Raw genomic sequence first — 288,358 nt, forward strand, 5'->3', positions numbered from 1 at the left:
GCTAATAAACCATAAATTATTGTTAAAAGTAGAGCCATGTATAAATCAATCCACAACATAAAGCCATTCTGGCTAAAGGAAGTAAGCACAGTGATACATAAATTTTGAGTGTGAAGCCATCTGGAACTGAACTTGGTGAGGGATGTTAGAAGCAACAAGAAGGGATTCTATACATACATTGAACAGAAGAGGTAGACCAGGAAGAGCACGCCTCCTTTGGTAAATGAGAAAGGAGAACTGACTACGATAGATATGGAGAAGGGTGAGATATTAAATGAGTTTTTGCCTCAGTCTTCACAGGCAGCCAGGATTCTTGTATTTTTCACATCCCTGAAGCTTGCATTCTTGAGCTGCTAGGTGGGAATTGATGGAGTAAATCCCCCCCACTCTAAGGGAAGAGCAAGTCCAAGACGGCCTCATGAAACTGAATGTAAACAAGTCTATGGGGCTGGATGACATGCATCCCAGGATCCTAAAGGAGCTGGCTGATGTTTCCAAGTCACTCTCCATCACATTTGAAAAGCAATAGCTGTCAAGTGAAGTCTCCAGGGACTGAAAAAAAGGAACATCGCTCCCATTTACAAGAAAGGGAGAAAGTAGGACTCAGGGAACTACAGGCTGGTGAATCTCACCTCTGTGCCTGGGCAGATAATGGAACAGATCCTCCTAGAAGACACAGAAGGCACATGAGGGATGAGTGGGTGATCCAGAGAGCCAGCATGGCTTTACCAAGGGAAGGTCATGCCTGACCAATCTCGTGGCCTTCTATGATAGAGTGATAGCATTGGTGGAAAAAAGGAAGGTAACTGATGTAATCTACCTGGACTTATGCAAGGCCGGACATATGCAAGGTGCTCCCACACCACATCCTTATCTCTAAATTGGAGAGATATAGATTTGAGGGCAGACTATTCAGTAGATAAGGAACTGGTTGGAAGGCTGCAGACAGAGGGTTGTGGTGAATGGCACTTTGTCTTAGTGGAGGCTTGTGACAAGTGGTGTCTCCCAGGGATCTGTCTTGGAACCAGTGCTTTTCAGCATCTTCATCAATAGCATTGATGACGGGCTCAAGGGCACCCTTAGCAAATTTGGAGATGACACCAAGCTGAGTGGTGCGATTGACATGTTAGAAGGAAGGGATACCATCCAGAGGAATCTCAACAAAGTTGAAAGGTGTGAACCTAATGACATTCACCATAGCAAAGTGCAAGGTTTTACACTTGTGTTGGAGTAATTCCAGATAAGTATACAGACTGGGAAAAGAACTCCTTGAGAGTAGTCTTGCAGAGAAGGACCAGGGGGGTCCTGGTGGATGAAAAACTGAACAGTGTGCTCTTGCAGCTGGGAAGGCCAATGGTAACCTGGGCTCCACCAAAAGAGGGCCAACATGGACAGAGAGGGGATTGTCCCTCTCTACTCTGCCCTCATAAGGCCCAACCTGGAGTAATGCATCCAGGCCAGATTTACTGACCTCTAGGCACAAATCTACGATATTCTACAGCCCAAGTGATGCTGAGGTCAAAGCTGTTGTAATGCTACCTGTAAGAAGTACTTAGGCAAATCTTCAGCTAAATAAACAATATATTTAAATTATTTCCACATCACTTTCATCTCTTATTCAGGTACTTCATTTTCAATCAAATACAGGCATTCTGAAGTAGTTCCTATGAATGCTCCCCCATGCAAAACATCTACTCTAAACCCACTGATTCTATCTGTGCTAGACAAAGCTTGTTCTACCATGCCTTCTCCTTCCGCTAGATGCTGGCTGACTGTGGTAATTACTTCCCCAGCCAGGCTCACAATATTAATTTCAGTCAGTGAAGTTTTCAGAATCTCTGTTAGAAGTGTCCTCCATTTGAGAAGTTATCAGCTGCACCTATCTATTTTGCCCCTCTCATGGAGAGTAGATATCACACAGCAGAGACAGGAAGAAATGCTTGTACACCAGCTGCTCCCTTTCACAGCCCAACTTGTTTAACTGCACAGGAGCCATTTTTTTCTCCATCTCTTTTTCACCACTTAGCTGTGCAGGAAAACTGCTGCACATTTTAACTTTATGCTTTCATAGAATCGTAGAATTGTTTGGGTTGGAAGGGACCTTGTAGATCCTCTGGTTCCAATCTCCCATTCTATATGCAGGGACACCTCTGACTGCACCAAATTGCTCAAATTGCACATCCAGCCTGGCCTTGAATCACAGAATCACAGAATTGTAGGGGTTGGAAGGGACCTCCAGAGATCATCGAGTCCAACCCCCTGCCAAAGCAGGTTCCCTACAGCAGGTCGCACAGGTAGGCATCCAGGCAGGTCTTGAACATCTCCAGAGAAGGAGACTCCACCACCTCCCTGGGCAGCCTGTTCCAGTATTCCGTCACCTCACTGTAAAGAAGTTCTTGCGCATGTTTGTGCGGAACTTCCTATGCTGCAGAATACCTCTGGGGCATCCAGAACTATAGCAAAGAAAATAAGGCTCTCACAGCAACATGTGAAAATAACTTTTTCCAACTTATAATACAAGAAATTGAAGACAATACACAAAGAATTCATAAATGTCAAAATTATGAAATTTATGTTTATGGACGTTGATCAAGGAAGAAAATGAATGTTTGGAAAAAGGTATTCACAAAGAAGGTGATTAAGCCCTGGCACTGGCTCCCCGGGGCAGTGGTTGCAGCCCCAAACTGCTGGAGCTTGAGAAGAATTCAAACATCGCCCCCAGACATGGAGTCTGAATTTTGGGTGGTCCTGTGTGCAGCCAGAAGCTGGACTCAGTGATCCTTGTGAGTCCCTTCTAACTCAGAATATTCTGTTATTCTGTGGTTCTAATATTCAAAACTGAAGTTTCACCTTGAAGATCTTAAGAGAACAGAGTAATAGAGAAAAAGTCTAGTATCACTTAAAAGTGAGAAACTACATTTCAAAAAGGGTCTTGAATAGTGCTGTGCATTGACACTGGCATAAACGGTGACCAAATGAAAGAGGAGTACCTTCAAGTGAAGCACCTTTTTTCTGTTTTTTTTGTTTTTTTTTTTTACTTGTATGTTCCATACTTTTAGGTAAATCAAGTTTGTATTAGAGCAAATTCTTCTTCCAATCACTGTTTTTACCTTGCAAATTGTTGTCAGAATCAATACACCTTAAAGTAGTACTGAGGTAAATATTCTTTATAAATAACTCTGAATATTTACTGTTTTCAGTCATCATGCTCTCTGACTTCTATTTCTTGGAAAGCCCCAGCTTCCTTCTCACTTCTGAATCTTCTCAACTCTGACGCTTTCTGGTTGTTGTATTTCCTATTAGCATGACCAAAGCCAAGCTAGATGTATGTAAAGTTTTTCATTAGTACTAGTATCACTTAAGCTGCTGTGTATCTTATTATCCCAGCTTATTTTTGCTGCTAACTTATATAGATTGATATACAAAGTGCTCTTCAAGGATCTCACAGTAAATGATAGGACTGCTAGGGAGTGAAGGAATAGCTTTCAACATCTTTCAACATCCCAGCTGTTGATGGCTGAAGAGGCCATCCTGTTTCCAGTCTCAGAAGAGTGTACCAGCTAAGAGAGATTCTTTCATGATATGATTATCGTGGAGCACTATAGCTAATGATAAAAATGTCTCTGGTTTACTGGAAAACAAACAAAATATCTGCCTTTTCAGAAGAATTTCTAACATAGGAATTGATTGTTTTCATCACATTTTTTTCCCCCATTCATTTGAGGAGGGGGAATGAGAGAGCAGCATGTTGGAGCTTAGATGTGATCAATGTGAAACCACCACAGGGACACAAGATTTCAGTTAGAGGATCTTTCAGCCACCATTAGCATTACCTAATCAGAGATCAGAGAATCATCTATGTTGGAAGAGACCTTCAAGATCATTAAGTCCAGTCATCAACCTGACCTACCAAGTCCCACCACTAAACGATGTCTCTTAGTGTCACATCACATCCACACATCTCTTAAATACCTATAGGGATGAAGACTCCACCACTTCCCTATGCAGCCTGTTTCAATGCTTGACCACCTGCTCCATGAAGAAATTCTTCCTAATTGCTTATCTAATCATCTCCTGGCACAACATGAGACTATTTCATGCCATGCTAGCACTTGACAGCAGAGAAAAGAGACTGGCACCCTACTTACTCCAACCTCCTAATGTGATGTGTATATGAATTGTCTCCAAAACAGGATGCACACATCTTAGGGGGTGTGAAAGACAATTTTTGGACTAGAGGAAGAAAATATTTTTGTACTAGCAGTAACGTAAGAAATATATTTTAAAATAGTGCTTATTTCATCTTTTTCTCATCCTTTTCATGTTCCTTTTTTGGTGTGTGTTTGTTTTAGAATGTAAACAATATGTTAATACAGTAATATATGTTAATATAGTAGTATATATGCACATTTATTTATAACTGTACATTTATTTGCCCTCTTCCTTTTTTTTTTCTGATAAGTGTGCGTGATCGAAAATGTTTAGAGACCACTTCTGTATGTTACATTGGAGCCTTCTTGCCCTGAATGTCCATTTGGACAACTGCAGCAGAACATTCTCATTTGGGAGTCTCAAGTAAGTAGCACAGTTGAAACAGATTGCCTGTATTTTCCACTGTGTAAAAAGAAACTCGTGGGAGAATGGCAGAGACATGTCAGGTTGATAATTTGGAAACAAGCACATTGCTTTCCTTATATCTGTGCTCACCTTCTACTTGGATTGCACTTAATATTTTAAGAAATTGCTTATAAATTCCCAATTTTTAAATAGGAAGTGAATATATGTTAGAATGTCAATATTACAAAGCCATACGCATGTTCTGGAAAAAAAAAATCTCTGATGACTGCAGTGTTTGTGATGAAAGGTGAGTGAAACAGCCATACAGTGCTCCATGAGTAATGAATGTATTTTCCAAAAAAGGATTTCAAATCGGGGAAAAAAGTATGTATCCTTTTAGCAAATATTCTAAAATAGCTTTGTCAGTTATTAAAAGATAAGAAAAAGGGAAGTAGGATTTACAGTATAGCATAAGTATTTTTTGTCAGCACACAGCAGAATTGCATCCAACTAGAAGAGACTGAAGAAATTTAATGTGTGTTAAAAAACCAGGTAAGAAAGTAATTTATTTATTAAGAATGTATAAAGTCACTGAGAGCAGAAGAAGCTCTCTTCTGACACCATTGGAGTGATGGGATTTGTCTTTGTAGTCTGAAAAGATTGAGTTTGTCCAGGCTTGAGAAGAAAAGTGCAAAAAGGATTTAATCAGTGATGAGAAGGAAGGAAAGTGGTCATTCTCTGTGTCCAGCATGGTTAAGACAGGAGTCCTAGGCTCCAGGCTAAAGATTCACAGAAAATTATTTCTTTTTTTTTTTTAATTTTATGGTGGCACTTGAACAAATTACCTGAGGAAATTACACTTCCCATCATTCTTTCTAAGCAAATATTAGATAAACATTTTATGTCTGAAATTTAGCTGATTCTTCCATTGGGGAAGGATATGAACAAATGAGATACCCTCAAATCCAATTTGCTTTGTGAAACTGTGATTTTTATTTCTTACACTGCATTTTATGTTATATAAACCTATATCCAGCTTTTGGTCTACTTTTGCTTTGTCTGTCAGTGAGACAAATTCTTCTCCAAATCCATAATATTGAAACCCATATAATGCACATTTGTAGATTCCCCAAAGACCTATGGAACGAAACTTGTGTGCTTCTATTTTTTTCTGTACTAATTGTATAATTAGGTAAAACTATGTTGAATTAAGTACTGTATCAAGACATTTTATTGAAAGTGTCTCTAAGGAATTTTCATCTGACCATGTTTAAATGAATGTTTGTAAAACTTCACTGTTTGAGGAAATAGCACAGCTTTGAAAACAAACCTCCAGTATTTTTATTTAGTCAACTATATGTTTAGCTCTTGCTTAGTTATTTATTTCTACTATCTGATTTTATAATGCCAAATATTTTAATACATATGTCCATAACAGGACAAAGGTAACACTTGCAGAATTGCTTAAGTCATTTAAAATCCCAAGTCAGAGTTGTTCTTCTGAAGTCACTTAGGCAGAAACAAACATTTTATTTAGCACTCCCTTTCAAAGGCACGGTAGTGTGTAATTCAGACAAGTTTCAACAGCAGAAATGAGTAGGATGGAGACGGGATAATGATTAAAACCAAAGGGTGGATTGTTGCTTAGTCTATTTTACTTCTGCTTCATGGGTTTGTTGCTGGAAGGGGACAATTCCTCTTCATCTGCGTGCATATGTATTCAGTGAGCCTCTGAGAGGGGAAGTGAAACCAAAGCAGTGAGGGCTGAGGGATGCTGGTGGGAGAGTGGGGCAGAAGATGGTCACCTGTGCTGGTGCTGATGCTGATGCTCCATGGACAGCTTTGAAGCATGGGGAGAAAATGGACTCCCCTGCAGAAGGTTTTGTCCTTAACAAACCTCTGTGGCTTTAGATACTATGAGGAGGTTACTGTACATTTTTGCAAAGCTGGTGAAGATGTTATTAAAAAAATACTCTGCCTTTTGGGGTTTTCTGTATTTAAAGCATGTGAACGCTCAAGTTGGCAATACAGAGAACTCTTCAAATATTTCAGGTAAAGACCATCCATTATAATGAGGCAAAGGATTCTTCTGCTCTTTCTCCACAGGAAAAGGCTTTTAGAGAAGTGCTTGAGGGTGTTTCTTTCATTTTGTTTTGTTTTGTTTTTCTGCAGAAGAGTTAGTATGAAACAGTCTGGTTTCTGTCTTCACTGTTTTCCTCACGAGGCAATTACTTGACAGCTTAGAGTAAACCATAGGGAGCCACTGGAAAAGTACAGTGTTTCCTAATGCTTTCTTTCTATAGGACTGTTTCAAGAAGGATGGCATGTTAGGTAACAGAATTCACAACTTCTGCAGAAAGTCCCATTAGAGAATTAAAGTGGGGCCTGAAATCTTATAGCTTTTCCTCTCTACTTGTTGGGTGTGATGCCATAGCCGCAGAGATCAACATCAATCTGATACCTGTGCCTCTCTACTGAAAAGATAACACCAAGTGGAAAATGTCCAAAATACTGACTTTCTGTTCAGTTGTTCTCTTTTGATTATATGCTTGCATATTCACACACATACGCATTGTAGCTGTGATCTGATTTTCTATATGTTTCGTGCTTTAGCCTTTATTTAGGATATTATTTGAACTTACAAAGCCAAGTATGCACACAAACTAAGTGAGCAGTTGGGAAGTGAGCAGAAGAGCACTCATTTTGCTTTCACTCTCCCATAAGGATACGCCAGGGCTTGGCACTGTACGCCTGTCCCCAGGAAGGGAGCTGGGAGCTAAGGGTGACCATGAGCCCTGTGGGGCCATGCCATCTCAACCATCTCAACCAAGGCCCATCCTAAAGCACACTGTGAGGGAGCAGGACTGAGTGGATCCCATCTATGGCTCTCAGGGCCCTGGAGCACAGGGCCTGCAATATGAAAAGCTTTACGGTCTGGCAGAAGCCAGAGTGTGGATGACCTGAGGAACCCATGCCAGGCACTGGAGGCTTCAGGTAAATGGCACAATGGGTCTGTGCAGCAGGCAGTGGGTATGAATGGTCAGTACAGTCCCTGAGGGTTTGCCGCAACAAACATCCAACTGTCAGTATCATCAATCTCTAGGAGCAGGGACAGTATCCATACCCTGCCTCATCTGAGGAAACAACCTGATTTCTTGGAATCTCTGGTTTGTATGAGATTAATATATATATAAATATATATGTGTGTGTATGTCTGCGTGTGTACTTTTGTTCTGACTCAGACCAAAACTGAAACACAAAAGTGCCTGAAGTTCCCAGAAATCTCAGAATTCTGTCTAATCAGCTCTGGAAGAAGACTGTCCGTCACTCTTTTATTTCTTCGAAAAAAAGTACTGACTTCAGATTTTTCAGGAAGCACACTGTTTACTTGTGACTGTGGCTGGTAAAGAAAAACTTCAGTAAGTAAAGAGAGGACTCTGTGGATGAAATGATGTAGAATAGGTCAAAATAGTGAGTGTTTAGAATATCATCTTTGTTTCCATTTACTTTGTAGCTCCTCAAAGATAATTATTTTTGTAGCAGTACGGACATTCAGCTCTCAGGAGGGAACACGGGCAACCCATTTTTAATTGTGTTTCTTTGAAAGCAGCGATCACACCATAACAGAAATGTAGTTGATAACAGTTGGAATGTTTGTATTTCAGTATGAAGTTTCAATGAGCTACTTGCTACTGTAGTGTAATAAAAATACTGCTAAGGATAGTACTGACATGAGCATGCAAATGAGCTTCGTGTCATTTGTTTTAGACAGTAGAGTCTTTTTAGGGAATGATGTATCTGATGTTAAATACAGGTAAAAGATGCAAAGTGAACAATGTAAAGCTTTTTCACTTTTCATATGCATCATAGGGACTGTTTGAAGAACTGCTGTTAGTAGTTGTGTTTTGTTTTTTTGTTTTTTTTGTTTTTTAATTTATCACTACTTGATCATTCACAGGCAAGTGTAGGGATGTGATCTGGACTACATTGTATGTACAAGATCTTAGCTGAGTTGAGAAACTGGTTTGTACACTCCTGATTCCATTTAAATGGCTTTTACTTTCGTTTGCGCCACAAAGAGAGATGAGTTTAGCTTCAGTTGGAGATAACAAAGTAAAAATTAAGAATGTCTTGTTTCTGGTGAGATCCTGTTGGGAGAAAACATAGCTTTGCTGTCAGTATAGTGAAGTTTAATTTCTGGATTGAAAATGTAACCCAGTCTTGCCATAAAATGAAAGTCAGTAGGCTTGGCTTCTGTTCTTCTGTGCTGCTCTTCTATGGAAACTGCTCTTCTATCTACACAGCTCACTATGATAAAAAGTTCGAGAAGTTGGTTGAGCACTGAGCTTTTCAAATTGTTGTGTGTACTTACTTGAATTAGATTGGACTGGGTTCTGTGCCAGTGAAGCTCTTCAGAAATTAGATGGCTTGAAATTTTAATCTGGTGGATGTTACACTGATTTGGTAGTAAATCAAGGTCCTGGCTTTAATTTATAGGCAAGTAGTGTGAGCTAGAGGTCAAGGAACCCATTGTTGAAGCACAAAATGTTGAAAAGGAAAGCACATCCCTGCGATTAATAATTTGTAATTCAGTGCTTCCTTTTTTTCTGCCTACTTGTGCAAGTGATACAAAGCCCATTTTACAAAATCTGTTTGTAAAACAGCTGAGAAACCATTCACGGTCCTTACTAGTGAGGAACACCTAGCAAAAGGAAATAGAAAATCTACTTTTTGTCTTGCATTGTAGTTATCAAGTAAAAATTCATTGTAAAATCAGCACAAAGCCATGCCATTGAAAAGATTTGTGACACTTGGTCTGAGTTAGAGCAAAAAATGTCCCCTTCTTCAGAGGTGTTTCAGGTGTTTTATTACTGCCACAAGAAGAGTAATATTGGAATGAGTTCCAGTTCCTCGAAAATGAACAACTGAGACTTTCAACAGGTGCCATTTCTTCAGCTTCAAGAATCCAAAATTGACCCAGCACCATCTCTCTTGCTGTGATCTTGCTCAAGCTGACGCAGCTCTCCTTTTGTCCTCAAGACTAAGGCATATCTGTCAAAGGATCTGTCTTGTTTATCATAAAGCCAAGTTGTCTGCACTGTGCTCCAGGACTGAGAGCTCATCCCAGGAGCTTTGAGAAAGTTTCAGATGTTTTGCTTCCAACATGCAGAGACTGTCACCTTCCAACATGCAGAGACTGTCACCTCTTATCCTCCAAAAAAAACCAGTCCATTGTGTCTCTCTCAGGTTCCTCTTCTCACAGGAAAATTCTTGATAATTCCCTGGAAATTTCTTGCGGGATTTTCATAGTTTGGATCTTTAATAACTTTCTTAACTTTTCATTTTAGGATCCTACCTCAAAATAGTTATATTCATATTATCCCATTGCCTTGCATGAAGACCAAATCCTTACAGTGCTTGTAAACTTGGAAGTTTTTCACTGGAAAGTAATAAACTTTGATACTTATAATGTGGATCATTGATTGATTGGGCTTTAATATTTTACGTTTAAGCTTTAAAGTCTTTTGAATTGTGATGCAAGGATATCTAGGCAATTCTATCAAGGCTCAACAATAATTTCCTAGCTCTCCCTTTTACATCAAGAAAAAACACCATACAGCCCCCAAACCTCAAAAGTGAGATACACAAAGGCACCTTTCTTGCTTTTTTCCCTATACTGCTCTTTGTATCTCCTGCCTCTAAAAGTGACAGATTTTCTGTCTGCTTGTGACTTCTCAGCCCTGTGGCTGACCTCTATCCAGAAGGTGATGAGTCAGACACATTAGGTACCTTGGCAGGAATTAGTCAAATGGAAAAGGAACAAATGCTCAATACAGATGAGTGAACTGACCTCCTTAGAGAGTTCTCTGTCTGGAGATGGAAGGGGCTGAGGAATGAAGATAACTGTCTTTTCAAGAGAATATGGTTAGATAGTCAAAGAGCAAACTTCCTCACAGTTTTTATGCAGAAAGACAGACATTTTAGTGCAATTATCCACAAGTCCGATATTCAAAACCACTTCTTAAATTGTCATTTAACGTTTAATAAAAGTTCACTTTCTCCTTGGCTTTTCTTGCTGACCTGGTAATTTAGCTAGTGGCCTACAACTCTATGCTACAGCTGCAACATCTTTCAGATGAGGATTCACCTACATTTGAATCAGAAGCATAACTCCTCTCATACCCATGGAGCTGCTGGGGATTCCTACACCTGGTCAAATGATGAATGGCTGGTGATGCTGGATTAGTCTTTTCCCTAGACAGAGTTTTGTGTGTGGATAAATAGAACTGTTTCAGGTTCACTCAAATGCCTTACTTAAATTGGATTACTTAGTTCCTTTGAATTACATTTTCAGCTTTCCTCCCCTCACCTTTTCTTCTCCTGAGAGAAAGATTCTTCTCTCTATAATTCCAGGAAAAAAAAAAAAAAAAAGAAAAAAAGAAAAAAAAAAAAGAAGATCTGAGACCTAGTGAATGATGTGCAGAAAATATATACTTAAATAATTTATCTTTCAAACATTCTTTTGGTATTTGTCCCATTTAGGGTTTCTAGGTGCTTGGGACTGGCAGTAGTAAGTTCAGCTAAAAGTTTAAATAATTTAATTACAGTGTTACTTTTTTTGCTGCCATGGTATCCTACTGATATTGTATATCCATCACATTCACTTTGAAAGATCCCTATGTGCAGCTAAAAATATCCCACACTATTTGCTAGAGCAATCAGCTGTTACAGCTGCAAATACTACTATCTTGCACTCAAGTTTTCAGCTTATCTAATTTTACACCTATGGAAATGAAAGAGTTATTTCTCTTTATGAGAAATGGAAAAAGCTTTTTCCTCTTGATGTTATCAGGTTTCATCTCAGCTTCACTCTGAAATAATTTAGTTTCAGATTGTGAGTACACCAAAGATAGCTTTGGGAAGCTGCATGCAGAATACATGCTCAGCAATTATAGTAATACATTTAATGCATTAAAAAACCATTAAGTGAGATTTTGCCTTTCCAAAGTAAGTCACAGAGGTTGGGATTCAGCTCACATACATTAAGCCATCTAAAATGCAGGTGTCTAGACTAATCTTTTAAATCAGAGAGAAATTAACACTTCTAGAAAGAGATTCCATTGTAGCCTATAACAGAGAGATGGGATGGCTGTGAATCTCCTCAGCAACACAAATCTAGCCAACAAAGTTCAGCAACTTCAATATAGGTAGTGAGATTCTCATCCACAAAGCTGTGCTAGTGGCAGTTGATTATCACTTGAGCTTTAAACCCAGCCTTATCTGGCCTGACAGTGTAAAGGAAGATGGAAAGATATTTTAGCTAACAATAGGTGGAGGTAGCCACTGTCTGCAGCTGCAACTAAGAGAAGTTGTGCACTGCTAATCTGACCATTTTGCAGAAGTATCCAAGCCTGGCACAAGTGACAACAACAGAGAAGCTCTACTGGTTCTTGGGACGAGTGTCAGGTCAGCCTGGCTCTCCTGCTGCTTCTGATCCCTTTGTGGGACAGAAACTGTCTGGTTTTAGCAGGAGAAGGAGAATGTTTTTGATGCAAGCTTTTGGGAAGGAACATCACAGATCGTCGCAAAACTGGGAGATCTGGGGACATTTGCAGGTGAGGAGAATTCCACTTGCACATGGGACTAAGGTTTTGGCATTTCAGGCTCATGAAAGTGATGCCTTTATACATGAGAGGATGGTGGTGTAAATTAAGGCTTCTAGATGTGAGACTAAGATAATCAGCTTACCAAAGAATTAAATTCAAATGCATTCAATGAGCTCAATGAGCTACAATTACTGATGCACTACTGTTAATTTTTATCCTGTTTGCTTGAATTCTTTCTCATTTATATGTTTTGGTATTCCCTAATAGCTCCTCACTAGGGAATGCAAACTAACAGTGTCATAAAACTGCTGATTTAGAAAACACATTTCATTTTTCCCTATTGTTACAAAACACAATACATGAAGCTAAAACCTACAGGAAGAATCTCTTATCATTTCCAGCCACAAACTCATTAAAGACTCAGCATCTCATATTTGCAGCTGTATTTCCATGATCAGAAATTACAAACAAGTCACCGCATATGAGATTGCTCCTCATCTCTGTATGTGGGAGTCAAAAAAGGAAGGTGAATAACATTCCCTGTATCTGAGGTGAAGCAGGAACAATCTGCAGGATAGGAAGTCTGGTGTAAATCAGGTCAAGCTGTGGGAACCAGGGAAGCACAAAATATTTTTATATTCTGGAGTCAGACCTGTGCTCAAACACTTCAAAATTCACCTGCCATCTTGCTGCCACCATAACTTCAAACATTAAAGCCCTTAAATTTCCCGCCAAGGCCTTAAGATTAAATATACTTCAAAATCAGCTCAGGGAGAAAAACAGAGAAAAGTTTGCTTCGAGTCCTAGTGGAGGCCTTTTCTTTCTATGAAGTCATAGGACTGGACTAAATAGGAAACAAAGAACTGCAAATCAATGCAGGGGGTTAGGTTTCTTTTGTTTGTTTGTTTGCTTACTTGTTTAATTTGTCTTTTCTCATTTCACTGCTATCTGATTTTTAGGAGTTTCTTCAGTACTATACTGATCATTAAGGACTAAGGAAAATGCTGCTGATGATGTTTTTGGACTAAATTTTTACTCCCTGTCAGCCAGATACACTTGGTGTATCTCTGCCACTGGATTCAGTCTCTTTAAAGATAGGCCAAGTCATGTAGGAGAAGTCAGAGAGATCCAGCGGGCTGTCCCACTCAACTGGAAGGGCTATTTGTGTTCTCAGTGTCTCTACCAGTGCCACACAAATATACTGAGATATCCCCCAGAAGGTCTTCAGGTTCATATGCTCACACCTGGCTGTATATTACTGTCCTGCCCCACTGGCTAAAGTGGAAGGGGAAGAGACTCAAGCTACATAGGTTGCTCAAAGTAATGCCTCCTAGTTATAGTCATGGAAAGTACAACTGATACAAAAAACACTATTTGATAGAACAAATTACCATCTGTTGCATGGCAATATAACATAGTGGAATGTTGATGGGAAGGTTCAACTTCTACTGCCATACTTCCAACACCTGCCTCTGACATCATGGGGAGACATAATAAAACAGAAGGCAATACTTTCAGAGCAACCCTTAGCATCTGGCTGCTGTCTTGAGGTCTGTAATATTTGTACCTAACAGCACACAGACTGTTGGAGTTTCAGTGACCATCAACCGCTTGAGAACATCTGTGTTTTTCACTTCAAGTGCTTCACATTACTGCAGAAGTCAGCAGAACACACTGTTACCTCCACCCTCCCAAACTCTCCCATAGCACTCATACTGCTTCACACCTCGCTGGTTTGGCAATAGCAGAAGGTGCAGCAGGTGTGAAACCAGATCTTCTGAGGTGCTGAGTGGGTCCTTCAGGCAGAGAATGGGGGAGAAAAAGGGGAAATCCCACATTACTCACAAGGAGGAAGCCCAGGGAGGAAGGGCAGGACATTCATCGCTTTTTTCTCGGGGAAGGTGCATTTCCTCCCCTCAGCTCCTCTCACACTTCCTTTCTGCTTGCTGTAATGAGCAGCAAGTAGTCATCCACACCTTCAGGCTGGCCACATAAAGCGGCAAGGCAGAGCCACCCTCCAGAAACAAGAACTGGGAATTAGGCTGGGTGGCCTACAAATAGAGATGCAATCTAAATATGTAAAGCACACTGTAAACAGAATCTTGTAAGCAAGAACTGGACTTAATGCAGGGGTGACAAGAGAAGATGTGTCTGGGGTAAGAGAGAGGACTAATAATTGAGGGGGGTAAAAATATACACTAACGGAAACATTTATCCATTGCAACAGCTATGCTGAAAAACTAAGAGAGCTCCTTTTGCTGTTGCATTATGTAGAAATACCTATTTGCTTTTACAACTGGCAGACATACTAAACACTGCAGAAAATAACCTGCAAAGCACAAGCCTCCCTTTTCATATTGTCATCTGAGTCCAGGAAATAGCTGCCTTCTTGGCCCCACTCTCTCACCTTGTGGCTGCTGTCTTTTGTGGAAACTGGCAGTGCTCCATTTCTGCCAGCTGCTGGCAGTAGCCTTGAACATTGTGCCAGAGCTACCACTGTTTGTGACAATCCTATGAGATGCATGGTATAACTCTGCTGAGGCACAACTTCAAATGTTGGCTTCCACTTATAAGGATGAACATCATTTTTTTGGTGCGAGAATGCCCAGCAGTACCTGGCTTTGATGTGTTGCCCTATCTATGTTTTCTTGAGAAACACTGCTTGCCTTAGAGACAGAGTTGTGGGGTGACAACATTGTGGGGTGACAACATTTTAGGGTGACATTGCTGCAACTTACAGGTCTTCTTTGTGCTTTTTCCTCACTGTCAATGGCATCACAATTATTCAAACACTTGTTGCTAAAAACTTCTTACTCTGCTCCTTCATTGGCGAAACCAAGCAGTGCAACAGAGCTTTAAAATCAGTTTTGTGTAAGATTTTTATGAAGTGTTGTATTCTCAAGATAGTACTAGCAGTAATCCAGCTGGCATACATTGCCAAATTGAAATGTTTGTTTGTGGTTATATAAGCTTTTGCTGGTATCAAATGGTCTCTGCTGTGGATTTGATCCTCCTGTTATTATTGTGTTGCAAAGAGTTTCAACAAAGGGCACAAATGGAGACCTGCAGATACACTCCTGAGGTATGCAATGGAAATGAAGATATGCTAGGAACTTCCTGAGAGGAGAATTTCAGAATTGAAAATGCATTTAATCTGTAATAGGCACATATTACAGTTTTATTTGGGACTTGAAAATACTGCTCTGTTAGAGTTTAGACTGAAAAAAAAAAAAAAAAACAACCAAAAAACAACCAAAACAACACAAAAAAGCACATACTGCTGTCAGTCACAACATGATTGCAACTTCTTTGGGAGACACTTTTTGACACTAGACTCAGCTCAACTGGAAAAGCAAGAAAGGGGCTGATCAGACAGGGAATCAGAATGTTGCAGCGTAGGAATGGGCCCAAGTTAAAAATGTGAGTTGCACATTCGTGCAGGGGCCCTGCACCCTGCTGGACCACATCTTTTGAACTTAAAGAAATTCTTCTAAAGCTTCTTTCCTGTTTGCACCGTTAAAGGAAATGGCAGAAGACAATACAATAAACATTCAGTCATAAGGCAAAGGAATATCTGGACTGAGATCAGCGTTCAGTGTTACTTGGGTCAAGGGTAAAGTGCTGATGAATCGACAGAGTCTGCAGTTAAATGGATGGCAAGAAGACTCAGATTAGCTTTAGTCTGTCTACGTAAGCTCGGTTTCCTCTTTGCGTTTAGTTTTTGCATTGTTGGTACATGCAGTGTTGACACATTATATGTACATTTTCTAATGGTGTCACAGCTCTTGTTGTCCATTTATGGCCACAGCCCATCACGTAAAATGGCTCCTAATGTCTGAAACACACAGCAGAGCTCATCACAGCCAAAAACCAGCCTGGCAGGGTCCTGGTGCTCCTCTCCCTCTAGCACTGGCACGGCAACCCCACTAGCTGCCCACAGCTTGGCCCTGGTCTCTCCTTGCTGCTGAGGCAAGTTGGCTGTGACAGCAGCTGTGCTCACTGGGACCTGAGAGTTGCCACAGTTGCAGCATGTGAGCCAGCAGGCTTTCACTTGAGGCTGCTCCTCCTCTGGAGAGCTGCAGCTGAGAGGACACCTGGCCTGGCAAGTGGCCGGCATACTTCTCCTCCCCCAGTTGTCAGTCACTAATGTAATGGCTTCCTGGCGGTCCTGCTTCCTTCCTCACTTCTTTCCCCTCCCCACAGAGCTTGCTGCAATGCCAAGCCTTCTGCGCAGACATTCGATAGTGGCTCTGGCCTGTGGAGAGGTGGCTTGCATGGCATGGTCTGCCCTCCAGAACCAGTGCTGCTCTATGATCCCTGTCTCCTCCTCTCCCCAGCCATGACTTGCTTGAGGAGAGCCAATGCACCATCTGAGCTCTTCCTCAAACCTTCTCCAAGAACCTTCCCAGCACTGAGTAGGAGAGTTTTGCGAGCTCAACCCCGCAAGTAAACACAGTGTGAACTTAATGAATGAAGCTGTAGCCATATGGGAAGGGCAGTCCATATGGAAGAACAACAGAATCACAGAATGGCCAGGGTTGGAAGGGACCTCAAGGATCATGAATCTCCAATCCCCTGCCACATGCAGGGCCACCAACCTCCACATTTAGTACTAACCAGGCTGCCCAGGGCCCCATCCAACCTGGCCTTGAACACCTCCAGGGACGGGGGCATCCACAGCCTCTCTGGGCAGCCTGTTCCAGTACCTCACCACTCTCTCTGTACAGAACTTCCCCCTGACATCCAACCTAAATCTCCCCTCCCTCAACTTAAAACCATTTCCCCTTGTCCTGCAATTATCTATCCTTTGAAAGAGTTGATTCCCCTCCTGTCTGTAGGCTCCCTTTGGGTACTGAAAGGCTGCAGTGAGGTCACCCCGCAGCCTTCTTTTCTCCAGGCTGAACAAGCCCAGCTCCCTCAGAACCTTGGCAGCTGTGACAACACTACTCTTGCCTTAGCAAAACTAGGAACAGCATTTGACCCTCACTTTTTTAGTGGTCTGCAGGAATGACTACAAGATTACAAGTATTGACTGACGCTTATGTTGTAGAACTGGGATCCAGTTTTCTGATTTGGGCTGCAATATCAAGCCCTTTGGAAATACACACCACCTAACCTTGCTTGCTTTCTCACTCTGAATCTTTCTGTATCTCGATAAAAGGATTTCTTAGCAAATTTGTGGCTGGAAAAAGCAAAAGCTTTTCTGGCTGTAAATGCCATACAATTAAAATTTAATAAGGTGTAAGATAATTTGTTCTATTTTTTCACCTTTTCTTTTTTTCTTAAAAAGAAAAAAAATAACGGTCTTCTGTTGAGACAGTGATAACACCTTTAAGCAACGGTGCATGATAAATCAAGAAACTGGGTGGAGTGCTTCCTTCCTGTTATCCGTTTGTGATCAGTGAGAAGTGAGAAACAAGTAGGACATCTTACTTACTTACAACGTATGAAAAACAAACTTTCTGCACTAAAAAGCAGAGGTTCTCCCACCAAGTTTTAGCTCTGGGCCAGATCCTGAGTCCTTTTAAATGCCTGTGTGACTGTCTCCCTGCTTTTCTTCTTTTCTCTCCCAACAATTCTTCTTTTGTCTTTCCCTCTTGCTCAGAAGGCAGGCTTCTATCTTGCACACTAATCACACCCAGTGTTGAGATGTAAGTCAACATGTCATTGGAAGTTTTTTGGTGGCAGTAAAGACTTGAAAGCATCTGCTCATGTAGACACAGCAGAATCTATTTTCCCAGTAACTATGTGGTGCAAAAAGCAGACAGAAAGAAATAAAAAACAAAAGGTATCTTACTACTTTGTATAAGCCACCTCTTGTTTCAAAACACTCTGTTCTGGAGATGCTGGGTGCTCCAAATTGTCTACTCAGTGTATTCCATTTGTCACATCCAACATCTGGGCAACAAGGACCAAGAAAAATGACCTCCAAGCGTGTAAAACATAACTGAAACATGCCAGTTGTTAAAAACAAAAACAAACCAAACAAGTTCAAAGCATTAAAACCCTATTAGTTTTAACCACTATAAAATATGTTGCTTCTGTAAGGTGCATGTGGGAACCTTCTCAGGAAATGGCCATTTCCTATCTGTTTTGTCCAAGATTTGTGGTTACAAGGAATTAAGAAGATGGGCAGCCTGAGGAAAGTCCTTCCCACTTGTTTTTCCTTCCTATATCTAGCAGCTTAATCAACAAACAGGCTGGCAGGAAGCATTGTTTTCCTTCCAGTCTATCAACCTCTCAGTCAGCTGCCTGGGTTGCTTAAGGTGAGGAAAGAAACAAGACTTGTTTGTGGTTATGGCAGCCAAACTCTCTTGATGACCACCAGCAGAAGCTTTTCTAAAAACTGCATGTGTCTAATAACATAGCTTTTTACTACAGCCTTGCTCCTACTGAACTCAGTTGGTTTGTTCTTAGGGATCTCCAGCAGTGCTCCCTGAAATTGAGACCCAGGAATATACCCAACTGGGAAGACCTCAGCTGAAGTGATCTTAGTGGCTTTACCTGGAAACTGTGGAGTAGAAGACCAAGACAAAGCCCAGTTTTGGGGCAACACTCAATGGTCTCAGCTGTAAGAGTGTAGAAGGACCACCAGCCTGCTGCCTTCTACAGTACCACAGAAACCTCTCTCTCAAGCTGACACACTCTTTGGGAGGGATTCAGAGAAATGGATAGGTGACTGCTTAATCAGAGAGCATCCCATCTATCTAAACTTGAGGGTCTGGTTCTAAAAGGTGCTTGGAAAATGGCAACAAGTGAGTACATTATCTCCCAACCCAAAGCAGCTGAGCTACTAATGATTCTGCTTGCCCCTGCCTCAACAGATTAAAGTAGCCCTATGGATTAAGGTCTGCATTTTATCTCTTCCCAGCTCTCTTCCTACAGAAATAACCTGTGAGGTCCAGCCCTTAGGCTGGAATTTAAATATATCTTTAATAAAGAAAAATGACAAAAAATTACATTATTTTATATGGCTGATGGGAAAATACTTCCAATTATTGAATAAAAAGGAAGGAATTCTTATCCCTGCTTTTTCTGTTCCCTTCCCACCTCTTTTCTATTTAGTGTGCTCAGTGGCTCCTTTACTCTGCCAGAGAAAAGTAAGGGAGAGACATATGGGAATCATACCCTGAAATAGCAAAAATAGGAAGAGGAAGTTGCTTTAGTGTTACTGTCAGGATTATCAAACTGAAATCTGCCTAGTGGGGGGTTAGTCAGGCCAGCAATTAGTCAGCAGTTTTCTAAATGATTTCAAAAGCACTTATTAGTTTTCCTGAAGATGAGTAAATTAAAGTTAAGGCTGTAATTTGTGCTATGCAGGTGGTTTTCTTCACTGTCAGGTCATGTACTGTTACATTTCAGAGCTGTCTGCAGTGTAGGCATTCCTGTGCAACTCCGCTGATCATACTGTTGCAAGGAAAACCTTTCACCACAATAAATTTCTCTATGATTTCATCTTATATTCTCACAGAGGGGATTGTGGTACCTCCAACACCACAATGTGATTTGGTTGTACCAGACGCTCTTCAAGTCATAGACAAGTCCTAGAGTTGTCCTAGAGTTGTCAATGGCAAGGAGACAGAGTGGAAAAACGTGGGCCAAAAACGTGATCTCTGTGAAGTCAGAGGGATCCTTATGCAAGATTTCGTGTGCTGTCTGTGCTGTAGCTGGTTGTGCTATTGTGAGATTTCTGTGAATCAGGGCCATGGATTCATCATGCATTAGATGCATGCTGTGAGGCCATCAGCAGAGCAGGGAGAAGCTTAAGTCTTAAGAATGCCAAACCCACCCATTTGTGGAAAGGGCTGTCAAAGGGCTTAAAATCCTCCTGTATGCTAAAGAACCAGAGATAAACATTTCAAGAATTTTCAGCGAATCAAGCATTTTCTTTTGAGCCGATGAAAACTTTATTTTCAGCTCAAATGCATCTTTTTTGTTCCCAATTTTTTTTTTTTTTCCAAAGCAGTTGATGCTAAACTCATATGGGTGCTGTGAGATGGCAGCCACAGAACTGCCAGCAGAGGTCTGATGGATCAATTTCAGCTGCAAGGGACTGGAGTACCTGTTGCTACTCAGTCCAAGCATAGTTTGCCTCCCAGAAACAGTCATCAGGCTGCAGATTCATTAAAGTTTTACACAATATATAGCAGGAAAGGCATATTATATGCTGAACTTGTGATTTCATGCATTCCACAGTGCTTCTGATGAGCCTTGGTTCTCAGCTCTGCTTTTCTGTCATTCCTGATTTACAAGCTGTGCCTCCTGTCTATTCCTACCAAATAGCTCTTTCTTCTTTTCCCTGCTCTTCTGCTTTGTCCTCTCCCTTGTACATCATAGACTATTCCCTCCCCTTTGCCATCTATTATCACTCTCCCTCTCTATTGCAGTTTTTTTCACATATCTCACTTGCAATAGTCTCACTCACTTCTCCCCATTCATCTTCCACAAAGCAAAGGAAATCTTGCTCAAGCTGCATGAAAAAATGTATAGCAAGAGTCTCATTTAGAGAATGTCTCCACCTTTGCATTGAAACCAAGGGACATGCACTGGTATGCCTGGAGTAAAGGTTATGGGTCTCAAAGTTCAGTTCTGGGTGTAGCCAGAACACTCATCTCAGTGTAAGAAGCAAGAAGTATCACTAGATGTAGTAGAACAGATGTCGTTGGAGAGGTCCTGGCCCTAAATTGCAATACAGTGTCTAAAAAGCACCATGAAGAAATGCAACACTCTTTTCAAGCAAAGACTTATATTATATACTATTACTCTTGCTACTAAATTGGGCAGTACTCATTTCCTATGACAGACATTTTTTTTGTGAAAAAAAAAAAGTCAGTTTGAAAGCACTGAAATGAGTCATTTTATCTTTGAGAGTTTTTCACCCTTTATTTTCCCTTGGGCAGAATTGCATGAACCTTCAGCTTAGAGAATGAATAACAAGAAGTTGAAATGTTTTGACCCTGTGAAAGCCTTACAGTTGGATATGGAAGCAGTTCATATGGCCTCTCCCAAGACAAAGTTAGACAGTTATATCTCCCACCATTCCATTCCATCATGTATCTAGTACATCTGGATGGTGAATCCAGCTTTAGAAATAATTGGTCAAGGCTGTCCACTTATCTCATGGAGAGTTAGAGTTTCTTTTTCCTGGATAGCTCCATATAAAGTGGCACAATAGCAGTAAAATGATGGCCAGTCATAGCTGACATCTGGATTTCCATCAGATGTGTAAGGGCACCATAGCACAGCCAGCTCAATAGCATGGGCAAAAAAAAGTCACTGGGAGGATGAGGGCTGAAATAATGCATTCTGCCTTTCTCATTGCAGGCCATCATGTCTCAGTTATGAGCTCTGGAGGGAGGTGGGGTGCTAGGGAGTGTGGAGACACAAGGATGAAGGAGATGCCTCCTTTTTCTTGACTGGGGTCACCTACCATCCCTCCATCTCCTTGAAGAACTTACCTTGCAACAGAGCAGTTAATGCTATGGCAATCTTGCCTTACTAGTACAGACAAAGTGTCTGAGTTCTGGCAGCTTGCACAGACCTCCTAGTAAAGGGTGACAAAGAAGTAAAAGTTTACCAAAAACATGGTTCTCCTTCTTTTCCTTCCTCTCTGCTGTGATGCAGAAGGACATCACAGATCCTCTTTCATCCTTTCTGTTCTGTTTGCTGTTCTCTCACAGTTCTGGGACTTCTTCTGTCAGCTCTTGCCACCTTCTGTCACTTCTCCATCCCTTCCAGCTCCTTCTTTCTGTACAAGTTTACCTTTCCATTGACTCAATCCCAGTGCAAAGGACTTCCTCCTCCAGGTAGCTCATCCTCCACCACGCTGTTCACACTCCCATATTGCTGTGCTTACAAACCTGCCCCCCACACCTTGAACCCTCTCTTTGCCTCCAAATACATGTAGAATCATAGAATTCTAGAATTGTTTGAGTTGGAAGAGACCCTAAAAGTTCATCTAATTCAACTCCTCTGCAATGAACAGAGACATCCACAGCTAGATCAGGTTGCTCAGAGCCTTGTCCAGCCTGACCTTAAATGACTTCAGGAATGAGCCACCCACAACCTCTATGAACAACCTGTTCCACTGATTCCCCATCCTTATTGTAAAAAAGCTTCTTTCTTGTATGCAGCCTATATCTCCCCTCTTTCAATTTGGAACTATTTGTCCTTGTCCTATCATAGCAGACCCTGCTAAAGAGCATGCCCCCTTCTTACTCAAAGCCCCCTTTAGATACTGCAAGGCCACTATCAAATCTCTCTGGAGCCTTCTGTTCTCCAGGCTGAACAGTCCCTCATAGGGGACAGTTGTTATGCTGTGTCGAGATGGGGTCAGGAAAGCCAAGGCACAAATGGAACTGGACTAGGTCCCTCTGGATGGCATCATGTCCCTCAGGCATGTTGACCACACCATGCAGCTTGGTGTCATTCACAAACTTGCTGAGGGTGCACTCAATCCCACTATCGATGCCACTGATGAAGACATTAAACAGTTTTTGTTCCAGTACAGACCCCTTCTCCCTGTCCATTGTTATCAGATTGCCTGTATTATTCACTTGAGGCAGGGTATGCCCTTCTAGATTTTCCTTTTCTAGTTTGTATACTTGTAGAATCCCTTCTTGTTATTCTTTGCACCTTTTGCCAAGTCCAGTTTCAGACCAGGAGCATCGCTGTACTGTCCCTGTTTTCACCACCTGTGCATTTTCTTCTTGTTCTCCAGTTTGACCAGCGGGTTGCAGTGCAGCCATACTGCCCTCTCGCCTTCTTTTCCTGACTTCCTACACCTGGGAACGTAGAGCTCTTGTTCCCTAAGGAAAGTTCACTTAAACATCTGCTAACTCTGCTCCCTCCCTTGTCCTTGAGGGCAATTTCCCAGGGAGTTTTGTTGTCTAGCTCCCTGAACATCTTGCAGCTGACAATAGCCACACTCCAGCCATGGGAATCATCCCAATAGGTCTTGTTGATGGCAAGTATGCCACAGGTTTCTAGAACTAGGCCTTCAGGAAGAGTAGGGTGTCAGTTTGCCTTTCTCATATTTGTTGATATCACAGCTAGCATCCTGCTACATGCTCCGGTTGTCAGGTCTCCCTCTCTGTATGTTGACTGCCAGGCTGTGTCTGTCAGGGGGATGCAAAATACTGTACATTTGTTGCTCTGGGAATGAATAAACACATTTAGCCTTAGTGCAGCTCCCCAGTATTTATTTATGCTCTATTATTGTGTAAGATTCTGTTACGCCTTGTGGCCGGGGAGCCATCAGTGCCTGGAACAAATCAAATCCCCTTTCACGTATTCTTCTTCTGGGCACCAGAGCCAGAGGCACATTCAGGTCACCCTCACGGCTGGTGCAGATTCACTCCAGAGGAAACTCACTGCAATGTCTGTATAATTAGAAGCTTTCTAACATCATTAAAAAATAATAATAATCATTAATAGAGTCTTCTTAAATGTCTTTCAGGAACAAAAATCACATGCCTGTCTCCCAGGAGAATATAGTCAAAGTGTAGATTCATACCAACAGTGGAAGGAACACAAATATTCATAAACCGAGATGGCTTCAGGGCAGGCTTGCAAGATGAACTCTTGACCTTACTTAGCTCAGTAAGGTGACTATGGGCTTGCAGAGAGCTGCAAATTCACCCAAAGAAAATTGATCTATAAAAATCTACAGCATCACTCACACACAGTCATTTTGAAAGATGTCATCAATTTTCAGAGTAATGATTTCGTAGCAACTAATTACTTGCTCAGGAAATCTGAACATGGACAAATGGGTTCTCTCAAGTAGCCTATCTTGAAACAATAATAATAGTAATTATAGTAATAATAATAGTAACACTCATTATAACGTTATATACAGTCATAACATTATATACAGTGGTCCTATAATATTATAGGACCACTGTATTTCATATTTTTTTTACCAAAAGTATATACTGATTATTTTTTTTCTGAAAGTACTTTTGAGAATTTGTAGTGGGGAAAGATTTTTTAAAAAATGCAGTGAATAAGAGTTGTAAAATTTGAGATATTTTGCAACTTTAGGGATCAAAAAGTAGAAATGGAGCTCTGTTTCTAACCTGCTATGTTTAAAATGAAAGAAGACTTTTTAAAAAATAACTGAGGACCAGATTTAATTAATTTTTAGGATGTCTCATTCAGTATTTTTTGCATACTTTGAGGTTGTGAGACTGAAACTCCTTCCTGTTTACCTGCAGGCCCATGGTGAGAAGTGGGTCTGACAGCTGACATGGACAAACAGTTAATTCAGTTTTTTAATGTGAAAGTGGAGGAGTCAAGGCAAGAGGAACTTCAGTCTGTTCTGCAGCCACATTAAATATAAAAATCTCAGATGCTTCTGCATATGAAGCAATATAATAAATAGCCCTAGCTTGAGGAATCACCTGCTTACAATGAAAATCATGACTATCCCCATCATCTTTGGGGCAAGGTGTGAAAGAATTAACGCTGAAGGCAGATCACACTCCTTGGTGCCTCATGGGAGCGTGCACCATGAGTTGCTACTACTGGAGATAATGCTTGTGAAGGATTTTATTTGTTTATTTTAGAAAAGAATTTCAGTGTAAATTATGCAAATGTATATATGTATCAAAGGAACTCTTACTCACTGTTAAAACTCTCAGATAAAGAATCCTATACATTCCTGTTTCTCATCATTGCCTATATCCAAGATGCCTGAGATGGCTAGCTCTGATGTAGATATCTGGAGTGTGAGTGTCCAGGACCTGGTGAGACAATCCCACCCCTTCCTGTTCTCTGGGGGAGGAAGCCCCAGAGTGTGTCTGCCTGTCTGGAGGAACCTCAGCCCTGTCCAACACACATACAGAAGAACCCCATTTCTTGAAACCCACCCCCCATCAAGAGCTGGACAAGGATTAGCTCTGATAGTTGTTACTGAAGTGATTGATGTCGTTCGTATAGTGCATCTCCCATGGAAAATTTCTGGAGCAGTCTCACTGATACTTCAAGTCTGTTTGATCTGTTCAGCTTTAGTGAGAGAAATGGACTAGATCCATCCCTGTTATTTCTGTGGGCACTAGATATGTTTTATGCAGAATGTTATTCATCATTGTAGCAGCTTTCAAATCTGTGTTTCATCCTCCTCATTAGCCCTCCTCCTTGTGCAAACAGGAAGGTGTGAGCATCTGATGCAAGAGAGGGGGAGAGCCTTCTCCTTCCCACTAGAGGAAATGCTGCAGTTTGCAGGCTCAGGTATTGCTGTGTGAGGTGCACAAAATATAGATTTAGCTCTTCTCAAAGAACAAAAACCTGAACCAATCTGTCTGAGTGCTTTAGCTATGAAACTGTCATGCAAAAGTGTATGCTGATGACATTTCTATTCTCTCTTCCTCTACCAACACCCCAAATGCAGGGAATGACACTTCTCTCCCCCATAGTGTTTTTAAACAAAACATACACTTGCCTACGTGAGGAGACTTCAGAGCTGAGGAAAGGGCATGCATGTGTGTCCAGGACTTGCTTTCTAAATCGTAAGAAAAGGAGAAGGGTTCTGTGTTACCATCCATATTGTTGGAAATGTTCTCTTCCTTGGGCTGCAGCTTTCAGGTGAGGGGAATACATTCCAAGGTCCTGATTGCCACCCAGACTTGGAAGGAGAGATCCCAAGTGCCACCTCATATTCAGCGTGGGAGTACCCCAATGACGGTGAGTGTTCCTGGAGGGGCTGTTCCTTACTAGCTCCCAGGCCAGTGGTTTTATGTAATGCTCAGACTCAGAAATGCCTTTCACCTGAGCAGGTACATACAGCCAAGGGAGTAGGGCTCATGCAGCAGAAGGTTTTTATGTACAGAAGACCTAACTTCTGGTGTTGCAGTATGCCCAACTTTCACATAGAGACCCTGTGTGCATAAAAGTATCTCAGACCACATGCACACCAAATGCATGTCCAGACTGCAATGGACACTGCTCTCTAAATAACAGTATTTTCTAGTTTTTGTTTTTTGGTTTTTGTCTTGCTCTGCTGGGTGACACAGCACAAGTCATGCTGAGAATATTGCTCTAAGCTTCTAAAACTGAGAGTTAGCTGCTTAAGACATTACTTAGTCATTTCCACACCTCATCACATAAGCTTCACACAACAGTAAAGTGTACTTTGTTACAGTTATGCAGAAGATGCTGCAAATTCTCTCTTCCATGGAGGTGATCAGAGACATCTTCTCTCAGACACCTGCATGTTCTCACTGTGAAACAGAAATCAAGTGTAGAGCATGGCATTAGTTACCAAGTTGCAGTGGAGGGGAGGATGGATTTTTTTGCTGTACTTGAAAAAGTGAAGACAGTGAGGAAGGAGTTAATCGTTACAAAATACGGAGGTCATTTCCTGAGCCCTGTGGTTGGATGAATGCAAACTTTCAACTATTTCTAATTCTTCTCTGGCATTTAAGAGGCTTTGAATGTGCACTGTACATCTCAAATCAGGTAAGGACTACAGCTTTTCATTTCTTGGTTTTTTTTTTTCAAAATTGATTTTTAGTGGAGTTAAACTCAGCCAAGGCTGATTTTCTCACCCTCCTATTATTTTCATCCAAAGGGAGAACAAAGTTCCTTGCATCTAAGAAATGCATGTGTGTCTTTGTCCCAGATGACTGTGAGCATTAGTAATAATGTAAATACTGTGTAGGTTAGTAAGAGAGAAACAGCAATGAAGAAGTTAGGCTACTATCTGTCAGAAGACAGAATGATTACAGCAAATACTGCAGTAAAAGAGAAAGAAGACTCTTACCGCTAGTTTTAAGAAGTTCTCTCTGCAACTGTGATCAAAATAAGGAGTTATCAGGTGTATGGTTTGCTTTAGTACAGAAGGCAATAAAAATCTTAATGTTTCTTCAGTGCTTTTTTTTTTAAAGGAGGAAGAGTGAGCTGCTACATGCTCTTAGAAAAAAAAAAAAAAAAACAAAAAGTTTGGACTAGTTTGATTTGTAAAACTTTATCTGGTAACTATCTTTAGCTATTGCAGAGTCACGTATTATAGTCATCCTGAGACTGTTCCTGAGGTTTTCAGCAACTGAATGTACACACAGAAGCATATCATAAGAAGATGTAGTTTTATCAGAGTCTTCTGATGCACGAAAACTACGCTCAGACAGAGTGGCACCAGAAGGAAGTCTCGTAACAGAGTGCACTCTTGCATACTGCATTTGTTGTCTCTTAATAGATGGGAAGAGACTATTTGTGTGAAGGTGTTTTTTTTTAGTAGTTTAGACACAAACATAAAATAGCCTGTGTAAGGCAGTTATTGTAAATGAGTGCTGTCACTGGGTCGCTGCAGAAGGTGACATGCTGAGAGGATCACCGAGTGAAGTAATGGACTGGAGAATCAGTTCTTTGGCATTTACTTTTTTAAAATAATTCTTTTTGCTTGTAATCAGTTTTCATGTTTGGATATCAGCTCCTTGACTGTATTCAGTGTCTGATATAAACAATTTTTGGATTTTATGCGTAATGATTAGGACAATCCAACCACTGTAGCTTCTGAAAGTATTTGTTTGCTTCTGAAACGTAAGTTCCATCAAATTTTGGACTTCATTCCTAAGTGATCTGCAGCCTTCAAACTCTGTAATAAAATTTACCCTTAAAATATCCTGTGAAACGGAGATATTTTGTCACTGAAATTAAATGAACCCAACCCCAGGTGAGACAATCGTCACTTCTATTAATGGTGATTATTATTTTTGTATAATATTAGAAAGCTTCTAATTATACTGGCATTGCAGGTGACACCAGATTTGTGTTGTGGTTTTCCCAGAATATATGATCTGATCAAGAATCCCAGTTCTTCCATTGCAAACAGCCGTAGGTTAGTTTAGACACAACCAGGAGGATGTCATCATGCTGCTAGGGAAGAGGCTACAGCATGGAGAGAAGCATTTTCATCAGCTTAGTTGTATCTGAATATCACTGCTAAGCAGTTTGAGGTTCCTTACAGTTGTGCATGACCTTAGCTGGTAAATACTTGTAATCTATGATGCATACTGAAACACATCTCTACTAACACTGCACATTGCTAGATGAAAGCTGGCTAAGGTATGCCTACCATGGTCACATTTCACAGTTACTGCGTAGACATAGCTTGAGTGAAAATACACAGCAGCTTTGAGGGAGGAAAACGAACTGAACACAGGCATTGCTTGTCACCAGAGAGCAGATTCCCTGCTGCTTCTGCCTCCAGATTTTAGCATCACTTCAGGTACATTTATTGAAAATGTTTTATTCCCCTTTTGCACTGTGTGTTTGAGTTCCACTCATCTGTCTGTGCAGATAATTTTGTTTTCACTAATGGTTGTGTAAGTGCAGAAAATAGGGCGTCAGCTTAGATGTTTTTAAATGTTTACTCTCAGCATTCTCTTTGACTTTCAGCATCTTTCGCATGGGAATAGAGTGTACCCCTCAGCTGTCTGTCAGAAGAGGCATATGTTGCATGTAGTGCCATAATAGGGTGGAAAATAAACAGTGTTAGTTTACCTTTTATGGTAAATGTAGTCACCTCCATTATCTGCTGGCTTCTTGTTGAGTGGCTGGAGGAGAGAAACCCAGCGAGCCACAATCTAGCCTCAAGAGGTTACTGTGTGGTGGACTTTCTATCCTGCTTGAAAGTGAAGAGACACCAGGACCATTTCTCAAGGCATTTAAGTGATGCAGTAGGTTAAGTGATGCTGTAGCCATACAATTCTACTTCATATTTACATAGTTTCCATGTTAAAACTGGTTTTGAAGCAGAAGTCCAAGGTGCTTTACCATTGACAACTAATGTTTGCAAAGTATCCAAATAGACAACTGACATTTTTTTAATATCAGATGTTCTTACTTTTTCAGAGTATATAATAATCTTCAAAATTGATCTTTTTTTGGGGGGGGAAAAAAAAAAAAAGATTTTGTAGAAATAGGACACACTTGATTTGTACCTCAAAATTTTCCAGATAAAATTAGTTCATTTTATAAGTAAATAATGTTGGGACTATGCTTTGGGCTCATTTTCTCTTACAGACAGATCTTTATATTCTGGTTAAACCTGGAAAGAAAAGTTGGTGTTCTGCTTGGGATGACTATTTATTTACATACAGAAAACCTGAGAGTGACTTTTAAGTGAACCGTTGGGGTCATGATTGTTAGACAACTTTAGGACAGGTAGTCATAGAATCATAGAATCATAGATTAGAATCATAGAATAGCTTGGGTTGAAGGGAACTCAAGGATCATGAAGCTCCAACTCCTCTACCGCAGGCAGGGCCACCAACCTCCACATTTAATACTAGACCAGGTTGCCCAGGGTAATATAATCCATTTTTTGTCTGTGTTTACTTGCTAATCATTGAGAAATATCCCACCGGCTTAACACGTGGAATTTGGTAATGTCAATTTGATCTGTTCCCTCTTTATATATTTTTCATAAGAGGCCTTCAGTTCTGACTGAAATTTTCCATTGCTAGTCTTATTTCTCAGCGTTGCACTGAAATATAGGTATGTTGAGTGTCTAACTAAGGTGAAGAACACAGAGGACGAGTGAGAGAGCTTGTATACGCTTCATGTAGTAGCTCCTCTTTTCAAATGAATACTAGCCATCAGAGAACTTGAAGGAGAGATTTTCTCAGAATCAGAGATTGATGAGGAACCAAGAGTTCTCCAAGCCAGTGCACACACCTCTGAGCCGTTTTCATAAGAATGTTTTTGTCATATTTTAACACCACTGCATGAAGAATTCATGCTCAACAGCTAGTGAATTGAAGTAACTTTACCATCAGGTCTTTGCTCTTGCAGTTCCTTTTTAGGTCTTGAAATAACACGAGATGTTATGTACCAGTATGGTCATGATGAAGCAACTAGGTACACCTGATTCATATCACACCTCTCTCAATAAGAAAAGAAAATATAAACTTACCAAAAAGCGTGTGCCCTTTTATCTCCCCTTCTTCAGATATGCATATGATGTATCTTTAGCAATCAAGCATAGATAGCTATCAGCTAATGAACTGTGTTTTATGAGAGGCAGTGTCATTAGTGCTTGCCACTTGCCACTAATTGGCATCTTTAAACATTTTTTAGTAACAACTGATTTTTAAAAGTTTTTCCTTTGGTCCTTTCTACAGCTCTTACTCAGAGAGGAAATTTGATCTGCTACAGCACGGAAACATCAGCAGTGACCATGGCGAGACAAATTCCTTAGGGAGCTGCCTGTAAGTCTGATCAACGCTTAAGATGAAAAGTGCTGCATATTCTTTGACAGGATGTTACATGCAGAGTTTAGCTATATAAGGCAATTTCTGAGGCAATAAGGGAATATTCAGGAACACAAGTTTCTGCCGTGAGCAGCAGGTGAGTAAGCACAAAGAAAGGAATTACCTTGTAAAGATTGTTTTGTTGTTGTTTTTTTTTTCACCATATGTTCTCAAAGATATGGTTAGTTGTTGAGATTCTTTGAACTGTGCCAAATGAAATCCTGTTATCCCAGAATCCTGGGTACACTAAGTGGACTCCATTTCTGTGCTGTAGTGATTCTGCAGGTTGGGAAAAGGAATCTTTTGTGCTTTTATTATTTCTCCTTGTGACAGTTGGCAGTGGGGGGAGCAAAGGGAAATCCTCCTGGAGTATGCGGCAAGAGGTAGGATAGGAGATCATGGATAAGCAGGAATAGAAATGCTGAGAGAAAGAAAAAAAAATACAGGAGGAAAGCTAGCAATCCAGAATTGAGGGAGATGAGGATGGATGTATCTGGATAGCAGCTAATGGGGAGAAGGAAATACTCACTCTGGGTTACATGCTACATGTAAGTAGGTTGTAGAGGACAGAAAGATGTGATCCTCTCAGCTCATTTCTTGAAATACTCAAAAAGAAGAGGAAAAGAGGAGAGGAGAGGAGAGGAGAGGAGAGGGGGAAGGGGAGAGAAGGGGAGGGGAGGGGAGGGGAGGGGAGGGGAGGGGAGGGGAGGGGAGGGGAGGGGAGGAGGAGGAAGGGAAGGGAAGGGAAGGGAAGGGAAGGGAAGGGAAGGGAAGGGAAGGGAAGGGAAGGGAAGGGAAGGGAAGGGAAGGGAAGGGAAGGGAAGGGAAGGGAAGGGAAGGGAAGGGAAGGGAAGGGAAGGGAAGGGAAGGGAAGGGAAGGGAAGGGAAGGGAAGGGAAGGGAAGGGAAGGGAAGGGAAGGGAAGGGAAGGGAAGGGAAGGGAAGGGAAGGGAAGGGAAGGGAAGGGAAGGGAAGGGAAGGGAAGAAATATCCATGTCACAGAAACCTCAAAGGGAACTTCCAAGGCAAAGTAGGTTTGCCTGCACCCTCTAGTGGTCTAAACAGAAATGAGATTTTTCACTTGACATCTTCTGTAAAACCACCATTTGTTGGAATCTGTCAAACTTTGTTCCTCAGCCAATCTGAGACATCTGTAACAACTGATCCCAGCCTCTGAAACAGGATGGCTACATCCAAACTCCTTTTTCTGGAATGATCTTTAGTCTATGATAACTCCTAAAGTTAAGAGAGTATTAATTTGTGTGAATCGAAACTGTAACAAAATTATAATCATAGAAGCATAGAATATCACAAGGTGGAAGATGCCCACAGGAATCATTGAGTCCAACTCGATGCGCTCAGGACCACCTAAAAAACAAATATATCCTCATATATCATCATATATCCTCATATATCCTGCTCTCCGGACCCTACACCATCTTGATAAATCTCCTTTTGACACTCTCCAATAGTTTTATGTCTGTATTCTCATATGTGGTCCCCAAACCAGCACTCAGTGCTCAGCACAGTGGGAATGAGACATCCCCACCCCTCGCTGGGTGTCAGTGCTGGACTGCTGATGTCAGCTTGTCATCAGCCACAATCCCCTGACCAGGTAACCCTGAGCAGGGTTACCCAGTCCCAGGTGCAGAATCTGGCACTCACTTTTATTAGAGTTCAAGAGGTTAGTGGTGGCTCAGCTCTTTAATCAGTATGTAACCACACAAGGAAGTGAATTTCATGGCCTGAGCCCAAGTTTTGACAGAGTTTGATTTACTAATATTGACTTAGATTCAGTGTAGTAGCAACTTCTTTGTGTATATGGAAGATGGTACAGTCCTCAATCATATAAGTATAGATAAAACAGAAGAACACTTCATCACACAAAAAAATCAATCAGTCACTCATTTAGAGGGAAACTAAAGCATGTAAAAGCCCTTACATGATTGCTGCTGAAGGACACATGCTGACTGGAGGTAGGACTGCAGGAAGAAATGGGAGTAACCTTGTGACTTGATGCTTGAGTGATGTTCTGGGAAATCATATTCTGTCACTGATTCTGCCTGAAAGTCTTGGGTGATGCTGAGAGTAAGTGAATGCATAAGAATACCTGAAATTAAGCTGAGATGAAACTTTATAGCTTCAGCCCAAGTGGAGACAATTCTCACTCAGTCATTGACTACAGTCCCTAATAGTCACTTCTTATATCATAACATAGCAGTACTTAGGATACTTAAGAGCAAGTACAGAGCAGATATCCATTTGCAATTACAGGGCAACAGGTTTTGACAGGACTGAGAGAGCTGGCCATGTGCCAGGAAGGAGCATGGTTGATGTAATTAAAATTGTTTTTTCTTATAAATACAAATGCCTTCTTTTTAAGTACATGTAATTCTTTTTCTAGGGCATTTTCCTAGGATAAAGATGCGACACATTCAATGCTCCCTTTGGAAAGTATTAAAAACCTTGACCATTTCCTTCCTTAAAAGTATACAAACTACCACACTCAGGGCTGATTTGCACTTGACCAGTTGAAATTGCAACCTTGATAAATGAGGAAACAGTGGTCATTGGACAAAAGAGGAGCAGATGCCTGAAATATGGTTCAGCTAGAAGACAAAATAGCTGATCTCTAATTTGATTTTCTGAAATACTGTTTCACATTCAGTAGTCATTGGATAATCCCAGTCTAAAGAGTAACGATCAGACTATGAACAATCTTTTATGGATAACTTCCCCAGTGTTTTAGACTAGAGAATCCCATGCCCTCCTGCACGGAGCTTTCATCTTTCCCTATGCAGTCACGTCAATATATTTTTTATTGCGCATCTTTTACATGAAATACAGGCTGTACGCAGCCATTTCATGGTTAAAGCAATCTCTTGCTCAGATAACAATTTCCATGGTGAGACATGGTAGGCAACCTGGGGCTCTGTTTCCTGACCATAACCGCTAGTGTGTCATTTAGAAAGTGAAGGAAGTGTTTCTTTTCTGTCAGTCATCTTAAAAGACTATAACAAATAATAATCATTTTCTAGAAATAAAAGGAAACAGATAATCTTTAGAGAAAGTATTTACAAATAGGTTGAAGGCTTAGGTGTTCAAGTAATCTTCCTAAAGGAGAGAGGGTATTCTGGGAAACAAAATCACCAAGATTTTGTTCCAAGTTTTCATGTAGTCTGTTTGCTGTGAACTAAATCAGTCTGAGGGCTGAGTTCATGTTATTCCTCATCATCTTACTATTTTGCATCCCATTCTGAGACAAGTAAATCACAGAAACAAAGAATCACATGTCAGGGATTGGAAGGGACCTCAAAAGATCATCTAGTCCAATCGCCCTTAGCAGGAGCACCTAGATAAGGTCACACAGGAACACATGTCTCCAGAGAATATCTCCAGGGAAGAAGACCCCACAAGCTCTCTGGGCAGCCTGTTCCAAGGTCCTTACTATGAAAAAGTTTTTTTTCTCTTATCAAATTTTCATTGATACCTTAATGTTTGTGATTCTCGTCTCATAGAGCATGAAGTCTTTTTTCATATCTGCTTTCAAGGGGTTAAGCTTTCAGAAAAAGCCACCAATTCAGAGTTCCTCATTTTCTAATATGTACTCAAAGACACCTGGGTCTGACTTGAAGAAGTATTGAGCACTTACAGATTCGAATATAGTCTACAGAAGAGTAATGTCAAATGCTCAGAGAATTGAAGACTTAGGCAACTCAGGTTCTCTATTGCTTACTTTCCTGTCTGCAATACAGAGTCAAATAATTTTCATAATAGAGAAAGGCTGAAGATAAAAACTTTGCAGTTCTTTTTGAAGCACTTTTCATCAACATTGCAGGCTACAGAAATACTCACTAATAAATTATTTATTTGGCATTCAGAACAAGAGGTTGAACAGTGCACTTAACATAGGGTCTAGTTGTCATTCACTGAATAGTGAGAAGAACAGTCTAAAGCTTTCTGGTGGTTTACTTTGCTTTTGGAATATTGCTAGGAGAGCACTGGTTCCAGTACAAATCTAATGGAAACAGGCAGGCTTGAACTTGTCCATTTTGCATCCAGCTGAATTGTTAAGTTTCTTGGCACTTGAGCTGTTTGCCTCTCTTCAGCTTGTTGATTTCCAGCTTTTCCCTAGTTTGATCGTTACACTACAAAGCAATCAGGGGAACCTGCTGACAAGATTTGGGCTCCCACAGTCTTCAGTAGTTTATCCATCCATTAGAGCAATAACCTGCCTGAGCTATAAAAGCGCTCCTTGACAACAAAGGAAAAGATATGTTCATAAGAGATACCTTCCCCTCCCCTCAATTTCAGGTCACAGCACAACTGATGATTTCAGTTATTCAGTATTTAAATAATCAGTGCAATGATCAGTGGTATTGTGGTCATTAGAAATACATATCAGTAAAAAAGTTTGCAGATTTTTCACAACTGCAGCTAACACAAGTTGGCTGCCAAGATTAAATCCTTCAGTTAAGCTAAACTCTTCTTTACACCTGCATGCAATGTTGCTTCATGAGCCTAAATTGTAGACAATATCAGTCGCCCTTTCTTGGTCCATTGATGCCATCACTCCATTGTTGAAGGCCCCTGAATTGGTCAGGCACAACCGCCCATGGTTAAACATGCTGGCTGTCTCAGCTCACCTTGCCTTATATGTGCCTTAAAATAGCTTCCAGCAGTATGTATTAGGTGAACTTCCCAGGCACAGAGGTTAGACTTACTGGTCTGCAGTTCCTAGGGTTCTCCTTTCTCACTTTTCTTAAAAAGGGGAATGATGTTTCCCTTTTTCCAGTCATTGGAGACTTCACCTAGTGGCATGAATTTTCAAATATGGTGGAGAGTGGCAACCACATCAGCCAGTTCCTTCAGGACCCTGGAGTCCATGTTGTCCATCCTTGTAGACTTCTACACTATTCAGCCTCATGAGGTGGTTTCTGACTTGCTCTGCTCTTACAGTGGGAGGGATTTTTCTGATCTCCACCTAGATGTTCAGGGATGTGAGAGCTGAGGGAATCAGACTGCCACTGCAGACACAGGGAAAGAACCCACTGAGTACCTCAGCCTTTACCATGTCTTTTTAAGCCAGTTCTCCTTTCTCATTTATCAAAGGGGGTATAGTGTCTTCTGTCTCTTCTGTCTGGAAGAATGCAACAAAAATGCAGAATTGAGCCAGGCAACTTATTACTCTGCTGAAAGCCTTTCTCACTTTCTGGTCACCATGCTAGGATGGGATATATGGACAGGATGTATGCTACAGAGCAATAGAACAAGTTGCCCAGAGTGGTTGTGGGAGATAGACTATCTCTTACTTGGAGATAGTCAGTGACCACCTAGACATGGTCCTGCTCCCTTTATCAGTGGAATTGAACCACATGGACCCAGAAGTCCGTTACAATCTTATCCATTCTGTGATTCTATGATTCTCAAGGAGTTGCACAAGAGAAAAGTCAACTTCTGAGGACCTACTAAGATCTTGGGGGATTCATTAGCTGACTGAGTGGGATTACAGTATAGAATACTTGTCGTGAACTTTGATCTAGAGAAAAGGCATTTGGACTTCTTCAAAAGAAGGAAAGGCAAGTACATTTAATTGAATGCTGCTGAAGCTTTCAATTGACAGTGCCAGCAATCCATCCAGTATGGGACTGGTTTGCAATATCATGATCATCAAGAGGTAAACTAGATGCACAAGCCAAGGAGGTACAGCTGCAGAGGAAGCACAATCTCAGAGGGTAGAAATGGGCATTTGTGGCTGATAGTCATAGCAGTCAGGCCTCTGCAAATTCATAGGCCTAAACAACTTGTTGGCATTTGTTCCAACCTGCTCCAAACTCACAGAACAAGAGAAAAGATTTCCTCACAAGCTGAATTATCAAAATGTACTCTTAATTCTAACACTGAAAAAAAAAGAGGCTTTAGAAGCTGAAATCCTCTGTTGTTTTCACTGCAAGTGCTTAAATTCAAGACTGAAATCTTCCTTAGCTTAGAAGGAAGGTCTGAAGTGATCCATAGCTGTGGAGGGGGAAGATTACTTTGAAAGCTGTATCATTCTGAGAACCCAATATGCTATAAATAGTCTAAGCATTTGCTGAGGACTTACCAGAGTAAATCCTAGTAAATCCTGCAGCTAGTAGAAAGATGGTGATGCCATGTACCTTTTAATCCTGTTGATGCTGGGAGTACTCTCTACAAACTAAAGATGTTTAACTAATCTGGTTGGAACCAAACATTTTTGCACAGATTAGCCACTATGCTATAATCATTTTTCTACAACATATCTTTATTCCTGAAGCTGAATTTGTTCCAATTTGCATGGTGCAACTGACTTATAAGGTAAATAGTTGAGAATGCAAAAGTGTAGTATTTTGCATTGTGCTTAAATGGAGACGTCCCAGTTTATATGTTTTATATAAAGTGACTAAGAAAATCTTACTGGCTCATGGGTGCTGTAGATCCAAATGTTACCTCTCTGAAGACAAAGAAAGAAAAGAGGAAAGAAATAAAGAAAGAAAGGAAAGAAAGGAGGAAAAAGGAAAGAAAAAACTGTAAAAGTTATCATTTCATTTACAGCTAGAATACAAACAGCAGTGGCATGGAGTTGGCACATGATATGACCTAAAAATAGGAGTCGAGTATGAACACATGTTCAGCCTAAAAAGTAGTCAGTCTTGTGATTAGTGTGACCATTTCAAAATATTTCCTGTTGTGATTGAAAAACCTTTAACAAGAAAGGATGGGTTTTATCTGAGCAATTTCTAGGTGTCTTCTCTTTCTCTTAGTCTTGGAAAAAAATATGGTTTTCTTCTATGTTAAATCATCAGACAAATAAAACTAGATTACAAACCATGCTTTTTGCATAGTGTAGTTTATAGCACTATATAACAGAGTGCTCTAAAGCCTATCAGTCTGTATGCAAATTACTTTAATGTGTACCTTATAGAATGCCTTAGAGGTAACATCTAAAGAGATGGTGTGGGAGTGGTGAGTAGTTTTGAAGTGAGGAAACCGCTTTTTAAATTCAGTTTTTGTGTTTGCTACTTTTTGAATTTTTTTTTTAAAGAGATTCAGAGAACTGAAAGAGGAACCCGCACTGAGCAGCACGTCCTAACTTGTAAAACATTTTCCCCACATCATGTGATGAAAAAAATTTTATCACTGCGCTCTTACCATTGCTATTTGAGAGGTTCAAGCACTACGGCTCTTCTCACCTCACCTCTGGTTCTAGAAGGGGCTACAAGAATTTACTTTGCCTTTGTAGACTCTTTTAGGAGTATATCATTCAGAAACTTTACTAAAGAAGGAAATCAATTTATTTTAAAGCTTAAAACTTTGCTTTGCATTTCTTCCTCTCTATGTGTGTATTTATGACTGTGAGTCAGAGCAAGAGACTGAAACATACACAGGAAAAAAATAAGGACACTAAAACATCTCTCCTGAAATCTATATTGCCTTTATATTTTTGAGATGAGAATCTTCCTGAGATATTTAAAATAAAAGGGACCTGGATCTGTTTCCTTTAGTCCATGAATGACTTCCAGAACAGTGGCTTTTTCCATCATTTGGCTGCCTACTGGCAGTAAAAGCCCTGTGGGTGGCGATGCTTAGTGACTACCACAGGCATCAGTGACTCCACCTCATACACCCCACCAGGTCTCCCTGCCGTGTGGACAGACCCTGTTCTGTTCATAATGTCAGTGGGGCTGGGCCGCCCTGTGGGAAAATATGGTGATGGTCCTGCTTCTCTGACCATGGATCCCAAAACAGAGATGGGAACAAAGTTGTAAGAAAAATTAAACAACCTCCACGTTTTTCAAGAGAAGCAGAAAAGTTGTTGGTGCTGGTCTTCTTGAATGCAACTGCAATGGGCAGGAGAGCAGGCTGTGAGAGCACAGTCCTGTCTTTGCTTCCACAAAGCAGAGTGCATCCTCAAGGTTGCAGAAGAGAAGACCGCTGAGAGGATTGTGGGAAGGTTTCAGCCTCTGTCAAACCACCAGCAAGGGATCTCCCAGGAGCAATTCTCCTTTGAGACGTATGCCTCTACAACAGAGGCACAACAGAAAAAGGGAACCAAAACCTTTCGATAGGGAAGCCCTCACGAGAGTTCAGGTTTCAAGCTTGAACTTTTCTTCTAACAAGTCTCATTTCTCATCAGTTATTTCCATGTATTCTGCATTTCTTTGGGGACAGCAACCTGTACTTTAGTGCTATAATAATACTGATAAATTAGACAGCTCCAGTGAGAGCTTTTGGTCACTGGAACTCTGCATCAGTAGCTGACAGCAGTGCTGCCTGGTGCAGGTTTGGGTTGTTAGGTCCCTCCTCCCTGGTGCGGCTCTGGAATGTGCTGCTCATGGAGGTGGTTGATTCACCATCCCTGGAGGCATTCAAGAAACTTTTAGATGTTGTACTAAGAGACATGGTTTAGTGAAGAAATATTGGTGATAGGTGGACGATTGGACTAGATGAACTTGGAGATCTTTTACAACCTTGGTCATCTTTGATTCTATGGTAAAAATCTTGGGTTTGTTATGACTGTTATACGTGATCTACTTCAAACACTGCAGAAGCTGTTTGTCCAGTTCCTTCCTGGATTTTATTAATATCTTTTCCTGTCCTTTAAGAATATAGAGGATTTAATAACATTCCCAACCCCAATGTGTGTGTCATCCTGAACCACACGCTTTTCTGTGCCAAATGGCTTTCTTTAGTCTTCAGTTTAAAAACTGTAACCTTAACTTTTAGCAGCAGAAACTTTGATTGTTTTGGTTTAGGTTGAACTGTTTTTCCTGTATAGGCTCCAACTGTGCCAAACTTTTCCTTTACTCTTAGTATATTTGTATCATTTATTATACGTCAATTTTCAGTCATACATTGGCACTCCAAGCATTCAGTAATATTTTAAAGAATGTCACTTGGAGGTCTGTGGTGGTACTGATAACTCACATTTTGCTTCCAAAGAGCTATCTCCTACTGCTCTGTTGCTGTTATTGACTTACTGGATCATAATCATGCTAGTTTTCAAAACACTTCAGTTTGTTTTTAGATATCCCATGATTTTCAGTATCTTACTCTTCAACACACAGTTTTCACCCAAACTGAAATAAATATCTATAAAGTACATGATCATCAGTCCATGGTATAATTTCCAGATGTAATTTATTTCTTTTTTATTGGGTGATGTTTTAACCTGTGCTACTGAAAGAGCTCCCATCTGCAGGAATTTTTTCTCCAGTTTGCTTTCCCTTTTTCCTGTAAATGCTTGTTCTCCTCAGAAAGTCAGAGACTTGCATGTCTGTTATGGGACTCCTTTATGGTGTGCTTGTGCTTTTCTTCTGCGTATTTATTTCTCGGCCAGATTATTACCTTCATTTTATTGTATCAGTAGGTTTCAGCAGGGCAGCAGTTTATTTTCCCCTTCATTTTCATCTCTTCAGGTGAAGATCATTAGTTATGCCATTTTCAAGTGTTAGAGTAAGACAGTAAGTAAGAAATTGCATTTTCTTTTGCCACACCTGAATTTTCTGTCAAGTTCCTCTCTGTTCTCTATATTTGTCCTTGTCATTGCATTTTCAAGTTACACATTAAAGTCTCATCTCACATGGAAATACACTTTAAGACTGGCTGATCTGTGGACCCCATTTCTTTTTCTACTGTGCTTTGGTCCTAGTGAAGCTCAAGCTTCAAATTTTTTCATTAGGACTTGGAGCTCTTGTACTGTAGGATTGCTTTCCTTTCATGGAATATCTGAAATTAACTCTATCAAGTCACCTAAATGTCAGGATCATAAAAATTGCTGTGAATATACTATTTTTTTAGTACATAGGTCAATAAATAGCACCCTCCAAAACATTTTTTTTCTTTACTTAGTATTTCTAAAGTCTTTTAATGCCTCATACTGCAATGATCCATTTATCTCAGGGCATTTCACTAGTGGTGAGGGGAGCTCAAGCTCAATGAAAGCCAACAAGTTGTTGCAATGTGTTGCCTGTAGATGAGAATACACACTAGGCACCCCTTCCCCACCCCCAAATTTTCATTAAATTATATACCAGCACACTTCTTGATTAAAATCAGGCTTCTTTATACTTCTCAGTGCAGAAAGGGCATGTTAGACAGGAGTATAATCAAATGTTTACCTTATTTATACATTTAAGTTAGCTAAGCGCAGTGAAGATTTGTGAGAGAGACAAAAATCTTAACTAGAACACTTGCAGCTTAGTTCAACTGATAAGATTTCAACTTTGACCCACTGTGTCACCTGCATTCGATGACTTTCAGAAGAATGAAATGGTAGCAGATGTGGTTTCAGAGTGCTATTCTTGTTGCATCTCTGTATATTAGCATGACAGCACAAGTAGTTACAAAGGAACCCAACAAGTGGAGGAGCTTTTGTTAGAAATCACAGAATTGTAGAATCATAGGATCATAGATTCGTAGAATGGCTTGGTTTGGAAGGGACCTTAAAGATCATCTAGTTCCAGCCTGCTGAACTGGAGATTATGAAATGGGAAAAAAAAACAAAAAACATTTGTTCATACTTCTGACTGGTATCAAATTGAGAAGTCGGGAAAAAGTGGCAAATTGGAAAAAAAAAAAAAGGCAAAAAAAAATCTCTTATTTTTCATCTCTTCTGCTGTGTACTCATGTAATGCTGCTTTTAAAACTAGGTAATGCATGCTAACTGATAATGTAGTTATTTCTGAGATTTCCCTAACATTTTTGTTTCCAGTTTCTGCACAAAATGTCTTACATTAATGCTAGAATTACACTATATTCTATTCTAAACTCCAAACTCCAAAAATCATGTCAAATTATCCTTTCAGCTACACGTACAATATGGTGGAGTGAGCTGTTTATAGACTGCAGCATATATTAAATTGATCAACAGCTAAATATTCTCATATCCTTAAAGCAACTGGAAGAGAAAGCTATGGTTCTTTTCTTTTCTTTTCTTTTCTTTTCTTTTCTTTTCTTTTCTTTTCTTTTCTTTTCTTTTCTTTTCTTTTCTTTTCTTTTCTTTTCTTTTCTTTTCTTTTCTTTTCTTTTCTTTTCTTTTCTTTTCTTTTCTTTTCTTTTCTTTTCTTTTCTTTTCTTTTCTTTTCTTTTCTTTTCTTTCCTCTCCTCTCCTCTCCTCTCCTCTCCTCTCCTCTCCTCTCCTCTCCTCTCCTCTCCTCTCCTCTCCTCTCCTCTCCTCTCCTCTCCTCTCCTCTCCTCTCCTCTCCTCTCCTCTCCTCTCCTCTCCTCTCCTCTCCTCTCCTCTCCTCTCCTCTCCTCTCCTCTTTTTTTTCCCATGTGATTTCTTTTTAATCTCTAAAGATAATCTTCAAAAACACATATACAGCTCTACCTCAATTCCTTTGGACTGAGCAGGAGACGAAACATTCAGAAAGAATTTCACAGAAGAGATGAAAAGATAGAAAAGATACAGTTCAAGCAGAATATATATGCATGGGCTGCTCTGAAAGTAATGCCACCTATTTCATGATGTTGGCCCATCGTGTTAGAGGCAGATGTTGGTGGTATGGCAGTAGAGGTTGAAGCTTCCCACCAGTATTCTACCACATTTTGTTGCTATGTGACAGATGGGAGAGAAAGAGCAGTCTGACAAAATGGCATCTGACATGAAAGTGTGTATGGACCAAAGAGGTGTCATTGCATTCCTCCACTTGGAAACAATGGCACCCTTTGGCTCACTAAATGTTGATGGAAACCAAACAGTGGATGTGAGCACAGTAAGGCAGTGGGTGGTGCATTTCTGCAGTGCCATCGAAGATGTGAAAGATAAGATGTGTTCCAAATGGCCACGCACAAGCTGTCATCTCCACTGGTGCAGATTTTTATGAGTTCAGCATGTATGCCCTTGTTCATCACTGGCAGAAAATGCATAGCTAATAAAAAGGTAGTGATTGTGTTGAAAAAAGTGTTTTATTGATGATAATTTGCTCTATCAAATAGTGTTACTGTGTTCTTTGTAGCTGTTGTAGTTTCCACAGAAATCATAGAATCATAGAATGGCCTGGGTTGAAAAGAACCACAATGATCATCTAGTTTCAAACCCCCTGCTACGTGCAGGGTTGCCAGCCACCAGACCAGGCTGCCCAGAGCCACATCCAGCCTGGCCTTGAATGCCTCCAGGGATGGGGCATCCACAGCCTCCTTGGGCAACCAGTTCCAGTGCATCACCACCCTCTGTGCGAAAAATAAATAGGAAGCATTGCTTTTAAAGCAACCTACAAATATTTGCTATAAAATGTCCATCATACCACGCATTCAGTATAAGTCTGTGACCTTTTCTGAAGATGAATGGATTCTCTCCTGGGGATCTGTCGTACTGTCTATCACAAACGGCCTCTGCCAACAAAGTGTTGATTCTTTTCCTGACAGTTGAATTCAGAAGGGAAATGGTCTCAACTATATATTTGACTTTCACAATGACTGTGTGAGGTATTTACTCATAGTAGGAGGTAACTGCAGACTAAAAGACGTTTGTCAATCCTGGGCATAGACAATATGCAAAGATGCAAAGTAATACAGAAAACTAGATCATGTATTATTTAAATTTAGACTTTTTGAGGTTGATGTTTATAAAAAATATCAGTGTTTTGCTATAAGTCAGTACTGTTTAATAATTGTTTAGTGGCAAGCTACCTGCAGTAAGGCCCTCTGGCATGGGATCATTCCATGCGGCTCAGGACATCTGCTGAGGTGGAGTATTTTGCAAACTGGTTGTCCATTGCCATACACTCTGGGTAGCCATCTGACAAAAACTGCATGAAGTCAATGTTTCCTGCCAGGAATCAGCAATTTTTCAGTTATCTGCTTGCATGCATGCTCTTGGTCCATGCTTAAGTGCAAGACAGCATTATTTCAACAAGAAGCAAGCTACCTTGTGCTGTTGAGAAATAAGAGCCTGCACATGGACAGTGACCTTTGCTAACACTTCTTAAAATATCAGGCTTAAAAAAAATCAGGCTAACAAAGTCTGTGTGTGTAGGAAAGACTGATATATACATGATATATTCTAGCTATTAGCGTAATAATCAGAATAATTTAAATCCACTTTAGGATGCTTACTTAACTGTGACTGAAATTCAGACCAGCCTAGAAGACTGATCAGTGTATGTAGTTATACAGATTTACCTGCGACTGCTCATAGCATTGTTGAAAGCTGCCTCAAAACTGCAAACCACTTTGTTTTATGATACAACCAGCTCCTTGGTAACACTTAGAATCATAGACTCAGGCTTCATATACTGAATGTCATAGAACAGGACTATTCCACAACTTAATGTTTATGGAAATACTAATATTTCCATAAACCTGACTATGCCAGAAATGAACTTTTAGAGGATGGCATTGACTAGGTTCACTCTGAACAGGGTTATTGACACGGAAAATACAGGCTGTATATTTGCAAACTGTTATCAAAAATAGAATGAACGTTGTTAACCACAGTGTTAGCAATCAGCACAGAATCCTAATTTTTAAATTTATAGTTAGCAAAGGCAAAAGTTCAAGTGCAGTAATATTCAACTATCAGTAAAAATGTGTGTTGCAGGAGAGACGTGGGGAAATGTAAGTGTAGCTATGTACAGTTAACTTTGCTACTTAGCTAGTTCTGAGGAATCAGAACAGTACTTCCATGTGATGTTTACCCATCTCTAAACTGTGTATTTAGATTTTACACTCAGCGTGACTTTTTTTTATTTCATCATGGGAGCTGCCTGCTTGCATTCCCTAAGACTGCAGAAGTACTCCCTAATAGGCAGAAGTGGTAAGATTACTTTGCTTCAGTTTTGAATAAAGCTGCTTTCATCTAGGTTGATACATCTGACAAACTCAACAGGCATTTACTACTCCATTACACTAAAGCTGATAATATTTCCACATTTCTTCACTTTAAAAATAGAGGTTTTCTCACCTCTAAGTGTGAAATATTTGTGGAGAGAAGACACTTGTGTTTTGCCTTGACCTAACTATTTGAGGTCAGATCCATAACCACCGCAAGATTTACTTTGACAAGGTGCACCTAAAAAAAGACTGAAATATGTCTCTGCAGGAGTTTCTAATCAGTACGGCAATTCTAAAGTCATTCTTTCAGTGTAAAAATACTTCACCTTTTGTAGTGGAGGCATACGTTTACTTTTCTTATGTATTTTATTTGAATAATCTTCTGTGAAAAATATGAAGTTTTATTTGCTCAAAGCTAAATGACATAGAAGGTCCAGAATTTTGCAGCTAGTTGGTTGTTGTCAGTTTTGTTTGCTTGGAAATACAGATCAGTACCTGCACACACAAAGACCTGTAGCATCCTGGCGTGTATCAGAAATAGTGTTGCCAGAAGGAGCAGGGAAGCAGCCATGCCTCTGTACTCAGGTGGGGCTGCATCTCAAGAGCTGTATTCAGTTTTGGGCCCCTCACTAGAAGAAAGACACTGAGGCTGTAGAGTGTGTCCAGAGAAGGGCAATGAAGATGTGAGGGGTCTGGAGCACAAGTCTTATGGGAAGCAGCTGAGGGAACTGGGATTGTTCAGTCTGGAGAAGAGGAGGCTCAGGGGAGACCTTATGGCTCTTTACAATTACCTGAAGGGAGGTTGTGGTGAGGTGGGGATTGGTCTCTTCTGCCATGTAATCATCAATAGGACGAGAGGAAATGGCCTCAAGCTGCACCAGGGGAGATTCAGGTTGGATGTTAGGAAATAATTCTCCGAGAGAGTGGTCAGGCTCTGGAACAGGCTGCCTATGGAGATGGTTCAAGAAACATTTAGATGTTGTACCAAGGGACATGGTTTATTAGGAAATAGTGGTGGTAGGCAGATGGTTGGACTGGACGATCTTGGAGGTCTTTTCCAACCTTGGTGATTCTATGGTAAGTGCACAAGTATGCTCATTTCTCAAAAGTTGTTTTTTTGTTTGTTTTGTTTAAAAAAAAAATAAGTTAATGACTTTAATAAAGTGTGAAATAACACCTTTGTGATAAGGTGGCTACATCCTTGGCAGCATTTGATGATCTTCGCAAGTATGATACTCAGAACAAAACAGAAACAAAAATCCTCAGCAAAAAGAACAGCAAAGGCCAAATACAAAGAAGCTTCTTAGAAGACAAGTTCAGATCTTGGCTGAGCGAACAAAACCTTTGACTTGTTGAGGTATAGCATTGGGTGTTAAAATTTCTACAAAAGTTTATTGCAAGTGTGAGAATGAACATCCAGGGAAAGCCTTTGGCCTCTTTCAGCAAAGTCGGCATTTAGTTCTGGGAACATGATCAGCAACACACTCATTGACATTCCTCAGCTGGGTGAGCAGGAACACTTAGAGAAGTGCTTCTCTGAATTATTTCAGTGATGCTTTGGGAGCAAGAACCGAGTTGTGTTAAAAAAATAATACTTCTCCTTGTTCCTCATATTAAAAGCCTTTTGTCTGTCTAAACATCAAAGTGTTTGTCACTTTTCTCACAACTCAAGATGTTATCCCATGCCCTTCCTTGCTATTTCTTCTTTTCATACCCAATCTACAAAGGAAATTAACGATCTGTTTTCTACACTGGTCTAATATTCTGTTAATTCGATAGGAACTGTTAACAGTCCAACAGAGGTTGACTATCCAGAAGGAATATTACATGTAGAGGATCCCTATCTTTTCACCACTTTTAGCTAAGTTTAGTTATAAGTAAACTATCCTAATCCTTTAGTTTTCATTACTGTTTTGTTAGTGATAAGCAGAGCAAGTAAAAGAACTTCAGTGTTACTGTTTACTAAAAATGCTCTATCTTGATTAAAAAAAAAAATACAACAGCAAAATTTTTAGTCACATTTACTTTCATTAAAAACTTTTAATATGACTTCCTCAAGCATTTACAGTAAAATATGTGTTTTTATTTTCATTCTGAGTATGTTTGTGACTAAGTTCAGCATTCCACGTTGGTTGATTTGTTTATTTTCCTGGAGCGTGAATCATGCTGTCCTACATACCTCAGCTAGAGCAATGTCTTTCTAAAAATGCAAAGATTTCAAAGGATTCTTGAAACAAGGCATTTGTTTTCTACTGAGCAGTGCTTTAACAGATAATGAACCAAATTAATGAATCAGAATAAACACTAGAAGGCTTTCTGCTTAATGGCATTTGAGATTTATTTTTCCACCTCAAATCACAAAACTTTTTACAAAATGGTAAATCTCTTTTCAGTCAGCTTGCAGGCTTTTCAGTCTTTCTTGCAGGTGCACTTTACACAACAGGAAAAGAACAGATGAGAGAAAGGAAATACATCAGCTTTATTTAGTAATCTCCTAAAAAGAAAGTAGACATCTCTGTTGTTACTCTTCCATGACAAAGAAATAAGAGAGTTCTCTTCTCTTCTGCTGTTTTAGTCTTTGTTTCTTCGTATACTTTTTACTACTTTATTTGCCATCTTTTGTCTGCTGAAGGGAAAGAAATCACCGTCCCCGACAAAAGAAGCACTAAGCAGCTTTCACCCTCAGTTATGATTACAGCTTACTGAAATTACAAGTGAACCTTTTGAGTGCTCCAAGTGAGGAAGTGTGAAAAGGAGCAAAAATATTCTCCCCAAATTTAGCTAGGGGTTAGTACTTAGTATTGAACTGAAATACACCTGTCTACTAAATGTTCCAGAAATTAGGTATTTCATAACATTTCTCTCTCTAGGCCCAAATTTCTAGGACTACTGTAAATGGCAATATGACTGTACTTTCTCATTTGAAGAATCCATATCAAGTATTTCTGTCTACCTACATGTTCACTTGTCATATTTTAGACATAGTCGTTGCCAAAATAAAATAACATCTTTCTTAAAGGATATTTATGTAACAGAATGCATGTTTACAGTTTTGAAACCAGAGGTGAGGTTTTATGTTGTAAAATTATTCTGCAGGAAATTTTCTCTTGAGTGATTCATGGAAACTCCATTGAATCATATTGTGCTGGAAGCCTGGAATTTCAGGAAAGCAGCTCATAAATGGAAGTATAATGTAATTATAATACTAAAAAACAACCAAATAACAACAAAAAGCAACAAAAAAAAAAACAACCAAACAACAACAACAAAAACCTTTCTTGCTTTATTTATGACATTTTCAACCAAAAGCACAAGTGACAAAGACATACTGCGATTGCCATGGGGAAAGGACTTTATATTACCCCAAATGAGATGGAAATGTAGTACTACTAGACACAATAGTGGGGAAGCATGTTGAAATGCTGTGTTGTGAATCCAGCAGCTTAATCAATCCATTGATGTAAAAAGCAGAACATCAAAAATAGTGGTGACTGAGAGCAGGAACTGCTGGGGGCCCATGTTTCATCAGCAAGAAATTCAGGATTAATGATCCAGAAAGATTTGGCAAAAGGAAAGGCAAAGACGAAGTGGTAATTTTCTGTACTCCACATTTCCATAAGAAAACTTGCAATTCTTGTGTACCCTGCAGGCCCCCTACTCCTCTGCAGAAGGCACTAAGGAACTACCACTGCTTGCAATGGAACTATCACTTCTGTAGCTCCTTATGATGGACAGTTTCCTCACAGAAAACCATGCCAAGGGGACCCACCATATTTGGAGAGCTCTTGTAGGCACAACAGCAAAGCCCAGAGCCTTACAATCCCAGTTCAAGGAGTGCCTAAATCTGGGAGGCAATTAGGTTTTACTGACAGTTCTGTCCCTTAAGTGTACAAAATCTGCCTTTAACCTTTAATGGCTCTGAATCCTAACTGTTTTTCATATTTTAGCATGCGTGTGGGTTTTCCCCTTCTTTCTTATCATTGTGTACTTTCTGAAAAAGCAAGTTTGTGTCCAGTTCTGGGCTCCCTGGTACAAAAAAAGACAGGGGTCTCTTGGAGAGAGAGTCCAGTGGAGGGCCACAAAGATGAAAAAGGACCTGGAGCCCTTTCCCCTATGAGGAAAGGCTGGGTGACCTGGGTTTGTTCAGCCTTGAGAAAAGAAGACTGAGAAAGGATCTTATTAATGTTTACAAATATCTTAAGTGTGGGAGTCAAAGCGACATGGCCAACCTCTTTTCAACGGCCTGTGGGGACAGGATAAGGGGAAATGGTCATAAATTAAAGCATAGAAAGTTCTGCACCAATACATAAGGAACTTCTTCACAGTAAGGGTGACAGAGCACTGGAATAGGCTGCCCAGGGAGGCGGTGGAGACGTCTATTTCTAAGTTACCTCCTCTGGAAATAGTCAAGACCTGCCTGGATGCCTACCTGTGCAGCCTACTGCAGGAAGCCTGCTTTGCAGGGGATTGGACTCAATGATCTCTAGAGGTCCCTTCCAACCCCTGTGATTCTGTGTTTTATTAGCTGCTTTCAGAAAATTTGTTTGTGATTATTCCTTATATAAAACTCAGTGTAACAGATATTCAACAACTTTGTGCCTGATGTGAAAGTTTTAATGGAAATTTTCACCTGTACTTCAACCTCACAAATACATATGCTTCTTATAGGAACAGCATCTGGAGGTGAGGTCGCTCAGTCTCCGAGTCCAAAAGTCTTTCACTTTCACAGGCTTAACATTAAAGTTCTATAAGTACTTTGAAATAGATAAAACGTTTCTGTTTGTTTTGGGAAATGTAGGGTTGCTAGGCATGAATGGCTGTCACTTGACAAAGATTTTTAAGGCAATAATGGGTTCATGTTAGTCATGGATAGAAGAGTTTAAATAGATGGCATTACGTTGTTGTTTTTTTTTAAGAGCTGTGTGTCAGTTAAATGCCTTTTCTAGTTCCCCTGGAAATTGAAGAGTTGGTTTAATTCTTGATACAACTCCACTGACAAGAACAGAATTTCATCTGCAATGAATTTAGCTCAAAGTATTTTTTGCATTTGTGGTTATGTGTTCAATTTCATGTGCATGATGTATTCAGAACACATCTCTGCCTTCTTTGCAATTCCTATTTCCTTGTTATTACCTGTTTGATACTGACTCTCACTATTTCCAAATATTTTATTTATTGATCAGCTCAAGAAACTACAGAAATAGGCCCACACCAAACTTCTTACTGCCATGGCTGCACTTTTTAAAATTTTTCTGGATTGCACTCTGTTTACTTTTAGAATTGAATATTCCTTTTTCACTTTAGTAGAAGCTTCAATTTTTTTGCCAGGTCTCAAGACTCATCAACAGTTATGTTGTGAAAGGGCTAGGAAGTTAATCAGTAAGAGCTTTGCTCAGAAATCACCATTTTTCGGCAGAATGGCTTTTGCCAACATGAGATACTCAGTACTGTAGGCCGACCACTACTCTGAGGGACAGCCACACTGCTCCAAAGTTAAGACTACTTAAGACTACACAATTACATTAAAGGTCTTATTTGACCAGATCTGAGGTTAAGTGGCACTAACTACTAGCCTCTATTGTGGCAGGAGTGTCTTGGAAAGAGATACTTGCATTAAACAATGGAGGTGATCAGAGTCCACACATAAAGGGATATGCTTGTACTCACTCTCTGTTCCTCTTTGTTGATAAAAACACCATAGATGTTCCAAATCCAAAGTTATCAGATAGCTTGGCCTGGAATCCTTGAAAGGTTGTCATGGTTCTATGTTTTTTGTTTTTTGGGTTTCAGTATTCCACTACACATCACGTAGTGTACGGGGCATTAATGGTATTATAGTAAAATACATTTTCCTCCATAGATTGTTGCCGCTGTTCTTTTCCTTCCTTCCTTCCTTCCCATTTTTGTGGGACTGGGGTGGGGGGGCAGGGCAGAGGCCTGTTGCCCCTTGTCAAGGACGTAGATTGGTCTGGTCAACTCCATGACAAAGGTCCATAGTCCCATTCTTCCAGAACGTGCTGCTCATCGACCATCTGCCTTTCACACCATTCATTGCCATTTCTTCAATTTTTGACTCTTGGCTTTTGTAAAATTACATCCCTGTACTACATGCATGCATCTAGCACTTTGAGATATGAGTTCCTGTTTGCAGCTGCTAAATAATGCTGCACTTTCTACAGTAAACAAGCCAATCCATAAGCTACTTGTGTCTGCCAATAAAGGTTTATAAAGGTCAGACAGTGAAAGCATGGCCCTTTTTTGTAGACTGCAAAACTGAAACTCCTTTTGCAGAATTACAGGTGACACCGATAAGATATCTTTCAAAAACCGAAATGCAGCATCTGTTCTTTTAGTTAGAAGAAGGTGTGTGACTTCTTTGGCTGTTCCCTCTAGCCTTTAAAACACACAGTCTGCCCCTGGCTTTTGATTATACATGGCCTTTCTCTTACATACAGTTCATATCATAGATATACAAAAAATAATTGATTGCGTGTTCTCCTTTCCCCAGTTACATATTTACTTGGAATAGATTGCTATTTCATTGGACAAAAAATAAAAACAAAAAAAATCTCAAAAACTATTCAGTATTACAAGACAGCAAGGTCTTGGCATCCAGAGTATATAGAATGGATTTAGCTCTTTAGGAATTTATTGCATAGTGTGCTAATGCAGACATCAATTTGATTCCAGTTTGTGATTTAATCTGTGTCACAATCACATGACAATGAGGTGTGGTAATGGTAATGTATAGGCTGTAAAACTATCAGAAAGCCATTCAGCTGGGAAAAAGTAGCTATTCAAAGCTAGAAATAAATGAGACAGATAAAACAATGCAATAAGTGGAAGGGAGAAGGCAGTTCTCAGAAGATAATTTTAATTGATTCAGTTTGTTCAGAAGTAATATCAAATGAAATTCAGCTTTTTAAAATTAATATTTAATTAGGATACTAAGCATGTTTGCAATTTCTGCTTTGACATATTGCTTCTCTTCCTTGACATTTTCTCTCTAGATTTTCAAGCCAAGTGTTCATGATATGATCAAGCTAGCTTACAGAGAACAAGAACACTCTTTTGAATAATGGTTAAAAACGGATCCCACCTGGATGCTGAAACGCTTGCAATGCTTCAAAATAAAGCTATCTCCATCACTCTCCCAGTGGTATATACAGTGGTGGATATTATCAGTATTCCTGGCAACTTTTTCTCCCTTTGGGTGCTCTGCTGGCACATCAAACCCAAAACACCTTCTGTTATCTTCATGATCAACCTGAGCATCACGGATCTCATGCTGGCCTGCTGCATTCCCTTCCAGATTTCTTATCACATTAAAGGCAATCACTGGACCTTTGGCAAGACTCTTTGCAGCCTTGTGACTGTGATGTTCTACTCCAACATGTATTCTTCCATACTGACCATGACCTGTATCAGCATAGAGAGGTACATGGGCGTGGTATATCCCATGAAGTTGATCAAGTGGAGGAGAAAAAGATATGCCCTGGGTGCCTGCGTGGTAATGTGGATTTTCTTGCTACTAGCTTTCTACCCATTGGAAAGCACAGATCTGACCTATGAAGTGAAAGAATTGGAGATTATAACCTGTTTTGATGTCCTCAAATGGGAGATGCTGCCCAACTTCGCAGCCTGGGTAGCCTTTCTTCTCACCCTATTTGTTGTGCTCTTCCTGATTCCTTTCATCGTAACGGTTGGATGCTACATCGGCACCATTCGGAAGCTTATTCAGACATCAAGCAGATATGGTAACAGGCAGAAGACGAGATCCATCTACCTGGCAATTATAGTTCTTTTGGTATTCATCACTTGCTTCGCCCCCAATAATTTTATCCTACTTGCACATATGATTGTCCGTCTGTTTTACAAAGGGAGTTTGTACCCTGCTTACAAGTTCACCTTATGCTTAAGTTGCCTCAACAACTGCATAGATCCCTTCATTTATTATTTTGCATCTAAAGAATTTTACCAGAAGTTCATGCAAGTTTTTCGCTCTAAGGTACCACTGAGTGACAGCCTGGAAGCCAGAAGAGAAAGCTTATTTTCTGGCAGGACCATGTCAGTCAGGTCGATGTCAAGTGGACCTATGGATGGCTTAGAGGGAGTGAAGATCTGTTTGCAAAGGCAAGAAAGTGTGTTCTAGCCTCAGGCAGGAAAGCACCTGTGAGTTCCATATGCAGAGGCCGATAACGTTTTGTTTTTGAATAGCTACGCTGAAAATAACTTTCTCCAGTGACAGACATCAAACCATATTCATACTGTGCATGCTACTTTAGTAAACAACTGTTTGCTGATAAGAAGTGCAAGCGCAAAAGAAACTGAGTTTATTCAAAAAACCACTGAAGAAAACCCAGCATAGTTTTTTAAGGGTTAGCCTGGAATTAGTCCAAAGGATAAGTTTAGAACAAGAACTACATTTCAGATGTATGATTTCAAGCATTACCCAAAGCTTGATGTCCCAGATGAATGTGAAATATTGCTGTATATGAGTTAAAGCTTATGCTGACGAGGGATTTGGGGGAGTTATTTTTCTAAGCAATGTGCTTTGTTGTTTTTTTTTTAATGTATTGCTATCTCTCTTGTATTTCTATAAAAGAATGAGTAAACATAGCTTGTCATTTTACCATTAATGCTTAATATATAGCCACTGTGAATTCACCACAACACTCACCCAACTGTTTATTGGAATCAAACCACACTAACCTTTGAAAAGGTTAGACTGACTCATATTGTTTACTTCAATTTTATCTTATCTTATGCTATATTTCATAGCAAAATATCTCATGCAATGAAAGAAAAGCTAAAACAAAGAGTATTTGAGACAACTTCAACTGCTGCATGGATTACATTTTCATTTTCTGAAATTATTAATTTCTCAGGATGGAGAAGGAAGTAAAAGAAGAGAAGATAACTTAATGTGTTTAAAGTAAAAACAAAAGAAAAAAGAAAAAAAATACACACACACACAAAATCCACTGCTTAGTTGCTTGGGACTATGCAAATCCAAATGCAGCTCATTCAGTGTCACTTTCTTTGAGCACACCCTACACAGTTGCCTGCTCTACCCCTCTAAAGAAAAAAACAATAATAATAATTTAAAAAAGCTATCCAAGACATAGCACAGTACTTTCAGTAGTTTGGACACGTGCCCCTATTTGCCTACTCTGTCTGAAAAGATACACAGGCTGGGTTTTTCCTAAGAAGTCCCACCATCACAAGGCACAAAATTCAGTTATACATGTTTTGCAGGCCCACGTGATAATTTAGCATGTTTTTGCCTTGCTTTCAAATCCCTCTTCCATCCACTAAAAGCATTACAGCTTTCTCTCTACCAAAACTGTTTTCAACACTTTGGCAGAAACTGTTTTGTCACTCATCCTAATGTCCCCTTCTTTCTCCTTCTTCTTTTTTTTTTTTTTTTTCCTTAACATGCAAATAGTTTTCTTTGTTATTTTTTCCATCTCTAGTGTGGATTTTCATTCTGTTTGTTTTTGAATTTAATCTTCAAGCACTTATTGCATCCTGAAATGTGGTGAAAGGTCTCTAATGTAACTGACATCAAACAGAGCAGAAAAGGCAGAAGCTTTGCACGTTGGACATCAACTGTTATATTTTGAAAAATACTGAATTGCTCCTTTTGCAATACAGAAAAGCTGCTCACAACTGACTAAAAATGTTCTTCTCTCCAACTTCACTCAACTCACCATAACACTTCATCCTTTTCTCAACCGTGCATCAAAAGCAATAGGAACGTTATCCCATGCAGGTACTTCTTCATATCAGCTGGCCTCCAGTTAGCTCAGATTAGGTAAAATTTCAGTTTTTGTTAAAGGGATTGTTTCTCAGAAAAGGAATATGGAAGTGAACAACATTTTGAATTTGATGGTGCATACTATGAAGCTTTGGGGGTAGTTTTAAAAGAAGAAAATAAGAAGTTACTTCAAAAATAGCCCAACAAACTGCTCTTTGACACTGGAAACATGTCCTCAAGGGACACCAGAAGGTGTAAGACTACTACCGTCCTTGTTCAGTGTATGTGAGTTTAAATGTATTTATATGTGTGTATGTACATACATATAAGCGTATGTTGCCATTTAAGAAGTTATTGTGCAGTTCATATCTATACTGCCTTCAGTTGAGGGAAACACTGTTTCCCACAGCATTCTCCTAAAGAACCTGGCAGCCTGTGGCTTGGACATGTACACTCTTTGCTAGAATAAAGAACGGCTGCATGAACAGGCCCAGAGTGGTGGTGAATGGACTTAAATCCACCTGGTGGCTAGTCATGGGTGGTGATCCCCAGGGGTTGGCACTGTGGCCTGGTCTGCTCAATACAATACGACCTGGATGAAAGCACTGAGAGCACTCTGAGCAAGTTTGCAGATGACACCAAGTTGGGAGGAAGTGTCGATCTGCCTGGGGTAGGAAGGCCTACGCAGGGATCTGGACAGGCTGGATCACTGCACTGAAGCCAGTGGGGTGAGGCCAACAAGACCAAGTGCCGGGTCCTGCACTTTGGCCACAACAGCACCAGGCAATGCTACAGGCTTAGGTCAGAGCGACTAGAAGACTGTGTGGATGCAAAGGACCTGGGGGTACTGGTCAACACTCAGCTGAATATGAGCCAGAAGTGTGCCCAGGTGGCTAAGAAGACCAATAGCATCCTGGCTTCTATCAGAAATAGCATTGCCGGCAGGAGCAGGGAAGCGATCATCCTCCTGTACTCAGCCATGGTGAGGCTGCACCTCAAGTACTGCATTCAGCCTGGGGCCCCTCACTACAAGAAAAACATCAAGGACCTGGAATGTGTCTGTGGAAGGGCAGGGAAGCTGTTGAAGGGTCTGAAGCACAGGTCTAACGAGGAGAAGCTGAGGGAACTGGGATTATTCAGTCTGAAGAAGAGGAGGCTCAGGGGAGACCTTATTGCTCTGTACAATGTGAAAGGAGCTTGCAGAGAGGTGGGGATAGGCCTCTTATCCCACATAACTACTGATAGGACAAAAGGGAATGGCTTCAAGTTGCACCAGGGGAGATTCAGGTTGGATACTGAGAAACATTTCTTTTCTGGAAGAACGGTCAGGCACCTGAATGAGCTGCCCAGGGAGGTGGTTGAGTCGCTGTCCCTGGAGGTTTTCAAGAAACGTGTAGATATTGTATTAAAGGATGTTGCTTAGTTGGGAGATATTGGTGGTAGGTGGATGGTTGGACTGAAGGATCTTGGAGGCCTTTTCCAACCTTAGTGATTCTATGATTCCATGATTTTACGATTCTAGTATGAGTTCTGGATGACATGTTTACTGGATTGCCTCTGTGGCAGTAATTTTACTGAGAAGCTATGGATATATATAAGCTCATGTTCTGTTTGTTGTTATTGTTGGGTTTGTTTCTTTATTGCTTAACAATTTAATGTCAGAATGTGCTTGAACTTGTTTATATAATAATAAATGAATAAATAAACAAACCATGAAAAGGACATGATTTAAGATTTGTTTGCACCTATCATGTGCAAGTTACTTCTCTGCTTAGAACAAGTCCTGGAGATCAAGTTATTAAATAAAATGAATTGGTTTTCCATTGCTATTGACCCTTTTCTCTACATCTCTGCAACTTTTAAAGTTTCTTACTTTTCCAAGCACTCTGAAGACTGACTTTTTTTTCTTTTCTCTGTATACCTTTTCATTTATTCTTCCATAGTAAAGCTTATGTATAAATACTAGAGGCTGGCAATTGGCTGCCCACAAGAAAAAAAATGAAGAACTCATTGTTGAAATAAATCTTGTACTATCTTTCCTCAATTATGGTGTTCTTGATAGTCTTAAAAGGAGTTGCTGAGAGCAAGATTTCAATCATGCTACTCATATGTGATATATTCTTCTGGATTACAATCATTTTAGATTACATCTTTGTGCGTAAGTGTTATCTCATCAAACTCATAAAGTATAATCATGGAGAACATTATAGAGTAGAGTACATCACTGAGCTGAAATATCTTTTTAAAAGCCTTCTGACATCATTTGACAAAAAATCTGTCTGAAGTCTGGACTTCTACAGAACTCTCAGTCTTCCATGATTTGCTTGTAAGGCTTATGATTTTTTATATTTTCCTTTAAGCCTAAATAGCTGGAGATGTTAATAGCTGAGGAGACTCTGAGGACTCTTAAAGAGTCATGTCAACCAAGATAGCTTTCTGAATTTTAGCACAAATAAAATGCCACCTGCTTGACTATCTTTGCTCATTACAATGCCCAGCAGACAGTCTTTCTTTTTCAAGAAGCTTCTTCTTCTGTAGAATTTTCAGCTTTGGTGGCTCTCTTTCCACAGCTCCTGCATCAGTGTTCACATGACCTGGCTCTGTCATATCCAAATTGTCCAGGAAAATGTGCACATTATCCTTCAAGGAAGCTGCCAAGGCTAATTCTCCATTGAAGCTTTTCCCAATATCTTCCACATCCTCAATTTGTTGCTGGAATACAGTTGAGGTACTAGGAAAATGGGAAAGTGTTTCACTGAGTGCTTCAAATTCAAAAGAACTCAAAGGTTTGACTCCTGCTGTATATCTTAAAGGCCTTGTCACAGGAGAAAAGGCTTTGGAGAAGTATAAACAGATTCAAGTAAGAGATGGGTGAGGGGCTGAAGAAGTAATTTCTATAGAAGCTGAGGGAAGTAAAACCATAAGTGAGAGTTTGGAAGAAGATGCAGGAAGTTTGTCTCCAACAGAAAACATCCACGGTAGGAGAATGTCTGTAAATAATTTTCTTCATAAACAGCCAATTTCATTTTAGAAACATAGAGCCCTTTCAGTGTGAAAGTTGGAAGCAGCAGCAACACTCCAGATTCTTGCTGCAAAGAAAGGAATGTGATTAACAGATAAATAAACCACTACCTAGATACAGAGCAAACACCTCGCAGAGGAACTCAGATATCTAGAAATGTGGGCTTGCGAGGCACAAAAGGCACAGTTCATCTGATCAGAAACTAGATATTAAGTGTTGCTCTAAGTGTCTTAGTGCATGGCAATATGCATCTTGATTGCCTGCTCTGTTTCTGGAATCCACGTGATAGCTGTACTTTCTGTTGGTTGTGTTCAGACATCCAGATGTTAATAAACTTTCACATTACCTTGAAGCCACACCACAAAAGGAATGTTAGTATGCTGGGCCTGTTACTTTCTGCTTCTTGACAGCTTTCTTCTCATTCTGCCATCTTCACGCTTCTAACAGGAGCTTGCTCATCTGATGGAAATCCATGTAGGCTTATAAGCTGGTGAAAATATTCCTGGGGACCACAGCAAATGCACAAATAGACTGCAAGTCTCTCTCACTTCCTCAAACCTTTATGGCTCCAAAAAATTCAAGACAAATATATCATGTTAAATGACTGTAGCTCTCATTTCATTGTTTACTTCTATAAAGACTGTATACAAAATTTTCACTTTGAAACTCTGCAGGGATGTGCAATGAATTTTTCTTCTTCAAAAGGATTCAGCAGTGCAACACTGATGGTGCTATTTTCCCAGCTCCTGCTTACTGACCACAGGCTGACATTTTCCCTTTCCTTATATCACGTTGCTTTCCAGTCTGTGCAGAATGCATCAGTGTCTCACCACATTGTGATGAGTAATGCAAATCAGTCAGTATGATTCTTCCTAAAATGTCAACATATTTGTAGCAAGACAACTATTTCCACATATTGCTGCTAAAACCAAGCATTCAATGTGGTAAAAATTAAGATACAGTAGAGCAGATAAGTTTTCTTTAATTGATAAATCTGATCTGATCAAGAAGGTAGAAGACAAAAATGAACTCTGTAAGCTAACACTACTTAATCTAGATTTTACAGCTGAATTTTCATATTCAATAAAGGTATTTGGGTCCCAGTTACTGATGTTCATATCGTCATGCAAATTTGTTGGTGAGGCATTAAATGCTGTTACAAACTTCATCTTTATGATCTTATAGTTCCCATTTTGTTTATACGTTAACTTTCAAGACTATCTGACATTACTTTTAGTTCTGAGTATCCCTGTATGCACGCACACACACACATACAGCTACATTAGGTAATTCTTAGCTAAATCTATCAAATGGTGCTTCGAGTGCTTGTGGTGTTGAGGTTTTGTCCCTACCGGTTACAGTAGTGCACAGCTATATGCGTACAGCAAAGCCATAGAAAAATGATGGAATCTACTGCCCTCATGTGGAGACTGGCACAGTAAACATGCAAAGATCACAAAACGTTCTTAAAAGTGGAGACTCAATTAGGAAATCACTTTCTGGACAAGCTGGAATTCCAGCTGAAATAAATGAAAATATTCCCTGCATTTTATCTTCATTTTTTTTCTGCCTTTGCAGCATTGTCTTTCCAGTAATCACTACACTATACAAGCAGAAGAGAAGGAAGTCCTAAGAGAAACAACCTATTTGTTTTTCATACTTCGACAAATGTAGATTTGTATGTGAAGTAATATTTGTGTATGTTTTACAAAAACACACAAACATATATAGTGTGCATTTTTCGCATATAGTACAGACATAATGTACACATACATTTTCTGAAAACATTTTATTAGCTTGTTTGTATGTGCTTTTGAATATAAGCAATGAAGACAAAATGGGCTTCACAATCTGATAGAGTATTTATTTTTCTCTAGAGTTTACGTAAGCATTAATAAGAATGAGACAGGGGCAGCACTGAGATTAGGTGTGGAACCACAATTGCAGCACAAGCAGGCCCTGTGCTTTAAGAGAGACCCAGGAATTGGAAATAGCCCACTGCCCTACAAACATACAAAGAACTAGCAGTGTTGTCAGCAAACTCTTATCCCTCTGTCGCAGTGTCTGTAGGGTTATTCAGCACTGTCCTGTCTCCTCCCCTGAGGCCATTTGTTGGCCCCAAGAGAGAAAGTAAGCTGCAGTTCAGAGAAGTTGCTCTCAGTGGCAGATGCAGGGCTGTGGCAACAGCTGGGAAACAGCACTGCTTCTGTATCGTGTAAACTGGCACATGTTGTTGTCAGGTGGAAATGAGAAGGAGGGAAATACTCCTTTCATATTTCTGCCCTGTGCTGCTGCTGTGGATCTGGTAGCTCAACATCTTGGACATCAAAGGGACACAATTTATCATTCACTGGGGTGTAGCTGTGTTCTCAGTGGGATTTTTCCAAGACTGGATTTTTCTACCTTGCAACACCTCCCCTGTGGCAGAAGGACGGAAGTTAGTTTGAAGCACTGGCGTCTGTTTTTTAATTCTTGGAAGGAACTTCCTTACACTATTTAAGTATGCTGGTGTTTCACCAAAGCTTGGATGATAATTTCTGTGTTAAAACATGCCTTGTGAGTGACTACCTGGTCCCCAGTAGCACTGCTATGTTTGTGTTAATTCTACTTGTCCCATCAAATGGGCATAAAGCTGCCAGAGAGATGGGCTGATATGTCTTTGGTACGAGATATGTTGCACTCTCTCAGATGTGAAGTTTCTTCATAGGCAAGGTATAATATTATTTGATAACTATATGGGATAAACACCATCAAATGAAGTATATATAAAAACATGTATAGGGACATTATATAATACACAGACTCTGTATTTAACTGGAAAATAATCCTTAATGACTTCCTGTGGTTTCCCTAAAATCTCCCTATGTTCTTGTTTAAGATAAGAAGGGAATCATGTGAAGCGACCATGTATGCACACTGAGCTATTGCAGGCCTTCAAAGTTTTATAGAAGAGAACAAAGTTTTTAGACTTGAGCTGAAGAAAACTTATTTGAAATTATAATCAGGTTCTTAAAATTGAGCTATAAGAGCACAGAGCTATCAATTTTGTGAAAGAGATCTAGGGTACCCATTCTGAAAGCACTCCCTCAGTCTGGAAAAACAGCTCTTGAAAGTCTTAGGGTTTTCCAAAAATCCACAAGCCTAGCTGAACATGTAAACCAACCATAACAGATTGAGGACATATATGATTAGATGAGGTGGGAAAATCACTGCAACTGTACAGTTCAGAAGAAATAGCTAGATAAATATATTTGTATGTAAAAAGATAAAAAAAAAATAATGCAGATAATGTTGAACGATACAATTATGTCAGTTTTAAGCAGAGGAGTCCCTGGAGCTGATCACTGTTTGGTGAAACGGAATCCATCTTTAAATCACAGATGTTCTCCCTAAAGTAACAATGAACAGATACCTCTTCATGAATTGTGTAGACACACTGGACTACAACAAGAATTTCAGTGCCAGAAAGAGGCTTCTCAAAAACGTACATCTGAATGAATGAATCTGAAGTTGTCTTAGAAAAATCAAACTGTCTTGTGAAAGATGAAATATTTCATTTCCTTCATAGCTACGCTTGTAGGATTCTCTACCTTCTTTGCAATGGAAATGTAGGAAGACAAGGGGAAACGGTTTTAAGTTGAGGGAGGGAAGATTTAGGTTGGATTCAGGGGGAAGTTCTTTACAGAGAGTGTGGTGAGGTACTGGAACAGGCTGCCCAGAGAGGTTGCGGATGCCCCATCCCTGGAGGTGTTCAAGGCCAGACTGGATGCGGCCCAGGGCAGCCTGGTCTACTACTGAATGTGGAGGTTGGTGGTCCTGCCTGTGGCAGAGGGGTTGGAACTTCATGATTCTTTATTCTTCCAACCTGTGCCATTCTGTGATACTGTGTATTGTTCCCCACAAAATTTGATCTTGTGCTGGTATATGTGACTCAGCTAAATAATACATTCAGGTTGAAATACAAACTCTTACTGAGATATATAAAAATGCTGGCACGAGAGTTTGATTAGCATAGTGTTCTTTAGTTCTACACGTGCAGCAAGTTATTACTGCGATGGCCATAGTATAAATGCATAGGCAAAGAAGCAGAGAAATTCACAAAAAAATTGTCGAGGAAAGGTCTTTACAGTTCTGTTACTTTGCTTTTGTTCAAAATACACCAGGTATTTGAAAAAGTCAACAGTTTCATAACCAACCTTGGACAAGCTAATCTTTGACTAGCACCGTCAGCCACGGCAGAAACTTTTCTGATAACTGTTGGTGTCACCAGCTTTCACCTTGGTCACCTCACTGCAGCCTCACACTTGCTTTGCTCAGCTCTTGCAAGGCCACAATAGAGAAATTAGAAATAATTACTTATAAAATCTCTTTAAATTGTGATAGCTTACTTGATGATGTTTAGCGTGCTCAGAAAGGGTTTTTTGAACTTTCCTGCACAAGTAACGTACATGGGAATAAATACAGGCATTTTAAGAGCTCCTTGCATTTTGCCTTTTAAGCAAACTAATGCACTCCTTGTCATGTAAGGTTGCAAAAACTCCTTTATCAGTCTCCATTTTTAGACACTGTACAGACTTTCTTGGAAAGGGATCTATGGAAATTTCTCACGTTTCCCGTTTATTTATTAATTTCAACTGTTGTCAATTTCTTTGCGCAGGTCAGAGAAGCAGTCTGTAAGTAGAATTCAGCCAGAAGAGGCAAGCCGTGGTTGTGTTAACACTTGACTTCCTGGGTCTCCACAAGTAGGAGAGATCATAGGACGGCTGGGATTAGAAAGGACCTCAACTCCCACCCAGCTCCAACCCCCAGCCGTTGGCAGGGCTGCTGCCCCTCACCCCCCATACAATCGGCTGCCCGCGCCCGCCGCGGCCTCCTGGCCGTGCCCGGCTCCGGCCCCGCCCCGCAGCTCTTATAAGGCCGCCCCGTCGCCCGCCCCCGAGGTGCGCGGTGCGGGACGTCGGGTCGTTGTTTCCGCGGCCATGGTGCTGAGCCCGGTGCTGGGGAAGCTGGTCAGTAAGCGGGTGGTGCTGGCCAGCGCCTCGCCGCGCCGTCAGGAGATCCTCACTAATGTGGTGAGTGCTGCCGAGCCGCTCTCCTTCCCTCCCCTCGGCGCGGGAGGAGGCCCGGCCCGCCTGTCGGTAGCGCGGGGCGGGCGGAGGCCGGCGCTCCTTCGGCTGCTGTATATCTTCTGTCCTGGGGCGAGCGCAGTGGGCGGCCGCCTGCTTATGTGAGCGGCCCCGAGGGGTGCGCTGCGGCTGCGTCGGCCTGCTCGGCGTGCTTCTACTCTCAGAGCTCTCAGCTCGTTACGCGTGAGTGAGTTAACGTGACCTTCTAGATTTCGATTCTGTTCCATCTTAGCATTTTTCTAGTTCAGCGTGTTTAAGTGCTCTCAAGTGATGAACAGATTAAAGTACTCTGCTAAAAGGCAGCACTGTTACTTCTAGTTAGTTAAAGCAAAGCTTAGAAGACCTTGATGCTACCTGGAGTAATTAAAAGGGTCAATCTGTTGCCCTAAATTTGTGAGATGAGTTATTACTGTTGTGGGGGGGTAAAGTAGTTACCCTTCTTCTTGCAAAGCACTTCTGAAGTATAAAGGAAGCTTTAATCCTTCCAGAGCATTTGGTCTCTGGAGGCATATGCAAGCTGGGACAGTAGGCTGGCAGTAATATGAATATCATACCTTACTAATGAGGTTGCACCTCGAGTATTGTGTTTGTTTTGGGGCCCTTTGCAACAAGAAAAACATTGGGATCCTGGAGTGTGTCCAGAGAATGGCAGTGTATCTGTGATGTTCTGGAGCACAAGTCTGATGGGGAGTGGCTGAGAGAACTGAGATTCCTCAGTCTGGAGAAGAGGAGGCTAAGAGGAGACCTTATTGCTCTCTCCATCTACCTGAAGGGATGTTTTAGCGAGGTTGGGATTGGTCTCTTCTCCTGTGTAACTAGTGATAGGATGAGATGGAATGGCCTCAAGCTGCACCAGTGAAGATTCAGGTTGGGTGTTATGAACATTTCCTTTTCCAAAAGAATGGTGAGGTGCTGTAATGGGCTGCTCAGGGAGGTAGCTGAGTCACCATCTGTAGAGGTGTCCAAGAAACGTGTGGATGTGTCACTGAGGGACACAGTTAGTGGGCATGGTGGTGAGGGGTTGATGGTTGAAGTAGGTCGTATTGGAGGTCTTTTCCAACATTTACGATTCTATGATTACAAAATGCGTAATTTAATTACACAGGGTTCTTCATAGGAAAAGTCAGAACTTAAATGTAAAGGAAGTATATGGAGATTAAGAGAAGCATAGAGGTTCACATGTGCCAAGTTGTTAGCAATGTAATGACAGTTGGGTGTAGTAAATTTATGTGTGTCATCTGGAGATGGGAAGTAAGTACAATGTTTTTTATAAAACCATCTACTTATTTTCTACTTACGTTTTTAATAGTGTATAACTACGGGTGGTAAATCTCACGTAAGAACATGCAGTACTGCTGCACAAGTACTGTGAATGGATTCAGTAAAAACTCTACTTATAGGAATAGACTAGCCCCAGGGTACATAAATTTGATACTGAAAAGAGCCCCATAATATTAAAAGCATATTTTTTCCCTCTTGTAAATGTAAAGATAGGATGTTTTAAAATGGGTAGAGCAGAAACTGAATTCATCACTTACCTGATGTGTCTTGGAGCAACTTTTAATGTGATTACGCTCTCCGTATTGCTTTTCTTTCTTTGTTGTTACAGGGCCTACGCTTTGAGGTAGTTCCGTCCTGGTTTAAAGAGACACTTGAAAAGTCATCTTTTGCAGCCCCTTATGAATATGCCATTGAAACAGCAAAACAGAAAGCTCTTGAAGTAGCAAACAGAATGCATGTGGTAAGTGTGGAATGCGTGTGGTAAAGGGGGGGGGTATAAGAAAGGACAGACTCTTTAGTAGGGTCTGTTGGGATAGGACAAAGGGAAATAGTTTCAAACTAAAAGAGGGGAGATTTAGTCTGGATCTCAGTAAGAACTGAGATAAAGGTGGTAAAGCAGTGGAACAGGTTGCCCAGAGAAGTGGTGGATGCCTCATCTCTGGAGGGGTTCAAGGTCAGGCTGGACCAGGCTCTTAGCAGCCTGAAGTAATGTAGGTTTTCCTGTTTATTGCAGAAGAGTTGGACGGATGACCTTTGAGGATCCCTTCCTACTCAAATGATTCTGTGATTCTAAGTTGCCTATTTCAGCAATGAGATTTTTTTGTCTTCAAGTTTTGTGTTACAGTAACTTAATTTGCATGTACTTCTTAGGTAGTCTGTGAGTGCATCTTCCCCATTAAAAGGAAAATGGATGTTTTGTCACTTGTGATAGATAGCATACTGAAATTTACTCACCTAAGCACAAGAAGGCCTAATGCCTTCAAATAAAGGTTTTGTCAGGTAGATGTATTTTGCATCTTTTGTCAGCAGTGCATCTGTTCTGTCTTGGGATGAATAATTGGTAGTTCCTTACAGCGGCAGGTTTGTGACTAGCTCTTATCCAGACAGTTGCTCATTCCAGGAATTTTTTGACTGTGAATCCCATGGCTTTGATGTAGCTAAAAAAAAAATAATTCAATTGAACAGTTGTGACAAGAGAACTCAGAATTCATAAGAATGAAGATGCTTGGAAAGCAGAAAAAGGAAACAATCTGCTGTGATTCTGTAAAACACTGCAGAAGAAGGCTGACATACTCTAAAAAGAGTGAGAGTCTAACAGTTTCATGTCTGTTATTCTTAAATATTATAAAATCTGTTACCAAATATGCAGCGTTGGTTGGATTTCTGCCCTTGTCTGCAACTGCTGTGTTTGAGCACATCAAGCTGTTCTTTAACAGAACCTTTTCAGGAGTCTGGCTGATGAGATCCTGTGAAGTATATTGTAATAATGTTTTATTACAACTCTGAAAGAGGAGTGTACTTGTTCAGCCTATACTGATGTCAGAAAACACTGTAAACCAACAGTGTTGCCAGATGTTACCATTATTTAAAGCAAATATTGCATGATCTTCAGTGTAAATTGTTATACAGGTTTCTATCAACTTTTTTTCAGAGAATGATGTGAAATTAGGAGAGTGTGTATCAAACCCATGTTTGCAAACTGCCCTACGCTGGCCTTTCCTGGGGCTCCCAGTACAGGAAGGACATGGAGCTCTTGGATTGGGTCTGAAGGAAGGCCCCAAAAATGATCAGAGGGCTGGAGCACCTCTCCTATTATGAAGAAGTGAGGGAACTGGGCTTGTTTAGCTTGGAAAGGAGAAGGCTCCAGGGAGACCTCATTGTGGCTTTCCTATACTTGAAGGGAGCATATAAACAGGAAGGGGAACAGCTGTTTACCAGGTTGTGTAGTGATATGACAAGGGGGAATGGTTTGAAATTGAGACAGAGGAGCCTTAGGTCATACATTAGGAGGAGGTTTATCTCTCAGAGGATGGTGACGCACTGGAACAGGTTGCCCAAGGAGGCTGTAGATGCCCCATCCCTGGAAGCATTCAGGGCCAGGCTGGATGTGGCTCTGGGTAGCCTGGTCTGGTGGTTGGTGACCCTGCACATAGCAGGGGGGTTGGAATGAGATGATGATTGTGGTCCTTTTCAGCCCAGGCCATTCTATAATTCATTTCAAAGCAGTATGCTGGTGATAGTGTTCATTCAGATTTCTAAAAGCGTTTTGAAAAAGGAGTTTTTTTCTGGAGAACGATCTCCTCCCTATAAACTTTTTTGTTTAAGAATCAGAGTTGGAGACAAATTTCCTCTCTTGTGTTAAATAGTAGCTATTTACCTCATTAACATGCAAGTATCTGTAAGGACAGGTTACATACAGCTTGAAGCCAAGAAATTAAGGGCTATAAGGATTCTTTGTATGCCTATACTTCTCAGTTTCTTGAACTGTACTGTATGTGATCCCCTGAGGAAAAGAATTGTAGCTAAAGAGAAATCATTCAGAGATCTTGACTATAAAAGCTGGTTCTAGAGGGCTTCAGGTCTACATACCTGTCCCCACTGCATAGGGTGTTTGCTGTAAAGGAAATCTAAATGCCCTTTCAAGATCAAATTAGCCTCTGGGAGTGCAGGCAGTCTTCTCCTGGATGTATTTGTTCATCAGTAATGTATTTGGGTGAAGTTGTAACCTGAGATTAGTCTGCTCAACTCTACTGTTTTATTCACTATTGTGGTGTTGTAGACGATTACTACTTTGTAAACAGTGCAAAAGGAGAAAGAGACTCATGTTTTTCAGTTCCCTGTAAAGCCCTGCCTGTAAGTCTACCAGGTGAACTAATATTTTCTTGCTTTTTTTTTTTTTTTTTTGAAGTATTTTATCCTTTCTACTTTATACATTCTTTCTTTATGCCTTTTCAGAAACACCTGAGAACACCTGATATTGTTATAGGAGCAGACACTATTGTGGTAAGAGGTCTTCTGAGCTTTAGCAATGTTTTAAACCATGACGTGTGTAGAAAATACAAGCGTATTTAGGCTTAAAGTTGGGGTTGGAAAATGATTTTTCATTAATCAGTTGCACCTGAAGTGAGATGTGTTTTGAGGTTTTGTACATGTATTACGAAGTCATTTCTTCCTAACAAGTCAATTTTTGCTGTCTTGAGTGCTCAAAGCCTCAGTACTATTCTTCCAGAGACAATAGTATCTGTATCTGTTTCTTGCTCTGCTCAGTAGTCTCATTTTGAAGATGTGGCTGAAAACTTATTTTAAATCATTATTTTGAATCCTCAGTTTCAGACAACTAAGAACACAGCACAGTATCTCCATCTTTCTGTTTCAGACTGTGGATGAGCAGATCTTGGAGAAACCAGTTGATAAGCAAGATGCATATAGGATGTTATCAAGGTTTGTAATTCTACATAAAATTCAAAATGTGTACATTTGAGTTCGTTTAATGGGAGATGTATAAATATATATTGAGAAATCTCTGGCTGTATTTTTTTCTGATGATTTTAAATACCATAAGCCTGTTTTGTCTCTGAAAATTTGGTGTGTTTTTTCTCTTAGTCAAAGCTGCTTGTTCTTGCTCTTTCACTGCAGGGTGATGGGGGACTTAACAAACCATTTTGTTTTCATTTTAATTTCTGGAGTGAATTATTGCGGGACTTTCTGTATGCTTCAGTTACTGCTGGAGGGGAAGACAGGGAGAGAATTACGATGGGGCAAAGAACAGAAGTAGTTTGAGGCTTGAATTTTAAAGAAGATAATTGCATGTATGAGAGAGTGATGCATGCTCATTGGCACCTACTTTGAACTCCTAGTACCTTGTTTCCTTTCAAGAGAAATGAACAATGTCTTCAGTTTAAGTTTACTATTGGATAAGCATTTGTCTAATTTGCTTCTCAGTAAGTAAGATCTAATACAGTCAGTAGTGAAATTGACTGGCTGAATGATTGAAGCTGGAAGGAACCTCTGGTAGATCATTTTCTCCAGCCCATCTATTCAAGTAGGGTCACATTGTGAAATTATAAGAAAATGTGTTAGTGTCTCAAACTGAGGCTACACTTGCAGTTTTGCTCCAACCCAGATTCTGCTTTATGGATTTATAGTTTAATTGAGGAAATTGTTTTTTTTACTTCCACTGTTGCTCTCAGGCTGTCAGGCTTTTAAGCTTCTGCTTTTTTTTTTTTTTTTCTCCTGAAGGATATTTTTCTTTTCAAATTTAATGGGTTTTTTGTTCATTATTTTTAAAGAAACACTAACTGAATAACATAAATAAAACTAACATTATTTTTCAAGGATGAGATGTGATGAGTCTGCTAGTCAGACAGTCTTGTGTTGTATGGGAAGGGAAAAAGAGGGTGCAGTACTTGATTCAGCAGTTTATAATGCAACTGAGGAGTCTGCTAGACAGAATACAAGGAGTTTGCCTGGGTCTGCAGTTTAGGTGAAGGTCTAACCTTGAGTTGGTTGGGTTTCTTTAAGTCTGTTTTAGATTACTTTTTTGCACTGGTGAGTTAAACTGAATTTTTAATCCTTTGGGGCATGTTGCTAATTTAATAGTAGTAGGGTTTTTTGTTTTGGTTCTTTACTGCAAAACAGTGGCATATGTTGCTAGTAGGAGATTCTTGGAAAAGTCTGCCCAGAGACTTCTTACTACTGTTTTTGCTTAAAGTGATAACAAGTTTTTCTTATAAAAAAAAGTCCCATTACGTACTGATGTTAATTGTGTTCTGAATGAATTGGAAAACGTTTGGCAAGATATGTCCTCATATCCAAAGTATCAGATTAAGAATTTTTCATTCGAGGTTTCATTCTGCAATTAATCACACTGACTTCAGTGTGCGGTGTTAAGGGTGAGATGCTTCTGGTCACATCACATGGTAGCCTGGCTAATCTCTTCAAAAATCTAACTTTCATGATACTTAGGATAGTTTAATTGCTTCTATATTACACAAACTTGATGCCTTTACAATTATTCAGCCACAGTGTGGTGCTCTGGAGCCACTAGAAGAGTGGCTACCACTTCAGGCTTTCAGTGCTAGAGGCCTGCTCAGTGACCTAACTGCTTATTGGTGGTTTTCAGTGAAGGTAGCTGTAGTGGTAGCATAAATGTTGACTGGCTTTTTCTTATGCATTTGAAATAGTTGCTGCTTCTGTATGGTGAATAGTCTGGTACCGCTAATTGCTTTCTCAAATTGTGGATGTTGGTGTCAGTGGGATTTTAGAGTCTTGCCATAAATCTTAATTTTTTTTTTTGTTGTGTTTTATTAATCTTTTCACCTATATTGAACTAAGAATGTATTTGCTTATGACACTTACATCATGTTGGTGTTTTTATATGATCTGTTTTGGGATGTGGCAATATAATCATGAAGAATGCTTTTGCTTGTGACAGGTTTTATAACTGTTGCTTCATACATGATTTTCCCTGACAGGTTGAGTGGGAAGGAGCACAGCGTTTTCACAGGAGTGGTTATTATACACTGCAGCAGTAAAGGTACCTCAGTTTAGTTTGTTTTCTTTTTACTCAGTGTTTTTATGAGCAATTATTTGCATAAAGACTTCGACTTTCTCTTATATAGTCTGAATTGGTGTCTAACTCAGTGTGGGAATTACCTAATATTTAAACTAAAAGCTCGTCACAAAAGCTACCCATCTTACTGCATTCAGTTGTCATCATCCTTTATGACAAAATACAAGCCTATAAAAATGCTCTGAGATCTATGGGACAAACTTAAAGATCAGTGTAAACTGGAGGAAATACTGTAACTGAAATTCAGGCACAGCAACTGTAGGGGGCCATATATCTGTATTTATCACATAACTTTTTCAGTGAATGATTGTTTTTTGAGCACTCTAATGTCAAAATTTGAGTGTTTAAAGGATTTCCTCTGATCGTTAATGTCAGTACTTCATTAGAGGAACTTGCATCAAAATCCTTTCTCTGAAATTTCAATGAATATGGTTTTATGTAGATAAATTCACTATAGCTTTGTTTTTATTGGAATGGTTGTTCTTAAGTCTTGTAGCAGAAATAAGGTCAGTGATCCAATAATCTTATTGATGTTTGTAGAGTAGAAACGGTAACAGCTGAAAAAGAAAATGTTTTCAAGTGGTCTGTGAGCAATCTAGGAAGAATAATGCCTTGTCTTGTTTAAGAGAAAAATAAAGTTGCATATACTGTCAGTAGCGATGCTGATGACAGCTTGTCTCATCTGGAGTTTAGAAGTTGAAGCCATGGTATATTCAGATGAATATATACATCTGAAGTCATCATATTCATCAAGTGATTCAGTAGAAGAGGTGTTCAGGTTTGTTTTTTTTTTTTTTTTTTTTTTTTTAGAATTCATTTTTGTTTTGTTTTAATCGATAATTATAATGTGTTGCTAAGTTTTGCATTTAAGCTCCAGACAGAATTTTCATCAACACGTAGCATAGGAGGACTGGTTACTAATATTTTTCTTTAATTTCACCTGAATCGTGATATTCTTTCAATGCTAACACTACTTGCAATTAGTGTACTGTGGATCTTCCTTTCACCTCCTGGGGAATTTCAATTGCTACCAGAATACAGACTAATGTGCACAGCAGTAGGAGGAGATGTGGAAGTCAGTCTTGTAGGAAAGAGTCAATGTGCTACTGCATGCTCATTCTTAGAAGGCTGCTTTCTTTTGAATATATTTTGGTGCAGCCTTGCTCTGTAATCTTACTGAGTTCAGTGTACCCATGCATTATACTGTTGGAGCCCACACCCAGATATGCAGCGTTTCATAGCACACTTCACAGCACCTTTGTCTTACATCTACTTTTAGGAAAAGAAGGCTGAAATAACTCTTCTTATTTATTGAGAGAGATGAAAGATCACACTGCAGATGACACTGCTGGATGTCTGCAGTACAGATGCAGCTGCATGCTCAGGCATATATATAACAGCTATAATTTTAACCATGTTGTGTTACGGGTTGTTTGTCGACACTCCTATGTTAGAAGGATGTTTGCAACCTTTGTATTTGTTGCTGGATGTATATACTAGCAATTAGTTTTGCTAACTTGAGTATATTGTACACAGGGAGAGCAAGCTGTTAGCTTATGGAGGGGAACACAGTGGTAGAAGCTCTCCCAGCTTTCAGCTTTTACTGATGTGATGAGTATGTGCAAGGGGAAATAACAAAAGAGATCATTGTCCCTCAAAACTTTTATTAGCTACTTCATGATTTATATAATTTTTGTAAGCAAAATTCATATTCATAGGAGTGTAAATAAACTGTTGCTCTCTAAACTGTCATTTTGATGTTACAATTTCTGTTTCTAATGAGATTTCCTCTCTGTAGATAATCAGCTAGAAACAGAAATCACTGATTTCTATGAAGAGACTAAAGTAAAATTTTCAGATCTTTCAGAAGAGCTCTTATGGGAGTACATTCATAGTGGAGAGCCCATGTAAGTAAGACTCTAAGGCTATCTAACAGTACTTCAGAGTAGATCTTGGTTTATATTACTAGCATGCAGCATAAAATATTTTGCCCTGGAAATTTTGTAATAAGTAAGAAGTCTTCTGGTATTTTCTGTTGTTCCACCATTGCCACCTACACAGATATTTTTTTTTAACTATTATAATTCAAGTAATTGTGTTTTTTTTTTTTTTATGAAGACTTAGTCTTGTGTAATTTCTTAGAATTAAATAATTGCATGAGAAATTAAGAAACTGACTAATTTTTCTGCTGTTGTGCATCCTTCTTATCAAGAAAATAAGCAGCATGTAGTATTTTAAAGTTTGGTCATTGAGGACACAGACTAATTCTAAAAGTATATAGCTGAGTTAAAATATGGACAAGGAAGGAGGGAAGAGCACTATCTCAAAGTGGACTGTGTGCCCAACATCTTTCTGATGGCTGCAGAAACATGGCTGTTCACTTTGATTTTTTTTTTTTTTTCCCCTCTCCTTTCTTCAACCAAGGATTTTTATTTTCTGACTGAAAGATATCTTCCTATTACTTCTGTAGAAATAAGGCTGGCCTACATTAATTCTAACTAGGTTGTGATCCTCTAATGAGTTGATTTGGTTTCTGTTAGACTCTTTGAGCTAGTATTTTATTCTGTATGTTCCAAAAATGTGGAACTTGCTTTCATCAAATCTACACTAAACTGTCAGCTGTCTTGTAGCAGTGTTCTTTTGAAAGCAGTTTGTAATTCTGTACAGTCTGGAGTTAATAGATCTGAGACTGACTGACCTTTGGTTTCAAAGGTTGCTTACTTAGGCTTTCAGGTTCAGATGTTAGTCAGTGTACCTCTACCAACCTTGTTCCGTAGGCGTGAGCAGTGAAAATGTTGGTTTACTGCACTTTATCTGGCTGCATACATAACATTATGCAATGAAATTTACATAATTAAAGGCAGATTAAATTCCCAAGGTTACTTGCTGTGAAATACATGTGTGTACTAGTGCCATGATGTTAGAGCACCTTGTTGCATACAGCTCTACTTACATTTCCAAAAACCTGTGTAGAAATTAGGTAGGACTGAGTGAGATAGCACTGGATTTTGTAATTGAATAGGACTTTGAAAAAGAGCAACTTCTTTTCCCTGGTCTTTGTTTTAGATATTACTCTGACTGAGAGCTGCAAGGCACATGCTATGGTTGTTTGAGACATCCCCTTAAGTTTGAGCTCCTTTTCAAGCTGATGTATGCCTAAAGACCCTTCAGCCTCTAGTGGAATAGGGGTAGGGGTCAAAATGTAACTGGGTGACTGAGTGGCAGTGTTGGTCTCAGGAATGCTTGCTGTTACTATCCTTGCCAGACAGGCCATGGAGGAAGCTGGGTGACCTATGGCAGTGCAGTTTGAATGCAGTCAGGTGATATACTTCCACATAGGTGACTGTATCACTTGGACTGGCAGAAACTTAATGATCTTAGGCTTAATCCTTATACTTAGTTATGACTTACAAATTGCAGCTTTGTGCTTAACTAGAATCCATCTCCAACATGAGTAGACTAGTCTTTATTCCAGTCTCTGCAGTACTAGTGATTACATGTTTTGTGCAACCTTTACTGTCAAACACATTCTCAACCTTAATTGATAGGTCTCAGCTTTCATTTTCTCTCCCCCAGGGACAAGGCTGGTGGATATGGAATCCAGGCCCTTGGTGGAATGTTAGTTGAGTATGTCCATGGAGACTTCCTGAATGTGGTGGGATTTCCTCTGAATCACTTCTGCAAAAAACTAGCAGAGTTGTACTATCCACCCCTTAAACATACCATACAGCATACAAAGCATGACTCTATCCCTTCTGTGGACACTTTTGAGAGCCTAAGTGATGGAGAAAGTGAATCCTCAAGTTTCAAGGAACATAAACGTGCTAGCAAGTTGGACAGTCCATCAGGAGTTATTTGTAACTCTGAAAACAGCTCTGGTGTCAGAACTGGTTCTGGGGTACCTTTGGAAAATCAGAATGGAGTATCAGACAGTGCAGCAAAAGTTCCATCTAAAATTCTAGACCTGATGGATGGTTTTAGAGCTTCAAAGGTAAGAAGGGGAGAAAAGTAAAACTAATTACTCTGACTGACACAATTGCTTTGTTGGAGCTAATTTGAAATGCTTGAGATGGAATAAATAGTACAAAAGAACCACTGTGCAGAGAATCTAAGATAGCAGAAACTTGTGACAAAATACAGATGTATTTTTTTCGTATTAATTCTATCTACTCTATGAAACTTAAACAGCAGAGATAGTTAAAAAAAATCTTCCTTTTAATTTGAAAGTGAAGAAGTCCACAGGACTGTTTTATTTTTTCCTTTTGCCCTTGCATGTTCAGTCTTGGGTATAAATGGTTAAACTGTGCTTCTAGGATGTCTGGAAACAGTACCTATCTGCTTTCTTCCCATATGTTCCTTTTGTCATGTTGTCTAATTAAATGCAACTTACAGAAGATTGATTTATCTTTCATTAGCTACATCAATGATTCTGTCTCTGGTGCATGTTGTAATTAGAATGCTCCAAAATAACAGTAATTTCAGAAACGTATCACGCAAAAATGCATTCCATAGTGAAAGTAGAATGTTGTTGGGAAACTTCAAAAGGCTTTTAAGTATAAATTTATCACTATGGTTTTTTTGTACTGAGTGCAATCAAATAGAAAATACCCTTTTATCAACACTACTAGGAAGGCTTTTTATGTGATTTAATTACCAAGCTTATTTTAAATATGTGCATGCTTGTCATAATTGCTTTTGGGTTGTTTTTTTTTTTCCCTTTTGAACTTGTAATGCTTAGTTTTAGAATTCTGGGGGAGATCTTAAATTTTTATTTCCTGTTAAGGAAGTAGTTTTTTTTTTTATACCCTTTTCATGTTCCAGTTGTTTATCGTATATTGCTTGGAGATTATCAGCTGGAGACACATCTATGTAACACAGGCTACAAAGTGAAGGTCACATGCTGTGAGGGGCATGTGTGGAGCAGCCAAGTGTAATGGGAAATGAATAACTGGGTGTTTTAAGTGCTACCAAGTTGTCTACTCAGAGCTCCTCTGCAGTGAAGAAGGTGGAGGAGAAATTGAACACTAGTCATTCTGAATAGATTACTGGTATCGAGTTGGTGATGTTTCAGGAAGAGATGAAAAAACTGCTCAAGTGACAGTGAAATGACAAACCTAAATGCAATTAAAAATAGCAGAGGATACACAAGACAGTGAACAGTGGTTCAAACAGCAGAAAGTCACAGTTAAGCCTGTGAATTGGTGGCTACTCTTATTGTAGTTCTGGGCAATGCAGTTAAGTTATGATAATTAATAAAATCAGATGTTCTTATATAGCTGGACAGTAGCAGTAGGTTGTTTCAACAGTATAGCAAACGCTGAGGGTAGGCTTGTCAAGTAAGATGTATCCACAGAGAGCAAGTTTGAAGTACTTGAATGGATGAGATAATGCTTAGCACACCTTCAAGTGCAAGATGTGGAGAATTACCAGCATTCTGTAATGGCACATTATGTTTGCTGATTGTTCTGATCTGATGGCAAATTCAGTTCTGTGCAATGAAAGTTGATGGCCACTGTAAATAGAAGCGGGAGCTTTCATTTTCTAATAATCAGTGTAAAATCAGCACGGAATGCTGAAGTTTTGTGTTGAGCTATTGGGGATTTCTTTTCCTGAGGCCTGAAGATATTTGTATAATACATTACTCATTGTGGATTACTTCTGTGGATTGACAAGTTTTACCTCCTCTCTTTGCACTTCAAGAATATGGATAAGAGCACAAAAGCATTTAGCTTCATAAAAGCTTCTAGGATCTGTTTCATTTTGTTTCTTGAGTGTTGTTGCTTCATAAAGCAGGCTGAAATCTCCTGCAGAGGAAGGAGGCATTGCCACCTACTTTACTATGAACAGCTGCTATTGCAGAACAGGAGATCAGGTTTGACCCTAATGCTAATCCAGTTCTCCAACATGTTCTGAAATTGTGTATTCTGATCTTTACTTGCTGTTAGGATATTTGTTTGCATTTTTTGTGAACTTGGCATTACAGAATTGTAGAATGATTTATATTCTTAATTTTTTTGAATCTCTTCATTTTTGTAACTTCCAGGTCACATTAATTAGTTCAAAAGTTGGGCAGATCTTGAAAGTCAAATGGTTGTAGTATAGATGCACTTGGATCAATACTGTGGAAGCCTGGATTCTAATAAATCCTAACTGTTATTAGAACAACAGAAGAAATGATAGAAAGGATGAAGATGATGAAACGTTTACACACTAACATACCTTTCTCTAAGTTATTTTTTTTTTATGAAATAGAATGTGTATCCTTTCTTCTTGGCTGACTGATTTTTCAAGTATATCACAGTTGGTTGCAGTTGCAGTGAAGTGTCTCCATGATTGCTGTGTGTTCTTCCACTGTGCTCTACATGAATACCATTGTTTTAGGAATTTTAACATGCTTCTGAGCACTGAAACTGCAGTGTTTTATTTTCTTTGTGTTCCATGCGTGTCTTACTAAAGTGTGCATATGGTAGAGTTGTACTTTGAAGTCTTATTCCTTTTTTTAGCCATAGTTTTTACTTCATGAAGACCAATCTTTCTATAACTGAAGCTGCTACATTGCCTTAGTGAAACTTTACAGTTCCTTACATTTTACGTAAATCAAATTTAAATTAATCTCTTAGGCATTGGTTCACATGTTTAAATATATTTGGCTTAATGGAATATGCATATTGCTAGGTATATGCTAAATATCTGAATAAAGAGGTGCTCTTAATACAGACTCCATAGGCTGCATGCCAATATATTTTGAGTTCCCTTCTCTCTCGTACACCTCTGTCCCAATTAATGTTACTTAGCAAAGCTATTAGAACACTTAGAGGGGGGGAAAAAAACTTGTTATAACAGTTCTTAGGAGTTGTTATTATGTTGCACTTAAATAACAGTAATTATGTAGACTAATACTTCTGGAATGTCTGTGGCAGAAGTGTAAGTCCTTTGTTTCTTGACTGCAGTCTTTCAAATGCAAGTTTTGTGGGTTTTTTTTTTTTTTTTCCTACATGTAGGCTCTGTTTGTAGCCTCTAAGCTGAAGATGTTTGATTGTCTGAAAAAGAAAAGTCCTCTAAAGGCTGCAGATATTGCAGATGAGGTTGGAACTTCTGTGCATGGAACTGAAAGACTCCTTGATGCCTGTGCTGCTCTTGGGTTGCTGGAGAAAACACCACAAGGTGATTTTTTCCCATCCCACCCATTTTGTCAGTAACTTGGATTTGAGGTGGGGAGATGGGGAGTTTTTTTGTTTGTTTGTTTGTTTTTTGTGTTCATCATTGATAGCTGGAATTGTTCTGTTTGGGAGCAGGGATTATTTAATGAACGCAGTAGGTCTCCTTTGAGAAAACCTTAGATAGATGTTGTTTTAAGAGAGCAAAAGCAATCATCTCCAAATTCTATTAACTTTCATGGGCGAGTCTCAGGGAGCAGCATAAAAGCTCAGATATACCATCTAAATAAGGACCAAGCCCGTTCTCCTCTGCAGCTGTGCAGAGTCACAAACCTGAGTGGAGAACTGCAGATTTTATGAGGAGGGCTGTGGAATTTAAGCACCAGCTTAAATGCTAGTACACCTAACTTGCGCAGTACTTGGAAGTGTATGTAGGTGACAGTCAGCAATAGGATTAAATTTTCCAATCTGCACTATATAAATTTTCAAATGTATCATTTACTTTGTATTAAACGCCAAGATTAAATGCCAAGAAAAAGAAATAAAGGATGCTTTCAACCCTGTTAAAGGACAATGTGAAGGAGAAAGCACTAAAGTGGAATGTACTGGAGAATGCTTGAATTTAAGGGAAGAAGAGGCATCATCTAAAACAGAAAAAATGCAGTCAAGAATGACAAACTTCTAATGGTCTTCCTTGAATATCAGATGCATAGTTGAAATTCTCTGGATTATAAATAAACAATGAAAATGTTCTTTGCATCCTTCAGCACCTACATTCATTTTAAAAAGAACGTCCTAAAGTGATTTTCATTCTCAAAGAATAAGGAGGCCTTTAGAAGTATTTCATAGAAATCTTTTTACAGTAAAACACCTTGTGATGCCCAAATCAGGATTTGGTGGCTCTTTAATGGCATTACAAGGTAATATGCCTTCAAATGTTAGCTGATGTCTATAAAGTGGTGGAACAAAACTGGTTACAATTGTGCTCTTCCCTTAAGGTTATAGTAATACAGATTCAGCAAATACTTATCTGGCATCTGATGGTGAATACTCGCTTCATGGCTACATTATCCACTCTAATGACCATCTTTGGCCTCTCTTTACACACCTGGAGTCTGCTGTTAAAGAGGGAAGCAGGCAGAACCATCGAGCCTTTGGAAAGAAAACGGAGGATTTATTTAATGTAATGTAAACTTTTTTTTTTTTCCAAGACTCGTTAGCCCAGAACTTATCTAGAGGGAAGTAGAAACCGAGCTGTTGAAGAATGTTCACAAATCTCAAATGCTAGAAATGCAGTATAATTTGCTAGTCATAGATTTCTGTTCCCTTCAATTTTAAGTGTAGTCTTAAGGCTCTAGAAATTGTGGAGCAATTACAGAATAGTCTAGAAAACTTCAGTGCTGATGAAACTCAGATGGAAGTTCTGCCCATCCAGTTAACATGCCCTAGAACGACCTCTCAGTGTGTTTAATTAACTACTGTGTGGCCTTTCCATTATACCAGGCATACATTAAATATGTATTTCTTCAGTTCCACTCAGTTTGGCTTGTTACTGATGTGCATCCAGTGGAACCTGTTGTGCCTGTACATTTGAAGTTGTTTTTGAAGTATCATTCTGTTAATATAGGGGATGAATGATCCAGTCTACACAGGTCACACTGAAAGTAATGCCTCCTATTTATTTCTGCGGAAACCACAACAGATACAAAGGGCACAATAACACTATTTGATAGAGCAAATTCTCAGCTAAAGAACACTATTTTTAAACAGTCACCACCTTTAGCTATAAACTTTTGCTGTTGATGAATATAAGCCTGTATGCTGCACTCATAAGTCTGTGTGGCCATCTAGAATGCTGCTTGTCTTACACATCAATTTCACCACTGCTGAAATGCACCACCCACTGCCTCACTGTGCTCAAATCCACACTTTGGTCTCCATAAACATTCAGTAAGTGTCCATGTTGCCATTGGTGTCAAGATGCCATTTTGTCAGACTGCCTACCTGCTGACATCTGTCATGTGGCAACAACTGTTAACAGAATATTGGCAGAAAAGTTCAGCCTCTGCTACCATACTACTATCATCCACCTCTGATGTTGTAGGCCAACCAAATAAAATAAGGGGTGTTACTTTTGGTGCAGCCTTTGTTTTATCAAAGTTTGTAGTTTTATGTATACTTCAAGCTGGCAAATGTTGCCATTAATAATCCTTGCCTTAATCTGTTTCCATCTCTGCAGCATTCCTTTCCTAATACTAGCCCAGGCGAGTCTCTTCAAACTGGGGTATCACTTAAGGTGATTCCTAACTCAGTAGTTCTAAACCTCGTAAAGCAGACTGGAGGCATAAATATTTGTGCCTGTTTAAGAAGAGCGTGGAGGAGATTTATATAAGGATTTCATCTTTAACTGCAGTACTTCAGGCTACATCTTTAGGTTCTTGATTTGTATTTAACTTCTAAGTGTTGAGGAAGCCAGTTTTCTAAAGAAAAATGTCTATACTCTTCCTGTGTAGTTAATGAATGAAGTAACAGCCTTTAAAGATTCTACAAAGTCCTTTTAGCTTAACATTGTGTCTATATTACTGATGGACAGAAGCTCCCTTAGGAATCCTTTAGAGACTGCTTTAAAGGGAACTTGGATTCTTTAAAATAACTGCTGTAGAAGTAATTTACACAGATTTAACCCACTTTAGTGTAGGTGAACTACTTTGTGTTAATCCGAATTATTGACATGAGTTTTACTAGATGATGCTGGGCAGTAGTCACTACTAGTTCAGACCTGCACTTTCTACAGTACAGTACATGTCCAAGCAGGATAGGCACTTTGTGGTACTATATATACCGTAGCCTGTAGATATTCTACTTAATGATAGCTTTAAAGCAGTGTATAACCAGTGAGGTTAGTATGGAAGTGAGATGTGCTTTATGCATCACTTAGAAGCCTGAGGCACCAGGTTCTAGTTCTTCATAATTTCTTAACTAATCTAAGACAAGCAGTATGATCTTTAACATTGCTGTTTATCATGTGATAGGAAAACAATTAAAATAAATGTCAGAATTGCATGAAATCAGTTTGAGTATATCAAGAGGAAGGATCATAGATGAAAATGCAGTCTGTTTGTCTGCTTTAAAGACATACTGCTGTGGAGCAAATTCCTTAATGTATATCTAAGGCATAGAATTGCATTAAAAACACTCCAGATTACCTCTTCTTCCTGCTATGCTACCTCAGTAGCAATCATGTAGACAGATACAATTTAATAACCCTTAGGCTAACCAAGACCAAGCTAAGTGTGTGTTCTTTGAGACATACTACAAAAGATGTCTAGATGACAGTTAAAGGGTGCAAAAATGTGTTCATCACTACACTGAAGCAATTGTAACCAGCAAAGAGCTTGGATGAGCAACCAGGCAATGACAGTTTGATCTATTTTTAATTTCAGAATTCTTGTTAATATATTAGTGCACCAACTGCCTTGATTGAATGTAACTTTAGTTACAGTAATAAAATCTGTTTACATTACTTGTTTTTTGTTTTTTTTTGTTTTTTTTTAATTTCTTTTTCATTTTTAGGACTATTATCAGAGCCAGGAAGTGAAGCAGCGTTTTATGGCTGCCATGCACAGCATTGCCCACCTTACAGCAAGAGACGTGGCTACAGCATTTGATCTTTCAGAGTTTAAGACTGCTTGTGATTTAGGAGGTATGGTCTGTAGTTGAGCCTGTGTGCAAATTTAAGGGAAAAAGCTTGCTTTCAGATTCATATTTTACCACTTACGTGGGAAAATGTGCATGTTTTCAGTTGGGTAAAATTGGCTACTGTTAATTTTTTGGTATTGTAATGTCAGAATGAAAGGACTTAACACAGTTAACTAAAAGCAAAGTTATTTAAATGGTAGTTGAGTGACTTCATGGCAGTTGAACAATTTGAAGTGAATATGTGAGTTATGTAGTGATGCACAACTCAACACAGAAAACAAAGTTTGTGGCTTTGCTGGTAGAATCTTCCAGTGCTGGTATGTCAGCCTTGAAACCACTGCTACAAGAAACATTTTGGACTCTCTTAGAATGGGCTGAGTACTCCTGTGGTTATGGTGTTTTTACCAATTAATATCTAAGATGACCACCAAAATTTTGAAGACCAATGATGGATGTGAAGAAACTCATTGTTAGTGGCTTTTTTTTTTGTTTGCTTTTGTTTTACCCTGTGCTTAGTGTGGCAAAAATAAAATATTTAGGGAGAGTGTCTTGTGCAAGAAAGAAGCATCACTTAAGGTCTGAGGCATCACTTAAGGTCTGAGGTATTGGATAGCATTTCAGAGTAATCAATAAAATACTGATGGCTACCTTTCTCACTTGTGCAGAGACTTCAAGAGCTCATCCATATTCTTCACTGTCCTGGAGACTATCTGTCAAATTTCTGCTCTTGGTGCTCTGTGTATAGTAAATAATTTGTGGGTAAAGAACACAAACTATAAGTCCATTAATGTTCCAGAAACAAACAAACAAAAAAAAAAAAAAAATTCCAAGCAAGAATAAGACAGCAAATACAAAAAAAAAAAACCAAAACCAACCCTGAAGTAATGCTATCAAAGGCCATACTAACAAATCTATGATAGAGTAGGGAATAATAACTATACTGGCCAAACTTTGAGGCATTGTTCTATCCACTGGAAGGTGCTCTTGATCAAATTAACTGTGGATGTTAGTACTGAAATATTAAGTATTCGCCACCTCTACTTCTGACTTGATGTTTATCTCCTCTTAATGTTACATACAGACTTATCCTTAAAAATTTATGCAGATGGTGGGAGAGAAGATTTTGAGTTTCTCTAAACTTCCAACAGGTTGTACTGGAGCTCTGGCTCATGAATTAATACGAATATATCCAAATATGAAGGTCACAGTGTTTGACCTTCCAGAAGTCATTGCAAACAGCTCTTGCTTCCAACCATCAGAACGATGCACAGCTCCAGTGACATTTGTTTCAGGTAAGCGTAACATTGCCATTTATTTTGTATCTGTTATCCTCCAGCAGAGGGCGGTCTCTTTCGCTGCAGAAAATGGTGTGCTGCCTTGCTCCAACCCCAAATCTGACCTGGTACAATGCAGCATTGGCTCACCCATGCTAAACAGAGGCACTGTACTTCTCAAGCCTGTAGGAACAGAACCAGACAGTAGTTGGAGAGTGGCAGTAAATGAAGTGTGAATGGAAGTAGAGGCTTCTTGTATGCCTGTGTCTTTGGTTTTTCTTATCTAGGTAAGATCAATATGGTTATTACAAAAGACTTCAATCTCCTCTTGCTTTAGGCTTTCTCTCCATTTCTACATATAACAGAATTCTTACTTTTGATCTGCTCTGCTCTTACACTGATTTCTGGCTAAGGAAAGAATAGTGTATCAGTACTCCTCTTCAGGCTTCTTACTTTACCTCTGCTGAATCTTCTAGTTTCATCTTAATATTTTTATTTCCTGCTGTAGAACTATGCTAACTAAAATGAAAAATACTAATTCTGCCTTTCAACAGGTGACTTTTTCACTGATGACCTTCCAGAAGCAGATCTTTACATACTTTCACGTGTTCTTCATGACTGGCCTGATGAAAAGATTCATGTACTGTTAAACAAAATATCAACTGTTTGCAGACCAGGTAGGTTTTTAATCTCTTATGATTACAGGTGCATATTAACGCACAGTCATAATCATAAGTTCATCTTACAAAATGCATATTCTTGTCCGATCATAGCAGCCTTTGCTTATATGCTTATGCTTGCATTATAGAAATGCCTCAAAAAAAAAAAATCCAAATCTACTCATAGAATGATTTGATATAAATCCTTACTGTAGTTGCAGATTTTACAAGGAACTTCATCTCCTTTATCTCTACTACATTCAACCTTTTTTGAAAAGACTATCATCAAATTACTGACGCATGCACTTCTACCTGTACATACAAGCAAGCTAATTAAAGATGCTGCAAGTTAATCAAGGACAGGCAGTTGTTGCATGTCACTAGTGTCTAGAGTAGTGGAGTTCAGAACTACTATATGATGGGATTGCTTGAAAAATATGTAGTGTTGTATTTTCAACTATGTTTTGATAGTATAAAAGATCAAAGGGGAAGCCCTTTAAACAAAAAGCAAGGGAAAAGCCTTCCTGCTTTACTCAACTGATTCCTTAATCCAAGAGGATTAACAGTAGCTATGAAGTTTGTTTCATAGGAGAGCATTCAAAACAAGATCTAGGCTACGAAGCATGACCTTGTTGCACAGAATCGTATGGGTAGGAAGAGACATCTGGATATCGAGTCTAGTCCCATTGCTAAAGAAGGTTCCCTACATGTAGGTCACACAGAGGTGTCCAGATGGGTTTTGAGTATCTTTAGAGAGAGAGGCTCTAGAACCTCTCTGGGCAGCTTGTTTATAAACTACAAAAGAAACCTGGATGGCTGTCTTTCCTTATTTGAAGACTGGGATATGACAGGAAAGAGTTGCTTGATTCAAGTGGTAACAAGACAGTTTAAAAATCATGTTCAGGAAGTGGTCTAAACTTCACTGAAGTAGAAACAGTACTCAAAGCTCCACCTTTCCCTTAACAACTAATAGTTTTTTCCAGGAAGAGATGATTGAAAGTAAACTTTAGTTACTGATTACCCCTGAAGCCCATTAAAACACTGTTTTGATGGGGGACCTATATGTAAATGTCTCTGAACAAAACACTAAAAATGTGAAGCTAGAAATACTACTGAAGTGCTTCTGGTTGTTCTGGAAATGCAGGAAGTGCCTTGCTAGTGGCAGAAACTGTGCTTGATGAGCAGAAGACACACCCTCCTAGAGTTGTACTGCAGTCTCTGAGTATGACTGAAGGCAGACAGAGAAGTGGCTCAGAATATAAGCAACTGCTGGAGAAATATGGATTCACAAATACACAAATTAAGATCACAGGCAACTTACTAGATACTGTTTTGTGCTTCAAGAAGAGTCAGTCATCTCGGCATGCACAGAAATAGCATGAGATGCTGAATTGTTTTAACGTGTGCAATGTACCTATCATCAGCCAACATTTTCAGTTTAGGACCATTTTGACCCTTTATATGAAACATGGATGTTGTAAGCATTGAATAAAAGGTTAAACTCAATCCTGTACAAGCTGTAGTCCTTGGGATTGTAGTAATCTTTGCTTTTCTATGGAACTTTACTGGGAAGCACTTCATGGATGCCATTTTACGCTTTTTTTTAAATTTGCTCCAAAGAAAGGCAACCAAGTTCTAATTGAGTTCCTGTAGTAGTAGTAATGTCATGGGAACTTCAGTAGCTTCTAATTTCCAGGGACAGTATATGCTCACACAGACTCCACTTGAGTTGTTTCTGTTGGTTCCTGTCGGATTTGTTCTTTTTTGAATATTTTTTTAGTATTGTTAAATGGCTATTTTACTTTGCCTCATTTGAGATGAATTTTTGGTTCTATACAGCTTTTCAAAGGTCTATGAGTAAAAGTTTCTTTGTTCCAGCTTTTAATTAAAGAAATGTTCTCCACCCTCTCAAGTACTTTGTCTCTAATGTCACAACTTTTAGTTGTTTTCTTTCTGATACTATAGTCATATTTACTATTTCTATTTCAAATGTCCTTTGTAGTAGAAGCATTCCTAGAGATTAAAGTTGTACTTTCAAACTAGCTTTCTCTTCTGTCAGTTATTATTACTTTCTTGCCTGTCACATTTCTGAAGCAGAAATCCTGATGAGCCAACCTCAGCAAATAGTTTGAGCAAGGTCAGGAGTTGTATCTGCCTGCTAGACTCAGTCTTGTTATTTAATCAAAGTTACTTTGCTCTTTGAACTCTTGAGTAAAGCAAATGTACTACAGTGATTCATTCAGCTCATCTAATAGGCATATAGAACAGAGTATTTCTGCTGTAGAAAACTAGGGGAATGCCAGATTTCTTCCAGACAGGGGTATGTAAATCTTAGCAGACGCTTCTTATACATGAAATTTTGCTCATTTCATCTGTATAGATGTTTGGAGATAGGAGATGTCAAACTACTGAATGTATTTGAAACAAGTTTATTTTCTGTATTGATACAAAGTTTGCCATTATGCTTAAAAGGTTTATATTTTAAAAGACTTATTCCAGCAATTCATTTTTGTTTCAGTTATTCATCAAGTTTATGCTATACATGAGGCGGTTAGAAGATGTTTGAGTCAGAGCACAGCACTCTTAAAGCTGGCACATTTATTATGGTCAGACTTAAATTTGTACCTCGAAGCACTGTGTACTTAATGACTATAAAACTTGACTAGTACATGTGGCTACCAGATCATCTCAGTGTACTCTGTTATTTAAGTGCATTATTTTATACAGAATGAGACTTAGTTCCTTGAGTGTGGTGACTGTGGTAGTATACTAACACAGCTCTATGTTCTTTGTTTCTTTTTTGTGAAATCAGTTTTAAGATACGAATGTGAAATAACCATTTACTTAAAAACAAAACAAAATCAAAAACAACTTGAAATAAATTACTGCAGTGCGATGTGGCTAGAGGGTTCAGGATCATTTTGCTAGCTACCCTTGTCTGCCTTACAAAGGAGGCTAATACAAGGTCTACAGGAATCTGCTTCACTGAACAGTGGGTGTCCTCAGTCTATGCTCCTGGATGATCCCAAACAGAATAGGCTGCTCTGTTTTAGAAACTGCATTTTTCTTCCTCTCAAAGAGCAAGCTGCATTTTTACCTTCCCAAGCAGCTTGCATTATTCAAACCCTCAAATTTGACTGAAGTTGTAAGATTGTGGCGAGATTGACCAAAATCATAAATCTAGACAGAGAGAGAATTCAGGAGTAGCAGTTCTAAAAGTATTTAGGAGGAGGTGCCTGTGAAACTGTAATAATCTTGGGCAAGTCCAGTGGAAGTAACCAGGATGGCCCAGGTGCCACAGTATGTGGCTTGCAGATTTGATAGAAATGTACTTCAGTCTGGTGGTTTTAGGAGAATCCTGCCTTTCACTGCCAAAGAAACAGGTACCAAAAAGACAGAGCCAGGCTCTTTCCTATGATGCACAGTCATGGAATGAGGGATGATGGACACAATTGGGAGACCATGATTGGATAACAAACTGGGGAAAAATCATTCATTAAGTATTGGAGCAGATTGTCCAGGAAGGTTGTGGGATCTCTGTCCTTGTACATCTTAAGATCTGAGGATAAAGCTCTGTGATTGTAGAGCTGCTGCACTTAGAATCATAGAATCACCAAGGTTGGAAAAGACCTAAAAGATCACCCAGTCCAACCATTCACCTATTCCCAATAGCTCCCACTAAACCATGTCCCTCAACACAACATCCAGTCTTTAGTCTTCAGGCAGGAAGGCAGAGCAGAATTTGCTTGTCATCCATTTCAACTCAAGCTATTCTGTGTTTGATGTATTCCATTAATGTGAGAAATGGTAAATTCATCATTTCTCACTGATGTTCAAACATCTTTTTTTTTTTTTTTTTTTTTTTCTGGAAAAGGCTGGTATTGTTTCTGACTGGACAGGGTGGATTTAATGGTGTTACACTGAAAAGATTTCCTGAGCAGTGGGGTTAACAGGGGAATTCGGGCATAAGAATGAAGACACAAAGAATGTCGGGATGAGTTTTAGAATGCAAGTGATTTTCTGCCAATAAACCTTATAGGTTTTTTTGCTTCTCTTTGGGAAGTGACATTCAGCTATGCCTTCTTGAGGGTGCTGTCTTATCCACATTCTGTGTTAACAACTAGTTCAGATGAAATCTGGTACACAGTAAATTTTTTAAGTGGAGGATCATGGGGATTTAAAGAATAATAGATGAATGAGGAGAAATTCAGAATTTGCTCACTGAACAGTGAGGTGAGCAAGAATCCTTGAGGAGGATAGAAGGTATAAGTTTGTAAAAGGAAAACAGAAAAAACTTGATGGACTGTCATAGTTCAGTCCCTGTTATATTAAAATATTGACCACTTTACAGCTGTTAACCAGTATTTGTGGCTGGAAAATAAATGGGACAGTGTTGTAACTGAGCCACCCAGCATAAAATCTTTGGAAGAGGTATTGAGTGGCTAAGCCCCTTTGTGTAAGCGCTCAGTTAAATTCTGAATCTGTTAGCTGTCTACAGGATAGTGAAATTATTTCATGTGTTTAAAAAATAATTTAACAAAACTGGGAGACTGGCAATTTTTCTGCATCTTTTGGCTGGAAGTTGTGTGTTTGCTAAACACTTATAATATGGATTAAATGATGTTCTAATTTAGAAGAACCTATTCTGAACCATCAATTTTTATCTAGAAAATCATGCCAAATTTCCTTCATCAAAACATATTTCCTGAAATGGCTGGAAGTCAACACTGTTTCTATTCCTCGTGAAGAAATTTCAATTATGTTAGTAAATTTCCATCAATTGTAGAGGTATGTTTCCCCTGTGGTAATTTAGCTTACTGTGCCTGACATTTGAAGGTGTTCTTCCCAGACTGGTTGTTCTCTCCAGGTATGTTTTTTCAGATTATCCTGACGCTGTCTGTGAAAGAAAACTGCCTTTTTTTCTTTTTTTGGCTTGTTTGGTTTGCTTTTTACAAAAGTTGTAATGGATAGTGTTTGATAACTAGCTGAAATACATCTGTATTAAAGCATTCAGAAATTAAGAAGATCATATGGGTGAGAGAGAATGTAGGTTCAGGTTCACCTCAGACACACCTGGCAAATCCTTTTTCTTTGTGAAGCACCTGTTCACCACAGGATACAGGGCTTGAGGCTGCATTTACTGAGGTTAATAATGATATGGTGATGAAGCAGGGTATTTATTAATAAGCTTTCAGAAGGACTTTTATGACACCTGATAGTAACACAGAGGTCTCAGCTAGCAATATTATCCTCAAGTCTTAATCTTTTCTCTAAGAAGCTGCAGTCTTGTAGAATCACTGAATGTTCTGAGTTGGAAGTGAGGCTGTGTGTGAACAAATTATTCGAGTTCTGCCCTCAACCCTTGATCGCTCCCACCAAAAATATCATATAAAAACAAACAAACAAAAAACCTGGCTGCTTTGTGGCTTCTGTAATGCATGCCATCCACTGTTTGTCCCCTTGGTACAATTTAGCAGAAATTGTCTGGTTGATAGTGGGTTAGTACTGTTGTATGCATTTGTTTTTGAATTAGGCTGTGGGATTTTGCTGGCTGAAATGGTATTGGATGATGAGAAGAAGAACAGGAGCACAGCTTTGCTTCAGTCTTTGAACATGCTTGTGCAGACAGAGGGAAAGGAAAGAAGTGGCTCTGAATATCGAAGCTTACTGGAACAACATGGATTCTCTAAAGTCAAAATCAAACTGACAGGAAACTTGTTAGATGTTGTTCTCTGCATTAAGGTATAGGAAAAAATATTTAGTCATAGAATCTGGATTATATTTGATGTTTTGTAATTATACAAATATATTGTTTCCCAATAATGTAAACAATAAATGCTTTGTTTTTTGAAGTTGCATTTAAAAAGAGGAAGCAATTGATTGCATTTATTTTGAACTTGAGAAGCTTTCAGTGTTCAAAAATAACAGTTCTTCTGGAATGATTTGATGGCACTGAAATTGTAGTCACACAACACAATACAAATCAGAAATGTGCTGTTAGCAGCTCCACACATTGACATTGCTGAGAAATCAGTTTTTCCATGGTGGATGCAAATTGAGTCCAACTTTTAGATGAACACTCATCACTTTGTCCCTGTTTCATAAGGTTAATGCAGGTACAGTTTCAATACTCCAATCACAGCCTTTTTAATACTATTTTTATTTTACACTTTCTACTGTATAAAAAAAAAAAAAAAAAGCCATACCTCACCTATAGCTTTGCATTTTGCTTCCCTTCTTTGATATTCTTCATATACTTTGCATCTTTTTTTTTTTTTTTTTTTTTTTCCTTCAGTATATATCTTCTGCTATTCACTGTCTCCTATTTCACAGCCTACTGTTTGACTAAAAGGAAATGTTCCAAATGCAGTCTGGAGTAGTTTCTCCCTTTTTGCTCACCTCTTTTCCTCGTTGTTCCACAGCTGTCTCTGCTATTTATACAGTTAGAAACTATCTGGGCACAGCAGGATTTCAAACAGCTGGGCTTATTGCATATATAGAGACAAGGTTTAGCTTGAAATGCTAGAGCTGCTAGCTGTCCCTACCATAACTCTTCTGCCCTTTTACACATCCAGAACTATTTCCCAGACTGCCTTCTCTTGTCTTTTCTCCTTGATTACAGTGCTCCTTGACTGTAGGGCCTGTCTTCTTAGTAACTCAGTCAGAATGGTCACATTGCTGTAGTTGTTAGCTACAGGCTCATGTTTTCTCCACTGAGCTACTTGCATCATGTTGGGGGCTATGGAAATAATTTGCCTAAGGAAAGAAACACAGTTCTTCTGGCTACATTCATTTACAAAGATGTGTTGGAAGAGACATGATACCAAGTGTTCATTAATATACAAATGTTTCTTCATTCATTGTATGTGGAAATCTGTGATAAAACTTAGAATTGCGTTGGTGAAACTGAATCTATCACTAGTGGGTTACCCTCTCTTCCCACGCCTAAACTTGCCGGTTGTGGCACAGTCTTCTACCTGTGAGAGCAAATCAGTAAAGCTTGCCATTAACAAAAGATCAAGGAGAACTGCTTTCTAATTAAAAAACATTTTCAATCAATGAGATAACTTAAAAAACAATTCCAAAACCCGAGTGGAAAAAAAACAAAAACAAAAAAACCCTCTGCAAGAATACATCGTATCTAATTGTGCTGAGGAGTATTCAGAATGACCAGAAGAATGCTGCGCTAAAGCAGAAACCAGTCTTCCTCCGTTTTCGCTTGCTTAGGTATCTCTGCTGAAGAGGACAAAGAAGCCCTCTTGCTTTCAGTGACTTCCCTTGGCTTTTTGCTTTTGGGGACCATGGATTATGTACTGATAATTTGTAGGCGTAATGGACAAGGATATTTGGAATTCACTCAAAACATTTGTGCTAGGAGATGGGATCTTGCTCTAGTCTTGTCAGTTGCTACATAACCAAACAATCAGAAGCTTCTGCACCAGATGATTCATGTAATGCTGTAAGTCACAGATAAGTAAAGGTGTTTGACGTTACCTGGGATGCATGTGACTGCTGCTTATCTCGCTGCTATTTTATAGAACTCATTAGGCATGCACCTTGTTAGCAGGCAAGCATTAACTATGTAACAAAGTCAGGAAACAGCACTATCATGATGGTGAAGTCAAGCTTGGAAGAACTAAAGCAGAAGCTTCTCAGGAGCATTAGAAAAGACTCCTCAGCGTTCTGTGGGGTTTCTGGGAAAGGTGTTTACATAAAAGTTTCACTTTTTTTTTTTTTTTTTTTTTTTTTGGGGGGGGGGGGGGGGCTCATCTAATCTGTAATTGGAGGTTGGAGGTGAGGTATGGGGGTGCTTTGTTTAGTTTAAGAACATCCTCCTTCATTTTAGCCCTACTTAATTTGTGAGCTCTTAAAAAAAGTGGATAGAATATGACATTAGATAAAGAACAGGAAAAAAATCAACAACAAAGCAGTACAGAGGCAGCGGGAAATGAATGGTGCTAAAGAAAAAATGAGATCTGCCCCAGTCAGATGCGTCTGAGGTCCCAAGGTGAACAGAACAGCATAGGACAACTACTGACTGAATGGTTACGTATCAGATGCATTTTACTTTCATTTTGCAAACCAACACCACCTAAAGCACAAAGTTCTCTATTAATCAATAGAAAACTTCATAGATAAAAAAGTGCCAGCCTAGAGAATTACACACAGGGTATTGCACTGTGAGAGAATTAATATTTACTTATGACGCTTTTTTTCCTTCAAAGAAGAACAGCTTTTTAAGCCACGTGTGCCTGAGAACATGCACCATGGCCTTTCATTACGCATATCCAGACTGCGGTCCTGTCACACAGCTTGTGTGTGACCTTCTGTCAGTCAGCAGGGGAGTCTTTTCTCTACCTCCCTATCCTGGATCAGAATATAAAGCAGCGTACGATTATTTCATCTTTCTACATGCAATAAAATGTGCAATGACACGTGACAGTCCATGAAGTGGAAGTGCGCCAGGCACGTTCTGTTCTCACAACACCTGGCCTGAGTTGCTCTTTTTGACCTCCTGCACAACATGTGTGTGTGTGAGCTGGTTTTGGACACATGCATTGCTGCTCTCTGTGGTTTAGTAATTGAGTAGTCATCTGTTTAGAAGAAAGCCTGGCTTTATTTACGTTTGCAGGAAGCATCCATTAAAAGTGAAAGCAATTACAAGAGACGCAAGGGAATGCCCGGCAGCTAGCACAATTTCAGACACCAGTTCGGCTATGAGATATATAATTTTGCTTTCAGCGCGCGTAACACTGCCAGAAATTGCTGACGGACGATGGGTCCGTAGGGCCGAAGCCGCGCTGACAGCTGTCAGCCTGCGGAAGGGCTTCGCACATCACCGGAGGTTGAGCACTGAGCGGAGGACTGCACGTTCCCATTCTCCCTGCCAGAAGCCAAGGCTTAAGCTCTTTGACGCCGATGGGGTCCCGCAGCACCCCTCCCGGGTACGGCACCGTGCCGCTCCCCGGGCCGGGAAGAGGCGCGGCCTCTCGCCCTTCACAAAGGCTCCGACGGCGCCTTCCGGCCGAGGCTGCCGCGCGACACGGGCGCTGCGACGCGGCGCCGTAACACTGGCGCCGGAGGGGCACGGCAACGACCGCAACCACCGCCCCGACGCAACTCGGCCCCGCCCACCCGGCGCCGAGGCCCCGCCCGCGAGGCGGCGCGACCAATCAGGAGCTGGGGGGTGGGGCCGGCGGGGCCCGGCATTTAGCTGTTGCGCGGCGGCGGGCCCGCCCTTTCTGCCCGAGCAGTGGCGGCGTTTCTTCCCTGGCGGTTGCGGAGTGAACATGGCGGACCAGGCCATCTCCTTCCTCAAGGACTTCCTGGCCGGCGGCGTCGCCGCCGCCATCAGCAAGACGGCGGTAGCGCCCATCGAGCGGGTCAAGCTCCTGCTGCAGGTGAGCGGCGCGGCCGGGCCCGGGAGGAGAAAGGGCGGCCGTGACCTTCGCCGGCGGCCGCCCTGAGGGCCTGAGGAGACGCGGAGGGTACGAGTTGAGGGGACAGCGGGCGGCAGCCGCGCGCGCGGAACAAAGGCCGCGCGCGCGAGGGGGCGGTTAGTGAGGTCACGTGGGCGGGGGGCGCGCGGCGCGGCGGGGAAGCCGGTTCCGCTATGCGGGGCGCGGCGGGGGCGGGGCGCGGCCGGGGGGGCGGTTCTCGGTGTCACTTCCTCGCGCGGGACGGGAGTACGCATGCGCGCCGCCATCTTGGTGACCTTCACGTGGAGCCGGCGGCAGGGCGGGGCCTGCGAGAGCGGCCCGGGCTGACCCCGCGCCCCAAGGTGACCTTCGTAACGGGCCTGGTCCTGAGCTGCGGGAGAGCTGGAGAGGTGTTTTGGACTTTTCGCTGGTTCTTAGGGTTGTGCAGAGCTTCGCTAGTTCTTAGGGTTGTTTTGGGCTAGATAATCTTCTGTGTGCAGTTCAATCTTATCTGGAGGCTCTGTATGCAACCCCTTTTGTCTGTGTGTAAGATAAGGTTTTAATTTCTGAGTTTGTTCAGCGTTTTGTCTATACCAAGTTACGAACAAACAACAAGTCGTAGTCTTAAGGCTCAGAGTGACCCAGAGCATTGAGTTTTTGCTGTTACAGCAGGCTTACTGCTGTGATGGCCTTGTCTCTGTAGGCCGTCAGGCCACCAGCTCTCTGCGTAATGCTGAGATCAGACTCAGGCCCAGTTGCAGTGAGGGCTGGCTGAGGCATAGAGCCAAAAGCATATTGGAGAGCAGTGCTGCCCATTGCTGAGGGGTTGGAGCCAGAGGGTTTTTAGGATCATTTCCAACATGAGCCATTCTGTGATTCTATGAAATGCATGTTTTTATTCACAGGTGCAACATGCAAGTAAGCAAATTGCTGCTGATAAGCAGTACAAGGGTATCATCGATTGTGTAGTGCGCATCCCAAAGGAACAAGGAGTGCTGTCCTTCTGGCGAGGAAATTTGGCAAATGTCATCAGATACTTCCCGACCCAAGCTCTCAACTTTGCCTTCAAGGATAAGTATAAGCAGGTGTTCCTAGGAGGAGTAGACAAGCACACTCAGTTCTGGAGATATTTTGCTGGCAACCTGGCTTCTGGTGGTGCAGCTGGAGCCACTTCCCTCTGCTTTGTCTACCCCTTGGATTTTGCAAGAACCCGTTTGGCAGCTGATGTCGGCAAAGCTGGTGCAGACAGAGAATTCTCTGGTCTCGGGGACTGTTTAGTCAAAATTACCAAGTCTGATGGTCTGCGTGGCTTGTATCAAGGGTTCAATGTCTCTGTCCAGGGCATCATCATCTATAGAGCTGCCTACTTTGGAATCTATGATACAGCAAAAGGTAAAGTTTCAGGAGGGTATTGATAAACTTGTTTGTAGAACTGTGTTGCCTACTTCTGCCGGTTTTCCTGTGCTGTTTTCTGTTTTTGACTTATATACTTATGTAAGTGTGGTGGAAGAGGGGTGACATTGCATGGAGAGCAACACTTCAAAGGCAAAGATTTTTAGCATGCATTGATGGATCAGGCTGCTTTAGAATTTTCCTGTTACGCTTGCCTTTAGAACACAGCACTTTTTCCTAATGGAAGTAGTGTGTTTTGGTGACAGTATGCAAGTACTCAAAGTTTGTGATTTCTTGCTGAGTATTTGTAGTTCTGTTAGAACAATTCAAATGTATTTATCAGAATTTGAGCTGTTCTTCTGTAAAGCATTTGTTTGTTAAGCTTGGCTTCTGGATGTAGAGTTAATTGATCTCTGAACTATAGGTACTGATGTATTTGATGATGTTTACTTGTATAGATAAGTAGAGAATAATTAGAACACTTGTCTGAAAGGATCTTGGTACCTAAATGTTACGCTTTTTGATTACTGACAAGGAAATGCTGTGTGTTTCCTTATTTATTTCTCTGTTGCTTCAGTATGCTTAATGTGTTTTAAGTGTCTTGTTGCAGCTTAAAGCATTGCTTTACAGTGCTTCATGGTAGTTTTTTGTGGTAAAGTAGCTGTTGTGCTGTGAACTGAAGGAGCTAGCTAAAGCTAAAAAGCTAATGAGCTTCTTTTTTGCAGGCATGCTGCCAGATCCCAGAAATACTCACATTGTTATCAGCTGGATGATTGCACAGACAGTGACTGCTGTGGCTGGTGTGGTTTCCTATCCTTTTGACACAGTGCGGCGTAGGATGATGATGCAGTCAGGACGCAAAGGAGGTAGGCTGTTACCATATCAATACTTAAGTGCTGCTAATGGTGATCCCTTAGTGCTTATGATTTCTTACCATGTAAATCTGATTCAACTGTTCGTATGTTCTAGTAGTAGGAGGCAATTCAAGTAGTATAAGGCTTTTGACTTGTGTTTGTGAAGAATTATGATGAGGTTGTTTGTTTGTTTGTTTTTTAATAAATTGAGTAAATGGATTGGTTGTTTGTGTTGACAAACTAAGTGTAAGCAAGTAGTTGACAGTGTAATTGTCATAAGAGCAATTAACACTCTTATTTTAAGACATAACTTTTAATAACTAGGTAAGCAACCGGGAAGATTTTTTTTTTCTGTTGCCTGAACTGGTAGTGTGTTAAAGTGAGATATGGGGCATACTGGGGGAAGCAGAACAGCTACTTTTAGAGTCACCTGAAATACAGAAGTTAAAAAACCCCTCTTTGCTCTTTCTCTACAGCTGATATCATGTACTCTGGAACGATTGACTGCTGGCGGAAGATTGCAAGGGATGAGGGAGGAAAGGCGTTCTTCAAGGGTGCATGGTCTAATGTTCTCAGAGGCATGGGGGGTGCTTTCGTGCTCGTGCTGTACGATGAATTCAAGAAAGTCATTTAAACAGCCTAACTAAAATTGGAAATCAAGTTGAGCAGATCATGTAGAATAACTACCATTATGGACCATTGACCTTCAAGAAATTCCTGTGAGTTTTATTTATCGGAGCCAGCTGATACTTGTAGATAGGGCTGGAAACTGACATAGAGGACTGATCCATTTCACGGTAACCTGCATGAAGACACTGAATCTGGCAGTTCAGTGTGATGATTTTTTCAGTGATGAAAAATCAGTGACAGTGGTTCTGGGTCCAAAGTAGCTGGGTCCAATTTAGGCAGAAAGAAAAGTATGCCTGTGGATCAGTCCTCAGTTTCAAGTCCTATCTTTTAGGACCATAAAATTGTATTTGAAAATACTTGCTAACAAATCATGTTCTTTTCCACTTGTACTGAAGCACTATGTACCATTTTGCACAGCTGAACATCTAGCAATTATGTTCTTAAATTGGGGCATTCTGCTGTAAAACAATAAACATACTTATTCTGTCTGTGTTGAAATTATTACATCAAAGCTTTGGGAAAGCGTCGTTTCTTTGAAAACTTGTTTCAGATAATGGTTCCTCTGATACACTTACACTGCACTGTAACAGGATGTTTGATTTTTGTTTTAGGAAAACCTGAATGTGAGAACCTTGAGGGAAAAAAGCATGGGTTGTACTCATAGAAACCACTCCCCTTCTTTGTGCCTAATAGTGTATGATGGGCTGCTGCAAGTGGCTTTCAGCATGATTGTTAGAAATTGATTTGCAGCTTTGTATATGATGTAAAATGAGGGTTTTTCTGTTGTAGTATTACAATTACCCAAAGTTCCAAGCGCAATCAAAAAGTAATGAATGCTTTTTGCTCCTGGCAAAAGTCTTAAAATGGAATCTATTTTTTTAAATCAATATAGGAAGCAACACATGATGTTCATGCAAAAAACCAGGAACCTGGTTAAATGCTTTTAACCTTTGAATGAGTATTGTTGCTGCTATTTGGAAGTGTTGATTATGCCACTTAAGCTTTTATCTCTAGAAGTGGCTAGAAGTAGCTTTGAAAAAAAAAGAATTTAATCTGAAATTCATTCTGAAAGGTGAAGTCGATATGGGTATGTAACAGGGAATATGTGTGGTTCTGTGTGGCTGTAAAATAAAGGTAAAAGTAAGTCAGCCTTCAATATTGACTGAATGTCCAATTTTAAGGGTTGCTTGAAGACTAAAAACATCTCAAAAAGCAGAAACGAGAAACTAAATCTGTGCTCTTTATATGTACATAATCTTACTTTTGTACTTTGTAATCTGCAAAGATGTGATGGGGGACCAGTAAATGAGAACAAGGTGTTCATCTTTCAGTACATTCTTACAACTCTCCCTGTATTTGTGAAAATGTCATTGTAATGAGTCACTGAAGGCTGACTGAGCTATCAGGTTTTTTTGTGTGCCTTCTGAGGTTGCTATTCAAGACGATATTTAAATTTGCAACATGGCTTTGGCTGGTAGTTTGTACCAATGTGATGTTCCATGGCACAAGCACTGCTTTTAGCATCTTTCTATGAATGTAAGTACATTACACAGCTACTTTGTACACAGGCTAATGGCAAATTTTATGTACCTACTGCAAGTGGGGTTTTTTTGTTTGTTTGTTTTTAACCCTGTTTGGTAATGGTAGCTCTCTTGTGGTGTGGACAGGTCACTTGATGCTGAACTTTCCAATTAAGCTGCTGTTTCAATTGTAATTCTATTGATCTGAAGGGACAGAGAAAGAATCTGCCTATATAGATATATTTCATAGGTTTATTTTCTACATCAGTGGCTTAAAAGGTAGGTATATAACAATAGAGTCCCTCACATAACCTTACTGTGAGTGCATGGTGGCCGAACTTTGTGAGGAAGAAGCAAGCATGACAATTAACTAGCAGCCCTTGAAAAGGGCAGATTTCTTTTTTTGTCCACCGTCCCACCTCCAACAAAATTAGGTGTTAATCAGGAGAAGCAAGCAAATAAATCAATGCAAGTGTGGGTTGTTATTTAAGTGGAAATGCAACTTACCTCTGCTGTGCATTACAGCATGTACTGCTTGGTGTTTATTTTTCTAGTATGTTGCTTCCCTTAGTCATCCAGCAGCATTTTGCAATGTGATTATGCAGTGTGGGAACATAAGAGGCAAACAATAAATGAGACTTTTAAAAAAAGCATTTGTTTTCTGCCTTATTGAAGCACTTAATTGGTGAAATGTGGATCTTTTGGAAAATACTTTCAGCAGAAAAAGATTTTGAATTTGTTTAACAGAAAATACTGTATTTTCAATAGGTTTGGAAACAAGATCTGCACACTTGGAAGGACGTAGACTGGTGTGATGAACTATTTAAAACCTAGTTTTACAGATTTGATTCCAAATCTTGTGATTGTTACGCTGGATTTATTGAAGTCTGTAGCTGTGCCGCTGAAGTTCTTATTGGTATTGCAGAGATTCACATTGCTGTTGGAGATGCTGAGCTCATTACACGACTGACTGGCAGCCCATCTTAGTTATTTTTAGCAAGATTTTATTTATTTATTTATTTATTTGCCATAAGGTTCACTGAATATTTTAAGAGTTTGGTATCAGAGTTACAAGGTAGAAGGGCAACTTTTAGCTACTTTCTGCTCCAGAAAATTCTTGGGAGTATATATATAAAATGTTAAGTTGGGGAAATAGCATTTTGATTTCCTATAGCACTACTCTTAATTCAGGAAATAATTGCTCCAGCAATGAACGGAAGAAATTATACCACATTTCTGCTATGTTGTTGATGAAAGGCTTTGTCTTAGATGGTGAAGAGAACCTCAGCAACTTTTAAGCAAATCATAGCACGTGTTTTTGGAGGAGCTTGGTTGCCAGGCATTGCTTCTGAACAAAGGGAAAAGAAACATTTTTGTGGGTTTTGTTTTGTTTTTAGTGTGGGGAAATGGTTTCAATAGGTGATACTCATTTCTAGTCCATGCTGTGAAGAACACCGTAAATAATTGGAAATTATTAGGAGGTTGTGTAATTTTTGTGTTGCATCCAAATCTGTTTTCTTTCTGGAAGATTAGGTCATCTCCTCAATCACAGTTATTTCCTCAGTACAACTTATTTGAGATAGAAGTGCATTCTCTGTCTGAGAAGAGGGGAGAAAGAATAGCCATTAACATACGATAAACTACAGGTTAATTGTTGGTGTTCACAGGAAGCATTAAAAAATATTACATACACAGTTCCGAAGGCACCCTGGTCTTGCTGTTTTGATACGTAAGAAATGTTTGCAAAGAAAGGGATGGGCAAGATGACCAAGAATTAAAGGAAGAACACTGAAATAAAGTGGGATGATTGTAGGAATACAAATTCTCTAATGAACTGAGTTGGTTGGTAGGATCTGACCCAAATCTGAAAAGGAAAGCAGGTGGTACTTTTAACATAAGCTTTAAAGAAGCAACTGTGAACTCAGTACAGTGCATTTAGGGTTACAAATCATGAGATCTTTCAGCGATCAGGAATAAGTTCTTGAGAAACAGGACAAACAGTAAATGTGAAAGGTCATGAGAGCAAGTGGGGACAAGATGATGAAATGTAATCTTCGGAAAGCAGAATCAGCAAAGGGATGCGTATAGTTCAAAATAGTTCATAAATGTGTTGGATTTAAGTAGTAGGAAGAGATAGCCTTGTTATTCAGGGAAGAAACTCCTTGCATAACACATTCGAACTTGATCCATTTTGAAGAATTACAGTAGTCAAGTATAAATTGTGTCTGAGAAAGGAGATAAAATTCATTTTTAAGACTAAATTAGACAAAGGAGAGTCAGACAGGTAAGAGCTGAAAATGATCTTCACAGCCTCGGTGTTTGTGAAATTGAAGTTATCTTGAACTCTGGCAGTTATTGCTGGTTGGCTGCTGCCTGCAACTGTGCCCATGCAACAGTTCAAGAACCGCATCCACCTGCTTTGTGCATCATAGAATCACAGAATGGCCTGGGTTGAAAAGGACCACAATGATCATCTGGTTTCAACCCCCTGCTATGTACAGGGTCACCAACCACCAGACCAGGCTGCCCAGAGCCACATCCAGCCTGGCCTTGAATGCCTCCAGAGATGGGGCACCCACAGCCTCCTTGGGCAACCTGTTCCAGTGTGTCATTAATCTCTGTGAAAAACTTCCTCCTAATGCCTAACCTAAACCTCTCCTGTCTCAGTTTAAAGGCATTTCCCCTTGTCCTATTGCTATCCACCCAAGTAGACAGTCTTTCCCCCTCCTGTTCATTGTCTCCTTTCAAGCCACAATGAGGTCTCCCCAGAGCATTCTCTTCTCCAAAAATTACTAGTCTCAATCATTTTCAACTGTAAAATATGGCTGTGAATACACAGAAGATAACTGCTATACTCAGCAGTCATGTAGGACACAAACTTTGCAAAGGGCCAAATCAGTTTTTAATGGACCTGATATGGGTCTCGTATTTACACAGCATTTCTTCATGCCTGCAGCTTATGGTAGGTTACAGTTAGCCAATATGATTGAACAGGTGTACATACCTGGATATCTTCCTCAGCTGGTATATCAAATTTGCCTCTTGGTTGTGGGATAGGAGGAAATATTCTTTTTGAACTGCAATACCTTTGGATAGAAAATGGGATGGTAAATAAAATGCTAGTGGCACAACAGTAAATTCTGTGTTGAACCTTAAGAGTGCGATTTAATGCCTAATAGATCGCTAAGAAGAAGGAAAAGGCTTTGAACGTTGACTGAGGATTAACTGTTTTTACACTGCTCCTTTGGGTAACTCAGCTTACTTTGTGACTGAAGCTACAGTAAATGACTTATTAAACAAGACTTAAAATAACCCACTTGACACAAATATCCTCTACCACTAAAGAAGTTTGATCAAAGTAAGGACGCATTCATCTGTCTCAATTCCCTGTTGTCTGGTGCTGTGTGAAGTCAGTGATTTTAAAATACTGTGAAATGCTTTGAAATAAAGACAAAAAATGTTTTTCTTTAGGATCTGGTGGAACGATTCACTAAGTCTAACAATTTGTCCCCCCATAGTGTGCCATACTGCCATCCAAAACCATACTGCTGGTAATCCTGAATTACACTGATCAGATAGATTGATGAGATTCCTCAAGGTTGTGCAGGTAGGAGGGATGTTTCATCAGAATTCCTATGTTAAGAAGGTTGGTTTACCTCTTGCAAAGGCAGTAATGGAGCAGCGTCAATAGGATTGTTCCGAGTGCTATCAGAACTAAAATCACATAAATAAAATAATCTTTCTCTTCACCTGAAACATATCAGAGAGAAATGTCAGTGGTCTGCCAGAAAGTGTTAGCTCCGATTGTACCTGAACTTCTTGAGTCATCTAAAGGATTTCCACTTGGTATCTTACTGATCTTTGATCAAAAGTTCAGATGTATTTAATGTACCTTGGAACATTCTGAACATTTAAAGTGCAGAGAAAAATAAAAAATCCAGACAGTGAGGAGAACCAGAATGAAAAGTCGGGATATAGGTGGGACTGTTAAAGGAACGTCAAAGAAGCAGGGGGTAGGAAGATTCAGAAGGAAGGAGAGGAATTTGAGCATGCACTGAAGCACTGAACAGGTTGCCTAAGGAGGCTGTGGATGCCCCATCCCTGGAGGCATTCAAGGCCAGGCTGGATGTGGCTCTGGGCAGCCTGATCTGGTGGTTGGCAACCCTGCACATAGCAGGGGTTTGAAACTACATGATCACTGTGGTTCTTTTCAACTCAGACCATTCTGTGATTCTATGAATTTGAAGATTTAAGGGGACTTTCAGAACTTCTGAAGGAAAAAAGTTTGGGTAAACCTCAGCTGCTTTCTGTGCTCCTGCTGTTTCAGTCACAGCTGCTGTCTCAGTCACAGCTGCCATCACAAGCACAGTTACTCATGGGCTTCCAGCATCTGTTGCCATAGGATTTGAGCACTTCATCAACATTAATAATTTCTATCCTGCTCTTTCCATGTCACCGAATGAGAATTAAGGTTTTATTCTTATCCATGAGTGTGAGAGAGAAGAGTTTGCAAACACATTAATACAGAAAAAATCCCCAAACCCATCCTAGATTACAAGAATATTTCAGTCTTACCGAACTCTACAGGGTTACTCCATTCCCCCCACTTTCTGTTTACAGAACATCTTCTTTTTCCACGTGCTCTGATTTTCAGAATGCTTTTTTTCTCTGCGTTGTAACTTTTGAATTCGTATTTGTTTTCAGTTACCTGCAATCAGAGTTAGAAGCTGTATTTCACTCCATCGGCAACTATTAATAAAATTTGAGTTATAATTTCCTGATACGGGTTCTGTAAATGAAACTTATTTTTATGACTTTGCAGGTAAAGGGTTAGATGATCTTTCCCCCAAATTTCAAACCCTGGTACCCATTAGTTCATCCTACCATTGACTGTTTTGGAATTTAAAGATGGTTTTTGGAATTTGTTGGTGCTTAAATTTATTCTGTTAAGGATATCTTGTTTTCTTTGTCACGTATATATCCTAAAAAATATAAAACAGGACAGAAAGCTGAAACTGGAGAAGCAAATCATGCAAAGACTTCTCCGAATAGAGTCTCTTCTTGTCAAATGGAATTGATGCCTTTGAGACAATCCAACACCAAGTATGGATTGCCAGGCCTTGTGGTGCTTAATGCAAAGCCTGGAGGCAGTTGAGGATGCTTGCAAGGCCAAGAACTGCCCATTTGCAAGGGTTTCACTCGTTTTGAAGATCTCAAAGCTTACACGATGCTGCCATGGGAGAATATATTCCTAATTTCTTATGTTGATGAAAAAGCTACAGTTCCAGGGACACCTATATTCTATATTACAGTGTTTACATGATAAACAGGGCAAAAGTACAGATTTGTTGGGATAAGAATACTTACGATTACGGGAGGATCCTTTTTCTCTTCTGGGATCTTGTACTGCAAAGCAAAGACAAACTCAGTTTTTTGTTGTTGTTGTTTTCTTGCCAAATAATCATATATTTCTCCCTCTATTTTTCCCTGGTTTTTTGCTTATAATTTCAAAGTGAAATACAAATGGAGATAAAACCCCAGTAACATCCCAAAATATAGCACTTTATTCAGAGTTTTGTCTTCCTCTGTTTCATTTTGGTGAAGTGCTGGAACAGGCTGCCCAGAGAGGTTTGGATGCCCCATCCCTGGAGGTGTACAAGGCCAGATTGGATGGGGCTCTGGGCAGCCTGGTTAGTATTAAATGGGGAGGTTGGTGGCTCTGCATGTGGCAAAGGAGCTGGCGATTCATGATCCTTGAAGTCCCTTCCAACCCTGGCCATCCTGTGATTCTGTGATTTTAGGAAAGGAAGAAAATAAATGATGCCAGTGGCTGTGAGCTGTATGTGCTTCTATACAATGCACACTCCCATCCAGCCGGTGAATATCTGAATTATCTAAGAAAAAAAAAAAATCCTCTAAAGAAGCAGTTCTGGAGGCTATAACTTCGCAATTGGTTGATAACACAGAGCACAAAACTGGTATGAACCACAGATTTATTTTCCTTCCAATTGAACTCTGATGGACATAGAATATTAAGGTTGGAAAAGACCTCAGAGATCATCCACTCCAACCATCCATCTATGACCAATATTTCCCCACTAAACCATGTCCTTTAGTACAACATAGAAGGCACATGAGGGATAAGAAGATGATCCAAGACAGACAGCACGGCTTTACCTAGGGAAGGTAATGCCTGCCCAACCTGGTGGCCTTCTATGATGGAATAATGGCCTTGGTGGACAAAGGGAAGGTGACCGATGTCATTTACATGGAGTTATGCAAGGCCTTTGACATGGTCCCACACCACATACTTATCTATAAATTGGAGAGATATGGATTTGAGGGGTAGACTTTTCGGTGGATAAGGAATTGGATGGATGGTCACAACCAGAGGGTTGTGGTGAATAGCACTATGTCCAGGTGGAGGCCAGTGACAAGTAGTGTCCTCCAGGGGTCTGTCTTGGGACTGGTGCTCTTCAACATCTTCATCAATGACATCAATAATGAGCTTGAGTGCACCCTCCACAAGTTTGCCAATGGAACCAAGCTGAGTGGTTTGATTGACATGTTATAAGGAAGGGATACCATTCACAGGGACCTTGACAAACTTGAAAAGTGGGTCTTTGTGAACCTAATGAGGTTCAACATAGCAAAGTGCAAGGTTTTGCTCTTGGTTGGAGTAATCCCAGATATGTACATGGACTGGGAGAAGAACTCCTTGAAAGTAGTCCTGCAGAGAAGGACCTGGGGGTTCTAATGGATGAAAAACTGAACATGAGCCAGCAGTGTGCTCTTGCAGCTAGGGAGGCCAGTGGGATCTGGGGCTCCATCAGAAGAGGAGTGGATAGCAGGGACAGGGAGGTGATTGTCCTTCTCTATTCTGCCCTCATGAGGCCCCATCTGGAGTACTGTGTCCAGGTCTCGGGCTCCTACTACAGGAAAGATGTGGAGCTGTTGGAGAGGGTCCAGAGGGCTGGAGCACCTTCCCTATGAAGACAGGCTGAGGAATCTGGGCTTGTTCAGCCTGGAGAAGAGAAGGCTATGATAAGACCTTGTTGCTGCCCTCCAGTATTTAAAAGGAGCTTGTATAAAGGAGTGGAATCAACTTTTTTTACTAGGGTAGATAGTGAAAGGACAAGGGGGAATGGTTTCAAGCTTAAGGAGGGAAGACTTAGATTGGCTGTCAGGGGGAAGTCCTTTACAGAGAGAGTGATGAGGTCCTAGAACAGGCTGCCCAGAGAGGTTGTGGATGCTCTATCCACGGAGGTGTTCATGACCAGGTTGGATGGAGCCCTGAGCAACCTGGTCTAGTATTAGACATGGAAGATGGTGGCCCTGCCTATGGCGGGGGGGTTGGAAATTGATGATCCTTGGGGTCCCTTCCAACCCAAAGCCATTCTGATGGCTTCATGATTTTTTGATCTAAACATTCCTTGAACATCTCCAATGACACAACCACCCCCCTGGACAGCCTATTCCAGCAGCTGACCACTCTTTTGGAGAAGAAATTTTTTCTAATATCCAAACTTGAACCTCCCCTGGCACAACTTCGTGCTATGCCCTCTTGTCCTGTCACTAGTCAACTGGGAGAAGAGTCCAACTGCCACCTTAACATCAGAGTGATTCATATTCAAAATCACCGTGAATATTTACTTACACATTCAATGCAATCAAAATTTAATTAACAAGAAAAAAAAAAAAGTATTAATGTGGACTGAAGAACCCTAACATTTTGAAATATTTAATATAAAATGCATAGGTGTAAAAATTAGCAAGCACTATCACCAGCAGTGGTTGCGGTAAGGATTCCAGAAAAGATGGTATCCAGGAAACATTTACATGTAATGTCAGTGGGACAGCTGGCATTATGAAAAAGGAAAATGTTATTGGAAGGAATGTCTCATTTCAGAAAATAAACCTGTTGTGTATTATGCATTATAAAGATTAGTATTTCCCCATTATTCATTGTCAGATGAGCTTTCTCGATCTAGGACATGGATGGAAATCATCGGTCTGCTGTAGACAAGGAGGGTGTTACTGAGCTGCCTTCACTTAGCCTTGTAGTGCCCCTTACAGCTGCTGCATAGTATTTTGCCTGGCCTCAGATGGCCCCTCCAGAATGTGTCTTACCTTCTGTCACCATGTGGGTATCCCTGGTACCTCCACTCACCCAGTGCCTGATTTAGTGAGTAGTAGCCCACAGAAGGGAGGTTGGAACTACCATTTTAGAGGTCCATTCCAACCCAAAGCATTCTATGAATCTGCGATTCTCTTATTCTATGATATATTAGTTTGAAAAAAAATCAGAAGCAGTGTAAGCTGCAAGACTGGAGCAGTAGAACATGCCATAGCTTATCAGATAGAAGTCAATAAACCGAGAACAGAAATTTGCATGTTCTTTAGCTAGATATGGTGCCAAATGCAAGCCAGTACATTGTTTTTACCTTAGTTTGTATGTTTATTTCATACTCAAAACAGTCTGTGTTTTCCACATGACTTAGAAGGGGTTGTTGCCATGTAATTATGCAACCTCCTGGATTGCTAGTACAGTTGGCAGTGACGTTCAGTGGAGGAGGGAGTCTTTCTGGAATGAAATGAAATTCACGATCAATAATCAGCTACAACTCACGTGTTCCTAGCAAAATGTACGTGAAGCTGAGGCAACTAGTTCAGCTGTATGCTGATGGTAGAAGGAAATGTTATCTATCTGCTAAATACAGTAGGTAAAACACAGTATGAAAACTAGAGACTAAGATGCTACAACTATTGAACATCTGACCTACATCTACAAAACTTCTGGATGTCTGAAGGTGTCTCAAATGGCACTAGAGGCAAGGTTTTAGGCAACTGGATCCTGTCTGAAATCTCTATCAGAACTTAAACTTGTGGGTACTCACTTATTTAGTTAATACACTCTTAATTTTCCAGTTGAATCCTCCCTCTGGTTTAAGGCACCATGTCCTTGCGGTTCTCATAGAAATTTGGAATTGCTGAGGTGGAGAAATAAGCCCACAGGAAAGTTGCCCTCAGAACATTTTTCACAATTGTTTCTCACCTCTTCAGTCCTAAGGAATTGTTCACACTGTTCCCCAAGCTGTTACTTCAGACACTCTGCCTTTGTTCATTTTAGTTAATTTCAGGAATGCTATCTTTTCAGCTAACTGGAATCAAGTTTGTACTACTGTATAGAGTCCTATAACAGCTGCATTCAGTTGTTTTATTCTCGTTCTTTTTTTTCCTTCAGAGAAAAATTCCTGGCTTTGTTTGTTTGTTTGTTTTCCTTTTGGGTCAGCAATAATAAAAGTGCCTACTTACCAATTGTGTATAGTTTTGTATAATTATCATAAAACTGGATCAGGAAGGCTTTGTGGGATCCATTTACCAGGAAATAAGTAGTTTTATCTTTAATTGTCACATTTTGGAATTTACATCCCACGTTTCTGTCATTTTCATCTTTAATGTAAAGTTCACATTCTGTCTGGTCATCATCTCTATAGGTAACATAATAGATATATAACAAGGAGTTTTAGTTAAATGTAGGCATAGTGATGTGTTGAGAATTCGGACTACCCAAGACTCAAGAAGACCTACTCACCTCGAGTTCTGCCAGTAGAGAAAATATTGAGTATCTCCTGGAGCATTCCTGCCTGCCTGCCAAGTGCAGTTCATGAGGGAAATGTCATAAATCACACAGGAGAAGTTCTCAATGGCTGACCCATTAATGCCTGCAAACACAGCAATGTCCATTATGAGGAAAAAATGTGTGGACTGCTCCATGCTGGAGAATCATTGCAGCAGACAACTTTTCTGGGTTTCGGTAAGGCTTTTTGTACTGTCCCTCATGACATCATTCTGAACTAGTTGTCCAACCCTGAGGCAAACAAGTTCATACTAAACTGGGAGTTGTACTGGATCAACAGCAGAGTTCAAATGGTTGTAGTGAATGGACTATCTCTGGCTGACAGCCATTCATTGGCAGTGGTCCCTCAATTCTAGGGACATTTCTGTTCAACTTTTATATCAGTGTTCTGGAAGCTGGAGTGGAAAGTCTCCTCAGCAGATTTGCTCACAATACTGAACTGTGAGGCGCTGCTGACTTCCCGGAGGACAAAAGGCCATGCAGGGGGGTCTAGACACATTGGAGTGTTGGCCAATCATCACTGGCATGAAGTTCAGTAAAGGCAAATGCTGTGTGCTGCATCTGATACAGAGCAATGCCAGACACAGGCGCAGACTGGGAAAGGAGTGGCTGGAGGGCAGCTCAGCAGGGAGGGACTTGTGGGTTCTGGTGACAGCATCTCAGCATGCGCCAGCAGCATGCTCTGGCAGCCAAGAGGGCAAACTGCACTGTGAGGTACATTAAACACAGCATGGCCAGCTGGTCAAAAGAGGTGATTATCCCCCTCTATTTAGCACTGGTGTGGCCTCATCTCAAACTCTGCATGCATTTCTGGGCTCCACAACATAACATGGACTTTCAGAAACTTGGAAGTGCCCAGAGGAGGGCACCAAAGCTAAGAAGGCTAACTGCATGTCCTATGAAGAGAGGCTGAGAGTTAGACGTAAAGTAGTCAGGGAGTGGAATTTGATTTTTGTGGGTCCTTTCCAAAGTATCTTCTCCTCTCCTCTCCTCTCCTCTCCTCTCCTCTCCTCTCCTCTCCTCTCCTCTCCTCTCCTCTCCTCTCCTCTCCTCTCCTCTCCTCTCCTCTCCTCTCCTCTCCTCTCCTCTCCTCTCCTCTCCTCTCCTCTCCTCTCCTCTCCTCTCCTCTCCTCTCCTCTCCTCTCCTCTCCTCTCCTCTCCTCTCCTCTCCTCTCCTCTCCTCTCCTCTCCTCTCCTCTCTTTCCCTCTCCTCTTCTCCCCTCCCTTCCCTTCCCTCAGGTGAAGGCACCTGAGAAACATGGGAGTCCCCTTGGAAAACCTGCATGCCTGGACCTGAGATCCAGATGGGGAGGAGTATTTGAAAGGCAGTGCCCTGGGTTGTATTTTTTAGGACACTGTGAAAAAGTTTCCTTTGTGGAATCCCTAAGAAAAGATGAACTACTTAATCTTATCATTTTTTTCCAAGTCTGAAATAACCCAGCTACATGCGGCTGCAGAAGCACTAGTGTCTTTGCCAGAACAATTACTTGAATCACCCTGAAACCACTGTAAGTTAACAGCATTTTGGAGCCCTAGCAAGAAAAGGAATAACACAGTTATTGATACATTTTTTGTAACACCTCTATTGCAGAACTGCAGAATGGTCAGTTAGAGAACAAATGGCTTCAACAGACTTAAAAAGACAAATATTTCAAATAGAAAAATAATATTTAACTACTGTTTAAGGAACTGTTTCCTATGGTATTATTTACCTTCAAAAGATTGTAAAAGGAGAAAACCACAAGCATTACCTTCAGGGAAAAATGGACAAATTTTTGAGATGTTTGTCTTTGGTACTGTAATGGTGAAGGCTGCTCCTCTGTACAGAGGCACGCTATCTTCTACTTCAAACCTGCATGATTTGTTCTTCACCTAAAAAATAACATGTACATATTTTGCTTCTCTGATTTTCCTCTGCCATTTTAGATAGTGCTGGATCTGAAAGGACCACTCAGCAATAACTCCAATGGCCAAAATTTAGTGTGTTTATGTAGAATCATAGAATGATCAAGTTTGGAACGACTCCTCACATCATCAAGCTCAACCCCAACCCATCCCCACCATGCTCACTGACCACATCCCTCAGTGCCACATACACACGGTTCTTCAACACCTCCAGGGACGGTGACTGCACCACCTCCCTGGGCAGCCTGTTCCAATGCCTCAAATGCCTGTGGCTGTTTTATGCTCTTCTTTACAAATTGAGGATAATCTAGAATGAAACTGAGTAACTGAAAGCACAACTACACAAAGAGATTTCTACACCATCATATGACAATTAAGGAAGGCTAATATTAACCCAAAGATGTAAGAGAAGACGCTGAATCAACAGGAGAACCAAAATGAAATTAAATCAGAGGATCCTGGTTAAACAAAAATCTTCATCTGATCTCCACGGGGTTAAGAAAGATATCTAAGGCATTAAATTTAAAATCTTCAGTGACAGCATGGTGTATTATTGTAGTACATGTTTCCAATTAAGCTTCTGCTTTGCTGTTCTAAATAAGCTGTCTCTCTGTCTCCTCCTCTCTGCAACAATCTCCTCAACTTTTCTGTTAGGATAGCATAAGCTTATAACAAAATGTGTCCTAGAGGCTTGTTCACCGAGAAATAGGTGAAGAACTTGAGACATTGAAAATCCATTACATCATTTGGAATATTCACTTTTCAGCTGAAGGATCTGTGTCCCTCTAAATTCTCCAACACCTGAGACAAAGAGCAGCTACATTCCCATTCATGCTTCAGCACAGCTGCAGTTCAGGTTATCACCTCCCTTTCTCTTGGGTGACTGAACCTCACTTCTGTGCTTCTTTTGGGAAGCTTCTTTCACATCAAATACACCCTAGCATCAGCAATAGCTTTTCATAGATCAAGATGTAGACTGCAAACAGTCACAGATTTTAAAGCCAACTGATGCAATTTTTTTTCAAGGTAAATGAAATCTGTAAGAGGTAAACAGAAAATGTGCAGTAAATTATCTCAATGAACAGAATGTTTACCTTCATTTCTCTGAGTTTGAAGTTTGCAGCCATGGTACACTTGTAACTGGAGAAGTTCTTGCTGCTTTGCCAGGACAGCTCCATTCTTCTCTGGTTCAATGTCAAGTTTGAGATAGGCAATTCTTGTGTCCCTGCTGAAATGATTACAGGATAAGTTCAAATTAGAATATGGTGCTGCCATATGGAATATGGCACCAATATGGAATTCCTCATTATTAGGAAGAATTATTATGTTTATTAGGAGGAATTATTATTCCTCATCATGAGGAGTTCCTCGGACTATATAAAAATATACTTACACCCCATACACTGAAGGTCAGCATGCAAAGGACAAAATAGCATCATGCACCAACAAATCATGCATGTGAGTCCAAGAGCGCGAAACATCTTTTCTTCTCTGTAAAGATACAATGAAGCCTTCAGGGGCAAAAAGAAAATAAAAAATTTAAACAAAAGAAAATTACATCAAAGTGCATTTTTTCTGCTCCAAATCTTCATTTTCTCATGACAAGAGCAAAAAAAGCTGTTTAATTCACCCCTGGAACATATTCTTCAGAAAAGCTGAGCTGTGCTTCCGGATTTCTGGTAAACACCTATTCTTTAAAAGATCTGAGTAAGTTCACTATTATACTATTATCTACTGCAAGACAGCATTTTGAGATGGAGAGGCCACTAACTCTCGTTACTATACATCCATTCACTGACAGTGCAGGGACCATGACTTAGGATTACCGTTCTTTATATCCTTTCTGATATTTGTCCTAACCATCAAAAAGCTAAGTGTTCTTGCTTTCTGATCCTGTGAACAGCCCTGCCAATTTTACAAGAGAATCAAAGAGTCACAGAATTCTTAAGACTGAAAAAGACCTCTAAGATCATCTCGATCCATTGCCCCATTCCCACAATTCTTACTAACCACACCCCTCAGTGCTACATCCATACATTTCCTGAACATCTCCAGGATAGTATAGAATGAAGGATTAAGGTTGGAAAGACTTCTCAGATCATCAAGTCCAACCCCAATCCTCCCCCACCATGCCCAGTGATCGTGTCCCTCAGTGCCACATCCACATGGTTCTTGAGCACCTACAGGCACGGTGACTCTACTACCTCCCTTAACAGCCTGTGGCACTGCCATGTTATGTGGTGCTCCATTTTCTGCTGCAGAATGACCATCTAGTTTGGCTTTCAATTCTTTGGTGAAGGCATCTTTTCAGAAGTGGGCAGTTTGGTTTTCTGCTCTGTCAGGCTGTGGGTGACTCACTTCTCCAGGAGTGCGCTGTTAAACCAAGCATCAGCACCAAGTTTAAAGCTTGTTTCTCTTCCTGTTAGTATCTTAGCTGTGCATGGAAAACACCATGAGCTCTGACTTGTTCACGCAAAGCAGGAGGAAAAAAATCTCAATATCTGCCAGGTCTTAGCAGGAATTAAATACTGACCTACTTTTCTTAGCACTGGCAAGTGTACGGTTTTGCTTAAAAAGAATTTGAGGCTAACTTCAAATGTTCATATAGCAAAACATTAACAGTGTTTGAAGCAGACTTGTCCATCCCACAGCCCATGGGCCACACGCAGCTCTGGGCAGCTAGTAGTGTGGTCCCACAAAATTATAAGCTTTATTACTATTGTGTGATTTTTAATAACATTTTTCATGAATTCATTGAGCTTAGCTCAAGTGCCAAATGTGTAGGCAACAATGGAATGCTGTGGAGAGACGTGCAGTGCAGTGCTAGTTACACCTCTTGTGCCCTCCACACACATTAAGCTGAATTGATGTCTCGTGCATTACACTGTACACATGTTTGTGTTGCTTGGTGAGTAAGATGCAATGATTGTCAACAATATTTCAACCCACCTACACATATGTATGTCTGTGGAGATATATGGTTGTTTTTTTTGTTACTAACTGCCTATGTAAATTTTCTTATTTCTTATTAAACTTGGACTTGTGTTACTTCATAACATCACTCATTCACTGAGGATGAAATATCCAACTTCTCAAAAAGCTCACAAAAATATAAAATAATTTTAGATAGATTCCTAATGAGTTTTGTGATATGTATTTGATTTGTGTTTCACAAAATCAAGCTCAATTATCACACTAGTTGTATTTTTTTTGTTGCTCTCCTTTTTGTTTTAATTTTATATATATATATGAAGTTTTGTTACACATATACATCAACTATATTATATATTGTATATGTGAACAAAGGTAAACCTAAAGGTTGGACAACCATGGCTTAAAAGCATTTCCCTAAGTTACTTCTCATTCTTTTTTTAGAGGCAAAGTGATTGTTACCATCCCTCAAAGTGTTCAAGAAATGTTTAGATGTTGTACTAAGGGACATGGTTTAATGTAGAAATATTGTTGTTAGGTGAACAGATGGAATGGATGATCTTCAAAATCTTTTACAACCTTAATGATTCTAAGATTCTATGACTGTCACTTCCAGCATTATTTACTATCACCTTTTCTTCTTTCCTTTTCTGACCACATACCAGCTTAGGAAAGTTTTCCATTCAGAAAAGTGCCCTAGATACTGGAATTCTGATGAGCCTTACCACATTCCATTTGACTATGGATAACCTTAGATACAGCTGCTTTTCTATTCTCCTGAGCATGCCAAATAGAAGCATCCATCATAAACTTTATATTTCTATCAGTTTCTGACTAACCTGAATTAAATTCATTTATTTATTTTTTTAATGTGGTTCCTCGCTTTTCACCCCTTTTGATGGAGAACTGAGTGTACTAAACAATCCCATTTCTTAGGTGTAGTTTCCTGCATCCCACTATTAAACATGATGCATTTTTTCCTGTGCTTTCTTTCTTCCTTATTTCTTTTGGATCCAGAACTTGTTGAACTTTACTGTGGACATAAAGCATGAGTATGTATTCTTCATAATCAAAATTTGACGCTTCCTTACAGGACCATGTCTGTAACAATTTTGAACTAACAAATAAATTGATCCACAATTGAACTTTGACTAAAAGTTACACTTAAGAAGTTGGGAAAGTGCTAAATCTGCTTCACTGATACCTAATCCAAAATTAGCAGACAGATATTTGCCTGAGTTAAAGACTCACACTTTTGAGATATGACCATTACATCAAGCTTTTTGTAAGTCATATGTTTTAAGTGATTTTCCCAACTTTTGTTTCTATCTTTAATGGATATACTTACAAATTTCTCATAAATGACAGAGAAAGGTGACTCCTGATTTGAGAACGCCTTTATTTTTCAATCAGACTTGTTTATCAATGTAATTATATTCTAATTTTTGTAATAATTTCATGCAATGTTCCTGTGTTGAATCCAGCTGCTTATTATCCTTTTGCTTATTCTCCCCTTAAGGCTATTTTTGACACTATGACTCTATGTCTTAAGGAACAATTTAATAATAAACAGTACACAGCCTTTCTGGTCCTCTGAACCTATGAATTTCGTTCCATAAGCTGTAAACATCTTCCAGAACCTTATTCAGTCTTTGTGTGGTATTCAGACTAATTTTCCCCAAAGAAACAGTATTACCTTAATGATCCTTTTCAAAGAATTCCTCAAAGGACATGAGATATCCTTTTTCTAGGGCTAATTGTAGGACTATTTGGTAAATACAGGAAAGTGGGGGGAGAGGGGGGGGGGAGAAGGGGAAGAGAGAGGACACCTGCTAATAGTCTGTTAATTGCCTGTTTTTCTCCATTAACTGTTTTGGGCATTTTGGAAGAACAGATTAAGATTGGTTCCATTTGTGGTTTAAGCAAAAATCCAGTCTGATCCAAGCAAGCTGGAGTTTTGAATGTGTTTGAAGGGCTTCTCACCCTTCATGGAAATGGCTCAACATGGCCAATCTGTTAGAATCTCCAGAAGTAGAGTCAGGATAGGACACTCCTCTGGTGCATCAGCAGAGTCTTCATGGTAGCGTGACACTTTCCTGCTTATCTCTTCAGCATCAGACTTTTCTTTCTAAGTTGTTCTGCAACAGTGAGGATGTGGCCACAGCTGCTGGGAAGTGATACTGAAGAATCTTAAGTACAAGCATACAGAGGACTGGTACTGAAATGTTCTATGAGATATTGGTCTCAACAGTTATTTCACTTTCCCATGTTCTCAGTAATCTCCACAGGAATGTACACAGCAGTATCAAGACCTCCTGTTATTCTCTACTCTTTTCCTGTAACCATATTTTTCTGCATTTTACGTCCTTAGTTCAGTCACTTAGTCTTTTCTTGCTCTTTTCTTCATTCTACCCTGACTTTTGGGTGTTTGTTTTCCTATTCTCTCTAAAATGTCTGCTCACCTTTCCTTTATTGTCTTTGCTTCATTCTTGTCATCTCCTTCTGTTTGCTCTCATGATTGCCAGGCTTTCCATAGGTCCATATTACTAATTCTCTGTATTTTCTAGTGGAAATGCTAACCTGGAGCACTGCCAAATGAGTCATCTACTGCTTAGAGTAGAGATTGCTGGCATTGTTGTGTCCAGGCTCTGGGCATGTCATTGGGCTTGCAGTAGGAATAGCAGGAACTGCAAGTGTTCTTCTTCAGAAGAAATGATCTTTTTCATTGACCAGAGCACTGAAGGATTTTGCTTCCCAATGCATTTATGTTTCACAGTTGACTGACTTTTAAAGAAATTACACAAGAAATCACTGTTGTGTACTTTTTTTTTTTCCATTGCCCTAACTGAATGCACCAACAAATAGCTAGGTCTCCTGAATTTTCTCTGGGCTGCATTCAGAGCAAGGGATAGAGGAGCTGCAGAAAGACCTAATCCCTTTGCTTTATTCTTTCATTCCTTCTGCCTGGAAGTCAAGCCAGCATCACATCTCAAGGAGCCTTGTACCTCTAGGACCACTACCCTTTCCCAGACTGATCATTTGCGGATGGTTAAACTCTCTGCTCTGAACAGATCTCACTTTTGAAGGTGTCAGAAGGAAGGTGTAGTTATGCCAAAACAATTAGGAGTGTTATCTGAAGGATCACACAAACAGAAACAAAAATACGCTTGTGTAAGTAGTGTTTCCTCATGTTTTTCCTTTTTCTTTTCTTTTTTTTTCTTTTCCTGGCCATCTTTGCAAGTGTCTTGGCCTCTCAGCATGTAGTTATGCTGCTACATGGAGGAGAGATACAGAGGGAACTCAAGAACACGATGCCTACACTCTCACTTTTTAGTTTAGCTCTCTCCAAGGCAGATCTGCTCTTAAGTTAATCTATCCACCCAATCTAAGTGGACATAAAGTAGCTGGTGCTACTTGACCTTGGAGTCATGAAGAGTCCTAACTTTCTTTTATTTAGTGGCATGCACATAGAGTTTATATTTAATTTTTCACTAGGAAAATTTTATCAAGGAAAACATCTAAATTATCAAGGAAAACATCTAAATTACTGCTAAGCTTATTATCTAATGTTACCAGACGTATGACGTGTACTACCCAGCAACAGTGATCATATCCCTTGAAGACAGACAGTTTTACTGTGTGACAGTGAATGTATGTTTGATCTTTTGTAGCAAGGCATGGGCAAACAGTAAGCTCTGGAGTGACTTCTGTATCGGTGTTCCAGAAGAAAAATATGGTCACATTCAGAAATTATAGCATATCTACAGTAGTTTTTACAGAGGCATCAATTAAATACTGACTTAAACACTTTATTTTCTTATCCTCTTTTTTTGGCATGTTCTTTTCTCTCAAGCTGTGAGTGTAGGATATTACCAGTAAAAGCCACCTGTAACCAAGCTTTCTTGATTCTAACTCCTAGCTTTGCCAGTGGTTTTCTTTTCTTGAGTGGCTGTGGGAAAGTTACTGCTGCCCATGACCCCCTTCAGTAAATGAAAATGTGAATTTTACTCATAGGGTGATGTGAACATAAAGTGATGTTTTAACACTGCAGTCAAACCAAAGCTTATATTTCACAGGCAAATGGAGATCACCATTAAGTGTACCAGGAGGCATATAAATAAGCATAGGAAAAATCCGGCAATGTCTAACAGGCAATTAAGTATTTAGCTCATATTGATGTCTAAATGTTGCCTTCCAAGAATCAATTCAACCTCTAGATAGTTTTTTTCATTTTTGTACATGACATAAAACTGGGAGAAATTGTTGCTGTAGCACCATACTGTTTTGCTTCAGAGGGACCTGGATGGACTGATAAAGATCTCATGAAGTCAAAGGGAAACGTGCACCTGCTGTTCTTGTTCCTCATGGGGAGGAATAATCCCAAGCACAACTGGAAAGCAGCCATGCAAAGAGAGTCCTTGGAGTCCTGGTAGAAATGAAGCTGAACATGAGTCAGCTATGTTCCCTTGCCACAAAGAAGGTTAATTGTAAACTGAGATGCATTAGGCGAAGTATTGCCAGCACACTGAGAAAGGTGATCATTCCCCTCCACTCAGCACTAGTGAGGCCACCCCTGGAGTCCTGTGTACAGCTGTGGGCTTTCCAGTACAAGAGAGACACAGATACACTAAAGTGAGTCAAGCAAACAATCACAAAAACAGTTAAAGAAGTAGAACAGCTTTCATAAAAAGGAGAGGTGGAGAGAATTGGAACTGCTCAGCTTGGAGAGAGGAAGTCTCAAGGGAACCTTATTCATTTGCATAAGGTAACTTGGGGGAATAAGGAAGATGGAGCCAGACTTTTCTCAGTGGTGCCTGGTGACCAGACAAAAGACAATAGGCACAAACTGAAAGAAAGGACATTCCATTAAAAGATAAGAAAACATTTTTTTCTTCAAAGGTAGATACACACTGTCACAACTACTAAGAGAGGTTGTGGCATCTTCAGTCTTGGAGATACTCCAAACTTGACAGGACACAGCCCTGTGCAACCTTCTGTAGCTGACAGTTCTGGACAGGGATTGTGATTCACCAGCTTCCATAGATGCCTTCCATCTATGCATGATCTTATGATTAACTTTTTTTACAAGAAATAGAAATCCGAATATCCCCAAGGATGCAGAAAAGTATATATATATTTTCAGTTATTGCAAAATAAATGTCAGATAATGAAAGTCAAATAGAGCAACAGACATCATAGGTATTTCATAAACTTTGAATCCTGGAGGAAGTACAAGTATTTTGCCTGGACTTTCTAAAGCAGGAAGCTAATCCAGATTTCATAGATGTTCTAGTATAAGTGGATCTAGCTTAATCCTTAGCAAATGTTTATATTCTCACATTTTTTATATTGTGGCAAAAGAAAAAAGCAATAGATGACACAAAGACACATACCTCCTCCTGGAAAAACCCTCCTCCTCTATTTTGTTTGATTTTGGATCAGAGCAGCAAAGGCACTTAAGCTTGCAAGTGTTTAGATCTGTCAGGTTTTTTTTTTACAGGACACCACTACTTAATAGCAAATTCTGCAAACCAGAAAGTTACTCAGATTATCATTTCCCCTACAGCTTTTCAACTTCCTTAAATTTCCTAATTTGCAGATGCTAATGATTTCACATGAACTGATCACACAACTAACTCTTCCTTCCTGCTATACTGTCTAAACTAAACAGTCACAGTATGCAGAATCATTATAAAGTAATATATAAACACACAGTAGTCATGAACATATTCATAGAAGTACCCCTCTTACAAATAAAGGCATTTTCATAAATAATATGTTTTGGAAATGAATAATTGCAGTTACGTTACACTGATTTCAATTTTATACAACTAGTCAATGCTTGAAGTTCTTACAGCATGACCATTTAATTTTATCAAGATCCAAATGGCTATATGGAATGTTGAGTTTCTAAAAGGTTTTGCAGTCATAAAAATATGAAAAGCTAAATCATAATGTTTGCTTTAGTTGTCAGCAACTTCAGCTGTGGCTTTAGGTCACACTGAGTATTAGCCACTTCCTAGTTTGTTTTACATGATATGTGATATACATAGAAGTAGCTTGCTGTTCTTCAGCAAGACTTTATTTCTTGTTTTCAAGTATTCACAGACAGAATGATTTGAATTACTCTTTATCTTTCACCCCTAATATAGGCACAAGAACAGAAAAGAGAATTCCCTGAGCTTCTTAGGAGTGGGGGAGGGTCCTTAGCAGTTAGTCTTGTTAGAGGAAAAATTATTTCTAACCCTGCTTTCCTTGAATCAAAATCTCTCACTTTATTATTATTTTCTTGTGTATGTGTTGAGGTCCACCAATATGGAATTACTTCACAGATATTTCAAATTCTAAATGTCTTTGTTTTTCAATCCACACTGCTCCGTCTTGCTCAACATCAGCCAAGGATACTTCTCAAAAGGGTATGTTAATATTTTCTTAAAATCTTGATTTTATGACTGAAAGAAAACTATGTAAAGATAAAGTGATGAATACTGAGAGAAGAGTGTATGTGTTTCAGCTAAATATTCTGATCTCTCAAGCAACATTCCTAGTGTTGACTCAGTCCTTGTCATCTTTTCAGCACGTTGGGAAGAGGATTGGCATGTTCCATTTTCCATCCTCTCTGGACTTGCTTCTCATCCTGTCTGTTTCTGGGTTTATTCTGACAGTGGGAGCTAAAATAGCTCAATGCTGTTCAATTTCTTTCTTCCCAAGATATGCTCAGGACAAGCATATCAGTACTGTTTTCTGCTGGTTGAGAACCAGCCCTGTGAGAGACTCTGGGGAGGGTTTGGGCCTGAGCATGCTCTCAATAGGTGGCTTTCACCTAGGAACAGGAGAGGAGGAACAAGCACTGGAAAGGGTTGAGGAAGAGGAAGGTCTGAAGGACAGAACCTAAGAGAAGTAAGACAAGTAATTTCAGGTGAAGGAAATGCATAAATGACCAATTAAGAATTCGGAGATAATTTTAAAAACTTTTAAACTTGTGAGCTTTTCTGGAAAGATAATTAATTTTGTTAAAAGGATTTGCATCCTGTAGCGGTGGCATGTTTGTGAATAAACTGAGGGTTGTCTAACAGTCTCATCTGATTAGTACTTTCAGACTATTCAAAGAGTAGCTACATTAGTCTTGACTAATGTGTTTCAAATCTCCAGTCTGGATGAATTCACTAGGGCTCTGTGTGCACTATTCTTCCCTCTCCATGGGATATGGCTGTCTGTGCTCGCTTACTGGCTGCTCTGGGATAGTTCTGGCCATAGAGATCATGGCCTGATGGCTCCATGGCTGTCCTCAGGTTCTGTGTACCTCTCAGGAGGACACATGGCCCTCACAGTGCCCTGGTTTATCTATGTGGACAAGACCATGACTCTGACTCCATTGATAACCAGTTTCCTTTAAGGACATCTGATCTCTTTTATGTATCCCTTCAACATGCCCCACCTTCTCCTGGGAACCATCAGATCAACTGTTTCTGAACTGACAAACTGCTTATCTTGGTGTTTATAATAAACCAGAAATGGTTTTGGTATTGTGCAATGTGCTATTCTGTGCTTTGTCAACATGAGCAGTTGAGACTCAGGAGCACTGAGGCGTGGACCATGACCTCTCCGGCTCCCCCAGGACAATCTCTTCCAGAACCAGTACTCTTGGTCCACAGGTGGTCTTCTGGACTCTTGCAGGTGGTGTTCCACAGTGTTGGTGTAGCTATTAGTAGCCAATTCATGAGTAGCTTATCATAAATAAGAGAGAGAAATTCACTCTACATGGTCTGGATGATCAATTACAATAATATCTTGGTTTAGCATTAGCATTTGCTGAGAAAAACAAACAAACAAACAAAAAACAAACACTAGGCTGATAAAAGTTTCAGAAATGTCACCAGCCTTTCATTGAAAAAAGATTAGATCGCAGATGGATAATTCAACAAGTTGCCCAATGCTGTATGAAACTCTTTTGTAACAGACTAACAGTGACTAGTGTAACTCATAGAGTTTTAAGAAAAGCACAGGAAATTTTTTCACAACACTTATTTTGAAAAAGATAATATTACCTTAAAAAAAAAAAAAAAAAAAGACCACACACACTAATTTTCCTTTTCTGGGCAACTTAAATTAAAAGTCATTAATGGATGAATTCAGGTTTTGTTTGGTTTTTCACCTTTTCTTCAGTCTGTGTGGCCTCTGTTTTGAGCAAATGAATTGGTCACCCAATCTGGTGTTATCTACAAACATGATCTCACCAACAAAGATGTCAAACAGGATAGACTTAAGGACAGAACCTTCTGGTACCCCAATTGTCATGGGTATTTACTCTTTTAAAAACCATACTGATTACTCCCAGTAACCTCCTTATCGTGCTCAGAAATGTGCTCCAATAAGACTCCCATCATGATGTTCCAAGCTGCCAGGCCCTGGGATAATCTTAAGAACTTTTTCTAAAGATGGGAGCAATACTTGCCTTTCTCTAGTCAACAAAGACCTCCTTGGTCTCCACAACCTTTTGAAGATGATACAGAATGGACTGGCCAGGTCTTATCACCCTTAAGTTGGATTCTTGTGAGAACTGCATAGATTTGAGTTTCCACATTTAATTCCTTCTTTGGACACCCACTGTTATCTGTTCCTTTCCTCCTTGCGCCCTTTTGATTTGGGAAGCTGGTCTCCTAATATGTCTGCTTGTTTCCCTAAGTGTTACAATGTCTCACTGTTCTGCATAGAGAATGTAGTTCTAAATGACCTGCCAGCTTTTCCTGAGCTCCTTCCCTGAATAAGCTAACGTATTATTCTTTATCAAAAGAAAACTGGAAATAAGGAGTTTCTTTTGTATCTACCAGACTGTAATGCGATCTCCTAAGAGATACTGTCTTTATTATACTTTCCTATTCAATTCCCTACAGCGAGCCATTAATGTTTCCTAGTTCATGGTTATGCTATGGTGGATTACAGTCAAACTATGCTTCTCCCTGGCATTTTTGCCCAACAGTAATGATATCATCAAAAAGCTGTATAAATTAGTGTGGCCTAGCACAATGTCGTCACTCTTTTTGCTTGCAACTGTGAGCATTTCTATTCTGGCTATTGCTGCATATTGGGAGAAGTATGTGCAAATGCTGTTTGTACATATGTTCAGCTCCTTCTCCTTGAGAAATTGGCCCTGTTCTTGTAATCTGAAGGAAAAATCTTCCCAGGTGAGTCTTTGACCCAGTGGCAATCATTAATTTTTTCAAATGCAGTAGTTCTGCCAAAAGCTGTTTGCACCTATCTAGAGTAGAAGTTAGTGTGGGGAATAGCTCCTGCCAGTGCTGGTGGTTGGACAACTCCTCAGCACTGGAAAGAGTCCAGAAACAACTGTTTTCAGCACTGACTTGGCCAGGACTTGCAAACAATGTCAATGTCCTCAACAAATCCTGGGCATAGTCCAGGGATTATCTCAGACTGGGGCTAGTATGTAATGGCAGTTGGTCCTGGTGCAAGAAAACTGTCCTGGGAATATTTAATCTGATAATCAAGCATATAGCATTGTAAAAAAAGTAGTCTAATAATCAAATAACGATATTTGGATGCCTGATACTGTAGTCCAAGTTTCTGTCTCAAAATAAAAAGCAGTTTTACACTAAAGCATAAGTTTGTTCTAGCCATGGTTCCTCACTTATTTATGAAGAACATTATGACATCCTTAAAACCTGAATCTCCAAGGCCAAAAGAAGCAGAAAGATATGTGAGCTGTCAAAATCAATGAGACTACCTCAGAGGATAAAGTTCTTTTTATTGTGAATGAAAGTACTCAAAAGTTAATTCTGTTAAGGAGTGAAACACTTGACCATTTTTTGTTTGAATATTAACATCAACTTAGAAGTCCTGGTGAGCTTCCAGCATAACATCCTCAGGTAGGAACAGGTGGATGGCTTACTTTCCAACCATCCAAACCAGGGAGTCAGATGACAGGACTATTCTGATATAACTCCAGCTCCGGAATGAGCTTTGTATGGAATTAGGTTTTAACTGAAAGGGGGATCTTTGTCTGTGCTCTCCTGTCACCTGACCATACACAAGGACACATTGGTTATTTTTGTCTACCCTGTCCACGAGGACCAAAGCCTTGTCTACAAACCTGTCTGTCACCCACTCACTAGGATACATGGATTTAGTTTGTCCCAGGTACAGGTCTTTGCATTTGCACTTGTTGAACTTTGTAAGGTTTCCATCAACCCATTTCTACAGCATGTCAAGGTCCCTCTAAATAGCTGGCCTGCCCTCTCAGTAGGTTGGCTCTTAGTATTTTTAATATGATTAAAAAAAAAAAAAAAAAAAAAAAAAAGTATTATTTTTCTTTAACAAGTTGTAACTGAAACTTCTTGACCGAAATATTTAAATCATATTCACAGAATGGAAGATAACCAATAAGGACAGTTACCCAGACAGCTAAAGTAAGATGAAATTAAAAGAAAAGACAAAAGCATTTCAAAAACTTACACATAAGTTATCTTATCTCTTGGCTATACTTCCTATGCATTTTAGTCCCTGACTTTCTGCAGAGCTGAACTGCCTGAACTAAAAAGTACACTTTCAGGTTCCTCATTTGTTTTTACTATTTTACTACTTCAGCAACTACTACAATTTGTTCAGTTTCAGAAGTTACTGACTGCATTTTGCACTCCATCGTCTGAAAGGAAAATTAAAATTTCTGTTAGTTTTATACATGTGACTAACTTATGTATGTGTAATTCTGAGAATATTTCAACTTTTTTGCATATTTTAAGGAAATATTTCATTTTTTTTTTTTTTTTTTTTCTTTATCAGATAAGCTTTCCTTAGAAAGACAAAATACTGAAATTTCAACACCTCTGTAGTGCTGAAACATGATTTTCAGCCTGGCTTGAAAATGACTAGGGGGAAAGTGTGCTTTTCTCTGACACACCATTCACAGATAATTTTAAAAGAATTGGAACAAAAGGATTAACTTTATTAAGGTACATAACCAGGTGAGTACACTTTGGCCTGAAGCTTAGTTAACTGAGCAGGCCTTGAGTACAGATGTGTGCAAGTCCCACTGGCAAAGTTCATCCTGCCCAGCTGGAGAGAAGCAGCCAGACTGGGCTGTTTGTGGCTCTGTTTATGGGACATTGTGTTATTTATGTTTATAATTATGTTGGTAACAGTGTGATGCTGGTAAGGCATCCATAGGTATAAGACCTACCAGTGAAAGCATTAACCCCTGTGCCCATCAAACTCGAACAGCAGAAACCCCCTGGGGGGAGAAGAGTACTGCATTTGATATCCCTTAACAAATTCCCTGCTGATTTTCTTTCATAGTTCCTCAGTATATGGCAAAGGAAAGAGTTATTCCTTCCTTTAAGTTCCTTATCATTTAAACATTACCTTTAAACCTGCAGTATAGTCTTATTTTGCATTTCATGCATTTAATATAAAATAGAAAGAAAGCCTACCTGTGGATTTATATCAAGCTGTCCATGAAATGGATTTTTTGGCTTTGGAACTTGTGGAAATACTGCTTTCCAATAACCAGTCCTGGAATTCAAATGGGATAGAGCAAAACAGAAAAATAAAGTATCTAGCGTGTGTCAAAACCACTGCATCCTTGAACAAACTCTTATCTTCCTCCTCCAGGGGAAGAAATCTTCCTCAGAAAAGAAATGAATATTGTACATCATCATGGCACAGAATGAATACATATGAGGAAGACACTAAGAATTTAGATGGTAGTAATTTTCTTTTTGGTTAGATTTAAAATATTTATTTTCTTCTTTGAAATAATACTGTGATCACATTTAAGCCACTGCAACCAGTATAAAGTGAACATAAACTTTTAAACAAGTAGGAAGAACAGTCTTCTCTGAATTACTGCATATTTCTATACAAAGCACATGATAAGGTAGACGATCCTTTTTCTTTCCATTTCTCTTGCATAGTTTATTTCAGGAAGAAATGCAAATTTCTTATGCATTCTCAGATTAATTTAGCTTGCTAGGACAATTCTAATGTTAGAATGTTAGAAGATCTGTACTGATAAGTACAATCAGCCTGTGTGTTTGCAATAACTACATTTCAAGAAATTACATCTTTTGGCAGACAGTCTACATGTTGGTAAGAATGGCTTTAAAAAGCTGGTATCAGGAGAGGATGTTGAAACTTAGGTTTTTTTGCAGGGAAGGCTAAGAGGTGACCTCACTGTTCTGCGCAGCACCCTGAGGAGAGGAGGCAGAAGGAGGTACCATGCTCTGCTCCTGGGAACCGATTGTTATAGAACAGATCATCTTGAGTGAGATCACAGGACATGTGCAGGACAACTAGGAGATCAGGCCCAGCCAGCATGGGCTCGTGAGAGGCAGGTCCTGCTTCACCAACCTGATTTTTTTCTATGACTGAGTGACCTGCCTGGTGGATGAAGGAAAGGCTGTTGACATAGTCTACCTAGACTTCAGCAAAGCCTTTGACACTGGCTTGGACAGATACACAATTCACTGGATAAAGAACCAACTGGAGGGCTGGGCCCAGAGAGTGATGCTGGATGGAGTTGAATCCACCAGGAGCAGGGAAGCAGTCATCCTTCTGTACTCAGCCACACCTTGAGTGTTTGTTTAGTTTTGGGCCTCTCACTACAGGAAAGACATTGAAACCCTGAAGCATGTGCAGAGAAGAGCAACAATGCTGTTGAGGGGTCTAGAGATCAAGTCTTCGCAAGAACAGCTGAGGGAGCTGAGATTGTTCAGTCTGGAGAAGAGGAAGCTCAGGGAGACCTTATTGCTCTCTAAAATTTCCTGAAAGGAGGTTGTGGTGGGGTGGGGGTCAGCCTCTTCTGCCATGTAACCAGCAACAGGATGAGAAGAAATAGCCTCAAGTTGAGTGAGGGGATGTTGAGTTGGAATTAGGTTTCTTTTCCAAAAGAGTGTTGAGGTGCTGAAACAGGCCACCCAGGGAGGTGTTTGAGTCACAGGCCTTGGAGATGTTCAAAAAACATGTTGATGTGGTACTAAGGGACTTGGTTTAGTGGAGAAATATTGATGGTAGATGGACAGCTGGACTAGATGATCTTGGAGATCTTTTCTCAACCTTAATAATTCTATGATTCTGTGGTAAGTGATGAAACATAATTAACCTTCTTGCCATGTTAACAGTAGAGACTCTTGAAAAAATGTATGTGAGTCATCCAGAGACTTTAGGTATCACAATCATAATGTCTGCCTTGAGAACACCTTTTTAATTTGGCTTCTATTAGATTGTGAGTGAAAATGTGTTCAGAGGCACCTCTGCATAATTTATTTGCTTAAGAACTGCAGATGTTTCAAACATTCACACAAAATAAAATAGAAGTATAAATTCCATATACCTTTTGCAGAAGAAAATTGTAAAGATAGCTATTGAGAGTGTTGCAACTGCCACTACGGGTAAAATCCATACTGAAGAAGAAATTTCTTCATTTCCTGAAAGAGCAACAGCCATGAATCATTATTGTTAACAAAAAGTAATAAATGCACAGTCAAGCACGTACTCCGATTAATGAATGTCAGTCCAAAAGGTTTCTCCTGGAACAAAATGCAACCCTTTTTTGTTTTAGCATTTTAGCTGTACATTTTTCCAGGAGAGATTAACACCAAACCTGTTTGTTAATCCTCAGCACTAAGCAGGCATGATGGACTACAGTTTCAAATATACAACTTTTTTATTGATTTCCAAAGTTAGAATGTTAAGAGATAAACTAGTCATCTCTCTCCTTCCCAGTAATGTGCAATGAAACACAATGCTTACGTATACTTTATATTTTTCTTTGTAAGTGCACATCCATGTGTGAAGTAGTTAGGCCATAACAGGGAGAAAGATAAGTCAGGGTAAAGATTTTTTATTCTTACCAAACTCAACAGCTGCGCTCCACTCCCCCCAGTCTTTGCTCACTCTACACGTATGGCCAGCTGCTCTTATTTTCACCAGGTTCTTCTTTCTCATGTTGGGATTTTGAACTATGTGGCTTGTAATAATTTCCTAAGCAAAAAGACAAAACCACATCTAGACTGAGTTTTTCGTTGCTGAATTCCTAGATGTTGACAATGTAGAAGCTGTGTTTACCAGTGAGAGTTTTTGAGGTATGGAGGGATTGCTTGTTAGATCAGACTGCTGCTTTGGAGCAAAAAATATATGCTTGCTTTTGAAGTATGTAGTATATATGTACCTATGTGTGTATCCTTTCAAGTATAGTCTATCACTCCATAAATTTTGCTGTCTAGAACTTTCAACTTTTCAACTTCTGTTCGTTAACCTGTAATTTCTTATGAAATTACATAATCAGTAATTCTGATTTATTTATGATTTTCCTTGCTACATTTACAGAAGCAGAAAAGCATCTTGAATCATCTTATATTAGTGCTGCTAAAATTCTCTAATTCAAAGAATAAACCATCTGCATGTAGCTCATGTTTCTGTCTTTGTAATAGGGCTCCTTAGGACAAACAAAAGTTGTAAAATATTGTCAAATAAGAAGACTGCAGTACTTAGCTGTACCAGAACTTCCCAAAACATACTCTTTCTTTGGATACTTTCAGAATAGGAGTGGGAAGTGTAGGCTGCACTGAGTAGAAGAAGGTGCAGCATACCTGCAGAACTATTCCAAAGGGCTTTTTTTGGTTTTTGGGTATACATAAGTTGAATTAAATTCCTAGGAGGAATTTTCTCAATGACTTCTTTCCCTTCTGTCACTAATGTGTATTTTCAAATTCTGACCCGAACATTTGAGAGGAAGAAATATTTATGTTAAAAATAGTTATGGAACAGTAACTTTTCTGTTTTTTTTCCACATTTCTTTGAATGTATGACAAGTGACACAAATATCATAATTATTTAGCAGCTAGACACGTTTCAGAAGCCCATAAATAAAAATATCATAAAGCTTAGAACTAATGCTAGATGCAATTGTGTGCTATTTGCTTTTCACAATTGACTATGAAACGAACATACACTGCTGATAAATAGAAAAAGCAAACTTACTTTTGTATAACTTTGATTGGTCCACTCTGCAGAGTTACCCTGTATATCGAGAGATATATTTTTATGATCGCTTTTTTTTTTTGTTAAGATAGTCATTTTAATCAACTGTCTATCACCTTTCTCTGCATTACTGTCTTATCTACTTCACAGTTTGTTTTGATGAACAATTTACCTAATTTACCTAGTAATTTACCTAATACTTTATTTCTGATATGTGATTCAACTGCAATGCCAAGTTTATAGTAACTATTTCTTCTATGGAAAAGTATTTGTGTTCCTTACCATTAGAGCTGAGAAATAAATTGTATTTCAGGTTGATGCTTGAACTGAAACACAACCAAAAAAAAAAAACCACCCTGGTCTGAATGCAAACAGTAACTCTATTCTTACACACATCAGAAAAAGCCTTTAAGATCACAGAATCAAAGAATGGTTTCAGTTGGAAGGGACCCTTAGGATTATCTATTTCCAAACTGCCACTATAGGCAGGGACACCTGCCACTAGGCCAAGTTGCTCAAAGCCCCATGCAGCCTGGCCTTGAATGTTTCCAAGGAGGGGGCATCCATAACCTCACTGGGCAACCCATTCCAGTGTGTCACCATTTTCACAGAAAATAATTTCTCCTTAATAACTAGTCTAAATCTACCCTCTTCCAGTTTAAAGCCATTTCCCCTATTGCTACATGCTCTTAAAAAAAGTCCCTCCCCAGCTTTCCTGCAGGTCCCCTTCTAATACCGGAAGGCTGCTTTAAGTTCTCCTGGAATCTTCTCCATGCTGAAAAGCCCCAGCTCTCTCAGCCTCTCCCCATAAGGGCTCCAGCCCTCATCTTTGCAGCTCTCCTCTGGACCTGCTCCAACAGCTCCATGTCCTCTTTGTTTTGGGGGCCCCTGAACTGGATGCAGTCTCCAGGTGGGGTCTCAAAACAGCAGAGTAGAGGGGCAGAATCACCTCCTTGACCTGCTGGTCACACTTCTCTTGATGCAACCCAAGATAAAATTGGCTTTCAGGGCTGCAAGCGCACATTGGCAGTTCATATTAAATCTTTCATCAACTGACACTGCCAAATCCTTCTCCCAGGACTGTTCTCAAGCCATTCTCCACTCAGCCTGTATCTGTGTTTGGGATTGCCCTAACTCAGTTGCAGGACTTTGCACTTCACCTTGTTGAACTTCATGAGATAAGCTTTTCTTTTTAAATCTATTATTTATATCTTATAAAAACACAAAACACTATGCTGAATTGTAAATGCCACGCAAATGATGTTTCTTTTCCCTCAGATGAAATCATTCAGAAGTGATTTGGATTCATAAATATTTCATCTACATTTCTGATAGAAAATAAAATCCCATATCTCTTCTGTGTAGGTATAATGACTAATGTATAGCATATTGACCACACACTACTAACAATTGGCAGGCTAATAATCAACATCTCCACTATCCTGTGGGTTTGGGGTTTTTTGTTTGTTTTTAATTACTTTCAGTCTTGTTTTTTTTTTTCCTACTGTAAAACAAGAAGAAATCAGATCAAATATTTCTTCAGAAAATAATAGTGCTCATGTGGCACCTGAGCATGTGTTGCAAAGCATGCTGCTGTACAAGAGAGCAGGTCCTTGAATCCCTAAAGCAGCTACCTTGAGCAGAGGGGGAAAATGGAATCATGTAATCTCCCTTTAGTGTTTTTACTGATGTCACATACGAGAAAGAAAGATGATAACAGAATTAAAGAACCATAGGGATTAGAAGAGACCTTTGGAGTCAATCCAGTCCAACCTCTCTGCTAAGCAGGTTCCCTACATCAGGTCACACAGGCAGGCATCCAGGTGTGTTTTGAATATCTCCGGAGAAGGAGACTCCACAACTCCTGAGGGCAGCCTGTTCATGGTCACTGTGTTATCCTTTTTGTTTTCTCTCAATGCAAGTAATTTCCAGTTGTAAAATAAAGTTTAAAAGTTGATTGTAGCACAAATATATTTTGGTTGCAGTATATTAGCAATGCAATATTTCTCTATAAAACGATATAAGCAAAATCTTGGTCTCACTTTATCCTTTGCAATTGGAAAGCAATACATTTTGCAATGCAGTATTTGGTGGACTTTGATGAAATTAGTAACATGAAAACTGCTGATAATTTCTTATGGAAATACGAGGCAGTTTGGACACCATATGAATTGAATATTCTTTGTAACCTGGTATTAATCATGTTAAAAAATAAAGAATTCTGTATTGCTTTACTGTGATTTCTCTTTATGTCAAAGTCACACAGAGCTCAGTATAAGGACTTAATTGCTACGAAGGCAAAGGGATTGGAAGAAGCCGTAAGGTTTTATAGCAGCAATCATCTGGGATCATCTGTGAATTAGCAAACCGCCTCCAGACTCAGCTTGGAGCAGTAACTCCAGAGAAGGACGGCGCCAGCCGCCCAGTGGCCGCGGGGTTGCAGTACAGGCAGGCTGTTCCTCCCCAGCTGCCATCAGCCACCTCTTGGTCGCCTGCCGAAGTTCTGCCAGAGGTGTAGTGCATATACTCTTCTTCCAGCTGGACCCCTCAGTCTGTCACTCCATCCTCACTCCTTTTTGCTCCCAAAGACTGGTCGAGTCTTTCTGCTTTCTCTCTCACTTGTTTTCTTTTACTTAACATTATACATCTCCAGCTGCTATGGTGTCTGGTAAGCTAGTTACATTTTGAATTAGAAATTTCAGCCTCTTCCATACATTCATACTGCTTAACCAAATCACTATTTCTTCACCCCGTACCTGCAGCCCAGATGCAGTCACCACTGGAAAGAAGTGAACCTCAGCAAAAGAAAGTACTTTTTCTAGTTTTGTCACTGCCAAATCTGTAATATGTTCAAGTTGTGATTAGCCATAAAGTGGGATAAAATGGGACAGTACAGTTTCACAACGTGCAAGAAAGGCACGACAGTGAAAAATAACACTGCATATGAGGAAGTCTACATGATACAAGAGGTTTTCTTTTTACCCATGCATATTAGAAAATGTAAAAATTTGCATCGATGTTTAATGTAGGTCTAGAGATTCCTCTTACCTTGGATGTTATTTCAACTTCATATTTAAAACATCTGTCTTTTTTAGAGTGATTTATTTGGGGTTGTTGCCATCGAATAGTGCAAGAATGTGAATTTTCGTCACAACTGACAGTGACATTTGATGGAGGCATGAGTTTTTCTGAAATGATAAATTCAAGAATTCAAATATTTAAAATCACTTAATAGTTTTTGATTTGATTAAAAAAAAAAAAAAAGAAGAATTGTGGGTAACATTTCTGTGAATAAATATATTTATTTGCATTTATTTTTATTGAGCACTGTGTTAGAAGACCAGAGTTCTCTATATCCTGTCTCCAGGAAAAGAAGTAGGAATGTGGTTCAGGGAGAGCAATCTGATGTTAATCCTAATGTAAGAATTCTGAAGGTTATTTCATTCTTTAAGCTTTCTCATTTAACTCTTCTGTGACATGACCATATGGCTTGCTTGGTGTTATGAACCAAGCAGCTTATTTCTCCTCCAAAAATAACCATACGGATTTAAGAATGGCACTTCAGTTTTAAGAATCTAGAACTTCAGACATCTCCCCTACTTTCACAAACCTGGGCAAAAGTACAGATACTTTTGCATTTTGATCATACCCAAGGACTTAATATCTATTTTAACAGCAAAGGACAAGCAGACACTGATGACTAAAGGAGTGATAAAACAATAATAGAGGGAATGGTTTCAGTTAGACTATCTTGCATCAGTCTTTACAGACAAGACTGGTCTGTTTGTGATGGGCTGTTTGGTCAAGAAGCAGTTTTATTTAATTTCTCTGAGTAATAGTACAGCTTACTTCCTTTTCTTTATAGAATGAAGCTATGCTTCTTGGTGGCACTATCTGGTGTCTCTTTAGTAGAAATGTCTTTGGCCATCACTGAAAAAGGTAGTGGTGTGAAATGCCATCTCCAAAATTCCATCGATGTATATGCAATTCAAGTAGATTGCTGAAAAAAGCTGAGAAGGGCCACAGCTGTAAAGAATCCTTGCTTATTTTCTTCATGGCTCTTTCATTAGGTAGCTGCTTTTCTTGAAAAAGCCACCGTCTCTCAGTCTCTCACATTTTACTTTAGGAATACAGGTGAGACAATGTATTTTTACAGATGATAAAGGAACTGACCTTGAATGGAAGAACTGCTGATGCATACCCTGTATTTTTTCTAGCTCAGTGTTTATGTTGTATGATACATGTCAAGTAATGGTGTTATTCCATATAAGAAAGGATGGAAAAGCAGCAACTATAAAGAAAACCTTGATCCAAAGCAGTAACATTTTGAGAAGTTAAACAAGGAAGAAGTCTGAAGGTCACTGAAAAAAAATACTAAGTAAATAATAGTTATAATATAGTATTTTTCAAAGGACCAGGGAGCTAGAAACACCAGCCAGGATAAATTATTCAGAGCGATTAGAAAAGGAGGGCATATACTGCTTCTTTTGTCATCGCAAGGATAATGAGTGAAAAGAGACTTCAGGTCTTGCCTGTACAGATACCACTCTTAAGAAAAAAAAATGTTATGTCCAACAATGCTGGTAAATGAGTAGATGTGTTCTGAACTGAAATGTAGAAAGTCCATAAAATGAAAATGGTTACAGATTCTATGGGGAAGTAAACTGAAGCTAAATTCTGCAGCCAGACACTAAACGCAGAAATAAGATAATTTTTAACAGCTTTAAACATAATTAAAAACAGTGTGAAAGCATTTACAAAGCCAGTGTTCACCATCTTTAGGATAATAATCAGCTAAATGAGTTGACAGACCGAGTAACACATTTCACCTTAGCTGCACAAGTAAAGATAGAACTAGAGATTTCAATGAGAATTTAGGAACTCTGGTTTTAACATCCAATGGATTTGAATGCCTGCATGGTTTTTAGATAAATGACACTCAAGCCAGAAAATCCTCACTCTCAACGTAAGAATTGTTAGGATGGTCAGACTTCTCTTAACAGTTATTTCAGAATGTTACTACTACCTCTTGTGGTCTGTTTCTGAACTGTATTTTTGCCAGCATCAATGATAAGACCAAATATTTTCAGAAAACAGGAAAAACTGTCATGTGGGGAGACAATTCTGTCTGACTGCAGGCTCTGTCTCAGTGATAAATGCTCTATTACCCTCATGCAATAGTAGAAATAAAACAAAATAAATAATTTACTCACCAATTGTATATAGGTCAATATTTGTGTCGTAGAACTGGATCAGGGAGTTTTTGCTAGACCCATTCACCAAAAAATAGGATTTCTCTATCTTCACGTTTTTGAATCTACATCCCACATGTCTGCCATTTTCGTCTTCAATGTAAAGCTCACATTCCATTACGTCATCATCTCTATAGATAATATAACACACACACACACACACATATATATATATATCTCAAAGAGTTTTAGTTAAACACGGGTACTGTGATGTGTTAAGTGGGAATTCAAGACTCAAGAAGACCTACTCACCTCGAGTTCTGCCAGTAGAGAAAATATTGAGTATCTCCTGGAGCATTCCTGCCTGCCTGCCAAGTGCAGTTCATGAGGGAAATGTCATAAATCACACAGGAGAAGTTCTTAATGGCTGACCCATTAATGCCTGCAAACACAGCAATGTCCATTATGAGGAAAAAATGTGTGGATTGCTCCAAAGTGGAGGATCTTGGCACATGCTTAGATACAGCAGACACCTGCAACTGCAATTATTGTTTTGATTAGGAATGGTAAACATCATTTTACGTTGCTGCATTGGAAGATATTTAGACTGACAGATCTTGTGAAGAATCTGATGTAGCTATGTCCTCCAAAGATATGACTGAAGTTGCATATGACAGGATTAGGCTCCATGAAGACTAGGTTGCCATAATGCAGGCTGACACCTAAAGTGGCCACCTCTGTTGCTTGAATTATTCTGGTTTCTGAGATTAACATCACCAGATCACAAACACTACAAATTACTCTTTAACTCCTAACTCCAACAGAGGCTAACAAGGAGAATAAACATGTCTTTTAAAAAGAAAGAATGGCTTAGCCCTCCTTTTATAAGGAAACAATAATTTCTTTGAGCTTGATGAGACAGGAAGTAGCGTCATTGTGTATATTCCAATTATATGTTACTTAAATCAGCAAATATTGTACCTCATTATCTTAACACTCTCATATCTGTTATCTGTCTCATATAAAAAAGGGCAGATTCTGTCAGACTTTTTGTTATCATAGATTGGACACTACAAAGTGACACCATGAGAATTCAAGGTATCACACAGTTCTAGAAAAATTTAAAAAACCACAGCCACACACCTATTTCAACTTGATTTTGAATAATACAGGAAAATGAAGCTAATAAAATATTCAGAAGAGAATTTGCAATTAAGAAAATGTTGCCAAGCAAGACATTAACCAAGGGCAAAACGTTTACTGAGTTTCCTACAAGTTGTAGGAAAACAGTTCACTTGTCCAACATACATTGCCATAAGGATATGAACAAGGAGATATCATTTCCAGGAAATAGAATAACTAAAGAAGGAAGCACTTCATGGTTGTTGTTTTTTTTTTACACTCAGGCCCATTAGAAGTATGCAAATCCTTTCCCAAAGTCTAGTGCATTACCTTGAGGAATATACTTGCATGTGACTGAGTATGTACTGTTAGTGCTCTCTGCTTTAACCGAAAAATTTGCCCCGTTGTGCAGAGGATATGCTAGATTTCTTCCAAAGATGCAATTTGTATTCTTTTCCTGAAAAATTACATTCAAGTGGTTAATTTTTAACTTTTTCAACTAACAGTTTATGTAATACTCCTGTAGAAAGCCTGTGCTTTCTGTGTAACACTGGGTCCGCTACTAGAGTGAAGTACTTATATCTCCCTAAGACAGAGAGCTCCCTTCCTAGAAATGTTGGATAATGAGCCTTTATCAGCATAAGGTGAAGACTTTGATGCTTCCCATCAGAAAATCTCATGACAGAGTAGTGTGAAGAATAGGAACTCCTCCTCTCTATCCATCCATCAGCATAAAAAATCTTTTGAACCTCCTCAAAATGAAGCATATGTTCTTTTGTAAAAATCAACAGATGGCTTTTCTGTACTTTATTCTCATTTCAAAGACAAAGGGAGATAGCCCACAAGTGACTGCTTGGGTAAGGAGATGGCTTGAGGTTAATGTCTAGTAGAATTAGATTTCTTAATGTTAGCAGCCAATTTGAACAAATCATATAAGTGCCTTCTGTATTTAGTGGTAAAGGACACACGTATTTGCATCTAAGATGCATGGGATACATTTTCTCCAGGCAGGACCTATATCTCACTGGTAGCTTTTATCAGAGTTTTGAAGACTAAGGTTTCCATGCTTAGATAGTTGAAATGAGGGTGACATGACTATTCTAATCTGTGATCATTGATGCAGATGCTAGAACTACATGGAGTATTAAAAGATTCCCCAGAAGTTAGACTTCTGGAAACTGCTTACAGAAACAGTAAATGTGGTATATATTTTGCACACTGACAGAGCAGCATAGCATAAAATGCTTATTCTTTATTTGTGCAAAAAAGGATGTCAAAACCAGTATTTCCTGATACAGTTCCCGTTCCTGAACTTTAGAGGTAATCAAGTCAGTCTGATGCACAAGAGATATTGACCAAATAGACTGTGACATTACTGCAGCTGTGGTGTCTAGAGGAAGAGAATTTGGTGAATATTGGAGTAATGTATGTATTTAGGAAAAAAATATTCCCATGAGTTCATGACTAGCTTTGAAGAACATAGCAGTCTTCAAAAGAAAACCTATTCTGGTTAATACATGTAGTAATTACAAAACAGGGAAAGGTTTAGCTTGCCATCTTCTCTGCATAAGAGCTGAAAACAGACTGAACCTGACAAAGAAATCATCTTTCCATAACGTCAGAACACTGTCCAAGTAATCCATTCTGAGTTCCATGTCTCCTGTCAGCTATCAAAATGTTGGAGCTGTATTAAAAAAAAACCCAAACCAAAAATATATAATGTCTATATATATATATCTTATTTTTCTTTTTTAGCTATGCATATAGGTTTCCTGCTCTCCTGGGATAAGATGCAAGACAGGCATCTGGAACATGCTGTCCTGCAGAGTGATCTAAAGTGAATGCCTTTCAAGAATGTCTAGCTACAGAGCTGCTGGATGCTCAGGCCCTTTTTTTTTTTTTTTTTCCTCCAGGTTTTGGTTCAGTTTGTCTATTCAAATGTGCCTACTGTGTTTGAAATAACCAGCTTGGATCCTAGGAGCCACTCCAGAAAAATTGTTCCTTCACAAACTTCTATGTCACATGAGTCTCAGTTCTGAGCTAAACTACAGCTCCAGTGCCACCGACCACTTATTAAAGTAAGTCAGAGCACATATGTCTAACTCAGTTTCTCCTCTATACATGAAAATTCTCATCCATACAGCATGAGATGCCTCTCAGTGAAGTTCCTTTGAAACCAGGAAAACAGGCAGTCTTATGCTTCAGTCTCATCAAGATCCTGGTCCCACAATAGTCCTCACAGGGCAAGAATTTCATGAGAATTGTCAGAGGACAGACACATATCAGTATCAAGATGGGCCTCAATAAAAACTAAAAAGAATGGCTAAAACACAGACTATCTTTTTTTCAGTTATTCAAGAATACAAAAGATAAAGAATAAAGTGTAGTGATTTATCTCTGTTGATATTTTACATAGAAAATTTACCTGTATTTCGACCACATTATTATATACTGACATAGAACAGTTGTACTTAGTGAAATTCATGGTGCTGATCCAACTCAGTTCTGTTTTCCACCAATTCAGCATCAAATTTTGGATGGGTGAATCTGACATCTCCCCTGAAATTAACACATAATAGGGATCGATTATATTTGGATTTTTGAGGTATAGAGGTTACTACTTACCAGATCTAAGACAAAAGGCAACTGGGGGACAAATATGTCTAAAGAGAAGCATGTTACACTTCACCTAAGAGGATATCTGCAGGAAGTGTTCTACTCACAATTTGTACACTGCCAATCATCATACATCTGGGCAACCAGCAGCATCCACTGTGTCATGAAGATGAGTCCAAGACAAGCAAGCATCTTTTCTTCCTTGGAGACAGAAAGCAACAAAAATTGTCCAATATGACAGATATCAGAGCAAACTGCTGCCCTCTGAATTGGTCTGGTCATATCTGCTCACTTTACCTGCTTCCAAACTGTCTGCCCATCTCAGTTCTTGTGCAAGAAAAGATTATATGGATGTTTCAAGCAGCCAGGGAATCTTTAAAATGGATAGTAACAAGATCAACAAAGTTGTTTTTCACTGCAGCGAAATAATTTGTGTGATGATTTGTAAAGCTATTGATTTGGGAACAGCTCTAGAAATTCTACATACATTCGCTGATGACTGCCATCTTAAGGTCTAAAGATTATCTATCAGGATGAGTAGACCTCAAGCATGTGGGTAAACAGCTGCAAATAGAAAATATCAGAATTTGTCACAGCAAAATCGATTAGCTCTAGATACTCAGTGATCAGTATGTTAAATTTGGTTAGCTCAGCTAGTATACTTCCAAGTGTATTTTTTAGTATACATGCATAAAAGTAGATCTAGGAGCAGCATCTAAGTTTATTACAAATACAATGCCAAAACCAGAAAGAAAATAAAAAAATGTGGCTAAAGAACTTTCTTGGCAGGCAGTAGATATCTTGCTTGCAAAAATCTTTATTCAACTCAGCTCCATGTATTTCTCTGCCAGCTTCTGAGATTATGCCTGGATCATCGGCCCTCCAGCCCATGGCTTCCTGTATCTATCTCAGAACATTACCAAATGCTCCCATAAACAAAACAGAAAGACAAAGATAGACATACCTTGTATTTGAAAACTTCTTTGTCTCATTTATCTTTGTATCATAGTCTTGAGGCTCAGAGAAAATGGAAAGACTCGCAATTGCAATGGTTATACAGCTACAAATAGGGCTGCCTCCTTGTCTTCTACATTTTAGGGAACACTCATATTATCGGAAGTGTTGCAAGATGTGATGCTCATCACTTCCCTTCTGATTGTTACAAAATCAAGAGTCTTAGCAATTTTAAAACCCACATTTCATGCAATATGAACAAGTAGTTAGCTGTTAAATTTTCTTTTTTGTTGTATAGAATCCGGTAATACTTCGGAATCCAATAAATATGTAAAAACATTTCCTCTCAGAGATATTTATCTCTGTCTGTAAATAGTTATTAGTTGTACAAAGCGTGACTCAATAAAAAGCATATCCTTCCATGGGCCAAGCATGCTGCCCCTGGTGCTTGAGGACAGGCCCTCAAGGCCAGGTGTCATCCAAGAGCACTACCAGGAGCAGGCAGCTGGGGATGTGGGGGCGCTCACAATGGTGGGCCCAGCTGAGCAGGGGCCATGTCAGGGTTGGGCAGGGCTGTATTGAGCTGGAGCTTGGCCACTATGCAGTCTCGCTGTGGCAGGGGCTGGTGGCCCTAGGGTGATATTTTAAGGAGAATGGAAAGCGATAAAATTAGAGCCATAACAAATGCCAGAGAGAATCTAATGGAGTTTAGAAAATTGAAGGAAGACAGTTTCTGTGCATCTGCCTCTCTCTCTCCTTTCTTTTTGAGAGAGATCTTTTGTCTCCCTCTTCCAGTAGCATAGTTCCCAGATTGTTAAGCAGTCTCCCACCCCATTCCTGCAGCTGATATCTCCAAAGCAGGAGCTCTGCTCCCACTCTGGCACCTCACACTGCAGAAGAGAAGGAAAGGTGCTGAGGTGAGCCCAGAGATAGGTGGAAAGGAAGAAGGCTGGAATCAATTCCACCAAAGTTGCATTTGTTGATCCTGCACCACTTTAAGGATGGTGTTTAAGGTCAGCTGATGCTCTGAGGGGGCTGTATTTCCACACGCCTACAGACATTTCCTGGGAGAAGCAGTCGGAGCACAAGCCCATATATGGCTGTGGCTGGATGGCTATGCAGTGCCTGTATGTGACTCAGCTGCTCATCACGCTGGTGCAGATGCGGTGGGATGCTGGACAATTGCATTTTCTGTGTGCCTAAATTTGGTTCTGGGAAGTGCTGTCAACTTCCAGATTTAGAGTCCTCCCAATTAATGTGTTAGAATGAGTGAACAAAGAGAAACTGATCCATGCAGCGCTGGGTTCCTTCTCTCCAGTGCAACACTACTTCATGGTTACTTGAGCCTTATGTTCCCACTCTGAAGAGCTCCCAGGCTTATAGCAAATAGTAGAAGAGCAGCACTCTTTGGTACTTTCTGAGATGATGCATCTAAGCAACACATTGAGGAAGTAGGGGTTTTGAGGTTTTGGGGTGCGAACACTCTTTTTTTTTTTTTTTTTTTTTTTTTAACTAGAATGTATTGTAGGAGAACAAGCCAAACAACCCACAAGGACAGTACTGTTACCACCACAAAGAAGCTCTGTTACCCAGGGGATTTCTTTGCTTGTCTGTATTTAGGGCAAATCCTTCCTGAGATTTTTAAAAATATAAACAAATTTAAAAATAAAAAATCACTAAGCAAAACTGTTGCATGTTGATGATATTATCAAAGCCTTGAAGTCCAAGAAACCTGTGTGGAGTGGCCTTACTGTAACCCAGCAGGTGAAAAATAGGCTCTTTTCAGAATTACAGAGGTAGTGAGAATGTATTCAGCTTCTCAGTTTTTTGAGTTCCATGATGATCCTGCCACTGCCAGATCAGAATTAACACAACTTTCCTAGAAAGTCCTAAAGCTTGAAGAATATTTTATTCATCCAACAGCAATAGGAGTGCTCACAAGAGCTGTCTAAACATTTTTTATGGCAATATATGGTTCTTGTATATATTGCAACATTCTTCTTGGTACTTGCACTACTTCCTTTTTTTTCAGAAAATGATGTTTTCCACAGAACAAAGGAATAGCAAGAGGGGACCAGAATACAAGACTTCTGTCTGTGTGAACATCTGAATCAGATAGTTGGAAGGTTACATATCCTGACTACCCTTTTCCAGTGATCATTACTTTGGGTCTTTGCCCAAGAACAGGAAAGAGATGCTGTAATCCCAACTACTCCTACCTCCTCTATCTCATGAATAGGACTTCTGTTGTTCTCATCAGGAGATTAGAAGTGAATTTCAGGTTTCTGAAGGGGCTTTGCAGCCTCAACAGCTTCCATAGTGAAAGCCAAGAGAGTGTAAATAGTTCACTAACAGTCATGATTGTGAAACAGAACAGAAAGGATCCAGTAGACCTTATGTGTTTTGACTTCCATGGTAAGTTTTGGTTTTAGCTGGACATTTGTGATGCAGAAGTTCTTACTGTTAATACATTATAATTTAAAGACTAGGCTCCTTTTCAACTTCTATTTCTAAAGTTATCCAAAAGAAATTGTCCATAAAAACTTATTTATAAACATGGAATCAAAAAAATCTGGCTTCAAAGGAAACATCTTGATCATGTGGGCTAGCAGATGTTTATCACTATCACTATCACTGAATTTTGTCTATTAAGATGGGATTTCAGCTGCCTGAAATGACTTTAACCATCCTGAAATCTGCTGGAAGGGCAACATGGCAGGGTACGGAGAATTAGATCATCAGGAATCATATCCACAGATGCTGGACAGACCAAATGCAGAAGGTACTCAGTTGGATTTGTAACTCATCAAAGAAGAGTTGGTCAAGGATATGACAGTCATTGGCAATCCTGACTGCAAGGACCGCAATGTGGTGGACTTTAAGATCCTAAGAAAAAAGGGGATGGCAAATAGCATAATATATATGTGAGATGTCATGAGCGTATTGCTTAGCTTGCCTGCCAGCAGCCTAGATTTATCTTCCATATATCCTTTGTCCTCTTCCTGTGGTTTGGATGTCATGACACAGACTACAGTTCCTCCCTTTGAGTCTCAAGTAACCTCTCTAACAGTTCTTGGCATCTGCTACCTTTGCCCTACACAAATTCTTTTATGCCAGAGCCATCCTCTCATAACTCATGAACTCAGATCTCCGTGACCTGTGGCCCCGATTGCTTCCTTCTGACACTGGGGATTTCCTATGTTGCAGAAGATGCCTTGGTGCCTGTCGGATGGACTTGGTTTACATTACGGCATTACTCCAGGCACGTTTCTCTCCAGCCAGGGTTATACTCTGGGCAGAAGTGAAATTCTCATTGGAAGCTCCAGTTCGATGAAAAGAAACTCATGCTTCTTCAGTTAAATGTATCCATATTGAGCATTTTTTAGAATCTGGCATATTTTTTTCTTTCTCTCATCAGCACCTCTCCTGTTTTACAAGGATGCAATTTGAACATGCAAGTCATTTGAGACATTCCAGTGTGCCAGGGTTCATTTTATGGTTGTGTTTTTGTTTGTTTGCATGCTTGCTTGTTTTTTTGTTTTGTTTTGTTTTTTTTTTTCTTCTTCATATCAAATTCATTTCAGAAGTAGTTGTTTTAGAAATTTCAAATAAGGCATTGGAAAAGCCAGTCAGGAACAGGATTGAACAGAATTGCTTAGTAGGCATAGGAGTTCTTCAGTATTTATTCTTGAGGGAGACTTAGGTAACGCTGACATGAGAAAAAATAGATCACTTATAACAGAAATGTAAGTAGCTCAGCTCTTGTAACCCTGTAGCTCAGTAATATGCTATTTCCATTACTAATAACAGATCATTGAGCAAATATCTGTAGCTTTTTGGGTTTACATTTACCTTTGTGTGCTATTATCAAGGTACCATTGCAGTATAAGCTTGGATGACTGCCAAAGTCTTCAGGAAGGGATACACAGGATATGGCAATGAGGTATACAAGCATGGGGGAGATAAGAGATGGAACGTAGGCATGGCACTGGGCAATACATGACATCTAACTCGTGGTTTTCCCAGTCTAAATGATTCATCTGTTGAAGTGCAATGTATGATTAAAATCCATATTAATGATTCTGTTTGACATCTCCTTACTAGTTAGAGTATTCCACTAGTTGGAGTATATAACTCAAAATACTTACAGAAATTATATATTATTTCCAAGCAAATAACACAAAGTTTTTTTAATGATAGATTATAGAAGACTGGCCTGATCAGGCAATGCTGTTACATCTGCTTACAAGAGGGAGAATATAAAAAACCTGTAAATTAATGCCAACAAGTACATATATAATCATTTGCATGAAAAAAGAAAGTTCTCTTCTTTTGCATGCCATTATGCTTCTTCAATAATTGTTATTATTTCTTCAGTTTCATGCTTTATGAATTGATTCTCTGTCTATTAAAAGAAAAAAATATTTCATTAACATTTTATGCATGCGATTGATCACTAGTTTATAATTTTGAATCTTCATTACTCAAATTGTTATTATTTATGTATTATATAGAAGATGTGGGATTCTGGCAATGAGAGGACTGGAGTAGATGAGTATATATCTTCCCTTCATGATGAGATCCCCAGAAAAAACCAAAGAAGTTTTACAAAAGTGACTCTGGATCTAACAAAGGAAAGTTCATGTGACTAAGGAAATGAAAGTAGGATTTATAGAAGCTTCCAGTATGTCCTTGTAGGCATATTCTTGCTTCCAGACCTGCTCATTGCCAGCTGAAATACTGTTTGAATTGTTGCAACCAAGCATTTTGCACAATGCTTTCCAGACTGGCAGTTCTCTCATTTTTACTTGTGATATTTTCCTTGTTCTCATAAGTCTCTCAAGCACTCTGCACAGATCAAAACCTCTCAGCGTTCTGCTATACTTTTTTGCTTGTCATATCCTGGAAAATTCTCCTCCTTCAGCAGCATTGCCAAATACAAATGTGGTCTCAACATCTGCTATGTGAGAAGTATTTTTAACCAGAAGTAAATTTCTCTGTGTCTCTCTCTGCGTAGCTACCAGCCGTCTGGATCTACATTATTATTGTGCTGAGAAGCTTAGGCTATGGAGAGCTCGGTGAAATGGCTTATTTAGCCAATACCAAATATCTTTGAATGGAAAAGGAGAACCAGGAGAATTGCTTGTATACGGAGCTCATCTTTTGATACCCCAACAGAAGAAAAAGAAAGAAATATATTTTGTGCTTATATACTTTTATCTGACACTTAGTTCATATGGTTGAGACTGCAGTGGATCCTTCTTTACAAAAAAATTCAGAGAAATGGAAAGAAAACATACCTGGAAATTCACTGGAGAGATATCGTGGAATAGGTCTTTTGGCTGTAGTACAATAGCAGGTACTGTTTTTAAATAAATGGTTCTACAGGGTCAAAAAAAGGTGGAGAAGAAAAGACTCAATATACAAACTTATAATAATGTTATTCTATTATTGTAACAGTGAGGCCTTATTTTCTTTCTCTGAGACAAAAATAATGAAAAGGTATCTAAAAATTGTGAGTCAAAACCAGTGGCATCAGTTCATTGTTCAGAATTTGAATTTTTGCAGTTTATTTTATGACTAGTTAAAGAATTACAGGAAGTTGCTTTTCTTTATCCTCTGAAACAGAAATATCCTTAAACCAAGGCAGAAACTAAAGAGGAATTGATCTAAGACCTCATATCTCTGTTGGAAGGAGTTGTGCTGTATTGATCAAGTAGATAAAAAAACATTGGGAATCAGAAATACAGAGCTCACTTGATATTCTATGGCCAGGAGGTCATGATACCTGCTATAATTCAGTATCACCTTTCCCCCTGTCTTCTCTACTTAAGAGATATCAGAACATTTCTGCTGGGAAAAAAGAAGAGTTATTATACATTAGAATCCAGAATACAAGTTTTGCACAAGAAATAAGACTTACATGATGCAGAAGAAAAGTACGAGACTTGCTGCTATTGCTGATATCAGAAGTAATGTGTATGATGAAATAGATGTCAGTTGTTCTCTTCCTGAAAGACAATAATCATCAAAGTGTTTAGTATCACAAAATAGGAAAGAATGCACCTATTGCACTATGTAAAGCATCTTCTCTGATGCATGATGGCATTTCACAACATCGTGCCATTACTTCTTCCTTGGCCTAGCTTCTCATTGCCTTGTAATATGAGAAGGAATGGGATGGCAGACAGTATGTCCTCAGCAACTTGACGCTTTACCAAACATTTTGTGAGGAACAGAGTCTACATATTATTTCAAAATCTAAGGTGACAGAGAACAGGTGAAATGATAGGTCTGTGAAAACTGAAGGAAAACAGATGGCAGCAGAGACTTGAAAAAGATGTGCATTATCTGCTATCTTCTTGCAAGAAGTATTGACTGTCACAGCAGAACGATTGGAAGCCTCCCTCATATTGAGAGATATGCCACTTCTTTGCTCCTTTTCATCTTAGCAAGTTGAAGGGATGTGCAAATTTAAAAGTGTTTCCACCTGGGAAGTAATAAGCGAAGCAGACAAATAATAATTAAGAGAAAATTATGTCAAGAAAATGATTTTCATTCTTACCAAACTCTACTGGTGTACTCCACTCCCCCCAGTTTTCACTCACTAAGCAGTCATTGTTAGTAGCTCTGATTTTGACGCTGTACCTTTCATTTGCATTGAAGCTGTCAAATATATAGGAATTTCCTGTGATGATTCTTTCCTAAATATAAAACAACTAGACTGAGAGCTTTGCTTTCACTAGATGTACAGATGTAAACACAGGCATCTGCTTCATTTAATGATGTAAACAATCACAGAATAAATTTTTTTACATAATTCTGTGGACAGATGAATGATATTTTTCTTCCTCCTTTATAGTGACTTAATCTTTCAGGTAGTATTTTTCTGATTCCTTCATCCCAACCCCCATCCTGAGACCATTTATGAAGTAAAATTCTCCACAGTTATCTGAATTTTGTGCCTTCAATCATAATGTGAAATTATGATAATATTTCTACATATGCATGAATTTGCTAGGAAGTACAATGAGCTGTAAAATGGAGGATGCGTGACTTGCATAGACGTAACTTCCATGTATGCAAGTATTGTTTGTGCCATGTCTTATAAACAAAAATATAAAACTGTACTGAGGAAATTTGCTAATAATAAGCATACATACTATATTATACACTAGTATCCAGAAGCGGAAGCGATTTGACTGCAGGATGTTCTTTTACTGTTGGCTTTTCAACCCAACATAAACTTTAGACTAATGTCGTAACAGACTTACCGTTTTAGATGTGTTTTTGATTCTTTCCTCAGGATCAGCCTAGCAACAACAAAGAACTTCAATTTTTATGGTTGTTCCTTTTGTTACTATTTAATAAGATGTCCTACCTTGTAAATGGTTGATTTTTTTTTTTTAAAGAGTACATTTCATATTTTAAATGCTTTTCTTTATACACTGTGAAATTAAGCTGTTCTTCCACAGAAACATTTTTCCTCATCACCTGTGCTCTGAAATAATGAACTCTTTAAATGGGAGTGCAGAACTGAGAATCAAACAACTGAAAAGCAATAACAAAAGAAGCTTTTTTCACATGCCCTATGTGTGAAAGATGTATGTCTTACTTGTACTAAAAAAAAGCCTTGAAAAATACTAGCAAACTGTTACAATTTTTTTTCCCCTTAAAACTGTGTATGTGTAACTTTTGCATTCATAGTCATTTAATTCAGCTACGTTATGTCTCCCTTAGTTATTTATTTATTTACTTATTTGCTGTTGGACCAAAGAACTCATGACTACTTCCACAAATATTTCAAGCAGTATTCTTGATGGATAATACACTACTGACCTTATTCATCCAAATCTTCAAAATAGTTGCAGTTAATGAAATGCAAAATAACAATCATTTCACGTTAAGATCTGGAAAACCTGGATATTCTGTTTCAGTGATATGATAGAATATTTCATTTTATTCAAAAACATAGCTGAATATTTCCAATTGAAATTAAAAAGAAAGGACAACGAACTTAAGGAAAACAAAGACAAAACCAAGCACGTTTTAAAAAGGCACCAATACAAAGAATTGATGTGTATTGCTACCACAAAGAAACGTTCGCGACATCTGCAGTGCTGTTCACAATCCTGACAGTATATAAGATGCAGACTTACTTTAGCTAAGCCTCGGAATTGGATGAGATACAAACTTCAAGGTCAATCAAATGGTTAGTGCAATCTGGCAGAGATGTTTGTTTATACAAAAACTGCATCCGAAAGAAACACACAGCTCCAGTTAACAGCAAAACTAGAAACACAGAACAAAGAAACAAACAACAACAACAAAAAAACTAGGAAGTACTTTGCACAGACAGTGCTATGAGTGCGCTAATTGATGCTGTCTGCGTTATCTGTGTAAGCCATCTACTTTTCTTTGAATCACTCACTTCCTCTGGTGCTCTGCAAATGAGTTTAACTTCATATATTTCCGGTCCTTAAACCAGCTAGCTACATTGAAATTCAATCTTCTGGCAATTTTGAGCATTCACAGCAATCCAAGAATTCCAGTTATACAATGAATTTACAACCCAAACCATGCTACTGCCCAACTTTATTCTGAAACAGAAATACTTTCACTGTTATTTGGTCAGTCAACTTCCATATGTAGCAAACTGAAGAAGGCTAAACTAATGTATCTTTTGAAGAGTTGACAGTGGTGAGGGGGAAAGTTATGTTCTATGTTTGTGCTAGAATAACTGTTCACCCCTGGTACAGAGAATCCTCGACCAGTTCCTTTAATGATCAGCCATACGTTGGACTGAAAGTATTCCTGTGAATGGCTGCATTTATGTGTGAGTGGCAGCTGTTCTCAGCTCACATGCAAGGGTTCTACATAGAAAAACAGAGAGGTAACTCAAGAAGAGAAAAGAGAGAACAGTGCACTTGTTGTATGATAGCGCAGGTTGAAACGCAGGTGTATGAAATAATGTTAGGAGTTATAATTCACTCTCCTTACCTTCTTTTCTATGATAATTTCATATTTGAAACAAATGTCTCTGTCCACATGACTTGTATGAGGTCGTTGCCATTGAATTTCACAACTGTGAGAAACTCCTGTACAGTTCACAGTGACATTTAATGGAGGGGTGAGCTTCTCTGAAATAATTTAATTAGAAATACAATCATTATAGGAATACGGCAGATTAAAAATCTAGTCTCTTTGCTCTGTCTTATTAAAAAACTACATCTTGATGAGAATTACCAGATTCACCCCATATTCAGAAGTGAGACTTCCTGATTTATTATTTCAGTTGAGGAGTCTGGAATATCAGACATTACTGTAAATTAAAATAAAAAAAAAAACAGAATAAGCTCATTGCTATATTTTGCTGAATTCTGAAATGTAATCTGTGCATTTGTTTTGTTTTGTTATAGTTTTTGCTCACTGTTTTAAGACATTTGGTATTTTAAGGATCTTTTTTTTCTGTTTCAACAGAATTCAGAATCATGAGATAAAGACACAAACCCAACATCTAGATATTTCCACTCAGGCATCCATAGCTACTTAATCCCAAAAGATGACTTTGTTCTTTCATAGAATATATATGTGATGCCAATGTTCAAAATTCTCCAATCCAGAATTTCAGGTTGACTCTGCATTCAATTTTTTTTTTCTTATAATTTTGACTTTTCAGTCACAAAGGTTGGGAAAAAAGAATAAGTCTGAGGAACAGTATTTCAAAATCTTATCCTTTTTTTTTTTTTTTCCCCCCATAGGATTGAAGTATTGAATTCCTCATTCTTTTAGCACAGTGCTGAAAATAAAATAAAATAAAAAATAATAATAGTCCTTACCAATTTCATACAGATAAATTGTCGCTCTGTAGGGCAAAATATTTTGTCCATTTCTAGACTCATTCACCAGGAAATAAGCTTTCCTATTCTCTTTTATTGTCACATTTTGGAATATACATCCTGTGTGTCTTCCACAATTATCTGTGATGTAATTCTGGCATCTGACGAAATCTTCATTCCTTTATATGACAAATTTCTTCAGTTTAATATTGATAATGTTGCACGTCAGATGAAAATTCAAATTTTCCAAGGCAAGAAGACCTACTCACCTTGAGGTCTTCCAGTACAAGAAATACTGAGCATCTCCTGAAGCATTCCTGTCCACATGCCAAGTGCAGTTCATGAAGGAAATATTATATATCACACAGACAAAATTTTCAATGGCTGTGACATTCATGCCTGCAAACATAGGAAAAATATCTCATGTCCCCTCTGTTAAAGACTGTAGAACTTCTTAAATCATGTAGAACTTGCATGCACATTTAATGATTTTTAGACACCTGATTAGCAAACACAGTTGCATACTGTTTGGGTCTTTCAGTTGCACATTTGCATCAATATAGCAATCATTTTATCTGTGTTGAGTCTGAAGATTGTCTACCATTGTTACAGATGCAGAAGATGTGGCTATGATTTAATCTGTTTAGGCGCAATTACATAGTGGAGGTTACTAACAAAGTCACTCACTGGTGTGACTCCCACCTCCCTTTAGTTACCTATGAACATTGGATCTGATAAATGTTTATAAATATCTAAAGGGAGGTGGGAGTCAAATGGATGAGGCCAGGCTCTTGGTGGTGTGTAGCAATAGGACAAGGAATAATAGCATAAAACTTGAACACAGAAAGTTCTGTACTAACACATGGAAAAATGTCTTTACGCTAAGTGTGATGGAGCACTGGAGCAGGCTGCCCAGAGAGGTTGCAGAACCTCCTTCTATGGAGATACTCAAGACCCAGCTGGATGCCTACCTATGCAACCTATTGTAGGGTGCCTGCTTTAGCAGGGGAGTTAGACTTGTTCTCTTCAGGGCCCTTCCAACCTCTGTGATTCTCTGATTCTGTGATGTGTCCTTTGCTTACATCTTCAGTTTATCAAAGGTCCAGTCTACAGTGGAATATAAATTCTGCAAATATGAGCCAGGGAAGTTTTCTATCCTGCATTCGTGTTAAGTGCTCTAAACTTATGAGTATGGACTTACAAAGGATTAAGAAATTAAGATAAGTTGTCCACTACTTTTTTTTCTGTGTTAAAACTAGGTGATTACAACCCAACTGTAACTCTGTTTTCTGAAGATATGACCTGCAGAATTGTCATGATTTTGAGGAGATAAAAGCATATTTTGGATCTTTAATTTAGATCCACTGCTAACCTATTCAAGACTGATACAGATTGGATTCAAGGGTTTGTGGAATTCTGTTTGCACATAACTTTGATAACATCCATGTTATTAACGCAGAAAAGTGTATTGTCCTTCTGAATCCTTTTCTCTCCTCAACAGTGCTGTATGAAAAAATAATTCTCTAGAATAAAAGGAGCTTAAATGCATTCTTGTACCTAATGTGTATATACATATTTTGGTGGCTCCAGGCAGTTGCTCTGCTGTATGAAGGTATTTGGAACTTATTTACAGAAAGTTTATTTCATCTGAACATATTAGGGATTTAAGAACCAAATACATGTGGCCTGACTCAAAATTTCCGGAGGCAAAGGCTGATATCTAGGAGAACTAATACAACATATACAACTAATATACAACTAGAACTAATACAACTAATACAACTAATACCTTGGCTACAAACACATATAAATGAATAACTTCCCATCACTCAGAAAACCTCAGGGGAAACATCCTCTTCACACTCAGCACACTGGTAATCAGGATGCACTAGGGGAGTTGTTATTAGGGACAAGATATTTCAATGGAGACACAAGAGTAGCAGCTACCTGATTTTGTAAACATCTGAAAATAAAGAGGAGTAGTTCAAGAGACAAAAAAAAATTGCCAAAATACTCCTGTTGCTAGAGACATGTAAGCATTCAATATAGAGTTGTTTATATCTGACTTACATATGTGTTTATATAAACATATTACAGTACACTCTTCAGAGTCCAGTGAGTAAATCACGATACTAAGGTGACCAAGACCATCAATCATTTCTCTGTTATTTCACAGATTCACCTGATGACCCAGGGTCAATCAAATCTGTGCACTTCATTTCCCCATTTACACAAGGGAAATACTTCTGGATTGGAAATAGGGAAGTGTTCTTCCCATCAAAAATGTGCAACAGGCTGAAGTATGATCATAGGCACTGTGTGAGGATCTTAGAAGTTTAGGCTTTATAAAGCCTTTGGTGATGCTGTAAATCAAAAGGAAAAAGGGTTATTTTGGTGTCAAATTCAAAAACAACCTGTTTCAGGAATGGCCCAAAAAACAGCTAGGTTGACTGAGGACATAGTAGGGTAAAGGGAACTCCTGAGGTGGCATTGTGGCATTGTGGTCGAAGAAAAGGCAAATGAAACCAGTTCCTTGCCCTCTTTAGTTGTAACTTCAGCTTTTTATAACTAAGAGAAGCATATAGAAACACCCAAATATTCTTTAAACTTACTAGCCTGTGTTATGCAGCCACGATGTTACTATGCCTACAAACAGCCATGATCAGCTGGAGAATTATGTGTGAGTCACTTTGTTCGCTTTATGGATAGGAATTTCATTCCAAACTCTGGGAATTTATTTTTAATTTCCACCTTTCCACGGTGTGTAAAATTCTGACTACCTTTCCTTTATGGAGCTGTTTATTTTTGAGTCTATCCTATTCCCTATAGTGTTACAATTTTACCTTCATTTTTAATAACAGTTAAGTTCCTTAGATATTTCTCCCACTATCTTCCATTATTTCAATGAGATATTTAAATTTTTCTCCCTCCAGTTTATACTTGAGAGCTTGACAAATTTTCTTAGTGGTTTTTTGCTCTACAATTCTTCTTTTAAAAACCCTTTATTCATCATTTTTTTATCATTATTTCCTTAAAAATAGGTAGAACCATACTGCCATGATTCTTTCCTCTGAGCTGTACTGGGAAAAAAAATGTTTTATCTGCAAAAAATATCATCGGAGATAATAAAATTTTGTTTTCTGTTCTTTGTGGTAATTGGGATTACTAACAAGGAAGGACTGGATCTCACTGCTGGGCCAAGACCAATTTCATATTTTATTCAGTAGTTCTTGAATAGAAAATGTAAAAACATCTTTCAGCTCTTGGACACAGTAGATCAGATAATTTGTAGAGGGTTGCAAATAGCATATTTTATAATTAAAAGAACATGATTTGTTTTTGGAAATGAAAAAAATGAATTACTTTCAACATTTAACATTTAACTCTGAAGACAGCATCAGACCGTGGGGTGCAGTTTGTCTTAACAGCATACAGGTGCTGTATAAATGTGCCCTCAAGGGAGGCAGTAATTCTGTGCTGCCTTTGTAGTGGCTAGAAAGAAACAGTACTTGAGACACAGTTAATTCAAACTAGCCTAGGATGAGATAAATGAAGTCTTCACTGTGTTTCCTGCCTGAAAAGGTAAGTCAGAGTGATCAGCCCAGACATATCTCTATTTAACAAAATTTTCTGCCTTGAATATAGGAGATTTAATTCATTCTGCCTCTTACATCATCTGGAACCTGCATGTAGTTAATGAACAGAAACGTTTCCTATCTTCCTTTTTTGTGAAATCTGCAAATTTATTTTTGAAATGATCTTTTCCTCCTCTTTCTTATACCTGTGGTCTCACATATTCTCTTTAGAAAAACAGTTACAGTAGAAGAACAGTACTTGTTCTCCTCAGAGGTGGGAAGCGCTTTCTTTTACATCTCACACAATTGATGTGCAGATCATTGACCAAAATTTTAAAGAAACATGAAGCATTTCCATGCAAAGCTGTTTCCATTCTGCATCCATTGTGCACTGTTGTTTATAAACTTTCTGTGAAAATGGGTTACAACTAGGCTTTGTGTTGCAGAACAACCCACCCTTCATTTCTTCCCTGAAAATGCTCAGCCCTGACACATGTCCACAGGAGATGTTCATTTTAGAAATTCAGAAATATCAGCTATGTTGAAGTCCTGTTACATTATCAATTCTTCAGACTGATTAGTTCTCATTAGATTATTAGCCTAATAACATCCTGGTTATAAGCAACATCTGACCCTGTAGCTTATTTTAGCTCATCAGAGCCTATATTATGTCAGATACTACAATGACTTTTATAAACACAGGAAAGGAAGATGTTACTGAAAAAAAAAAAAAAAAAAAAAAAAAAAAAAGTGAAAGATATATATACATATATGTATTTAAATATATATATAATTTATATATATATATAAAATATAATTTTTATACATACTCTATTCCTTACTACGAGGCTTATTTTTGAAATATGCCTTACTTTTAGGCGTATTCAATTCATGCCTCTGTTCTTTTGTCATTTTCAGAGAACTCTACATATATGGAATATTCTACTTCACTATTAACATTGGAATAAGAGAAAAGACACTTAAATAGTTTCATTTAACTGGTGCCTAAATGCAGTCCTCCTAAAAGGAACTCACTGTTACAGTGATTTTGCTTTATGAATGCAAAAATCTGAACATTTCCAGTCAGACCTGGCTTTCTTCAAGAGCGTATTTGGTAGAGCCCAGTAATACTGGAAATATGGTCACTCTTCATTTTAAAATAATTTTATATAATAAATAAACTATAGAAAAAATATGCTAAAATGCCATCAAAATTTTGGCTACATCTGTCTTTGGAGACAAAAGCATGCATTTTGGAGATAGTATTTACCCATCCCTAGAAGAGTTATTTTAAGAACATTTAAATTAACACAAGTGATATAAGTGCAGTATTTCTTTGCCTACCTTCTTTGTGGTAAAACTGTACAACAGATAAAGTCAAAAGCAAACGTACCTTCTCCTTTCAAACCTGTTTCCCTGTGGCAGTTATAGCAGTCGGGCACAGAAAAAGCGGAAGCCGTGAGTACAACTCAGTGGCATATTTTTGTGTGCTTTGACAGTGTTATTTCATTATTAAGTTTTTCTAAACCTCACGTAAAAGGGTGCAAAAATCCCGCCTACGCCTTTGTCTTACTCATTTCCCCTACACCGCACTTCCTTAAGGCAACGGGCAAAAGGAGCCACTGTATTGCTATAGGGAGGCAAAAATAAAAACGGTGTGACAGCTTCTTCACCACTTCATTCATGTAATTTTCTTCTTTTTCCTGTTACATGAGCTTCATATGGGCTTCTGTATAGAGCACAGCCTCAGTGGCACATGCAGATGTGAGATAAATTTCTGGGTTAGATATAGGTCAACATTGTTGTTTCAAACCACCACCACTGTTTTCTGCTTATTGCTGAGGGTCACCTGTGCAATTTGCCTGATGCTGTGGACTTTGTAACAGCAGTTTCCAGCTCTGCACTATTCAACCTCAAATGCAGTTCCTATGAAAGAGTAGCAAACCAATGTTTTCAGCTCCCATAACTTCTCCTTTGTCAATCTTCCACTTGACAAGGGTAGTGTCCTTCTTGTGCACATACTTTTTTTCTGGGTACATTCAATGGACAGTCAAGGTAAAGTTTGTTTTGGCATTTAAAAGCCCTGAGGGTACCAAAACAACACTATGGCACCTGTGTTAGTGCACTGGTCCTCAGAGGTGTGCAGCATCACTTGCATGAACTTCAGTGTCCTCATTCTAAATGCATACAGTAATGTGAGCACACATGAGCCATCACACTCAAGTAATCGCCCAGGTTAACAGGCTCTGAAGTGAGTAGCATAAGGCCTTTTGCTACCTTGACTGATTTTGAGACCAAAGAATGGGCCTGGGTCCTGGAAGACACTTACTCAGCAAAGCAGCTTTCTGTGAACTGAGAAACATAGCATCTGCCTTTCCACGTACTGCACAGTACCTGAAAGGCACATTTTTGACTGCTTAGGGCACTAATGCTTTGGATTTCTTGGGAAAATGCCCTCAGAGGTACAAGAACAAATGAGAGATGGAAGGTATTTAAAAACTTTTTTATTTGAGCATAAGAGATCTCAAACCTGACATGCAAAAGACCAGGCAAATGAACCAGGGAATTAGGTTGCCTAACTCAAGACCTCTTAGCCAAACTAAGGCACAAAACCAAAATGCATAGGCAGTGGAGGCAGGAATACAAATTCTAGGAATTGAGGGATGTGGTCCAGGAAATTGTGAAATTCAAGGCAAAGCTGGGCCCGAGGTGTGCTAGAGGTGAAAAAAATAACGAGAAGGATTTATTAAAATGCCTAGAACAACAAAGGAAGATAAAGAAATGGTATGGTCCCTGATGAGTGAAATGGAAAATATTCTAGTCACACTGTCCAATTCACAGAATGCAAAGGACTGGGAGAATGAAGAACTTCCCTCTGTCAGAGAGATCACATTTGAGACTATTCGAGGAATCTGAATGTGCACAAATCCATGGGACCATATTGAGAACCATCATATATGGATGTCTGTCAGCCTCTTGAATTTCCCTGTGTCTGGAAACAGGGAAACACAACCTCTGCTTTTAAAGGAAAAATATCTATATTAAAAAGAGAAAAAAAGAGGTCTGGAGAACTACAGGCCAGTTAGTCTCCATCTGTGCCTGGCTAGATCATTGAACAGATCCTCCTGGAAACTATGGTAGGACACATGGAAAACTGAGAGTGACAATCATCATGGATTCTCTAAAGGCAAATTGTGCCTGACAAATTTGGTGGAATCTTGCAATGGGGTTGCAGTGTTCATGGATAGGGGAAGAACAACTGACATAATCTACCAGGACTTGTATACTGCATTTGATGCTGTCCCCCTCAACATCTTTGTCTCAAAATTGGAGAGATCTGGATTTGATAAATGGAGCACTAATGGTGGACAAGGAATTGGCAGGATGGATGCACTGAAAATGTTGCAGTAAACTGCTCAGTACCAGGTGGATACTAGCAATGGGTTGTGTCCTTCACAAGTCTGTACTGGGGCTGATGCTGTTTAACATCTTTGTGAATGATATGGACAGTGGAATTGAATGCACCCTCAGCAAGTCTGAACTTCTTTACAGTAAGGGTGATGGAGCACAGGAACGAGGCTGCCCAGAGTGGCTGTTAAGTCTCCTTTCTACAGAGACATTCAAGACCCATCTGGATGCCTACCTGCGTGACCTATTGCAGGGAACCTGCTTTGACAGGAGGATTGGACTCAGTGATCTCTTGAGGTCCCTTTCAACCCTTGTGATTCTGTGATTCTGTGACTTGCAGCCCTGAAAGCCAATTGTGTCCTGAGCTGCATGAAAAGTGCATGAAAAGTACAGTGGACAGCAGGATGAGGGAGATAATTCTCTCTACTCTGCTCTTTTGAGACCCTACCTGGAAAAATGCGTTAAGCACTGAGGTTCCCAGCTCAAGAAAGAAAAGGATTTGTTAGAGCAGATCCAGAGGAGGGCCACAAAGTAAATAAGTTGGGCTGGAGGACCTATCCTATGAAGAAAGGCCAAGTGTTGGAGTTGTTTAGTTTAGAAAAGAGAAGTTTCTTTCTGAGAAGATATTATAGCAGCTTTCCAGAATCTAAAGAGAGCTAAAAGGAAAGACAGAGAGAGACTCTTTATCAGGTGATATGGGACAAAGAGTAATATCTTTAAACTGAATTAGGGTAGATTTAGATTAGATATTAGAGAGAGATTGTTTACTCTGAGGGTGGTGAGGCACTGGCACAGCTGCCCAGAGAAACTGTGGTGCCCCATCCCTGGAGGTGCTCAAGGCCAGGTTGGATGGAGCCCTGGGCTGCCTCAGCTAGTGGGGGGCTCAGAATTGCATGGGCTTTAAGATCTCTTCCAACATAAACCATTATTTCATGATTTTATGACTGTGTGTTTACAGATCTCTCTACCTTTCTTATCATTTAATTACTTGTACATAAAGTTATTAAACAGCACTCATGACTTACAATGTTCAGTGAATGTACCAGTTTTGCTACACATATCTGTTACATTTCTCTGAAGAGATTGGAAATAATTTCAGATTTGTCCTGACTGTTTTCTTGTATACTGAACACTTCTCTCCTATCAGCCTTCTTTGTTTTTTTTTTTTTTTTTTTTTTCCTCTTTTTCTCCTGATCAGAGGAGGAATTGGGAGTTACTTGAGAAGATGTTTCATCTTCCTGAGGTTTCAATTCCCCAATTTTATTCATAGGTCAGAGAGCAGACAATAGGCTGTTGCCTGCACTTCATTTCAGGAGCTGCAGAAGTAAGACCTTCTGTTCTCTTTCTCACTTTCTCTTGTACCACATTTTAAAACTTGAGTGTGTGTGGTTTCAGGATCAATTTTTATCAGCAAGCCTGAAATCTCATTTTCACTAGGGTATGTATAACCCGTCCAGATAGCTGATAATAGTGCTGGAAAGGTTGGAAACTAAACAATTGACTTTCATACTCATCTGCAAATTCTGCAGCATGAAACAGGATTTCTGTTGAAAGGATGTAATTAATGTAATTAAAAACTGTATCACAACACATAGGTACACATTCTAAAAGAAATAGAGTTGTATATACAAACGTAAATGAGGATGGATAATCTTCCTATACTTCCATGTCTTTTATTTAAATTGTGTTTTCTAAAATATTTACAGTTCTTCTATGCTGTCACATTGGACAATTTATCTTGTGATATGGGAAACTACTGTAATTCTTTGGTTCATAAACGTATGTGTGACTTTTTAAAGGGAAGATTTATGTAACCTTTGAGATACGGACATGCTTGCTCATGTACATGATGCTTCCACATCATGTAATCATTTGGGATGACACTGGATCACTTAGATTATCTTTGTTAAGATAATGCTGAGTAATTTATTGGCATAAGTGTAAGGAGTTTACTCACCATAAATCTCCTTGCAGTGATTCAGGTATATTTTCAGGTAGATGTTAGAAAGATTCATGGCTGGACATTTGGGACTTCTGACATTTGGGATCCTATGAAAATTTCAAAGATTTGGGACTTATATGTGCAGCAAGATCTGATGAAATTACGCTAGTCTCAACCACTAAAGCTATTCATACTATGAGTGCAAATCTTTTTGAATGTGAAAGCTGCTTTTTTCCAGGATTTACTGATTTCACACAAATTCAGAATAAAGGAGTGTCTCACCACTTTCAAAGGAAAGAATTTCTTCCCAACATCTAGTCTAAATCGGCCCTCATCCAGTTTAAAAACATTTCCCCTCATCCCGTCACTACCTGTGCTTGTAAAAAGTTGCTCACCAGCTTTCCTGTAGTCCCTCTTCAGGTACTGGAAGGCTACTATAAGGTCTCCTTGGAGCCTTCTCTTCTTCAGACTGAAGAGCCCCAGTTCTCTCAGTCTACCCTCGCTGGGGAGGTGCTTCAGCCCTCTGACCACGTTTGTGGCTCTCATCTGGACCTGCTCCAACACTCAATGTTCTCCTTGTGTTGAGGACCCCAGAACTGGATGCAGCACTCCAAGTGGGTCTCACAATAGCGAGTAGAGTAGAGGGGCAGAATCACCTCCCTCGACCTGATGGTCATACATCTCTTGATGCAACCCAGGATACAGTTTGCCTTCTGGGCTGCAAGTGCACATGGCTGGCTCAAGGACCACTTCTTCCAGGTTCAACATCAAGAGCTTCCCAACAGATAGGAATTCAAGAAAGGGAGCCAGAAGGCCTGCATTGTTAAACAGGGAACTGCTGGGCAAACTCAAGTGGAATAGGAGAGTGTATGGATCATGGAAGGAGGGGCCATTTGGCTGGCCACGTGGGAGGAATATAAGACTGTTTTCAAAGGATGTAAGGAGACAACTAGGCGAGAATTAAACCTTGCAAGGGAGGACAAGGACAACAGAAAGGGCTTCTTCAAATACAGTGCAGATAAAACTAGCATTAGAGGCAATGTAGGCCCATTAATGAATGAGGTGGTGCCCTGGTGACAGAAAATACAGAGAAGGTGGAGTTACTAAATGCCTTCTTTTCTTCTGTCTGTACTGCTGGAGGCTGTCTTCTGGAGCCCCATACCCCTGAGGCCCCAGAGGAAGTCAGGCTAAAGGAGGAGTTTTCCTCAGTTCATGAGGCTGGGTTAAGGACCAATTAAGAAATGTGGACATCCATAAATCCATGGGTCTTGATGGGATGCAGTTGCTGAAGGAGCTGATGGAAGTCATTGCTATGCCTCTCTCCATTATTTTTGGTAAGTTGTGGGGAATGGGAGAGGTACCTGGGGGCTGGAGGAAAGCAAATGTCACTCCAGTCTTTAAAAAGGGGAAGAAGCCTCACCTCCATCCCTGGAAAGGTGATGGAACAGCTTCTGACATGCCAGAAGGCTGTGCTGACATTCAGAAAGACCTAGACAGGCAGAAGAGTTGGGTGGGGAGAAATTTTATGAAATATAACAAGGGCAAGTGTAGAGTTTTCCAGCTCCATCTAGATTTGCAATTATTTCCATATGCAATAGTGGAATTCTTTCCTTGGCACACTTCCAAGGAGTGAAAATATTCTAAAATATACTTTTCTGTTGTCCATTGATTGTAAATTTGCCCTTGATGGATTACTTTCACTGCAATAGTGAATAGCATAAAGATGAAAATTCATTATAAAGTTGCACTGTATAGAAGCCACTTGGTTGACTAATCAGACCACAACATTTAGAATAGAAAGAGGGATATAAGGATATAGAGTAAATTGTATAATCAGCAGCTATTGTAATGCACTCACAGAGCAATTACATAATTGCCTTATATTTTCATACTTTTCCTTCTGTGGTTTCACAGAGAAATCAAAAGATTCTTAGAACCTAGTGTGAGCAAACTGGGCAGGTCATGGGTAAGGAAGCCAAGAGTTGCCAGCAAGAACACACAGAATTTGCTTATTCTTCCCAATCTGATCATACTTAGTGCTGAAGTCTTCTCAGCAAGGGAAACACATTTCTGAAGCAGTGAGGGACAGATGCACACACATGCCAGAGCATGGGGAACAGTGAGTGGTGCTTAACTGAGAGGGGCTACCTTGTGCAGATACTTACAGTTCTCACGTGAATATTTGCATCAGGAATGTCCATAGAGATATGCTAGATATAAGACTACAATTATACCAGAAGTTTGTTTTGAAAAATTTCTCTGTGGAAACATATGTAAGGTTGGGAGTTCTTGTGAATTATGGGCCAGCACGTTTATTTGGTACTACTGTTCTTATGAAAAAGGAAATGAGAGAGGAAAAAAACTAACTGTAACTGATCTGTTCAGAATTGAGTTAATCTGACTGTTGCTCTGTAGAGGAACCGAAAGACTCATACTATAGGGTAAAGACTGTCCTGTGACTCTTGTGTCTACTCAGCTTCTGTAATTCTTGAAACCAAGCCCTGCAGACTGTCAAAAACAGGGTCAAGTTCCTGTACTGGGGAAGTTGTGATGTGATGTAGCAGTTACAGCAAATTAGGATACAAGATATCGGGCTGGTACAAAAGCCTTTATTTATTACCATGTCAACATCTTTAATTGTGAAAAAAAGTGATCATAGATTAGGAAAGTTTAAACCCTCATTAATTAGAGTTAGCATTGCTTTATCAGTGTCAGTATGGGTATTTAAAATAGATATTTGGAAAGTGTAACTTGACAGAAAGATACAGAATGCACAAAGTCAACTCTCTGCAGAGTGTTTGAAACCCACTTTTGTCATTGGCAGCCTCACAGTCAGTGCTTGAGCTAGACATGTTCATATAGACATGTTCAATCACTTAACTTAAAAATGGACTTCCCCCTAGCTGCTGTGTCAGCCTGGAGAATGATTTGATTTGTTTATGGAAGGGAGGGGAGCTGCATGCCAGAATAGGGTATAAGCATACCTTATTAGTCCTGCAGGATATACCAAAGACTCCCTGGAGTCAGTATGTATTCTAAAAATCAGAACCATTGCAGTGGCTTCACATGACTTTAATTTAAAACATAACAACTTAATTTAAAGAATTACATGTATAAGAAAGAGCATTGCTGCTATTGTCTGGAAGATGTTGATAATCAAAAGACAATCTTTCTGGTTTTGTTTTTTTTTTTTTTTTTTTTCTTTCTGAATGTATTTTAAATTTTCTACCTTAAACTGGAGGTACAAGAAATGGAAAGAAAACAATGTTAGAATCATAGAATCATAGAATGGCCTGAGTTGAAAAGGACTACAAAAATCATCTAGTTTCAACCCCCCTGCTATGTGCAGGGTCACCAACCACCAGACCAGGCTGCCCAGAGCCACATCCAGCCTGGCCTTGAATGCCTCCAGGGATGGGGCATCCACAGCCTCCTTGGGCAACCTGTTCCAGTGCGTCACCACCCTCTGTGTGAAAAACTTCCTCCTAGTATCTAACCTGAATCTCCCCTGTCTTAGTTTAAAACCATTCACCCTTGCCCTCTCACTGTCCACCCACGTAAACCCTCTCCTGTTCATACGCTCCCACTGAGTACTGTAAGGTCACAATGAGGTCTCCCCAGAGCCTTCTCTTCTCCAAGCTAAACAAGCCCAGTTTCCTCAACCTTTCTAAATAGGAGAGGTGCTCCAGCCCTCTGATCATCTTAGTGGCCTTCCTCTGGACGCATTCCAAGAGATCCACATCTTTCTTCTGCTGTGGGCCCCAGACCTGGACGCAGCACTCCAGATGGGGCCACACAAGAGCAGAGTAGAGGGGGACAATCACCTCCCTCTCCCTGCTGGCCACCCCTTCTTTAATGCAGCCCAGAACACAGTTGGCCTTCTGGGCTGCAGGCATACACTGCTGGCTCATGTCCACCTTCTCATCCACCAGGACCCCCAAGTCCTTTTCTGTAGGGCTGCTTTCAAGGAGATCTTCCCCTCGTCTATATAAATACCTGAGATTGCCACAGCTCAAGTGCAACACCTTTGGGTACGGTTTAGAACTTGAGCTTTATTTTTTTTACTTCTTAGTTATCATTATCACTCAGTTTTGTAAACAAATATAGATGTCTGTGCAGAAGAATTGCCCAATCCCCAGTCAGGCTTCAGGGCCACTGAAATTTGCTGTTGAGTACAAATTGGCTTCATCTTTTTACACAAACTATCTAAGCTTGACATCTTAAAAGCTTAGAAGTTCATACCTTTTAAAAAATGTTAAATTATTGCCTGAATTCAGTTCAGATATGCAGATGCTGCTACGTCTCTCCAGTCTGCAAAGAGGATTCTGTCAAAAAAAATCCTCTTTTTTCCTTTGTGCCATATATACAGCTAAAGCTATTCCTAAGGTGAGCAAGATACTGAGAGCGCAGCAAAGAGCTTGTTTAAAATTTTTAATCCTGTTGTGTACTTTCAAAGAGTAAACTGCAGTTGGTTGCAGTATGGTGGTATGCTGATCTCGTGTGTAAGGGAAGTGTAAGGACTGGGTATGAATTTGTCTGTAATAGTACAGTTATCTAGATGTAAGGCTAACCACTAGGTACACTAGAGCCCTATCGTGCAAATTACACAAGTTGGAAGCCAAAACTGAGCTTAGATGCCCATGTGGCAGCGATAGGTTCCGAAGTTTCCTCTGATTTCTGTTTAATCGAAAAAATTGTTCACCCTCCTTCCTTTCCTTATGTGACAGCAGTGGTTGATGCCTGCGTGTCTCTGATGCTAGGCTACCATCGTGTGGCCACTTTGGGAATCTTCCCGAGTAACATAAACAAAGGCTGATTACTCAGCCTGCAAAACATCTAGGCGCTGCCTGTGGGCAAGATCGAGTCTGCAGGTGGCTTTCAGAGGGCTTAGTTTTGCTTCTTGATTGCAATCCATTATTTCTTAGCCACTCTGCCTATTGGTTCGTGTATGTTTTGTTCTGCTCAAATTCTCCCCTCACCAAACATTAACAGGTTGTACCTTCATTCCAAAAGACAAAGGTGCAATTTCCCCTGTAAACAGCAGCTATGAGCCACTCTAGCCCTTAAACTCTGAAACATTAGGTTCATTTGTGTTGATTGTTTCTGCTCACGCACATCATGCTCAGAGCTTCGTCCCCATGTAAATGTGCCCGTAGGTCTGAAATCTAGCCAAAATGCTCCAGAATTGTCCAGGACCCTTTGCTGAATCTCTTGTTCAGGAAATAGCCCAAATTAAATGTTTAATGTGGTTAATTTACCTTATCTCTTTTTACTCATATACACCATATATATATATTTACTATACACAAATTTATATTATATGTTATACATACATATATATATGTGTGTTATATATATGTTATGTTATACACAAATTTATATTAAATGTATATTTACTATATACAAATTGCTTAAAAAGTGGAAAATTGGATATATTTTAGACGAAGATTATTAGCTACAGGCATTGCTGACTCCTGTTACTGGATGTTATTTATTTTACATTCTTTACTTCATATGTTACATAATTTTATTTTTAGCAAAATTAGAGTTTTTAAATAAAAATAAATAAAAAGAAAAGTTCTTCTAGCAGATTTTATATAAAGCTGATGAGCAGACTAATGCTGCATTTGCAGGCAGGCTGACTGACAAGAGAAAACCATGCTTTTGATTACAGTCATTTTGCACTTAATTCATACAGTGGAAGTTAAAAAGGACAATAAAAGGGATTAATTTCTGAATTATAGATGAAAGCTGCATATTGTTGTCATCCACATCTTAGTTATACCTCTGGATAATTTCAGGATGAAAATGAACCAGGCGAGGGGAAAGTTCTCTTGCCAGTGTAGTTTTCTCATTGGCAATAACAGTAACAGGACATGATTTGCAAAGATATATATATCTCCAATGAAAAAAAAGTCTCGTCATTTAAAACTTAATTTGTCTTTGATGTTGCAGTGACAATCATGAATATTACTGGCAAGGCTATAAACACCAGTCTGCTGTTGTGGTAACACAGTAGTAGTGTAAGGATTTTCAATTATTTCCTGTGTACTGCCAGCTGCGGTCAGGTTCCTTGATCATCTCCAGTCTAGGATTCTCTGAATACTTAAGATATTGAAGATAACTTTCTACCTCTGCCTTTCTGAGTTTCTTAGTAAACTTGGGCTTATCGTGTTCTGATCAATACTTTCTACTGAGGTTCTCATTACAGCAGAATTTTTCGTTCATTCACTCGTTGTTCTATTGCTAAAGTTCATGACATCTACTATGCAAGCCATTCCTGCTTTTCTTTTGTCAAGACTTTTTAACCACTATTTACTCTCATTTTCAACATGGTGCAGTTTTTGCCAGCAATACTCAGAAAAGATGCAGCGCTTTTTAATCCCTAAATACCAAATATTCACTAGGACCCTTTCCACTATGCAGAGGTAGTCTCTCAGCAACTCTATTCTTACCTGTAAAGCACCACTGTCATGGTTTTATGATTTTCTGTTGTTGGTGTTCCACATCATAACATCATGTATTGCACTGAGAGTTAAAGAGTTAATGCTCCAGTTCCAGGTATCTGTCCCAGAAGAGAACTACATACTACATCCCCCAGAGGTCTGCTCAGTGTTCTGTTACCGTTTCTGCTCAGAGGGAAACATGAAATTGTTCTCATCTCACAAGCTGTTCTCCCCTCTTTACTCTTCTCCTCAGCCCAGCTAGATGTCTCACTTGCTTCCACACTAGAGTAAGACCTTCTGTTTTCAGACACTCTCTCTCATTTTATTTGATTTATTGCCTTCGATTCTAATTATATTGTACTATAGTGTATTATAGTGTGTTTTATTGCATTCTGATATCTTATTTAGTAAATTAATTTATTTCTCCTTAGATCTTTGCAGCTGTTTTGTTTTTAGGCCCATCTCCCTACCCTTTCCCCTTTTTTCCTTTTCCTGGGGCATGGGTCTATGGTTTCCCCTGTCCCACTAGTCACAGAACCAGGCTGAACCAGCCTGTAGACTGTTAACAACCACACGCTGATCTGTTGATCCTGTGAGATGTGAGAGTGCCACAGCCCCTCTTACATGTACTTTACTGTATCAGCAGTGACATGCTATTTCAATAAGGCAGAAATGGCTATGGTGCAGGTAGTGAGTACTTGAAGGAGATCTTGTTTGTTTCTATGGAACTTCAACTTGGAGAGCTGTTGAGACCTCTTTTTGTAGGTAATATATAATCATCTCTAAGATGATACATGTTGACATGCTGATGATGCTACAGCTGGTAGTGCCTGGAAACCTCTATTTCTTCTCAGGAGGTAATTGCTTTGACTCTCCTGTGCTTCCAGCTCTTACCATACAGATGTGTTGCATGATAAAAGTTATTTAGCCCAAATCACATTCAAAGACAAACTGAAAAAGCCTAGATTGCCTTTGTCAAGTCTAGCCATCCTGACCTCTATTGGAAAAGGTTCACTACAGAAGTTGTATCTGAATATAATACTTGTACAACAGAGCTGAAAGTTTCTAGTTACCATTTTGGACAAAAGAGACTCAACTTTGGGAAAATTACCTGTGCGACCTGCTGTAGGGAACCTGCTTTGGCAGGGGGGTTGGACTCGATGATCTCTGGAGGTCCCTTCCAACCCTACAATTCTGTGATTCTATGAAAATTAACTTATAGCCAATTAAAATACTTCTGGGTTGTAAGTAACAAAAGGTAAACATTAGAGGCAAACATTAGAGGCCTTTCCTCTCCCGACTTACAAGCTCAGACGTTGGAATCTTAGATAGACAACTAATTAATGGTCAATTTCTCTGTGGAGATCTCTGCACAGTGCCATAAATGTCTCCTCATCTGACACCAGTACTGATGGTTTCAGTGGTGTGGTTACCTGCTACAAGTATTATCTAATTCAATTTTGTTTGCACAGTGTTTTCTATATCTTCTCTAATTTATTTTTTATTTTTTACTTTTTTTTTTCAGATATTGTAACTTCTGTCAAAATAATGAACAGCTGCTTAAAAGGAAGAAAAATGCTTAGCCATGTACTTCTGTCGGATAAAGAAAATGGAAATAGCTGATGAATATGACTCAGCTGAAAGCAGGGAGTTGTTTAAGAGGACATCCCTGACTCATCTGGGTTTTCTTGAGTCAAGAGGGTTGGTACTGCTTGCATGATCAAATGCAATAGAAAGAGCTGAAAAAGGAAGTAGTATCCAGTTCTGAACAGGGGTCTGATTCTTTTTTAAGAGATAACTTATCTGGTCGCACAAAGAGAAGTGAATTAACTGATCTGTAGCGAGAGGGAAATTAACACTGGACTGAGTGCAGGAAAGAGTTTGGAAATAATGAAATAATGGATGAGGTCTCCCTGGGAAAATGTCCTTAGAGAGATAGGAATGGAGCTCTTAAGGACACCTTTCTGAGAGCACAAGAGCTCCAGCAGAAGAAATCAAGCAGTGGAGGTGGGAAACTGACTGAGCAAGGACATGCTGGTCTAACTGAGGGAAAAGAGAGACATGTACAGGCAGTGGTAGTCCTTTCCAGCCCAAGCCATTCTATGGGTCTTTGACTCTATGACAGTGGAAGCTACAGCCTTACCAAATATGTAGAAGCAAAAACTTAGTCATGTCTCATTGGGAATCTCCGACATGCTAAATGGGGAATTACCAAAGCTTGTAAATAGCGCTGTAGAAAGCCATACATTTTGTCTTCTCTATTAGAAGCTTGTGTGTCCTCATTCTAAGACTGAAGGAGTGAATCATGCGTGGACTGCAACAGCTATGAAGGGCTGCCAAAGGTAAGGGCTGACATTACTTTTCAAAACTTCAGGCAAGGATCATTCTTCTCTTTTTCAGATTCTTCCTGGAAGCCAAAGCTCTCTTCTCTATTGAAGAAGTCAAAACTGTGCTAGAGCAGCCTTCCTCCAACCTAACTTTTCCTTGTAATCTTATTAATTAATTAATTAATTAATTTTTTTATTCAGAGACACCTGAGTAAAAAACTTTAATCTGAGAAATAAAGTATGCAAGTATTATCCACTGGGAAACTGCAGACTTTTCTCCACCTGACTCAAAACAAATTCCTACAATGAAATAAGCATCTAAACAAATCATGATTGTTTTCAAAGCAAATGTGTAGATTTTAGAAGGCTCTTCTTCCATATTCTTCAAAAATTTAGAATTTATCTGTTTTGTTGAAAATCTAACATATTAAGTTTTTATCAGAAATATATATATATATATATGTATATATATAAAATTATGGCAAATGTCAGTGCCCATAGGTCATTCTTTTGATTGAGAATAGAATTGCTTCAAAGAGCACATAGAATAGTTCATCCAAACATATGCTTGGTTGCTTCAAAGCATCTGAAGTATTATGACTGATGAATGCAGTTTGCTGACTTTTAGAGTTTTTATATCCTCACTCAAAGGAGATTGAAAGTGCAGTCACTTTATGCTACATATAGATTGTTCCTCAAACTTGCACACTGGTCTTTGATGAACCTTTACAAGTAGGTTTTGAGTGTAATTTATGTTAACTTCTGAAGATTTAGAAAAACAGAGAAACAAAAGTATTCCAAAGTTAACTTGTATGGTCAACTGATGTCTCTTTGCTGTAGTTGACAATTTTTGGAAAGAAAAGAACAACAAAAAGCATCTATCCAAGAAATGACTTTCTCTGGCTAACCTTGTTTTGCTATACATACATGTGCATCTATCCAGTTTGAAAAACACTAGCAAAGTTATCCATAACAAAATAAATGTTACATTTTGAGACTGCAGATTCAGAGTAGAATGCCATGTAGACAGCTACCATCACTATTTTGTGAAACAGAAATGTTAAGTTCAGCTTCAAAACAGAATTAGAAGACCCAAGTGGTGGTAGATTAGTCACTGCAGTAGAAAACTGTGATGCCAGAATTCCTTTCTGCTAACAAGAACATATGATTTCAGGTCACTCCCTTTACCTTACTGATCTCTTTTCATTTTGCCTCACTATTCCTCTGCAGTGAGGATGGCCAATATCTTTGAAATACCATTTTTACTTCACTGCAGAGCAGAAAATGAGATCTTTTCTTCCTCTGTTGACGTAAACAGAGGTGGTATTAAAGAGCAACCAAAATGCCACCAGCACATGGTTACAAGCATTAGTTGCTCAAACTCAACACAAAACAATTCAGGGGAATGAGAGAGGGGAAAATCCATGTCACGTAGCCACATGCATGAGTCTTCACTGGAACTGTATTTTAGCACAGTGCTTAGATGACCACAAAACAAATGATTGCTAAGATCTGAATTTTGCATAGGTCACGGGATTTCTGGAAAGTTATCAGCAGTTCCTTTTCGCAGACAGATAAACTTTGGGTGAAGTAATGCTAAGTGCACTGCTTTTATGGATATTTTTAATTATAAAACATGCTGTTTTCATCAACCTGAATTCGCATGCATTTGTAATGAAGAACCTCCACTTAGCTTGGTGTAAGAGTCTACTAATGATGGAAAGAAGTGCTGAACTCCTGTCATTCGTGCTTTTCTGAGTAAGGTTAAAAATGTGTGTGAGTATTAAAAAAAAGGAAAATCTCCACAATGTAGTTTTCTTCCATTTCATGTTTAATTACTTGAAATTATAAGAAAACTCCAGATAACATACTACTAGGTAACGAAAGGATTTTCTCTGAAGTCAGCAATGGCAGTATTTCATTAGTGCAGGAAGAAACGTGCTGCAATTGCTAATGAGCATTCATCAATTCAGTCTACAAACAACATTTAAACCAGATAAAATAGTTTGATAGAAAGCAGAAGGCACATGAAAGTAAGTTTTTTATATATTAAAAATAAAGTACTGAGCCTGTGGCCAGGTTTGCTACTACTACCACTGGATTTCAGACCTAAAGTCACCTTCTTCTCACTTAAATGGAACACACCTATAAACTTAGTTGAAGTTGTTAAGAATCACCTCCCTTTATCTAAGCCTCCCCATTATCTAAGCAAGAGAGGTAAGACTTCCTGTATACACTCACCTTTAAGCTTAAATCTGATAAACACCAAAACAAGGGAAAAGTAAGAGGTAAAAATGTTCTTTTGGCCGTATGCCTTGCATAACTACATTTTCTGGTGTTAAAAATAAAATTACATGTACATTATATACATTATTTTCCAGTCTAAATACATTATTTTCCATTTTTTCCTAAATTATTTTTCCATTTTTTCCTAAATACATTATTTTCCAGTCTAAAACCAATATTGAAAAAATTATTGAATCTGTGAATCAGAGAAATACAGGTATAAAGTAGTCACATAAATCACAGCAGAAATAAACAACACTCGTATTATTAAAAGACTGAGCTATATTGGACATAACCAACGTGCAAATCAGCAGTTTTGGAGGCTTCAGTAGTAAGAATTTGGAACACTTCATTGAGGTTTTGTATGAGATTTCTTCTTGTTTGTTCGTTTGCTTGTATTAATTTTATTTTAACTTCTGTATTTTTAATATGGATTATAAAGAATAAAAAACATTTCCATTGTTTCCTTTTATAACCTCTGCATGAAACGGAATTGAAGACATTTTGCAATTAAAGCAAGGAGAGGACTGGAATCCTTCCTCTGTTAGCATCTGTCTACTGTGTGTGGTTGCTAAAGATGGGGAAAACTGAAGTAGAAGAGCCAGTTTCTATGCTCTAGAGTGGAGCACAGCAGTGTGTACATAGCATACAACAGGAAAAAGACTATTTGATTTGTTCAACTGCTTGTGGCATTGCATGTAAAATGAGGCTTTTAAGAAGATAAAGAGCTTGTCCAATTTGGAGATTTTTTAAAAAGGCATTTCATAATACATTCTTGACACATTAGACACATTTCATGTCTTTGCACCAAAACCTGGAAAGTTTAAAATGCTCAGCAAATAACTTTTAACTGGAACAAAGAGATGTGCCAGTTTCAAACCATATTCCCAGGAAGACAGGAGTGAATTATCCAAATTCTCCCACAAATTCAGCTTTAAGGGAAAACTAGAATACAAAATATCAGCTTGTATGAATAAAATGATGTGTTAATAATAAATCCATGAATTAGATGTTAAGTTGGGCAAAGCTTCTGGGAGTAAAACAGCTAACCATGCCTGTTCAAAGAGTAGGAGTTTGTTCTTTTACCTTCATGACATTTTTTAAGTCTACCAAACTGACATTGTAGTTGTTACTAAGTAATTAATTTATTTTGATTTATTCCACCTTGAAGCATGTATATTAATCACCAGAAAACCAGGAGAACAGTGGCAATGAGGGCATGATCTTTCTTGGATTTTAATTTCATGTCTATCACTTGCACAACATAGTTTAATTTATTCTGAAATATGACTTTTTCTTGAAAGATAAAAACTCATTGCAGTATGTAAAATGTTTGGAAATCTTTCTTCTCCATATGAAAAGAGAAAAAATAGTAACATCACGTCCACTGGGCCAATTATTAAGGTGTGTCCCTTTTCAAGGTGTTTTGAAGAATTTGACTAATGTTCCAGTTGATGTTCATGGTGTGTTTTCTTCCCACAGGAGGAAGTGACAGCAGCAGTGGGCTTTCCTGAGATGGTATCTTGAGAAAAAGGGAAGTCTCCTGAATCATTTCTGGCTATAGTCTTTGAGACGTTCTCCTGTGCTTATCTCTATACCTTCTCAGCCCAAGTGATGCTGCATGCAATTAACAAGCATTAAAGGGAAGGTAAGATTTGAAAAAACAAAGATGAATAGTCTGCAATTTTAACTGTATTTAAAATGTATTTATTTGACCTATGTTTTTTATTTCATTATTCCTTAGTCAATGCCAACATTATGTACTATCACATATGGGGACTTCAGAAAAATATGAATCTGTAGCCTTAAATTATGTGTAAGTTGTAGATATTTCTTCATGATTCAGCTATTTCTTGTGATGCTTTTTAATTTGAATTTCAGCTTAAAAATGAAAATTTTATTGCTTAATGATTGAATTTGTCCTCTAAATTCTGTACAACGTATATTTCAGGAATACCCAAGATTGCCTTTTTGATTTAACAATATTTTTCAAAGAAAATTAAAAAAATGTTCTTACTTAGTTCTTATCTTTTGTATTGAGAAGTATTCAAATAATCAGACCCACAAGTGTTTCAAAAATTTATTTCTTCAAATGCATAGCCAGAGCAAACCTCTATACTTCGGGAAATTCTCCATTCTCTTGAACTTTTAAAATTAAACAGCTATTTTTCCACACATCCGTAGTAGCTAGTCTAAGTTTTGCTCAGATGGGTTTTGTTACTTTCATTTTCTTGTCCTAACTGTCTACTTTCCAGATTCACAGATTCAGGTGTGTTTTGCACATTTTCTACAGTTTCTGCAGCTGTTCTGGTGCATGACAGGCAGATTGCCATGCATTACTTCCCTGTACATAACTCTAGCAACCCACTATTGCGGAACAAAGACATTGCTTGGCAGTAACCATCTGGCATTGGTTATACCTGGAATCCAACAAAAAAACAAGGAGTTAAGCAAAAGACAGTAACAACAAAATGTGCTAATTGTAAGAATAGTATTTTTTTAATTATTAAGAATACTTTCATCTCCCAGGCAACAAACAGGACCTGAGGAAACAGTCGCAAGCTGCATGAGAGGAGATTTAGATTAGATATAAGAAAAACTTTTTCTCTCAGAGAGTGGTCAGGCACTGAATGGCTGCCTAGGGAGGTGGTGGAGTCACCATCCCTGGCAGTGTTCAAGAGGTGTCTGGATGAGGAGCTGTTAGATATGGTTTAGTTTGTGGTAGCAATGGTGATGGGAGGACGGTTGGACCAGATGATCTTGTAGGTCATTTCCAACCTTGTGATTCTATGATTCTATGATTCTATGATTCTGTGATAATAAAAGAGATTTGTTGTGGGATTTTTTGACAGATAACTGTTTAGAAAACAATCTGACTTTGTTGATTTTTGGTTATTTTTTTAATATAATTTACATTATTCCCATATTTTCTATCCTATTAAAACAGCTGAACTGCCTGTTATTATATTTGCCTAGAATCTATTTCTCCAGAGTAGGCCTTCAAAACACAAAAAGTCAGGCTGTGAATTTTAATTTGCATCTCATGGACTGAATTTTGGCACCATATGCCAACATAAAGCATGTTTGTTTAATTACATGTTTGTAATTAAAACAACACTAGGACACTGTTCTCTCTGTTCATGTTTAAGAAAAAATACTCAGTGATCCTGCTCATCTGAATGGACATTAATGAAAATCTGCTTGCTTTGACAAGTAGTGGATCTAAAAGCCTTTTATCTTTGGATGTCTTTTAATCCCCTTTTGTTTTCCCTCTGCTGTATTCTGGGGACCAATTCATTGACTATTTCATGCGAATGAGTGCATATACGTCTATGGAACCATACAACATGCATCCCAAGGTCATGAAGGAACTGGCTGCCAAGCTGCTCTCCATCGTATTTGAAAAATTGTGGCTGTCAGGCAAAGTTCCCGGTGACTGGGAAAAAGAAATATTAATCTCATATTCAAAGAAGGGAGAAAGGAAAGCCCGAGGAAGGATCTCAGGCTTGTGAGCCTCACCTCTGTGCCTTGGAAGACTGTGAAGCCAATTCTCCTGGAAGAGATGTTAAGGCATGTATGAGATGTGGAGGTGATCTGAAACAGCTAATATGTTTTTACCAAGGGTATACATTGTGCCAGATCTGTCTGATGGCCTTCAATGATGGAGTGATGGTATTGGTGGACAAAGGACATTATCTATCTCTACTTGTGCACAGCCTTTGACATGATGGTGCATCTCATCCGTATCTCTAAATCGAAGACATACGAATTTGAAGGTTGGACTACTAGACAAAGAATTGATTGGATGGTCACAGCTAGAAGATTGTGCTCAATGGCACTATGTCCAAGTGGGGGCTGGTCGTGAGTGGTGTCCCCCAGGGATTCGTCTTGGGACCAGTGCTCTTACATATCTTTATCAATAGCATAGATGGTGGGATTGAGTGCAACCTCAGCAAGTTTACTGATGACAGCAAACTGAGTGGTGCAATTGACAGAACAGAAGGGAGCAATACTGTCCAGAGGGACCTGGACATACTCATGAAGTGGGCACAAAAGAACATAAGCAGGTTTAACAAGGACAACTGCAAGGTGTTGCACTTGGGTTGAGGAAGTCCCAGATATGAGCACAGGCTGGGGAAAGAACTCATTGAAAGCAGCCCTGTGGAGGACTTGGGAATCTTGGTGGACAAAAAGCTGGACATGAGCCAGCATTGTGTGCTTGCAGCCTGAAAGGCCAACAATATCCTGGGCTGCATCAAAAGATCAGCCAGCAGGGAGAGGGAGGGGATTTTTCCCCTCTACTCTGCCCTTGTGAGGCCCCATCTAGAATAATGTGTCCAAACCTGGGAGCCGCAAGTACAGGAAGGATGCGGAGCTGTTGAAGGAGGTGTAGATGAGGGCCATGAAGAGATGATCAAAGGGCTGGAGCACCTCTTCTGTGATGAAAAGTTGAGGAAACTGGGCTTGTTTAGCCTGGAGAAGGCTCCCATAAGACCTCATTGTGGCCTTCCGGTACATGAAGATAGCTTACAAGCCAGGGGGACCAACTTCTTACACAGTCTGATAGTGATGGGACAAGGAAGAATGGTTTTAAACTAAAAGCGGGGAAATTCAGATTGGATGTTAGGAAGAAATTTTTTGCTTAGAGGGTGGTGAGGCACTGGAACAGGTTGTCCTGAGAGGTAGTGGATGCCTCATCTCTGGAGGCATTCAAGGCCAAATTGGTTGAGATCCTGTGAAACTTGATCTGCTGGTTGACAACCCTGTCAATGGCAGGGGGTCGGAGCTTGATGATCTTTAAGGTCTGCTCAAACTTATCATTCTATGATACTTTGATTGTGTGTAAACATAAGATATGACCTGAGGGGTTAAATAATCCACAACTTTGGCCAACTCCTACATCCACATTTGCTGAATTAGAGATGTTACAGCATTTCTTCCTATCAAACTTTTAGTCCCTTTCCACAGACATGCTCTCCACAAGTTTACTTTGCCTTGTTCTCAGCCTGCTGATATTGTCTTCCATGACACCTCCCATGGCAGCAGATTGCCAGAGTTCACTGTGCTGTGGGCATAGGATTGCCTTCAGTGCCTTCAGTGTTGTACAAAAGGTACTCCTAGCAGCAAGTTGCCTCTGGGAAACAGCAGTGCTTTTTCCTGAAATGCCCATTTTTGACTCAAACTGATGGTTGCCTTTTAAATAATCATTCAGGCTTAGAAACCTTCCTTCTCTACCACTGTTTCCTCTATCTCTCTGAGTTCAGTCAGTTATATTGTCTCACAGATTATTTCTATTTTCATTCCTAACACTGACAACATTTCCTTCTTTAAGATTTATTTTGTTCCTTTTCCTATTTTAAGTCTTTTCACTTACATTTTCCACAAGTGTCATGGCACTCACAGCTACAAATGTTTCATATTTAAATGTTTAGTGTTTTTCACCCCATTTTTCTCTTTCTACTGGCTAAAGTAAAGTACATAAATGTTCGTAGGAATACTATTGATTGCTTTAGTGTGGGTTTGGATGTAAACAAAAGTGAGAACCTGAGAACAATACAATTCATTAAATTACCTGTTGTTTACTGCATTGAACCAAAATAGCATTATAAATGTACCTATATGTGCATATGTATGTGCATATGTGTATGTATACATTTCCAGGTAACTTTGTGTAAACACGTAAACTTTTTTGGAGTGTGCTAAAGATTCACACATTTTCCTCTGCACAACCTGTGCCTCTTGTTAGTCAATTTATCAAGAGCACTGTCATAGACAGTTGCTCCAAAAGGCCTTCTGCTGTACGTTTTTAGTACTGAAAAATGTAAAACTGAAGATAAATGAGTTAGTTGGTGAATGAAAGACCCTGATCATAGAGACTTGTTCATTCTATAGAGAACTGTCTGCAAAGTCGTCTTACATCAAGAGATCTGCCTTTGAATAAATATTTAGCTGTCTGAGCAATTTATATATCTTTCTAAAACCAATTTTAACCAGCACACAATCTGCTTACTGTATCCCACAGTTAGCAAAGGTGGTGCAATCTTCCCAATACTCACTTTTAAGAATGTCATAATTAATCTCTCCTCAGATAGTTGCAGTTGCTTGGAACAGGTAATATGAATTACAACCCAGTAGTGACAGTTGGCCTGCTGCTGTTAGAGGCTAGGTCACTCACACAAATAGAGCTTCTGGTTTTGTATCTATCCAAATGTATGTCAGGTGATTCCCACTCAAACTGTCTGCTATCAGGCACTATCAGTATTGCAATTTCATTGATCTTGCCATACAATCAGTGCAATGACCCAATTCAACACCAGCTCAATATGATAAATATCCTCTTTGACTATGGTAAACAGCCCAAGCACAGGTTTAAATACAAGCATCCTGGTAACAGTAGGCAGTGACCAACAAGACTCATTAACCATGTTTCATTTCATGTTTTCTTCCTAGACTTCTGACGTCACTTCAGTGGTTAAGTGACGATGTCATATTATTTCACAGATGAAAAATGAAAACATCATGTTCTAAGTGAGCCAAACTTGGAACTAAATTCTCAGTTTCTACAAATCTATGACCCTAAGCACTTAATATGGCACATGTTACATATGTTCCTGTTGTGCTGATGCTAAGCTTTTTCCAGCATAAGACACTGTTTTCTACTGGTTTGGCAAGAAGACAACCAGATGTAGTGGGTAAGTAAAAAATTAAGTAATGTTTCATCCCATGCTAGCCATCTCAGTTATCTGATCAGATCTTCTTGTCAAGCCTCTTTCTACAACCAATAGGAAAATTGTCCAAGACAGGTAAAAGTGAATTACCTAACATACTGCGAGATGTAGATGGGTAAACGTGAATCTCACTATTAAAGTCACTCATATTCTTGAATTTGACCACCTATTCTATATGAGAACAGAGCTCCCAGGGGGAGCTGATGAGTATGCAGGCCTTATTGGGAGACAAATCCTTTGTGTATGTAGTAAGGGATCACTTTTTCTCTCAGTAATGTCATTCTAATTGCAGATGAACTTCGGCTACATAATGATCTGCAGGTTACCAAGAAAGAGTCACAAGTTATTCTGTACTGGAACAACAACCTGACAAAAGAAGAGACAGAGAAGTACAGTGTGAAGTATATTCTGAGTTACACATTCTTTGATACATTTCAGGAAAGGAAAGTAAGTTGTTCAATGGTTACATGTAGTTTAAGTGAAATCACACATTACTTCATTTGGTAGATGAATTTGCATAATTTGCCTTTCAGTCATTGTTACTGTCTGTCTTAATGTAATTCCTTCTTCCTCTTTTTAGGAAAGACTACAGGAAAAGAAAAAAAGGATACGTATTGAGCTACATACAGGTTTTAAAGCTAAAGTTAAAACACAAGTTTTTATGAAAGAAACAGAAGACCTAATTAAGGAGAGCGGCTGGACAGAATGTACATACAGATCTCCTCCAGGTCAGCTATTTCCTGCATATCATTAAGACACATAAGCATTCCTTGCAGTGTTGTCTTACTTGGATAGTTTCTAAAAGTTAATTATTATCTTATACCATATTTTTAAAATATTCATTTAAGAGAATGACATACAGCATCTTGGAATACTGGTAACTATTTAAGACATGTTCAGGTTCACCTCAGCTGAGTGAGATGTCAGAATGTTATTCCAAGTCTCCATCTTCCCTAACTCCTAACTCTGTTGGAGACTGCCTTTTGTATTATCTGGTTTCAGAAAATCTTAGAAGAGTAGAGTTCTTCAGCAAGAATCCAGATGTTGTTTTTTTTTCTTTTAACTGTATTAGTAAGGCTTTTGGTTGTAGTGTCAGAAGTACTTCTCAGTTATTATTGCCCCAAAAATCCATTTGCTCTCACCCGGTGCTTAACTGCCCCTCTAGAGATAAGGATACAAGACAGGTCTTAAAGGCATCCATTGTGTTCCTAGAAAATCTAAGTAACAGAAATGGCACACTTTCTTTTTTTCTCCTTTCTTTGTTGCAGTATATATTCAGAATCTTTCCTGCATCATATATAATATTTCTTTTTTCAATTGCACCTGGCATATTAAAGCAGAAGATCCTGCAGATGTCCAGTATTTTTTTTCATACAGGTAAGGATCTTGTGCAAAATTAGTAAATTAGTATGAAATTATTGTTTGTTTGTTTTAAAACACCAAATCTGTGATACCTTGTCTAAGCTCTATTATACCTTGATCTGAAAGACTCATATTTCCCTCCAACAGACACATAGAAAAATATTTTGAATGCCAGCAATATATAAAAAATGCAAGGAATAAAAATATTGGATGCCACATGAAAGATATATCTTTCCAACCACTAAGGAAAATAATTTTAAACATATCTGTAGTAGATCTGAGAAATAATTCAAGAAGACTGTCTTATTATAAAGGTTTTACACCTCAGAAAATAGGTAAGTATTATCTATTACTGCCTATTATGAAAAACTTGTTTATTGGTTATTTCATTGATCTGGAATCAAGGAAACAAGAGAAAGAAGTGTGACAAAACTAGAATATTATTTCCAACTTGCTATACATTTATATCCCTGGGAATTTTACACAAAGATTAAAAAAAAAAGAGAGAGAAAGAGATTGTGCCTTTGGTTTTATTCTTTGAAGTAATACCACTGTTTACCTATAATTGCCCTTTAGAAAATAATAGGATATTGTGAGAAACTGTTTTAAAGATTTAATTCCATGCAATTTGAAAAGCATTATACTATTCTTTCCTCCAGTTTTTCTCTTTTCTGTAATTTCTTTCTCTTATTGTCCTGAGGAAAACAAGTTAACGTGGAGTCTAAACACACATCCATCATTAATAACTGTATTTGAGAATATGAGTGTTATGAATCATTAAAAACATCTCTATTTATTTATGAAGCCATTTTCAGTTAAAAATATTTTGATAGTGATTTTTAACTACTGACAGCCGAATGATCAGATATATTTATTTTTCCTAACTTCTCTGTGTTGCTTGAATTAATCTCATTAGTAAGAAATTCTCCTGAGCTTTAGCACAGATTGCAGAATTAAATACATTTCAAATAATGAATGTATTGATCATATTCTAGACTTGTAAAATAGGAATCAGGATAATTCAGGTGAAAACAAAAACTCAGTCAAATTTATCAAAATCTCTTCCGAGCTAGATTTGATTTACTGTGTTTTCATACATTAGAATTATTGGCTTTACCTTAGTATTTACGCTGCAGTTAAAAGCAGTTAAAAGCAGTATGTTCTGCTTTAGCAAAATAAAATATCTTCATGAAAGTCTTTTTTTCAGGAAAAAAAAAAAAAAAAAAAAAAACCAAGGAGGAAAGAACTAATCTGCAGGAACACTGTATTGTGTTTCGTAGCCAACTTGGAGGAGCTCGCTGATGGTTAAGCCAGCAGTTTCCCCTCCTGCCCCAGTGCCAAGCAGAAACCTATCTTACTTCTAAAATACACTGCAAAAGTTTCATGGCATGCAGCAAACTTACCCTCAGCTTATTAGGGCAACTTAGTCCTAGCTGTCTAAATGGCTGAATCATAGAGTGTTTAAAGTTGGAAAAGACCTCTCAGATTATCTTGTCCAAACCTCAGTGCACTCACAACAAGATGATATCCTCTGGGAAAAATATCTCAGAGGTGAAAAATATGTCTTTTTCATATTGGAGGTTGAACACAAAGATGATGTTGCTTATCTTCCTCACCTTTCATGGCTTGTGGTGCACCTTGACCCCTAAGGTGAGTTCTGGTCACTGCCAGTAAGGTCAGATTTGGGGGCAGGCAGAACAGAACAACTTTACAAGGCTGAGATACTTTTGTTGACTTTGTGGAGCACTCTCATTGCTCCAAAATGAGACTCCTGTAGATGGGAAAGGCAAAATAAAAGCCAAAAAGGGAACCTCAGCACAACATACCTTCCAGTAGAGCAAGACAGGGCCATGTAGCCACAGCTGCAGGAAAACAGAGCACCACATTGCAGCTGTGCAACTAGTGCAGTCCCACAACTTTGTGGTGAACACATCTCTGCTGATAGGGCTGATAAGAGAACTGCAACTGTGGTTTGTCCCTTTGTGGCAATGCAACATCAGCTGCGAGGGTTCCTGCTGCCTGAATAGCCTGCACACATCTGTACCCAGATCAGTGCCTCAGTGGACTCCATGATAGAAAGCGACTGTGGACTTGCTTATCTACAACAAATGCTAAAACCTAAAAATGCAAAAATGTCTCTTGCTTCCAAACCAGTTCACCTTCCCTCTCCAAAAAAAAAAAACCTCGTGGCTACTGCGCAGCTTGCACTTTTTGATGAGAACAAGGTGGTGGTGGTGGAACTGTTTGAGTTGGAAGGGATACTTAAATGTCACCTAGTCCAACCATCCTGTAATGAACAGGGAAACAGCTACATCAGGGCACTCAAAGCCCTATCCAGCCTAATCTTGAATGACCCCAGGGGTGGAACATCCACCACCTCTCCTGGCAACCTGTGCCAGTGCCTCACCACACTTATTATATAAACTTCTTCCTTATATCTAGTACCGTTTTTTTCTCTTTTAGTTTAAATCCGTTCTCCTTGTCCCATCACAACACAGCCTGCTAAAGAGTCTGTCCCTTTTTCTTATAGCCCCCCTTTAAATACTGAAAGGCCACTCTCAGGTCTCCCCATACCCTTCTTTTCTCCAGGCTGAACAGCCCCAACTCTCTCAGCCTGCCATCATAAGGGAAGTGTTCCATTCCTTGGTCATTACTGTGGTCCTCCTCTGGACACATTCCAAGAGGTCCATGTCGCTTTTTTATCTCCTAAGCTTGCATTGCTCCAAAGGAAAAACATTTATCTATAGCAAGTTTTCTTCTGCTTATTTGCAAGAAGAAATAGATATTATAGGCATGTGTAATAAACCTGACAGTGTGAATAAGACCTGCCACTAGTTGCCAGCCCTTCAGTATCCCATCAGTGAGAGCTCTAACTCCATTATTTTCCAAATTATACAGACAGACTTGGGGTATCCCATGAGACATGGTGGAAATACTGAGAAGAAAAAAATCTTTCCCTTTATTTTGAGGCAGAAATGAATGTCATTCAGTGAGTGACGCTTTTAAAGAAAATGTCTCATTCACTGAGTGTTTTCTTTGCAAGTGGTAACTCCATAATAATCAATTGTCTTTTTCAAGGGCTGATGCACATAAATATGAGAAACAACACAAAGTGCACAAACCTCTCTGTATTCATTTTCAGAGAAACTGAACCCACCAACCAACGTCTCTGTTTCCCTTGAAAACAGAAGTATTAAAATTCACTGGAAACCCCCACCTACCATTGGTTCAAGAGAAAAAAAGTGCTTTAAGTATCAAGTGAAAATAACAGACAGTAAGGTAATCATATTTTTGGTAATATACTTATTCCACATAGCATAATTTCTATAAAAATAGGCATCCCTTGTGTTTAAAGGATTTAAAATTCAAACAAACTTTGAAGAAATCCCAAGGTCTTTCATAAATAATCCAAAATTTTTTGTCTTTCTCAACAAAAGAGAGAAGCAACATATTTTACAACTTTTTCAGATTTATGCTTGCATTCAAGTGGGCTTTTTTGTTGGCTTTGTTTTTCATTAATTTTACTGTTACATTAACACCACTTAGATTTCTGACCTTTTATTATTGATAAAAGATGCTAACTTGTGAATACTGAGAAATAAAAGTAATGGTAGAAACCTTTTTTTTTTTTTTTTTAGAGAGGTAATGTTCAACCTGAAGAATATGTTATTAAAAAGTGTTCGAATTCATTTTTTCTGTATCATTTCTGTCCAAAGATAGGACTTTAACGTTTAATCATTTTTTTTTCCCCTTCAGGAAATAAATGGATCATTATTGTTGCACTGTAAAGATACTATGTGTTTTGCCAGAAAGATGCTGGCCAATATACACTGGGCAGATTCCAGCTTACCATATTTGATCTGGAATTGAAGTTATCTTATTTTCTACAGAAATAATATATAGATTTATTTATGCTTTTCCTTATATAAATATGCTCAGCTATTTACAGAGTTGTTCAGAAGGAACAACTTCTGAATTTTAAATTTTAAAGATTTTAAAATGTTATTATACCTGCAGTATTTGTTTGATGAAGGGATTTATTCCAACTAAAGGACATATTTCTTTTGCTAAGTGTTTCCTGAGATGATTCTAGCAAAACGAAAAGTTTTAAATCTTAGCATGTACTGATTGAAACCAAAAGGCATTAAAAGTAAAAAGAGAAAAACATTTACATGAATTGAAGATGGTGATTAGGGATGGATTGGAGCACCTAACTTATGAGGTACAACTCAGAGAGCTGGAACTTTTCGTCCTGGGGGGATGAGGAGGCTGAGGGAGGTCTCATCAGGGTATATAAATATCTGAAGGAATGGTGCAAAGAGGACACAGCCAGGCTGTTCTCTGTAATGCCCAGTGCCAGGACAAGAGCCATTGGATACAAGCTGGCACACAGGAGCTCCCTCTGAATGTCAGGAGCACTAATGTGCTGTGCAGGTGACAGAGCGGCAGCACAGACTGCCCAGAGGCTGTGGGGTTTCCTCCTTGGGGATCTCCAGAGCCACCTGGACGTGGTTCAGGGCACCCTGCTCTGGGTGGCCCTGGTGGAGCAGGGGCTGGGCCTGAGGGACCCACAAGGTCCTGCCTGCCTCAGCCATCCTATGACTCTTTGAAATTACACTTTTTTCTTTCTTTTTTTTTTTTTTTTTTTTTTTTTTTTTTTTTTTTTTAATTTAAAGTTGAATGTAAATATGATTCTATCGTGCACAGAACATTTTGAATCTATTTTTGTCTGAATAGCATCTCTTCCTTCTTGATGTCCCATATGAATTTTGAGATAACATGTAAAAGCAGCTTGTTAGAAAAATGCTTGTAGATATATTAAAGCATTCTCTTTTCTAGACAGAAACTTTAAAAAAGCTTGATTTGAAATGTAGCTGCATTTTAGTAGGAAATTAATAAATTGTAGAAAGACAGTATTGATTAAATCATGTGATTTTCTACCATAGAAATAGAACTATGTCAGCTCTCAATGTACTCCTCAAAACTAAAATATATTTGCTAATTTAGATTGCAATATTAATTTGTTCCTGAAATTTGCAATCAGGCTTTAGCCTTGCAAAGATTTCCTCTCATACTTAATTCATGCCTTATTCAGTGAATAATTCATGTGAAATGCATGTGAATCCTTGCAGGATTGTGGTTACAATTTACATGTCAATATTGTTATATATACATACATAACTAAAATAATCATTCCTGTTATTTGCATATATTATATATATTTAATAATCTTTCATCATGTATCAGCAGCTTCTTTTAACAGTAAAAAATAGGACAGTGTTGTAGCTTAGTTTATGGAGCACGATGCAAGTAAGGTGGCAGTACCAGCTGGCAGTTTAAAATTATAGAGTAGTAAGTGCTGAAATGTTTTCACACAGCTTCTTATTTACACTCACAAAGAGTAGGAAGCACTTAACTGAACATATGATACTGAGGAGTTCAGATGTTATTTGAATGTGAATTTTCTGAGCCTTTGGTGTTTTTGTTCAAGCTCTCTTTTAATCTGTGTTTTCCTTGAAGCACCTATATCTTTGCTAACATACCTGAATGAGGGGAGCTTTGAGGAGAATCAGCATCAAAGCTAGTAACAATTAAAAGAGTAGTTATGTAGCCAAGGGATACAAAATGAGGAGACAAAGGTAAGGAAAAAACACAGTGATGTTACAGGAGGAATAGGAGGGAGGAGGATGGAGCACGTTTGAAATTCTGTGTTAATTGTTATTAGGGTTTCCACAAGCAGGGTTATAGATATTTGTTGACAGACACTTAAGAGGAAGATCAAAATATGCAAGTCTGTATTTATTATGAATACCAAAGGAAGTGACTTTGTGAATAATGTTAATAATACTGTAATACAAAGAGACAAAGCTTAAAAGTAGGGAGTAAAGTCTACAGATATGTGAAAGCTAGGAAGGGTTAGCAAGTAGTATAGAAAACAAAATTTGAATTTGAAATGATGAAATCTGAAATCAACAAGACAAAATTCAGCAATAAGGAAAATACTGTTGTTAGGAAGTATAGGTCACATATGCAAAATCCAAATGAGTAATTGATGCATAAGCAGAAATGCAGAAGAAAAAAGGTCTGTGGATTACAGTGAGCCACAAACTGAGTCAATAATTCCATGTTGTTACATAAAGGTCAAAAGCTATTATAGTGTGTATGACAGGCATGTCATATGTAAGATGTAGATTGTGACTCATTCTTCTAGATAATAAGTTTGGCTCCAGTTTTTGTAGCATTTTGTAGATGGTCTGAACTGTTATGAACACATCTTGTGTATTTTTTATCTTTTGAAGTGGCATACTTTGATTTGTAAGCACAGTTAAAGATGTTTCAAGAGAGTCACTAAAGTAATAGACAATCTACAGCATTAGACAGCTGAAAACTGTTTTTTTTTCTACCAGAAAACCAAAGGCAACATACTACCCCCACAAAAACCTTAGAACTTGTAGTTTCATTGTTATTGTATTCACCCTACACTTGGAGTAAGAAAAAAATTAAAGGGGAATCAGTGATTTCAGATACTTACCATTTGACCAAAGCTGATACATTCTTCCATCTTATCAGTTCAGTCTCTTCTTGATTTTCTAAGATTTAATACATGCTACCAAAAAGACAGATTGTGCCTGAATATAAACATTTTTTCTGAAAATCTTTTTCCACTGGATTTGAGATATAAATAATAGTATTTGAAATTCCTAGACTTGTATCTGTTTTAACTGCAAAATGAAATCACAAAAAAATAACCCCTGAAAACTATCTTCCTAGATTGTAGATGTCAGTGAAGAGAAATATGAGTATCTACTTCTTAGACCAGCAAAAAAATGTACCGCACAAGTGAGGGCCAAGAAAGAGGTATGCATAACAAACAAGATTTGGAGTGATTGGAGTGAACCGGTGACTATTTATGATGGTAAGTTATCATGTATTTACCATTTGTAACTTCTGTAACCATATATGTTAGTATCACTCAGCATATTTAATTTTTCATAGTCATGGATCTCCTCTTTACTGTATCACTGTACAGTAGCAGTACAAAGAGGTCCATGCCATGCACCAGCTCTCACAGTTCTACATGTTGTGGGGAAACAGAGTCCTTGAATTAATGGGTCGTATTTCCTTGGTCCTTAGTTTAACACAGGGCAGATGTCTTAAGGTGACTTGTGACAGCTTCTAAAAGGTGCACCTTCCAGCCTTTTTTGGAATGGACATCTTTAGAAATGATTTCAGCTGGAGTTTTAAGACAGGAAACTTATGAATGTCATAATATTCATTAAATCACAGTTCTTAGGAACTAAATCTAACATTTTTATTACTGTATCAAGAGAATACAATCTGGAATGTTGTGTCCAGTTCTGGGTCTCTCAATTCAAGGATTGGGAACTGCTTGAGAGAGTCCAGCACAGAGCTGCAAAGATGATTAAAGGAGTGGAGCACCTCCCTTACGAAGAAAGACTGAGGGAGCTGAGTCTCCTTAGCTTGGAGGAGACTGAAGGGTGACCTCATTAATGTTTATAAAGATATGTAAAGAATGAGGATGTCAGGAGGATGGAGCCAGTCTTTTCTCAGTGACATCCAGTGGTAGGATAAGGGACAATGGGTGCAAGCTGGAAAACAGGAGGTTCCCTATTAATATGAGAAAAAAACTTCTTCACGGTGAGGGTAACAGAAAACTGGAATGGGCTGTCCAGAGAAGCTGTGGGGCCTCCTTCTCTGGAGACATTCAAAAACTGCCTGTATGCATTCTTGTGTGACTTGATCTAGGTCTTCCTGCTCTGTCAGGGGGATTGGACTAGGTGATCTTTCAAGGTTCTGTCCAATCCCTAACATTCTGTGAATAATTTCTCACCTGACAGAGATAAGAAGTGGTTAAGCTCTAATTCAAGTATATGCGCTCTGACTCCCATCATTTGCTTTAGTATAAATTAAACAAAAGCCATGTTTTTTCCTTCACCTCCTATGACTAGATTTTAATTTGTATGCTAACAAGGGAAACTGGTACTTTCCATGGTTAAAAAAATGCCTTCATGTACAGTTGCTTCATGGTGTCAGGTTGGGTAAAAGGGTAAAAAGGAAGCAGTAGAGTGGGATGAACAACACTCAATATTTAGGTAGAAAAAGTGGTGCATAGACTTCCCTGAATGATGGCATGTAAAAATGTTCAGTGCTATTGCTAATAAAACAATACAATATAAATATTTAATGCAGCAGACTATGCATTTTGGAATATGCCTTTCTGATCTGTTAAGATTCAAGTACGTGCTTATCTGAAGAGACAGGTAATGCAATGGCAGGCATTGCTATTTTTGCAATGGATTGAATGTAAATTCAGTAATAGAGTTTATAGGATATTGCCTGCCTACGCCGTCAGATACCTCACCACATCCCACTGTTCTGTTGGCATCTCTCAGCTAAACATCTCTGTTGGATTAAATTCACTTACTTCATTTCAGAAGACTTCACTTCTGAAATGCTTGAGAGAGGAGGTGCATCTGCTCACTGTGATGAAAGAGAGGATGCACTTCTGTCCATCAGATATTTGTTCATCAGAAATTCTTATTTCTTCTCACTGAATAGAAAATGAGACTTGCTCAGTAGCGTGGCCAGCAGATGTCTGCCTGGCCTTGTGTGAGGCTGGGTGCATTTGAACTGAAATGTAGACAGTGGAGGGAGGGGAAATTTGAAGGGCTTTTCCTTGTGAGGAGATGTAGATTTACTCATTCTCTGCCAGCCCCTCATCAGAAGAAGGAAATGGACCTAGGCAGTCACTCATCCTAATTCCACTATATAAAACCTTGCTTTCAGCAGCTGCAACTGTCCTTCAACTGTTTTCAACACCACTGCTTTCCCAACTTCCTCAACAGCTGTTGCTGAGGTTAACAATCACAACTTGTTTTCTCTACTTCAGGAAAAACTGTGGTAGACAGGACTGCCATTGCTTATAATATGTCATATCTCCATGTGTTTGGTGCAGAAAGTTGATTTGCCTCTGGAGCATGTAACTCTGCACAAGTTCATGTAATACAGCAATTTCCCTTCTTCCTTCCTGTATTTGGAGAGGATCAGTGGCTTTTGTAATATGAATCTACGGAGTATATTACATTGAGGGATCACAGACTCAGGCAACTTTTTAAATAACTCCTTTGATGCTTAGAGAGGGTTTTCTGTCTGTTTTATTTTGTATTCAGCTGAAATGACTTTGGCTGTTTTTAACTGGGAAAATATATCATAAATGGATGTTATGAAGTGTACTTTAATACCGCCTAGACTTTTTTAAAAGTCTGTCATTAGTAGTGTAATTCATGGTAATTTCATAGTAGACCCATACCTAATTTTTTAGACAAAGTGATTATAAAAGATTGATACATTCTGTGTAGTAAACTAAAAGTGAAAAAAAAAAACCAAACCAAAAAACTTCCATTGGGTATTTTTATTTCAGAATGTGTCAGTTTTTTTCTGCTGAAAGTCTTGAAGCAACTTGAACTGACCTGCTTTTTTTTTTTTTGATTTCACGTGACACTCTGATGTTTTATCTAAAAAATACATTTCTTTAAGAATGCATTTTTCAGAGACATTTCATTCTCCATTTTAAAAAGCTGATACATCAAAACGAAATAACATAATTCAAAACATAACTAAAATATTTGTTCTGAAATGTTCCTTTGACATGAAAAGAATTTGTTAATTTTCTCATGGGAAATATATTCATTTTCCACCAGAATTAGCATATGCCCTTGAAAAATAAGACAATTTAAACTGAACTGTTTGGTATAGAAACTTTCTGCTAAAAGAGAAATGTTTGATCAGCTTTATTCATATATAGAAACTTGAAATAATTGGTCTGATTTTTGGAGCTTCTGAGCATTCATAGATCACTTTGATGTTAATAGCAATTCAGAGGTGTTCTGAATTCTGCAGACCAAGCCAATTGTTTTGGTTCAATTTACTGTTGTATGTGACTGAGTTTAAACATTTGCATATGAAAAACAAACAAACAAAAAAACCCACCCAAAACAAAACCCCAAAGTATAAAATAACCTAACTGAAAGAACGCATGCTTTTTGTCTTCCAACTTTCTGAAACAAAGAAAGAAAGCAAGAGGACCAAACCTCTTTGTGGTTTGGCTGACACAGAGATCACTGCTTTCCCTTGTCTTGAGTGTGTAAGTCAGAAAGGATTACCAGCAGAACAATCACCTCAAAATGAAGTATTAATGCTTCATGGTCCAGAAATTGTTCAGAACATATTTTCTGAGCACTGAACCTGAAAGACAATGGAAAAACTTCCTTTTCAGCTTAAAGTGAATGGAGAATATCTTTGTGTTTTAGTAGAACATAAAGGTTTTTCTAGGCTCAGAAGTCTGAGGGCTTTTTTTCTTTTCACATTAATTTTGTGATATTTCATATTTTTGTTTAAACCCCAAACGGGTTCAAACCATTTTGTTTGAATTTTATCTAGATTGGCCATAAAATCGTTCTGACCTAGGACTACTAAAATTTCAAGAACTGTTCCTTCCTGTTTTTCTTCTTCAAAGTACTTAGTTTGAAGTCATGGTTCTAAAGCCAGATATTAAACAAAAACACAATTTGGAAAAAAAAAAATATACAATAGTTTTGATTGGGTTATTGTAGAGGAAGGAATACAAAGTACAAAACAGTAATATTTTCTGAATGGTATAAATATGTCTTTCAGATTGTTTCCTTGCATTTCTTTAGGTAAGTCTAATGCAAAAAATATGTTGCTTCTTGATTCAAAGAGAATTCCTTTTTTTTCTTTTTTTTTGACAAAAAGATTTTGCTTTCATTTTGCCTTAAACCAGTTACAGCTGTGAAGGGGTGAACAAGCAGTGGTGGGAGACTGGTTGTGTGTGGAGATGAGAGGTGGCAACAGCAATAATCCAGAAGCAACTTGGGCAGCAGCAGGAGTGTCAGCAACAGACAGACAGAAGAGCATGATATCCAGGCTGGATGAATGCATGCTGTGAAAGGACTGACCATGCCCAACATAAGAGAGCAGCAATCCAAGGAAAGGAGCAAATGGAATCCACTGGTGCAGGGGAAGATGAGGAAAGTGTGGGATGAAGGTAGCAGCAAGGCTGAGGGCTAAAGGGAGAAGGAGAGAACTGTGCTGAAGTCAGAAGGCTCCGTTTCCCCTAAAAAGCTTGGTGAAAAGACTCTTTAAATCTGTAGCAGCCCACGAATGATGAAATATTTATGAGTCATTAATATATAATTCATCAATTTATGAACTACCCTTTCCCATATTATTAACATTATCATTTCTTCTTTTTAAGAAGAAACTGTGGACAGCATATTGCTAAGCCTCACATTGTTCAGCCTTCTGATTTTCCTTGGAAGTTTGTTGATATGTGCATGTAGAAGGTAATACACATTTCTGACAGATAATACAATTTTTTGTTGTAAAAGAGATCTTTACAAATGAATTATTACTTACAAAAAGCAGTTAATAGTGCAGTAACAGCTATTGCTTTATCAGAGGTGTGCAGTAGTGCACCGTTACTGAGCACCTCACGGATTACATCACTGTCTGGGGAGCTCCAGTCTCATAAGATGCTCTCAGCTGTATCTCTGCCAGTAGCCTGACTGCTCTTCTCAGTGTGATTTTGCCCCATGGTTTTATGGATTCTGCATTCTGAGCTACCAACACTAATCACACCAAAGATGAATTGCATTTCCCATGTTGCCCAACTTCATTTCATAATTCATGGGTATTGCCTAGAGCATTCCTTTCCTCTAACTCAGACAGCTTACAAGAAATAAGTAAAAAAATGAAAGTCAGGCTGACAGAAGTAATTTGCTTTGCTGTACCATTAGTGTCCCTACACCCACCATAAATTAATGCAACCAAAAGACTCTACATCATTGCTTTTCTGCTCAGCTACTTATATTTCCTACTGGTATAGCAGAAAAGGCTTTCTTGAACTGGGAAAAGAATAAATCAGGACAAGCTGATAACTCAAGATGCCTTAGTATTTGGAAGGTGTGATATAAAATGGAAGCAGTGTTAGAAGTAAATAAATTAATTAATTGAAAACTAATTAAAGTTCCTGGTTAGGATAGAAGAAGTTACTATAAACTTTGTTTTAGCAAACAAGAACTCAAGGTACTCTGGATATGAAACTGTTAAAATATAGTACAAAATGCTTCCACTGGCACAAGGAAAGCAATTAAAACCCACCTGCATCTAAACATAAAACAGTATTCTGGTCAAATAATAAGGAGTGCTTCTGGTCTCAAGAGATCAGTTCAGCTGGTAGATTTCTTTTGTGGTAAATTTACACAGTACTGAAAGCCAACATATAACCCTTTGTTATAGTGCAAAATGTTTTCATGGTTCTGTGCAGACCTCACTCTTGCTCAACTTGAATTGCACTAGATTTCAGTATAGGAATTAAAACACATTTCTGACACTATGCCTGCCCCTGTTCTCTATGTTTCTTCCTTTGATTATCACATTTTATAGGTAGTATTTTTACTTATGAAAACAGGAGCATTTTTCCAGCTATAAGCATGGTTGCATGCCACAGTCTCTTGTTTTTGTTGAAATTCAAATGCAGGTACATATCCATACTACAATCCTTTTAAAACTTTAGCAAGTTAAAACTGGTTAAGTGAAAGAAGAGCTAGGAAAAATGCTGAGCAAAATGTCTGTGATGAATCAAAAAAGGAGTAGAATATCTTTAGAAATAGATGTCTGCCTAATGCTAACATCTAATTCATGTTATTTTTTTGGCACCTACAATCTTCACTGAAGTGTAAGACACCTTTCTAGTCAGTGGAAAGAGCTCTGGAGTATCTCTGGAGGCTATTAGGCAGCTCCTAACCACCTAAATTTAGATGTGTTACATTCACACCAAATCTTTCTCTCAGACCAGAGACCGCGCTCCATTTGAGTGCACGTTTTCCTCTCAATGTTTAACTTTCTTACTCATTTAAATTGCTACCCGATGTCTGTTTCAGATGAATTTATTGCAAAGTATTATTGAATAATTTGTTTTGCAGATATTCTAGAGTTGTGTGTCTATATCACTCTCTTGTAGGTACAGACTCCTGGAAGTTATAACCATGCCCTTTCCAGGTCCTACAGATAAAGTTACAACTTGGTTAGCTACAGATGAGACTCATCACCAGGTAGAGTGTCTTTCTTCTCTTGCTACAGTGATGTGCGTAATATTACCTGCAATCAGAGCAGCATAACATTGCATTTGAAGCAGTGGGTCAGTTTTAAGAAGAACTGGGGAAAAGGTATGTAGAGTGTTTGTACTGAAGCCGAAAGAGAACAGAGTGTTTGTGGAGATTACAGGACAACGATTTTCTCAGAAAGGATAATCTCCTCAGGAGATTACTACCTTAAGTGTGTCTCAGAGAGAAAGTGTTTCAGCATTTCCACGCTCAGTGGACCACTCTTTTAAGGAGCAGTCATGACTTCTTCCAGAATGATCAGTTCTACGGTCTTACAGGTATAAGAATGTGGGAAAGTCATGAAAGGGAAGTTCTTTGTGGAGAAGTGCAAGTCATTGGCTATTATGTAGTAAGCACACACATTTAGAGAAAATAAGAGGAAGCTCAGCAATACATGAAATGCAAGCTACCACAACAGTGCCTGTGCTGCAAGATAAAATCATTTACAGAAATTTTATTTTGAAAAATATGATACGTGACAGGAAATTCAGATTCTGACTTATCTCTTAGCAAGTTACAAAACAAATTACAAATTAGCGTTACAAATTGACTGGATGAAACAGAAAATACGTGTTTCCAATATTTATGTGATTTACTTAATACAGCTCTATTGCTAGCATATTCAATGCTTCTTCTTGCTGCATGTGATTGTGTGAGCTGGAAGAAAAAATGTTCTGGTCAGGCAGTAGTCTATCTTATTGCATATCCAGTGAAGCTACACAATGAGCTGCTCTCCAGAAGACACAGCAAGATTTTCTTACCTGGTTCTACTATAGCATATGATGAAAAGATGAAGGTGTGCCCAAACAGTGTTTTCCAGAGAGATGTAAATAAAAAACTATTATGAGGATTTCCTTCATCCTATGTATTTAAAACATTTTTTGAGGAGCCTTTGTTTCATACCCTTTTATCTACCTTACTCAACACTGTTGCTGTACTTTGACTACAATATCTGAACTTCTTCTGCAAGTGCATTCACTATTGTGACTGCCAGTTGCCAATGAGAGCTACACCTCCACTCCGAGGGGAATAAGAGTGTGTCTTTCAATTGTTTTATTGTTTTTTTTTCTAAATGCATGTATGTAGCTGCAAACTCTGACAGCAACCACGGACCATCAAAATTCATGAATCACAATTAGAATTTTGAGGCAAAGGGAGTGAGTTTTTTTGTTTTGTTTGCTTTTACCTTCTTACAGACAAATCTATGGAGAAACCAGTGTGTATATGCTGCATAATGATATCATAAAATGATGAGATTGATGGCATGTGTTTTGAACTTTCACCTGGAGTTCATTTTTGGGATGGCTCCTAAGGAGTGTTCTGTTCCCCTCTTACTTTATAGTCATCTTCTCAGGAAAGAAAAATCCAATAGAGCTCCAGAATTGTACTAAAGTTATGTTCTATTTTCAAGATTTGATCATTTCTGTGACACTTCTGTCAAAAAATATCTGACTGAATTTGACCTAAGGGTGCCATATTTGCTGTCTCCTCTATGCAAAAATCCTTTGGTACCAGTTCACCAGTACCTTTTGGTACCTTTTCACCAGTAAGTAATTGATAATTACTCCTGTGGCTTTTGATTACAGACTACTAGAATGTAAAAACAAAATCATCATTAAACACATACTCTGTATCTGCCAGCAATCTACAACGGCATTCATTACTATTCAGGTGTCCATTTTTATTCCCTGTATAGATCAAAAATTGCAGCAATCAATGACCACAAAAAATATATATTTAAATGTCACTGACAGAGGAAGAAGACAGTTCTGTTCCCTATTACAAAACACTACTCACACCTCTGACAGGAAAACCTCAGCATAGCTGTAATTATTGTCTAGATGATTATTGTAAGTGACTAAGATGACTGTTGATGACACTTCTAGGAAAGAGAAATTGAATAAAACATATGGAATAGATTAGTATCTCTAATATTGCTGACACCGCAGAGATTTTGGCTTTGGACATACCATAACAGTTAAGAAGATTGGGAAGAATGGTGCTGCAATAAGCTGTTTTATCCAGCACATAAATATAATATTGGAAAGCTGGATTATTACTTTGACATAAACTCTTGGTCAATATCCTGCAGGGCAATAACCAAAAAAAGATAGGGTTCATAACAATGAAGCAAATGTGCTTATGAGCACCTTTTAGAGGGAGACAGTAACTAATGTGATCTCTGTATCACAGTTATCATTATGGAAGAAGTAATCAGTACTAATCCCAGATACATCAAACAGATAGCATGCTTTTAATAAAATTCAGACAGAATATCGAATGTAGATGCACATTATGCAATTTTTTTTCCAAACAGAAACAAAATTCAGTGCAAATGGAGATGCAGTCAGAGGTCATACTGAGAATATCAGAAGATAATGGAGACGAGGACATTAAACAACATACATATTTGAAAAAATCTGAAGACCTGTAGGAGAGTTATGTGCTTTTTTTTTTATTTTATTTTTATCTTCATGTAAAAGCTAACTTTCTCAGAGTTGGCTGGATTCTCACTGATCCAAGAAAGGCTGATACTGGAGATTGTCTGATCCAAATGGTTTGAAATGTTGAGTTGTGATATTCTGCAACTCTTAAAATGTACTTCAGATCAAAAAGGTAAAGTATACTGCAGTCTTTCTCTAACTACTAATCTTCAGCCCAGTAAAGTACAGCAGGTCAGACAATATGACTGAACAATTGAATCTATTTGGGTCAAGAAGGAACTAGAGTTAGTGCTGCATTAGCTTCCAAATAATGTCCAATAGATCAATAACTTTAAGATTGGCTCTTTATACAAGTACCACAGTACCTATTCAATATCTGATTAAAGAAGTAAGAAGCAATGGAAGAAGCAATCATTTCCGGAAGTTGCAGCAGAAGCTCACAATGGTTCTCTATAGCTTCAAAAAATATCATACACTGTGCAAGCAGATATTAACAAGTTGCATGTGAAAACAATATCTTAATATGATATACCTATCCTTTTGCATTTAGCGAAGGGACAAAATGTTAAATAAGGTAAAAAAGACAGTTTTTTTAAACCTATTGTAATTGTTTAAAAAAGTATAGCTCAGAGAAGGTATCGCTTTGAACTGAACAACTACTGTTACTTTATTTTTCCTATCTTAGTGAAGAAATTTTCCCCTCTCTTTCCATGGAGTAGCAAGCCATGCAAGTTCATACATAAAAGTTCATTCATAGGGTAGAAAAGATGAGCCAGGGAAATACTGTCCTGTTAGCCTCATCTATGTGGTGGGGAACATCACGGAACAGATCTTCTTGGAACCTATGCTAAGGCACATGGAAGAGAAGGAGGTGATATGGAGACAACCAGCATGGCTTCACCCAGGGCAAGTCGTGCCTGAAAGAACTAGCTGCCTTCGATGTCAGTGTATCTGCATTGGTGGACAAGGAGAAAGCCACTGATGTAATTTATCTGGACTTCGGTGAGGCCTTGGTCACGGTCCACCATAACATCCTTTTCTCCAAACTGGAAAGATATGGATTTGATGGGCGGACTGTTTGTTGAACAAGAAACTGGTTGCAAGACTGTACTCAGAGTGAAGGTCAATGGCTCAGTGTATGGATGGAAATTGGTGATAAGTGGTGTCCCTCAGGAGTCAGTACTGGGACCAATACCTTTATCAATGACATTGATAGAGGGATCAAATGCATCCTCAGCAAGTTTACAGATGACAGGAAGCTGTGTGGTGAAGTCTACATGCCTCAGGGATGGGATACCAGCCAGAAACCTAGACAGGTTTGAGCAGTGGGCCCAGGTGCATTTCATATGTTTCAGTAAATTCAAGTGCAAAGTCTTGTACCTGCAACCCCTGCTCTAATATAAGTGAGGAGATGTAATGTTTGGAGCACAGCCCTGCTGAAAAGAACGTGGGGCTACATGTGGATGGCAAGCTGGACACAAACCAGCAATGTGCCATCTTGTATCCTGGGCTGCGTCAAAAGAAGTGTGGCCAGCAGATCGAGGGAGGTGACCCTGCCCCTCTGCTCTTTGGTGAGGCCCCACCTGGAGTACAGTATTCAAATAGGGAGTCCTCCACACAGGAGAGATGTGGACCTGTTAGAGCATGTCCAGAGGAGGGCCACAGAAATAATCCAAGGGATGGAACACCTCCACTACAAGGACAAACAGAGAGCTGGGGCTGTCCAGCCTGAAGAAGAAAAGGCTCTGGGGTGACCTTTCAATATCTGAAGGGGAGCTATGAGAAAAAAGGGAACAGACCCTTAAGCAAGATCTGTTGTGATAAGACAAGAAGCTTCATACTAAAGGAGGGGAGATTTAGATTGGATTCTTCCTGGAACATGCTGAACAGAAATGTGGACATCATGTCATTGGAGATGTTCAAGATCAGGCTTGACAGGTCTCTTCACAACCTGGTCTACCTGTAGATATACCTGTTCATTGAAGGGGATTTGGACTAGATGAATTTTAATTGTCTCTTCCAATTCAAACAGTTCTAGGATTCTATTTTGAGCTATGCAATCAGGGTAGACTATTTGAACTGCTAGCTGAGACGAAGGAATATAGAGCCTTGATTTTGAAAGGAAGATATGTTTCAGTAGATTTCTTCTATAGCAGAGCAATACAAGTAAAAGACTGATTTAATTCTATAGAGGGCTAGGGAGAGACTTAAGAGATCCTCTTTTTCTATCTCATCCCACTCGGTGTGTTTCGAGGGAAATGAACCTTTTTCTGTCTCCTGAGTTGTGTCTTCCCTAATCAGCAGTGGTCACTATCATGACAGAGTCATCCAGGACTCAGAGAAATAATACAAATAAATTTATTGAGAGCTTTATAATAACAACTAATACTCTACTTGGAGCTAAAATCAGCTAATTTGCTAATAACAATTTGTAAGCAATATAGGTAAGAGTACTTTGGTGGAGAAGTTATCTCTATGTTAAAAGTTCTAAGACAATATTAGACAACAGCTGCTACAAAGAATGCAAAATAAAATAATACAAAGAGCAAAGGTTGAAAATGGGGAAGGAGAGACAGATGGACAGACATACAGACATATAAGTACACAGACACAGCAAGGCAAAAATGGTTCACCACTCCTCAATCCAGTGATGTTTTGTTGCTGGGGGATGCTGATCTTCAGTAGTGGTGGGTTGTCTAAGGTGTGATGGTCAGTTGATGGCTATGATAAACACACATGCAGTCTTAATTATAGTCCAGAGCTGTTCAGATGGCTCTTTGGAGTGACAGCCTCTGGCTTCCCAGCTCTCAGCAGGAACTCTTTTGTTCCTGTCTTCCAGGGCTTGCAAATTTAAATCAGTAAAGGTAAAAGAAAGCAAGGATATGCCAGCTTGTATCTTTCCTTCACAGGATACAGTGGTATCATCTACTAACTTCTTGTACCAAGCTGAAAATATTTGCTCCCAGGCCAAGTCTTCAGCCAGAAAACATCCTTGGAACTTGCCATATAAAAGCAAATATCTTCTGGCTCTGTCCAAAGGAATGCTTTTGAATGCAAAACTGTCCACAAAATTGTTACTAGGTGTCTCATGTTGATTTGAGAAAATGTGTTCCATACCAGTGTAATGCAGTTTGCTTTCTGGTAAAATTTCTTCAAGTTCAAAATAATTTTGGTTGAATAAAATATTTCATTCGAACTGAAATATCAACTTTTGTTTTATTGCGGGAAAAACAGAAATTTTGTTTGCAAATTTTTTTTTTTAACATTCAGTAAATAAGTTTTGGTTCACTTGAATATTCCTTTTTTTGGCAAGATGTTTCTCTCTTCAAGGAAGAACACTGCACTCTTTCTCCTTTCCTATTAAGAATGGCATTAAGAATGCCTTTGAACAGCATTACCTAGTGGGAGGTGTCCGTGCCCATAGTAGGGAGTTTGGAATAATCTTAAAGGTCCCTTCCAACTTAAACCATTCTATGGTTCTGTGATCTCAAGAGTCCAAGTTGGAATTGACTGAACAATGAAAGAACTGTTATTGACAGTGTTTGCTGTAAGACCAAGTTAATAACTACAGGATTAAAACAATCAACTTTACTTGGTACCATTACTTTATCTGTCTCAGTGGGGTTTGTTTTGTTTTGTTTTGTGGGGGGTTTTTTGAGGGAAGTGGATTTTTTATTTTATTTTTTTTTTTTTTTTGTTTGTTTGTTTGTTTTGCTTTGTTTTCGTTTTTTTTTTTTTTTGTAAGAGAAGGGAAAGGTCACTTTGCCTATGAACATTGGTGCTCTTCCCCTGATACATCTTAGACAGATAACTATGGAAATCAGCAGGGAGAAGATGAGTGGTAGATTTGAGGTACTGAACCAAATTTCAGTAACAACTACTGCTATAATGACAACTCCTCTTCCTGGAGTGCAAAAGGAAAAACATCAGTCAACATATTTCTTTCTCTCTTGGACAACTGAGTATCTTCTCTGTGAGTAGTCAAGGCAGTTTATCTCATCAGATGTGGTCTAGACCTTATTTCAGAAAAAAGGTGGGAAGTTCTACTACTTCAGCTAAAAGTTATTTCAGGAGTCATTTAGAAAACAACTGACATGAACTTACAGATTCCTTTATTGATGAGGATATAGAACTGGTACAAGGAAAGAATCAGAACCTATGTTCACTGAGTGGAGTGGAGAAGTACCACGTATTTAGCAAATATGTCTGGAATCCAGACTTTCTATGGTGAAATCAGGGCATAGTGAATATTGTGTTGTTCCTTAAAGTGCATTTTATATACAAATATTTTATATAGTCTTAATTTGTGGTGCTCGAAACCAGCAGTCACTGCCAGGATTTAAATTTAGATCGAGAACCTCTAGATTAAGATCATTTTACCTGAAAACAGAATAATCCTTTAAAATAAAAACTACTGTGCTTTCAGGAGACCTCAGTTTTGGTCGAAACAAGTAATTCACTTACATACATGTGCCAAAGCATATTTGCACAATCTGGTGATGAATGCTAAAGTATATACAAACTCTCATTCAGCTGGATTGCTTCTGTGAATGAATTGGTTACCTTCATAAGATTGCACATTCTGTATTTAAGTAGCACTACCTAATGAGACACCAGAAAGTGCACTGCATGTAGGGACTTTCCACTTTCTCTCCACTTTACATATGTAGAGGGATATGGAGAAAATATTTATTTATTCATTTATCTATCTATCTGTCTATCCATTTTGACTTATAGAACCATGTGCTATATCATGAGTGGCTATTTTTATGCTTTCCACTCCAAGTATTCAGTTCAGCCAAGAACATATAGCACACAGAGATTTGGAGCTAAACATATTACCCTGCATTTATGTTTCTTTTTGAACATCGGTGACTTTGTAGATTTCTTTTTTTTTTTTTTTCGCTTCTGGAAGCACAACACCCTCTTCTCTTTGCTTTGGAAGAAAGATAATTACAAGAGGGAAAGATGAATAAACAAAGCAACCTTCAGATCTGAGACTTTGCATGAGGACTGGTCATGTTGTCCACTGCTGCCATCTACAGTGCACGTATCCTGCTTTTAATAAGAAATATTCCTGGTTTTCAAACCAATTTAACTCAGGGCAGGTCTGCTGATTCAACCACACTGTTATCAATAAAGTCATCCTCTCTTTATCCTGAAGACTTCATTTTCATTAGAGACAGTATCCATCTCACCTAATTTTAGCTTCCTCAAATTTAGGCATCTAAAAGCATCTAACCAAATATTAGGTCCAGGGAGCTGGGATACTCCGCCAGGGAGCACTTCATTCCAACCTTAAACAGGTGCCCAAGAGTAAGACGAATAATTGCTTTGGAAATGCCTGTCTCTTTCTCATTAGAACCCAGATGGTCAAACTCAGATTATCAGCAAAACGTGCATTTATTTTTTATTTTTTATTTTTTATTTTTATTTTTTATTTTTTATTTTTTATTTTCATTTTTTATTTTTATTTTTATTTTATTTTTTATTTTTTTCTCTCTCTATCCACATGAAAGGAGAAGCTTTGGCCAAAGCTCATCTTGGCCAGATGGGACAGATTTACCTTTGGAAGGTTTTCCAGCACAATTAAAGAAGTCACGGTTTGTATATAAGCATTTTTCAGGATATCATTATTATGCCATCAGCAGTAATTTTGATCAGAAACAGCTTTGATCAGTATGAAAGGCAGACATCACTGGGCTGCTAAATTTGGGCCAAATCAAAGTCCGCATTTCATTCTTCTCTCTTTCTAGTGGAAAAGTTTGAGGACAAAAGTATCTAACTTACAAATAACAGCAGCCTATTATAAGTTTCACCAAAGTACAGTGTATTGATTAGATAAATTGTGCATGGAATCATAGAATCACCAAGGTTGGAAATGACCTCCAAGATCACCCAGTCCAACTACTCATCTACCGCACTAAACTATGTCCCTCAGTACAACATCTAAGGTTTTCTTGAACCCTCCAGGGATGGTGACTCCACCACTACCCTCAGCAGCCCATTCCAGCACCTGACCACTCTTTCTGAGAAGAGCATGTATTGTGTATGTGTAGTAGGCGACTTATGAAAGAAACACAGCAAAGCAAATGCTCTCTGTTTTGAAAAAGGCATCAATTTCATCTGGATCAAAAATATGGCATGTATGGTATTCCTAGCATACTGCCTCTATTTCTCAATTCCTACTGTATACATTATCTTGCTGGCATTTGAATGGCCAGTGCTAACTAACTGAATCAATTGGATATATCAGAAGGAACCAGAGGGCATCTTCAAGATAAGTAAATCTAAAGATAAAGATGACATTGAGAAGATAAAAGTGCTTTGGTGCCTGATGCAGCATTGGGTGTACTAAGAGTTGTATCACTGCATCTTATCAGAATTTAGTCATGCCAACATCTTTCTGTTAATCTCCTCAAAATAACCCAGGTCAAAAATTCAGTTTCGAGTACAAATTGCTTGTAAAACCTATATCCATGCTTCTGGATCTCCTGACTCCTGGCAGGTGATCACTAACAAACTCCAACCATTGGACAAATAATTAGATAATATGTTTTTGATATTTAGTTCAGGAGATTAATTAGTTTTATAGACACAGAGAATCAGTGGACATCTGTGATTCTACCATGACTTTATTCTTATTACCAACCTCAAGGTTTCAAAAAGCTTCTAAAAAACACAGTGATACAATCTAGCTATGGTAAATTAGAAAGACCTAAGCTAAAAAGCACAGGTGTAATACATAAGCAAATCAAAACTTTAGCAAAGTAGGAAAGAAGAGATAGAAATAGAGAGAAAGAAGGAAAGCGTTAGTATTCTATGACATGTAACAGTATTTTTTATCTGTTTGGTAGCTCACAAAGAGTAGTTTGGATCTAGCAAACTGCTGCTTCACATTCATATAGATGAAAAATAATTGCATTTTAAAGTTTATTTTGACTTCTGGATGTCTTTTTTTTTAACTGTAGGGAAAATGAGAAATACAGTCATTATGTAAATATTCTATTCTATTCTATTCTATTCTATTCTATTCTATTCTATTCTATTCTATTCTATTCTATTCTATTCTATTCTATTCTATTCTATTCTATTCCATTCCATTCCATTCCATTCCATTCCATTCCATTCCATTCTGTAAATATTCTAGACCATGCTAGCCAACTGATAGTTCTTTTATCCTTGATTTTGTTCAGGAGTCCACTGTATGGGGAAATCTTTTTCTACATTTTAAGATATGTGGCTGATTGCAACAGGATGCTGAAATTGTACATGGATACTGGACCAGTAGATTAAAAAAATATCTTGCAAAGGCCAATTAGATACAAGCACAACTCAGTTTTGGGTCCCTCTCTACAAGAAAGGTGTCAAGGCTCTGGAGCATATCCACAGAAGGGCAGCAATGCCAGTGAGAGGCCTGGAGCACAAGTCTTAGGAGAAGCAGCTGAGGGAACTGGGATTGTTCAGTATGGAGAAGAGGAGGCTCAAGGGAGACCTTATTGCTCTCAATAATGACCTGAAAGGAGGTAGTGGTGCAGTGGAGGTTGGCCTCTTCTCCCACCTAACTAGAGATAGGATGAGAGAGAATATCCTCAAGTTGAGCCAGGGAAGATTTAGATTGCATGTTATGAAAAATTTCTTCTCTGAAAAAATGGTGAGGCATTTGAACGGGATACCCAGGGATATGGTGGAGTCAACATCCCTGGAAGTGATCAAGAAAGGTTTAGATGTTGTACTGAGGAATATGGTTTAGTGGAGTACTGGTAGTAGACGGGCATTTGGTCTAGATGATCTTGGAGGTCTTTTCCAACCTTGGTGATTCTATGATTCTGTTTAATGTGGTCCTCTAGTCATAAGTTGCAAGGCACAGGGACAATCTGACTTTGCTGATCACCTGTTACTGCCACTATTAGAGCCAAAGTAGGCCACTGGACTATGTCAGCCTTTGGACTGATTTGTTACAATCATTATTTATAGAGCAGCTGGAGAAACTGCTGAGGTATGTATTTACCAAGTAATGTTTTCACCATTGATGTTGAAACCAACTGTATGAACTTTGGGTTCAGAAAAACAGGAATTTGTGCTATTCAGCTAACATCTAAACCCCATAATATTCAGATAATGACAAGGAACTTTGAAAACATTTCATGAACTCACCCAGTTAATCTTCACTGTGTTAATGTGAGGAAATTTTATCAAACCTGGGCTTCCAGTGATAGTATGAACAGGGATTTATCCACATACATAATTTCAGTAGCTTCTTGAACCAGAGGATGTTCTTTATGAAACAAAATATTTCATTTAAAATATACTGCGTGGAAAAGCTTTATCCCTAATCCATTCTGGACATGTAATAAAAATAAATAGTGATGCATATACAATGGACTGTTCCAACATCTGGGAACAATAGAAAGAAGTGGATACAAGCAAGATTTTGCTCACTTTCAACAGGCTGAGGAGAATTTACAGTAACATATATTCATTATATTGTGAATGAAGTCAGCTTTGATGCATTGTAAAGCTGTCCTACTTGACTGAAGAGTCTGTAAAGTATGAGGTATTCAGAGCTATATAAAGACCGTAAATTATCCTTACATTTCTCAATTTATTTCTTTATGAAAACCAATAAAGAATAAAATAACTGAACACCTGTTCCATATGAAGAATATATATTCTGGATTCCTTTAGATAGTAAACTGTGTATGTTAAAGGGAAAGGTGCTTCTATTCTTGGTGGACAGTTGATCTTGATAATTTGGAATTAAGATGCTTTTCTTAATTTGAAATTAACCTAATTGGGGATATTACGTTGTTCATCTCCTGCTGAATACCTAGCATGCATACTCATACTGAATGTGTGAAGAATCACTTTACCAACATTGGGAACTGGGGCATTGTGTCCTACATGTGCCCTGGGGATCTCCTGGACATGGAAGGGCCTAAGACACCACACTAAGAGTGGTGTGTCAATTCCTTTTCATCTCTATTGCCACAGTTTAGTCTTAATGGTACAGGAAGGTCTGAGGTAGAGGCAGTTCTCTTCAGAAGCTGAAGTTAGGAAAAATATGGTGATTATGATGCCTTATTTTTTAATAATGCAGTTTATCTCCTCAAATTTAGCTTTTGTAGGGCACCTTACCATTGGGGTGATATTCTGAAATTACTGAGAACTCTCTCTTCTCACTAAAAATACCTTTTTTGTTTATTTGATTGCTTTTGTATACACTTGTTTTGGTTTTTTTTCATGTGAATATGTTTAAACACTAGATGTCAGTCAGTCACCTCACAAAAGCAAATTCTCAAGCCATAGCGTGTTTATCTGTGGCAGCAAGAACATTTGCAGGGAGTATTAACTATAATCAGACATCCAATAATAATTGCAGAATTGCCAAATGCAGTCACAGCAATTATCCCACAGGGCTGTTTAGCAGCCACAACCACTGAGATCCCAGGCACAGGGAGCATGGAGAAAATGTTTGCACACACAGAGCTGAGTACTCATACTGTCTTCGTGAAATCCTCACTGATCTGTCGTCTAAAGCTACAGATGACAAACAAATTACCAGAGTAAATCACCCATTCTACTTCAGCTTCTGGAGCATTTGCAAAACTTAAGGTTCAAAAGAAGGGGCACTTACCAGCTACACTGGAGAACTAAGAAGCATTCTTCTCTTCTGCATTTCCTGCTAGCTAACTTAAGACACTGGCAAGAGGTCACACAACTGCATTTCAAGAAGTTATGGGCCCCTCTTGTTCTGACCTTTGGAGGTTGCTTGCCAACAGAACTGCACTGGCATACAGAAGCTTATGTCTACAGTCAAGCTACATCAGTTATGGCTTTGGTAACTGAGGACTGCTTAAGCAAAATGCAAAGCAATGCTTGCACTGACAGTAGAGATCTTTTGCCAGATCTCCAGAAGAGAAGCAGTGCATTTAGCTGGCAGTGACACATGTGTCGCTGGACTTGGTGAGTCACATCTCTTGGACAGCTCAGTGCTGAGGGTCTTCAGTTTCCTGGCTCTGGCTTAGTGCTTTGGTACTGCCAGAGATACAAAGAAACTCAATCTGTCCCCATGGAATAATGATATACAAGAGAACCTGTTGGTTTAAGCACTTCGGTATGCCTAGAGATATACCACCACTGGACCTGAACTGCTATGTTCTCTACTGATCTCTCAGAAAGAATTTGTGCAGTGGAATTCTGCCAGGTGACTCAGGCACCAAGCTTCCTTTTCAGACTGTATCATGGACCTGATTCAAACGCTCACCGTTCCAGTAGATGTTGGGGCACATGCATCCTCTGAGGCATCTAATCAGTGTCTTAAGCTTGACTTTATATAACAGAGTGTTTTGTTATTCTCTGTGTATGCCTTTTAATTCAATAATTTCCGTAGGCCTCCAAAAATTGTTTATGCATTCTTGAAACACATTCAGACTGCCTTTATGTCATGGAATATAATATGTACATATGATTTTGAACACTCAGCTACTCTTAAGACAGTGCCACTTGTATATGAGAATACTGAATGGAAACCTACTGCAGAGTGCATAAAAAAACCATATTCTACAGTTCTGATCTCTACACTTTTATATATATATTTCAAATTACAGCATTTCAGTTGTAGGACAGAGGAGAAATGTTACATACTGACTGCAAAGCAGCCAATTTTTTCAGCCTATCTGCGAGGTTGCAGAATCCTGGGGTTATGATTCTTTAAACTGTGCTATGCTATGTCTCCACTTGTCAGTTCATGGAAAGAAAAACCTCCTAGAACATCAGAGCTGGCAGGTAACAGCTTTCAAGCTAAATAACAGAGTTGGATTTTTCACTGCTCTGTACTTTGTGAGACAGCATACATCCATGTGCAGGCTTTCTCTGTGAGAACAATTGTATTTCCACCCATTCTGCACTCATCTTGCCTGAGCATAGTTCACTGCAGAAGGTGAGGGAACTGGAAAGTCAATCCTTTTGATCTCCAGATGATCATTGCATTTGGGTCTTTTTAATATTATTTAGTTTGTTTGATCTCACATCAGGACTTCAGTAATTTTTTTCCTGATAATGGGAAGAAACAGCAATGAATTAGTTCCTCATCTTTGAACCTGTCTCTCTGCTGTGATCACTTGTCCATCCTCTCTTCTTCCCTTTACTTCAGGATAGTTTTGCACCTGAACGTCATCATTAAGGCTGTAATACCTCCTTAAACCAGTAAAAGCAATACATATTTGTATGCCAAGCCTTTTTACCAGGACATAGGCTGCACTGTGTAGGACAATACCTGAAATACCCGAAATAGTAACTGTACCTGAATTCAACCCGTTTAAGTGAGGTGTCTGCTAAAAAAAACCAGAACCCTTTTACAGCCCATGTAGAATGGCAGATATCTTGCACAGATGGCTCATTCTACCTGAGGATGTCTGTTTCCTTCTACTTTTTTCCTTTGGTTGTAGAGGGATCATCTTACCACTAAGCTCTAGTTCAGTGTTTAAAGTGAAATAAAGAAAAGACATTAATGATATCAAAGATGTAAAATGTAATTAAAAAGAGGAAAGTAGTGTAATGGTGAATGAGAAAATGGTTCTCAGATGTAATGTTTCCTCAGATCTGTCATCAGAAGATAGCCCATCTTGGACATACATATCGGGTATTTTGAAACTTCTGTCATTTTTATAATTCTTCCTTCAAGAAGATGCAAGACTTATTCAAAATTCAATCATTATTGAAAATGTTCTCCAAACTGCTTGAAATATCCATTCCTAATTCCATCTACAGTCAGCTCAGAAAAGTGGGATTGGTTTTGGATTAATCTGCTTGAAACCTAAGACTGACCTGGTGTCATGACTATTGTCTTTGCCTTGCTTACAAACTGAGCTCAGAACATGAAGCATGTGATACTAAGTTGATTTGATCTGTAATATATAGCCAGAAGAAAAACTATTGTTCCAAATTATCATGTAGGTCTTTTGTTGCAAACTAACTGGATGAAGTTGAATTTGGTGTTTTAAGGCTAAAGTAAAACAAATGAGCAACAAACAAAACAGAGAACTCTATGTTCTTCACCTATGAAAATTCTTTGATGGCTCTAAAATTTGAATGAGCAGATCTGACAAACTCTGCTTTCTCCCTTGATGACACCTTCCTTAATGGCTGTGAAAATAGAATACTTATAATTTTTTTTACCGTTGGTCAAACTCTGAAGCTGGCTAACAGAATTAAAAGGAAAAGACAGGTGACCAACAGACATAGCTTCATATTACATGCAGAGCATGATCAGCCAAACCCCGTTTTCCTAGTAAATCGTGCTCAAAATTCTTGAAGGCACACTAGTATTTTGAATAATCAAACTGTCAAATTATAAAAATACAAGAACTCGTAGACTCAAAATACTGAAGTTCTTTTCTCTGCAAAATAAGATCTTCTCTTAAGTGAAACTGAGTAAAAGGGTTGTTTGGAAAACAGTTGTTCTGTAGTGCTATAGGATGAAACTGTCAATGAAACCAAGTGAGATAACAGCAAGCTCTTTGGAAATAATATGGGTTATTAAATATCTGATTTCAAAAGCGTACAACCCTTTTTTTTTTTTTTTTTTGTGGTTACACACGTGCTAAAGATGTGTTCAGCTCTTTCAGTCATTGAAAAATAATATTTACACTTGTGGTGAATGGAAGTCAAGTTATTGTGTAAACTTCATGTAGGCACAGTAATCTTACTCCCATTGAAATTAATACCAAAATACCAAAATTCTGACTACATGGATTTTTAATTCTGTTGAAAGAGTGGGAAATATGTGAAATTACTGCAGAAATTCTGACTGCTCACCACAGCAAGGCAGAGTCTGATTTCACAGTTCATCATCATTTGTAGAAAGAAGGAGAGGTAAACAACACCAGAACGTCAACTCAAGACAAAGATATATTTTCCTTGGCTTAAAGAACAAGTATAAAAGTGCAAGCAATACATATTTCAAAACAAATTTGAAGATCCTGAAAGAAATCCTATTTTGATATTGAAAACATCAATAGGAGTGAAGATTAAAACAAAATATATTTTTTGTTTATCTGTTTGATTGGTTGGGGTTTTGCTTTGTTTAACCTTTGTTCCATATTTTTGTCAAAGCTAGATGATACTTGATGTAAAGATGCAACTTGATATGTTGAATCATATCACAAACATCCTGTCGAGACAGACTGATGGTTTATCTATTTTTTTCCTGTGTATTGTGTGGGTGTACTTTTTATCTATTTCTTGAGTGATTTTAAGAATGTTTGGAATAAATAGGAAGGGCACTGTAAAAATTCAGTGTGTTTCAGTGTCTGTACATGAAATTCTAGTTGTACCATCAAAAAAGAACATAATACATCTAGAAAAAGAAAATCAACAGTGACAGAAGGCATGATGGCTTGCATTTGAGAAGGAATGAGGTCGACTAGGGTCCTTCAGGCTGGAACAGAAATAGCTAGGAGAAATGATGATAGTAGGTTATAAACATAACAAATCAGACAGACCTCTTCCAACAAAACTGCTGAAATGCAAAATCTTTGCCAAAATGTATTATGGATGCTGCAGTCAGTATGACTGCAAAAGGTGATTTAAAAACCTCACACAACATTTGTGGGTTCATCAAGAACTATTGAGCACACTTCTCTAACTTAGGAAGACCCTGAGCTACAGACAGCTAGATGAGGAAGGTTGCCTTCTGTGTTTGCCCACTTGCTGGTGGTCTTGATGGTGCAGTGTGCCCTCCTCACCTGCTCTGGGATGTCATCCTTGGCATGGAGTCTTCCAGGCTGGACTCCTGATTACTGAGAGTCTGCCTCTCTGCATGCAGAGGAGCAGGCTTTGGGGGAGACCATGCCATGCCCTCCCTCCCTCCCCTGGAGGGAATACAGAGGAGATTTTGAGCTGAGCTCTCATATCTTATTTCTTGTGCACCTTTTGGTAGTGGGAAGAAAATAACTCTTCAAAGTATAGATTAGCTGATCACCACTGATAAGGGCATGAGGAGATATAGTCCTTATCTTTTTTCCTGGAACTTGTTTACTAAAGGCCTCTAGAAATTTTCTAAAAATGGTGAACAAGCTCACAATATATAAGCAGATACAGTAACAATAAGCTATTGAATATGAGCCCTAAGACCTTGGTCAGGTGCTTATAACTGCTGGGGCTGGGCTATTAGTGTGGGTTGAAGGTGTAATCACACTCCAGCTACAGAAGCTCACAACTCCACATGAATACACATGCTATGCAAATATGTTTCATCTATAACTGGTGGGTGTATTTCATATTTTGGCTCATTTCTCCAACTCCTTCCCTCCTTGCCTCCCCACTGCAAAGAAATGTATTTACTTAAATGTGCTGCCTGAACATGGACATGGAGATTATCCATTTTAGTCAAAGAAAAAAATTGAACTTCCTCAGTTTAACTTGCTGTACTATCTCTGCTTTGTTGTTTGATGAGGGAGATAATAAAACTGAAGATAACAGAATAAGGAAAAAGTGGTCTATCTTGATCTATTTTTTTTTTCCTTGTTAGTACTCTGTTTTAGGTGCCACTATATTTTTTTTATCCTGCTTCTAGGTTTTCTTATCATTTGTTCAGTTTGTCACCCTCAGTTCAGAATGCATTCTTTCCTAATATAAATTTCAGTGCAGAGCTAAAAAGAGTGCAAGTTTGACTAATGCTTAATTTGCTTCCCGTGACAAGAGAGATGACATGAGTGGGCTGCAGCCTGGGTTGGCTCTGCTGGCACAGCTGTGAGCCTGCAGCCTTTTTTCTACCAAGAGGTGGGTTTGTCCCTCAGCAAAGGTGAGAGGAAAAACTCTCATTTCACAAATTCATGGTTGATAAAGGGTAGGTGGGGAAAAGTCTGAAAACTTTTATATTACAGGCATGAAATCAAGGCACCAATTTGCAGCAGGGAATAATGAGTGCTCTTATAGTGCTGTTGTACACTCAAGCAGAAGAGCTGTGAATCCATGTTACATGGCACGCAGCACTCAGGCTGACCCTCTCTTAGCTGAGAGTAATGCTGTCCTGGTTTGGTTCTCTTCTCAAATAAGTGAGCTAAGGAGTCTTCTGCCCTAAGAGCTGTGGAGTTAAAATTACATAAATGAGTTTGTACGGGAGTACAGGGGGCCACTATGAAGTGGGAGCGGTGAAGTTGGGAATCTTGTGGTTATTATTGCTTAATCATTTAAAAATAGAAACTTCTCCCTGTAGAAGCCAAGCAGTACAAACTAATGGAGGGGAAAGAGGAAAAAAAAAAAAAAGCAGGGAATGTAACTAGCTTTGAAATATCAGTGTAGAATAAAAACTACTTTGCTTACATTCTGTCATACCCAAACACTTTGTTAAAGAAGAATATTTTCAGGAAAACCAGATACAGTTTTTCTGCATGACCTTTCATATCAGTAACACATTTAAAATTGAAATAAGGAGAAAAGGACATTTTGACGAGATGTTTGTTTAACAAATGCAGAGTCCTCCTTTCCAACTCAAAAGTATTACCATCTTTCCATGAGCCCTCCCAGCCTTTACTTGCTTCTTCCAAACTGTTTTATGGAGAACACTACAAAAAAAAAAAAAAAAAAAAAAAGAAAAAGATCCTAAATACATGTTCTTCCCCTTTAGATCTAATTTGATAAGCGCTACTACCCTTCATTCCCCAGATACCTGCTGGTCATGGCCATCACAATGTTAGTACTGTTACCAGAAATGAGCTTAGCTTAACTGAAAACATGTGTTTGCCTGTACAATTGCATTTTAGAAAACATACTTGCATACATTCGCCATCCTCAACTTTTCTATGGTTTGTTTGTTTGAAAACAACATTTGAAATTCAATTACATTTGCTACAATTCTGAGAAGGGCCCCTGTTTCCTTTTAAAAACAACTCACAGGAGAAAAGAAAATAGGAACTATCAAGAAAAAGATCAGACTCTTGTTGGTGCAAAAGACAGTCTCACTGACTGGCTTTCCTCCCTTCTTCATTTAAACACTTTAAACAGATTTTTTTTTCCTATTTAAATACATTGTCTGTTTCCAATTAGTTTCCAATTAGTTTTATACTGTAAGATCATCTCAGCAGTCAGTAATGACTGCAGCTAGATTGTAAGGAAGAAGGTGCCCTGGATGAAATTTCCCCCGAAAGCAGTATTAACTGTAGATCGATTGGCAATAGAACTAGAGTTGGCACCAGGGATTTGGATTCTAACACCTTGAGATATTGTCTGAAGATCAGCTTAGGAGATGGAATGTACCTCATTAAGTTGAGCAAAGACATTTTTGCCCGTAGGTTGGTAGACATTATAAGCGGGGCCTTATGCTAGGAAGGAGGGAAAGGGAAACGATAACCAGCAGCTCTGTCAAGGAGTGACACATAGGGCTCCTGAGAAAGGGATGTGGAGTGATGTAGTAGGGAGGATCCACTTCCAACACTTGCAGATTAGCAAAGCAATGCCTACAAGACAACAGTACAAAGAAATACCCAAAATTCTTTCTAGGAACAGAAAACTTGACCCTCTCAACACCTACACATGTTGTATGGGTAAAAATCAGATGTGTTAGAGATATGCATACTTCTGCACTGCTGTGATCTTATTGAGCTGTGGTAGGATGCCTTCTGTGGCTGGAGTGTTGCAGTAGAAGGAAACAGGCTGTTTGGGAAGGATAAATTAAGTGGATAATGAGGGAATGACACTCTCTATGTTGATTATTGACTGGAGTGTGTGGAACAGCCCCTGGGGATGGATAAGGAACTGATGGAGATCTTATGGTATAGGATTAAATGGAAGACAGGTCTAGATGACATTAAGTGGGAGTCTGCTACAAGTCACTTGATCAAGGAAACAAAACAGATGAGATCCTTTACACATAGTTAGGAGCAGCCTCAAGTTCACAAACTCTGGTCCTTACAGGCAACTTAGACTACTCCAATATCTGCCAGAGGGACAACACAGCAGGGCATAAGTAATCCAGGAAGTTCCTTGAATGTGTTGATGATAAATTCCATTTCAAAGTGATAGAGAAGATAGCAAGGAGAGGTTTATAGGGAACATAAACATCAAAGACATCTTTGGATGCAGTGGCCATGAAATGGTGGAGTCCAAGATCCTTAGGGCAGCAAAGAAGGCACACAGCAAGCTCACGGCCTTGGACTTCAAGAGAGAAGACTTCAGGCTTTTCAAGGGTTTGCTTGGTAGAGTTCCATGGCATAAAACCCTGGAGGGAAGATGGGCCCAAGAATGCTGGCTAATATTCAAGGATAACTTTCCCCATACTGAAGTACAATGCATCCCAGCAAAGAGAAAAGGAAGCAAAAACACCATCAAGCCTGTATGAATGAATTAGGAGCTCCTAGTCAAGATTAAACACAGAAGCCTAGAAATAATGGAAGCAATGACAACTAACCTAGGAAGAATACAGATACATTCTCTGATCAAGTAAGAATCAAATACAGAGAGCTAACTTGTCCAAATAGAATTGAATTTGAATTGAAAATTGAATAGAATAGAATTTGGGTAGTGAATTTTTATCACATTTTTCTTATAAAAATCTCAACTTTGCTTTTGTGTACTAAACAAACAAGCAAATTGTTAGGTTAATATTAGTCTATTTTCTTGCTTTTCAAAATTTAAACCAGAAGACTGAATGAGTAAAGTTAATTTTTTGCATGCAATTTTATTTTCATTATTTTTTTCATATATGTGTTCATTTGAGAACAGATGAAAGAAGTAAAACATCACTAGACCAATGTAAATCAACACACATTTATTATCAGCAGGTAGTTTGCAAACTTCAGGACACTGAAAAACATCTTTTGATAAGCATTTCAAATAGTACTTTAAAACAATAAAATAAAATATGTGCCTATAAAATAGAAATACTAACCAAAACTCTTCAGCACACTACAGATTGCTGTTTATGTGTAATCCTTGCAAGTTATTATGAAAGTAGCACAGTTGGGTGAACTTCTCCCTAAAAAAAAAAAAAATCTGGAAAAGATTTGGAATGACAAAACCAAAAATCTATTATTGATGTAGCAAGTGGAACTTTACAAGAGTTGATAAAAATTATCTGCAGTCAGAACTTTCACATTTAAAAAATTCTTCACTTTTTGTTGTTGAAAAATACACTGTCAGATATTTAAAAAATAAGAAAAAAACCTATTTCTTTTTCATTATTTTTCTACAGAAAAAGCAAGCAAAATGGCAGTTATCTGTGAAAAAATTCTACCACAATACTATGTTTAATTATTTACAATTAATTTACATTAATTATTTAATTAATTTACATTTTACTGTTAAAAGTACTTAGTAAAGTGGCGAAAAGTTTGTCAGGAAATATCTTTTATGAAACCAACTCACGTATCTGGAAAAAAAACAACAGAGAAACTTTTAAGCACACAGATCTTTTGTGAGTCTGAAGTGAACACAGCAATCCTACAGGTGTGCAAATGTTGTGAATAATTGCTATGGTTTTAAAGAAGTATGTTCATCAGAAAGTTACAGTGAAAAGTGGTCCATACACAGAGTAGAAGTGTCACAGGAGGAAGCGATAAGATCTTTAGCCTTGTCATAAAGAAAACTGATGTCAAATGTGTTCTTCAAAAGATAAAACAGATTGACCATTGAAGGAGCTCAAAATATGTGACTGTTCTGTTGTGCAAGCATGGTAAGGCAGGGTGACTCATTGTTTCCTTTAATTTGTGTATGGATGAAATCAGGATTTGAGATAATGAGACCCAGCATCTTTTCCTTAGGGGAGTGGGAAGGCAAGGAGGAAGAAAGAGGGAAAGCTAAGTTGTATTTTGAAGGGTCAACTGCTTTGTTTTGCTCTTAAATATAGAACTAGACTGTTACCATACCTTTGGGAGCCAATGTTCCAAAAACAGTTAAACAACTTGAAAACAATGCTTCAACTTTCATTTCTCAAGTGCAGACATGATGAAGCATATTCTGTCGATACCAGGGGGAAAAGTGGAGGACAGCTAGATGATATGCTTCAGTTCTCTTCTGTCCATGGGATGTGAGTGTGTTACTTCTTACCAACATGTACTCTTATTTTTACCAACACAAAATATACAGACTCCTAATAATTCTTAAATTGTAACGAGGACCTTCAGATCTCCTAAAGATGTGACCTACCTTGTTCACATTGCCTTATATACACGCAAGCGGTTTCCATTGAAATTAATGGAAAGAAAATGGAGAATTTCAAGTCTGGAAGAGTTGAGTTGCAAATTCTGTGGCCTTCATTTGACAGTTCTTTAGACGGTACTGAATTCTTATTTTTAACAGTTAAATAGTTACAAAGTAAATCTACCTGGATCTTCTCTTAATATTGACAACTATGTAAGAGTTGCTGACACCTAATTAATATTGGGACTTCAGATAAAGCTAACACCAGGAGGAATTAGCTACAAACTTTTTGCTTTTCAAGCAATCGAAGTGTATTATGATTTCATTTAAAGCAAGGGCTATAAACAAATTTAGATCTTACATGCCTGTGCCATTCTGAGACTCAGAAATTTCTGATGAGGTCTCCAGTGCAGTCAGAGTACTCTGAAGGACCCTGAATGATCTAGGAGTTATCACTACACTACTGGTTCTGTGGCACCAGCTGACAGCAATTCTCATATCAGGATTAAAAATGCAGTCTAGCAATCTGAGGATATCAAACATCTGAAATTAGAAGGCATCAGCCATCACACTGACTAAAATTTAAGTTTCAGTGTGTTAACTCTAACCAACTTCTTTCTGAAGTTTATCCAAGTACGGCTTCATTCACTACTTCCACTGCTATGCAGTACTTGGGACTGCATACCCTGACAGAGGGGCAACTAAATTTCAGTTGGAAATGAAGAAATGTCCACAGATAACCCTGTTTCTGCAGGATTTGTACACAAATCTTGAAGAATGACAAAGAAATCCAAATGACCATTCATATGTTTAGCTGGCACGTGTCTTGATTTACTGAGCTTGTATCATTTTCTAAATCACTTTGAGGCATAAGCTGGTATAAATGCAAGAAATTCATATAATGAAACAGGAATTTTATGCCTTGGAAAAATGTCAAGATTCATAACCATTCCCCCAGCTAAGTTCGACATTGCTTGATTTTTCTGAGTTAAGTGGTGATAATTATGTGCCTAATATACACTCCTAGTTAACATGCTGGTCTCTATGAGTTCAATAATTGCTTATTCAAACAATACAACAGGCATGTAATAAATAATTGGCATGCACAATTGCCTACTTTGCATCAGCAGTTGCTGTAATTTCATGTAATACATATTATGCATGACCTAAATTTGTTGTTTATTTAAAACTTCTTTTCAATGAACACAATACTTGGCTTTAAGGCCACAGAAAAGATGTTCAAAATATCTTTGATGTTATCAGATATTCTGCAAAATCTGAACTTGAGAGAACTCATGTACATTAAAACTACAATTGCATTATGGAATACTTTTAAAAAAGTGTCAGAAGCAATGGTGATATGTGGGAGTTTTCAGAAGCAGCAAGTTCAGTTAGTTAATGAGATATTTAAACAGTTATGATAACTACAATAAATAGTTCAGAGAACAAGTTCACCAAGCTGAATCTCAGGTACTGGTGCTTCAAATCTTTCTGTGACTGAATTTGCTCTTAACAGTTTTGCATGAACTGTTTTAACACCTCATCCACTTGGAAGCTGCCAAAACATCAACATCATTTTGGAGGTGAAATCTCCTTTTATTAATTTGTTTGATTGTTTGACTGTTTGTTTCTTTTCCTCCATGGGGATTCAGTGCAGGTTGCAGAAGAAGCATTCTGCTTTTCATGAAGTTAATTTCCAGCTGGAAAGGTATAAGCACTGATTTTACTATTGCTTCATCTTGCACCATTGCATTCATATAAGAAGCAGTACAAACCATCTATCACTTAGTCTTTTTTTAAAGAAAAGGTCAAAAGACTGTAAATAACAAAACAGATCAATTAACATAATTTGACTCGGGATGTTAGCTTTGGCATTCAGCAGAAGAAAAATCCAATAACTAAATTTTATCGTAACGTATGAAAGCAACAGCATTCGCAAGAAGTTGAAAGTAGCATGGAAAAAAAATCATTCTTAAAGTTCTTATCTTTGTTTCAGTATCTCCTGTACAACTGCATGTGCAGATGCTTCTCCGGAAGAGCTCTTAAACTGTGTCCTTATCTCATCTCTATCGGTGTCTGTAGCAGTGGAGTGGGGGGGGGGAGGGAAGTCTGCTAAAAATTCCAGAATGCATTTCTTGTAGTTTCCCAGACCCAGTGGATGTACCAGAACACATAGAAGCCTGCAGTACCTTATGAAAGCACCAGCATGAAACCAGCTCCTGCCCAAAGCCTGTTTTCTTTCTCCTTACCAGTAATCTGCATTTAGCAAGCAAAATATTCCTGACTACCAACACAGCTTTCTAGCAGGTTCATCCCTCACTTATCACCTCTGGGGATGAGGGTCCTCTACAAATGCAGAAACAAATCAAGACCAAACCTTATTCTTTCTCTCCCCAATCCTTGCTAAAAACTTTCATTAAAATTCCTTCTCACATAGCTAAATCAGAACTGAAAATCATTATTATAAAATCATTAAGGTTGGAAATGAACTTTAAGATCATCTAGTCCGTCTGTCCACCTATCACCGGTATTGCCTACTATGTCCCTAAGTACCACATCTAAACACTTCTTGAAGACTTTCAGGGATTGTGACTCAATCATCTCCCTGAGCAACCTGTTCCAGGGCCTCACCACTCTTTCTGAGAAGAAATTGTTCCTAATATGCATTCTGAACCTCCCAGGCACAACCAGAGACCATTACCTCCCACTCTATTAATGCTAACTGGGAGAAGAGACCGACCCCCACCCCACCACAGTCTCCTTTCAGGTAGTTGTAGAGAGCAATAAGATTTTCCCTGAACCTCCTCTTTTGCACACTGAACAATTCCAGCTCCCTCAGCTGCTCTCCATAAGCCCTGTGATCAAGACCCCTCATAGCTCTGAACACACTCTGAACACACTCCAGGGCCTCAATGTCTTTCTTGTAGTGAGTGGTCCAAAACTGAACACAGTACTCCAGGTATGGCCTCACAGAAGGTGAAAATGTGACAGTGACAGTTATCAATCTCTGCCTCAAGTGCGCTGATGCAGTTTCCACATACATGGGACAGAACATTTTATATTCAGAACCAATGCTATTTCTGTCACAACTTAATAGGCAAGTCAGGTTTTGGTACTTCAGCCCCAGCCACCGAGTGACTCACAGGAGAGCATATGAACTAGCAAGACCTCACTTAAATGGAAAGAGCCATTTAGCTCTTCTCCTTTCATCCTGATTTCAAACTGGTCTTTCACCATTGTGCCTTTCAAGTATTTTTGGATGTATCTCGACATAGTTCAGCCCTTGGAAAATAAAGTTACGCTCTGACTTATTCCGGTGTGCTCTCCTGCCTCCATTATGCAGATTCATGAGATGAAATAGCTTTTCAGTGGTTTAAGATTACTGGTTTTGTATTGTGTATTCTTTTTGCACTGGAGACCCTGGTGGCTAGCTTTAGACTGCTTATTGTCATACATAATTAAATACATAAATTATAAATTAAATAAAGGTACACAATTACTCTGCCGTATTCTACAGATTTTTAGTTGACCATATGATAAAACTCACATTGTCATCCTTACACGCTAGATGTGGAACTAGGACAGTATTTTAGTGTGTAGTTGAAGGATCCCGCATGTAACAGTAACATAAGTAGGTAAGAGAAAACAAAGAAAAGAAAAAAAGGGACTGATGGTCAAATGTATATTTGATGCAGAATACTTCAAAAATCTAAGATAATCCCAAAAAGAAACTTCTGAATTTATAATTCCATCCTTCTCTTTCCTGGAAGATAGAAACATATTAGCAAGAAAAAAAACCTGTGATGCTTACTACATATATTTTTAAAGATACACATAGCAAACAGGAAATGTAGCAAAATGATATGGTAAAAAGTTTAAAATACATGACTGAGTTGACTCATGAAATGAATTATTTTTTTAATTGAACTGGTAACCCTCTCCAAGATGCTAACTGTTCAATACTTCCTATTTATTTTGCTTACACTTACACCACTTCACCACCTTATAACTTGGATAAGTCATTCTTATATATGTATTTTTTTACGTTAAGTGATTGTTTGTGTCTGATTTATTCTTGAAGCTGCTTATCTTCAGCTGTGGTGGCCATTTAAGTCAGTAAAGAGCCTTATTAAAATTAAGAACTTCCAAACATGGCGTGTACCAAGGCGCCCTCTTCCTTAATTCTATACCACTCAGATTCATTCTGTGGACACCTTCTATGTTCTTTAGCATATAAAATGAGGTCTTAAATGTGGATTCAAGTGTAATTCATTCCAAAAGCAGCTTTTTCCTGCCTTTTGGGCTCATATCTCTGTGATCAAGTTCGTTAGCAGATGCACAGAAAAGGAGATGAATAAAGGGTTCGACTTAAGCTCTCTTCATTTGACTAGTTAGAAAATACTTTGGGATACTTCACTTTTCAAAACTAACTACGATCTGTAATAATTTTTATGGTATGACTTCATCTACTGCAACTGTACCTATGTACTTTTTCAGTGTTACACTTCTCTTGATATAGGCATTGTCACCAGAAGAAATTAAATACGAGACACATGCATAGGACAGTGCTGAATGAGAATGGCGCTGGTAAAAATGACTGTTTTTATGCATGGCTCTCTGCAGTGTTTTTGGCAAGTTCAAACTTTTAACTACATGCCTACTGTGGCTACAACTAGCTCAACAGGCAGTGCATGAGAGTGAATGACAGCTTAAAGTTTCCAGTAAGTTCAGAAGGTAAGTGCTGTTCAGCAGATTGTAGTGATATCATTTAAATGAATGCAAAGCAGCAGGAAACCTTCAGTGCTTTTCAGTGATGCATCTCTGCAGAACAATCATGCATGGAATCTATAATTATGCTTGCTTGCATTTAAAGTTAGAAAGACAGTTTTCTCACATACACACACATTCAGCTTAATCTTTGCTTCATCTAGAATAATCTCCCTGTCCTTCTTCAGAGTGAATTCTTGCAACAGAGAGATCAACTTGACAGTCTAAGAGAAATGGATTTGACTCCCTATACAAAGTTCTTGGATGTAGCTATTGCATATCTGCCCAGAGAAAGAAAGAAGGAAAAGTTAGTTCAGTTCTTGTGATTGAATATGCCACATTGTCAGCGTGGGATTTATGAAGTAAAATTTACTGGTCCATTACTTGATCATAATGTGATATTCTATCTCTAGGACACATTTTGTGCAGTTCATTTTTCTTTCCTATCAATAATGATAAAAACTTCAGATTACTGATCATTCCTTTTTTGATCATATCAGGTCTTATTTTTTGTGAACTGAAAAAGTATTTTTCTTTCCTTCCTCTTTCATTCACCATCTACCTGCTCTTGTTTCCTGCTTAGCTCCTGTTAGCTGTATCAACATTCCTAGATCTGTCAAAAATATAGTACCATTTGCAAAACTGTAATTTGCTCCCTCTGGAGCACAGTCCTTTGCTTAAAGATATATTTTCAGGAATAGTATTACCTGATAATTCTTGGTGTCTCATAATTGCATTTTTTAGGAAACCACAGGTAGTGAGAAAAGGCAAACAGTCACTCCCTTTTCGTTATTAATGAACTTCTAGACCTTTACCAATTCTCCACCCAGTTGCCTTTTCTCCAAGTTGCAAAGCATCAGCCTCTTCAGTTTTACCTCTTACAAATATTGCTCCCTACCTCTGCTTTACCTTGTAGCTCTTCTCTCTCTTCTTTGTACCAGCTGTACAACATGCTTAGGAATTGCTTTAGAATTTCAGATATGCAAATCCAGAGGTGAGATACTGCCTGTTTTTTGTTTTTGTTTCTGTTTTTTTTTCCCCCACCAACATGGAATGATTGAAGTTGGAGATGAATCCCTTGAAAACATTTAGTCTAGCCCTCTGCACAAGTGGGATTGATCAGTTGCCCAGGACTGTGTCCAATTGAATTTTCAGCCATTTTTTTTCAGCAATTACTGTTTTTTTGACCATCTTCACAGTGCAAAGTATTTTCTTCAGATTGAATTTCATATTTTTTTTCAGTTTGTATCCATTATCTCTTGTTCTGTCACAGGTCACCACTGAGCAGTTTGGATCCATCTTCTTTACTCCCTCCATCAGTCATTTTATTCACATGGCTATGACCTCCTTGAGCCCTCTCTACACTAAATAGTCCCATATCTAAACCTTTTCTTGCATGAAATATACTCCTGTCCCTTGATCATATGTGTGAGCTTTCACTGAACTTGATCCATTGAATTTATGTCTTTCTTGTATTGGTGAACTTAGAACTGGACCCATCACTCCAGATGTGTATCACCAGATCTGAGACAATAAGAAGAATCACCTTCCTCAACCTGCTGGCAATACTCTGCCTAGTGTAGTATAAGAGATCATCAATCTTTGCATTACTGGCTCATTTTCATCTTGTCCATCAGTACTCTCAGGTTCACTCTCTAAAGAAGGACTGACATCAGACCTCAAAATGAACTGATCCTCGCTGTTCTGCATTCTCAGATGCAGGACTTTGTATTTAATTTTCCTGAGGTTCATGAAGTTCTCTGCCCAATTCTCCAGCTTCTTCAGGTCCCTCATAATGGCTGCACCATTTGGTTTATCAGCCACTTCTGCCAGTTTTACATGATCTGAATTCTTGCTGAGGATGCACCCTGTCCCAGCATCAAAGTCATAAAGATGTTAATCTTTATTGGTCACACTACTGACTCCTGTGGTACACCACTAGTTTCTCACCTCCCACTGAACTTCATGCCATTAATCACAACCCAATGGCACTTCTAGTTCAGCCAGTTTTTAATCCACCTAACTTTGATCCAGCCCGTGTATTGTCGATTTTTCAATGATGATGTTATGAGAGAGAGTTTAAAATGCCTTATTAAAGTAAGTGCCCACTTCTTTCCCCTAATTGACCTTGCAGTAGAATGTTATCAGGATTGTTGAACATGATTTCACATATTTGGAAATGATTTGCATTATCAGTGGCCCTATAATCTTTCCTGGCTGTATTTTACCAAATCTTTACGCTCGAAGATATGTGTCTTTGAAAGCAATGCCTCCTATTTACTTCCACAGAAAATACAATAGATATGAAGAGCACAATAACACTGATAGAATAATTCTCAGCTGCAAAACATTATTTGTTGACATAGTCACCATGATTAACTATACATTTTCATCAGCGATGAACAAGAGCTTGCATGTTGCAGTCATAGAAATTTTCACCAGCAGAGGTGACCCACCGTTTCACAGCTGCTATGATGGCATCATTTCTAGGTTCTGAAGTGGCTGTACAAGAGCATGTTTTTTTTAAAATGCCAGACACCTTTGACTTTTAATTCTCTAATCTTCCCATGGGTGAAAGATGGGCACCAAAATGCACAGTGGAGATCTCTACATACACTTCAGTTTGCAGCAGATTACCAAAGAGAACTAGATTCTGCTATGAGAATAAAAGGCTGATCTGACTCTTGTGTACTGAGCTGATTTACCATGGCATTATAGGATTCTCTATTCTTTATTTCACATACTCTAAGCACACTGGCATTATCTCCTCCTAGTGTTGAAAATCAAAAGCATCATCATTGTAAGAATGGGATTATCTATGTATTTTTAGTGTGTCATCTTGTGGATCAAGGCCAAGAGTAAATATCGAATGAAAGTTGCTCACAGGATATTGTTTGTTTATGTTCTAGGTGAAGGAAGAAATAAACTTGAGACGATTTGCTTTGCTGAACTACATGTTGATCAAAGACTTGATTCACAGTGATGATGACAAAAGAACTGAAAAACTAAAAGGTATAAAAAGGAAGGAAGAACATCTGAGGGCAGCTATCATGGGTAGAGGACTCAGCAGAGGGCCAACGGCTACTTGTGCAGTTTAATATAAATTCCAAATTGATTACAAAAGCACTTCTTTGGCTTGCAGAAGTTCAAGGTCAGGCCATAAATAAAAAAGCACCATACTTCTCAGAGTATCTTCTTTGCATTTGTCTCTATTGGCAGTCAAAATCACAAACACTGACTGCAGATTATCAACTCACTCTCATTGTTTTCTTTCACTGTTGCTGAGTGAAGTTGCAGTGTTAGCATTTTTTTTAGGCCAAACATGCCAGTGCTGCATTGTGTAAGAGCCATTAGGAGAACGCACACTTTTTTACACTCTGACCTTGTCCTCACAGGAGCAGTGACCCTGGGGATGTGGGCAAGTTAATCAATTACACATTTAGAGATGTAAACTCAGGGAGAGCAGAACCCTAGGCCCACAGACAACTTTTCAGTTCATGCATTGGGATTATTCATATTTGGAGAAAAATCACACCAGATAATCATGGATTTATTCAAGAAAGCAGAATCTGTTTGAGCGAGTGGTTGGGCAACTCTTCTGGCATGAGAGTAAGTTCTGAGGTGCACAGGCTTCGCTAGATTTGGCCATTTTCTGCTGTTTGTCATCAGCTGCAAAAATAACTGAACCCAGTTCAGTATTTCAATTATCTGTTTCTTGTTCCAGGAATTAATGCCTCCTTAGAGGAACTTGGTCAAAGCAGGGACTAGAAAGGCAAAAGAGTAATGCATGTGTGACTGGAGCTTCCAAGACTTGATGAAATTTGAATAGATCTTCCTGGCATGTGTAATGGATAAATAAGTGAAAGAAGCCAACCCAAGAAAAGTGAACAGACAGATCAAAATTGGTACCACATCATCTGGCTGGGGATTTTGCTGATGTTACAAAACTGATAAGACTCTATAGCAGCATATATATATGCAAGACTATATACCAGCATATAGATGTCCAGGTAATGCAGGAGGAAATACATTGTAGTGCTACCTCTTGTGTAACAGCCTCCTCACCCCCGGCAGCCCACCTTTCCCTGACACAGAAGGCCCACTAATTCTGCCTCTGATCTGTGGACAGAAGTAGCTAATGCCATGTGAAGTGCACCAAGCATGTGGAGTGACAGGAGGTCTTATTAGTAAGTGGGGAGGAGGCAGGCTGCTTGGTCCCCACCTACCCTATGGTCCCCAGGCATGCTGAGATCAGCGTGCTCAGGTGTACGGTATGGTCACTGCTACTCACAACTACATAATCCTTGTTTGGATCATGGTTGTCATCACCTGTAGTATCGTGATAAGATAAAGCAAACAAGTATTGATAAGACTGACAGTCTTATTCTGAGAATTTATTCTATTATTATTATTATTACATACTGCAAAGAAAGTATGCATACTGAATTCTACACTTCTGATTTGTTTGTTGCTAGAGATAGTCATTTTTTAATTTCCTGTAGTCATTTCCTCTAGTTCCCTCCCGTCTCTTGTATAAAGTGATCAAATAGTAAAGATCAAGGATTGTAATTATTCATCTCTTTACAGTTGGTTGCGTCATTCAAACCATGAGACTCATCTTTCAAGAATGTTCAGTGATCTTCACACTGGTCAACCTGGTGGATACTCTATCACAATCACTTGGTAAGTTCAAATCCATTTATGTTTATTTAAGAAATTGATATATTAATTACTAATATTTCTGTGGATAACCTACTTTATATGTTACAGTATTCTTTTTTTTTTTTTTTTTTTTTTTTTGCCAAAAAGAATCAACAAAACAGAAATTGAGATTCAAAAGAGGTAAATGTGGATTCTTAGAAAAAAACAAACAAACAAACAAGAGTGATGATGAGAGTAAGAGAAATATACCCAATTTTCTAAATAAAAAAACGAAAGAACTCTGTAAGATTATGTCTACTGTTAAAGAGAGAAATATTCAAATCTTTAAGCAAGAATACTTTCCATCCAAGGAATGCATAGGTTCTGATAGAGTGGACTGAATCTGAAACAGACTACAGTTTTCTCACTGAAAAAAGTTGGATAAAATGAATTCCAGGTAAGATTTCATCACTTACTATTCTAGAAGAATGAAAGTTGGGAAATATTCAGCAATATTTTGTTCCTGTAAAAACAACAAGGTAAAAATAATTTTAAAAAGCAAAATTAACAAATGCTTTAAAAACTCATTGTGTGTCTACATGCAAGAACATCTCTGTTTCATGTGTTTGACTGCAGTGCCGTTACTTGTAGTTCACTAAAGATAAATAGAATCTTGAAGAAATCATTAAAAAATCCCAAAATATAGTCTGATAACTTAATACTCATTCATTATTTTATCACAAGGACCCCATCATTCGAGAACTCTAAAGCTATCCCTTCCTCTTATCAACCTATAAATCAACTCTGTGTTCTGCTGTATGTATGATAAGTACTTTTTTTCAGCAATGCAACACTATTTAATTCTTCAAAGTTAATTGCTCCCTTGAGTTGTTGGCTTTTTTGTGAGGGGACTTGATTCTGCCTTGAGATGCTATGACTTTGTGGGACAAAAGCTGAAAGTCAGCATTCTGGTTCTTATATAATGCAAAATATAGTGATGTCTATAGTTTGTCAAGTTTCTACTCAAAACAAACATACAAATAAAAAAAGCCAAAAACCCAAACCACAAAATCAACCAAATAACAATAACATCAAACCCCAAACAAACAGAAAATCCCTGCACTGATCAATTTGATGAGTTATGAGAATTATACTTGACTATGCTTTGCTCCAAAACGTCTTTAAAAACCTTCTGTTGCTGTCCTATTAATTCTATTGAAAATAAATTTTCTACTCAGTCAGCCTTGAGCACACATTTCAGAAACCTTGTGTGCAAGAGTTTGCACTTTCACTTGCATGTGTTCCAGTTAATGAAATGAAACTGTTCTCATATATGAGTAATTAGAGTGTAGGCTCAGTTTTGGGTATTTCTCTCCATTTGTTTCTATACACAGAACTACTGCACTATGTGTAAGTTCAACATGTGGTTACTTATCAGGTTTCATCAGTGTGAGGAAATCAAAAGTGATTTTTCTTTTTTGTTTGCCTTCAATGAGGTTTCAACTGTTCCTGTACATGTACATTCCACTGTTATCTTTGCAGATTGACATTCTATTTTTTTTTTTTTCTTTTCCTTTTTGATCTGTTCCATGACATTTGGGCTTTTAACAAAGTTCCCCTTCAATAGCAAATTTTCTTAGCAATGAAGTTTGAAAAGTCGTTTGGAGGTGGATTATAATTGCTCATGTTCTTGCTCATGGTTGCATCCTTATAATGCATTGCTCAAGGTAATTTCCTTTTTCTTCATCTGTAATAGTACTTTCTGTACACACCATAGCAAGATCTTCCATTCTTCTCTTTCTCAACAAGACCAAGTGTCCAATAGCATATGTGAGATTAAGTCCAGCGTAGAGCCCTACCATTTTCTCTCTGATTTTACTGAAGATTTAGACCTTGATTATTCCTTCTGACTGATGTTCAAGAGTGCTGGTACACATTCTATACTTCTGCAACATACTGTTATCTATCCTCCTAGACAGACTGAAAGGTCACCCTTGAACAGAAAGTTTTTGCCATCCCTTCCTAGGCCTCCTTTCGCTATATTTTTGACCTTTTATCTAACCATTCCCTTAACACAAAAAGTAATTAAATGTGATACTGTACTCCATAGGATCATAATTTAAAATATTGCAGTTACTGTGAAAAATCTGGCACATTAGCTGAGAACAATCCAGGTTATTACAGGTGGATTCATCAAGGAAAGAGATGAACAGTCCTCTCTCCTCTCTTTCTCTATATCTCTTCCCACTAACAAAAGATAGGAATGATTCTGCGTCCTTAAGTGTAGGTGATTAAAAATAACATAAAATAAAGATAGTAAAATGAAATAAAGAAAGAAGCTAAAAACCTTTCCTGTTAGAGGCAAAGGAAAGATCATCAGTAAGAAACATTATTTTACATAACCTATTCATATCCTCAGTGTTTGATGTCTACTTAAATCAAACTTTAAAAACTTTAATCAGGCTTTGCATCTTTTCAAGTTGAAAAAGCAAGGAAATATAAATAATGCAACATATACATGCTATGTTTTGAAAAGATACACATAATTTTTTTTTGTTCACTAACACAAGAGGCATCTCGTGCCACAGTAATAAGACTACAAATCCCATTAAATTAGAAAGCATAGTATAAAAATTGCACTATCTGGAGATGTGGAAGCACAACTATTAATAACAAGTTTTTTTCAAAAACTTTTCTGTATTAAATAGCTGAATGCATTTCAAAGTTATAAATTATGTTAAGACTTCTGATGAAGTCATTTAGAGATAGAACATAGGAAAAGTACGTGTCACAAAGTGTTCCTTACATTCTGAGTTCCATTTCTACTACATAATTATATTTATTGTGAAGATCTTCAATAATGTATTACCTTCCATTTTAGGTACTGGAGTTTATATTTAAATGTTAAAATCTCGGAGTTCCAAATCATAAAATGCAACTTCTTTTGTCCAGTTTGGTTTTGTATTTCTTTTGAACAGAAAAAGGATCTGATTTATATAGAATGTTAAGATAGTGTGCTCTGAGTAATACTGTGGAAGTCAAGTGGACTACTCAGAAAGTGCAAAGTTTGTTCATAAATCACTGCCAGACTGGAGTCATATCGATATTCTTCTCTGTCATCCAAAAACATGCATTGAGAAACCCAAGAGTTACAGTTCCATATAAAAATTAGTTCCGTACACTAATATTTCTTTTTTTTAAAAAAAATAGAACTAATTTTGCTTAATGGAGAATATATAATTATATATTCAAATATGCTAAATATACATTTCGCTATTTTTATAGAAAATAGAAAATCTGCATACAAATAGTCATGGATCATCATAATATAATCATAACACTATATATACTACATAGCACACACATGCTAAAATTTAGTTCATAAAAATTAAAATTTGTTAGTATACTTGCAGACTAATAATCCACTTTCAGGCATTTTGCCATCATATTGGTGGCTTCAGTTAAAGACAAGATGATCTCTAAGACTTGCTGAGGAGCTTGGAGAGTAAGGAGACAACGGCTAGTTTCTTGTACAGAGATAAAGTTGTCTGGATAAAATCCATGTTATGACAGCTTTCAAAATTTTTAAGTTCTGTTTTGTTTCAGTACATTTACTTCTCCATTCTTCAGAAAAACATAACAGTTTTGGTTTGAGAAAACAGTGTAGAACAAGTCTGCAGCCACTAGTTAGGAAACAGAGGACTTCTTGCAGAGGAATACTCACTCTTTTTCTTAGAGCTCTGTGAATAGTGTAGCAGGGATTTGAAGCTAAATTTGCTCTTGGATTTCTGTCACACGTGTTTTAAGAGAGATTTTAAGAGAATGATGTAAGAACACAATGACATCTATGCAAAAATGTCTTGATAAGCTTTAATCACAAAATTATTAAGCAGAGATGCAGCCTTGAAAATAGTTAGACGATACAATTATTTGAACCCAAGTGTTTCCACACAGCTTTTTTACATTCTTAGTGTTGATTACAGAGCAAAAGTATAGCAAACTGGAAAATACGTAGATCCGATTATGATGAATATTCAGGATCATTAACTGTAATACACAGGTCATCAGAAATATTTAAGCAGGGATCAATCCTCTATTCTCCTCTAGGTAGGAATGTTCCTGCAGAAGTTTTTAGTGGCAGGCATTTCCTGCCTGGAGACAAGAGCCTGCAAATTTTACCCTCAGAATCTTGTAATGTATGTAATATTCATGATATATTTTTGCAGAATCATAGAACCATTTGAGTATGAAGGGACCTTAAAGGTCATCTAGTTCAACTCCCCTGCAATGAACAGGGACACCTACAACTACATCAGGTTGTTCAGAGCTCTGTCCAGCCTGATTTTGCATGTCTCTGGAGACCAGACATCCAATTCCTCACTGGACAGCCTGTGCCAATGCCTCACTACTCTGATCTTAAAAAGCTCCTTCTTTGTGTCCAGTATAAGTCTCACTTCTTTTACTATGAAACCATTTCCCCTTTTCCTATCACAACAGACCCTGCTAAAGAATCTATCCCATTCCTTCTTATAATCTCTCCTTAGATACTGATATTTTCTCTGTTTTCCTTTTCTTTTTTTTTAAATTCAATTAAATATAATTTCACATCTTATAGAACTCAAATACATTTGTCTTTCTTCTTGAAAGATTGCTATTGTGGTTTTCTACTCTTTCTGGCTTCTCATTTTTCAAGGTCAGAGTTATCTTCAGCATTTAATTGTGGAATCCTGTTGGACACAAAATTAAAACACCTGTGTCCCCAGAAGGAGCTATAACAAAGAGGAGGCCAGGAGAAGAAAAAAAACAAACCATGTGCAGCCAGGGAACATCAAATTATTTTGCTTTGAGAAAGCCTATAAGCTGGAACGGACCAAGACCACTCAGACTAAATGCATAGTTCACCTAGTTTTGCTTATCTATTTGGGTATCCTGTGTGTGTCTACCCTATCCATCTGCTGTAGATCTATGCTGTGAGCCCTTGTTTCTTGTGGTAAAGATCAGAGTTTACACAGAAAATCCATGTTGCGTTGGTACCCAAAGAGATCTCTTCAGCAGGAAAATCTTACCAGGTACTATGGAGCAAAGCTGGCTTTGTTATTTAGGCACCATGCACAGTCTACACCTTTTGGGCCAGGAACCATTGGGTTCTTTCTGATTTTGCACATTTTTTTATTTTGCTCTTTTGAAATTCTAGTTTCAGTTTCTCTAGAGTATTATATTCTGTCTCCTTGCATTTTAGACATGTTCATGTCACATATATACTATGTATAAGTGTTACATAAATATATATACTATTATATTCTTACATATATATTTTATGATCATCTGAGCCTATGGCATAAACATCTTTGAAATACCGATTGCCTACAAAGATGGAGTTTCTCATACTCAGTGCTGAATTTATATTCTCTGTAAATGTACTGAACAGGTCAGAAAGATGCCATCAGCACCACAATAATCAATTTCAATAACGAGAAAATGCAGATCACGTGGGCAACAAGAAAACTATTCCCTGGCAAGAATGTGTCATTTTATTATATGTGAGTATTGATAATGCCTGTGCTTCTCTCCCTAAAAAATTTACTTTGGGAAGCTAAAATACCAAAAATATTTAATTCATCTCTGAACTATGCATTAAACTTTCTTAACATTTTTGTAATCATTCAAGAGGAAGCTTGTTTATATTCATATCTTGCTACAAAGCTGTATAAACCCGTAAACCTGCTGAATAATCAGCTGTAATAAATCATAGAACAGTTTGGACTGGAGGGGATCATTGAACTACAACTCTTTGCCATGGGCTGGGCTGCCCCCCACCAGATCAGGCTGCTCAGCGCCCCATCCAACCTGGCCTTGAACAACTCCAAGGATGGGACATTCACAGCTTCTCTGGGCAGCTTATGCTATTGTCTCATCACCCTCTGAGCAAATAATTTTTTCCTAACATCTAACATAAACTTCCCCTCTGTTAGTTTGGAGCCATTCCCTTTTGTCCTATCCCACTAGATTGTGATAATAGATACGAAGCCTTCATTTTTTTTTTTTCTTTGCTAAATGTTGATGTTAATTACACTGTTGAAAGTGTTTTTCCTGCATATTTAAGTATGTATATTATGTATATTAAGTATGTATATTTTGTATAAGAGATGTTATTTACACAACAGAAACTCAATGTTTTGGTTGAAGGTAGTCATAAAGCTTCACATTCCCTTCTTTTTCTAGTTGATATACATGGAAGAACTAACAGCACAATCTTGAAAAAAGGCTTATGAAAACATTAGTTTGAATAAGCTATTCTCTTTTTAGAGGAAAAACAAAACAAGCTAACACAACTAACAAAGGAAACTTGTTAGTTTTAGATTGCACCAAATCCAAGGACTGGAAAGTCAATGAGGTCATGCCAATGAATTGCCTCAAACCATAATGAAATTTCCTTCTTCAAGTTCTGTATGTGGATTTGTCTTTGTAGAACCACTGAAAACAAAACTAAGAAAAATATAGTTGCAAAAAAGAATTAGCTTTTATGTCTTGATATGAGTATTTCTGTTCACTGATATTTTTTAATTTCCAGATTTGAAGACAGCAAGCAGAAATACCGGAAAATATGTCCCACATATCTATTGACACAAGGTTATAATTCAGGATGTCTTTTTAAGACAGAAGGTTACACCCTTGCTTTCTCAATCATGAACAGCAATGGAAGTGAAGAGCTTTTTTCTAAAAGACTGAAATCTGATTTCTATAGTAAGTATGTAAAATCAAAACTATGTATTTTGATAGTCCTGGTGTCCCCATTCATTCTCTATTTGTGCTTAATCTGAGAAGAAATCATTTATCTGTCTGTATAAAATGCTGTTAGTGTATACAATAAGCAATCTATCAGTATTTGAAATTATGGAGGCTGATTTCATACCTTTCTGTCATTGAGAGTTACATAGGATCATGTGCAGCTGTAACTAGGTGGGATTACTTTGAACAGCAAGATTTGTCCCAAAATGTAGTTTAAGATTAGAATCAAAATAAAATTTATGGATATACTTGGCATATTGTAGACCTACTCAATATTCATGTCTGAAAACAAATACAACTTGTTAATTTCAAGTCTTATTATAAGAGATTTCATATTCCTGTTTTTACATTTTCTGGTACTGCACATAGATACAGTGCTTAAAGTGAAGGATTTTTTTTTCCTTTTAATAAATACCAAGCAAAAAATACGGCAGTAAGAAAGAATCTGGAAAAGCCATTATCATCCAAATATACATTTAGAGCTTATTATGAATGTTTTAGGAAAAAAGATAAATCTAAAAACCTGTTAAAATATTTAACTTTGAGAATACTTTTTTGTATCTCATATGGTAAACTATGAAAAATTGCAGCCTGGTTCCCGAATTTTGGCTATTAAACTCTCACTGATACCAAAATTAATTTCAAAAGCATTAGATAACAAGGCAGAAATAATGGAAGTCTGACATCAGTTTTACAATTAGGAAGGCAAGGCTTCTTCATAACATGAAAAGGAATCAAGGACTGAGAAAGCAAGTAGCATTCTTCTCAACACTATTTCCCACTATTAAAGACTACACAATTACATAGGTCAAACCATTGCATTCTCTTAGACCATCTGAAAATAGCAAGGGATAGATTCAGTTGCACACAGGTAGACACCCAGTGTTTTTGCCATATATCTCAGCATATCCCACACTTCCTCCAGAAGATGAGGATGTTACGTGTCTTTTAAGTTTAGTGGTACTGAATTTGTCAATCTCTTTCCAATACAGAAGAATCTTCATTTCTCTCAAACCAAAGGAACTGAAAGAAGATCAGAGTCCTTCTTTAAGTAGTTTCAGGATTTTCCTGAATCGGGAGGACATCTACCTTTAAACGTGACACCTCCAATGGCGAGTAATGTCATAGTGGTACATTTTGACATTTAGTAAGGAAGTTAGCTGCAGAAGTGCATCATGTAAGAGGAATATCCACCTTGCTACTCAGGGAAACATGGAGAGATGGAAGGAATTAATTTAAGAATAAATATTTTTAAGAGGCTATTGCATTTTTTTTTTTTTCTCTTTTCCTTAGTAAAGCCCAATCGACCAGAAAATGTGACCTTCAGTTGGAAGGATGACACTGTTACTGTTACATGTAATAAACCGGAAAGAGGTGTGAAGTGCTTGAGACTTGAGCTTCAGTACAAAAGCAAATATGATAAAGGATGGCAAGTGAGTTGAACATGGCACGTTCAATCAATGTTGGAAGGAGCTGGAAATATTATCTCCATAAAATATAAAGCCTGTTTGTTTACTGATTGTTCTCCTCACCTTTGCATTCAAAATAGTTTGTAGGAGAACCCCATTGGATTTTTTTTTTTTTTTATCTGTACAATGAACAAAATATACAATTAACAGAGCGGCGTGGTTAGCTTGGTATTTTACAGGTCATATAACTAGAAGGATTATCATGGTGGAAAGGGATAATCAAGGGATAATCAGGCTCACAGTTTTTGGAAAAACTCCAAAGGGAGCAATCTCCAGAACGTAGAGATTGAAATCTCCTCAGTGGCAGTCAGCCCTTAAATGGGGGTTTAGAAGAGGTGGAGCCAGGCTCCATCCCTTCTGGTCGCACACAGGTGAATTGCCTTCACATATGCTCCCGCAGTTGACTCATTGCTTGCCAGAGATGATCAATCAGAGGTTCAGATTGTGATTCAACAATTCCCATACAGATCATAGAAGTCTACCATACAGAAGTCATTTACATTTTGAGTTATATCTACTTGCTACACAATGAACTGGGGATGATGTAAAGGGAAGTTCATAAATACAGAACAGCATTGGAAGATAAAAGCAGAAAGCTGAATAGAGTTAACAGAGAAACAGCATGAAATAAAAGGAAAGAAAAAAGATGATACAGAATTTTTATTTATTCTGGCTAGCTGTTATTTACATATTATTTCACAGACTTAAATCTACCGAGGCACCTGTAGAACATGTAAATATTTTGTGAATTAGTTTCTTTTTTTATACTGTAAGCAGAAACTGTAACATAGTACTCTGTATGATGACTGTTAGGCCCTTTAGCTCACTGTCAAATAATGAACAACGGGGATGAATGGGAAAGAATGGGTCAAGAAGAAGAATTCCTCAGAATTCAGAGAAACAAAATTTTATTTCTGAGGTTTTGGTCTACTCCTTCTCCTAGTCATGATCATAGTGTAGTTATGTTTGAGCATTCTGTCTTGAAAGCTGGAATTAACAATTATACACCTTCCTTCTCAGTCCAGAACTTCTAAGTGTTGCAGAGTTGGAGAGCAAGGCTTTGATCCAAGGAAATGCTATTCTTTTCGGGTCAGACTGAAGAGGATAGTACCCTCTTGCAACGTAGTTGATTTCAGCAGTGACTGGGAAGCAGAAACATTCTGGATGAATAGCACATTATTAGGTAACAGCTGTGCTATATTCATATATTGTCTAAGTGCAAATTGTTAAGAGGTGACTGCAAAAAAAGTTCAGAATGTGCAATCACTTTTATATTTCACTATGTTCCATCTTCTGTTATCAAAGAAACTTTGTTCCCGATGATTCATAACACTACAAATTTATGCATTTATCTACAAAGTTTAAAATGTCCTTATTATTTGTGTTACAGTAGTGTCTAGGATTCCCCGGTGACAGTGATGTGTTGCATGCTGTGTATTTTGTGTGTATATATTAATATACACACATACACAAATATATGTGGATTTACATATTTATGTAAAAACATAAACATATGCAGGCACTCTGGTGACAGATGATACATTAACATCAAACTTGAACTCTAAGAAAAACCTTTACGCTCAATTTTTTAAGACTGATTGCTTTAAAATACATCTAGGAGTGCTATAAGACCAGAGGTTATAACTGTCTGGTGTTCATATTTGCTGAAAATGGGGGAAACATGAAATGGGAGCAAAGTCATTAACAACATTGCTTTCCCACCAGGAAGACCCATTTAACTGTATGTAATTGGTTTCAGTTAGACCTTTAGTGGAAACTACTTCTATTGTTTATCAAAACAAAAAACAGATTTATTGTAAAACTGAATGTACACTATCTCAAGCGAATACAGGCTGCCCAAGGAGGTGGTGGAGTTATCATTCCCAGAGGTGCTCAAGAAATGTGCAGATGTGGCATTTGAGGACATGGTTACTGGACATGATGGGGATGATGACTGGACTAGATTATCTCAGAGGTCTTTTCCAACCTTAAAAATTATATGATTCATATCATCTAACCACAGAATTCCACCCACTAGGCTTTGTTGGAATTATGAGACACCCAAATGTCCATTCTACCCAGACCTGAGTTTTCTATGATACAACTAACTCACCCAAAGAAAATCAGTATACACAAAGCTAGGCTGAAATCCTGGAGCATAAGAATGTACTACTTGTGCACTAGTGGTAGGAACAGTGCTGACTTCCAGAGAAGTTTATTGCACCATGCAGATTGTGAACCTGCTGTCCTCTGCTGTGGCAGACAATGTCTTTCAGAAACACAGAGCCCTACCTACAACATTAGACCAGAGGCTATCAGCAGGCATGTATGTGGATGGCAAGTGCAGAAAAGACAGACAAATAGTTGTTTTGAGTGTCCCTCTATCATAAGTGACCCTGGCACAGCCTCCTCAATGGAGCAAGCATTCCACTTCAGGACTTCAAGGAGTGATTGCCTCCATATCACAGGAAGACATGACAAAAGCTGTTCTCAAGAAAATTCAGCCTCTGAATGTCTCACTGGATGTTCACAACTTTTCTTGTGACTTTCTGACAGGCTAAACAAAGCGAGCAGGTGGAACAGGCTGCCATAGGAAAAGGAGTGACTATAGAGTACTATTTATAGATTGGTCTAATAATTAACTTAATTAACTTAAGTTTCCGTAGCATTTATCTGAAGAGCAGAAGTTCAGTATGAGGAAGTTCAGTTTTGTGGTGCCTTTACAAAAGCTGCAGGAAAAACACTGAGAATGCCAAAAGCTGCAAAAACTCATCAGTTCAGATACATACCTGTTGAATCCTGTCACTAGTTACTTTCTGGTTGTTAGCTCTTGCATTTTCTGGGCTTCTTTGGTATATGTGGTGGGGGCATTTTTTGTTTGTTTGTTTTATTTTGGGAAATTAGACATTTAGGCTATGTGCAAAGTCCAGTTACAGCTTTTTATCTTGGGAAATAAGATGTTTAGTTTACATGTAAAATTAGTTGCAGCTCTGGAGACTGTAGGTAGGTCTATGTAAGACACACCTTAGCAGAGAACTGCTGTATCACCCTTAGTGCAGTGAGAGAACATAAAAATCATCATTCTGAATGCTTCTACTCTTTGCACATGTGCACCTTCCTTTGTTCTGTAACAGGTCAATAAAAAAAATAAAACATGATTTTATTTTGTTGCACAGTTTGGGGAAAGATAGCTTTTCTTTTCAGTTTCAAAAGAACACCTGATTTATTTTTTTTTTATATTTGTTCCTAAATTTTTATTCTATTTTTTTTTATTAATAGGAGAAGTCAATGTTCTAGCATGGTTAGGAATATTTCCTGCTAGAGCAAACAACAAAATTTTCACTTGCTTTCTTCTGCTTATTCCTAGATTCATGTGATGATGAAATAAAAACCCAGTCAAACACAGTAATTCTTTTAAGTTGTTTGATGGCAGTACTTCTAATAGTATTTATCCTCTTGATCCTTCTGTGTAAATGGCAGAGGTAAATATAATTTCACTGCTTACTACTACTGTAGAATATATACCTTTTCAGATTATAATTTCTTTTTCTCTGTGTTTACATTTGTATTTACTAACTCAGCCAACACAGTAAAGCTTTGACTAGTACATAGAGCAGAATACTGCTGGCTGCCCAGCTGCAAGTTTGCGTGTATTCCAGACTTTGCTAGGCATATCATTCTGTTATACTGCATAAATCTCATCAGATGATTGTTTTATTGTAGTAATGTAACAATACTACTTTTTGATGTTAACACATGTTTACAAGAAGCCAAGGATACTGACATGCAAATCTTATCTGTGGCTTCAGCAATGTGTTGAAGTAGATGTTTGTACAAATGACAACACCATAACAGAACACCTTTTTTTCTCTTTGCAGACTTCAAAAATCTGTTATGCCTACTATACCAGATCCAAAATATATATTTACTGATCTCTTCAATGATCATAGTGGAAACTTCCAGGTAAACATTTTCTTCCTAGCAAACAAGTCTATGAACTTTGCAATGCTGTGAATAATCTGAAAGCAGCTACCAACACATGTTCTGGGTTGATGTTGATTCAGATGTCCTCTGACCCAAGAGAAAAGCCCTTCCCCCTATGCAGCATCAACAGATCAGCACTATAATACTGCTTTGGTACTGCATAAGAGTTGTTATAGAAAGTGAGAGAAAAATTTCAGGAGAAAATTTAAGGATGTCCAGAGACACAATATCTGGGGAGATGCCAGAGTGGCATTTGCATACTTTCCTTCTAATGACAGTTTTAATCCATACTGAAGCTTTAATCCACAATGCTATATTGCATAACTCTCCATATAAATTTAGTCTGAATTTAGAGTAGATGAGGACTTGGGTCAAAGAATGTGTGAGTCCACCAAGGAAAGAACATAGGGTATTTTACACATCCCAGGTTTTCCAAAGACACTGAGTTCTCTGACAACAGCAACAGGACCTGAGGGAATGGCATGGATCTGCGTCATGGAAGGATCCATGAACCCATGAACACCCTTTCCATCTTAAGCAATTCTATGTTCTATAATTCTATGATCTTTGTGGGTCCTTTCTAACTCAGCATACTCTATGATTCTATGATTTTATGGTTTAATATGTTCTCTGTAAGTCACAAGATCTTGTATTTACTGGTGGAAAACAGTCTTTCTTCTTGTCTTTCTCGGTTCCTTGCATTATATTTTCTGCTTCTGTATGTTACTCCCTTTTCATCTTCTCCATTGTGGCTATCCCTGGAAAGATGCCATTGTTTAAAGGAAAATCCAGGTCTATACAGACAGATTTCTTTTGATTGACCACTTAGAACCTGCCAGTATCAACCTTTTCATTCTCCTAGGAATGGATAGATAAAACTGATCATGCAGTAGTACAAACCAAATTGGAATATGAAGAGCTAGAATGCATCATCGAGGAAGAAAACCAGCAAACAGACAAGAAGAAAAGTGACAATCAGGAGCCTAGGGAAAAAATCTTCGGCTTTTCAGGAACAACTGGAAATAATAGTCCCAAAACAGCTCAGAATGCCCGCCTGATGCCAACATTCAATAATACAGTTTCTTTTGCTGTCCCCCAGAATGTAGTGAATGATGACATGTATGTGATGTTATAAAACCTGCATAATTCAGAAGGTATGAGGAAATGATATGTAAGATCCTGATGAGTATGTGCAGAGGCTGAATAGAAAATATTATCACAAGTAGAAACGCAAGAAGAAAGATGCAAGTCTGTATTATCTGATTCCAGATAGGTTCTTTCCAAGAACTTATGAGCAGGCTAAATATTTGATGTAAATGTCTAATGATTTATGGAGTTAAGATTTCGGATTATAGTTGGTTTTTATATGTAGGATTTAAGTAAGTCCCATTTTCATGTTAGGGGAGAGAACAAGAGCTGTTCCATGGCACAATTTCAACAGCTGAGATTCAGTCCTTGCGCTTTTGTAGTGCAAACTACATCATTACTATTCTCAAATGAAAAGAAAATTAAGATATTTGTCTCCTAATGGTCTTTGTTTCACAAAGGCCAGATAGCATACTGTTCATTTTCATAGTGATAATATACTGCTTTACTGTATCTCTTTATATTAGAAGTGCTTGCTTTTGTAGCTGCTTCTCCAGTTGTGAAATTTTGTTCTTCATGGTATGCATCAAAAATTTTTAAAAGAGAAAGAATAAATCATGTGTCTATGAACAGAAAAGGGAGGATGTACACTGTTGAGTTACAATTTATCATGTAAATATTGCTGTGCAGGCAGTTTCCTTCAGAATAGCAAAGATTCATGGACTGCGGTCAGGTCCTTGATATCTTACTGTGTCTCGATGTGACTACCTCAGCTTCTTGCAGAGATCAGGTTCATTTTCTACAATATTTATATTTAACTAAGTTTCTTTTATTTCAAACTATTTGTAATGCAATGAAGTAGAATTTAAAACTGTAAATAAAAGCTTTATTTTCAAACTCTGTTCTACTGTTTTCTAAAGCTTACCAACTTTTGAATGTGTAATTTTTTACTTAAAATGCCACATACTACAGTTAGGTCTCATAAACAAAATCTGAGGTATTCTGTTAATTACCCTAACATCTAAGCTACATTGAAAACAAATTTTGTAAAAATGTTAAGTGCTAAAACATCTTTTGTATGTATATGTAAGGTCTTGTAGATTCATTGTAATTATATGTTGAAATAGTTCCAGATATTTACATGAGCATCAATCAGTCGTTTAATGATTTTATCAGTTGAATAAATTTTGCCTACTGCATACTTTTATGAACTAATTCATACTGTAATTTGCAGATGACACCTATCATAAAATTACAGAAATTAATATTTTTAGCTCAGCATTTTAATGCCAGATGTACTTGGGAATTGTATACAGTAATGTAGATATATTAATTTCCAGAATTGGTTTCTGATGACCCAGTTTGCCATACAAGGAAAAATCCAGAAAATGTATGCCAGTAACTGCAAAACTTAACTGGGAAGACACATTTCTCTATTTTTTCTTGACATTACCTTAGACTTAGTTTACAGTAACAAGAAAACCAAGCTAACAGAGGATTTCCTGAAATCGTGACAATTTTTCTGCCTTTTTTTAAATCTAAATCAGAATTACACAAGCTTTTTGGGGTCTTTCATCCATCTTTGGTACATAATTTTAAATGAATTTTTAAAATAAAAATAATTACGCAGTATTTAAATAGTATAAGAATGCAATGAATTTTAAACAAATACAAGCTTTATATAATTTGATCAGCAGAATATACCTTAGCTCAGGTGTTTTTAGATGATATAAACTGGTGTTATTGCATGAGAATCAAAGAAGTTAAATCTAATTACACTTGATATGAAAATGTTCCAGTAATGACTGAAGCAATAAAGTAGGAAGGAAAGCTTGGAATGTACTGCTTAGCTCCTTCATCTTTGAACTATACATACATCTGATGGTCTAAAGATATAGGTAGATGCCTTAATTTAACCATTAACCATTTTCTGTTTACAAATATTTTTCTATCTGAATTAAAAGTGTTTCATATTGTACTGAAATTTTACTTTGGAAGAAAAAGAAGACAGATGTGGAAATGTGTTCTTTCAGTTGTGCTCCTGAAATGAAAATTTACAGTCATCTAAGATTTTAGTGTGAATGATAGCTTGTATTATATTTTACAGTTATAAAGTTTATTTTTGCAAATGTATGCAACCCATATTTACATAGCGTATAACAGATAAGAAATTAAAAATATAAAACTTGCAAATATCTAAACATTTATTTTAAAAACATTATGTGTATGTGTGTATATATATATATATATAAATAGAGACATAGCAACATAAAGAATTGCTGAAATAATAAACTCCTCTCCTCATCCTGACTGTCAGTTCTCTGATGGTTACACAGCCATGCACCGTATCTCAAAGCAGGTTTGCAGGGGCTCGTGCAAACCAACCTGTGAAAGAGCAACTTAACCAGACAGCTGGGAAAAGGCCTGTTCAACTCCCTACAGTGAGAAGAAGGGTATATGGCACCTTTAACATCTTCCCTTTTGGTTTATTCAAAGTTGTTATGTTTTTCAAATGCACAAGTCCCCCAGATGCTGCAGTTTGTTCCTAATTATATCCCACAGAAAGGCACAAACAGCATATCATGTGGTAGTCCAGACTAACTTGCATTTTTTCAACAGCAAAATAAAAAGGATGTATATTTATACCTCATGTAATTTATGTACTTGCTATATCAGTGCTGAGCCACATTGAACATCTATACTGTTTGGCTTTTGATGTGTGATTTTCAGTGAGGGGAAGAGTAAGAGAAAATCACATTGATTTTTTTTAAAAAACAAATAACAGAACTTACTGAAACCAATCTTGCAACTTCTGATGATTTCCCCCTTTTTTGTTCATTTTTATCATTTTAATGTTTATCAGTCTTCTGGGAAATACACTTTGTGCAACTATGAGCAGAAAACATTTGCTTCCTTTGCAAGGAATGTAAAAGTTTCTTGCAATACTGTCATAAAACGTTTCAAAACCATCTTTGCTTTTTGTTAATGGCTTATCTTTTTATAACAACTAAACTCAACCATGAAAACACTGTCTATATTTTCACCCTTGTCCTGAAAACAACAGGATAATGATGGGAGGGTCACAGTGAGCTCTTGAAAGAGAGGGCTAGATGCAATAATTTTTTTTGGAAAAGCCATACAGGTCTATATTTGTCCAAATACTGAGAACAGACAATTTTTATGTAGGAAAAGAAAGTGTGGCCATGGCACTTTATCACTGAACTGCTAGAGATCCATCACTAACTAATCTAGTTCTCAGTGCCTATTCATGGTCAGTGACCTGTACACCTTCCTTCCACATAACTTCTTTCTGTCAACTCCTGGCATAAGGTTTTGTGTATCAGAATAGCAGATGTACACTTGCTCTGCACAAGTGGTCCCTTCATGCATCCACACTTGCAATGTAGCAAGCTCGCCTAGAAGACCCAGACTTGCAAGATGAGAAGCTGCAGCTGTTTGGAGTTTCTTTCCTCCTCATCTGAATGCAGCAGCTGGGCAGAGCCCACTTTCCTCTTCACCCAACATCAAAAGGGGAAGGAGTATCAGAGCAGCTGGCTCTGCCTACATCTTCCCCTTAAGTGCTACCGAAAAACACGGAGAGCCACTGAGCATCCACAGTATTCAGATACCACAGCAGTCATGGAGTAGGATCAGCGGGAGGCAGCAGCAGAGCCAGCATACCCACCCACTCCTCTCCAGCTCCCCAAAACCCGCTAGTGTGCTCTCATTTCTCCATCAGGGGCTGCAGCTGAGGAGCCTGCATCCACTTCCTAGTGCAGCAACGTGATTTCTTAAACTGAAATCCCTTGCATTAATGATAGGGTTTGTGCCTGCCTTTCCTTTGACACTTGAACTTCTGGTTTTCTAGTCTTAGAGAAGTGTGAACAAGAGAAAGAAATAACATGCAGCATATTAAACGAATGTCTCTGTATATATCTAAGCAGCCTGAAAATGTTTTCTCAAGAGAGACTAATGGAGCATATTTATTTATCTTTCTGAATTATACAGTAATTCTAAAAATAGGAGGGGGACAACTATTCTCTCATGGTTATATCTTGCATTCTTGTTCTCCACTGTTCCTTATCTCGATATGTTCAAAGACTACAGTTTTTTTGGTAAATGGTTTCCTGATTGATACTGCTCTGTGAAAGATATCTGTTTAAAGGTAGCCCCTATGATTGTGCTCTTGGATAGTTGTTAAAGGGAAGACTATAGTCACGTTCAGCTTTAATAAGAAAATGACATGGGTTGATTAATTGTGAGCAACAGGTCTTGTAGGAAGAAAGAGAGAGAGTTGATCCAAGCATTAAATGTCTGTATTATTAGGCACTTAAGTAAGCTTCCAAAGGAAGCATTTCAACACAATCCCCATATAAGGTGAGGAATCCCTAATATCTGCCAATTACATAAGCTTGGTTATACATATAAGTCATATGACTCCTTTAGAAAAACCATTAGACTCCCATATGACTCCTTTAGAAAGCTCAGGACGAGCTTAAACTTGCCAATGATAAGATGGACAGACATGTATTATCTACATTGTTCTGTCTTGGTGTAGACAGATGTTTTATCCAGTGTCTCTTTAGTGTGATGTAGTACATGGAAAAAGAATCATTCTTCATTTTGGTAGGCCATCTGTGGGCTGCAGAGCCAAATATCCTCCTCCTCTTTTGAGTCAGCCAGTCTGAAAGAACTTTATTTTTGTGAAAAGGTTGAATTTCAAAAGAAGGGTGAAGATAGCATGCATGAAAACATAGTGGTTCTTCATGAATGTAAGAGATCCTTCTCATTAAAACAGAGAGTAATAAGAAACTGACTTCTATGCAGCCTGTGAGTCCTTCAGCTGCTAAACTGTGAGGTAGAGGAGAATCAATTCCTACATCCCTGATTTCTGATGATGGGAAGATATCAGCTCCCCTTTCTCTCACCTGGGCATTCTTTAGGCCTTGAGAACCCTGTAAAAAGTGCTCAGTGAAGCACAGTGTTCTCTAAAATGATTTAAAGCTTTCAATTATACAAATCACAGGGTGGGGACTTCTGTATCTGAGCAAAGGGAAGCACATCGCCAATATGCAAAAGTCTCTCTTTTATGCTGTTACTGTTATTGCCTGATCATGAACTCAGATGTTGCTCATGCGTTGACGTCACTGAGAAATTTTGTCAGTGCAAGAGGCCTAAACACTAAAGAAATGTTTGCTCAAGAGTAACAGAAAACATTTTTTTTTTATCTGAAATTCTTAAAGGATGAATTTTCACATATTTTTTTTATCAGTGCTTAAATGCATTCAGAGGGTCATTGGAACACCAGAGCTATTTGCCACAGCTCAGAAATGTTACCCAGCATTTGATGGCTTTCTAGGGGGAAATACAAAGTAGGCTAGAACTGGTATATAGGTCTATATATATATAGGTCTGAAAATAATAGATACGCTCAAAAGTTTGCCCTGACTTTCCAGCAAATTTTGGCATGAAAATTTGTGTTGCCACTGGAAATTGAAATGTTTTGTGATTTCTGCCTCATTCATAATCTTAATTTCAACCCAAAAATCCTTCATCTAGGAGCAGTGAAGATGAAAAAAGTTTTCTATAGTTCAGTCTACCTGTACTTGTTCCACTTTGCTGTATCTTATCTCTGCTTATTGAGTTAGCCCAGGGCTATCTATATAATAAAAGAGGAGAGAACTTCCTAAAGAGTCTGACTTCAGATTTTTATGAGACTCTAGAAAGGCTCAGAATGGCAAAGCTATTGGAAACAGATGTTTTTGTTTCGCATTATGTTCTGCAGATGTTGTTCATAAAAGGACTGAGGCTGAGATGGGGGCCTTCTCATGCAATATTTCCCCATTAATCTTTATTCAAAAATATTTGAACTTCAGTACAAAGAACATCAGTAAACAAAAGGTCTATAAGATGATTGAGAACAAAGTTATCGCTCATGGTATCAGGGTGCGTGCAAAGTCTCATGTCACTTGCATGCTATTTTGCTATTTTGCAGAAGATGTTAGATCACAATCAACAACATAAAGGATTTGAACACCTAGGTACTGGAGAAGATCTCCACATCAGAGAAGTCTCAAAGAGTTACACCCTCTTGGACTAAAACAGGTAGCACCATCAATTGATATAGATCGATAACAAGAGGTCATAGAGGCAGACAAAAGAGACTCTGCAATTCCTCTTAATTTTGATTAAACTCACAATTGTGTGGTCACACTATCTCCTGTGTTGAAACTAGTCAAATCATAGTTGTTTTCGAAGCTTACAGCCTGACTGCAATGCTGCTTTTGCTAGTGTGGGACTAATGGAAAGTAGGGAAGTAGTGGGAAGACTGTCATCAGCACTGAATTCAAGGGAATGGAGAGAAAATGGGCATATTAAAGCACTATATCTTGAAGAAACAAAGCCCAGAGAAGAGAACAATGTGTTTCAAATAATAAGGCTTTACCTTAAATATTATGTATCAACCTCTTTCAGAACCATTTGGTTTGATGCAAAAGCAAGCAAAGAAATATTGCAACCACTAAGCTCCCTCAGTACTTGGGTCTCTTGAATGTCAAATAAGAACCTGAGAATTTGGAAGTATTTCCACATACTCATCTGAGAATGTAATATCTTTTGAATGCTGAAAAAATATCCAGTTATTTGTTCTGTTGCAAGATGTTTTGTTGTGACTCTTTCAAACTGTGAAACCAAAGGGGTTGAAAGGCAGAGAACTGACATGACCTTTTCTTCCAATGCTGCTTATATAGTTACAGGGAATTTCTTAGAAATATTTGAAATGACTCTTTTAAGACTTTTTTAAGCAATCTGATTGAAAGGAAATTTTTAGAAATGATGACTAAAAATCTTGCCTATATGAACTTCTGTGATTTTTTTTTACCACAAGTACATTAACTGTACCACAGTCAGAAAATCTGTAATCAGTACAATACTGATATCTTCCATTAGCTGATATAATTTTAATTTTATTATAGACTTTCAGGTGTTGTTTAGGCAGGACATGTAGGCAATCATTGCTAGAGAATAACAAAACCTGAAAAAAAATATCAAAGATTAAGTTCCTCTTCCTTTCTATCTCCTTCAGCAAATAGGCAAAGAATATTTTGTTTTCAGACTTATGGACTTGTTTAACTGCAGGAACAATCACTGTTCCATACAAAGTCATAGAGTGACTGAACCAGGAAAGCACCTCTGGAAGTCATCTAATCCAAACCAGGGCAGGGTCATCAACAACAGGTTGCCCAGGTCCAGATCCTGTCTGATTCTGAGCACCAGAAAAGATACTCCACTCCCAGCTTCTCCAGGCAATGTGTTCGTGTGTTCGATCACCTGCCATGATAGATACATTCCCAATGGAATTGTTTTAAATGGAATTTCCTGTGTTTCAGTATGTAGTCACTGCCTCTTTTCCTGTCACTGGGCTACAATGAGCACAGTGTAATTCCATCTTCTTTACTCTTTCCCTTCAGGTATTTATACACAAGGACAAGATTCCCCTGACTCTTCTCTTCAGGCTGAGCAGTCCCAGCTCTCTCAGTCTGTCTCTGTTTGAAAGGTTCTCCCGTCCCTTGATCATCTTTGTGGCCTCTCACTGTCTCCAGTATGTCCATGCCTGTCTTGCAGTGTGAAGTCCTACAGCAATCTGAGCACTACAGATGTTCCTCACCAGGGCTGAACAGAGAGGAGAAATCATCTGTCTTGAACTGCTGGCAAACCTGTCCCTGTTGCAGGCCAGTGGACCACTGGATTTCTTTGAGGCAAGAGTGAATTGCTAGTTCATACTCAATATCTTGTCCACTACCTCTGCTTTCCCTGCAAAGCTGTTTTCTATACAGTTGGCTGCAGGCTAGCTCCTGGGATTGTTCCACCTCAGGTGCAGGACTTTGCAGTTCCTTTTGCTGAACTTCTTGAGTTTCTGCTGCTTCATTTCTTCAGCTTGTCAAAGTCTTGTATATTTTTTGTATAAACAAATTATTTTTGCACAGATATCCCTTCATTGTAAATGCAAGATGTGTGTTTCATCCATTCTTTTGACATGTACACATGCAAGAAATGGTACGCTATGGAGAGACTAGCAGCTGATAAAAACCTACTGCTATAAAAAGAACGCTATAAATTATTTTTATCGCTTTTATTAAGACAGTATTTAGCAGATGGCAAAGTGTGGGACACAGTTGTGCTCAAGACCATGAAGAGGTACAGAATTATAGGCATTATATTTTACAGAAGTCAAAATTCTGAACTAAAACAGAAGCAAGGAAGTAGGTGAGACAAGAAACAGACAGTACACAAGCTACAGTAAACCTAACTCAAACAGTAGAAAAAATATTTTCTGATGTCTTGATGTGATTTTACTCTCAGAGTTCTAAGAGAAGCAGGAGTTGAGAATACAAATACACTGATGCCTTTCACACACTCTCACAGTCAGCATTTGCAGAGGAGTTTACAATTCCATCTTTGAAGACAAAGAAGAAACTTTATAAACAAAGTCATCCTGAAGGGCAAAATGATTTAGAAAATCTAATAGAAATATGTCCTCTAAGATGCAGATAAGCTATCGGGCCACACAAGACACAGAAGACATCTTAGTGGTATCAGATGTGTTTCTGTCATTGAAGTTGACAGTAGAATCAACTGCCTTTGGGTATTTTGGAAAAATATCATTATCACAACATCCTGTGTTCTTTCACATACAATTTCAATTGATTACGTCAGTAGATTAATTTTATAAGTGTCAGAATCCTTAAAGGGTCATATAGACTAAAGGATAGGAGCATACATGTCATATCATGGAGGGATGTAAAAATATTAGACAGCTGAGGACGAAAGATAATATTCATACTGAACAGAACTGACACTGCAAATTGCAAAGTTTGATGTAAGTAAATCTGTGCATGAATTAGACCCTAAAATTTAATCCCTGAAGAAGTTGCCCCCTTCCATTCCCTCTTCCTCCTGTCCCCTCTTCCCTCCTCCCCCCTGCCCGCCCTGAAACTGGGCAAATACAATTATCTCTGCTTTTTTACTGAGCTGATAGTGTTGACTTTTAGCTACAACAAGAATGCAGCTCTGGTAAAATTTCCTTCTCCACTCTCATGACTAGTGATGCCACGGTAAAGTAGGCTCAGTTTCAGACAACCTTAGTGGAGCGCAGCAGAGTGGGTGCTGGTCAGAGCAGGTGTCATTCATGTTTTCAGTTGTGGCAATCTGAAATGCAGATATTACTCTACATTTAGTCACTCAGTCATTTTTCCACCCTCCTTTAGAGTCATTACAGAGAAACCAGCCCTTTTAAAGAACTGTTTATTTCAATCTGAAGAAAACAATGAAAGTAGGTCTGGTGAATTGTACTCCAGAGATCTTCCTCTCTCAAATGACATTATGTAGAATCAGGACAATAAATTAAGTGGTGAGTATGGTGAGCATGCATGCTGTAAACTTAGATAAGATTGGTGCTACTTGAAGCCCCCTTATTATGTTGAATTATTTCTCAGAGAACCCTGGGTCTTCGAAAGGATCTATACTCTTCTATAATCAGCAATTAAATGATGGACAAAGGACATTTATTCCTAATGCCAGGTGGTGGAACAGGTCAGGTTCAGCCTCAAACTGTAGGTATCCAAATGTAGTCATTGAATTTAGGGAATTTAGGTTAGACATGAGAAAAAAACTGGTCAGGCACTGGAATGGCCTGCCCAGAGAGTTCGTGGAGTCACCATCCCTGGCAGTGTTCAAGAGGCATCTGGACAAGGAGTTGCGAGATATGGTTTAGTAGCTTGTGGTAGCAATGGTAATGAGAAGGTGGGTGGACTAGATGATCTTATGGGTCGTTTCCAACCTTGTAATTCTATGATTCTATGACTGGTTTCAATGCTTCAGTTGACCACATGGGTTTTTGGCATCACTGGAGATGCTCACAGTGTACTGCCTGGTCTCTAGCTGTGTCTCGCTCCAATTTATAGGAGGGAGAGGAGGTTCTTTGATATCTGCATACCTGGCATGACGCTAAGAAACAACAGTTCAAATGTTGGTCCAACCAGTTTATTATAAATCCTAATCAGGCAGATGAGCAAGGAAAGGAGGGTAACTATTATGAATTAGGGTGATGGGGAAGGGAAGGAGGGTGATAGAAAAGATAGGAAATAAGCAAAAATTGAGTAAAGTAGGGATAGTCACCACCAGGATCCAGCAGCGGTCCTGCTGCATGTCGTCCCAATGGTTCAAGGCAAAAGCGCAGGGAAAGAACAGCAGTAGAGTGGCTGGCCTTGGGCAGCAAGTAGGTAGCAGGAAGAAGTCACAGAGCAAATCTGGGAGGAAGCAGCAGGACTCAGGTAGCAGGCCCAGGAGAGTCCGTCAGCATGCAGGCATTCCATACTGAGGAATCTGATGGCAGACATCCTTTGTTCTTCTTCTTTAGTATGCAGGCATCACATTGTGAGGAAATCTTGTCAGAAACTTTTGGGGGAGAGCAACAGCAGCATGGCTGTCCTTAAGCAACGAGAAGGTGCAGTGACAGAATAGGTCCAGGAGGAAGAAAGGCAGGACGTGAAGCTTCTCATATCTGAAGACCCCCTTCTTCTTCATGAGAAGTCTGTTGCCAGAAAACTTTAAAGTTAAAAGTTGTAGGTCCCCTTTTTATCCTTCTGTTTCTGCGAATGTGGCATTCCTGGGCTCTTGGGTAAGAGTCATGTGCAGCATCTCCTGAGATGGCCATCTTCCTAGAGATAAGCCCCACAAAATACTGCTTCCTGGCCATTAAGCTGAGGCTTATCTCTCTTGTTGCTCCCGGCCCTGTACATCTGTGTCCCTCAGACAAAGGATTTCTCAGCCCTCGCCCAGGACTTGCTTGGACTTGTTCATCTGTGTCCCCAACAAGCTTTGAGAAAATGATGTAAAAGAATAATCTCTTATAAGCTGTCAGGCCAGATTTTACTGTTCTCCCACATATCCTGGATCATATCTGACTACCATTTGTGATGTCTGTGATGCCAGAAGGCATCTCAAATGGCATGCTTCTCAAGCACATCTGGTGTTTTATTTCAAATGTGAATTAGGTGTCCTAGGTCTTTCTACATTTAGTGGATATCTGGGTAAGCAACTTAGAGCACTTAGGGGACTCAATGTAGATGTTTACTTCAATGTGAGTTGCATAGCTCTCCAGAGCCTACTGACTTTATCAGCCAGACTTGGTCTATCATCAGGTCTGTTCATTAGAAACAAACTGCTTCCCCTCAGCCACATGGAAGAATTTCTTAAGTTATCATTTATACATAGTGCATGTTTTGCTTCTATCCCATCTTCAAAGATTCTCCTAGTGGTTCATTTATAGGTACGAGTGTTTTCATCCTTCCCCCACATGAAAGTCATCCCGTCTCAACCAGTATTTTCCATGTGAACATGAAAAATCTACCAAGAAGTATACTAGCAGAAATCTAAAACAAGATTTGATGTTCCAAGAAGATAATATAAGACCACACGGACAATTGTCCCTGTTAAATATTAAATGCAGATTATTTTGATCTCAAAAAATAAGACACTATTATAATTTAATACAATTCTCTGAAAGAAGAAAACAAAAAACAGTAAATGAATGCATACCAAATATGAATATTTTTAATGTGGGTTGAGACATTCCATATTATTTCTACTTGTATTCTTTTGAGGCAGGACTGTTCTAGTTTATTAAAAAAATGTATTTTTTATCTTTCAAAGCTTTTATAACTATTCAGAAATTTTAAAATCTCAACATCTACTTTTATGAGTATGCATCCATTTTTGGCTACCTAAAACTACGTCCATGACTTCAGAGCTGGAATAATTTTCAAATATTAAAAAAAAAATTCTGGTCAAAAATAAGATTAATGAGCATATAAAGCATTCAGGGCAACTTGAGTGCTAGGTCTTGTTCTTACAATAAGCATATCTTGGTTGTAAGTGCCATATTCACATGCTGATGGTGTTAGTTAACATATTTACAAATAGTTTACTATATTTTTATGGAGGTTACAAGTATTTGAGAATGTGAAGGAAGCGTAGGTGCACAGAACATTTTGCCAAACCCAATTTCAAACGTAAGAATTAAGAGCATGTCATCAATAGACAAATCACTGAGTACTTACATAAGGAAACGTGTCAGTAATGTTTTTCATGTCTTGTTTTAACTACTCAAAGTATGATCAAATTTTATTATCTAATTTCTATTGGAGCTCTGCTAATGCTTAGAGAGGGTTTATAGTGCAGCAGGTATTCAAAAATTTTGATGTTAGCTAAAATTCAAATCACTATGCAGTCCAAGTCCAAAGTTATAAATGTTTTTTAAAAAACCTCATACCTCTCTAAACCTCATATATGTTCTGTAAAGTTTTGTAAGTCTCATGATCAAATAATATCCTTCCTGCCCACATGGTTGCCACTCCTTGAGCAGCTTCATCACAAGCCCAGAATTTCATGTTCTGCCTGCAATTGCCACGGGTCTTGTCAGCACCCACTCTGAGCCCACTCTTTCAGCATGCTGGTGGAGACTGGCACTTGGAGGTGGAATAGGAAATGGGGAGAGGGGTGGAAAGGTGGGATGAAGGAGTGATTGAAAGATGTGGTGAAAAAGAAGGTGACAAGAGTTAAGAGATAATAGATCAGTTGGACTGGATATATAAGACCATCAAGTCCTACTTCCTGATCTCTTTAGGGTTAACAAAATGTTAAAGCATATTACTAATGGCATTATTTAAATGCCTCTTGAACACTGGCTGCCATAGGCATGAATTAAATCTCTAGGAAGTCTATTCCAGTGTTAGACCACCTCGTGGTAAATAAATGTCTCCTAATTGCCAGCCTGACCCTCCCCTGGCAAAGCTTTGTGCAGTTCTCCTCCCACCATTGGTTCCCAGGAGCAGAGTCCGGCACCTCCCCCTGCTTCCCCTCCTGAGGGTGCTTCAGGGAGCAGTGAGGTCACCTCTTGTTCTCCTTCTCTCCAGACTGGGCAGCTCAGTGCCTTCAGCCTCTCCTCACAAGACATGCCTTCAGACCTGTTACCAGCTTTGATGCCCTCCTCTGGATGCTTTCAAGAATCATAATGTCCTTTTCATATTGCAAAGCCCAGAACTGCAGGCAATATTTGAGGTGAGGCCACACCAGCATTAAATACAGATGGAGAATCACTTCTTTTGACCTCTTTTTGACCAGGCTATTCTGTGTTTAATGCACTCAGCAATGCAGTTTGCTCTCTTACGCACACCCAGGTCCCTTCCTGCTGAGCTGCTCTCCAGCCACTCGTCTCCCGGTTTGTGACTGTGTTCAGAGCTGAATGCTGAAGAGATTGTAGAAGTGTTAAAGAAAAACTTTGAAAGCAGGTGATAATTAGCAAGAGTTGGGGAGGGGAGAGAAAAATAAAGAAAGGAAGACTTGGGTCTAGGGATTAGCAGGAATACAGAATATATTGTAGCCTTTATGACACATTTCCCTTATGACCTTGGGTAGAGAAAAGCTGAGTACAGTTAAATCCAGTGAAGGAAAGGTGAGGCTACTGCACAGCTGCACTTTGATCAGGTATATGTATTACCTGTCACAGAAAAGGAGGAAAATAAGAGTGCCACAGCTTTCCTGATGTTTTTCCAATACATTCACATCTCCTTATTATTTCACCTGTATAAATTAATTTTTTGAATCTCAACATCCTCTCTGTTACATGACTTCGAAGTTACTGGTCAAATGTGTTCCTCCATCCCCCTCTAGTGGGAGGTTCACACAGAATTTTCTCATTCCACTTTCCACTGTACTTCAAATTAAAAAACAACAAACAAACAAACAAACTAAAAAACAAGCAACCAAAAAACCCCTGCTCTGCACACCCCCCCAACCTCAATTCTGCTTCCGTGAGTTTGTTTGTGTGGGCAAACATGCACCTATGGGCTCTGTTCAAGTTAGAAAATGTTCAAATACTGTTAAATTAAATTAATATATGAAAATGTCTGAGGGCTGAAATGAAAGATCACAAGACTCTCACTTCATTAGAAGTAGAGGATGAACAGTATAGAAGTGAATAAGGTTTGTGTCAAGCCTGAAGATGACTAGATCCTTTGGCAGTGTGCATTGCATGAGGAAAATTAAAAAGGATTGTCATAGTAGTAGTTGTATCTGCAAAACCAGAATCCATCTTCCATTGTCAGAGATTTTCTAGGAAAATCATACAAATTCTCTGTTTCCCCATATTTTGGATGAATATTTTGAGATCCTGCAGTCTGTCTTGAAGAATCGCTGAGCTTTCATTGCAGCCACTAAGATAAATACAAACACTACTCTCAGCACATATACTGCTACATATTCTGAAAAATCAGACCTCAGGCATCTCAAATTACTACCCCAAATTAGCCGGCACTTTTGACAATTCCCTATCTGTAAAATGGGGAGAATGATACTACAGGGACATTATGAAGATAAATTCATTAATTTCTGTTAATAACTAGGATACTGTGAAAAAAAAAAACACCAGGGAAAAACCCATTAGAAAATGAATAATTATGTATTCAGTGCAAGGTTTGGATGGTGTGCAGAAAATTAGGCATGGGGCCATATATTAAATGATGAGAAGAAAATGAAATACTGTATGACTGCTCATTTTGTGAGCACAGTCTGTCTTGTGCACTGAATGTGTCAGTGGTCCTGGGAGTGGACTTGGCTGTATAATTAAAGACAGCATCATAATATATGCACAAAGAGCCCTGTAATTCTCTTCTATATCCCATTGTATTGAGAATTTCTAATCCTAGCATTTCTTTGCTAAGTATCTTGTCAGGTGCTAAATGTATGCTTAGAATATGAAATAAATTGCTGAGTGCTATGGGTGGGAAATTGCTAGGTCTCAGCTTCAGAAATGATGGAGCTCCCTTATTTTTTTATCCAGTATAATCTGTTAAGTTTGTGGGAGAACCAAAAGGATGACTATTTGGACACCTTTGAAAATGCTATGACCTTCTTTGAACATTAAGCCTTTCCTTGTACTGGTATTGACTGCTTTGTGAATGAAATGAAGCACAGGTCAGCCATGTGAATTGCATGGATCTGTAGAATCCAAGAAATCTTTATATTTCTCAGAATCTGAGCAAAATGAACAGAGCTTCTGTGAGCCTCTATGGAATAAGAAGGTAGAGAATTCTTTGAAGCTAAGTTTGTATAAAAATAGTCTCCTTAGAATTTCAAGTCATTTTCATAGACTAGAGGCAGTAAAGATATTCTTATTTTCATTTCAGTCATTTGAATAAAGCAATTAATTTTACTCTGACTCTTCATCAGACTTGCCCAAAATTCTGACTGAAGAGATGTGAAAATCTGGACAACACGCATAAAGAAAAATGCTAGCAGGCCTCAAAGTCACTGAAAATAAAAGCTTCCAGATAAGGTGGTAGAAGCCTGCAATTGTGTTACTGACAGCTGCACCTGAGACACAAACTGCTGTGAAACAGCACTGAAGCCTTGAGGTACATTGCACACCATCTATGAGGCAAATCCAAGGCTTTCCAAGTACATGTGGCTATTCTGCCTATGTCTCAGTAGTTGATTGCTGTGCCAAGCTTCCTTATGATTACATCTCTACTACGCTAATTGTATTTCAAAATCTGCCTTAAAGTTAGTTCAAAGCTCATTACAATCACTAAAAATTGCCATTGGGCTCACTGCAGATATCATCGGTTGGCTCTGATCCACCCACCATAGGTCTGAGGGAGCTTGTCAGCCCTTTCTCTAGCATCAGTGTCTGGGTGGCATCTGGCCATTTACTAGTTGGAAGAGACAGGACTAAGGTCAGAAAGTCATCTTATCTTCCTCTGAATAAGGGCTAGATTACATTGCCAGAGACATCATTCTATTTCTTATATGAATAAAAAATTTCAGGTAGATGAGAAAGCACAAGAGGGTCTTTGTGTAAGTGGATGGTAGGATTTCAGCACTAGATACTGCAGGCAAATCACTACTGTCATTTGTTTGCTTTATCATTTCTAAGGTTCTCCCCTCACAGTAAGTCTGCATTACATTAGCTCCAAAATTAGGTGGAAACAAACTTATAGTCACGAGTAAGTATCTACAGGTAATGTACTCACCTCCTGGGTGTAAAAAAACTCCTTAGAGGGTGAAGCTGCTTCAACATTTCTGAAAGTCTTTGTCACCTCACTCCTTCCAGTACCCTAAACAACTGAGAAATTGGGTGATAAAATATTCTAAGTACACCCTTCTGGAGTTGCTCATGCTTGGAGTAGTTTGTAATCTGTAGTACTGAGGAAAAAGCAACAAATTTCTCTGAGAGCTGAATTTAGCAATTTCTAGAAAAATAATCTGTCATGACTCCTACTTTTCCTTGGGAAGAAATGCATATACTGTTATCTACAAATAAAAGTGTGTATGTATATATGTTTGAATATATGTGTGTGAATATGCATTATATATAACAGAGTTTCATTTCACCAAGTAACACATTGGTTAGGCATCAAGTTTAATAAAGATCATATATACTCTATGCTGAAGAACAGCCTTTATTACTTTGGGTATTAGTAGCTAAGTTAAGTACCCCTGGTGGTTTGGGCAACATTAGAATTTGTCAAAATAAATTCAATACTATATGAGCCTGACAAAGGCCAGTGCTGGCTGAAATGTGGAAAGGTTGCAACATGGAATGACAGGCACACTGATTTTCCAGCATAAAATGAACATTACTTTATTGACCTTTCTGATTAAGTAAATTAGTGCCAAAGCAAAATTCCATGTAGTATACAGGAGCGGGACTTTTTTTTTAATTTTAGCTTACTTTTTGTCATTGTTTTATATCTTTAAAATACGTACTTCTGCTGTATATAAATTTCACACTATAAAGAAAATCATTCAGCAATTCTATGGCATATTTCTCTTGAATGATCTCTATTTCTAGTGTGAAATGGTGTAAGCGACTATTTTCCTCCTTGTCAGGAGTCTGTATAGCAATGGTCATTGGTGCTTACTCATAAAATTTTAATTCGGCAAACAACTAGCAAGACAAAACTTTTGCTGTGTACAAGACCATTTAATTAGCTAAACTTCTGAATTAAATGTAATCAAATCACGGAAACAGGCTAAAACCAATAGTTGTGATGAATGATGTGACAAAAGAATCTAACTAAATAAGGGGTCTGTTCAGGAAAAATTAGGCTCCAGTATTACCAATGTTTATTAGGCTTGGAATGATGTTCCTGATCTCACTACAAACAACTGTTATGCAAGAGAGAAGAGAGATTAAAATGGGTCCTATTAGTTTACAGTGAGAGAAATTGAGTTGAAAGTCCTCATGGATACAGATGTCAACATCAGAACCGTGAGCTGATTGGGAAGGAGTGAGAAGATGCATGAAATCTTGCTGTGCTTTCAAACATGGTGAGTTAAACTGCTTCTGAAAGATAAAAACAAGTGCTAACTTTCTATTTCTGCACCATGTAGAAAAGCTGCTATGAGATGCTCTAAATTCTCCCCAAGAACTGCCTTGCTGCATGTTGCATCAAAGATGGATTGTAAAAGAAAAGGGAAGAAGGGGGAGAGGAGAGGAGAGGAGAGGAGAGGAGAGGAGAGGAGAGGAGAGGAGAGGAGAGGAGAGGAGAGGAGAGGAGAGGAGAGGAGAGGAGAGGAGAGGAGAGGAGAGGAGAGGAGGTTTGGAGGGGGGAGGGGAGGGGAGAGGGAGAGTACCCCTTAAGAGCCAGTGCCCAGGATCATGAGGCTACTTCCATCTGTTTGTAGAAAGTCCTGCTCCTGATCAGGTGGCCTGTAGTACGTACCTACAATGGTGTTATTCATTTTAGCTTGCCCCTTAATTTTCACTCATAAGTTCTCCACTTGTTCATGTTTCAACCTCAGGTGGAGATCAATACGTTCTAGATGCTCTCTTAGATGAAGAGAAACTCCACCATCTCATCTCACCAAACTGTCTTTCTTAAAGAGTCATCCATGACAGCATTCCAATCAAGCAAGCTGTCTCACCATGTCTCCATGATCTCAATGAGATCATGGTCCTGTGACTGCCCATAGAGCTCTAAGTTCTTCCTGTTTATTTCCCATCCTGTGTGCATTGGTATACCAGCACTTTAGGGAAATAGAGTTCAGATATCCCTAGAAAGATGCAAGAAGGCTTCCTTCCTAGCCTATCCCTTGTGAAGAGTTTGTAGTGACTCTTTGCAGCAGTCCAGTTGTGTGAGTGATTCAACTGTGTTTCAGTATGGCAACTAAGCCATAGTTTGCCTGTCACACAATGGCTTCCATTTCCTTCTGCTAATTGTCCATGCTGCATGCATTGCCAAAGATGCACTTCAGCTAAGCCATTGGCCTCACCACCAGCCTTAACTATCAATAAGGGATAGTAATCAGAGGGGTAAACCAGACTGGGGTTTCTCCTAGTAATGTCCTTGACTGGGGCTGCAGGGAAGCAGTAGATTTTCCTACAGATATGATCTGGCAGACATTGGGCCCTCCATTCCCCTCGGAAGAGAGTCCCCTACAATTACCCTTCTTTTCATCTTGTTGGAAGCAATCTTGAGATGCAGTTGACCACATTGCCCTAGACAACCTCCTGGGTGGACTTTCTACTCCATCCTCACTTATCTGTCCCTCAAGTTTGCAGATCCTCAGACCTATTGCGTACAGGCAACTGGGAAGGTGAGCAGGGAAGGGAGGGGATTTTCCTGTGATGCCAAGCAGAGACCTGTTTCCACTCTTCCCCATCTCTTAGGTGCCTTCACTCTGCCTGACAGAGTCCATTTTTCCCTGCTTACCTCTCTCTGTGGGGTAAAACTTTTAGTCCACCTTAAAGTGTATACACAATAGTATTTATTCCTGCTTCTAAGACAGAATTAGTAGGTTTTCTTTCTGCCCAGTTTTCTCCTTACTCAAAAAAAATGTACTGCCTGCTTACTTTATGGCCGTCTTTGTAAAACAACATAGCCCAGTATTCAGTGCCCTGAAAATCACTTCATATTTTCAAATTTAGGGGGAAAATAAGATTGTTCAGCGTTTAGAGTTACTCTATTTTTGGTACTTCATATGTATTCTACCATATTGTGGAACTGCTTTTGTTTTGTCTTTTTATTGTAGTGCTAAATTTGGCATTAGGTTTTAATAATTGTGCAGTGCTTTGAGACTATGCTGAAAGGTATTTTATCAATTTAAGTTACTATTCTATTATTGCTTTGCCCCAAGGCTCACCTCATTTTCAGCAAAGCCCAGTCATTTTTTTTGTGGAGTCATCACTTTTTACCTCTATTCATCCTTCCCTCCCCTTTCTGCAGCCTTTTCTTTCTGAGAATGGTCAAACGTATTTCTCTCTTTAAAGGATGACTCCATTATCATGTATTGTAACTCCTGCAGTGCCACTGTACTTAGAAGCCAAAGGTATCAAGTATCACATCTGCTTGTATCCTATCTATAGAAAATCATAGAATCATAGAATGCCTTGGGCTGGAAAGGACCTCAAGGATCATCAAGCTCCAACCACCCTGCCATGAGCAGGGCCAGCAACCTCCAAATCTGGTACTAGACCAGGTTACCCAGGTTCCTATCCAGCTTGGTCTAGAACGTCTCCAGGGATAGAGCATCCACAATCAATCTGGGCAGCCCTTGTCAGCACCTCACCACTCTCTCTGTGAAGAACTTCCTCTGGGTACCCAATCTAAAACTTCCCTCTTTGAGCTTAAAAGCATTCCTTCTTGTCCTGTCACTATCTACACAAGTAAAAAGTTGATTCTCTTCCTTTTTATTATCCTCTTTTAAATACTAGAAGGCTGCAATGAGATCTCCTTGCAACCTTCTCTTCTCCAGGCTGAACAAGCCCAGCTCCCTCAGCCTGTCTTCATAGGAGAGATGCTCCAGACCTCTGATAATCTCTGTGGCCCTCCTCTGGACCCTCTCCAAAAGATCCACATATATACAGGGTATCATATTGGTTATAATAGGAGTACATGAGATGCATGAAGGACCACAGCTAGGATTTTACACTCGTCTCAGAAGTACCCAAAATATACATCCAGATTGTGAAGTGTTTCATCCCTATTTTCATGATGCTTCCAGCTTTGAAAGATAGAAAGGATGGGAAATGTGAGAGAATATTTAATTTAGTGGTGAGGGATGAATTTCTTACATGTCATTTGTGTTCAGGGGTGGAAAGTCTTACTAACTCACAAAGTGTTTTCATGAGAGAGGTTACATTTTCAGGTCTTTGTCTCAAGCTTCTATCCAAACTGTCTTAAAATTCACTTTCATGCCTACAAATCATGATCTTTGCTATGTACAATATGTTCTTTTTCTTTTTTTTTTTTTTTTTTTTTGAGTGAAGTTGAAACTTTCAGAAACAGACAAATGCTGACAAATGCCTGGACAGCATGGAACACATGGAGTGTGAAGCTATATAATACTGGATGAAAGCTAATGTCAGTCTTATACTGTCAATCTCTCTTCAAATAACAAATACTTAATAGTGAATACAAAAGAATAACTGAACTAGGATTATACAAGGTAAGAAGCCAAAGAAGGATAGATATGAAGTTTTAAAGATCACAGAAAAGAGGGATCAAAGAAAAATTGAAATTGAAAGTGCAAGTCCTTCACAGATAGCAAATAATGTGTTTGGGCCCATCAGCAGTATAAACATGAAGTAGCTTCTCAATCTGTCAATAGCATTGGGCTAGTTTGGGTGGGCTAATCATCTTTACACCTCCCCTTCAGGTATATATCTATCTATCTGTATACCTGGATGAGATTCCCTTATGTCTTCTCTTTCCTAGACTAAACATTCCCTAAGCTTCTCTTTTTTTTTTTTTTTCCTTCTCATGGAAGAGATACTCCAGTCCTTTCATAATCTTTGTGACAGTTTGCTGGACTCTTCCCAGTAGCTCCCTGCATCTATTGTGCTTGGTGACCCAGAATTGAACATGGCTCTCCAGGTGTGTCTGCATCATAGCTAAGCAGAGGGCTCTATCTGCTGGCTACGCTTTGCCTACTGTGATCCATGACATTGTTAGCCTACTTTACAGAAAAGGAACACTGTAGGCTCACATTCAGCTTGGTGTCCACCAGGACTCTCAGGTCCTATTCTGTAGGGCTTCTTCCTAGCTGAGTGGCTTCCAACATGTCCTGGTACCTGGGGTTGTTCTTTCTGAGATGTAGGGCTTTGGTCTTCATAAGGATCCTGTTGGCTGATTTTTCCAACCTGCAGAGATCCCTCTGGATGGCAGTGTGTCCTTCAAGTGACTCAGGGACTCCTCCCAGCTTTGTGTCCTCAACAAACATACTGAGAAGACACTCTGCTTCACTACCCTCAATATTAATGATGTTGTTAAACAGGACTGGTCTCAGTATTCACTCCTGGCATACTCTGTCCATCACTGGCCTCTAACTAAAACTTGCCACTAATCACCACTCTCTGGACCTGGTAGTTTAGCCAGTTTCCAATTAACTTGACAGTGTGATCATCCAGTCCATATTTCACCAGCTTCTATATGATGATAATAAGGGAGTCAGTCAAATCCTAACTGAAGTTGAAGGAGATAATATCCACTGCTATTCCTCCATATACCAAAGAAAGAGAAAAGATGCAAAAAATAAAAATCTCTTTTTTGGGCTTTCAGAAGGTCTTCGTCGAAGTCTCTAGTGGAAACCTATCCATCAAATAAGCTATCTTATGGTGCGGACTGATAATAAAAACAATCCTACCTTGCCTGTGCATACTGCAAAGAGAATAGTTTTTCAGAGAGAAAGGTAGACTGTTCCAAGTCAGACTATTTATAGAATGGGACACTTACATGGAAGTATTCTCTTTCTGGAAGTGTTTTCATCTCTACAATAATTACAAAGACAGCCTAAAGTATACTTAAATTTTTGGGCCTTAGATAATTTTCTAAATGTATGTTAGCTGAATCCAGGCTTAAATTAAATTAAATTAAATCCATTTTTCATCACCACATACCTTATCATTTTTCAACATCAAAGTGTTTGAGTAAAACCATTTAACACATACAAGCTAGTCATTTATGTCTGATGCCGTGCACCGAAATGGATATATTTGCAGGTAATACAATTGCTTAAGTGACCAGGACTGAAGTATCTTTCTCCAGCCTTCTTGGAATCAAAACATGAGTTACATAGATTGCAAATTTGACTTGGCATTGCCTGTGCAGTACTCTCACTGGTTGATGTCTACACAGATCTTTCAATTTTTTTCTATCACTGTTGACTAAAATCCACACAAAACACCTGCAACAGCAGCAGAAAATTCTCCAGTGGATTTCATGCATTGCTCTGTTTCACAGAATCAAAGTCCTGCTGAAGAGGAGACAGAAGGATGGAATAACTGTGGGCAGTTAGAGTCTGAGAATGCTTTATGAACCTGACTTCTAGTCAATAGAAATTTTTTTTTTTTTTCTAGAGAAAACATCTGAGAAGTTTCCTGATCTTTTCCCCTTCCCTTCCCTTCCCTTCCCTTCCCTTCCCTTCCCTTCCCTTCCCTTCCCTTCCCTTCCCTTCCCTTCCCTTCCCTTCCCTTCCCTTCCCTTCCCTTCCCTTCCCTTCCCTTCCTTTTCTATTTAAACTTGATCAAATGTTTTCAATGCTTGTATTTTATCCACATCAGATTTCAACTCTCAAAACAAAATTAGCTGTCAAGTAAGAGCTATCAAAGCACTGAATATTTTTTCTTTGCTACAAGTCCAAAGCAAAGTGGAATGAAACTAAGAGAATACCTCTTACTTATTCTTTACAGTGTAAAGACAGCTCTTTCTTTGGCATGGAACAAGCACGGAGAAACTTTAATAACAACGCAAGACGTAGTGCTGTAACCCAGGTTCATAAGTTTCTTTTTCGTTGCCTTCAACAAAACCACCACTTAAATCAAACTCTCCATAAGAAATGCTGATCTGCAGAATATTACCAGATGGGTCTCCTGCCTTCTGAAGAAAGGGGGAAATGAGAGAGCCTCATGTTTAACGGCATATGAAAGAAGAAATACAATGTGTAAACTTTCCACTGACGGATATAATAGTGTTCTCACTTTTAAAGAAAAACAGTACTTCCTAGCAGGAGGCCTGCAAGAAATTTAACAATTACTCAAGATTTAGTTGTACAGCATGGCATTTTCAAACATGTGCAGAGTCTGTTATTTTTTGTAATTAAATTAATTTAAATAATAAATAATGTAATTAAAATACATTTGGACTGTGCAATCCCTAGGGCTGGAACTGAGCGCAGAGAAGTGATGCATATTCAATGTGAAGTTTAATGAGTAAGAAAATGCAGAATCCTGGAAATCTGGTAATGTGCAATATAGTTTTGGCACCCTCCCCCCTTCTTCCTCATTCCTTTTCAGAGCAAAGTAGGGCCCAATTTACAGAATCAGGCTTTAAATCATTCACAAGTCTCTTTTCCTAAAAAGGAAATGTTGCTAGTGTTCAGGGTTCTTTTTTTTAACACAACATGTGGTTACCCAAATGTTTCCCTACAATAGTTCTAGTGAAAAGTGATAGGAACCCTGTAATAGCAATGTTTACTTTACCCTCATCAGTATTTTACAGACTATAGGAAATCATTACTTGTCTATTTGTTACAAGGCTGACCCTGATTAAAAACTTCTGCTGAGATTTTTTATTTTTTATTTTTTAATTTTTATTTTTTCCCAGAAGAGACTTATCCTGTCAGAGCTCTGCTTTTAGGGATCATCACAGTCCTGATTTGCTCTGCTTTTTCTGAATGAAAACCCAGGGTCACAAAAGAGCAGGGAGCCCTCTCACGTCAGGGGAGCCAGAGCTTGATGCTTAGCAGGGGGATGAAAGGGACTTTGGGATGTTGCATGTGGTGTCTTGCTTCTTAGGTGGGCAGTTCGGGATGACAAGTGAGACTGATCTGTCAGTGTGAGCTAGGGCTGCTATCATCCCCACAATAGAGCAGTGCTAGCTGACATCTTAGAGGCTCTATAATTTTCTAATTTGTGTGGACTGCAAACAGCTTACTGACTCTTTGATTTCACAGAAATGCAATACTTACAGTTTTGTGGGGCTATATATTCTTCCCTCCTTCCCCTCCAAACCTGGGTCATGAGGCCAGGTAATCATAGGAAAACCTCAGTTTCTGCTGAAAACCTTCTGCTAAGGTATTTGACAAAAGCACAAAGCACAGATTTGTAAAGATTCAAAAAGCAGATGAAAGTAGTAAAAAAAAAAAAAAGAGAAAGAAAGAACTACAACTTTACTGTTGTCTTAAGCTCTGCTAATAGTAAGGCATGTCTAATGGTTTCAGGAGATGTGAGTCAGGGTGAAATCATTAGCAGTATTGATGCCTCTGAGAAGTGATTTCTTAACACCATCATCATTGTGGCTGGACAGAACTACTGTTCAGCCTTCACCTTTCTTGGAGACAAAAAGAGCCTCTGTTTCAGGTGACAAAGGTCAGGTTTTTGGTGTTGAAGATCCAGAAAAACATTCTAGCAGATGATTGTGGTATACATGTGTATGTGGCTACTTTCTATTATATTTAGCTGTTATCTGTATTTACATACTAGAGTTATTCAAGGTTTCAATCAAGAATAAGAAGTCAGGGGATAGCCAACCACGTGTTTTAAAAGCTCCTTCTGCTGTACTTTGCCATTCACTTATGTCCTTTGCTATTCCTGGCATGCTAACTAGGAACTAGACAATTGACAGGTTCTCAACAAATGAAGGTAGCAAGAGCCTTAAAGTTTCTGTGATTCTTCAAAAAAAAAGCTGATTTCTATGGCAGTTTCCACTCTGGGGTAAGAAACTAGAAAACAAAACTAGTTGGACTTCTAACTCTAACTTCTGACTGAGCTCACTGGTAACTGTTTGTGCCTTCACTGGAGTTTAGTGCACAATGCTTTTGTAGATGCTGTATGTACGGAAGTGGGACCCCTTTTCTGAATATTTCACTCAATATCGGATTCACCCTAAAGCTCTTCCTCCCAATACCATGTGCAGCAGTAGATCAGAGTGGGATATTTTACCTTTCCGAGAGGTGTAGCCCCTTCCCTGGCACAGTGCTGTTTCTGTACAAGTGACAGGGAAGGATTTCCATATGAGCAGAAGGTGGCAGCAGATCTCTGCCTCATTTCTCCCGAGGTGATTTAATCTTCTGTGGCAACTGAAGAAGAGAAAAAAGAAGAAAAAGGAAAAAAAAAAAAAAAAAGAAGGAAGAAAGAAACTAACATTCTGAGGAAAAAGCCTGTCTCTATTCTAATGCCACAGCTAACTAGGAGAGGACCTCTCAGTTCAGCTCATCATAGTGTACTAATGAAAAGGCAGCTCTGTCACAAGTTGTCCTGAGGATTCAGCAAGGATGGAAGCACATCCCCATCAGGCCAAGTGGTAGCCTGGGAAGCTCACACTTCTGTGCATTTGTGAGATAAATATGTCAGCAGTACAGCCTTCCCTTCTAGTGAGCCAGTGAGAGCAATTATTTTAACCTGGTGTGTCAGTAACTGAGCCACTGTTGAGTGACACAATCTTCACCTCTTCTCAGGGCCGAATCCCCCATGCTTCCCCAGCTTTCCAGCCCATGGGTACATGTAGCCATGCCCAGGCCATAGCAGAGCCAGTGCTTCTGGCAGCCCATCATCTTGCTGTGGGTGCCTGCCTGCTGGAGAGCTGCCTGTAGCTTTCTCCTCCCCCCTAAGGAGAGGAAGCCTTGCATGGTTTCAAATTCTAAATTACAATGAACACCCATGCCATTCTTGCAGAGCCACCCTCAAACCATTGTGGCTAACAACAGCAACAAAGAAAGAGGAGTCATTGCCTTTCCTGTTCATGTACTCCTCCTGTGCTGGCTGAGTTTCCTCTTTCCAGCAAACCTCTTTTCCCCCTCTTTGATCTATGGATGCTACTTACATGTTACAACTGCTGCAGCCCATGAGCCACTGACACAGAAGGTTCACTGTTAGAAAAGAATTTGAAGGGAAAGAGCGGAACTGCTTAATAACAACACTAAAAAAGGTCATAATTAACAATTTGGTTGTAAAGGTGAAAAGCTGAAGCTCAACGTGTACTAAATAGTTTATTGTTAAAAAGGGAAACTTCATCTGTGGCAACATTTTTAAGCAGGTGAGGTGGAGCTTACCAATGAAAGGGAAGCTTTCTTTTTCAATGTTCTGCTTAGGTGTCAAAACACATTTTAAGTGTTTTTGCTTCCACTGGTAAAGGCAGCCAATTTTGTTTGTTTGGGTACTGTCTCTGTTTTATTTGGTTTCTTTGGAAACAAACCAAAGCATTGGTTTTGTTTCACAGATCCTTACACTCAAAGAGGAGTGACATGAGCCTTGGCTCTGAGCTGCTGCACAACACAAGCCACACTCTTTCACTGCATCAAGTTCAGTTGTGTGGGTGGTTAAGCTAGAATAAATCTTTTAGAAGAATAATCAAAGTTGACTTAAATACTCCGTGTGATGTAATGAAGTAGTCCTGATGATTTACCAGCAAGTTAGAGGACATAACTTATTTCTAGTTCTTCCAGGATCTTTCTAACAGATACAAGCATGACAACAGCTACAGACTCACAAGAACATGTAATGAACTGGAAATTAAGAAGAGCACAAGATCTAGAAGAAAAGGCAGAGCAGGGAAAATTTTGCCACTCCATCTGATGAGATTTTGCCTGTTACAGTACACAGTGCACTCCAAGGCTTCCTCTGTGCCTATTTGCCTCCTACAGAATCTCCTACCAGAGATCACCGAGTCCCCACTTTACTGATATCCAAAAAGTTTTAGAGATATTAATATATCTCTAAGGATATGCAGAATGTTTGAGAAATAAATCATAATGGGTGACAAGGCACATCAGCAAGTTAATTGTCGTCTCTTCCTCGAAGATCTTCCAGCTTCTCATATTGAGGGATGCCTGCCTCCCCTCAGCCTCCACTTGGATATCCAATTGACATCCGTTTGGTATCTTTGAGATCATTACCAGTACAGATGGTGAAGTTATGCTGCACAGCCCTTGACTCCTGTAACTACAAGCAGACACTTCTGCTTTGTGTTACTAAGGGACATGGTTTAGTGCGGAAATACTGATGGTAGGTGGACATTTGGACTAGATGATCTTGGAGGTCTTTTCCAATCTTGGTGATTCCATGCTTCTCAATCTTTTCATTTAATTTAATTGCAGTGTTAATTTTTATAATCGTTATTTTTATTTACTCTAGCATAATCATAAAGAAGAATGTACTTTGTAGCTATTACTATAAAAATTGGTTTGCCTTTTTCCTAGCAGAGAGAGAGCTAGTTCAGGGAGACATTTTCTAACATCATCTGAGCTGAAATGAAGGAAAATACAAAAAGCCCAACCACTGGCAGAAAAAAAAAAAAAAAGGAAAATAATGAGATGAGTGATTTTTTTGCAAAGGTTTCAAAGAGTAATGTTGTTTAGTGGGGCTATGCCAGAATAATATTACAAACCCTTTTAGAATAATTTACAGGAAGAAGATGATTTTTTAGGAAGGGGATGTCACTAGTGGAAACAATGCCAGCATTGTAAAAATGTTGGTTTGGAAAGGAGATTGGAATCTAATCACTTAGATCCATGAAGTAGGAAGAATAAAGGGAAGAAATTTGGAATATCTTTGTGCCAAACTAGTCAACAGATGGCTCAGGGCCAGGACTCAGCCTGTAAGGACATTTTTTTGGCTTCAGAAGAGCACTGGCCCATCAGCAATTGGCCTGTTCCTATATCATGTTGTAAGATGGAGATGGTGCAGATCTAGATTTAGTCTGTTCAGTTGGAGCAGCACTGTAACAATATGTTTATATCTGTTTGGCCCCATAACATCTGGCTGGGAATAAAAATAGGTTTTGGGATATGAAAGTTTGCCATCCATGCTTTGGAGGATGAAAGAAACCACAAGCAGGTGTGAAGGACAGGCTCTGTGAGATACTGTCAACTCAAAACTGATGGGAACTTTGCTCCTCTTAGTAAGAACAATGGCCAGTTTTTCCTGTACATCTTTTTTCCAAGATGTTTTGTAGGTCCAAAGGATGCTGATTTCCCTTGCATTATTATTATGGCATGAAAGCATTTCTATTTACATTTCTGAACTTGTCATGACCTGAGCTGACTGTTAGTATTATCTGTAGATAAATATAGTATTATCTATACCTAAATATTTGCTTACTAAGTTTGACTAAACTCTGCTTGGCTGCTTTTGTGATTTCAGTTTTTTTAAACAGTATTCACCAGTGTGCATCTTACAAGTGACAAGAGAAATATACTTGTGCTTATATCACCACTGTGTAATTAAGACAATCACAAGAAACAAAATAAAAGAAAAACTCAAATTGGGGATGAGAGAAAGTATCATAATTTACACTGGTGAAAATACATTGTAGGTCAGCCTCATGCTTGTCCATGTTATGTTGTTTTTAAACATGGATCATTATATTGACTCCAGTCTCATTTTTCCTGATCTAGATTTATAGTAGAGAATAACTGGAGTTAAAATGATCAAATTTTCCAAGTTCTTTATCTCAGTTAATATCATTGCCTCTGGTGTTTTTGGAAGGTAAAAAGTAGTACAGATACTCTGAAATGCATGGAATGACATCTATTATACAAATCCGAAACACCATGCAGAATTCCATGCAGACTAAAGATAGCTCTGATACAACCAACTCTGAAAAATGTGAGCCTTCAAATGTCAGGAAAGCATTTATATTGAATATTCTTTTGGAATAGGATGATTTAATGATCCAACAGTAGTTCAAATATTATTTATTATTGTTATTTATTTCTTAATTGGGAAAAACCCAGGAAGGCCTGACTGCTTAACTCTTCCAAACTATGATAGTTGAGCTACAACCTCATGCTGAAGTGTCAAGTGACAAAAGATAGATTTCACCAAATGGCCCAACTGAGTGATCTGTTTCCTGCCTTAGTTCACACAGACCTGATTGCATCCACCTTCGTAATACACTGCTAAGTCCGTTTAGTCTGAAGCACATTTTCTGGAGAAGAGAGACTACACAGAAGAACATTGGTTGGAAGAATTTTGTGATTACATTTCAATAATAAATTCTCAGTAGCAAATAACTTTGTTATTACTACTGTTGTTTGTACCTCAGCACTAGGTTATTTAGAAGTAAAACACTGTGTGATAGAGCATGTCGCAAAACTGTTGGGCTTGGTAAGGTGGGTTGTACACCAGTGAGGGCTGGACAGAGAAAGAAAACCACCAGAAAATAAGAATGTCAGAGTATATCAGATTAAATGTCCAATCAGTCTAATATCTTCTAAAAGATCACAAAAAGAAAAAAAGAAAAAAGAAACAAGAACAACAAAAAAAGGATAACAGTATATCGGGTAATAAATTCCCAGCCCTTACTGATTTATGGTTCAAGAGTTCCTTTGCATGTGATAGCTTACAACCAGTACAGCCATACAACCTGTAGTGGATAGAGGGGTAAAGCACTTAGGAAAAAGTTTGGCTGAAGACATATTAGAGGACATAGGAGCAGGAGGAGATGGTATCTGCATATCCTGATTTCAACTAAATGGAGACAATGACTTCAGGCAAAGGAAGGTTCACCTATGAAGTACTGTAGACTCATATTGGTTTTCTTATGAATGGTGATGCCCTTGTATAAACTCTTGCTAAATTCAGGGAACTATCCACAGTTCACAATATTGTCCAAGTATTATAACAGGCTCAGAAGCTGTCCTAAACACCAGAACAACCAGATGATGTAACTAGGACTTTTTCTGATGAATACCTGAGATGACATTAGCTACAGTGAAAAAATTTTATATATGCACTTTTGTATAACTACCATTTGCTACTAAGAGCAATACTTAGAGCAGTAGAGGACTAGTGGTGCCAAGAATGTTTTACTTAACAGTAAAAAAGGAAATATTTTGAGAGTACTTTACACGGTAGTAAAGCAGAGACTAAACATGACATCCACATTCATAATGAGTGTGCTTTGATCTGCAAACAGTCCTTAAAAATGAAGTAAGGATATTGCTTTAAATAGTGCACTGATCTACAAGTGTGCGCAAGGAGAGAATGTTTCCTATTGCAGTCAACTGACTTCCCCTGATTTACAGCATTTTCACCAGAAGTTCAAGTTCTGTTGACTATTTGGACCTGATTTGGATTTATTTTATTTTATTCTCCAAGTAGTCCAGGAAGCAAGATAAGATTTACTTTCACACATGACTGTTTGCATAACACTTTTTTCCACTTAGTAAGAAATACATGGTAAGTTATATTTCCTTTGAAAAACAATGGTTCAAATTGAGGTGTGAAATGTTCCCTTATACTCCATTGTACTTTTTCATATGGAAGTTCAAGTAAAATCCAAAGGACTGAGTCGGGTTTTATACCTACTGTTGTTTGTACATTTGTTGTTTCTTATGAAGTCTTCGGTCATTTTTAGAGACATGCTTCATTTAAAATTCAGTAGATGTGTGACAAGTCTATGCATCACTGCTGTGTGCAGCCCCAGGGACTTCACAGATGTGAAGATCTCTGTATTGGATGGTTAGGAGGAAGGATATTTGTCTGCGTAATCAGAGAACAAAAGGAAATGTGAAAGTAAAGGGAATCCACCTCACCAGCTGTCTCCAGCTATGCCTTGTGGGCATAGTAGGCAACTTTATCTACCTTCTCATTTCTGTTAAATGTTATTAAATTTACTCTTTTTTTGCTCCTGCAAGAAGAATTTATGGAAAATCCCTCAAGGTAAACCTGGCAGAATGGTTCATCGTAGCACATATTTTTCTGGGAGGAGATATGAGTGTGTTCTTGTTAAAGAACATCAGGGTACAAGAATTACTCCACAGCCCCAAAGCCAGCAACATCTTCCCAACAAAGCCACTACCAGCCTACTGCCTGCAGAAAGTCCCTTCTCTAAGTTTGTAATCTAAATGTATGAATACCAAGATCCAAAGCAGTAACTCATTCCAGTAGCTGTCTAACTGTGACAGAAGGGAGTTCAGCATGCTCTCTATAAGGCTCTCCAGAGTGTTCTTAAGCCCTCAGCTGATTAAACCTGTGTGAATAGAGGTGTAGTACTATTGTTGGCAGACGGTTCAGTAAATAAGGCTCTTGAAATTTCATAAGAAAGAACATATGTTTTGAGCACTTTCACTAGATCAGCAATATAATCAGTAAATATATAAGTGCCCCCATCTTTATCATGGAGTCATAGAATCACAGAATGGCTTAGGTTGGAAAGGATCTAAAAGGCCATCTAGTTTCAGCCCCCTGCCATAGGCAGGGTTGCCCCACTAAATCATGCATTAGATAAGGTTGACCAGGGCCCAAAACTACATAAAAACACATAAAATATAAAATAGCAGGCATTGCAACTTCGCTTTTCATAAGGAATCTTTCAAGAAGTTAAAACAGAATTGCACTTCTGAGAAACTCCATTCAACCTTTTGTATCAGTAGCAAGAAAGGAAAAGGGAGACAGAGGAAATCTTGGACTCTAGTCTGAGCATCTAAAACTACTTCTTCATGTCTTGATCAGTGATTGCTTGATATAAAAGACTACTTGTGTGCTTTACTTGAAACTTGTTATATAAAATGCATAAAGCGGGGCAACCTTTTCATGCAGTCAATATGGAGAAGTAAACCAAAATTGAAACTATGTCTTCCATGTAACAATAAAATGCTTTTCTGGAATTCTTGCTGTATGAAGAATACAAACCATCTCCTGTTGTGGCCACTCTGTGATATGTGATGAGTTTTTTCCAGGTGATTTCATTGTGCTCAGAGCTCACTTGCTTACTTACCTGCTGCAAGTCTGCAAAAGCAGACCACTCCCTGAATCATGCACAGACTTTGGTGAGAGATGGAGCTAAACTGGGCTGTCAAGACCAAGGTGCTTCCTGTTATGCAGAGAAGCATGTTTCCTGGGAACCTTCAACAAGAAGAAGCTGAAGTATTTTCAGAGCTGGAACGTCTGAATTAACATTTTCAATCATTTTTAAATTAACTTTAATTGGCTAACATTTCATTTTGGAAGCAAGCCTTGAGGCTCTTCTACCCTTATATTTGCACAAAGAAGAAGAAAGGAAAACATGTTGGGATACACACATACAAGCCTCATTACTTCAAGAAGCAAATGGAGAAATAAAATATAAATAGACTATCTAATAAATACAGAGCTAATTAAATAACATTAGGCACATTTCAGCTCATAAAATTAGGCTTAACTATCTTGTATTAACCATCAGGTTGAAATATTCTATTGGACAAGTTATGGTTGAAGCAAAAACCTCTTAAACTGCGCAGGCTACTAAACTGCATCTGTTAGTGCCATTTCCAACTGCAACTAGAAAGGAACAAGTAAAATCATAGATGTGTTTTTTTTTCAATAGAATCCACGCACAGCTGTTAGCTATTCCCCTCACAGCTTTGACAGAACATCAACTACAGCCATTCTGTAGCATTAGGATGATAAATCAGAGGGGCCTATGGAAGGAATGGACATCAGTAAGATGCAGAAAATAACAAATGAATTCTTTTAGCTTTTATGTTGAAAGCTACAGAATAAGGAAAACAATCATGCCTCTGCCAGAGCTTTCAAAGTTTGTGAGGTGCACCTTTGCATATCCCTAATGAGTGATGCAGCTAGAAGAGCTGGAGAACACATAATTGACTAACAAAGCCAAACTAATTAAAAACTGAAAAATTTGTCTCCTGACAGAGTATAGAGGCACATGAAGTGGACACTACAGATTCCTCTGCAGCATTTTACTGGTAGGAATGATTTTTGTCATAGTAACTTAAGAATCAGAATCAGAATCAGAAAAGGCTTATTTGCAGAGTTATCTTCTGTTAAGGATTGCTATCACTATTTTTTAAAAATATGGTAGTGTCTCTCAGTCAGGTAGACTCACTGTCAGTTCTAAAGATTACATTTTTCAAATGTCTAAGAAGAGCCTCACAGCCCCCTACTGCACCCTGACACCCATTTTCCCACTGTATAAAGAAACACACATCAGATGATTTTGTTATACTTCCAGCCTTTTACCAGTAGAGAAGATGATCTTTGCTATTTAAAATATAAAATCCATTATGTCTTCAGGTATTTGTAGTCTCAGGTAACTACTTGCCCTTCAGTTCTTGGTTCTTTCAAGAATCTCAAACAGTTTTACTTTATAGTCATTAAGCAAATCAATAAACACATCCTCTCTATAAAAATATGTCAGTAAATGGAAAAGATGTCATTAGGAAGTGCTCAGAAGTAGTAGGGAAACCTGCTCCATAACACAACATAGACAGATGAAAAAGTTATGTGGAACATTTGACTGTTCACTGGCACTCCTAGGTTTCCCTGCATTGCTTCTTCATCCCGTGTAACATCTGCCTTCCACACTGCAAAAATTTTCCCCACTTATATCAGTTTTCTCAAACTGATCCTCAGCTTATTTCCTCATGTCTATATGATTACCTCCATTTTTATTATTTTTCTATTGCTTGCAATTTCTTTCCAATTTAATGTCAACCATGAATTTAATTAAACTGTGGTCATTAACATTCATTTTATATGCCTTACTAACAGAATCCCTCTCCTAGTTCTTAATGACACTTAAATAAATAAAACCTAATAGAGATCCCTGTGGTACCTCACTAGACACCTTAACCTAGTTTGATACTTGCTACTTAACTGTTTACTAAGCTCCTTTGAACACTTGGCAAACCACTGAAGAGCATGTAGATTCAAACCAAACTGAATTAATATTTTACTCCAACTTTCATGAGACTCCATCTTGAATGCTTTAGCTGAATGCAAATAACTTACATGTTTCAGTTTTCTTTTTATCTGTAGAGGCCCTGACTCTTCCAGCACTAATGATCATGTTTAATTTTTAGCATGTGTTTAAAGTAAGCTCAAGTAAACACTACTTGCAGTTAAATGAGTTACGTATGTGCTTGCAAGCAGCTAGGTTAAATACCTGGCTCAAAAATGGTTACCTTAAATCTAGGGTCTTACTGAACTTCAGTTCTTTATCTTCAGAAATAGTATTCCTCAAAATTTCAATTCAAACAGCCATATATTGTACTGAAATCCTCGGTGATAGGTAGGCTTTTATTTTTCAGAATGTACAGCAGAATTCTTGCCAACATTGCTGTTGAACTTGTCAAAAGGGAGACCAACACACTAAGAGATACATGTCTGTGGCTGGGAGACTCATTGTTTTCTAGAGACTTCTATGAACATATTTTCAATTTCAATAGTACTGATCAGTCTGTCCTTAATATTTAAGATGTCAGAGTAAACTGAAGTGTTGAGTTTGATAAAATTCGAGTATCTTACAAAGGCAAAAAAAAAAAAAAAAAAAAAAAAAGTGAGAGAAAGAGAGAAAAATAAGTGGGAGGGAGTGCAGATGAGGAGAGGAGAGGAGAGGAGAGGAGAGGAGAGGAGAGGAGAGGAGAGGAGAAAAAGAAAACAAAGAAAAGAAAAGAAGAAGGGAAAAGAAGAGAAAAGAAGAAGAGAAAAGAAGAGAAAAGAAAAGAGAAAAGAAAGAAAAGAAAAGAAAAGAAAAGAAAAGAAAAGAAAAGAAAAGAAAAGAAAAGAAAAGAAAAGAAAAGAAAAGAAAAGAAAAGAAAAGAAAAGAAAAGAAAAGAAAAGAAAAGAAAAGAAAAGAAAAGAAAAGAAAAGGAGTAGAAAATTGTCAACCAATTTGCCTGTGACTGTTCACAGCCATCTTTCCATTTCAAAAAGCTTAGTCCAAATTATCCTTGTTCTCCATCAGCAGATCTGACATCTTTTGCACCAGGACTGACTGTTGATGAGTCATGTCGTTAACACAGTGCCTTTTGTTGTGATAAATGACTCATGGCAGGGAAGATAGCTGAGATGAGGGATCTTATTGCATCCTATACAACAAGAAGACTGGTACAAAGCTTTTGAAATTGCATGTGAATGGAATTGTTATGAAAATGTGTAAATAAATATGTTTAGATATGGTCAGAGAAAAGAAAGTATGAGCACAATGCCCATCTGATTAGAGAAACAATTCAGACAAAATGTCCACAAAAAAGAACAGGTTGTCTTTATAAAAATATTGCAGAGGTTATACATTCATACTCACATTTGGGGCAAACACATTTTACTCCAGTAGTGGTGAATAGCCAAGTTGAAGCCACTGGTTCCTTTAAACAAGTGAGCTGAAGATGAAGTTTAGTTTTAATTCGGAAGTTAATCAAGATATTTCCTCACTTATGGTGCTGACTCAGAGAAAAACAAAAGAATTTAAAAGAGAAAAATCAATGCAGAAGAAGGAAATAAAGATGATATTACTTGAAATGGGGTGTCAAAAATGATTCACAAGTACCAAGATAATTTTAAAACACCTAGGCACGTGCACATGTTTACATAAATATGCGTGTCATTTCACTTGCAGGTGTCTACAAACCTCATCAATATACAAATATACTATTTTATTTAAAATTATATCTATAGCATCCTACGTAGACAATGTTTAATTGGATATGATATTTAATACATATCAATCTAACTCCACTCCAGAGAACAGAATAAATTCCAAAACAGATTTTAATTAAAATAAATAATCTAGGATATACTGAAACTGGAGAAAATTATTTTACAATTATTTTACATACAGATGGCAAACTGGGGAACTAAACTCTAAGTGATGCTAACAGTTATTAGATTGCTTCTGCAAATCAAATAATGAACAAAAACTCTTAGGATAGAAACATGAGGAAGAAAGCACTCTAAGAAGGACCTTTCCAGTGCTTAAAAGGAATGTAGAAACAGGAGGGGAATGACTGTTTACATGGGTTGGTAGTGATAGGACAAGGGGGAATGGTTTAAATTTTAATCTGGTACCTCAAGAATTCTGCTGCTCAATTCCAATAATACCAAATGTAGAAGTGAGGAAAGATCACAAGAAGATTCTTATTAAAACCATAACAAATAAATTATAGTTCTCTCTTATAGAAACTTGGTCACAGACCCTTTGTGAGTATTCTGTTTCCACTGAAGCCAAATAGCTTTGGCCAAATTGTTCACTGGCTAGGACAAGTTACAATTTACGTATGAATTAATGTAAATCATATTAGTTGCAGCAAGTAAACTATAGTTTTCAATTTGATCTTCATTTCTGTCTCTGATGCTATAAGCTAAAATTTATTTTGTCATTTGAGAAGACTGTTTTGTTGGGGATATAAAATAAGGAGCCAGTAGAAAATAACGCAAAATAGTTCATCTGGCTTGGACTTACTTCATAATTCGGCCAACATTCTTCATATGAAAGACAGTGCATTAGTTCAACTGACTGAGAAACTGTTTCACTTTTATGACAGTGTTGTACATTCCCTATATTTGCTACTTGTCCAAAAGTTTTCTCCTGTAGATTTCTTCAGTTGCACGAGGGAACCACTGTGAAGAATACAAAACAAAAATTTATAGTATTCTCCAGATACATCTATTACTAAGCTTATTTCATCTGTAAAAATTGAACATTCTTTCTGTCCTTAATAAAATAAATAAATCGTTTACTGCTTGTGCATAGAATTAGACATTTTTTCAGGTTTTAAGATATCTGAAAAAATGAGATACAATCTGTCTTCTGTTAATAATACTGAGTTTAATCAAATTCTATATGAAGACATATTTAATTTAATATTTATTTTTGAAATTCTGCTGGGTTTTGAATTTTATTTCAAAATAGTTTTCATCTTACATTTTCTGTTGGGAAAGTGGTTCTGGGCTTTTTTAACCTAGGTATGAAACTGTGCTTATCTTCACTCCCTACTTTTTTTTTTTTTTTTAATCCTGCACTTATTCTCAAGATCATAAAAAGTCTAATGATGATTTGAACTCCTTAAGCTTGTCTCATAAGATTTCTTATACATCATGCTGGACTATCAATAGTTATTCATATAGACACCAGTCTACACCAATGAAGACTGCATATGTTCCAGACCAAACCCTATATATTGTATTTCATTTACTGCACAAACTCAATTAACTGGACTGCTTTATTTTAGAAGGAGCCCCAGAAGACCAATTTTCCATGTCTTTCACATATTTATAGAACAGAAATTGAAAACTTCCTGCTTGTTATACTCTAATACTAATTACCTTAGAGAATGATTGGTTAAGCAAATCACTTACTTTATGTTGACAGTAAGACTAATAAACATCTTTCAGAAGCTCCTTTCCTGAAGTATGCTTAAATGTTATAGATAACAAGGAAGTATATCCAAAGCTCTCTTCTCCTTGCAAATAGAACTGACTATATGCTTTGAACCACAACTACACCGGCATTTGCTTAATCTTTAAAAGAGGCCTTAACAGATTTTCCATAACAGGAAAGACTCTGTGGATATGATAAACTAATTCTACTATTTCTTGCTTTGTGTCATGGAACAGAGACATCCTTAAGAAACCCAGATCTTAATACAGAAATGTAGTACAATTACCTAAATTCTGGATGTACAGCACACTCAGCTAATAACTATGTTGTCCAGTAATAAAGTTATTGAAATAGGTATTGTAATACATTCTTAGTGTGTTAAATAGCATGTCAGTCTTCTCACATAGTAGCATAATCTGTTCTGTATGCATCTGCATTTTTATCACAATAAAAACATGTATTTTAAAATTTTTAAATGTCTGATTTTTTCCTGAGATTTAGCAAAAGCATTGTCTACTTCTTACTACATCAGCCATAGCATTTAGGATCAAATATTAAGAAGGAAGACACTGGGATTAAACATTCACTTTTGTAGGTACATATCACCAACACAAGATTCAAAGTAACAGAGTTTAAAAATGGAAATTAGTGTTTTTTAATAGCATCCCCCCCTTAAATAATTAACTGGGCAGAATCTGGTTCTCCAGATCATATAGCAATTTTCTCACTGTTCAGTAGAAATTCTGCTTTATGTTCAGCAGCAAAATAAACATTCTGTTCCTTTCAAAGCATTTACAAATACTGAATTAACCTCCTGCAGACTGTCCAGCCCTGCTGCAATACTCAGTTGGGCAGCCATCATAACATCTCTTTGGCACCTAAGGGAGAATAGCACAATCCTTGCAAGCAATTTCCACTGACTATCTGCAACCCCTCCAGCATCTCTCTATCCTGCAAAGAGTCTTCATACCCTCATACCTCTCCCTCACAAATGGTACATGGTCTTGGGAGCGCTCTCTGTGAAACCATGAAGTCCTTATATTCTTGCTAACACAAGTCCTGATCTACCAAGAACATTATTTCTCTCAAATCTTCTGCAAGATGAGTGAAGAGGTACCAATTAGTTCAGGGAAAGTCTTGGGGTAGCTTCTTTTCCTGTCATTGTTAAGCCTCCTCTTCACAACAGATAGAATCTGATCATTTTCTGTTTCAATGTCTATTTGGTGGAACAGATGATCAAGTTTTCTGATCTTACTGTCTAAATGGCAGTGAAAGAAGTTCTGAATGCTAAATAGGAGGTTGAAATGCACTGGAGAAATTCTCTTGAAAGGCTTAGGTGGATTTTTTAAATTGTTTTTGTTGTGAATTTTTGTGAGTGTGGTTTTGCTGTTGTTTCGTAATTTAAACAACAAAGGCAGAGGCTGAGATGCTGGATTCTGAGGTGCCCTCAAATGCTATTTCTTTATTAAAATGAGATAAATAGCACAAGTTGTCAGAGAAATACATAAGGAAAAGAGTACCTCCTAGAGAAGAAATCATTTTAAAAACATACTCAGGGAAATTTAAAAGCTTCTAATCCTTTTATTTCCTGTTTTTCAGTTTATACATTCTTTATCTTAATTTAATTCATCTTTGCTTTAGCAAGACATTCAGTAAACTAGATATGCTCAAAACCTCAACATACCAATAGGAAGTCAGTACATGAAATAAGAATGTCATCGCTCAGTCGAGTTAGAGAGCTCCCACAGTTTCTTGTAGCATCAGAATAGTTTTCAGAATAGTTCTGCTTTATTGTGTTCACCATACATCTTATATACCATTCACTTACAAGCCAGGAATTCCTGTCCCTCTAATCAGTTAATTGGCCCAGCTTCTCCGAAAACACAGCGATAAAGGATGAAAGGTTTCTGAAGTGTGATAAGGTTAACAGTGCATACAAACAGAACCTCCTGTTTAACATTAGATGCAAACAGATACCATTTGCTCTCTGTCTTACACTCCAGACTCCCAAGGTTTCACACTGATAAGGTCTATCAAGGAGTCTGATAAACTCCTTGCTGACTTGCTCACAGTTACATCTTCCCCCATATAAGAATGGATTATTTTTTTCTAATTTCAGAAACCAGTTGATACATACTGGCTTCTTTTTACACATCAATATAATCTACAAACACTTTACCTATGGACTCAGTTGTTCTCCTGTTGAGACTAATTCACCAAAATTATGTTTCATTATGCCAAAATATTATACTATATGGATTGCTTATTTAGGAAAGAGAGTAGCACGGTTTCTCTTTGCATGACATGCCTGTTCCAGATCCTGTGAACTGCACTAAAGGGTAAAATGGAAGTTCTGAATGGCACAATATGTAGTCTGGTCACTATCTGATTCAGATAAAACATCATGCCTCTTTCTCACCTCCACAAACAAAATACCCAATCAATCAAAGCAAAACCACACCAAAACCAAAGCAAGTCAAAATGTTCAGTAAGAGATTATGTGGGAGTCATTCTAAACTGAAATTGTGGGTCATAATGTTTTAAGGAGAAGCAGTGGAGAAAGCCTTAGGCCCATGAAGTTTAGCCATAGCCTTTGAGATTTCTTCTGACTTGTTATTATACCAAATGACACTGTGAGATGCTAATGGTGTAACATCCCTAATGTACTTCCACTTGGCAATAAACTAATCTACATTAGTTTACATCTACTATGTCATCTACATCACTAGAACCTAGAAATAGAAAGCAAACTAAGTATGAATACCAGGAAAGGAGTTCATAGAACTACTTCTAATCCAAAACAGAAGTCTGCTAACCCTCTTGGACTGGGTAGGTCCTCCAACTGGATTTGGGAGTTGTTCTTTAGCATAAGATAAATCACTCCAGTGGCTTGGCAGTATGTGAGATTGTGTTTTGGTATTATGATAAGTTACAGGCATTAGCTGTTTTATTAGAACATATGGACTCTGCTTTCCTTCATGTTTTCTGCACAGGAATATTCTTCCCACCAGTGCCAGGACTGTTGAACTGTTGTTTCCCGAAGCCCTAACCTCTCTAACAAACAAAAACTGCAAATACCAGACAGTTAAACTGATCCTAATATAATAGAATGAGCATCTGTTGCATTGTCTACCACAGACAGTCAAGTTAAGGTCCTGTGTCACGTGCAGCACTTGGAAGGTTAGAGGATGACCGGTTACATCATTTGATGGATGTAAGTACTATCTCATCTCAGATGAACACCCAAAAGAAGGATATTGATATCTGGGCTCCCCCATGCAGTCAAATTTCAGGTAACTTCTTTTCACTTTTTTAATAAATTTTAACTTAAGCTGATGATTCACAAAGAAGAGAAATATTCAACAACTTGCCAAAACAATTTTCTTATTTCATATCTTTCAATCAGGCCTTTGATGAACTTTCCCTTCTCAGATCAGCAAGAAGAAACTCATTTTATATTGTAGTTATAATGCAATTGTGTTTTTCATGAGTGTATTTTATTTATTTCTATTGCAGTACTGACAAGAATTTTCAGTCGGGAATAGGAGACCAATGTTTTAAAGCTGTGTAGACACATAGGAAGAGACAGCTATTGCTGAAGAATGGATAGTCTAGGGCAAAACTAATCACGGATCTGAAAAACAGACCTGGCAAATTGTCTAAGGATAGGCAATAAGGTCTGCAAGATGCCACAGGTTGACTGCATCTCTCAGAAAAAAAAAAACTACAACAACACAATGTCTGCCAGTTCATATATCCTACTTGTTTTGCTCTACAACCTGCACACTGTTGCCTCATAAAAGTTATGCTAAAAAATTGCCCCCAGACACTGCATGAAGCATGCTGAATGGATCTGAAGTTTATTGGAAAGAATGCACCTTCTACTTCATTTACCTCTGAGCTGTGGAAGAATATAATTGAACATGCTTTGCTCTTTAGTGCAATTTGTTCATGAACATTCTTACACTGAGAGCAAGCAGGAATAAAAAGCACTCCTTCCTCAATCATGGAAAGAACGTGTGCACATTCTTACATGGGCTGTGTACAGGAAATCATTCACAAACCTTCAAAGGTATTGATGGGGGAAGGGAGGAGGGTGGAATGGCATTCCTTGGGTAAGAGCACATGAAAGTCTGGTCAGATTAGTGTAATATATTACACAAATGTGACACAAAAATGTTCGTGGATTACACTTCCTTTGCTGTATCATATTAGCACCTCATCACCTCAGCCTACCACTAACAGATGCTAACAAGATATGAGAAGAGGGCTAGAATACACTGAGGTTTCTGTCTCACATTAGCAAGTGTGCACTGTGATGCTGCTTGCCAGCATGTGATGCACAAATTACCAATGCATATTCTATGAAACCATACAAAACAAGACATTGCCATGAAAAGTGTGTTTACAGTGTGCTGCAGAGTGAAGAAGCGTGCTCTGTAGTGGGGAAAATCTCACCAAACCCCTGCAAGATCAGTAAGATAAGGAGTACTTTGAAGATCCTTACTGGTACTCCCTAGAAATACACTGTTTCTGTTCAGAGAATTTCTACTCTTAAGAAAGTCCTAAGGCATAAATTTACTCAAATTATGTAATTACAGCAAGCTTCATATGGATTTTATTCAACTGGATCTTTTTCTTTGCAAGTATAGTTAGCCTTGGTGTTGAATCAAAAGAAATAGAAAAGCATTAGCCATGTGCCAGTCCAAGCTCTAGTAATGCCTCTAGGAGATTTTGACTCAATAGAGATTCTTCCTTATATTCAGCCCTACGATTCACTAAATATGATAATATTATACATACATAGCAGCCTTATTATACTGGATAATTAAATTTTAAAGGGACAGAAGACTGCAGATGCACATGCTCACATTTCCAGAGTAAAACCCACTTTCTCTCCATACAGCCTTACTTGCCATGCAGAGACATTCAGAGAAAAATGCGTGTACATATCTGAAGATACCTTTTCTTTTCACTAGCAACAGATGAAATTTGAAGTTGCAGAAGAATAAGTCATCCAGATTTCTGTCTCACATTTTACTGCACGTGAACATGTAGAATATGAATAATTGTTGTAATAAAGACTGAAATAACTACTATGTACGCTGGATTAAACTCTGAGCATCAAAAGTTTATTTTTGTTTTTTGTTTTGTTTTAATATATTTAAATGAGGGAAATACATATGATAGGTAAAATTTCTTTGGCTTTCACTCTCTCCGTGGTTCTTTTGCCAAGGCCTTTAGTGTAGTAAGGTTGTGATTGTTTCTTGTTCTGTCTAGACATGTGCGTAATATTACATTGCACATAAATGGGCTCAAGCTAATTATTTTTAAATAATATGTATGCTTTTGAAAATAGCAAGAAGAAATGAAACTGTCTAAATATACTGTGGGCCATGTTCTGTTTTTCCCCAGGCATTAAAACACTGTCTGATCTTCTTTTTGAAAACACTGTTGAGGGGGGCAAAGTAAGGGAAGACTTTCTCCTGTGCTGTTCTGTGTTCATCACAGTCACAGAGCTCCAGGTTGAACAGAATCTCATCTTGAATATGAAGCTGTAGCCCCAAAGAATATTTTCTCCATGTTTAAAAGTGATGTTTGGACACAAAGTTGTCTTCATTCAAATGTGTTTGTCAAACAGCTGATATATAAGTTTACAAAAACTGATTATTTATAAAGCAAAACAGAATACATTGTTTCATAATGCATAACGAGGATTTTGCATGAGCAAAACTAGTTGCTCGTGGCATTGCAGCAAAGACAGTATTTCAGGTCCAGGTAGGTACTTCATTCAATAACTGAAGGCAGCGGCAAGGGCAAAGTCACTGAAATCACATGGAAGTGTTGGAAAAGGCATAATGCACCAAGATCTCAGTGCTGCTGTCACTTGGCCATGGGAGGCAGACACTCTCTGCTGCTTGAAGGAGAGGCTGGGCTCCTTCCATTACTTTTGTCATCGCATTACAAAAGGTGCACCTGCTTTTTCCTCAAATAGTTTCAGTGTTGAAAGCATCCTACAGCAACAATAGAATTTCAAAGATTAGAAAAAGAGCAATATGCTGAATCACAAGGAGCTGATAAGTGTAATGAATTTTGCACATCCAGCCACTCTGGATGAGTAGCTGCCCCAGGATCAGAGAGCAGAAGAGTGGCAGAGATTGGCGGATGAGCCAGAAACCCTAATTTCCAGCTCTCTGCCCATTCCAGAGGTGAAAACACTTTATATATTCATTTTTGTAACTCATTCCTATTTCCCATGTAACATACTAAAAAGAAAAAAAGAAAAAAAAAGTTTGAAAATATATAAACATTTATGGATTTTAATTAAAAAGCATGAATATTAAATCAGAAATGAGAGTGTTCATCACTACAATTCAGACTCCTTTCTCTCTGTCACCCAAAAAAGGCACTGAGTGAGGATGCTGCCAAGTGTGCTCACTCTCTAAGGCTTTTTCCTATGGAGAGTTGGAAGGGAGGAGTTTGAGTTTTCCTCACATGTTATTTGTTTATTTGACTATCTACGATTGACAGTGTGTCAGATGGTTAATGAATGAATCTGGTTTTATGGCTTTTGCACGTGTTCCTAGAGGTCACTGTAGGCATATTTTCACAAATTAGAAAAATAAATAAATTAATTAAACTTATTTTCTACTGGGAACCTGAACACCTGAAATAACAACTATTTTCTCCATGTATGTAGCTGTGCTCTGCCAGGAGGCATTTTTCCTTGCTTCTTGGCTGAAAAACTGTTCTAGCCATTAGGTTGCAATCAAGTGCTGCTGAGTGACAATAACTTTATTAGCTCTCATGCACACAGATAGTCACAAAGCTACCAGCTACTTCCAAACTGCACTTTTTAATCCACAGAATCGTAGAATCATAGAATGGCTAGACCTGGGAGGGATACCAAAGCCCACCCAGTTCCAACCCCCCCCCATGGGCATGGTTGTCCTCCACCAGCTCACGTGCTGTAAAATGTCAGCTCATTCAACCTGGGCTTGAATGCTTCCAATGGGGCACCTTCTCTGCTCACCTTCCACACAGTGCCAGCTACCATGATGCCTTCCCACTTCAAGCCAATTAGTGGGGCCAGGTGGTCAGGCAATGGTGGCCTTCAGTGAAAAATATGGAGATTTATTTACCTGGGGATAGGGAGACAGATACATCTTCCATGTTTATTTTTCTTTAGAGAAGAAAAAAACAAAACAAATAAAATACTTCTTTTCAACCTTTTTTATGGAGATAAATATGAAAAATACAAATAAACAAGTATTTGCTACAAATCAGAAACCTTCAAAATGTTTAATTAAAGAAACCTGACCATTGGGTGTCATCAGAGACCTCATGGATTTGCTAGTGAATTAGTACCTTGGAGAGCTGATAGCTTCATCACATAGCTCCAGCACCACAGCCAGGCCCATGTGGGTGCCATAATGTACTGAGCTTATATGGTGAGGTTCTGGTAGCAGAGGAGTGCAGGGGAATCCTCTAGTGAGCAGAGCTCAGCGGCGCCCGACAGCATGGAGCCATGTTGGGATGGTGCTGGGAGAGCTGCAGACTGTGGAAAGCCCACGGGGAGTCGGGAAGGATGGTGTTGTGGGAGGGACCCATGAGGAGCGGGGGCTGAGAGTGAACATGGAGGGGTGCCAGAGACAGATGGTTATGGACTGATCACAGGACTCTCCTCTTGGGCTTTCTTCTCTTTGGCTATGTCATTCTCAAACAGGCGTGTCTGAGATGACACTTCAAAAATAAAATCCTTCCTTAGATAGTAAAATAAAATTTCTTGTGACTTACATTCACATTAGCACATACCAGAATTAAATCACATTTTTCTTCCTTCAGCTCAGACCCATACTGAGTTTGTGTAACTCTCTGGTCACATTTTATGGACAACTATATAAGACATTCACGTGCTGTAAAATACTGGCTTTTTAAATCTTGTTTTCTACATCATTAGTAAAGGCAGCCAGATATTTCTTAAAACAGAGATTTTAGTATATAATGTGTATACACAGTTGCATCTTGGGTGAAAGAATGGCAAGAAACCCTTCTTTCCTTTACTATTTATTTACCATCCTCATCTGCCTTTTGTGTTCTTCCTCATAGATTTCAAATCACAGTGCTTTCTCCAAACATGTAGGTCTTCCTGGGAGGGCAGAGGATCTGCAGCACATTCCTGAGGTGAACAGTTATCCAGGCTGAAATAGGAATCCCCATACTCATTATCAAACCAAGGACTTCTGATTTAGGAGAATGAATTGTTCTAAATGTCAGATCTGCTCATTAAAAAAAATAAATTCAAAAGGTAACTTTGAAAATTTCAGCCCTTCTGCAGTCTTATATAATCTGATATGTTCCATAACAGAAATAAAAAAAGAAAAGCAGAATACTAATACAGACTAAATTAGTAATCTTTCTTATAGATGGAGATAGAAGTGATTTCTTTGCCTATTTTTCAAATCATCAGGAAAACATCATTGTGGCTTTTACCACTATATTTATTCAACCTCTCTCCGAATAATTGTTCAACAGAAAGATTTTATGAAACTTTAGATTAGATCCAGATGAAAAATTGCATTTATTTAAGTTGATGATTTTTTTTTTTTTAAATTCACTTAGAAGTCACTCCTTCATGACTTTTTTTCTTCCTTCCTTCTTTTCAAAATACTAAAAAAATATGCTAGTATATCTATTAATATTATGGGACTTTTATGGTTAATAAGTATTATTCATATTCCCCAAACAGAGATTTGAGTAATACACTCTATTCTTACTGACATCAAATTTATAAATGCACATTAACTGAATGCAATTTAAAAGAAAAATATTCTTAATCGTTTCAATAAAATAACTGGCAGAAACTGCAGAATTTGGTACATTTCTCTTTTCTTTTTTTTCTTCCTAAAAACAGAGTTTCTGTTGTTTGCTATTTAAGTTACGCAATTTTCCTATATTTGATCCACAACGTAGTATTATTCATTTGCACTGTGGCATATCTGAACGATGTCATTAGTGATTATTGGTCTGTTGCATGACAATATTTCGGTCCTGTTGCCACATACTGTTGAGCTCACAGAAACAAAATTCATCTTCAATCATATTGAAACATATTAGCTTTTTTTTTCCTTTCTTTTTTATAAGCAAGAAGACTGTACAAATTTTCATATAAAGCTAAGGCAACAGGGGGATAAAAGCAGATGAAGACAATTCATTCGAAAATCAAAGCAGCGCTTACAGAAATATGTTGGCAGGATTCACCAGGCTCCATTACAGAGTTGTTTAAACACCATATAGAGCAGAAGAGGAACAGGACTAATGGTTTCTCCTGGAACCAGTTCAATCAATTAATCTGTCTCTTTTTCCTTGCTCGTTTAATTACCACTGTGAAAAAGCAGGGGGAATTAAATCACAAAATAACCATTCAGATAACATGATGGATCTAATTGCAGTCTTTGTAAGTGATCGGATCCTGGGGTAAAGCTGGAGCAGCTTCATCCCATTCAGTTGTGTGCTGGCAGTACTCACTGTACTGGCTGCTGACTTTGGAAGAGCATTTCTTCAAGACCAACATTTTTTTGCCTATGGCTCAAAAGCAAACCTCTCACACAGCTGGAGAAACCTGGAGGCAGTGGTCTCCAATGGAGGAAGGGGCAGTACTACATGCAGGGTAGGGTAGCCATGGCTGAGATGGTCTCTTGGAGCCAGAGGGGAAGCTGGGATGATGGAAACATTCTCATCAAGCGATGCTGGGTGCTGACTTTTCCCCCCATTTCTCATATTTCTCATTCCACCAGCACACCGCCCATCCTGCCCTGCAGCAGGCTTCAGGCCACCCTGCTCTGGCAGGAGGTGATCTCTGCATGTACCTTGAGAATAGCCTCCTAGTCTGGACTTGTTTTAGGTCTAGAATCGCTGCACCTTCAGGATCCAGCAGCTCTGCCTGCCCTGAAAAGCCATCTGGGATGAGGAGATGGAATAGCAAGTGCCATGGACCTGAGCAGCTGGCCAGCATGGACACAGTGGGCAGCTCCACACTGCTCTCCTGCCACCACTCTGTCTTCCTCTCCTCTCCTCCCTTCCCCCTCCTTTCCTGAGGGTCAAATTCAAGGGTGTTATTAAACTCAGAGATTCCAGCACAGATCTCACTCACACACCTCTGTGTGACCTAGTGCTGGCCACGTGTGTTTGGGACAAAACTGCAAAACATGGCAGCACGTCCAGGGGCAACACCAGGAGCGGTGCTGGAGGCACTGTCAGGAGCATACAGGATGTAAAAAGAGCCTTGCATGCTTTCCCCTCTTCCCTGTCAGAAGCATCAGAGCTGCGAAGAGCACCGTTGATTTCCTTCCCACTGCCCCCTCCTGAAAGAACTTCGGCATTATTTAGAGGGTTTTGGTTTTTTGTTTTTTTTCCTTACACCCCATTGTGTTTTGATGCAAAGACAACTCAGGTGACGCAGGTGGCACCCCCAAGTCCGCGCTGCTCACCGATGGTGCGGCTGTGGGTAACCCCCGGGTTCTCCCGGTAGAGGGCATTCAGCCCACGCCGATCCATCCGGCCCCGCTCCGGCACCCGGCGGCGGTACGCACAGCCCGAGTGCGATCTGCAGAGATGGACGAATCTACGTATTTTGTACGGATTTCAAAGGAGTTTACTCAAAGCGTTTCTTTTTATATATGTGCTATATTTTTTTTCCTTTTTTTTTTTTTTTCTCTCCAGCCATAGGTACCAACCTCCCCCACCACTCCCTTCCGGGCTAATCAATTTCCTGAAATTCTTCAAGACTTCATAAGTCCTAACAATGAAGATCATAACCAGCAAGCCGTTTAATTTCCTTATTGTGTTATTTAAGCAATAAGACATGACAAGGTTTGTGTTATGCTAGGATATCACAATGCCTCGGGTGGGTTGTGTTAGGCATGAGGCCGAAAACCAAGAGCCAGAACTACCTGAAAATGGGAGCTGTCCCAGCATACAGTGTTTTTTAGTGTTATTCTGTGGATCTGGACAAAAAGAAAGAATTAAGGCAGAAGCGCAGAAAGTTAACAATACCTGGCACTTTATTATACAGGAAGCAATACATCTTATGATTAATCTTCATTTAAATTTTCCCCCTGCAGATTTCAAAGTTATATCTATCTATCTATCTATCTATCTATCTATCTATCTATCTATCTATCTAAATCAATTTAGAATGAATAATCTTCTAATATCATATTTTCTCTGTTTTCACAAATATTTACATTTATATTTTGGAAATATTCTACAATTTCTATCTACATTTCTAAATTAAGCATAAAGAAAATAGAAATAAAATTGCTAACATTTCAGTTTCAAGTTCACCTAAATACAATTCTGCAATTTTTTTTTCTTTCCTGTATTTCTTTTTTAGCTGAAGAAAAGGTATGGCTTTTAAAAATAAAGCTTTCATCTTAGCTACAGAGCACTTTACTTTAAAGGAAGTTGTTTCATGTTTCTCCTGTCAGTTGTATTATTATTATTATTATTGTCTGTTTTCTGTCTTTTGTCACTTGACCATAAGCAATGTGTATCCCACATTTGTCTCTGAAACATTCCTCCTGGTTAAATTTCTACAGCAACAATAAAATCAGTTAAATATCCTGGAAAAGAAACAAAAGGAGTCATTCCTACTCACATTAGGAGAGGTGCAGAGACTTTCCCTGCACTGCAAACACATTCAATGGAAGGAATCTCCTTTTTAGACAGAATTCATGTTTAAAGCCCACCTTTGTAGCCTTTGGAGATGGTGGCATATCCCAGCAGTTATACCAGGACAAAGGAATTCTTGGCACTGCAGAGTAGTTGAGTGGTAAGTCTTTCACAAAGCTGTGGCTCAGCCTCAGTCTCTCCAACTAAAGCTTGAACAGCCACAACTTACATGGAATTATACATGTGGAACTGTTTGCAAAATAAGGTGCTTGACTTTATTCATTTATTTCATCTATTAGCTATAAACTCCTTAAGGGCTTTAGGGAAGGAGAGACAAAATTTAGGAGTCAGTCACTGAGTCAAAATAGCGATTTCATTGAGCTGGATGTGAAAGGAACCTCAGAATTAAGCCCCACAGAAAAAGCCAGACACATATACAAAGTATGGAGGGAAAGAGACAGATGGTAAAAAGGATTCCTATAGTGTGAGATGAGGGTAAAGAGAGACAAAGGGGCAGTAACATGTACTGGCAGAAGAGAGAAACAGGAAAAAGAGGTGGGAGTGAAAAACCAACCAACAAGGTGACTTAACAGACGAAAGCTAAGAGTGTCATGAAACATATAAATATGCCTCTTTTTTCCTAGAAATATAACAGAAGGGTTGGAAAAAGAAACAAGAAGTCTTGTCGGAAAAGTTTAATTACATAGCACCTATTAAATAAAGTATCATTAAATATAAAAGTCACAACAAAAACAAGAAGCCACAGCAATATCTAGCAATTTAAAGGTACCTCAGCATCAAAGGCTTGGTCTAGTTGGAGGATATTATCTTCATACTCCATTGGAAACCCACTGATCACCCACCCACCTAATGAAGTGAAGCAGGAAAAGAAGCAATTTATTTCCATGGGACAGAGTCAAGATATGATCTCTTACAACAGCTGGAGCTCTTGGTGCCACTTAACAGCAACATGTGAGGGTGTTTGGTTGCTATTTGTAGAGAAATCCAATGACCCTATAATTTTAGATAATTTGTCTCAACTCGCTATAATAAGGAATTACTTCCATTGTGCTGGAGTCAAAATAACATGGAGAACTCTATTGGAGTCCATCCTGACAACTATTTATGTTAGTCAAAGACAAAGTACACTATGTACTTTTGATTATAGCTGTGCCATTCTCATTGTGATAGTTAAAGTTGTGTCAGCACTTCCATTACAATACCCTATTTTTAGGGGTTTATAACTCAGCTGTTAAATTTCGCTTTAGGCTGAAACTTGGCATGCAAAGTCTCAGCCTGCAAGCACTTTTTTATAAATATGAAAAAAAAAAAAAAAAAAAAAAAACCATTTTGGTCACTTCTTATTTTGTTAGAAAGAAAATTTTAACACTCACTCATTTCTATCCCTGAAAAAAAAAAAATTTCATTATTTGAATTTTACAGGCTTGTCCATTATGTGTCATGATGCATTTTTAAAAATAGTGTTGCTTTTATTCATGTTGGCAAATTGGCTACTGTCCATGAGCAGTAACTATTTTTAATCATGTTTTTAAGCATATATCCATATTTATATTGTTATGATCCGTACTCTGGACTCTGTAAGGAATAGTAAATGACAGGCCATGCAGGCTTGAGCACAGAGAAAGAACTGCAACAGCTGTTAGCTTACAACAAGCACACAACTTGGAGTGTAGTCTTCAACACATTAGCATAATTAATTTTTAATAATGACAACATTTATTTGTTGCCTGAAAAGAAGACCACAGGTCCTTCTATGTGCAGTTCTTACTTAGAAAGAGCTTGTTTTAGACAGAGTTAAGTGAATGTTGTCCTGTCAGTGGGAAAGGGCTCACATCCTTCACTTCTAAGCTGTGAAGAAAATTGTGGTCTCTCACTGTTTGTGCAACTTCCCCTGACTTTTACCCAAAGGGTAAAAAGGTTTTGGTGAGTCTGGATGCCTCCTTGAAACCTGTTTGTGTTACAATGCATGCCAACAGAGAGGTGCTGATCGTATTTCAAAACGGACATGGAGATGACTCTTCCAGACTCAACTCACTACGTGAGTTATAAGCCATGTCCTTTTCTAAGATTATTGTGCTTCAGAAACACTGTACATGACCAAGGAAGTAAGAATTCTAAATAGCAATATGTGTACAGACATGTAAACGTGATCAGCTTGATCTCTGATTGTCTATCAAGTCAAGAGCTCACACGGACTTCACAGGGGTTCTAGCTATATGGCTGCCTGAAAATCCAGCCCTCTGATGGAGCTCTGGACCACAGCAATTCTTTCCCACTGAAATTTAATACATCTCCACTCTGTCTGACCACTTTGTTTTCACTCTTCACAGCAGTAGGACTTAACCTGTACAATTTCTCCCTCTTGGCTTTAATATGGCTTAGAAAATATATTTCTAAGTAATTCTTTTACATTCCAGGAAAACTATTATGGTGCAAGCCTAATAGTATTTAAAAAGGACAAAAAGCTTACCCATTCCTCCATTTTTTCACAAGCTGGCAAACATGGATCCGCAGGGATCCAGGCAAATACAACCCTCCTCTCTTTTACCACCCTAAAGAGGAAAGCAGCAGTGAACTCCCGTGAGAACCTCCAGCACTAACAGTGCAAACTGACATCTCTCTAGATGCTGTTATGGGCAGCAAGGACAAGTGATCAGGCAATCAGTCCTGGTACCTACAGGCAGTGTGGCTAGCACAGAGTGTCACACTCATCTTCTGAATAGCATGGCTACATCCAAAATGAAAAGCAAGATGGAGTTAGCTTTTTTTTTTTTTTTTTTGCTGAGGAGACACTCTCCCTCTCTGCTGCAGACAGGAAGGGGTGGGGTCTGGTTATTGTTGCAGATTTTCCCCCTCTCTTTCTCCGGGTCTTTAATCCCAGACTTGGCTTGTTGCGCTTCAAATTGAAATATCCTGAACAGATGTAAAAACACATGTGAGCCACTGCTCACAAGCTGTGCAAAGCTTTGTTTCATCTGCTGATGATGTGAGCCTAAAGGAGATCTTTTTAAAATTTCATCACTATTCAAAAGGATAATTAATACGTACCCCCAGGCTTTGATTATGCTATACCCAGTGTGTACTGCTGGTACAAAAATAATGAGGCTCTCATCAGGCCGAATGAATACTTGCAGCAAACATTCAGTTTCCATAAGAAATTTAAGATTCAGCGGCGGTACCATGTAGGTGGCTTAATCTAATTTTAATTTGTAACACAATACAATAGATAAGATCATTTGTTTGTAACCAGCACAGGCATTTTGTTTACATGAAACCCCAGTCAGCATTCAGCAGATGGTCTTTTTAAAGGCTTAATTGAAGTTTTCTAATCTAACCTTTTTTCCCTCCATTACGAAGGGGAAAATAAGACAGGAAAAAAAAAAGAAGAAAGAAAAAAAAAAAAGGAAACTACAAGGAAGCAGAAAAATAACTGTAAAACCCTTTTGCAGGGGCAGCGCAGAAGACAGCTCTGCCTGCTGTCGGCTACAGCTTCAGTCAGTGGCAAGAAGAACTGAGGTCAGAGTTTTTAAGCAACTGTGGAGGTGTCAGGGTAGATCCCTTTGCCCCTACCTTTGTTGTTAGTGTGAAGGTCAGCAACAAATCTCTGCCCAGGCCAAAGCAACTGTTTCGTTTCCATCAATTTTCTGAAATTAGCTACCTGAGCCTTTGCAGTGATCAGGCATCTCCTCTTCACACCTGCCTTGTCAGGGGCTCATCATTAGATTATGTACTTTCCACACTCAGCTGCTATGGTTTCAGTCTCCTTCTGGTCTGTCCCTGCTGTCCTCTATATTACCACACTCACCACAATAAACACTTGTCTCTTCACTGGCTCCAGAATGCTCCTGGGCAGCCTTCCAGTGACATGCATTGAAATACACCCTTTCCCAAACATTGAAATCCTCCTCACAACTTGAATATGCAAAAAGTTTGCCTCATCAACGTTTCTTACAAAACAAAACAAAACAACCAACAAAAAACAAAAATAGGTGAAGTATTTATTTTTCCTTCCGTAGGTTATAGAGAGCAGGATAGGTGCCAGGCTTTGGGTTCATTTGTAGTGATGTGCTACCAAAGCACTGGTGCAGAGAAGAACTCATGCGTTGTAGAAGGGGTAAGAAATAAGATCATATAATAAAGAAAAATGTTTATTACTGAAAGTAAATGATTTGAGAGCAGTGGCTTTGCTTTTTAAAATCATATAACTCTTTGCTACTGAGAAATAAACATGTATTGGATGCTCATGATGGCATCGCAAAAAATTGGTATGAGTTGGATTTCTACATGGTAGCTCACAGTCACAAAAAAGAATGTGATCAAAATAGAAATAAGCTTAAATTGGTAATTCCACTGGCCTCTTTGTCCTTAGGTTCAGCTCATGCCTAGACAGCTGTCTGTGAAGAGACTTGCATACATATTCTTGTGCTCCAAGCCAGTGGGAGAGGAGCCATCTTCAATTCAAAGTAGCAATACTGCATAACAGTGAAGAGGCCAAGCTAATAACACTATACATTATGGCAATATAATGGCCACCAGCGTAAGTAAGGGCTTTACATGGAGAGATTTATATACTGAAAGAAAACAAATATCAGCATTAGGATAAAAATATCCTCCAAGGAACCCACAAGCCAGCTGGGCCTGTAAGGTCAAGTTCAGCACTGCATTCATGCAGTTATGTGGCTTTTGGCAGGGGATAGCTTGAGTCGTGCTGACTCAGAATCTACCACATGGAGGGGAGACTAACAGATGTGCCCACACAAAAGTTGGAAAGCTTCGTAGGTTCTCATAGTAACAAAAAGCCTCATGGGTTGTCAATCTATATTCTACATCAATGTTGTTCAAAATCCTTATTATTTTCCTGCAGAGAATGGAATTGCTGAAGAAATGCTGTTACTGTTCAGGTAAATTTAACTGGGCTAGTAATTCAGGAAAAAGGTAGAAATGTCAGCAGTGCTCACACCTAGAACCTGGCACCATCACTGATTGCTTTCTGGGACTGCACCATGAATTATATTTCTTTCATGAAATTACATTGATTTAAGGCAGAATAGATCTTTTCCATGCTTTGCCATGGTCATCAGAGGTTCTTCTCCAAAAGACACCTGCAAAACCAGAACTAATGGAAAATATGCCATCAGCTGTCAGTCATGTCCAAGCTGAATTTGTACCTTCTTTTCAGGAAGTTCTTACAGTTTAAGGTTCTCATGCACAATCCAGTAAGCCTCATACCAGAAGATAATAGTGACAACAGCACATACAATATGCTGTGGATTATGAGTACAGCAGGAGGATGAAGAGAGAGAGATACACTGTAATTGCTATCATTTCCCATTACATACAGGAAAGCCTCTGTATACAAGGTAATTCAGACACTGGAAGAAATTGAATACCAGTTTAGGATTAGGATTTCTTCCAAGGAGGACACAAACTAGGTAACATTTCTTGAACTATGTTTTCTGAAATGAAGAACAGCAAAACCTGTAACCACAAAATATCAAACCTATGAAGCTTTTACTGTTTTTTTGTTTGTTTGTTTGTTTTTTTGTGTGTTTTATTTTTTGTCTTTTCCTTTTTTTTTTTTTTTCTTTATCGCTATTATTTCAATATGGTGTAAGGGCATTCAAATAGAGATCTTGATGTTCTATTCAAGAACAAATAAAACATCTTCAGATACAAGTTTTCACTTTGTTAATTTCATCATATTTCAACAATTTAACCTTTAAAGACCCTTGGCTGTGCAGTACTTCAATACTATGATGTTTGCTATAAAACCTGTATTTTCAGGGTGGTGTGTGGGGTTTTGTCCTCATCACAGTGATTCACAGAATTCAAACTTTCTGTAAGTTATCTTAAAATAGACATACAAGTCCAATGCTTACTGCTCCTGTAATTCCACAGGAATGTAGAAGATAAAGGTATAAAATGTTCATTGACTGAATAAGGTATATCAGAGATAACCGGTGCCACATTGCTTTCCATTAGCAGACTAGAGGGAAGAAGAATGGGAAGGACAAAAATGGGCTTATTCTTTCGTATGTGTAATACAACTTCTTTATTTTTGTGGCTACTTGGTGGGAGAACAGAAGTAGCCCTACCAAAATCATAAATGCCACTGTTTTTACCAAACCAGCCATCAAAGTGGAGTACAGTCACAAAATACTTCTGTGGCAACATTGATTTAACTTCAAGAAGCATGCTTTCTTCTCTCTCTCTCTCTCTTTTTTTTTTCTTTTTTCTTTTTTTCCCATGTGTCTTAAACCTACAGTTTAAGACATATTACCTGGACTTCAAACTGGTGTCACTCCTTTTAGCCTTTTGCATCTTTGGCTAGGCAGCACCCCTCCAGAAGAGCTGGAGGCACAGAGTTCCTTTGAAGATACTCATTTAAGGGCCTTATTCTGTGAAAATATCTGGCCCACAGATTAAATCGGTCTGACACATCAAAGAGGCATGTCACCCTAGTTGTTTTATACAAACCACTGGATGGATGATCAGAAGAACTCTGCTGTGTACTGTTTCTTGCAGTATAAAGAACAGCAGTCGTTCATATTCCAAATCTCTTGTGAAGTACCATATCTGCTCACTATGAAGGAGCAGATCATAAAAGTTGGAAAATACAGATGTATTGTCAGACATAAAATCACCGTTTTCATTGGTTATGCATGTTATGTATATAAGTATCTAAACTTAGATTGAAAATCATGTTTCTTAAGTAGTATGTCCATCTAGTTGAAGGACATCAGTCCTTTTGGGAGTGGTTTAATAAGAGACTGTGGCTTTTTGCATGTGCAAAATTTGTTTAATATAACTTCCTCGGTTATGAATCTCAGAAAAGTCATCATTTTTACAAAGCTGCTTTCCCCAAGTTGAATATGAATGCAAAACCATCGCCAGACTGGGATTCTATAATTTGACCTCTATTCACATTGATTTGGTGCACTGAAGATACGGGATGTAACATCCAAAATCTTATTAAAAAGGGAAATGTATTCCTCTCTGATCTAATTGAGATGTAATTGTCATGTGAACTAAAGGAGTCTGCAGTATGTGAGGGATTCTGTATCTCCTAAATAGTTTCTCTCAAGTCATTCAGCATCTGATGTGAACCTGCCCAAACCAGAAGGACATAGGGGAATTTTTTTAACATAGAGGTTTCTACAGGTCAGTTTAATGTAAAATATTTATCTCCAAGCTAGCATATCTAGTTATTACTTACACTACATAATTCACATCCATATACTGTGATACTGCTGCTGCTAAGGTCATGACTGATCCACTAAGGGAGTAACAAAGAGTGTGACACTGCCTTCACCATGCAGAGTAAGTTGACAAACCAGGTTCGTATTCAGGGTGTAGTGGAAGCAATAACATAATAAAGTTCAGAGTTGAAATTCCCTGGGGAAAAAAAAAAAGAAAAGAAAAAAAAAAAGAAAGAAAAATGAAAAAGACCAACAAAACTCCAAACTGTCTATGGACAGTAAAAAATTTGAATGCGTTCCTTGTTGTTTTTGGTTTGAAGGTGGGAAATTGCACCATGGCTGAGCACAGACCCTTCCAAGTGATGAACCAGTCCTCCAGATCTGAGGATTGTGTGATTTATTCCCTAAAATTGCACATGGACAAGCAAAATTTACTGTGCACAAATCAGGCAAGTGAAGAGATGAAAACAAAGCCTGAGCAGAAGAGTTAGATTTGCTTCATTTCCAGCACTGCAAACTTGTGCAAGAGAGGACGTTCTTTCTGTCTCTTCAGGATCCATACAGCATCTCTCTTTGCTGAGCCTCAACAGATACTGTACATCAGGCACTTGAGATGAGCACTAAAAGGGTGCATATAAGAAAGTTATAATGGCTGGTTTTGTTTTCCAACAACTGCTAAATACCCTTGATTTGTTAGTATCGTCTTGATAACTAATATACCATATTGTTCTTATTTTAGATTGTATTGTTCTTGTTGATAAATTATATGCTTGTGACTATGCAGAAGTGCCTGCCACAAGACACTTTTGAGGTCCCCATGAGCTAAAACTTCTTAGAGCCACCACTGGCAACACAGCAACTCTTGGACAACTTACAGAATTCAAGATTCATATGTCTGTCATTTCAGAATTCATAACACAAAAGGATTTGAAGAGAGTGGCCTTGGTGAGACTAGAGTCATGAAACAAAGACTGCTTTTTGCTAGTAATGCACACATACATGCAGAGTGAAGTCAGGGCTGACATGAAAATCTGGGTCAGCCATTTCCAGAAACACAGAGAGATGCTGAAGATCGTACAGGATCTCCCTAAAGCAGTCATCTATATACCATAGTATTGACTTAGTCACTGCCCTGTGCTTCTCCCTGAACCAGCACTGGCTGTGTCATATGCATATGTATGTTGTAATATAGGAAAAAAAAAAATAGTGTTTATGTCAGTAGGTTTTGAAAGGTCACATTAATAATCAGCAGACACCATGAAACAAAACCGTTTCCTTGTAGAAGGCCATATACAAGACAGTGGTGAACACCTCCTGCAAAAGTATGCTTTTCACTGCAGAATTCAGAAATTAGTCTTCCTGATCTCTCATATTTTCTCCCCCTTTCTTTACGGCGTAACCCAGCAATGTAAGTTCAGGACACCAGTCACCAAGGATATACTTAACGTAGTGAAGAAAATATGCAAACATTGGTATCTATCAGGGAAAAAATTTGAAAGAGGTGTTTCTACTTGAAGGAGGGCATTCAAATCACCTGATAATGCATGTTATTTGGTCTGTTTGAGTGAAGACTGACACAGTTTCAGGCTTGACATTCAGATACCCATTGTGCGATTGATTTCATTTGTTTCTTCCAAACAAAAGAACATTTTGCAGTCCTCTCCTTTTACCCCCACACATTCTTCTACTAAGGTAAATGATCAAATCCAAATCCCGGGTTAATGAGTGCCAATCATAGCTTCAGCCCCTTTTTCAGGCTTGGCAACAAGTTCCCCGAGCCTTAGCAAACAATTATCATTCAGCTACTGTAGAAATTGATTCTTGGGTTGACGAGAGCAGTCCTCCCTCGGCTGGTAAGGTCCTGCCATGGGAAGCAATTACTGCAAGATGCCAGCTGACAGACTCATTCCGTGGAAAGTCAGGTTGTCTTGATC

At 38.6% G+C, this 288,358-nt stretch overlaps 7 protein-coding genes across 23 annotated transcripts; 5 read left to right on the forward strand and 2 right to left on the reverse strand.

The window, feature by feature from the left end:
* The first annotated feature begins 5,030 nt into the window (after positions 1–5,030).
* On the forward strand, positions 5,031–55,798 carry P2RY8 (P2Y receptor family member 8). 6 transcript variants are annotated; one of them, XM_052705758.1, is made up of 4 exons: positions 5,039–5,109; positions 25,745–25,850; positions 30,290–30,376; positions 51,222–55,798. In XM_052705758.1, exon 4 carries the CDS (start codon positions 51,290–51,292, stop codon positions 52,361–52,363), a length of 1,074 nt encoding a protein of 357 aa, XP_052561718.1. In that variant the 5' UTR covers positions 5,039–5,109; positions 25,745–25,850; positions 30,290–30,376; positions 51,222–51,289; the 3' UTR covers positions 52,364–55,798. The 6 variants fall into 6 exon arrangements, with proteins under 6 accessions (XP_052561720.1, XP_052561717.1, XP_052561718.1 ...); XM_052705760.1 differs by lacking the exon at positions 25,745–25,850 and having other exon boundaries at positions 5,031–5,109; positions 30,290–30,515; XM_052705757.1 differs by lacking the exon at positions 25,745–25,850 and having other exon boundaries at positions 5,031–5,109.
* Positions 55,799–61,917: 6,119 nt separating this feature from the next.
* Positions 61,918–88,840, forward strand: ASMTL (acetylserotonin O-methyltransferase like). 2 transcript variants are annotated; one of them, XM_052664827.1, is made up of 13 exons: positions 61,918–62,065; positions 63,729–63,860; positions 66,356–66,403; positions 66,777–66,841; positions 68,875–68,936; positions 70,771–70,879; positions 72,549–72,963; positions 75,974–76,136; positions 77,128–77,312; positions 79,703–79,832; positions 80,977–81,120; positions 81,657–81,779; positions 87,295–88,840. In XM_052664827.1, exons 1-13 carry the CDS (start codon positions 61,973–61,975, stop codon positions 87,507–87,509), a joined length of 1,884 nt encoding a protein of 627 aa, XP_052520787.1. In that variant the 5' UTR covers positions 61,918–61,972; the 3' UTR covers positions 87,510–88,840. The 2 variants fall into 2 exon arrangements, with proteins under 2 accessions (XP_052520787.1, XP_052520786.1); XM_052664826.1 differs by lacking the exon at positions 87,295–88,840 and adding an exon at positions 82,906–83,267.
* Positions 88,841–90,991: 2,151 nt separating this feature from the next.
* Positions 90,992–94,554, forward strand: SLC25A6 (solute carrier family 25 member 6). Its single transcript, XM_052664835.1, has 4 exons — positions 90,992–91,162; positions 92,086–92,572; positions 93,298–93,438; positions 93,903–94,554. The coding sequence occupies exons 1-4, from the start codon at positions 91,052–91,054 to the stop codon at positions 94,058–94,060; spliced, it is 897 nt and encodes a 298-aa protein (XP_052520795.1). The 5' UTR covers positions 90,992–91,051; the 3' UTR covers positions 94,061–94,554.
* Positions 94,555–96,577: 2,023 nt separating this feature from the next.
* Positions 96,578–136,490, reverse strand: LOC128071776 (granulocyte-macrophage colony-stimulating factor receptor subunit alpha-like). 6 transcript variants are annotated; one of them, XM_052664819.1, is made up of 23 exons: positions 134,941–136,490; positions 134,274–134,349; positions 134,084–134,177; positions 133,786–133,919; positions 131,691–131,817; positions 130,551–130,680; positions 130,260–130,429; positions 128,095–128,234; positions 125,047–125,085; positions 123,918–124,047; positions 123,398–123,491; positions 121,497–121,578; positions 108,515–108,632; positions 108,216–108,349; positions 106,968–107,088; positions 105,172–105,301; positions 104,892–105,067; positions 104,021–104,160; positions 100,944–100,982; positions 100,152–100,284; positions 99,233–99,326; positions 98,581–98,662; positions 96,578–97,174 (listed from the first exon to the last, which is right to left on the reverse strand). In XM_052664819.1, the coding sequence occupies exons 3-23, from the start codon at positions 134,166–134,168 to the stop codon at positions 97,106–97,108; spliced, it is 2,367 nt and encodes a 788-aa protein (XP_052520779.1). In that variant the 5' UTR covers positions 134,169–134,177; positions 134,274–134,349; positions 134,941–136,490; the 3' UTR covers positions 96,578–97,105. The 6 variants fall into 6 exon arrangements, with proteins under 6 accessions (XP_052520779.1, XP_052520778.1, XP_052520777.1 ...); XM_052664818.1 differs by having other exon boundaries at positions 134,464–136,490; XM_052664817.1 differs by lacking the exon at positions 134,274–134,349.
* On the reverse strand, positions 134,940–149,846 carry LOC128071790 (granulocyte-macrophage colony-stimulating factor receptor subunit alpha-like). 3 transcript variants are annotated; one of them, XM_052664858.1, is made up of 9 exons: positions 149,738–149,846; positions 145,039–145,168; positions 144,770–144,948; positions 143,931–144,070; positions 142,205–142,243; positions 141,496–141,634; positions 140,854–140,941; positions 140,231–140,312; positions 134,940–139,335 (listed from the first exon to the last, which is right to left on the reverse strand). In XM_052664858.1, the coding sequence occupies exons 2-9, from the start codon at positions 145,164–145,166 to the stop codon at positions 139,273–139,275; spliced, it is 858 nt and encodes a 285-aa protein (XP_052520818.1). In that variant the 5' UTR covers positions 145,167–145,168; positions 149,738–149,846; the 3' UTR covers positions 134,940–139,272. The 3 variants fall into 3 exon arrangements, with proteins under 3 accessions (XP_052520818.1, XP_052520817.1, XP_052520816.1); XM_052664857.1 differs by lacking the exon at positions 134,940–139,335 and adding an exon at positions 145,741–145,876 and having other exon boundaries at positions 139,342–140,312; XM_052664856.1 differs by lacking the exon at positions 134,940–139,335 and having other exon boundaries at positions 139,342–140,312.
* Positions 149,847–166,242: 16,396 nt separating this feature from the next.
* On the forward strand, positions 166,243–191,997 carry LOC128071784 (interleukin-5 receptor subunit alpha-like). Of its 2 annotated transcripts, none has more exons than XM_052664838.1 (11): positions 166,243–166,401; positions 171,204–171,445; positions 171,774–171,928; positions 172,062–172,209; positions 172,750–172,858; positions 172,991–173,178; positions 175,986–176,122; positions 179,615–179,759; positions 184,140–184,227; positions 185,907–185,997; positions 188,366–191,997. In XM_052664838.1, the coding sequence occupies exons 2-11, from the start codon at positions 171,343–171,345 to the stop codon at positions 188,480–188,482; spliced, it is 1,281 nt and encodes a 426-aa protein (XP_052520798.1). In that variant the 5' UTR covers positions 166,243–166,401; positions 171,204–171,342; the 3' UTR covers positions 188,483–191,997. The 2 variants fall into 2 exon arrangements, with proteins under 2 accessions (XP_052520798.1, XP_052520799.1); XM_052664839.1 differs by having other exon boundaries at positions 172,822–172,858.
* A 23,830-nt stretch (positions 191,998–215,827) lies between these two features.
* On the forward strand, positions 215,828–231,265 carry CRLF2 (cytokine receptor like factor 2). Of its 3 annotated transcripts, XM_052664840.1 has the most exons (10): positions 215,828–216,008; positions 216,124–216,409; positions 216,987–217,082; positions 222,469–222,580; positions 223,612–223,784; positions 225,123–225,262; positions 226,319–226,481; positions 228,666–228,780; positions 229,177–229,261; positions 230,145–231,265. In XM_052664840.1, exons 2-10 carry the CDS (start codon positions 216,376–216,378, stop codon positions 230,415–230,417), a joined length of 1,191 nt encoding a protein of 396 aa, XP_052520800.1. In that variant the 5' UTR covers positions 215,828–216,008; positions 216,124–216,375; the 3' UTR covers positions 230,418–231,265. The 3 variants fall into 3 exon arrangements, with proteins under 3 accessions (XP_052520800.1, XP_052520801.1, XP_052520803.1); XM_052664841.1 differs by lacking the exons at positions 215,828–216,008; positions 216,124–216,409 and adding an exon at positions 217,209–217,497 and having other exon boundaries at positions 216,990–217,082; XM_052664843.1 differs by lacking the exons at positions 215,828–216,008; positions 216,124–216,409 and adding an exon at positions 221,734–222,109 and having other exon boundaries at positions 217,007–217,082.
* The last annotated feature ends 57,093 nt before the right edge of the window (positions 231,266–288,358 follow it).

This window comes from Tympanuchus pallidicinctus, unplaced genomic scaffold (genome assembly GCF_026119805.1).
Source record: "Tympanuchus pallidicinctus isolate F22 unplaced genomic scaffold, pur_lepc_1.0 scaffold6, whole genome shotgun sequence".
NCBI lineage: Eukaryota > Metazoa > Chordata > Aves > Galliformes > Phasianidae > Tympanuchus > Tympanuchus pallidicinctus.

What these genes read in the sequence shown, in the direction of transcription:
- P2RY8 (XM_052705760.1), top strand. Translation starts at nt 51,290, where the DNA reads ATGGTTAAAAACGGATCCCACCTGGATGCTGAAACGCTTGCAATGCTT.
- ASMTL (XM_052664826.1), top strand. Translation starts at nt 61,973, where the DNA reads ATGGTGCTGAGCCCGGTGCTGGGGAAGCTGGTCAGTAAGCGGGTGGTG. An exon ending in AGGAGATCCTCACTAATGTG is followed by an intron (nt 62,066 to 63,728) that starts GTGAGTGCTGCC and finishes TTGTTGTTACAG; the next exon opens with GGCCTACGCTTTGAGGTAGT. An exon ending in AAACGGAGGATTTATTTAAT is followed by an intron (nt 77,313 to 79,702) that starts GTAATGTAAACT and finishes TTTCATTTTTAG; the next exon opens with GACTATTATCAGAGCCAGGA.
- SLC25A6 (XM_052664835.1), top strand. Translation starts at nt 91,052, where the DNA reads ATGGCGGACCAGGCCATCTCCTTCCTCAAGGACTTCCTGGCCGGCGGC. An exon ending in AATCTATGATACAGCAAAAG is followed by an intron (nt 92,573 to 93,297) that starts GTAAAGTTTCAG and finishes TCTTTTTTGCAG; the next exon opens with GCATGCTGCCAGATCCCAGA. An exon ending in GCAGTCAGGACGCAAAGGAG is followed by an intron (nt 93,439 to 93,902) that starts GTAGGCTGTTAC and finishes CTTTCTCTACAG; the next exon opens with CTGATATCATGTACTCTGGA.
- LOC128071776 (XM_052664817.1), bottom strand. Translation starts at nt 134,168, where the DNA reads ATGCTTGCTTGTCTTGGACTCATCTTCATGACACAGTGGATGCTGCTG. An exon ending in CTCTACTGGCAGAACTCGAG is followed by an intron (nt 105,068 to 105,171) that starts GTGAGTAGGTCT and finishes TGTTACCTATAG; the next exon opens with AGATGATGACCAGACAGAAT. An exon ending in CATTACTGCCTTTGCAAGAG is followed by an intron (nt 98,663 to 99,232) that starts GTAAACCAACCT and finishes TTCTATCCAAAG; the next exon opens with GTATTGCAGTTCAAAAAGAA.
- LOC128071790 (XM_052664856.1), bottom strand. Translation starts at nt 145,166, where the DNA reads ATGAATGTCACAGCCATTGAAAATTTTGTCTGTGTGATATATAATATT. An exon ending in TCAAAAACACATCTAAAACG is followed by an intron (nt 141,635 to 142,204) that starts GTAAGTCTGTTA and finishes TTTTATATTTAG; the next exon opens with GAAAGAATCATCACAGGAAA. An exon ending in GTACTTTTCTTCTGCATCAT is followed by an intron (nt 140,313 to 140,853) that starts GTAAGTCTTATT and finishes TTGACCCTGTAG; the next exon opens with AACCATTTATTTAAAAACAG.
- LOC128071784 (XM_052664838.1), top strand. Translation starts at nt 171,343, where the DNA reads ATGGCACATGTTACATATGTTCCTGTTGTGCTGATGCTAAGCTTTTTC. An exon ending in AAGACAACCAGATGTAGTGG is followed by an intron (nt 171,446 to 171,773) that starts GTAAGTAAAAAA and finishes TTCTAATTGCAG; the next exon opens with ATGAACTTCGGCTACATAAT. An exon ending in TGAAAATAACAGACAGTAAG is followed by an intron (nt 176,123 to 179,614) that starts GTAATCATATTT and finishes CTATCTTCCTAG; the next exon opens with ATTGTAGATGTCAGTGAAGA.
- CRLF2 (XM_052664840.1), top strand. Translation starts at nt 216,376, where the DNA reads ATGCAAGACTATATACCAGCATATAGATGTCCAG. An exon ending in TACTCTATCACAATCACTTG is followed by an intron (nt 217,083 to 222,468) that starts GTAAGTTCAAAT and finishes TGTACTGAACAG; the next exon opens with GTCAGAAAGATGCCATCAGC. An exon ending in ACTGAAATCTGATTTCTATA is followed by an intron (nt 223,785 to 225,122) that starts GTAAGTATGTAA and finishes TCTTTTCCTTAG; the next exon opens with TAAAGCCCAATCGACCAGAA.